At 36.1% G+C, this 288358-nt stretch overlaps 5 protein-coding genes across 9 annotated transcripts; 3 read left to right on the top strand and 2 right to left on the bottom strand.

Annotated features, from left to right (window-relative positions):
- Positions 1-80436: 80436 nt before the first annotated feature.
- Positions 80437-129574, top strand: LOC145663864 (uncharacterized). The gene is made up of 3 exons (XM_081729995.1): positions 80437-81086; positions 112591-112742; positions 128703-129574. The coding sequence occupies exons 1-3, from the start codon at positions 80657-80659 to the stop codon at positions 128922-128924; spliced, it is 804 nt and encodes a 267-aa protein (XP_081586121.1). The 5' UTR covers positions 80437-80656; the 3' UTR covers positions 128925-129574.
- Positions 129575-143617: 14043 nt separating this feature from the next.
- On the bottom strand, positions 143618-183255 carry LOC145663861 (uncharacterized). 2 transcript variants are annotated; one of them, XM_081729988.1, is made up of 10 exons: positions 183099-183255; positions 178893-179002; positions 176544-176763; positions 172513-172669; positions 167098-167200; positions 161879-161932; positions 157765-158043; positions 154838-155013; positions 151476-151577; positions 143618-145091 (listed from the first exon to the last, which is right to left on the bottom strand). In XM_081729988.1, exons 2-10 carry the CDS (start codon positions 178987-178989, stop codon positions 144969-144971), a joined length of 1311 nt encoding a protein of 436 aa, XP_081586114.1. In that variant the 5' UTR covers positions 178990-179002; positions 183099-183255; the 3' UTR covers positions 143618-144968. The 2 variants fall into 2 exon arrangements, with proteins under 2 accessions (XP_081586114.1, XP_081586113.1); XM_081729987.1 differs by lacking the exon at positions 183099-183255 and adding an exon at positions 182820-183049.
- A 206-nt stretch (positions 183256-183461) lies between these two features.
- On the top strand, positions 183462-215275 carry LOC145663863 (actin maturation protease). 4 transcript variants are annotated; one of them, XM_081729992.1, is made up of 4 exons: positions 183462-183597; positions 190695-191035; positions 200206-200448; positions 209488-215275. In XM_081729992.1, exons 2-4 carry the CDS (start codon positions 190728-190730, stop codon positions 209903-209905), a joined length of 969 nt encoding a protein of 322 aa, XP_081586118.1. In that variant the 5' UTR covers positions 183462-183597; positions 190695-190727; the 3' UTR covers positions 209906-215275. The 4 variants fall into 4 exon arrangements, with proteins under 4 accessions (XP_081586118.1, XP_081586116.1, XP_081586117.1 ...); XM_081729990.1 differs by having other exon boundaries at positions 183473-183608; XM_081729991.1 differs by having other exon boundaries at positions 183545-183620.
- A 10797-nt stretch (positions 215276-226072) lies between these two features.
- Pnn (desmosome associated protein-like protein pinnin) lies at positions 226073-261712 on the bottom strand. Its single transcript, XM_081729989.1, has 10 exons — positions 261465-261712; positions 258543-258617; positions 256315-256395; positions 251010-251073; positions 241362-241459; positions 237960-238035; positions 235221-235376; positions 231777-231915; positions 230476-230670; positions 226073-227813 (listed from the first exon to the last, which is right to left on the bottom strand). The coding sequence occupies exons 1-10, from the start codon at positions 261593-261595 to the stop codon at positions 227476-227478; spliced, it is 1353 nt and encodes a 450-aa protein (XP_081586115.1). The 5' UTR covers positions 261596-261712; the 3' UTR covers positions 226073-227475.
- A 3663-nt stretch (positions 261713-265375) lies between these two features.
- On the top strand, positions 265376-278343 carry Trs33 (trafficking protein particle complex subunit Trs33). The gene is made up of 4 exons (XM_081729986.1): positions 265376-265615; positions 269917-269981; positions 272036-272237; positions 278075-278343. Exons 1-4 carry the CDS (start codon positions 265535-265537, stop codon positions 278198-278200), a joined length of 474 nt encoding a protein of 157 aa, XP_081586112.1. The 5' UTR covers positions 265376-265534; the 3' UTR covers positions 278201-278343.
- Positions 278344-288358: the final 10015 nt, after the last annotated feature.

The following is a 288358-nucleotide window of genomic DNA, read 5'->3' as shown; positions in this document are numbered from 1 at the left end:
CATAGATGGCGAAAGCCCACAAATCTAATCCTAATCCTAGTGCCGGGCTAACATGGTCATAGATGGCGAAAGCCCACAAATCTAATCCTAATCCTAGTGACGGGCTAACATTGTCATAGATGGCGAAAGCCCACAAATCTAATCCTAATCCTAGTGACGGGCTAACATTGTCATAGATGGCGAAAGCCCACAAATCTAATCCTAATCCTAGTGACGGGCTAACATTGTCATAGATGGCGAAAGCCCACAAATCTAATCCTAATCCTAGTGACGGGCTAACATTGTCATAGATGGCGAAAGCCCACAAATCTAATCCTAATCCTAGTGACGGGCTAACATGGTCATAGATGGCGAAAGCCCACAAATCTAATCCTAATCCTAGTGACGGGCTAACATTGTCATAGATGGCGAAAGCCCACAAATCTAATCCTAATCCTAGTGACGGGCTAACATTGTCATAGATGGCGAAAGCCCACAAATCTAATCCTAATCCTAGTGACGGGTTAACATGGTCAAAAATGCGAAAACCCACAAATCTATTCTTAATCCTAATCCTTGAGTTTAGCTGGTTTCGTCTAGAAAATGTATTGCGAAAGAAGTGATCTCTCGTCATGAAAAATGAATTTGTTTCAATTGGAAGCAGTGTTGAATTCAGACTTTTGTACAAGAGGGGACAATAAAAATTTAAGAGGGGGCTCTGTTCTAGATTCCAATAGAGCAGCAGAAATCTGTCGCAACAAAACTTGTGACTTGTTATTGTCTAGTCCGTTGCAAAAACCAACATATTGTCATTATCCCCTGACTAATGTTGTAAAGCGTTTGTGTGCGTCTGTATCTAATTTCCAAGTTTTTATTTATCTTCGGCTTTATACGAGAGTGCGGTTTGTTAATTAGAACAATTAGGTTAGACAAAGAAGAAACACATTTTTTTTTTTAAAGCAAAGATCCTTGCTTTTAAGAATTTTATTTCCGAAAAAATTAAAAAGGAAACAGCTAATATTTCAATGCATGTGGATAGATATTCTAGGAGGGCGCATACATATTCTAGAGGGAAAAGCCCCCCCTTGAACATCCCTGTATTCAACACTGATTAGAGGAGCTGTGTTTCCTCTCCTATTTCGTCATGATATTTCTGTCTTGTCTTACCTGATGTACAACTCTAACTACAAACACACACATTTAAAACTTTTTTTTTTAAATTTTATCTACATATCTATTGAAAAAGCTAAGATAACAAAAAAATTACTGGTCTATACTTAAAAGATAAATGTAATATGCCCTTCATGAAATATTCAATATTTGGTAGACTTTCCTTCAGTACGAATTCATGAGCAAATATCACCATGGATATATATATATATACATATGTATTTTAGTGCAGAATGTTAATTATCTGGTGAATTGGAAATTAATAACGCTGGAAGTTATGGGAATTGTAATAGAACAACAGTACACAGAATTCTAGCTATTGTATAGGAGCTGAAAATATCTTTGTGGTATGGGAAATGGAAATTCGATTGCTTTTGAAAATGAAGATGAGGTAATTTTTGTCTTTTGTGTTCGGGGTTTCCGAGGTGTCGAGTGCTTCTAGTTGCATTTAACAATCTCGCGTTGATCTTCCCGAAGGATTTTGGGGAAAGAGAAGCAAGAGCTGTTGTCTGGTATTTGTAAGGGATCGAATGTCCCCCCTTTTGGGGCTGACACGAGATACCACTAAGCGATGAGTCGATTAGTACACCAAATGAACACGTCGCACCTTATTGTTGGGAACGGCTTTCAGACGAAAGAAGGCCGGTCATATCGCTAACGTCTATGTCTCATTGGCGTGGCCCCTGGGGGGTCCTAAATAATGGAGAACGAAGATAGAATATCCGCTGCTTAAAATGGTAATCACCGGAAAAGCAATGGATCTTCGTTTCCACAAGTTTGGTTTTTCTTTTCTTCTTTCTTCCCTTCCTTAATTTAACATACATTAATAAAACCATGAAAATTATATTTCCTTATGTTTAGTTAATATTTTTTGTTAAATTGAATAGCAGTGCAAATATAGCCGATCTCTTAGTGTGCGTGGTCCCGGGTTCACTTCTAGTGAAAGTTACCCAGGATCATTTTACCTTTGACGACACAACGCAACGTCGCAAGGAATAAAAAGTAAAAGCCCTTATTTTCTTAATTAAAAAGAGTCTCTCGTTTACATACTCACAGCAGCATACTTTTTCGCGCTCGACTTTAGCCGTAGGAACTAAATAGAAGTTTCTGATTGGTTGGAGTTATCTTTTGGTCCACCCCCGTAGTACATGTATTAATTGAAGTTTCATCACCTGAGTGTGACATTATGTCACGTATACTATCATGTGGGCAAAGGTGTAATAAAACGAATCCTGCAGGGCTTCTTCGTTCGTTGACGATGGTTCAGCTATGTTTCATAATGTAAGTAAATCACTTTTATATCAATAAAGTTGTGTGTGCAAAGTGGACTAACTACCATGTGACATTACGTCACAACCAGATGGTGCAACTTCGGGTCTAGGTCAAAACCCCCACAGCCAAAACTCCCACACTCAAGAAATGTCAAAATGCCCACACAATCATTCATAACTCCCACACAAATGGACAAAACACCCACATATAGCAACGATCACAATCCCCACATGAATGGACAAAACTCCCACACAAATGAACAAAACTCCCACACGCAGATATTGTCACAACCGCCATACAAATGGGCAAAACTCCCACACAATCGGACAAATCTTCCACACTTTGAAATGATCCTGGTTGCACTTCTTGTAAGTTTCACACGCTGAAAATAATAAAAAGAAGTACAAGGGTGTTTTGATCGTTCGTACATTTGGGAGATTTGTCCATTTGTGTGGGAATTATGACCGATTGTGTGGTCGTTTTGGCATTTCTTGAGTGTGGGAGTTTTGGCTGTGGGAGTTTTGTCCATTTGTGTGGCAGATTTGTCCATTTATGTGGGGATTGTGTCCGTTGCTATGTGTGGAAATTTTGTCCATTTCTGTGGGAGTTATGACCACTGGAGGTTAAGACCGTTTACCTGTGGGATTTATGACCGTTCGTGCATTTGGTAGATTTGTCCATTTGTGTGGGAGTTATGACCGTTTGTGTGGGCATTTTGACATTTTCTGAGTGTGGGAGTTTTGACCTGCTCCCGCAATTTCAATGTAAATTTAACTATATCCCAAGGAAGGCAAGGAAGCGTATGTCTATCTTTGCCCCTCCTGGTACCTCCGGCATCTCTTCCCTCTCTAATTCTCTAATATCCTCTACAACCCCTTCACTTCTTACTGTCCTGTTGGTTTACAATGTCATTGTTTATAAAGGCTATCAGAAATCTCTAAGTAAATTATGGAAAAAGTACAATTTATGCATTATAAGAGTAGTAGTGGTCCGCGTATATTGAGCCGAGTCAGCAAAAATTTTTGTGACGTCATAGGTCAAAGGTCAATGACCTTGGCCCGGGGTCAATGACCTAGGGGTACCTAGGACCACCCCCTCTAAATTTTGGCAGGGGTACCTTGGACCACCCCCTAAATTTTGGCAGGGGTACATAGGACCACCCCCCTTAAATTTTGGAAATTGCCAAATCTAAAAATTTGGTATGGTAGCCTAGGACCATAGTATGTACCTCTATCAGTATTGCTGCCGTGTCGTGACAAAACGCTGTAACTTTGGCAGAGAAGTTTTGCGAAAATGAGCCGTAAAGTTTTCATTCGAAAATGTGATCTGTATCGTGTAGAACCAGTGTATCTTGACTTTGGAAACACGTGGTTACATGTAATGTTACGTAAATGCATGTTGTGTGATTAAATTTGGTGAAAATAAATTTGGTGAAAATTGATTGGTTGACCATTATTGCCTAGTTACACTGGTTCTACACGATACAGATCACATTTTCGAATAAAAACTTTACGGCTCATTTTCGCAAAACTTCTCCGCCAAAGTTACAGCGTTTTGTCACGACACGGCAGATTGGGTGTCTATGTCGTTCCCTTTCATGGGTAAAAAATTGCCAAAAATTGAAATTTCGGGGGTTTTTGACCTAATTTATCCCCTTTGATGAAGTATTATTACCCTATATAGTTATATGGGCGTATACAGGGGTCCATTACCTTTCATAAGACATGGGTATATTAATGCACCCCTTGAGAAATTTGGGAGGGGTACCTTGGCCCACCCCTTAAATTTTGGAAATTGCCCAATTTAAACATTAGGTATTATAGTATAGGACCCTAATATCTATTATGATAAATTTGCGTGGTCCACCTCATTCCCTTCTAGGGGTACAAAATTGCCAAAATATAAACGTAAGCAATACGTTATACCACGTGTTTGGTTTTTGGCTCAATTTATCCCCTTTGATGAGGTGTTATTATCCTATATGGTCATGTATAGGGGTCCATTACCTTTCATAAGATATGGATATATTTGTGCACTCCTTTAAAAATTTGGGAGGGGTACTTTGGCCCACCCCCTTAAATTTTGGAAATTGCCCAATTTAAACATTTGGTATTATAGTACCGGATCCTAACATGTATTATGATAAATTTGGATGGTCCACCTCGTTTCCTTCTAGGGGTACAAAATTGTCAAAATATAAACGTAAGCAATACGTTGTACCACGTGTTTGGTCTTTTGGCCCAATTTATCCTCTTGGATGAGGTTCTATTACCTTATATGGTTATATGGTTATGTATAGGGGTCTATTCCCTATCATAAGACATAGGTACATTTGTGCACTCCTTTAAAAATTTGGGAGGGGTACTTTGGCCCACCCCTTAAATTTTAGAAATTGCTCATTTTATATATTTGGTATTATAGTACTGGACCCTAACATGTATTATGATAAATTTGGGTGGTCCACCTCGTTCCCTTTTAGGGGTACAAAATTGTCAAAATATAAACGCAAGCAATACGTTGTACCACGTGTTTGGTCTTTTGGCCCAATTTATCCTCTTGGATGAGGTTCTATTACCTTATATGGTTATATGGTTATGTATAGGGGTCTATTCCCTATCATAAGACATAGGTACATTTGTGCACTCCTTTAAAAATTTGGGAGGGGTACTTTGGCCCACCCCTTAAATTTTAGAAATTGCTCATTTTATATATTTGGTATTATAGTACTGGACCCTAACATGTATTATGATAAATTTAGGTGGTCCACCTCGTTCCCTTTTAGGGGTACAAAATTGCCAAAATATAAACGTAAGCAATACGTTGTACCACGTGTTTGGTTTTTTGGTTCACCCCTTGGATGAGGTTCTATTACCTTATATGGTTATATGGTCATGTATATGGGTTCATTTCCTATCATAAGACATGGGTACATTGACGCACCCTTTAAAAATTTGGGAGGGGTACCTTGGCCCACCCCTTCATTTTTAGAAATTGCCCAATTTAAACATTTGGTATTATAGTATAGGACGCTAACATGTATTATGATAAATTTGGGTGGTCCACCTCGTTCCCTTTTAGGGGTACAAAATTGCCAAAATATAAACGTAAGCAATACGTTGTACCACGTGTTTGGTTTTTGACCTAATTTATCTCCTTGGATGAGGTCCTATTACCTTATATGGTTATATTGTAATGTATAGGTGTTCATTTCCTATCATAAGACATAGGTACATTGGTGCATCCCTTTCAATTTTAGGAGAGGTACGTACCTTGGCCCGCCCCTTAAATTTTGGAATTTTTTTTGATTTAAGCATTCGGTATTATAGTACAGGACCTTAATACGTATCATGATAAATTTGGATGGTCCACATCGTCTACTTTCATGGGTACGAAATTGCCAAAATATAAACGTAAGCAATACGTTGTACCACGTGTTTAACATTTTGACCCAATTTATCTCTTGGATGAGGTCCTATTACCTTATATGTTTATATGATTATGTATAGGGGTCTATTCCCTATCATAAGACATAGGTACATTTGTGCACCCCTTTAAAATTTGTTAGGGGTACCTTGGCCCATCCCTTAAATTTTAGAAATTGCTCATTTTATATATTTGGTATTATAGTACTGGACCCTAACATGTATTATGATAAATTTGGGTGGTTTACCTCGTTTCTCTTTCATGGGTACATGTTATATGGGTATGTACAGAGGTTTATTACCTTTATATGTTTATGTTCCCTTTTAAATTTGGGGAATTATCAAATAACAAAATTCGGTAAACCTTTTTCTAGGACCCATTGTAGATGTTGGTGTTCCTCTTATGGCCAAATATTCAAAATTTAAAGGTTATTGACCGGCTTTATTATTGAATAAGTACAGGATTTATTACTTTTTCATAACACACAGGTGTATTTGTGTACCAATCTTAAATTTTGGGAGGGGTACATTTCTTATTGTCATATCAATAATTGGTAATGGTTCTTAAAATTGGATAGTATCTCATTCATTGGGTAAATCATTGTGATCACGTAATCAGTTATTGACCTATGATGGAATTAGGAGTCCAGGACATTGAAACATTGAAACTTTGTAGAATAATTTGAGAATTGCGTCATTGGTTTTGATTATTCCCGCCAAATATAAACGTAAGCAAGACGTTGTACCACGTGATTGTCCTTGATGAGGTAGTGTACAGGGATTAATTTCCTTTGTTGTGGTACTTCTTAAGTTTGAGTACACACACACTTCTAGAAAACAGCTGGTTCTACTCAGGTAAACAATTGACGGACATTATTGACATTATTGAACATATAATGATATGATTAACTCTAAGACTTAGGTATATCAAGAGAAGTATTCTTTAAATTTGGGAATGGTGATAAACAGAATTTTAACATAAGGTGCGAAATTTGAAACAATACATTGAACTTTAGTCACAGCTCATAGTCTAAGATCATTGGTGATGATTGATTTGAAATCTGATAGCTAACCTTATTGAATCTTATGACTCATAGACGAAAGGCAATACATGCTACAACACTGGCAAAGTTATTGTTAATGCAATTTGATTGGTTGATCACTATCTTTCCTGCAATCTGATTGGTTGATCACTATCTTTCGTGCAATCTGATTGGTTGATGATTTCCAAATCTTTGCTGTATTCAGTTTTAAGTTTTGTTTAACATTTAAAAATCTTGGTTTCGTTCAACATTTTGCACTCACTGATAAATATGATCAAAACCGTTTATTTGTTAATCGAATAGTTAAAAACCGGATAAAGTTTGACGGTTAACCGTGAAACGTAAAATTTTTTTAGTTTGAAATTTTTTTGCTTGAAACTGGTTTGACATTTTTTCGTTTCCAAATTTTTTTGTTTCAAAATTTTTTGTTTCGAAATTTTTGTTTGAAATTTTTTTCGTTTGAAATTTTTTGTTTGAAAATTTTTGTTCGAAAATTTTGTTTAAAATTTTTTGTTTAAAATTTTTCGTTTCCAAATTTTTTGTTTGAAATTTTTTGTTTCAAAATTTTGTTTGAAATTTTTTTCGCTTCAATTTTTTTGTTTAAAATTTTTTGTTTGAATTTTTTTTCGTTTCAAAATTTTGTTTCAAAGATTTTTGTTTGAAATTTTTGTTTCAAAGTTTGAGTTTACATTTTTAAAAGTTTGTGCACTTATTAGTAAAGAACTGGAACTGTTTAGAACAAAAACCTTTGACAACATTGTGGTGCAATAGTACACGTCAGAACATGGGGTTGTACTTGAAATGAAAAAACACAATTCATTGAAATGGATCATTTTATTACACTCCACATACATCCATACCAGATAGTGGTTCTGGATATTGTCGATACAATGTATTTTGAACTTCTTGCACTAGTTTGTCTTTAGCGTATAATTTTAATTCCAGTTGAAGGTTTTTAAGGTCTATTGCAATATCAATTGGTGGAAACTCAATGTCCATTTGATCACAAATAAACTGTTTATCAATACAGGTATGCACTAGCCGGAACTGTTTAGAACAAAAACATCTGGCAACGTTGTGGTGCAATAGTACACGTTAGAACATGATAATGCAACGTCATCAGTTTTGCATCATATATAAGTATCGTTCGAGTTAGTATTCATGATAACGTCATCATGGCTACTTGTCTGCAGTTTCTAAACACACGTGATGTGATGAAATCATTTACCAAAATTACCGATTTACAACAAAATGTACCTTATAGAATCTTAGCTAGCCAAATGATCCCTACAAAGTTTGGATTAAGAATCGTAGTGAAGCTTGAAAATGATAAGAATATAATTTTACCAGCAAGATATTTACCCATGGAAGCATCAAAACAAGAAGAACTGCTGCGTTTCTTAAATACTGGATCTGTATCTTTATGTTACAAAGGATTCTTGGGTCGAAGTCATCAACTTGAATTTAGTACACAGCCGGATTCGTCAGCCATTGTGATGAAATCATGAATCAGCACATTTCTTTCCAATGACGTCAGCTGTAGTTGTATGAATTTGGTTGGTCGGCATGACGTCAGCAACTGTGATGAAATCATGAATCAGCACATTCCTTACCAATGACGTCAGCAATAACTATAAACCAGCAAATACAGTGTCATCCCACGAAATCATTTGAGCAAGTGCTTTTCAGGAGGAAAGATGTGTACTTCTAACGATAAAGAGTTCATCTTCGCAAGCTATTATCCAATAAATATATTTCAAACAAAACATGTGATGATTGGTATCAGTGCTAAAACATTTGAACCTGTGATTCGATTGGGCAAAGCAGAACAATTTGGTGTACAACTGACCTGTGAAGAATGGCAAATATTATGTTCACGAATCGACCAAATGAACGATTAGCTAAATGTGACCATAGTCAAATCATTAGGCTCAAATCATGAAGTGGTGCTGCGTACAGTCCTCGAAGAGAAGATGGTGCTGTTACGTAAAAAGAGTACATTCCATGTCCCTCGCAACATGGTGTATCTAACACAAACGGAATGGAACAAATTCATCAGCGTATTTCCGTGTGTGAAACATGCAGTGGAAGTGTGCAACAAAACTAGTATATTCCTGAAAAAGTACTATTTTGAAAAATGTGTTATGCATATTGTACAACATGTATCTAGATATTGTGATGGTTGTCAACATCGTTCGTGGGTGCATAACTGTATTGATAAACAGTTTATTTGTGATCAAATGGACATTGAGTTTCCACCAATTGATATTGCAATAGACCTTAAAAACCTTCAACTGGAATTAAAATTATACGCTAAAGACAAACTAGTGCAAGAAGTTCAAAGTACATTGTATCGACAATATCCAGAACCACTATCTGGTATGGATGTATGTGGAGTGTAATAAAATGATCCATTTCAATGAATTGTGTTTTTTCATTTCAAGTACAACCCCATGTTCTGACGTGTACTATTGCACCACAATGTTGTCAAAGGTTTTTGTTCTAAACAGTTCCAGTTCTTTACTAATAAGTGCACAAACTTTTAAAAATGTCAACTCAAACTTTGAAACAAAAATTTCAAACAAAAATCTTTGAAACAAAATTTTGAAACGAAAAAAAAATTCAAACAAAAAATTTTAAACAAAAAAATTGAAGCGAAAAAAATTTCAAACAAAATTTTGAAACAAAAAATTTCAAACAAAAAATTTGGAAACGAAAAATTTTAAACAAAAAATTTTAAACAAAATTTTCGAACAAAAATTTTCAAACAAAAAATTTCAAACGAAAAAAATTTCAAACAAAAATTTCGAAACAAAAAATTTTGAAACAAAAAAATTTGGAAACGAAAAAATGTCAAACCAGTTTCAAGCAAAAAAATTTCAAACTAAAAAAATTTTACGTTTCACGGTTAACCGTCAAACTTTATCCGGTTTTTAACTATTCGATTAACAAATAAACGGTTTTGATCATATTTATCAGTGAGTGCAAAATGTTGAACGAAACCAAGATTTTTAAATGTTAAACAAAACTTAAAACTGAATACAGCAAAGATTTGGAAATCATCAACCAATCAGATTGCACGAAAGATAGTGATCAACCAATCAGATTGCAGGAAAGATAGTGATCAACCAATCAAATTGCATTAACAATAACTTTGCCAGTGTTGTAGCATGTATTGCCTTTCGTCTATGAGTCATAAGATTCAATACGGTTAGCTATCAGATTTCAAATCAATCATCACCAATGATCTTAGACTATGAGCTGTGACTAAAGTTCAATGTATTGTTTCAAATTTCGCACCTTATGTTAAAATTCTGTTTATCACCATTCCCAAATTTAAAGAATACTTCTCTTGATATACCTAAGTCTTAGAGTTAATCATATCATTATATGTTCAATAATGTCAATAATGTCCGTCAATTGTTTACCTGAGTAGAACCAGCTGTTTTCTAGAAGTGTGTGTGTACTCAAACTTAAGAAGTACCACAACAAAGGAAATTAATCCCTGTACACTACCTCATCAAGGACAATCACGTGGTACAACGTCTTGCTTACGTTTATATTTGGCGGGAATAATCAAAACCAATGACGCAATTCTCAAATTATTCTACAAAGTTTCAATGTTTCAATGTCCTGGACTCCTAATTCCATCATAGGTCAATAACTGATTACGTGATCACAATGATTTACCCAATGAATGAGATACTATCCAATTTTAAGAACCATTACCAATTATTGATATGACAATAAGAAATGTACCCCTCCCAAAATTTAAGATTGGTACACAAATACACCTGTGTGTTATGAAAAAGTAATAAATCCTGTACTTATTCAATAATAAAGCCGGTCAATAACCTTTAAATTTTGAATATTTGGCCATAAGAGGAACACCAACATCTACAATGGGTCCTAGAAAAAGGTTTACCGAATTTTGTTATTTGATAATTCCCCAAATTTAAAAGGGAACATAAACATATAAAGGTAATAAACCTCTGTACATACCCATATAACATGTACCCATGAAAGAGAAACGAGGTAAACCACCCAAATTTATCATAATACATGTTAGGGTCCAGTACTATAATACCAAATATATAAAATGAGCAATTTCTAAAATTTAAGGGATGGGCCAAGGTACCCCTAACCAATTTTAAAGGGGTGCACAAATGTACCTATGTCTTATGATAGGGAATAGACCCCTATACATAATCATATAAACATATAAGGTAATAGGACCTCATCCAAGAGATAAATTGGGTCAAAATGTTAAACACGTGGTACAACGTATTGCTTACGTTTATATTTTGGCAATTTCGTACCCATGAAAGTGGACGATGTGGACCATCCAAATTTATCATGATACGTATTAAGGTCCTGTACTATAATACCGAATGCTTAAATCAAAAAAAATTCCAAAATTTAAGGGGCGGGCCAAGGTACGTACCTCTCCTAAAATTGAAAGGGATGCACCAATGTACCTATGTCTTATGATAGGAAATGAACACCTATACATTACAATATAACCATATAAGGTAATAGGACCTCATCCAAGGAGATAAATTAGGTCAAAAACCAAACACGTGGTACAACGTATTGCTTACGTTTATATTTTGGCAATTTTGTACCCCTAAAAGGGAACGAGGTGGACCACCCAAATTTATAGTGATCCATATTAGCGTCCTATACTATAATACCAAATGTTTAAATTGGGCAATTTCTAAAAATGAAGGGGTGGGCCAAGGTACCCCTCCCAAATTTTTAAAGGGTGCGTCAATGTACCCATGTCTTATGATAGGAAATGAACCCATATACATGACCATATAACCATATAAGGTAATAGAACCTCATCCAAGGGGTGAACCAAAAAACCAAACACGTGGTACAACGTATTGCTTACGTTTATATTTTGGCAATTTTGTACCCCTAAAAGGGAACGAGGTGGACCACCTAAATTTATCATAATACATGTTAGGGTCCAGTACTATAATACCAAATATATAAAATGAGCAATTTCTAAAATTTAAGGGGTGGGCCAAAGTACCCCTCCCAAATTTTTAAAGGAGTGCACAAATGTACCTATGTCTTATGATAGGGAATAGACCCCTATACATAACCATATAACCATATAAGGTAATAGAACCTCATCCAAGAGGATAAATTGGGCCAAAAGACCAAACACGTGGTACAACGTATTGCTTACGTTTATATTTTGACAATTTTGTACCCCTAAAAGGGAACGAGGTGGACCACCCAAATTTATCATAATACATGTTAGGGTCCAGTACTATAATACCAAATATATAAAATGAGCAATTTCTAAAATTTAAGGGGTGGGCCAAAGTACCCCTCCCAAATTTTTAAAGGAGTGCACAAATGTACCTATGTCTTATGATAGGGAATAGACCCCTATACATAACCATATAACCATATAAGGTAATAGAACCTCATCCAAGAGGATAAATTGGGCCAAAAGACCAAACACGTGGTACAACGTATTGCTTACGTTTATATTTTGACAATTTTGTACCCCTAGAAGGAAACGAGGTGGACCATCCAAATTTATCATAATACATGTTAGGATCCGGTACTATAATACCAAATGTTTAAATTGGGCAATTTCCAAAATTTAAGGGGGTGGGCCAAAGTACCCCTCCCAAATTTTTAAAGGAGTGCACAAATATATCCATATCTTATGAAAGGTAATGGACCCCTATACATGACCATATAGGATAATAACACCTCATCAAAGGGGATAAATTGAGCCAAAAACCAAACACGTGGTATAACGTATTGCTTACGTTTATATTTTGGCAATTTTGTACCCCTAGAAGGGAATGAGGTGGACCACGCAAATTTATCATAATAGATATTAGGGTCCTATACTATAATACCTAATGTTTAAATTGGGCAATTTCCAAAATTTAAGGGGTGGGCCAAGGTACCCCTCCCAAATTTCTCAAGGGGTGCATTAATATACCCATGTCTTATGAAAGGTAATGGACCCCTGTATACGCCCATATAACTATATAGGGTAATAATACTTCATCAAAGGGGATAAATTAGGTCAAAAACCCCCGAAATTTCAATTTTTGGCAATTTTTTACCCATGAAAGGGAACGACATAGACACCCAATACTGATAGAGGTACATACTATGGTCCTAGGCTACCATACCAAATTTTTAGATTTGGCAATTTCCAAAATTTAAGGGGGGTGGTCCTATGTACCCCTGCCAAAATTTAGGGGGTGGTCCAAGGTACCCCTGCCAAAATTTAGAGGGGGTGGTCCTAGGTACCCCTAGGTCATTGACCCCGGGCCAAGGTCATTGACCTTTGACCTATGACGTCACAAAAATTTTTGCTGACTCGGCTCAATATACGCGGACCACTACTACTATAAGTTACGTACAAGGGCAAATATGAGTATTATTTTCATGTTATTTTAATGATAAAAGTGTTATGAAAATTTAAAAAAATAATAAACTTGCCTTGGTCCGGGTTCGAGTCCACGTCAAAAGCCATTTTCATTACTACCCCGCTTGCTAGCATGTTCAGCTACGAGGACCAAGTGCACCTAGGATTTGATTTGATAAGTTTGCTATGTGGCGAGAAAAGGATAACTCCAACCAATCAGAACCGTGTATTTAGCTCCTATGACTAGGATCGAGCGTGGTTAAAATATATGCCTCATAGCAAGTCACAAATACGAAACGAAAGAAAAAAGAAAGAAATGTCTGCCATGAAACACTGAATCACTTCTGCTGAGTACTGGAAGATTTATCTCCGTGAAAATACCAGCAAATTAGTTACATACTATTTATAAACACTAAAAATGCACGCGGAACTGTAAAACTGTAATGAATGACACAAAAGACTACCGTACGAATAGAATTGAAAAAGAATTGGTGCCTCATTTCGTATTGGTTTTCGCAAAATTTATAGGTAGAAACGCAGCAAAAAAAAAAAAAAAAAATCTCGATGTATTGATGCAAACAGGTACAGAATGAGATCTTAGAAAATACCTACAAGCACACGAACAGAGTGATAGTTAGAATTAGGATTAGGAATTACATTTCTATGGGCTTTTGACATCTATAGCCTTGTAATCTAGTCACATATGAGGGATGACGTCCATCGGCGAGGAAAGGGAAGAAAGGAAGCGGCCTGGGACCTGTATGTTAGATACCATCTCAGTATTTGCATGGTGTGAATGAGGAAAATTCAGGAAAACCATACTCAGGATGAGTAGTCTAAAAAAAAAAAACTTTTATACTTTTTCGACCGAATGTTCACACCGGGAAAGGAAATCTTTGTTTTATGGTTATGCCAGCTAGGCTAAAGGGGACAGTGATGAAATGAAACGCTGAAATGAAGAAAATGGGAGGAAACGGGAGAACCCTCAGAAAATTCACGCACACAGTGCTTTTTTCCAACACAAAGCCACTTGGCACGAGCTGGGATCGAACCAAGGGCCCCATGCACTAGAGGTAAACGGTCTATCACTGAGCCACTTAGCTCAGTAGTAGCCCGTGCGTTAGCATGCTCGACAACCAACAACAGCTACCGTTTGATTCATGCTATATTTATGCGTAAAAAGATAACTTCAACCAATCAAAACGATATATTTAGCTTCTATGGCTAGAACGAGCGTGATTAAAATATATGCGTACTTTTGGGCGATGAAGGCCCACAAACAAAAGGTGGCTAGCAATGGTCAGGACAGGATTTCGATGGCAGAATACTATCCGCGTTGTGGTGTGTTGAATCTTCATCATCACGTATTTTCACCGAGGTCAATTCACATAAAGAAAAAGAAAAAGAAAAAAATCAAGGAACGCACTGATCAAGGGACAAGGGTATCAATATTACAGGCTGTTTCACACCGGGGGAAGACACCCCCTCACGATTAACGTGACACAACAGAAAACATATTTTGCTACAAGATCGGCGGTGACATTACAAAAGCGTGAAGATGTCCTTGAAAAAAAAAAAAAAAGCGGCAATGTTCGCAGAAATTGTGCTGTTTTAAAGACGTATAAAGCACGCATCAAAATAAAGTAAAACGAAACGAGACCTTCTCTTCAAAAGAAAGAAAGGAATTTGGCTCAGCGTTTTATGTGATTAAATAATAACACAACTACAACTAACAATCCAGTGACTATATAGCTGCTACCTCTGACACCAAAAGGTCGCAACAACCGGAGCTCGGGGTTTCCAAGTCGTGCAATGAAGCTGTCATTTACCGGTGATGCAGATAGGAGCCTTTTGCATTCGATCACTTCCCGCTGAACACCTGTTTCCATCCACCACGGAGGCCAATGACTTATGAATATGGCGGAAAGAAAACAAATCACAAGTAGAGAAAAACTCTATGGTTGTTTTTTTTCTTTTAGTGTGCTTTTTTTCGGTGAATTTCTTTTTAGGATCGAAAATGTGGGTTAGTTGAGGAAATTATACAGGTGGCAACAGCAGAGATGTAAAGAAGAACTCCTTTTACCGGCCTAATATGCACGAAGTAATTTGTTCTCGGAATGTTTGTTTTCAGTAGTTATGACTGAGACCTCAATATTCAGGATGTTTTGTGCAAATTCCTGCCCCATCTTAAACATTCCAACATAGCATTATTGTGTTCCAATGATATGCCCACCACACGAGTTCAGGAATATTTCCATATCATTCTGCCACACACAGTGCGATTTGATTTAATTTCCGGGAGGTTCTGCAACATTATTAAGGAATACCGAAATAAAAATGCCCAGAAGAAGAGACAGGAATTGATATATCATACTCAGCCGAGTAAAATGATATGGAGAACGTAAATTGTCATGCGTAGTTTTTGACAAAATCAATAAAGCAGTCAGCAAACTGAGGCTCTATTTCCGGTAGATTTTGCAATTGAAATGTTGGGTGTTTTAAAAATAAATTTTGAGTTTCGTTTCTCAGCTTTAGATGCAACTGGAAATGATATCGAAATTTTTCAAAATCCTTTTAAGGGCAACATAGAAACTTTTGGCCCCGAATTTCAAAATTGAAATGATTGATTTGCAGCGTAACAATATATATATAAAGAAAAATATTTAAATTTATCATTGGTGGAATTTTATGTCTTCCGCTCGTACAGGTTACCAATTGTAAAAATTTGCTCGTGGCATTCTTTCCACATTCGGAATTACTTATTCTATGTGAGAAAAACACTTTCTCACAAACAATATGAAATATACAAACAATATTTACAGATCAACGTTAACTGATGAGCATTTGCAGTTGCTACTAATAATTGTCGCTTGTAAATGTGATCCATAACTGCAAGTGATTGTCAGTGGAAAGCTACATAAATCTCATTAATCATAATTATAATGTGTAATTTCATTATGTGAATTACCTATATATATCACTTATTGTAAGTTTTTTTAAAAAGGATGAATCTCATGAGTTTAATTTCAGTATGTACCTACGTATATAAGTTATTAAGCTTCTTAATTGGTCATATAAAAACATCTGATTATTATTTTGTATGATTTACTTAGTAAATTTTACAGTTTAATCAAAATAAACTGTGGCGGACTTGGTTTGGCCCGCGGACCGTAGTTTGGAGACTCCTGCAATAGAGGAACAATGGAGAAGATTGAGTCTATTTTTTCGGACGTTGAAACTCTATCAGAAGACCATCTGCCACTACCTCTTACCGTGTCGACAGACAGATTCACGGACATAGCCGTTCTACAGGAGACCTCTTGCACTTACGTATGACAATTTTGAAGTGTAAAAGTGGTGGACAGTGTAAACAAATAGATTTTACATCTTATAATTTTGTCCTCTTCGGTTTCTTGATATGGTCTTGCTTAAAACATATAAATTATACAAATGGTGATCAGAAAAATGGAAACACCTGTAGTTGGCAACACATCAGATGTATGGGTTGGCAGTGGTGTCGTGGCGCCCGCAGCGCCGGACCGCTGGTGGTGGTGTGTTAGGTCGGTCTCCATACTACGTCAGGCACAGTGGAACAGCAGTGTCCAGTGGCTGCAGCAGACGGAGGTAGTGTAAAATGGGAGACCTCTCAGATTTTCAAAGAGGGCAAATTGTTGGTGCGCGGTAATGTGGAGTGAGTGTGACGGCAGTGGCTACACTGGCCATGGTTGACAGGTAACGCCGGGTATTAAAGCGCATTGTAACGCAGAACCGTCGTGCCACTGCGGAGCAAGTGACGGAGGAACTCAATCAGCACCTCCCCCAATCTGTTTCGACAATCACAGTCCGCCGCGAATTACATGACATGAACTTACGGGGTCGTGTTGCACGGGCCAAACCGCTCATCAGGGACCATAACGCTTTCGCACGCCGCAAATGGTGCCGCGACCATGCAACTTGGACCGTTGAGAACTGGAAATGTGTGATATGGTCGGATGAGTCATCCTTCACCCTATTCTCAACCACGGGCCGTGTTTATGTGTGGAGAACGCCCAAAGAAGCTTATAATCTGCCGTGTCTCCGCCCAACTGTGAAACATGGCGACGGCTCGGTGATGCTGTGGGCCGCCATATCATGGTTTTCATTGGGTCCTGTGGTCACACTTAGCGGACGAATCACTGCCAACGGTTATGTCGCAATTTTAGGAGACCACTTGCATCCTATGGTCCGGATGTTGTTCCCGGACAATGACGCCATCTTCCAGGATGATAATGCACCCATTCACACAGCTGGCGTTGTTGCAGCGTGGTTTGAGGAACATCGGGATGAAGTTCAACACCTCCCCTGGCCCGCCCAATCCCCAGATCTCAACATAATTGAACATCTATGGTCCGTCTTGGAAACACGACTCCGGCGACGATTTCCACCTCCATCCTCTCTCACAGAACTGGTCGATGCCCTGCACGAGGAATGGTGTAAAATTCCACTTGCTACCATTCACGACCTCTATGCCTCCATCCCACGTCGCATCAAGGCTGTTCTGAAGGCGAAAGGTGGTGCGACACCATATTAATCTGGTAAGTTGCAATTTCGTTCAGGTGTTTCCATTTTTCTGATCACCATCTGTATGTTTTCCATACACAATTTAAATTGCTAAGTAAGTTCAAATGCTTTCCTCCAACTTCGATCCCAAAATTCCAATGACATCACTTCTGCAAAGTATACTATTGTAGTATGCAATTTGTTTATGAATAATTGGAAGTATTTTATTTTGCGCAGTCAAGTTCTAGTATGTCCTATTTGGTTATTTTTGTGAAACAATGGTGGCACCCCAAATACCATATCATTAAACAATTTGAAGTTTGTCATTTCACAACTTTATAAATGACAACAAATGATAATTTTTGTTCTTATTTTAATGTGTGTCTTTTCAACTGTATTTTCTATATATACTTAATATTTTCATATTAATCCTGATGTTTGCATGGTCAAGTGGGAGATAAGGCGTGATTAGCCTTAACTTCGCCATGTAAAATAAGACTAAATAAATGAAACAATAATTTTGGGAATAATTCAAATAATGTATCAAGAGATTACGAGCTTGGGCCAATAATTAGTTTCTGGACCCCAAAACTTTTGAACGCCCCCTAAATCGATTTTTCGTATTTTTTACGGAATAAGTATATCATAGTGAGTTGAGTGATAGTATTGGTTTGGCTACACTATACGTATGCAGTTCTCCAGGTATAAGGTCTACAAGAAAATTTTTGATTGAAATATATTGGATCTTTGATCCAATAAAGTGGTTTCCTATATGGTCCGGATTCCATGTTAAGGTGTACGTTTATGTGTCATACAGCCTTAGTAGGGATGCGCACGAGACAAGATTTGTGACTGCCTCGTCTCGAAAATGTGCTGTAAAAGTGATGTCTCGACTCGAAAAATGTATATTTCACTATTGGAAGAGCCGTGTCTCGACTCGAATTTTGTCAGGAAAATCCTGTCTCGACTCGTCTCGTGCGCATCCCTAAGCCTTATATCTGCAGAGGTAGCTACATTAAATTCAAACCAAGCAACCATCTGAGAGCAAAGCTTACGGGTACATTTTACTAAACAATCAATTATGCATGAAATGAGTTGTTTGTATACATTACGGACACTATCATCATCATCATGATTAATTGATATTTGAAGTTTAAAATCTGTTTCAGTATCAATCTCATATGAAATATAGACCTGCAGTTTAACACGGAAATGATAGTTAAGTACAGTTGGTGTATTAGATTAGTCACCCTTGAACTTAAGCTGTGCTGATGACTTCAATAAATAATATGAAAATGAAATGAAATCTTTAAGTTTTACGTCCCACGGTTATGCCGGTTAGGCTAAAGGAGACGGTGATGATGAGAGATGAGTGAAATGGTGGAATGAAGAAAGTGGGATGAAACGGGAGAACCCCGAGAAAACCCACGAGCACGGTGTTTGTCCACCACAAAGTCCACACGGCGCGAGCTGGGATCGAATCAGGGACCCCAAGCACCGGAGGTGAACGCTCTACGACTGAGCCACCGCGCCCCCTAATAAATAATATGAATTTCCCATGTAAGGTAAATCATCAAGTGAATGTTCATCGCAGCTGAAAGGCGTTAACCTAAAATAATAATAATTTCTGTTGGAGAGTTGGGTTGCTTTAGAAAAGTAGCCTGAGAGAGTTTCAATAATAGTTAATGGCTTAGATTTATATTTTCATACGTTTTTCTCTATTTTGTTATTGGTGATGTTGAAGCATGGATTAAAAAAAGCATGGATAAGTACATGAGTTTTGAAGTCACATATAATACAATTTTACTATTTGACACAATTTCTATTTTGGACAATTTATGCTTTTCAAAAGGAAATAAAATGAAATCTTTCAGTTTAACGTCACATGTTATGTCTGTTAGGCTACGGGAAACGGATGGTTAAGGCAATTGAATTATGATAGAAAAAACTGTGAAATGAGAATGTGGAAGGAAACGGGAGTACCACGAGAAAACCCACGGACACAATGTTGTCCAGCACAAATTTTCTTGACCGGGGATCGAACCAAGGATTCGATGCACCAGAGGTAAACGCTCTACTGCTGAGCTACCGTGCCTCCAATTTAAACTTTTAAGTGATTTTGTACGATGTATTAATGACTTGTAATATATCCAGCATCAAAGTAACTATTATTTTAGTATAATTTACTGTGTATCAATTTACAATTTAATAAAGGCAAATTCAAACCTGTGCGTAACATTTTAGTAATGAGTATTATTTAATGCAAGATTCTACAGGGTGTCCAATATACAATGCAACCCGGAGTTTGGGATAGTAGAACTTTTGAACCAGAAGTGATACAAGAATAATGGTTATACCAGAATGAAACCTTGTTCATGCATATATTTTTAAACTAGGAAACAACGATTGAAGTACACTAGGAACCACACAGTGTTGCCAGATGTAACCGAATGTGTATTTTTTTTTTTTTTTTTTTGCAAAACATGTAAATTGACATAACTCATACGTATGGATGTTCTGTCGTTAATTTTCAGTTTATTTAGTTGGAGTAGCTTGGAAACTATGGAGCATAAAAATAATTTTTTATTTCCACCGATAACTAATCGGATGAGGCCTCTGTAAGGGGGAACTAGGGAAATCGTAGTTTTCATAAATTAACACTCTGAATTGGCAACTTTGCTGATGTTTCAGTGCATCCAAAGATGTGTTAAGGATCTGACTACATTATGCAATTCCTGAAAACAATGAAAAAGAAACTTTGAAATTATTATGATAAAACATTTACTTATATGCACCCGGCAACACTGCTACTATCAGAAATGAGTTACCAGGTCTACAGCGAATGCTGGGAGTGTCCCCTGTTTTGATTAAAACATTGGTTCACAGCAAGTTGGCAGCAACTTTAAGATTAGAACTGTTAATGTTCTCAATGGCACTGCGAATGTTCGTTTCCAGGTCTTGAATAGTTCGAGAATTGTTCTTGTATACCTCTTGTTTAAATAGGCCCATAGAAATGAATAGCAGTGTTGCCGGGTGTATGTAAGTAAAAATTTTAAGACAATAATTTCAAAGTTTGTTTTTCGTTGTTTCCAGGAATTGCATAATGTAGACAGATCCTTAACACACCTTTTGATGTACTAAAACATCAGCAGGGTTGCCAATTCAGAGTGTTAATTTATGAAAACTACGATTTCATTAGTTCTCCCTTACAGAGGCCTCATCCGATTGTTATCGGTGGAAATGAAAAATTCTTTTTTCTGCTCCATAGTTTCCAAGCTACTCTAACTAAACAAATTGAAAATTAACGACAGAACATCCATATCTATGAGTTATGAGTGAATTTACATGTTTTGCAAATAAATAAATAAATAAATAAATAAATAAATAAAATAAATAAATAAATTGATTTACACCTTCGGTTACATCTGACAACAGTGTGTGGTTCCTAGTGTACTTCAATCGTTGCTTCCTAGTTTAAAAATGTATGTATGAACAAGGCTTCATTTTGGTATAACCAGTATTTGTGTATCATTTCAGGTTCAAAAGTTCTACTATCCCAAACTCAGGGTTGCATAGTATATTGGACACCCTGTATTATAATTTATGTCATACACCTTTCTATATTGTAAAAATACTCTGCTAATGCAGGAGCAATTAGAATACGAGATTTCGGATATTCTCCCATAATCTTTTTATTATCAAAATCCTGTTATATATAAATATGGCACAAATCACCGTAACTGCGGTCCAGAGAAAAAGAGAATGTTCACTACGGGTTTTATTGATAATTGGAGGATACCCAGGCGCAGGCAGCAAAATGAAATGAAACTCTAGAGCTCCATACAAGCTAAGGAGTTGCAGTTAAGAACTTTCAGTGGTACGGGCAAGCAAAGAAAGTGTATGTAAGTACCCACAGAGCTCAAGGCAAGCTAGGAGGTTTGGGATAGGTTAAGTGCCTCAGAGCACCAGCCAAGCTAATTGAGAAGAGTAGATGTGACCAGTCGAACCTAGTACCACTGAAGATGTTGCAATTTCCTATATACTCTATGCTCTTGAGTCCTCTTAGAACCTTGGGGTGACGATGACTTTTATTCATTTCCGGATCACATGTTAATGACGATAATGTCTGTCATCTGCTGTTTGTAGTAATGATAGAGAAGCACGTGACTTTGTGGACAAATGTGAGGGCGTTGTAAGATATAACAATATGCTCAATTTATAGTACTTTCAAAGTTCTTTTTAGAATCAAACTGTTCCAGTTTTAAGCTTAGATTTAAGTCATTTGACTTTTCTGGAACGCGTACCGGATGCACTTCTTGGTATATCCTTACCTCGAATTTGTGATGAATAGTGAGAATCACTTGATTTTAAGAGCGTGCCACTGTCAACTTCCTGAAGAAAGTAAATTATGATATTTTCATATGTCTTTTGCGAATTTTGCTGTTACTTGCTCCACTGAGGTGGCTAGTTACTTTGTGTTAACATATGAGTTGAGTTTTCATCTGAGATTGATTGTCATCATTAGCCAATGATGACTTACCATGTGGATTTTGTAGTTAATCCCTATCATCCATGTGAATTTTGCGCTGAAGTGTCTCCCATCATGCTAATGTCCAAATGGAACACTGCTTGACTTTTGTAATACTTAATCTTCTAGTATGTCCATCAACATTTCCATGATGATTAAAGTTTTAGTGACTTTGTCTTTGGCTTTGTTGAATTGTTTGGTAGATGAATCTTGACTTGATGAAGTAATAACATCAACGTTAAATCCTTAAATATCTTAAATGTTTCTTTCAGGGTGTTTGCCACAACTTCATATTTACTGATATCAGATACTCTAGATTTGGATTGGTTGTGGATTTTGAACTTGATGATGACTTGTTTGCAGTTTTTGATGTGTACTATGATCCATTTTTTTGTTGAACTTCTCGGTTATTACAAACAATATCTATCTATCTATCTATCTATCTATCTATCTATCTATCTATCTATCTATCTATCTATCTATCTATCTATCTATCTATCTATCTATCTATCTATATCTATATATATCTATATCTATATCTATCTATCTATCTATCTATCTATCTATCTATCTATCTATCTATATCTATATCTATATATATATATCTATATATATATATATATATATATATATATATATATATATATATATATATATATATATATATATATATATATATATTAATTTTGGATGTTTTAAAATAATTCTTATGTATCGTTGCTTGGATTATTGGGCATCCTTGATAATTTATTGCATCAGGTCCATGACAAATACACACTTAGCTGGTTCATCTTGTGTTGTTTTCTGGCATTGCAATGTCCAATGATCCTCATCGAGGCACCACTTTAAACATCGAGGCACCACATGCCATGTAGACTGGAAATGCCCATCCTCTGACATTTAAAGCATTGAAGGAACTGTTTTGGCTTATGGTTCCCTGCATATTTTAAACATCGAGGCATCACATGCCATGTGGACTGGGAATGTTCCATCCCGTGGCATTTAAAGCATTGAAGGAACTGTTTTGGCTTATACAGCTTCATTCTTTCTTAAAATAAGAGACTAAGCCAAAGTTATCTATACCCTGAATTTCTTTTGTCTTAGTCAGGGTTTCTAGCATCAGGGATAAAAAATATTTTAATTTTCTTATCATCAGGTTTGTGTTTCACCATGCGTTGCACATAGATAATCGGTAATTCTTTGGATAACAGGTCTTCTTTAACCTCCTTTTCTTCAGCACCAAGAAGGATATTCCTGTTACTACCTTGAAAATACATCTAGTCCTGTTGCTTTCTAGTGCGTATAGTACAATCTGGTCTTCAGATAGATTAATGATGTAATTGTAGTCTTCAAAGTATTTTCACTTTTATTTAATGCAGTTCTTATATGGATTTATTATAGGCAACTAAGTTTATTTTTTGAATGTGTAATGGAAATGGTAAAACAATTGGGTAATATTCATATAGAATTGTTACTAGTGAGGGCATGGTTGATAACAGTCATAGGGCTGGCTCTACCATATGTGCAACACACTGGGCGGCAAGTTACAAAGGGCGGAAAAATCTGTCATAGCTATATTATTTAAAATAAATATTTCTTGTTGGAAACAGGCTTCATGATGATGGCAGTTAAATTTACTAAGTAGACCTTCTATTTGAATACTACATCATGTTTAAGTCGCATTAATTTAAAGCAAATGGTCTAACAAATCCCAGCATGAATTGCTTGATAGTTGTCAAATACAAGAATTCAATTCTCGGACAGTAGCAAACACCTGTTCTATTTAGTTAGTTATCACTATTTTGATATGAAAACTAGAGCCTGTCTATCTCAGGTGTGCCCTCGGAAAATATGTGAAACTTACTTCGGCACCACCCCCCACCTCGCTTTGACGGAGGAATCTCTCCCTTTGCTTAGGGAAAAAGAAGTGAATGACCTCAGCTGTGTTGCCAATTTGTCATTTAGTCGTTAGATCTTGACGAGTGAATGTAGTAGGCTACTTAGAATGGCTAACAAGATAGAGCACAGCGAAGTCCGTTAAATAGTTCAATGTGGCAACACTGTCTACATCCAACAATTGAAAGATCTCGTCCACAGCAACTTGTCCCTCCTCTTTCGAGGGAGGTACGGGAAAACATACAAAGACAGCAGCGCCAGGATGGGGCACAGTTGAAATTGAAAGGCTCTAGTCAGGGGCGTCATTTAGGGGGGCAGGGAGGGGCAATTGCCCCCCTGAGTTTGAGATTTCTATAGATTTTATCAATAAAATAGTAGTAAATCAGTGATATACGCGAAATTTTACTTATATCAAGGGGTTTTGCCCCCCCCCCCCAAGCAAAATCTGAAATGACGCTCCTGGCTCTAGTTTTGTCGTTGTTACAAACAAGTTCCTTATTATTGAAGGCGGAAACAAGTTAGAAGGAAAATCAAGAAGTAAAGATAAAAGAGCTAGTTGCACTGGAATTGCAAACTGATATATTGAGATTAAAGCTCGATATTAAATTCTATAAAAACTATGACCATCTTTCCTCTGGAGGTGTGTTTGCTTTATCTTTCACTAACATAATAAATTAGACCCTATTATTTAAAGAAAGAAAAAAAACAGACACAACGAGACTGTATTTGTGGTTTTAAGGTCTTTCTGAGTGCGAGTGTACTTTCCCCTCCCCTTTGTTGTTCATGACAAGATAGCATACTTAAAATCATGGCTTTTAAGATTTGTTCTTTCTGGAGAAAGCGGGAGCGGCAAATGATGCTATTACACAGGGCGGCAAATTGCCTATGTTCGGCTTTGCATATACAGGGTGGGCCAATTGAGTCGTCCTATTTTCATTTCGTGGTGGTAAATTAATGTATGGGTATTTCTTTCTTTTCCAGATCTAATACAGTAGAAGAAACACCAGAGTTTTGTTAGAAATGTGTCGATCCTAAAAAATCTCGCCAGGTGTGGTTGTTACAGCAGGAACAGTGAAATGGCGACCAACGCAGAAAAAGAGCCGGTAGTGTGGTGGTATGCAGAACTCGGTTCCATTGTCGCAGTGCAACGATGATTCCGCCAGGAATAACAGAGAGAAGCACCTAATGCGAAAACAATTCGAGTATGGAAACAGAATTTCCTGGCGACTGGTTCACTGGCTAAAAAGCACGGTGGTGGTCGCGAAAGTGTATCAAAAGACAATGTGCAGCGGATTTCGGAAACATCTCCTAGATATCCTTCGTGTGACTGGTGGGGCACATGTTGAAGTGTTATGACTTTCTTGATATTTGTATACAAACTTAATGAGTGTACCTTCTTAGTGCATGTTAGTTCATTTGGATATCTCAAATAGTGTGGGAGAAATACAGAAGTGAAAATAGGGAGATTCAATTTGGACACCCTGTATATTAAAACAACAATAACTTCGAACTGAGGTGAAATATTATGAGGGATATCATGAACTCGATTTATTGATTGGTGCTTAATGTTTAATTTCAACACCGAGGCCATTTGAGACAGTTATTACTGATTAAAGTGGGATCCAAACTGCTCACTACTCGTTGAGTTTAACGTCCCGTTCAGCAGCGAGGCTATATGAGACTTGGACCTACTGATTAACGTGGAATCCGAACCACATGAGCTCCCGCCGGGAATCGAATCCGGATCTCCCACGCGAAAGGCGCGTACGCTAACCGCTTAACCACGAGGGAGCTCTACTCACTACTCGTTTTTGTACTGAAGGTAACAAAGCATCTTGCACGGGAAATCGAACCCAGAACCATGCGCACAAAATCCCTCTACGTTGGCCACTTTGCCACAAAAGTGGCTTTCCCCTGAACACGAGGCAAGCAGTAAATTATTTCCCTAACAATGTTTCAGAACAGGATTGATTGTGTAAAGTTGATTTTATGACACGAATACTAATGAACTGTGAAATGAGGGAGAATATTGTGTCAGGTGAGGAATTGAACCCAAAACTTACATGAAGAGAACAAACACATCAATTTCAGTGGGATAAATATACCATATTTGGCTTACTTAAACACAGTAATTGATGTTATCTAAACATGGATGTCAGAGGTTTTGTTATATATCTCCATGTGACATGTTCCGCTTTAATACAATATTTCTTTCTGAAGCTTACCTTATAATCACGAGAACTAATTTCCATTGTTGTGAGTCAGCTGTGAATTCTTTTCGGCTCTTATTTAGAGAAACGATGAGAGTAAGGCCTGTCACTATTTTTCGAAAAACAAGGTCTTTTCTACTTTTTTTCCTCTCTGCAATGCCGAGTTCTATCACGTCTCCACCCTGATACAGAGTAGTTATGCAAAAAGGGGTCGAACCGTTCCTTGTCTTGACTACAATATAACAAGGCGAAGGTGCGAGTAAGTACAGGGATTGAGTAACGTAATACCAAGTCGCAAACCGAGCGACACTCCCCTATCAAATTAATTTGGATCAAAAATGGCCGTAACGTGGTTTGTTTGATCGGATCGCCTCCCAAATTACGTTCCTCTCGGCTCGCTGGAAAATTAGACGTTGTCCAGAAGGAAATGAGGGGCTTCGCGAGCCTTCACTCCCTCATTACGGCCGATACATTCTTCGGAAGGATAAAATATTCATAGCCGTCACTACTAATACATAGGATAATTTCATAATTACGTGTTCGGACGAAGCTAATAAATTGGGTTCTCTTTTCTTGTTTGGGTTTTCTGTCTTTTTATCGTTGATGTTTCCTCTCTCCTTTTCATCTGCCAATCTCTCTTTCTCTCTTTCAACCTACCTGCCTTCTTAACGTGGTTTCTCTTTTCTTTTTTAACCTTTTTTCATCTGTTACGTGCGCGAGAGAAACTTTTGTAACAACCTGAGTCCGTATGCAGAGAGAATTAGTTGAAGACCACGCGTATTATACTCACTCATATAGGCAGGGAGACAAGGGTGAGGTAGTTGAAAGTTGGGTAAAAGTTCCATGTTTCTTTTTCTTCCTTTAAAAACACATGGTCTAATATTTACACATAACTGTGCAATGTTTTAGGAGAAATAGTAAATATTTCGGATAATTCTATAATAGGCCTATTAAACGGTGATTTTTAGAGGCGGAAAACTTTATGTTGAAAAAAAAAAGTTTTAATATCCATGAAATTGGCTTTATTCAAGGGCGCCCATCAGGGGGGCAAGCGCCCCACCTTACCCCCCTAGAGGAAATTGTACTTCAGAATATCGAAAACCCAATAAAGTTTTACATTAGTTACAGCAAAATTTGCAACTATATTTGAAACGTCGCTTATACTTGCCCCCCCCCCTTGGAAGCCACAACATGGGCACCCTTGGCTTTATTTGACAGTCATTTTATGGAATTAATGTTTGAATATGGTTTCGGGCATGCGGCTGGCGCGTACATGACGTAATCTGGACGTCCAATTTTCACACACTCTTCGCAACAAATCAGGCTGTATTTTGACAATAACGCGTCGAATGTTGGCATCCAAGTGTTCAATTGTTTCTGGTTTCTCGGCGTAGATATGCGACTTTACATCAGTGTTGGGCAAATTTCAATTGAATTAACAATTAACAATTAATCTGTAAATTTAATTGTTAATTGCAATTAACAATTGAAATAAGTAATGGTTAATTGTTAATTGCAGTTGGCCATTGAAAAAGGAGAATCAATTGCAATTGATCAATTGATTGAAAGTAATTGCAGTGGAAAGTAATTGCAATTGAATTCTGTAATTCAATTGCAATTGAAATTAATTGGCAATTGATTCAATTGCAATTGATTTCCACAGCAATTACTTTCAATTGATTGATCAATTGCAATTGATTTTCACTGATTAATTTTCAACACTGTAGTTCAGAGAGGGCGTGGGGCAATGAAAACTTTAGCCACGACCAATTGACTCACCACCCGTCGTGACCCACGACCCACCGTGACCCACTCTGACCCACCACCCACCATAAACCACTCTTACCCACTGTGACCCACACTCCCACCAAAACCCATTGTCATCAACTCTGACCCATGATTCACGCCATCTTCTCTACTGACTAAAGAGTTTAAACTTGTAATAAAACAAGCCTATAAAATGATCACTCATCGGAGTTTGAATTTCTACGATCAATCGTTCAAGCACCGCACTAGTACAATAGCCGATCTGACCTTTCTAATATAAATAAAATAGAGTTTGTTCGTGTGTCTGTCTGTCTATCTTTGTGCGGCCTGTGGACGAGACGAGTGGACCGAAACTTTTCAAAATTTGGTCACGGGTAGCTTGGTCTAGGCCCCAGACCAAGACGAAGAGTTTTTTAAATTCCTTACTAGGGGGTCTCCAGGAGACGTTTACCGAGACCGGCCTGGGGACCAGAAAAGTCGACCGAGAGTTACCAAATTTTGGTCAAAGATACCTTGGTTCAGGTCCCACACCAAGGCAAAGCGTTTTCAACAAAATTCGAACCAGGGGGTCTCAGGGGGCATTTACCGGGACATGTAAAAATAGAACGATATCAGTGTCGATTTCATAGTTTTCGCGGTCGCTGAGATCAATGGTGATACTCCGATCGCATTAACTTCCAAATTCACCGTACTCGGCTGCGGGCCGTGGGTCAACGGGAAGGGGATACCGAAACGTAAAAGTAATCCAAAATGACCGATATTAGTGTCAAATCTATGGTTTTCGCGGTTGCTCATATCAATGGCGACACTACCATTAGCGATGACTTTCAAATTGGCGGGCCTTGGGTCACCAGAGGGGGGAATTCCGAGACATGTAAAAATAATCGAAAATGACCGATATTAATGTCAAATCCATAGTTTTCGGGATAGCTGAGCTCAATGGTGAAACTCAAGACCGCGTTTACTTTCATATTTAGCCCCCATCAGCTAAGAAAGAGGGCATTATAAAGGGGATCACGAGACATGTAAAAATAATCCACAATGACCGATGTCAAATCCGTAGTTTTCGCGGTGGCTGAGATCAATGATGATACTTTCATTAGCGATGATTTTCAAATTTAGCCACCATTGTATGCGGGCCGGGAGTCACCGGGGGTGGGGAATTGCGAGACATGTAAAAATAATGGAAAGTGACCGATATTAGTGTCAAATCCATAGTTTTCGCTGTCGCTGAGATGAATGGTGATACTTCCACAGGCGTTGACTTCCAAATACAGCCCCCATCGGTTGTGGGCCAGAGGCATTGTTTTTTTTTTCAAAATTGGAACCAGAGGATTATAGGGACTTTTACCGGCATATGTAAAAAGTAGTAGAAAATGGCAGATGTTAGTATCACATTCATAGTTTTTGCGGTATTGGTTGGGGGTTGGTGGGGGCCAGAGGAGATTTTTTCACAATACGAACCAAGGGGGTCTAAGGGGTGGTTCACCGGGACATGTAAAAGTAGTAGAATTTGTGTCGAATCCATATTTATTGGGGTTGCTCAGACGTATAGTGACACCCCCGATAGTGTATACGTTCAAATTCAGCCCCCATCGGCCTTCCCAATGAAAACACATGTACGGAAACGGTTATTGGATATATATTCACACAAAATATATCCAATTTTAGAAATGTTTTTTAATTGTTCTCCCGTTGTTCAGTTCGTTTACATTGATATTTTATCTGATCCATGCGAAGAACGGGCATAAAGCTAGTACGAAATGGTAAAGTGTTTGTTATGGAACAAATTACAATGAATTCAATTATATAGATAATAATTATAATTAATAATTATTTCCTTGTTGAATTATAGATACTTTTCAGTGGAAAACTGAATAAAATTTAAAAGTCCCAAATCAACGTAAAATAGACCAACATAAAGGAAAAATGTATAAAATTTTCCATATAACTAAGCATACAAACTTAAATGGAAATTTAGCTTAATTACATGGAAATTTGTTGTGTCGTTTTGTGCGCCTATTTCCTCGTTTTCTGCGTCACCGGAAATGGGTCAATGTTATCCTACAAATATGGCGGCACAAGTTAATGCTGTTCCGTCAGGAACGATTTCGAGGTCGTTTCCTTCACATCATCTTGTGCGTGTTTTCTACCGTTTTGTAAGCCTATTTCCACGTTTTGTGAATCAATGGTAGTGGGTCAAAATGGGCATTCAAAGTGGGAAGAAAAATGATCCACTCTCCCACCAGTATCGAATTTCAAGGTCGCTTTTTCGCATTGTTTAGTGCATGTTTTTACCGTTTCTGCGCATATTTTCACGTTTTGTAGGCCAACAAAAGTGGGTCAAAGACGACCTACCAATATGTCAGAAAAAGACACATCCATTCCACTTTCAAGGTCCATTTTGACCCTCTCCCACTGATGCACAAAGCGACACAAATCATGCATAAAAAATGTGAAGAAAGCGACCTCGACATTCGATGGTGACGGAACAGCATTATGTTATTCCGCTATACTTGTAGGCCCTTTTGACCCATTTTCGTTGTCGCACTAAAGTGGAAATAGGAGCACAAAACAGTACAAAGCAGGCACTATACGATGCGAAAGAAACAACCTCCAAATTCGATAGTGGCGGAACAATGGCTCTATTTCCTCACACATTGATGGACCATTTTGACGCATTTCTGGTGATGCTCAAAACGTGGAAGTAGGCGAACAGAACGGTACAAAATACACACTAAACGATGCGAAAGAACCAACCCCGAAATTCGATAGTGGCCGAACAGTGAGCCATTTAACTCCCAATTTAAAGCCCCGTTTAACTCACCTCGGGTGATGCACAAGACGAGAAATAGGCGCAGAAAACTTTTTAAAAAAAGGGCACTAAACGATGCGAAAGAAACGACCTAGAAATTCGATAGTGTCGGAACAATGGGTCATTTTGGTTACACATTAGAGGCCCATTTTGACACACTTCTGGTGACGCGCAAAACGTGGAAATGGGGGCACGAAACAGCACGAAAATTCAGTAGTCGATGCAAAAGGAAGGACCTCGAAATTCGGTAGTGGTGGAGAAGTGGGTCATTTTCATCCCACCTTCGAGGCCATTTTGACCGTCTTCCAGTGACGCACAAAACGTCGAAATAGGCGCACAAAAGGGTACGCAGTGTGAAATTAACGACCTCGAAATTCGATAGTAGCGGAACTCTTTGTCATTTTCGTCCCATCTTGGAAGCCCATTTTGACCCACTTCCGGTGACGCACAAAACGTGGAAATAAGGGCACGAAACGGCACGACACTTTCACTAGTCGATGCGAAAGGAAGAACCTCAAAATTCGGTAGTGGCGGAGCAGTGGGTCAATTTCGTCCCACCTTTGAGGCCCATTTTGACCGTCTTCAAGTGACGCACAAAACGTCGAAATAGGCGCACAAAAGGGTACGCGGTGTGAAATTAACGACCTCGAAATTCGATAGTAGCGGAACTCTTGGTCATTTTCGTCCCATCTTGGAAGCCCATTTTGACCCACTTCCGGTGACGCACAAAACGTGGAAATAAGGGCACGAAACGGCACGACACATTCACTAGTCGATGCGAAAGGAAGAACCTCAAAATTCGGTAGTGGCGGAGCAGTGGGTCAATTTCGTCCCACCTTTGAGGCCCATTTTGACCGTCTTTAAGTGACGCACAAAACGTCGAAATAGACGCACAAAAGGGTACGCGTTGTGAAGTTAACGACCTCGAGATTTAATAGTGGCGGAACTCTCGGTCATTTTCGTCCCACCTTGGGGACTCATTTTAACCCACTTCCCATGACGCACAAAACGGCACAAAACGATGTGAAGGAAACGAACTCGAAATTCATTGGTGGCGGAAGAGCAATAATTTGTTCCGCCATATTTGTAGGCCCATTTTGACCCACTTCCGGTGATGCACAAAATGTGGGAATAGGCACACAAAGCGACACAAAAGATGCAAAACAAACTACCTCGAAATTCGTTGGTGGTGGAACCAGGGGCGTCATTTCAGACTTCGCTTGGGAGGGGCAAGAGTACCACCGACATAAGACTTTCATGTTTTGTATTAGTATATTAGTAGACAATCGATTAAAGTATATGTGTTCCTCAAACTCTTGGGGGGGGGGGCAATTGCCCCTTCCTACCCTCCCTAAATGACGCCCCTGGGTGGAACAAGTTAATGACGCCGTGAGCACCAATATAAGTATATACTGTAGTTCTTACCAGAGGGCGCGGTGGGTCAGTGGTAGAGCGTTCACCTCCGGTGCTTGAAGTCCCTGGTTCGATCCCAGCTCGCGCAGTTTGGACTTTGTGGTGGACAAACACCGTGCTCGTGGATTTTCTCGGGGTTCTCCCGTTTCCTTCCACTTTCTTCATTTCATTCATTTCCCATCATCACCATCTCCTTTAGCAAACCGGCATAATCGTGGGACGTAAAACTAAAGATTTCATATCATTTTTTGTAGTTCTTACCATCAAGGCTGAGAACTGCACGGTCCAGTTTTTTTAGCCAAAGTAGAAGCCCAACCGGAATAGTGATGATGTCAACCGGCCCGGCTCGGTTCAACTGAGCGTACAGCTTGAGCTGGCTTGGTTGGGATTACCCATCGACTGGGCTCAATTGAGCCAATGGCTTGAACCGGCTCGGTAAAGACGAGTTATCGACTTGGCTCGAACCAGCTCCGTTGAAACGAGTCCATAGGCTGGGTTCGAGTTAGCTTAACTAAACCAATGGCTCGAACCGGCTCTGTTGGGGTAAGCAATCAGCTCGGTTCGGTTCGGCTCGTGTGAGCCTTCGGCTCGAGCTGGCTCGGTTGGATGAGCTGTTGGTTCGGCTCACTTCTCGGTTCGGCTTGATAAGTGAATGAGTTGTGAGCGAGCCGCTTGAGTCGTTGACAACCCTAAACCCGGGTCGAGCAGTTTTAAACATGTTTGGCTGGAGTCCCATAACTTCTAACATAACTTCTAGCGAGCCCGAATACTTGCTCCTCCTCAACTCAAACCTAGAACCTCGTGACCGATATCCTTGCCTCCTGAAGATTTCTTGAAGACCGAGATCGACAGTCAACTAATTTTTAGTATTCAGATACAAACCGCCTATATTCTATGTTTATACACGGTGTTATAATAATAATTAGTTATAATAGTAGCAGTAGTATCATGGATAATTATATTGTCTATGTAGAATACTTGAAGAGAGTAGTACTTGGAACTACACAAAGGATTTAGCTTGAATTGGCTCGTTTTGGCTCGACTCGACTGGAAACTCGATCCGAATTGAGTCGAGTTGGGGGAAATTTTTCGAGCCGAGTTCTCGAGTCGAGCTCAAAGATGTCTGCTTCTAGTCGAGTTGAGTTTTAAAGAAAACTCGCTTGTGCCCATCCCTATTGTTTGCATGACTGGCATATAGATTTCTTTCGAGGGGGATAGAACCATAAACATAATATATTTTTAAAAAATGCTTAGTTTCACGGCTTTTTTCCATGGAGGGCGAAGGGATGGTAGTTATCCTGCATTTCTTATAAGTACCTTTTTTGAAATATGTAAAACAGTAACAAGTGGACAACACAATATACACATATCTTCTTATCTTCAGTTTTAATTGCTGATTTCAATTGCAATTAACAATTACAAGTTTCAATTGTCAATTGCAATTAACAATTAAATGTTTCAATTGCACTCTTCGCGATTGACAATTAAGAATTAAAAGTTGCAATTGCCATTGACGAAAATTTAATTGCAAATTTTATGATTGAATTCAATTGCAATTGAAATTAATTGTCAATTACAAATTGAAATCAATTGCAATTGAAATCAATTGCAATTGATTTTCAGAGCAATTACTTTCAATTGATTGATCAATTGCAATTGATTTCAATTGATTTTGCCCAACACTGCTTTACATATCCCCAGAGAAAATAATCGAATGGCTTCAAATCGCACGAACGAGGTGTCCAGTTAATAGGTCCATTTCGTGAAATTAACCGTTTCGTCAAATGTTTCTTTCAGTAAATTAATTGTGGCGCGCGCTGTGTGGTAGTTGAATCTTGTAAGCACATAAGCCAAGATCTTTACGCAAAATTTTCCATAAAGTGGCTGGACACAAGTTTAATTGTTGAGCACGACGACGAATTGACACATTTGGATCACTATCAACACTACGCTCCACGCCATCAATTGCTTGTTGTGTCCGCACTGTACGACGTCTTACGGGATGCGTATTATCGTTTAGAGTAAACGTATTGCGAAAACGATCCATAGTTTCTCGAATTAATCACTCTGATAGACTAGGAATATTATGAGCACCGTAAAATGAACGTATTGCCTGATGAGTTTGTCGAATTGAACGATGGTTTTCAAAATAAATTTGCACAATTTGTAAACGTTGCTCCGACGGGAGTCTATTCGTGATGAATTACCAAACCAAACTAACTTCAAAACAACCGAGAACTGTAATATCAGCTGTCACAGAAAACAGTGATGCCAGTTTAAAGTTCTCCCTTCGCCTCTAAAATAAATAAATAAATAAATAAATAAACTATATAATTAGCGTATAAAAATCCAAAGAAAAGGCATTATATTAATTATTAGGTCTCGTTGAGGTGGCCAAAATGATATTAGTGACTGTTTGAAGAAAAACGAATTCTTTTGTGAACTTAAACTAGGAGCGGTGACATATCACGTATATCACGTGAAGAAGTTTGGTTGAAACTCATTTAATATCATATTAGCATTATATTCTACGGACAGATTAGTATTTTGCATCCTGAGCGTTATACCAACCCGCTAATCTCTTAGCATTGCGGGTAGTCTATCAACCAAGGATGATATCAATAATTACTCTCATAAGAATACATGGGGAATCGATTTTTGATTGTCCATATCTTGGGATCAATTAGTTGAATTACCTCTCTCGACGAATTCTGTTGCTAACTTTTCACCCTCTGTACCCTGGCCAAAATTAACGGTGATCCATCGAGTAATATTTAAGATGTGTCTCCTGGGCGGGCACATGGATAGAGGAAATAGGAGCTTTGGTAAACTAAACTCTTAAAAATATGGACGCTGTACCATAACTAGAAACCATATTAAAATGAAACTTAAATCGAACTATTCATTATGGGAATACGCAGTATGGGTAATGAGATACAGCCCGAAGGGCAGGCCTATAATAATAAAGCAGGATAGGCCAGAGTTCTAGGCCAATTGTGTTAGGCCACAGGCTGGATAGACCAGAGTTCTATTCAAATGTGTCAGGCCACAGGCTGGATAGGCCAGAGTTCTATTCAAATGTGTCAGGCCACAAGCCCGATAGGCTGGAATTCTATCCAAATGTGTCAGACTACAGGCCGGATAGGCCCGATTCTATTCAAATATGTCAGGCCACAGGCCGAATAGGCCGGAGTTCTATCCAAATATGTCAGGCCACAAGCCGGATAGGCCAGAGTTCTATTCAAATGTGTCAGGCCACAAGCCCGATAGGCTGGAATTCTATCCAAATGTGTCAGACTACAGGCCGAATAGGCCAGATTCTATTCAAATATGTCAGGCCACAGGCTGGATAGGCCAGAGTTCTATTCAAATGTGTCAGGCCACAAGCCGGATAGGCTCAAATTCTATCCAAATGTGTCAGACTACAGGCCGGATAGGCCCGATTCTATTCAAATATGTCAGGCCACAGGCCGAATAAGCCGGAGTTCTATCCAAATATGTCAGGCCACGGGCCGAATAGGCCGAAGTTCTATAATTGCTCACTTCATGCTACACATACACTATTAAAAACACACTTTTGTATCAATCCCGTTATTATTAATATTTCCTGACCTCTTAGTACAAACTGTCACTTTAGAAATGTTTGTTATTTGTTATACTCTGTGCGTTAAAAAAATTTAAAAAACCGAAGTCCAAGAAAAAAATATTGCTCACATATTAAGATGAATTTAATAATGTCTTTAACTTAAATGCAGGAAACATGAAATAATGTAAACCATGCGTTCTCAACTTTTCCACTAACGTGTTACCATAAGTCGTATATAGTATCACCCAGCAGCAGATCGTGTGTCACAAGTTGAGAAAACATAATGTACACTGTACAAACAATTTTAAACTAAACTAAACATTAACATTGATAAATGAATACACGACTTGATTCTTTTGGCACAGTTGCGTTTTTATGAAAGCATTAGAAGTCAAAGGGACTTTAAAAATATTCTGAATTTTACTGCGGAGTTTTCTTTTGCTTTTTTTTTTTTTTTTAACTAAGCTAGATAGTGCGGAGGGCGAATAGTTGCGAGCCGGATGGTCGTGGTACTATACGGTATCTGACTTTTGGAAATAGTACAAACAGTATTTTTACTAGACTAATTTAGCAATAGGACCAATTATCCGTGTCTAAATTCAGCATGATTGGTGCGGAGCAAAATGAAGTGATCATTTTCCTGGAGGCTTCCAAGCATACAATATTTTGACGGGTATTAAGAGATGGAGTGGTCTGCCACCACGTATTTCACATGACAGAGTGTCATGCTACGCATGTCGACCAATTTTGAAGATTGGCTTCGTTCTAACCTCCAGTCCGTCGTTCCTCGATCCTTGGACTTTAGTTGTCCTCATGAAGAACGTGCACCTTCAAGTTGCGTCCCTTGACTTTGGTTCGCCATTAGGAATGTGAAAGGGAAGTGGGCTATGCTCAGTGCGCAGCCACAGACCGAAATCCTGAGTGCATACCAGTTTTTCCTTCTAGTCGAGTAGGTCCTGCCAGAGACTCACGTCCTTTCATAATCTGCAGGTATGTCGCCTAAGCGTCATAAAGCAAGCTTACCTTTCGGTGGTACAAGCACTAGCTACCGCATCCCACAGTTTGACAACAGCTCGGGGGAGTCAATCTCAATCCGAGTGCCTCAGGTGTGTCCGAGGAGGTTTATTCATTCCCGGTCCTGCCTACCACTATCGTTTAATGGCTACTGCCTTCCGCGTAGGGGTACCGCGAACACATCGAGAGATTCCCATATCTCATCCCGGATCCCGGTCCTGCCTCTTATCCTAGAGAGGTTCTTCCATTTTCTTGAATCAGAAAACTTTCCCCAGTCAACGTTCAGTCCTCCTCCAGGCAGTAGATTGACATTCCCCTCACTGTAGGATCGTCCGAGCAACACGGAACTTCCTCAATTACGATATAATTTTGAAATTCGTTTGTGGGTGGAGAACCGTGAAGTTGGCCTGCCCATTTATTTTTTGAATAAAAATTTTATTCTTTCGAAACTAACGATAATTTAAGCAAAACTAACGTAAACTAACGATGTAGATAAGACAAAGAAAAATTCGTTAGGTGGGCGAGATAACTTCACAGACGTCATGGGGGAAGTGTTTTTTGGGTGATTCTTCTGTGGCAGATGTTACTCGAAGGTTTCTTTTTTGACAGATCAGACGAGCCAGGAACGCACAATCGCACATCCCACTTACCCCCAAACTTCCATTCTCCCCCAAATTTACTATTCTTCCCACAAATTTACTTTCTCCCATAAATTTATCATTCTGCTTCCAAATTTACCATTTTCCCAGCCAAGTTATTTTCTCCAACAAATTTACCATTCCTTTTCTGAATTTACCATTTTTCCCAGCAAATTTATTTTCTCCTCCAAATTTACCATTCTTCCCAGCAAATATATTTGTTTCCAAAACTTTATATTTCTGGTCGCAAATTTTCGTTCTTCCCAGCAAATATACTTTCTCCTCCAAATTTACCATTCTGGCTTCAAATTTACCATTCTTCCCAGCAAATTTATTTTCTTCCACAAATTTAGTTCATGGTTACAAGCTTCCTTACCAGTTGAGAATGGAGGCCTTGGGATTCGTCGAGCCATGGATATCGCCATACCTTCTTTCCTCGCATCATTCTATGGCTCACGAGAACTAATTGGATCTCTTCAACTGGAGGTTCACTTAGACTCAATTCGAGATGTACAAGAATGCATTGATAAATGGACTAGTCTGGTTGGAATGGATCCCACACCTAACTACAAAAAAATTGTTCAGTCTGTTTGGGATGAACCTATAGTCAAGCTTCGTTTATCTTCACTCCTATCATCAACTAATAACCCAGATGATAAAGCCAGGCTGTTAGCTGTCTCCTCCTCCAAAAACGGAGCATGGCTTCAAGGCCTAACTTCTCACACATTCGGCCTACACCTTTCTAATGAGAGCTTTCGTATTGCTACAGCTCTGCGCTTAGGTGCTAATATTTGTGAGCCTCACTTTTGTCCTGCTTGCAACGCATATGTTGATAATAAAGGATTGCATGGTCTTTCATGTAAACAAAAAAGTGCGGGAAGACAATCTCGACATCATATTGTAAAGACATTATTTGTAGAGCCCTCGTTTCAGAGGGAGTTCCTTCATTATAAGAACCAAATGGTTGTTGCCGCTTTGATGATAAAAGGCCTGATACACATAATTGTGAAATTTACTTTAGTAATGTGTTATGTTACTTTGGAACACAAATATGCAAGCAATGAAAACACATCAGGACATTACCTATAACGTTTTTAGTAACATACAAATACGTACATTGTAACGCTGGGGTTCCGGTATTGGAAGCCAAGTTTTGTAACGATTGAAAATTACTAACAATGAAAGGGAAGTTTCTGCTCGGGCTACCAAATAGAATTACCGCGTGATATTATGAATAAACAGATCTTACGTATTCGGGCGACGAGGAATATGAAACGTGTTGTTTTCGGAATTCGATTCCTTATCTCTGATTTGCATATATAATCTGAACGAGAATGAATAATTAAGGCACTCACGGATGAGCCTAATATGCATCAGAAAAATTAATACCTGACCTTGTACTTGAAAAGTGAATGGTACTGATGAGCGACAACTCATCTGCCTATTACACAAATGAAATAAAAAAATGAATGAGAGTTTGGAGAATTGAAGTTGACTCCACGGGGCTCGAACTTCTCCAAGGTAAAAATACAGTTTTGCTAAGATGGTTTGGAATAAAAAAAAATTGATATATATATATATATATATATATATATATATATATATATATATATATATATATAACGAAAGATGACCTAATGTCTAATCGATCCTGTTTTCCCCATAACGGTGTCTCCAAGGCGCTAGGAAAACAGGTGCGTAGTTAATAGTTAAGTGATTTAGACATGCGGAGCAAAAATCTCACAAGCTGCAAAGCTGAAAGAAAGGTTTTTCGCTAATGGCTTGTTCAGTTGGCTACACTGACTATCACCTTGTCACCGAAGTGTGTAGAGATAGCAAAAATAGTTTAAAAGCAACAAACAAGGAAAGTTTAATTTAAAGTTTAAAAAATGAGTTAATTTAGATAAAAAATTTCTGATGGTCAATGTAACCGTGCTTCAACTTTTTCTGTTCAGGGTAATTTGAAATAACTTCTAGGTATGCTAATATCAGTTAAAGAAATAGGCATATCTTTGAAATGATAACCACATAAATGCTTTGGTTCTAACGTCAAATAGACTTTTAATAAGTTTAACGAGAAAGAAGGTTACATTTACAAAAATCAACAAGAAAGTTAATTTGGATTTACAAAAAAAAATGAATTAATTGACTTTACTGAAAATGAATCAGACTTTTGACTGTTTTGACCAAATAATATGATTTCTGTTAACACATTCTTCACTGTACAACGTAATATTCAAATTATTTTATCTTGACTGTAAAATTTAGCAACAATTTATTTCTACTCAACTAAACTGACGATATTCGATTCTTTATAATTACCATGACGTAGTTATACAAACAAAAATTTCTATTAAACTGAATATTAATTAGCAAAATGATTTATTGTTTTCCTCCCAGACATAACCGACTATTAAGTAATTCGCCCACAGTTACTACCTCTTTTTATTAATAAAAGAAATGGAAATAAGTTTAAGAATCGGATTGCGGAATGAAAGAATTAATGGTTTATGTTGCTTGCAAGACTTACTGGAGAAATAGTTTAGAAGCGATAGTATGCTTTTGAGAAAATTTAGTGCACTGTTTCTAATGAACTCTAGTGAATTCTCAATTTTAAAAGATTTGCATAAACAAGACATAACTTTGTACACATACTATATCAGTTGGAAAATAATACAATTCACAATAAAAATCGTTACACAACACTAACTACACAAATATTTCATATTCAAATACACTACACAGAAATATATATATAGTACTACCATTATTATAGTTTGGCCAATTGATCAAAATAATTATATTGTCGACACTTTTTGATTTTCTCACTGATTCCTTCTTTTGCGAATAAACGTTTCTCCATAGCTATGGACCCTATCTGCGTTCGTTGCTCAGATAGGTACCTCCGAAGGGATTTACTCGGGTATCTTAAATTGTTTACCTTATTTATGAGACTCTAACGATATTACGGGATAAGAATATTTACACTTATTTGTCTGAAACTTACTCAACATAGCACGTCTTTGGAAGCTTTATATTGATTGTTTCTTTTAAAAATGAGTATAATAAAAATTGACAAGTTACAATAAAAATGGTATTAAGCCTGTTTACCGTTCTGACACATATTTCCCTAACACAACCTATACAAATGTTAAAATTTGAACAACTAGACTTTGACGCTAAATCATAGTTTACTCAACACAGAAATTACATTACATTCACACATCTTAAACGCGATTTATGTTTAAAAGAGAAATAATCCATACTTGATATAAATAAATACTGGATTGCATATAAATGATTATAATGACGGCTTCAAGGATCTAAATATTGACACATGACGATTACAAATAAATGCATGATTGAAGATCAAATCAAAGTATACAAACTTCACTAGTAAAATAATCAAAAATTTTATGGTACTTATTCAAGAATGAAATTAATAGTTCCTATATCCGTGAACTAATTTTGGAAATGCAACCAAGGCATTAGGCTATTTGTTTACTTCTTTTAAAAAGAATTTAAAAAAAAATGCTCTAAATGTTTACGGACAGTTCCGTATGAATAAACAATGTCCCGAAGTTTCTAGAAAAAGGTGAGTATGGAGATCACGAATCACGGAAATATTGGCCATATTCCTTCTTCAATAACGAAAATAACAGAATACTTTGTCCTACCTTAATAAGTCCTTCCGCTTATATTTCCACACTTCAGAAGAAAACTGCACTGTACTTAACTGACCGTCACAATGCTTCCTAATGTCCCTTCTCAGACCCCGCTGTCCTCTGGATTCAACTCCCGGAGAAGAGGTCCACGTTTGTCTGAAGCATCTGGGTCTTCGTGTGGCAAGGCATCTGTTCCAAGTATCGGGGATCGAACCCGTGTCTCCGTCCTTCATCTCCATGTTGTTGAAATGCAACGATGCGTCACTTATCACATCCATCTGCACTTAAATTTCACTCGCACAGTTTATATATATCCGCCATCCATCGCACTACTTTTCCTCTCTGAATACAGGAAGTCCACGTATATAGATCAATTACAGACTCAGTTCAAAATCACAAATTACGTAGCGTCACCGTAAGATGATAAAAATAATATCTGTGGCTAATGTTTTAAATATTTACATAAGTAATTTTGTAATGACTATGTTGCTGTGGATAACGCGTGGTTTGAGTAGCTGGCCGCTAAGGGGTCTTTAGCTAGCCATTCTTATTAAATTAATCACTTAAGTATATATATATATGTGTGTGTATATATGAGTTGACGTATGCTTATGAGTCGCGTATTGGTGATGTTTTTACGATGAAGATTCGATTTAGAGTAACCTCTCTTCCGTGTAGGCGTTCTCCCAGCTTTCTTTCTTTCTTTTTTTTTTTTTTAAAAAAAATAGACGCTTCATTCTTTTCTTTGTGAATTTTGAATTTCGGATTCTGATTCGCCGCTTGAAGTTCGTGACACCATTTCCCCAAAAATCGGTTGATGGCTTGGCTTTGGTTCCTAGCGTCTCTTTTGGGCTAGTACGTGATGTTAAAGAGTTTCATAAGCACTTGCGAAGATTGTAGATAAAAAATTTTGGTTCCTGTGTGTCTGTGACGTGATATTTGCGATATGGAAGTACTTAGGTAGTGCGACAGTATGGCTGGAGTAACAATAGCAAATTCCATTACCGTTTACTGGCGAGGTAGAAAAATGGGTGGTCTATTAGTGCGGTTAGCGTCTTATGTTTTTTTTTTCTTTCTGAAAAGCAGAGAAACTTCTTTACCTGGGACAAATGGAAGAGGTTGCTTGGTTGCTAAATGAAACAAAATAAAATTTTCCTTGACTTTCAAAATAAATTGAATTTACATATAAATATGTTTTAATTTGAATATAAGAACAATTAATTGAGTGTGTGAGCGTAATTGTCACAACATAATTCAGTGATTTTGTGTCATATATAGCGTTTTGAGCTATCTTCATTTATGTGTATACTCACCATCACTGACACGCCTGCTTATTACGGACGCATCCACTCGCTACTTCTCGGGCTCCCTGCTACTCTCTTGTTCTGACTCGGATAGATAGCATAGCATGCTTTTTAGTGGACACTTAGCACAAGCTGGTGTCTTTAGCACAATAGTTCTTATCACAATACTGACACTGAAGCGCCCTAAAGTGAATCTGTACAGAGGAATGTAAGTTTACATCCCAAAAATGATTATTTAACTTACAAAAGTCGATTTTCTGAATAGAATTATATATGCAATGAACTTATGTATGGATCCGTACAATAAATCTGCACCAAATCTATATACATAAATTCAACAAAAATGTTGGACTACAAAACAGTACAATTTCACTTCATTGGTTCTAAATAGTGTCTTTGCACTGCTTATTAGTGAAACACTCATGACCTTTATTCTATTCTCTGTTTACTATCAAGATTTTTAAAAAAAGGAAGCGAAAAAGAAGAAAAGAAAAATAAATACCATTTAGAAATTTACATTACGCATCACATTCGAGAAATTTTCTTTCTTTTTTCTTCTTGAAATTTAAAACAGAAGAAATAAATACATACTAACGGTGTGACGGACGAAAAGGTGAACATTTTGCACGAGGTCTAATGATTAGTGTATAGTCTGTGGTTTTGTCTTCATGGTTGGTTGTTAGGGCGGTCACTGCACTCATTTTGGGTGCCTTCTATTCCAGGAAATAACATACAACAAGAAATCATTGTAATAATAAGGACGGTTTTACATTACTTAACTTTGAGCAAAGCGAGAACTTCGTTTATTTTATTTTCTTTATTTCTCAGATAAGTACTTATGTTAAATACCATCTTGTGGCAAACGCATTGTATAGGTAGTTTCAAATGAAAGGTTTGCCGTGCGTTGAATGATATTGTTTTGCCGCCTAACTTCGATAAATTCCCGCTTCAGTCTGGCCGAATTTCCCACCCGGTTGAAGTTGGTTGACTCGTCATCTGTGAAGCGTTCCTTCTGAATGCAATGACAGATCATTTGGCAGTGATAAACGTACTTAATGACGTTTTACAAAGACATGCTTAAACAGACAATATCGCATCGCTACTAAGATTATTAAAGGACTCAGCATCTTTTAAATTGACTTCTAAATGGCAAGAATTATGAAGACCTCCGAGGTTGGAAACTATTTGGGCTATATGGAAGAATGTGTATCGTGTGTTGAGTTAAAACTCGCAACAAATAATTAGCTGAAAATAGATATATTGAATTCGTTTTTGGTAGATGAAATTGCATTCAGTTTCTCGGCATTATTCTTGTCTTAAAGTAAACTAAATACTATCATTAAGGACAGTAAAAATACAAAGTATCAAATTCACGGCGTCTACTTGAGTAAGATTCTTATGACTTCCAGTACGTGAGTCAAATTGGCATCTCTCCTTTTTAAAAAAAGCTGAGAAAATAGATTTCAAAATTATTCTCTTCAATACGGTGAATATTGTGAACTTGAAATATTCATATACATGGTCATTTTATTACAAATAATTTTCCCAATTGTGGAGGGCCAGTGCGAAAGAACACTTTTACTCCCAAGTTATGGAAATTAGTGGTATAATTATTACTAATAAAGGTCAATGTTCCGTTAAGGGGGTCCAGTGTCTTTGACACCACTTCTTTCTATTGATTTTCGTTTGATCATATAATATAACGTTATATTAGGTTAAGTTAGCTTAGGTCAGGCTAGGTTAGGTTAGCTTAAGGGGGTCCAGTGTAGTTTTGGACCCCCTTAACGGAACATGGACCCTAATAAATATGCAAAATTATATATTAATGTTGGTAGAGCAAAAACTAAGGTTTCTAATTTTCAAAATACATATAAATATTGAAGAATTTAACAGTTAAACTTATAGAACTCTGATAAAGTTTAATTTTGACTAATCTCATTAATCTGACCAAAATTAAATGAATTAAATTTTAGTCTCAGGGTCTTTTCTTGTGGTTTTACTTCCTGAGATTGAACACCTAACATGCCACATACAAACTATTAAATGGCAAAGTTACTGACTACTAATATCTCCGCAGCCTCTGCAGCCTGCTTGAAAAGTAAGCAACATATTGCAATTTATCATGTACCTTGGTATCTCCTTAGAGTGAACACATGAGTAATCCAACTCCATTTGATAGAATTTTAATGAAGCACCAAACAAAATTTTACAGATACGCAAGCACTGATTTTCTTAAAACAGACCTCAATGAATACGCACTCGCAAGATAGTAATAATAATAAAAATTAAATTTTCATTTACGTTTCCGGAAACTTTCATAATTAATAAGTTTGTGCACCAAATTATAATCCTGAATTTCTTCTTACTCCCTTGAAGGCCTTGGTCTTCCCAAACAAGGCTACCACAATCCTGTCCATTGCAGAACTTGGCTCTTCCAATTGGCAAGCCAACTCATAGTCTTCTTTAATAACACTATTTAATCTCCCTTTTGCTGGATTCAAGCACTAGCTAACAAATAGGAATGTTGGTAAAGGTTCTGTTAAGTACAGTTAATGTATCAGCTTCGATAATCGTCTTTGTGAATAAAACAGCACATACTCTATCTGCACTTAATTAAATATGAAGTAAATTAATATTTTGGCGAATCCGCAAAGTTTATTTTATATCTGCCACTCAACTCTTTATTCAAGGTCCCACAAATAATATTTTCTTCATTCTTAAGGTTTCTTTCACCATTCCTATCCTTGCTTTTATTTTACGTTCGCACCTCTTATCATCACTAATAATACTACCCATGTATCGAAAACTAGTCACCTGTTCTATTTTCTCCCCTCCTACTTCTATATTTGACACCGACGCCTTCGTTCCAATCACCGCATGACGTTTGTAGTTTAGTGGATATTCCAGTTAATATTCAGATAATTGAGTCTGTCTGGGTCCCGGTCTGAGAGGTGAGATCCAGACCCACATGATCTGTGTTGCCACTTTTATATCGTCCCATGAGAACCAGAGAAACATAACCCCAAAAATGCGTTTTACGTTTTCTTCATGTTTGGACATAATTTTGAAAGCCCCACTTGGTGTAAATGGAACGTAACGCCATCTGTTCTCCTTGTCGATCATCTGTTGCAATGTAACTCAATTACCATCTTATTAGACACATCTTTCTAAGAAAATAATATTTTTGCCCTCTCGCCTGTAAACCTACGAAAATGGAGTTACGTCTCTCTGGTTCTCATGCCACGATATACCGTATATCCTAAGTGACGAATAACTGACGAATGAGGTCAGAAATCAGCGTAATATTAATATGATGAAATGTCCTAAAAGCTCATTTTTGCAAGGTCGCGAATTTAGATTGTTTTAAACAGTGTGACTTATTTTTGCGTTAATGCGGTATGGCTCTTCTTATATAGGCCTATAAATTATTCTTATGTAGACCTATATCCAAATATTAAAAGCTGGTAGAAATGTTTCTATTAATTATCATCCCAACTCCTAATAACATTTCAATGATATTGTTTTCGTCGCTGGGTCATCCTCCTGGACACCTTTGGCTACAGAATTTCTTATTATGAAAATAGAACAGAGGTATAGTTACCTATTCTAGTTATTACATTTAGCGATCTCTACGAATTGGTTTTAACAACATAGCCGCACAAGCAATTTAACAAAGTGTACTCGGAAAATTATGTTACACTTAATTTGTCAGTTAGAATTGCTTCTTTTCTCTACATCTTCCTTCATTCTTTCCCTCCCCCTTTTTCGTTCTTGTTACTTGTTTGTAGCTCGCATCGCATCGCATACCACGTATCGAAAGCTATTTCCACATATCGCTTCCCATGACAGCAAATAATTAATTTTCAGCTACGTAATAAATGCAGCTCTGATTTATTGTGAAACTAAGACGAAGCTATTTAATTTAGCAGCCTGTGTTTCCAGTTTTCCGAGTTGTCCGAAGCGAGAAAATTGCGTGGCCAAGCCACTTATTACGGTGTCCACGTGATGCTTTAGGTGGCTATTATGTAGCGCTTAAACGGTGACCTCAAGGTACCCGGGCAGCGCTGATATTTTTTTCTCTCTCTTTCTCTGCAGCCTCCGACCGCCCCGCTCTTTACACCGGCGATCAGACAACAAATAAAACAAAGATAAAAACAAAAGAATAGAGGGGCGGGGATTGTGGAATATAACAAAGCAGGCGGGGAGGCAAAAAGACAGTAAATAATAATAAAGGCATGAAATATAAAACGAAAGAAACAAAATAAAAGAAAAAAAAGGTCTATACGTGGAAATTTGTAACTTGGGTTGCGGAAAGCTCGCTAAGTAAGTCACTCAAATGGGTAGTTGAACCGGTCATAACCACCTCTTAAAAGTCAACAAATTATACGCACTTTTATTGTCATGATTTAATTTTATTTTTGTGATTGACAAATTGGAAAGGGGGTAAATAACTTCTAAACTTTGAAAAGAAAGGTAAAAGAATAAACAAAATTTTGTGATGAGAGTTTTCTGACATCTGAAGTTTATCTTTTCATTTTGTCACATTGCACAGAAGAAGTAAACTAAAAACTAACTCTACCAGCTTATTACACCAACGAAGTTCAAATCAGCATTAATTTAAATTCGTTAAAAATTAGTAAACTTCGTAAATTGAATGTGGTTCAAGGAATTTTGTTGCATCACTCAAAATCTGAATTCAGTATGTTTTGAAGTGAACGGAGATCGATGTTGTAAAACAAACCGTGTACGATTGGTTACCGTCTTTTATTTTAGATGTGCTTTCAACAAGAAAACAACTGAAGAAAATATTTCGTGTGGTGATCTTTTCGATATTACTATATTGCGTAGTTCCTGCATCAGAGAACCTCAACGCAATTAATAAATTATTTAAGGGTAAAACGCAATTTTATTTCCTGCTAGGAAAATTTAACTGTTCTTCGATTTTTTATCTCCCAATAATACTACTCTCTTATTTACAGGCACTTTATTCCTGAAATCTTCACACTAAAGGCCGAATACTAAACAATTTCGCCAATTCACTGTAATATTATCTGCGAACGGATTATTTAACGGAAGAGAATGAAGCTTACTGCCAAGTTATTTTGTAGTTCACACAGTAATATGCAGTTAATATACACACAAAGTTGACAGTGTTCATCCAATGTTATAAACGAAATGGATGAAGTAATTATTTCGACTTATTTCTAATTAATATAAACGCTTTCTTAGTAAATTAATAATTATGCCATCTTTTGTTTTACTGTTGACTCTAGATCACTGTAATGGCTTCTGAAAGTAAACATAACTCATAAACAAGGGAAGGGAATGTAAGTATGAATTAAGCAGGGGCGTCATTTAGGGGGGGGGCAGGGAGGGCATTTGCCCCTCCAAGAGTTTGATATGTATATAGATTTTGTCAATAGAATAGTAGTAAATCAGAGAAAAATGCGAAAGTTTACTTATATAAAGGGGTCTTGCCCCCCCCCCAAGCAAAATCTGAAATGATGCTCCTGGAATTAAGTTAAGTCTATTGGAGATTCCAAAAAGAAGAATGAAAATCCAGAATCGACGAACCAAAGAATAGTCATTCTAAACCAGGAAAAAAAAAAAACTGTTAAAATAGCACTATTTGAGTAATTTCTACGTAAATACCGATGATCCATCATTTCTTTAAAACTTCTAAAACACGTAGAGCAAGTTTTGGGTATATTTTAAGAACTGAAAATCAAATCAGATTCAGATTTTCCCTTAGTGTTCCTCATAGGAAGGATCCACTGAATCTTCAGGGTCTCTGCCAGTGTAATTGAAATATTTGTTTTCCTCTCACAGAAAATCGTCTTCAGTCTAGTATTTGTAGTTTGAGGGAAATTTCCCTAATTTAGGGAAAATCGTAGGTAAATTTGGGAAAAAGGGATATTTTTTGGTAAAACGTGAATATCCAGGGAAATTTTCGCACTGACTGATTGACTTCAATTTTTCTTTGTTCTTTAGAAATAAATCAACACAATAGCAAAAGTGTGTGTGCGTAGTAGCATAATTTGCACCCATTGTTGGCTAGATGTATGTTTTTTTTTCGTAAAAAAGAAAAAAGTGAAGGAAAAAGTAAAAAATAAAAGAAAAAACAAATGTGATTGACATTTCTTTTAATATAGCTAAATTACTCTTATCACATAATTTCTGTCATTGGACACTCAACAAACTAGGGAAAATTTGATTAAGAAAAGGGAAATTTTAAATAATTTTGGTGGGAAACTTTCTTAAGGAAACATACGAACACTGCCTCGCATCGTACGTCGCGAGAGAAAGATGACCCCACATTTTTGAGCACGACACTGAGGAAAGAAAAAGTCTTGGATTCGAAAAAAAATACGATATGTCAGTTGCTCTGATCAAAAATTTGAAATCATTCCGTGTAATAAACCATAAGAATAAATTTCATTTTCGAGTTTATTCCTTTATTGAAACTTAAGTGGAAGAATTTTACTGTCACCTATTCATCTCCATAGAACAAAAGTAGTAATATGTAAACATAGATTCAGAACCCTAGGAATAGAAGAATAGGAACCTATTCATCTGAAACCGGATGCAGTTAAAACTAGTAGGTACAACTTTTAATTTCCAATATTGATTCTTATATAGTAATATATATTTGTAAGAGTTAGTGAGATGGATTCAAGCAGGTCCTGCTCTACCATATGCGCAACACGTGCATTTGCATGGAGCTGCAAGTTTCGAGGGTGTCAAAATCTGTGATAACTATATTATTTAAAATAAATATTCTATTTCTTGTTGGAAACAAACTTCATGATTATAGTAGTTAAATTTACTAAGCTGATCTTCTATTTGAATACTACATTCGTAAATCATGTTTAGGTCGCATTAGTTTAAAGTCACATGGACAGTGCTAAAGCAAGTGGTCAAACAAATCCCAGCATGAATTGCTTGATTCCTGTCAAATACAAGAACTCAATTCTCGAACACTAGCGAACACCTGTTCCATTTAGTTAATAATCACAGTTTTGATATGAAAACTAGTCTTGTCTTTGTCATAAACAAGTTCCTTATCATTAAAGATGGAAACAAGTTTTTTTTCTTTTGTATGTTTAACAGATGTAGAAGGAAAATCGAAAAATAAAGAAAACAACAGCTAGTTGCACCGGACTTACTAACTGATATATTGAGATTGAGGCTTGATATTGAATTCTATAAAAAGGATTATCATCTTTCCTCTGCAGATGCGTTTTCGATATTTTTCACTAAAATAATACATTGTTGTTTAAAGGAAAAACAGACACAACGAGATTGTATGTGTACTGTTTAGGCTTTCTGAGTGCGAGTGTTTTTTCCCGTGACCTTCGTTGTTCATGATCGGGTAAGATACTTAAAATCGTGGCTTTTAAGATCAGTTCCTTCTGGAGAAAGGGGGAGCAGCAAATTATGCCTTGCACGGGATGGCAAATAGTTTAGGGCCGGCCCTGGATTCAAAGTTCGAAGAATCTCAGCTTCTATCTCTGACCCAAGGGCGCCCATGTTGTGGTTTCCAAGGGAGAGCAAGTACAAGCGATGTTTCAAATATAGTTTCAAATTTTGCTGTAACTAATGTAAAAATTCTATTGGGTTTTCGATATTCCCAAGTACAATTTCCTCTTAGGGGAGTAAGCGCCCCACCTTGCCCCCCCCCTGATGGGCGCCCTTGCTCTGACCTATTTTAACCGGAAGTTATAAATTTCTTACATCCGGTTTTAGAGTTGAGTTCGCATATTTTGGAATCTACTGTAAGTAGTATAACAATATCATACGAAACACTTATTTTTCCTGTTACGGTTTCTATCTTAACACGAAAGCGCCATCTGTTGTTACTTCTTTAACACTAAAACTTTTCTAACGTGATTTTATTATTATTATTTTGTGTTCGGTTTTCTATGTTTAAAAATATTATATTAAAAGACTTTCTTTAAAGAAATCAATTTTAATCATTATCATAATTACAAAATCTGTTTGTTGCGTGTTGCTGGATTCAATGATAAGAAAAAAAATATACTAATTTATAAAAGAAAGTGCTGTTGTGACGAGTGGTAAAAAAAATAACACCTTAATAACGATGCAAGATCTTTTAATTATAGAACTGCAGAAACAAGTATTTTGTTTGATCAAGAGTTCTAATGGCATTATGTATTCTATAGTAAGATTTTGAAAAAGACCAGCTGCTCCCAGTTATCACCACACAGAGGGGCGATGAAAGATTACAAAGAATTCTTTGATTGTGTTTTGAAAGAAAACTTTTTCCTTTTCAAGTAGCACACACAGTTCTAGGGGAAAGCTCTGTTTACCTTTTTTATTTCAACCCCTTGAACAAAAAGCACAGAAAACTCCTTGATAAGAGTTTGATGTCATCACTTAAGATATCTTTTTTTCTTCATTTAAGGGGGAAGAGGGGGTGACTTGTTTATTTGATGTAGTAGATAATAAGTGCCTACCTTACTCTTTATAAACGTATGCATTATACATAATCAACTTTGTTGTTTTTAAAAATATTTCTCTCTAGAACCACAACACGGTTAGAACAATCCGGTTATTATTCAGGATAAACACTGAGGGGGTGGATGCATTTGATGTGGACTACAAGTAACGAAAAACGCAACACTGTCTTTTTTTTCATTCAAGTTCGATTTGAGGGGGTGTTTGTACGTATGTAATTTTTTCTTCTTTCTTTTTTAGGCATTTTCTTCCCCTACAACTGTACTTCCTCTTGAAAATGATTAATACTCATTTTGGATTGGCTGTCAGCGGTTCAAGCCTTCTGCCACCTCTTTGACAGACAGCGCAATTAACACTCGACCGTCTATCTGGCGAAGGCATCACACTGCCAGTCTTTGAAATCCGACTCCGCTCAAATAACCTTACAAAAGACCACTTCAACAAAAGCCGACAGGATGGTGGTAATAGGGACTTATGGCGGGAGGGTAGGAGGTGTCTTATTTTCTTTTTCATTTACCTTATTCTAATATCCCAGCCTCCGGGCTCGTTTCAACCTGATTCATGATGATGACTTTAAAATTTTAATTAGGATTTCTACTTATGGAAGAAAGACTGCTTTGATTTCCAGAAAAGATTGAGGAAAAAAAAAAAAGCATAAACTGAGTAGCCTAAAAGAGAATAACACCTACACAAAATTGGTGTACAAAATCCAACTATGAATAAATCCTATGGAAATAAAGTCAAAACAGTGGGAAAATATACAGTACTTCTCAAGATCTTCACTACTTCTGCGACCGGGAAAGACCCTGTTTACGATTTCGGTTAGGCTCTAAATTGGTTCTACCTTTTCCCCGAACTTAAGGAGAATTGAAAATTCGATTTATTGAAAAGTTTTCTAAGTTTGAACTGTACATAAGAGATAACATGCGGACTAGAGGGTTGCAAGTCATGGACTCATGAGGAGTGACTGGTTTCTGGTAGGCCAAGGATAGTTCATGTAAGTAAAATCACTTGCTGTATTTATTGCAGTAAGTACTGTAAGTTCAAAAGGAAATGCCGTATTTGTTGTCTTTTAGTTCTTCTTGTAGCATGTTTTTCGTTACACAACATGGTGATAACTGGTAACATTTTACTAAACAGGCAAAACTAACTTACATTCATAAGCGCTGAGGCAAAGAATACAAAGAGAAGAGCTTAGTTACTTGTAAAGGTTTATCGCATAATAGTTCCTGCTAATTTCTCCAGACATTAATATTTCTAATATTTAATACATACAACAAGAGACTCTCTTTGCCTATATTTGTAAAATATAATATATAAATGTACCAAGTTATTTATTATTGTTGTTGTTATTTCACTATAGTGTAGTATTATGTTGGTCTAGATTAGAGGTTCCCAATCTGGGGATGAGTGTAAAGAGCGAGCAAGGGAGCGCAGCTAATGAAAGCTACGAAGTCAGTCATTCAGAAGAAGCAAGGGGCGGATCCAGGGGGGACGATCGCTCCCCAGAAGCGGAAACTTTCTTATTTTATATATATAAATGAAACCCATCCCAAAGTTTGGAGCCCTTAAAAGTAGCAGTATGATAACCCACCGCCCCCTCAGAAGTCGGTCCTGGATCCGCCCTTGGAGAATACAAGCTACGAATGCAAGCTACATTCGTAATTACAGTTGTTACGAAAGTTTATAACAAAGAAGAGTTAAATTAAATATCATATATATATACGTATATAAAACAAAAACTATTGAGTAAAAATTGTAGTTTCATTCATAGCAAAAACTAGTTTAAAAAAAAGTGTTGCAATAAAATGATGTGCAGAAGTATTTCCTGGAAATAAATATAAATTGGTGCGAATTATTATTATCATTATTACCACTGAAGATTTAAAAATTCAATCGAAATCGTAAAAGAGGTAAGATCATCGAGCAACATGGAGGGAAGGACGTGAATTATGGAGAGTTCACGAAGTGGGGCGTGAAGTATGTGAGGTATACTGGGTTTACGGCGGGGGCACCAGGTAAAAAAAAAAAAAAAAAAAAAAAAAAAAAAATGGAAGCTACTGGTCTAGATAGACTAGTGATGGTCAAATTGGAGCCGAGGAATAATGGGACTCCAGATGCCGTTTAAGTGTAACTTCAGCTTCATCAGCTTGGGCGTAATGAGATGGGCTGACATTACGGATTTTCGTCATCGCATTTTCATTGAAACGCGTGTCCTAAGAAAGGGATGGGTTCAAACACTTTCCGTATAGTGACGTGGGGCAACGAGCGACAAGTGTAAAGAGCGCCAAAACATAAATTCTTTATTTTTGAAACCACTAGTGCGACACGGATTGATCATGTGATGCAATTGTCCTTGTTTTGTTTGACAAAAGACGTTGTTCTTCACAGGAGCTGATGTGCACTTGTAAAAACAACATAAAACATTTTTGTTTCATTCAAGGAACGTAATTCTCATGCTCCTAAAATTTCACATTTTCATACAATGGTATCGTAGCATATTATGTAATATGATCAGATACTGATATGTATATGGTTACATATATATATATATATATATATATATATATATATATATATATATATATATATATATATATGACTTTGTTTTATTATTTGACAGGTTGGCTGATAATAACAAGAGAAAGAACAAATGTGTTGGTCTCGGGCCATTGAATTTTTGAAATTGTTAGTATTAATATTGTAATAGGTGTTCCGCACTCACAAACTGCAGAGGGACTCAAGGTCCTAGACCATTAATTTCCTACACGGCCAAGCCAAATATTGTTTTTCATGGGTTTTGGAAACATCAGGATTCGACTCCGATATATCTCTTTTGTGTTGGTACTGTGCGATCAGTTTTGAGTTGATTTTAAGTTTAGTGTCTCTTTCAGCAGGGAGGCTATATGAGACGTGGACCTACAGTTTAACGTGAGATCCAAAGCACGTGAGTTCCAGCCGGAAATCGAATATGGAAAATAAATAAACAATTAGTAATAAGCATAGGCTGTCGCTCTTTGCCACACAGTGTGGGAGAACAAGCGCCAATTGTAGACCAGCTGTTATTATTATAATTAAAAAAAAAAAAAAATGTACCAAGAATTTTTTTATGACTTAATGGTTTTATTATTTTGCCAAAGATATGTATAACTTTTTAGTAAAATTTCAGTTCAATGTGTCTAATGGATTTTTTACAGCACTTTTTAAAATCCTTAAGTGTCGCTCATTGCCCCACATCACCCTACATCTATTCTTCGCGGTTTCAGCTAGTAAATAATAAACACAAACATTCTAAAATGTATGTTTGCTGATTAGAGTTGACTGATTATATTAAAAGACTGTGGTATTAACATTATGGCGTCACTTTATAGTATATAAGAACAGCAAGTTCAAAACAGTTTACATCTGCTTTCTGAGTTTTATCTTCTTCTTTAGTAATTTCAGTCACAGCAGGCACATAGCGTTCCTGTTCAACAGCCCATATGTTAACAGAAATTTCTAAAGAAGTTAATTTCAAAAAACAATATAATTAAGCTAATAATATAAACGTGTTATAAAGGAACATATTTCCGGGCTACCCTTCTTAAACAGCTAGAAGAAGAAGAAGAAGAAGAAAGATTATAGTATATAAACCGTGTTCTAGTTATTTCCTGCTAAATGTTGTTTTTATTATTAATTTTTAACCGAAGGTCAAATTGCATAGGTTCTTTCGTTATTCATGGGGCCTAAACAGGAAAGTAGCTTCACAAAGCTTACTCTCAAAATTAAACGATGTGTATTACCGGATAAAGATAATTAATTCCCAGAAAACCAAACAGCCACTTTTGATGAAGTACTGTAGTTTTTTTTCTCTCTCTCTCTCTCTTTTAAAAATCTGACCATCATTTGTGTGTGTATCCTGTTCCTCGTAGAAACCCTGGTTGGGTAGACGCAAGCTATAAGCTAACACCATTTGGTTATCAAGATACAGGCTGCTGCGGTGAGGCTGTTTTCCACGTCATTACTAAGCCACATGATTGGAGATTGTTATCGGTATTGGATGCAAGGGCGCGTAATGAAATCCCACCCTTCGGTGTTTTATGAAGCCTATTAGATCAGTTTTACTTCCGCCCTGACTGATTACCTCCTTCAAATTATATGCTTGTTTTTTGCTTTCTAACCTTTATTATTATCCCGTATTCTTTACTCTTCAATTTCCCTTTTCAATCGTTGAACACCAACACAAGCGCTTATCGATATGGAAACAAAACTGGCATTCATAAAAACTAATCGATATTCAAGGAGTTAAAAACTAAAAGCTTTATATAACCAAGGAAGTTATTATAGATTTGTTTTAGATGGAGGAACGTCATGATTTCGATGCTATCGTTTGCTTTCAGCATGTAATCTTTCATGAAAACGTTTTAATGTCAACTACTTTTGTCTCTGTATGGACATGTCATTTCTGAAAGGTTATTAATGTTAATGATATTATTGATAAAACTTATTAGAAATATACTGGATCTAATTGTTTCTTTTAAAACTAACATGTTTTGTGGCATTCATCACGTCATGTTACCCTAATCACTCTAGACTTGATTTCTTTATTGAATGATGGAAAAGGTTAAGATAGTCCTCAGATACTTCCATTTGCCCAATAGTAGCAGGTATCATTTGCCACCCCCTTTCCTCAGAAAGAACGCATCTTAAAAATCATGATTTTAAATACATTATCTTATAATTATAGTATTCTTAATGGAAACAAGATTAACTGAATAATAATAATAATCATCAGTGGCGTATTTATAATTTTATTTCGGGGGGCTTTGCTAACTTTATTTCTGGAAATGTGAAAATTCTGCAAGATATTTCATTTACTTTAAAATAATAAAATTTCGGAGGCTTAAACCCCCTTAAATACGCAGCACAATATTATTATTATTATTATTATTATTATTATTATTATTATTATTATTATTATTATTATTATTATTATTATTATTATTATTATTATTTATCAGATGAAGCTAAACAAACTTCAAAATATGATATTCTAACTCTATGGCCTATGGAGCCCGGAGGTTGAATTCCACGTTCACAAAAGCTCTGCACTGACTTCAACCCTTAGCCAACTGGATCTAGTTTCTATCTTGTATTCCTATTTCTGCGAAATCCACCTTAATATTGTCTTTCCACCTGCGTCTATCTTTTCCTAATGGTCGTTTTCCGATTGGACTTCCAGTTAAATCTTGAAAGCATTCCTACTTTCTTCCATTCTAGCTACATGATCTGCCCACCTGAGCCTCCTAAATTTTTATTACCCTAACAGTGTTTGATAAACAGTATAAATAGGTAGTTCCTCGTTATGAAGTTTCGCCATTCCCTATTCCCGTTTCTCTTGAGTCCGAATATTAGTCTCAGTATCTTTCTCAAGTACTTTTAGTCTACTTTCTTCCTTCAGAATAAGCGACCATGCTTCGCAACCATACAGAACAACAGGCATGATTATCGTTTTATATATTTTAAGCTTCAAATTCCTCGACAGAATTCGCAACGACAAGAGATTTTGTACTGAATAATAACACGAATCCCCTGTTATCAGTCGACATTTAATTTCTTCATGAATATAGTTTTCGTATGTTAATATTGATTCTTTATCAAATGTACTATTTGATATTTTTACACATTCATGATTAGAATATGACATTCTAAGGTCTTAAAACTGACATGTTATGAAATATGGTTAAAGGGGTATTTCTTATTGCACGCGGACATATGTGCGTCCATAATAGCAAGTCATTTTCTGGTGAAAAAAGTGACTTAAGTCCATATAATCATGCACCCAAGAAATAACACGCTCAGGGTTTTTTTTTTTTTAATGCTTCCCACTAATTGCAATTTCAGTGTATGATCTTATATTGATTCCAAAATGTAGTGCACAATTTTAATGACAAAATATTAGTTTAGTGTAATTATTTTGTTGTACAGGAACAAATTAATAATAAGGGAAGTAACGTAATCTTGTTCTACCTCCTCTGAGAAGAAAAAGAAACAACTACAGCAAAAGAAAAAAAACGAACGAAAAAAAAACTTATCTTGGGGAAGCTTCTAATGATAAAAGATTTCTTGTCGTCCATTAACACTGCCTCCATTTTTAAATGATCATTCTTTAATAAAGGCTTAATAAGAAAAAAAATATCCGTCTAAGAATGGCTTACATATATATATGTTCTTTCTTGACTTCATTATAATTAACTGTAACAGGGACTTCTTAATTAAAAAAAGAAACAATGTCTTAGGCTAGATGAAACGAACCACAATAGTTATATAATTGGCCCTGTTAATCTAGAGAAAAGAAATAACTAGGCTGCACCTTATCATCTGTCCCGTATGAACTCATTAGTAGAAATTAGAATTCATTAAAAATTTAATATGAAATTCATACTACACGAAAGGTAAGACCAGCCCTTTTTCTTAAATAAGAACTAAAACAAAGATAAGAGGGGCGAGTAATGACCAAGAAGGAGCTTCGTTAATATTAATTAAACTATCTTAGAGACGTTCATATATTTTTTTTACTTCTTTTCCTTTCTTTTTAAAAATTTTGTTTGGATTCTATAATTTTTAAAGAATTTCTTTATACGAGTATTTACCCTGTCTGTCCTATTTTACGACTTGCAAAAATTAAATAAATAACAAAAAGTAATACTTTTAGAAATAGGGCCCACTTTTCAGGTGCAGATCTCAGTCCCAGTCCTAGTCCCCTATATCACTGAGTTTTGTTATTAATTGTTGTTTTATAACATACTGTAGTAATTATAACGTAAAAACTATCGAAAATCATGGATGATGATGCAAGATGACGGATGGGTGCTGGTCGCACCAAGTTTTTGAAGATTTACAGGTAAAATTCAATACTTTCCATGAAATAATATATTTATAAAGAACAAATTTCTGCAGGTGATAGAATTAAATACAAAGTAATACAACTGTATTTTTGGTTACAAGTGTAGGTTTACTAGTGTAAAATTATTCACGACGGATAAAATAAATGAGTGTATATGAAAGATGACTGTATCAGATGCTATTTTCCACCGGCGATGAATTTCTGAACAATGTATAGAAGCTGTATTTTGTGTTTACAGGTGGAGCGCTACTACAATGAAACCATACTGACTGTCGTATCCAAGGATGTTATAAAATAAAGGATCTGCCCATACCTATCTTTATCATGTGAACTCAATGAAGCCAAAAAACAACCGAGCATCGTCTAAACCGGAAAGTCTGATTGGCTACTATCGTTTCCGCCATGATTGTTGGCTCGAAACGTTGCGATCTTAGTGGCGTGGAGTGGGCAGAGTAGGTGTGGTGAACCTGTGACGTATGGCTTCACGATTTTGTTGTATGGACAGATCCTCTATTTTATAACATCCTTGGTCGTATCATTGTCACAACCTACTTGTTTTCACTACTCCTCGCTTACGCGTATATCCACCATCGCTAACTCGCCTGCTCCTTTCTAACGCACCCCCTCGAAGGATTTTTGTCTTTAGATTAAAATATGCTTATAACTAATTATTGGCGTAGTGCTTTTTCTGATATTTTTGTTGCCGTTGTATTGCTTGTTCTAATACGAGGAGATATCGAATATTAATACCACCTTATAGTTCTTCGTATTGCGTAGTGCGTTGTTTATGTGCTGTTATTATGTTACGTATAGACCTTGACTAACACTTGTGTACTGTATGTTTCAGATTGAAGAAAACCATGGGTTTGAGGCATAAACAAAGAACTGTGATTGAGAGGTAAAAGAGGATTGCACTTCTGTAGAAATCCATTGGAGGCTAACAAATGTATATAGGACACACTAGTTGACGTGAACAATGTCAGATGTTGGATGGAAAGGATCAAAGAAGGAGAGATCAATGTTGCACATAAACCGTGCAGCGGACGTTCATCAATATTATAGACGGAGGACAACAAACACCGGGCATATGAATTGATTCTTTCGGATCGGTGCATCACAATCAAGGAGCTGGCAACCGTAATTTAACATGTCTTATGAATCGGCTTAGGCGTTAATCTGTGACTTAGGATTCCTCAGCGTATCTGCTAAGTGGATCCCAAAGAGCTGACCATAGATATGCGCAGTTGACAAGATGGACTGGTTCGTGGTGCCACATCCACCGTAGCCCGAACTTGGCACCATCTGACTTTTACCTCTGGACTTCTAAAGGACCATCTCAGTGGAACAAGTTTCGACGATGTGAATATGGCGAAATCAGCTACCAAGACATGATACAGATAACAAATTCTAGTTTTATAAAAATGGATTTGCCATTTTGTTCAAAGTTGACTTACACGTATTGAACTGAACGGCAATTATTCTATGTGGAACATGCTTCAGGCTTCACTATAATGTATAATTCACCTCGAATGATGCATTATTAAAAATCTAAGATGACACGAGGCATTACATTTTTGTACCTCCTCGTACTATAACTTTCATTATCATTGTATTGCTTGTTCTAATATACTGTATACCTTTTGTTATTGTTGTACTACTTGTTCTAATATTACAACTTTATTTATATTTCAATGTACTTTCTTTGGGTAGGCGTTCTATAGATGACTGGCAGCGTAAGACTTTAGTAGGGTCAGCAGTCAAAAATAAACCCTTTTCCGGAAATCAGCACAGAAGAAGAAACAACACATGAAAAGAAAATGAAGCAAGAGAAATTATTAACAGTCTTTTTCAGCTCATCAAGTTAGGGGTTCGAGACAAGATGGTGTCTGAATTCGATAACCTGTTTCGAACTCTCATTTCATGCAATTATTTTATTTCTTACAAGTGATATTTTAGCTACATTTTCTTTTGTACTCAATTTTATAGTGTGAATATACCTGGCATGAACGTATTTGTATTATCTTCAATTTATTTACTTTGTAGCAACGTATCATTTAGTGCAGGCGAATTCGGGCTTATACTTTTGCCAGTTTGGTTGTAGCTTGTGCCCTGATTTATGAATATTTAGTGCAACATAGTTTAATATTGTGCAATTTCTCAATTGTGGGATAATAGTATTGTAATAGTCGACTTAGCCAAAGTGATGCGACTCTAATCTTAAATTCACAATATATCTACTTAGTAATAAGGAATGATGAGTGTATAATGAATGAAGTTCATGAAGTTAACGCAGCACGAAAACACCGAGTAATATAACAACTTACTGACGAACACACACCTGCGCGTCCTGAGCGTAAACTAGAGAATTAAGCCCTGAAAGTTTAGTATAAGTCAAGAACTAACTATGATAATGATAGAAGTGTCCCATTGGGTAAAGTGGGGTACAGTGACACATTTTTTCCGTAGGTAAGAACTCTTGTATTATATAAGATATTAAAATGAAACAAAAACAGAACAGAAGATTGGAGTTTAGGCTACCATGGAATATTGGTTATTTTGGTTTAGTGTTAATCCTCTCTGGTTTACTTACTCATAAATAAAATATGACAATTTGTCTCACTGTGCCCCACTATTGGGGTAGAGTGAGACATACACATACTTAATTAAATGTTTCGTTCTTTATTACGAAGTTCAACACATATCCAAAAGATGAAAATCAACAGAAAATGTTAAGTATGACATTTGACGTTTAGTTTTACAATGTGTTAGTGGTTATGGTAACTTCAGTTTGATGTCATTTGCGTTTACAGTTGCAGTATCCTGAACACCTGGTAAAATAAATTTTCCGTACATTTTCTCACTTTTTCGCAGAAAGCTAACTATATAGTTATTGTTATCACTATCCAGTTTCAGAACCTTCTCAATATAATAAATGTCCTTTTTACAGTGAAATTCTACCAAAACATAATCATCTTCATTTATGTTTCCATGGTAGTCTTTAAAATCATCTGGACCAATTTCGAGTAATAATTCAATTTCTTCATCTGATGAGGACAATTCGAAAAATTCTTCCTCTATATCTGGATCGACATCATAGTCAAAAAGGCGTCTCTTTTAATTTTGTAGTCGTTTCCTATTTGTTGTTTTCTTGATGTTTCTTTTTTCATCCAATAATTTCTTCTCTGGACACATCTCTGTTTAGTTTGAAGGAAGTGTCTCACTGTATCCCAATAGCATATTATCACTGTCAATCGTATTTCCTCGGAACTACAAAAATGTTTAACTCTTAACAATAATGTGCTAAATATTGACAAATAATAAAGTATCTCATGTTCTGAAGTTAATCTCCAATTATTTGATTTGCTTTGATTTCTTCAGACATAAAGGAAATACAGAAAATTTACTTTGCTTAATTGAAAATCACTGAACTCTCTCACAGTCAGTATCCTTCGCTTCAACCACTTACCTACTAAGGTGACAGAGGAAAGTCAATAGCCGCATGTCTGTACATCCATCATTTCCAGCTTCATAATCAAGAAAATCAAGAAATTAACAAATAGTCAAGAAAAGCTCTTGTCTCACTGTACCCCACTTTCCCCTACATCTCCACTTTATCACCATTTTTTCAATGAAGAAAAGAAATCAGATGTTCATACCATAATGCCGCTGAAGAGAGAAAATCTGAAGAGCATTGTAATACTTTTGCCCGGGCCAGCATCAGATGTCCTTCTTGTGAGATGCAGACACACGTCACTTCGTGTTTCTTGGATTCATCTCCTTTGCAAACCACTCACAACTTCAGCTGCAAATGCAGGTTTCGCGCAACGATGTCTGACTTGAGGATACCCTATTGTTCTTCGGATTCGATCTTCATTTACGAAGAACTGGGCATCTGTGGCCCAGTGGATACGCCACCCCATTTTCCTAACGCGGGGGAAATTCCAAAGTTTGTGGTAATGATGTGAGTTAGTAAAAGAAACAATTGATCACAACGCGAGGTAAGTATTTTCTGTAAAACCTCACGTAACATAAACCAATTTATATCAGCATATACTAAAATGATCCTTAAACCCAATTGTCATCAGGAATATATTAAGAAAACAGAATATTTAATAATTACAATACGTAGCTACTATATCCCATACATAATCCGCCTTACACAGAGTCACTTTGATGTATGATTAGTGTCATACTAAAGGCCTGACTACTGCAGGAAACATATGTTAGTCGAACTCTTTAGTATAACACTAATCACGCGTCAGAACGACTCTGCATAAGGCCCAAAGAAACTAGAGAACATATAAAAACTTTAACAAAGTAGTTACAAGCGTACAGCAAATCTTGTATATATATATATATATATATATATATATATATATATATATATATATATATATATATATATATATATATATATATATATATATATATATATATATATATATATATATATACATATTTGCTTATTAAACTTCGTCTCAACCAAAACAAAGATTCTTGTTATCAGGTGAGTATAAAATTTGTTTCAAGTATTTTTAGTGTACTTTCCTTAACTTTAGATTAGATTAACTTTACAATTACAGTAACGTAGTTTAGTTTATGTAACATGATGTATGTATTTCTTATATGTGGCTTATAATTGTAATTAATTTTCTTTTTCCTCTTTTCTTTTCCCAAGATGTCTTTCGCCGTAGACGAGGATGAAGATGGTGTCCTACACACAGAGGAAAGTACTACGTCTAAACCCCTTTTCTCCTTAAATTAATATATTAATCATTATTCATATCATTAATACGGTACTTTTCTTTTTTATTTCATTTTTCTATAATATTATTATCCATATTTTGTTATCGAAGTAATAATTTATTGCTCTTTTCTTAATTTCTCTTCATTATATCATATACTAATAAACTATTTTCTCTTTTTCAGGGATCGATCATAGCAGCAATACAAGCAGTAAAGAGAACTAGCTCCAAAATAAACCAAATCCATCCTAACAAACTGACACAAGACATTTCAGACATGTTATTGACAGATAGATAGATATAGATATAGATACATAGAAATATATAGTTGCTTCCAAATGATTTTCTTGATCAGTTTGGCTGATCTTTTCTTGCCTGCACATATAAAATTTAAACTTGGAAACTAACCTGTAACCTAGATCCATTTATCGGATGATAAAAGTTGTAATTTAGAAGTACTCCCATGCGCAATAAAAATTGCGCGTATACTGTAACTCACGATTTTCCGTATTTATTCCTTTTTCCTTACGTTTATGGGTAAAATTGAGTTATTAGTATGTGGAGATAATAGAGAGCAACGCATCTAAGGAGATATTTCCAAAAAATATAATAAAATAATAAAAATATAAACAAAAAACAAAATTATGCTCGGTTTTGTGTATACTGGCAACGATGATTTCTAGGGATTTTTTCAGTAGTACAGCACGATTGCGGAGGGAATTCAGTAGGGAAGTCGAGGAGATGGATCAAGGAACTGGATACTGAACTAAGATGTTGCATTTATTGGTTAAAACCTAGTGTGTAGACTGCCTGCCAAATATAAATTAGCTTCTGTAACTAAGATGTCGTACGAAAATATAGAATTAAACAGAAAAAACTCTTATGTTAAGGTTCGAGGCGATACGCACTATGGTTATGAAGATTATTTCTTAAGAAAAAAGAACAAACACAACGTAGCCTCTGTGGTTAGGTGGATAGAGTGGCGGACTCGTGGATATTTTATTATTTTGACACCACATCGAATCCCATCCTATCCCATCCCATTTTTTTTAACAAAACATTATTAGAAGTGTATAACTTTGATGTTAATAAGAACCGAAACAGTATAATAAGGAAATAACTTATTGATAGTATCCTTCAATCGACGTATTTATTCAGTATTAGAATACGTGTACTATTGCCAACAGTTATTGTTTTCAGTTTATGGTCTTGTATGTTACCTGCCCGTTCTTGAACAGCAGACAACTCACTTCGGATTTGTGTGTCAAGAACAGGAAAAATAACATACGCGACCTTGACAGTCTTCCCAAGTTTACCCCTTGTTATATCGACATGACGTTACATCGAATGATGCTTGTTGTCGTGAAAAAAAGGAAGAAAGGAAAAAGCTGATGTCAAATTATCGTTTGTGTGTGTGTGTGTGTGTGCTTGTGTTTTTTTCTTTTTAGAGTATTGACTTTCTCCCTCTCTCTCTTTTCTTCATATCCACAATTGCAAGAAATTATGACCGACCTTTGTGGGTTTATTGGGAATAGGACGATTTATTTTGGATTGCTAACAGACGACAATTTTTTAACCATTTGCTTTAAACTTTGGCTTTGTGGCTCTTAGCACCCACAAAAGGTCATTATAAACTATATAAGCAGTTCCCGTTTTCACTGGCCGCTGAAAAGATATTGGGGAAGAGAAAAGTGCTTGCCGTAAAGATAATGAATAAAAAAAAGAACAAATTAAAACAAATAATTTATAAATCTTTATAATACACTGTAAAGTTACGAGCGATTACGGCTAAGAATTTAACGTGAGATTAAAATTACGAGTATTATGTATTATGATTAAACAAATAATATACAATAAGTAAACTACAAGCAAATTGTATATTTAACAACCTGAGTGCTTAAAAACAATTACTTTATTTTTAATTTTTATTTTTTTAAAATTATTTACTTTGATTAGATGGCCTTTTTGATTTATAGGAAAAATTTATAAATTTTTTTTAATTTTATTTATAATTTGCGCTAGCGGCAACGAATGAGAGTAGGGGATAATTTATATAACACTTGCGTTTTATTATGCACTGCACAAGGAGGGTGGGGATTAAGTCAGCCGCAACTTCTTTCTTTTGGGCTTTTTTTTTTTTTTTTTTTTTTTACAGAAATTTGGTTTTCTGTAAAAGTCAAAAACTAATTTGAGTGTTATGCTTATATTTACTAAATTCTAACGACGACAAAAACACGATTTCAAAATGCAATCATAAGTCGGTGTAAGGAATGTTTTCGTTGAACAAAGCTAAATTATACAGATCTATGTATGCGGAACACGAATATTTCCAAAAGATAGCATGAATATGAACGATAATCATACCATATTTCTACATTATATAGTAGCGTGAAAAACTGATATTTAAATGATATAACAAACAGTCATAAGCTTTTTTTCTAGCACGGCAACACATTAAACGTAACTCATTAAAATTTGGGAATTACAAATTATCACCTTACGGGTCGTTGTATTCCTATTCGTTTTCACGTTCGAGCGACGAAAGAAGAAATTGTAGTAATAGTGATAAAAATCGAATTCGAGATTTCAATGAATTCAAGTTTCACGCCCCCAAATATCGAAAAAGTAATTTTGATGTCTGTCCATCTGTTCGTCTGTCGGTTCGTCACGCTTTTTCATGTATTCAAATAGAGGCCATACTGTTCGACGTATCTAGACCGAATTCTAGACATGAAGTTTTTATAACACTTTAAAAAAACTAACTAACTATATGGCCTATGGAACCCGGAGGTTCAATGCCGCGTTCACAAAAGCTCTCCACTGACTTCTATTCTTAGCTAACTGCATCCAGTTTCTACTTTGTATTCCAATCTCTGCGAGATCCATCTTAATATTGTCCTCCCATCTGCGCCTAGGTCTTCCTAATGGTCGTTTTCCGATTGTTCTTCCAGTCAAGACTTTGAAAGCATTTCTACTTTCTTCTATTCTAGCTACATGACCCGCCCACCTAAACCTCCTAGACTTGACGACACTAACAATGTTGGGTAGATCATATAAATTGTGTAGTTCCTCGTTATGAAGTTTCCGCCATTCCCCATTCCCGTTCCTCTTGGGTCCGAATATTCGTCTCAGGATCTTGTTCTCAAATACTTTCAGTCTATGTTCTTCCCTCAGAGTAAGTGACCATGTTTCGCAGCCATACAGAACAACAGGCATAATAATCGTTTTGTATATTTTAAGCTTCAAATTCCTCGACAGAATTCGCGACAAGAGATTTTGAACCGAATAGTAACACGAATTCCCTGCTTTGAGTCGACATTTAATTTCTTCGTGAATATGATTTCCCTCTTAATATTGATCCTAGATATTTGAAACTATCCACTTTACCAAAAGTATTATTTAATATTTTAACGCATCCATAATTTGCTGTATTCCGGTCCCGACGCACTTCCATGTATTTAGTTTTCTCTGCATTTACTTCTAAACCCATGTCCCTGCAAGAGTTTAATAAGATCTCTGCATTTCTTTCTATTGTTCTCCTATCATCCCCTATTAAATTTACATCATCAGCATATGCCATAACCTGGTGAATACCGTTCAACTCTAGGCCCTGGTTGCTATCTTTGATTTTCCTTATAGCGTATTCCAGAACGAAGTTAAATAATAATGGCGACAACGCATCTCCTTGTTTCAGGCCATTTTCGACGTGAAAGCTCGTGGACAAAAATTTTCCTATCCGGACTTTACTTTGGGATTCATTTAAACATATCTTAATTAATCTAATTAGCTTTCTCGGTATTCCAAGTTCTGTAAGGACGTTGTATAATGTTTCTCTTCTAACCGAGTCGTACGCCTTTCTAAAATCAATAAATAGTCGATGTACCGGGGTATTGTATTCCCACTTTTTTTCGAGTATTTGGCGAATGGTAAATATTTGGTCGATAGTTGATCGATTTCGTCTAAATCCGCACTGATAATCTCCAATAATTTCATCTGCGTATGGGGTCAGCCTTGCTAACAGAATATTTGAAAGGATTTTATAGGATGTTGATAGAAGAGAAATGCCTCGATAATTATTACAGTCAGTTTTGTCGCCTTTCTTGTGAATTGGAACAATGATTGACTCTTTCCACTCTTGTGGCAATTCTTCCTTGTTCCATATAAGGAGAATGAGTTTGTGTATCTTGTTCCACAATTTTTCGCCCCCAGCTAAAATTAACTCAGCCGGAATTTCATCTACACCCGGAGAATTGTGTTCATAACACTATCGTTTCGAATTCTATATCCTCCGACACCTAAAAATAAGGGTAGTTTACTGAAGGATGAAAATTTAAAATCATTAAATTGTCTCAAAAACGGCTGTAAAGATTTTGTTTGTATTTTTACAAATATAGTATGAATCATTGCCCCCGAAAAAATACGTAAGGTGTAATTTACTGTATGGGATGCATTTTTTTGAACAATTTTCTCAATCACATTTTATAAATAAATGTATCATTAATAACCTGACAATATGACACAACTCGTTCGTACTGTAAACATTCAGAAGAGGTAGTTTAGCCTACTCTTTGACGATTTTCCCATTAACGCCTGACCCAATTTTGTTCATATTTCATAAATAAATGTTACATAAATAACCTAACGATATGGTATAATTCCATCATCCTAAAAAGCTAGAAGTGGTATATTACTTTTCGGAGCAAGTTTTACCCTACGATTTTGTCGATAATTACTCTGGCAATTTTGTTCGTATTTCATAAATAGCATAACTCGTTTGTCCTGAAAAGATATACAAGGGACATTTTATTCTTGGGGATGACTTTTTTAACGATTTTCTCAGAAAGTACTCAAACGCTTTTGCTCATAGTTCACATACAATTATCTGCTTAATAATTCTAATCTATGGCATAAGTTATTTCTAACAGAAATATGACGAATGGGTACTTTACTTTTGGACGTAAGTTGCTTCGAACAAAGTTTTCTAAAACACATTATTTTATTCGCATTTCCCAAATAAATGTTTCAGTAAAAGCTGCAGCCTAACACGAGTCAGTTTAAGAAATTCGAGCGAGAAAATTCAGTGCGTTTCATCCGTACCCATTCTTAAATATATTTTTAAATGTTACACCCAATCACAATTTTCCTAAGAAAATTGAAACTTCTCTTTAAATGTGCCTTGCTGTGGCCAAATGGTTCAAGTGCATTGGTTCTGGATTTGATTCCCGGTGAGAGCTAGTGTATTTTTATCCAACGTTAAGGAATAGGTGCAAAGAGAAAAGTGTTTAAACAAGTCTAACCAAGCTAATGAATAATACAAAGAAATAATACAATATTACGAAATTCTAGAAGAAACGTTGTTAATATTAGATATTTGCGTGTAAAAGTCCAACCCATGACTGTCAACTCCAAAATTAAGAAAGTGAAACATCCAATACCAGGTTAATCAGTGGTCTCTAGTTAAAGCTATCCTACTAGGAAGTGATTGAGATACCAAAAAATATTGTAATCGCTGGGAGACATGTTAGGAGAATACATTGGGTGAGAGAGTTTAATACTGGAACTCATGAATAGTCTCTGCACCTTCGTTTAGTATTGAAGTGCGTAGGTCTATATAGGTTTGCATTGAAATGAGCATTAATGCACAACATCTGTTGAACATTACGGGGAGCTTGCGGACAGGTTTGCAGTACATTTTACGGGGTTCGATATTGTAACGATCCTAGCAAACTCCTCAGCCTTTCCGCACTGTACTCTATAAGTTAAATTCGTGCTTAATTAAAACTATGTGTTTAAATTTAACACTGTTAACCGTTAATACCTGTGCACAACGGGCAACAATCCGCCAGTAATTCTTTATTTTTGACCTTTGTTTTAGCGCCATAAATGTCTTTGTTCATAAATTTCTTTGTCTATGGTTTTGCATATACGTAGCGTGGACATTAAATTTTGACTTCTACGCCATATGCATCTAATTACAAACACACCTATAGAACGAACACAACAAACTTGGAATATATAGTTTATGTATGGAAAATCATACACGAGGCGCTGCACGGGAGAGCAGTGTGCATACATATGGCAGTCAACTTCCTAAGAAATTTATAATAATAATAATAATAAAAACAGAAAACGAAACAGTTATTTACATAATGTATTTATTTAAGCATGGAAGTGCAATAGACTTAAGTTATTTCTCTCTCTCTCTCTTTGAAGGCAACAACCTTTAGGGTGCCAAGACGTAGAAAAGGACTTGTGGCACTCATGACTATAGAGTGGTGTGTGTTTGGCACATCGGGTTCCTTCGTTGTTAGCCCCAGCTTTCTAGACCGGATGCAGTTATTCCCGGTAGAAAATACAAGAAAATATACCTTTCTATTACTATTAAAGTAAATAATTACACTCATTCCCTCAACGTGATACTTGTTTAACTGTATACAGACAGCTGATCCATGGGAGAATCTTTGATAATAATAAATAAAATAAACTCGACAAATATTCTTGTAATTTGCTGGACACGCCAGTGTGCCTGTTATCCGGTTGTGACACACTGGAATATAGGGTATGGCTTTCTAATTTTTCCCCAACTATTTTAACTGCTTCAATTGAAATTAATCTATAATAATAAGAGTGAATTTAGTCTTCTTACCCTTCGATTTAGAAATAAGGTCCGCTAGAATTGTATATTTAAAAAATAATAATACAGTACTCAGAATTTTATAGAGTAGTTTGTTTTATTCGAAATGACATACTTCCTGCAACTGTTTGGGTTGGAATTATTTGAGATCAAATCTTTAAGTTTTACGACCCATGGTTATACCGACTAGGCTAAAGGACACGGTGATGATGAGAAATGAATGAAATGGTGGAATGAAGAAAGTGGGAGAAAACAGGAGAACCCCGAGAAAACCCATGCACATGGTGTTTGTCCACCACAAAATTCACTTGGTGCGAGCTGGGGTCGAACCAAGGATCCCATGCACCAAAGGTGAACGCTTTATCACTGAGCCACCGCGGCCCCTCTGAAATTATTTATAGGAGAGAGTAACTACTTTATGAAAACTTGATATCGAACACATTTGTTTAAAAATACCAGCTTTTTGTGAAATATTGCTTAATATTCAGGAAAACCTAAGTCAATAAAATAATAATAATAATAATAATAATAATAATAATAATAATAATAATAATAATAATAATAATAATAATAATAAATTAAAAACTCTCTGGACCTAGTGCATTGGCACAATTCCACGAATTAAAAGGAGTTTGTTTACTTCTCATGTAAGTGTAGAAGAACTTAATCCCTGTTGCTTTCAATATACGAAGAAAGTGTCCAACTGTCAAATGATAAGCCCTATGCAACATAATGTAATATAGAGTCATCATTTCAGGTTGTCTAAAGAACACTTTCGTTTTAGCAAGAAAGGAAGAAAATAGAAAATACTCAGTTTTAACCTAGTAGAAAGTTTGCAGATTTAAGAGAAAATGTACAGAGTTGTTGGATATTAAATGTAGTTCGGATTAATGGAGTAAGACACCGTAGTTCATTGTATGAAATATACTGGGAGTGACCAAGCCATTGCCTATGGAAATATCGAATGAGATACGTTAATGGTGTTAGTTGCCAACTGTTGTAGAAATGAAAAATTTAAGGAAATCTCTAAAACTCTAAAATCACAGATCCAAATTGACTAACTGCTAAGTAAAACTGCTAAATCTGACTAAAGCAAAAAAAAAAAAAAGTCTTAATGACCTGTGTTACAGTTTCAGACACATTATTCTCATATCAAAACTACGATAGAAGTAAATTATGAATACAGGTGAATTTGCAGTTCTGGAATACCAACAAATGATTTTGCTAGATGTAAATTTTGGGAAAACATTTTTATAAGGTTTTAGATTTATTTATTGGTTTGTTTGTTTATTAGCTTCTCCATGCCGTAAACGTCGCCAACACCTACTATCCATTTCATAAAGATAGGCCCCAGACTTCGAGGTGCTGCTGTGACGTCCAGTCAAAACTTATACTGCATTGTCGTACCTCGTTGGAATTGTTGGAATGTTGTCTTTTCAATACTTAAGACATACAAATTTTCTTTGTACTGTATAATGAGAAAAAAATAGAAATTAATGAAAAAGTGCGTATTTTTTCGTACTTTTTTGGTAAATCAATGTTTATAGGACTATATCTCGGAAAGGAGATAACATGAAATAATTTCCTGTGCACAATATGTAGATGCATATATTACCTGCAAGTTCTGAAAATTTCATTACTCAACACGCAGTAATTTTCTTGTTATTCAGCAAAAAGTGAGACATCATTATCTCAGAATTGCTGCGGTGTATTAACAATCTGAAAAAACTTTTAGAAAGATCTTAAAGTAGCTTTTTCAACCAAACTGTTTTGACTTGTTTTAAAAGATAAACAATCACAAATATGACATTATGATTTTCTCTGCTTTGCGCCCCTCGCTATCGCAGTTTATACGGAGTGCTACGTTGCCACATTTTCCTGACGCGTATAAACTCTCAGCCGGGCGCATATTTGCGGATCCCAAACGTTTCAGCATATCCTCTGATCTGATTGGTCGATACAGATGCGATATCACAAGACATGATCTACATATAGCACAAAGTAAACAATAATTGTTGTCGGCTCTGGTAGCCGAGTGGTCTAGCGTAACATGCTAGTAATGAATATGCTTTTAGCGAGGGTTCGAATCCTGCCTACGGACAGTTTTTTTTACTACTTTTAAAAATGTTTATAACACTTCTTTCGTTAAAATAAGATTAAAAATAATATTCAAAAAGTGATTTAACGATCATTGTTTTAAAATTTTCATTAAACTTCTTTCATTAAAATAAGTTTGCCCTTGTACTATATAGATCCACAGCAAATGTAGTAGTAGTACTACGTTTGCCCTTGTACTATATAGATCCACAGCAAATGTAGTAGTAGTACTACGTTTGCCCTTGTACTATATAGATCCACAGCTAATGTAGTTGTAGTAGTAGTAGGAACGGGTTAGAAGCCCCGCAGGGGTTGTTTGGATTATGTTCTCGACATCAAATTGGCAAGAATGCTGAAACGTTTGGGATCGGCAAAAATGCCAGCCGGGCGGGTATTTAAACTTGTCACGCACACTGTCCGGCACTTTTTAGAGATATTTTTAAAATGTAATGTCTCCACAGATTTTAAACCAATTTCTTAGAAATTAACAGGATATACAGTAAATGTACCAAGTGTTCAAAATTAGAAAAGTGAACTCTTATCTTGTTTGGATTTGCATGTGATGGTCCTCGAAAATTTGTTGCTTTTTGTCAGTTCTTCACTTATTGCATTCAGTACAAAATACACTTGCACAGAAACAAAAACACGCACAAAGTTTATTATATGATACAACCTTAGTTGATATGTAATATTGAGTTTACACTTCACAGAAAATCTGTTTTCAGATCTAAGAGCTCCAAGCTACATTAGAATCTGCCTTTGAATAGGAATGACGCGTTTTTTTTTGTTTTTTTTTCGGCGCAGCCTCAGGTTTACTTGAAACAGAGTTACTATCTTGTTCACTCCCGGATACGCCACTGAGCACAGAATAATCAATGTCCTTACTATTAATTACTAATTCATAACCGTCTGAGTCGGAGTCATTCATCAGTTCTGCAATTTCATTATCGCTAAACATTTTGCCTCTTCTTTTTGTAATACCGCCGCTCGTGAAGGAATATCCATTTTTTTAAATCAAAAAGCACAAGATATACTCACGAAAATATAAATGCCCATTCGTCCGTCTCATTGCAATGAACCCATATGATATGAGTGCGTGTGTAAGTTTTTGACGCCTACGAACCGAAGGGAAGTGTTGAAGACTTAATCAGTGCGACGTGATTAGACGCAAATACAGCCCTCGTCACCTACTCATTGCATTGTTTTCTTTCGTTGAAAGAAAACAAAGGACTCATTCTGTGTTAGTGTACATTCGGCAGGGGAATTGATCGCAGAACTTGGGTAAACATGTGATTGCCAAGGCTACAGTACATTTCTTTTTAACCTTTAACATGTTCGTAAGCTGGAGAGTGTGTATACTGATAGATCTTGAGGTAGAAATGGAGCCATTGTTTATAAATATTAGGGAAGATAGCAGGAGCAGCGATGAGTCAACAAAGCCATGACGAAAGTGAATGAAGTAAGAGATGAGTTTTTGGATGTGTTACTTCAACGTTTTATTTCGATTACATTGAGATGTGTACACTCATGTCCAAAATTATTCTCGCATACCTATATCTGGTTTTCTTGTAACAATATAATTTGATAATGATTTTGCAAGGTACTTTTAATACTGATACTATATGTAGAGTCGGGAAATGTATATTTGTGGTAAATTTCATAGGAAAAGAATACGAAAATTAGCATGAGTAAAACAAAATGTTGCTAAATGGATAAGAAAATTTTAGTTTCGTTTTATTGTTCTTATTTACTGCTCTTTTGACATGAAATTTTCCACATAACCTACATGTCTTTGCCGATTATACACATACTAACATTATAAGAAATACCAGGCGAATTCGTTATCAAATTATATTCCTACAATAACATATTTATAGACATGCGACAATAATTTTGGACATGAGTGTACATGCATTAATATTTTTATGATGTTGTGAAAGGTTATAATAAATACTTTTCCTATTACATTCTTTTGAAGTAGGCTTCGCGGTACAAGCTTTCTGAACGCGACAACACTGCACGACAGCGTTGCCGCACTTCCATTTACTGTCTGCTGTTCCTTCATATAAGCGCGGGGAATTTAAAGATTGGGCTGCAACATGGCTCACCGTTTAACGCAGAGAATATGTTGAAGTAAACATTTTTTTTAAAAAAATAAATACTCTACCAACTAAACCCTTTTTTGTTAATAGTTCCAAATATTTCGAACACTAGACTTCCAAATTTTCGAACAGTGTTTTGTTCGTTTCTCTACCTACCATGGTAAAGGAGATCAGAGCGTCGTACATTTGTTTTAATTACACAAAAATATCAAGTGATGAAAATTGAACTTTTCACAACTTATAGTTAATGGATGCATCTACATATTGTACACAGGAAATTATTTCACGAGATCTCTTTTCTGAGATATAGCTCTATAAACATTGATCTACCAAAAAAGTACGAAAAAATACGCACTTTTTCATTAATTTTTATTTTTTTCTCACTACATAGTACAAAGAAAATTTTTATGTCTTAAGTATTGAAAAGACAACATTCCAGCAATTCCAACGAGGTACGACAATGAAATATAAGTTTTGACTGGACGTCACGGCAGCACCGCGAAGTCAGGGGCCTATCTTTATGAAATGGATAGTAGTGGCCCACTTGCTGGTAAATGGCGATCGTCAATATAGCGACGCGTCGAAGGATTGCCGCTAGTGTGCCACTAGTGGCAGGGATTCGTCGAGTCGAAGCAGATATCTAGAATCGGGGATATTGAAGTTACCACCACGTAACAGCGAGGACTTCATTTTGATCCCCGCTCCTTTGATTTGTCACGGAGAATCGCAAAGGGACCAACACGAACTATCCCAGTCATGTGCATGCGGTTATTATTATATATTACTTTTCCCTGACGAATTGTTATTATAAGGACAATACTTGAGCTCCGGGGGTCAAGAGTAACTCCTGCCTTTACATCATAAAGTGAAAAATCTTGAGATGGGTGCGTATAATTGTATGAATTTAGTTGGCAACTGTCGCCGATCACTAGCAAGTGAATATGGGAGAACTATGAAAAAAGTAAATAGACGCTTGCCATTTTGTTATAAAATTACATGACGAGTGCATTTGATCTGATTCCAAACAGTTATCGTCAAATATACACGGTTAATGGAGCACTCTGATTAGAAATATTAAAAATACTTCAACGATTTATCACTCTACAAGCTGTGTCTTCACAATCGCCTCCGTGGCGAATTCGGAAGAACACGCACCTAATAACCCTAACGTTGGTGGTTCACGCCCAGCGCAGGGCACTTTATTTTTACTTTTTTTAAAAATGTTTGTAGACTCACCTTAATGCAAAGGCGATTTAACGTATTTTAGGGGAACAATTTTGTGGTTCGTTGGCGTTCCGTCGCTTCTCTGCCAGTGGTGGTATAGTTTTCAAAGCGGAAGTGGGACCAAGTTTTGGCTGCGGGACCACCAATTTTTGGGGACATGTCGCTAGTTGCCTATCGGTAGTCCACCGACGCTTACGGCATGGGGTTGTCCCCTCACAAGTGAGGCAGATTGTAATCGACCAAGAGTGTTTGGGGAAAATGGGAAACATCTTCCGACTTCGACTTCTGAATAATCCGTTTAGGATCAAGTCGAATCAAGGCTGAGTCACGGGAAGGTAGAACAAGTGAGGCAATCTTTCCAAGCACTACGCTGAAGAGCCTCTGTCTCATTCAAGACTTAGACTCTTCAGGAAAAGTAACAAGTTTATTACTTGTAATTTATTCTTTGAGTCAAAGTATTTTGCAATAAACCATCGTTTTGTAAGATATTTTTACGATTGTATACTATTAATTTCGAAAATTGTACACATAATATAATTTCCCATCATGGATTTGAAAAAATCAAAGTTCGAACAAAGAAAGATCTTCGATCCACATGTCTCTTTCATTATTGATCCTTAATTTATTTTAGTCCTAGGCAAAGCGAATCGACGGGATGGCTCTAAGTGAAAACATTCATTTAGATGGTTAAGTAATCTGGAAATTCCTGCTGTTATTTCACGAAACACAACAAATCTTGAGAAACAAAAACAATTTTGCTTACCAGGGGAAGGGAATAAATCATCTGCTTACGTTTGCTTAACTAGGAAGAAGGCAAGGGCGCCGATCCTAGGGGGCCGGGCCCCCCAAAGCTCATGTAGGCCCCCTTTGTATTTATGAATATACAATATTCGGCATAATTTGAATGAAATTTGCCTTAAAATCCTAATATATATCGTCTGCATTTGAATGCCCTCCCAGAAAAAAAATTATAGAGAAATCGGCGCCCTTGGAAGAAGGTCTAGTGAAAGGAATAAAAATGTGATAACGTAATGCTTGAACAACTCTATCTAATAGAGAAAAGTAAATTAGTATTCAACACTTCTTTCAATTTTAAGCATTTCAAAGATTCTCGTAATTTAGTAGCGTCCCGGATTTGCATTTTTAAAGTACGGGTACTCTATATATACCTTAACGTTTCAGACCACGCACTTAAGCCGCTTTGCCACAAGAGGCACATAGGAGTTTTTCTTTCGATTTCCTTAGGAATATTGAGAATGGTATGACTTTTAAAACTATGTTTAAAAAAAGAATACATATTGACACAATAAGATGATAATCTAATACCTAGGAAATATATTGAATTGTTTTCAATTTGTTCTCACGCTACCAAAACAGTATTTTTTTTTTATTCCAGCCTTTTAATATAAGCATTTCACACTATTGTCTGTTCTAGGACAATACAATTCTAGTTCATGTATATGCTAGCTTCGGAAATACAGTAGAATTTCGCTTATCCGACATAAACAGGCAGGAAGAACGCTGGATAATATGGATGTGTTAAGAAAAGACCTGTTAAAAGTAAAACTTATGATATAATTTTACATATTACACATCTAATAATAATGTTTTATAACAAATAACTGCACTGCACTGAATCAGGGACGTTTCCAGCGTCAGGGCCTGAGGGCTGTCCCCCTCCGAAACTCAAGCACTTTTTAATAAACATGCTTTTACCCTTTTGAGATTCTTTTATATCAGTTTACTAATAGTCAGTGTCCAAACTTTGGGCAATGTGCTGTTGTCTTGTTATAATTCTAAGAACATACATTAATGCCATTATACCATTTGGAATTAAAGAACAGGAATTAAATAGGATTAACATTTTGTTTCCGTTCTGTTTTTAACTTTAATATATTAGAACGATACACTCAATGTCTTCTTGCTATTTTTGTTATGTGATATACGTAGCAGACAGTTTTCTTTAGTTACATTTCTCTCGAAAATATGTTTCATTTTGTTTGTGCTATAATGCAGTTTCCAAAGTAAACCGGTTTATAAATGAAAAGTAGGAAAAAGTTTAAGAGAAATACAGAACTGTTGCATTATTATTATTATTATTATTATTATTATTATTATTATTATTATTATTATTATTATTATTATTATTATTATTATTGATATTTTTAAAACATTAGAATTACGTGCTTACGAGGATTCGTGTTGGGCCCCCTCCGAATAGAAAACCTGGATACGTGTCTGCACTGAATGATAGATGTATGAGTCAACGTGTAGACGGGCGCGCTAGGCGATATACTCCAGAGCATGAAAAATAGATTAAGACCACAACTTGCAGTTCTTCTTGCCGATTGGTGCTTTCTGCAATGATATATCGGATCATACGGTATGTGGAACAAAGGATGGTCGGCTAAGCGAGACCATTGTGTATTGGTGTTTCACGCACCTAAACCTGTAAAATGTTTGTATAAACGATTATCTTTCACTCCCTAGCTAAATTTGTGGGTATGATCACACACCTTGCCTCATAAAGTATAGTCTTATAAAGAAAAAAAATATTTTTTTAGCTAAAAGCTAAAGGGAAGTCAACTTCAGTAATTTACTTTACTTTAGTTTTTTTTTTTTTTTTTTTTTTTAATAATGGCAAACTAGTCCATTTCATCACTATAAATCACGTTTGATATTAAGATGTCTTTTTCTGTCCGTATATATCCTTTACATTTTGTTGGAGACAAAATTGTTATTTTCCCAAGAAAACAGGGTGAGAGAAGCTATACAACAACATGAACTGAAAACAATAGCTATTACCAATAATACTGTAATCCTGGATATCAATAAGTTGTCCTTAGTATATTGCTTCGGTTCTTATTAACATGAAAATTATAATGTTTTGTAAAAAAAAAAAAAAAAAAAGATTGGGATAGGATGGGATTCGATGTGGTGTCAAAGTAATAAAATAACTACGAGTCCGCCACTTTATCCACCTAACCACAGAGGCTACGTTGTGTTTGTTCTTTTTTCTTAAGAAATAATCTTCATAACCATGGTGCGTATCGCTTCGAACCTTAACATAAGAGTTTTTCTGTTTAATTCTATATTTTCGTACGACATCTTAGTTACAGAAGCTAATTTATATTTGGCAGGCAGTCTACACACTAGGTTTTAACCAATAAATGCAACATCTTAGTTCAGTATCCAATTCCTTGGTCCATTTTCTCGACTTCCCTACTGAATTCCCTCCGCAGTCGTGCTGTACTACTGAAAAAATCCCTAGAAATCATCGTTGCCAGTATACACAAAACCGAGCATAATTTTGTTTTTTGTTTATATTTTTATTATTTTATTATATTTTTTGGAAATATCTCCTTAGATGCATTGCTCTCTATTATCTCCACATACTAATAACTCAATTTTACCCATAAACGTAAGGAAAAAGGAATAAATACGGAAAATCGTGAGTTACAGTATACGCGCAATTTTTTTTGCGCATGGGAGTACATTTTGTTATCTAATGTCATTTTTGTAAATTCATAATTTATAAAAGTGGCAGAAGAACAAAGGAGATGATAGATAGATAGATAGATAGAGATAGATAGATAGATAGATAGATAGATAGATAGAGAGAGAGAGAGAGAGAGAGAGGTAGATCTCTCCCAATTTACAGCAGCATAGTTTTCATTTTAATTTCCTAGTTACGAAAAGAATTTTTATCTACTAATTTTAGGGTTACTTTGGTTCTGCAACTTTTCTTTTCCCCTCCGAATGTAGAAATGTATTTAGCCAAAACTAAAATTTTAAGAGGCCTCATTACGGCGAAATTAAAATACCGCTAATTTTACAGGAATTATGTGATATCTTCAAATAGGTAAAACAGTGGTGCCCCCCCACTCATGTCAATGACGCACCCCCCTGAATTGCCTATCCGTAGGTGTTCTTCCATGAAAAAAACTTTTCGATTAATTTTTACACCCTCTCAAACATATTTATATAGATTTTTACCCCCCCCCAAATATTTCAATGACGCAGTTTGCGTCATAGCCCCCCCTTGTGGGCACTCCTGGGTAAAAGGTAATTGAAACATGAAACAAGAGCGCCCTAGACAATATTATTTTGCGTGAGATACCGTTATCACAAGTCACCTAGTGGTTTTCTGTTTTCAGCCGTTTAGAAACGCGAAAATAAATGTCGATTTCAAAATAGCTCGAAATCGAAAGCAGAAAAGTCAGTCGTGATAACGGTATCCCGTGTAAAATGATAATGTGTAGGGCGCTCTTGTTCCACATTTCGATTGTCTTTTATCTATTTGAAGATATTACATAATTACTGTAAAATTAGCGGTATTTTAATTTCGCCGGGATGAGGCCTCTTAAATCCAAACAGATATTTCGTATTTGTCCCTTTTAAAATATAACTTATTCTGTTTCGCGTCATTCGTGCTTAATTCCGCAGATTTACAAATGCACTACCAACTTATCTCACTGGATAAAATCGCCATGTAATGCGTTTCGTACAGATAAAGAATAGTGGCGCATAACAGCATGAAGAGAGAAAATCTGGAGACCAGGGAGAGAAATTTCATATCAAAAGCTGAAGATGAGACAGAATATTATCTCGTGCTACTGGGTTTTTCTAAGTGTTACTATTTTTCTAACTTTTAAGTTATCCTAGTCTTGTTCTAGTATTTTAACTTTTGTAATTGTTGTATTGTTTGTTCTAATATAATGACTTTTGTTGTATTGTTTGCTCCAATATTACAACTTTTGTTATTGTTGCATTGTTTGTTGTAACATTATAACTATTTCTGCTTCGATGCACTTTGTGTGTGTAGACATTCTATAGACCAATAATTCCCAACCATCTTTACCTGGCGACCCCGTTCGTAAACCTTGCATAGTTCGTCACCCTCTTTGTCGTCCCTTTGGTCTGACCACTTCTGCGATTTCAGACACAGCATTTAATTCTCAAACCTTCTAAAATAATAATAATAATAATAATAATAATAATAATAATAATAATAATAATAATCTCAGCAATTTACACGTATTTCTACTGCTTGAATGTAAAATGGTGAAACTAATATTGACATTTTTCCAGAAAAAAATGAACTGGAACATTTCACGATCGAGTGAATTTTCTTCACTAACAGTATTAGAAATTAAACTTCATAATTATGTTTTTGGTTGGAATCATAAAAAAGAGAGATGGTTTGTTCATGACATATTGAGCTTCAGATTTCACTCAAAATCATTTTGAAGTTACACTTGTTACTCTTGTATTGCTTGGCATCCAAGCGGTCCATTTATTTCCAACAAAAATTCTGCATACTTTGGTAGTAATAGATTTTTTTTTTTTTTTTTTTTACCAGGTTATTTCTTAATGAAACCACAGTTCGTACTCAATAGTTATTTTGAGTTTGTACGGTGTTTAACATCTTTGTTACAACTTTAGTAATATTTGTAACTGCGAATGTAGCTTATTTCTGTCAGTACTCTTGCACGTCGTTACTCGCTCTTCACGCCAGCTAGAAAGGAAGACAGTGCTATAGATATATTTGCAATGTGAGACTTAAGATAAAATAAACTCTTTTCCGGAATCCAACACAAGAAGAAGAAGAAGAAGAACGACAGATTTTTAAAAATTGAAGCAAAATAAGTGCAATTTATCAGCAATCTTTTAATGTATATGCAACACAAAAACACAAAGCAATTTTCCGATGTACCATTGTGTAATATAAAGACTTGATTATATTTTAAAATATGAACACACACCTTGTGGACCCTTCAAACATAGTTTTGTCCGTCTCACGTTTACTATTTCATAATGTCTATTAGCTCCCAGCGTAAATCTAGCCAATTGAGTTCTGAATTTGTTAGTACAAGTCAAGGTGATGAGACTAACCACCAACGTAATGGAAGCGTCCCGGATAGATCCTCTTTAACACCATCGTTTAGTGAAGAAAGGAGATCAGATACTACATATGAATTTGATGTCACTGAAGAGAGAAAATCTGAAGAGTATGAAGGTAGAGAATCTGAAGATCACGAAGAGAAAGAATCCACGTCAAAAACTGAAGATGAGACAGAATTTCGTCGTGTGCCACTGGATTTTTCCAAATGTGAGGAATCAGCAGAAGAAAAAGAGAAGGCGAAAGAATTTTGGCGATTTATGTATTCAAAACCAGAGCTGCAAGAGTTTATGAAGCAAGCAGAAGACCTTTGTAGCCAGGCGTCCACACATTCGGAGTTGCAAGGTGAAGCTGATATTAATTTCGCTAGAGGCTTTTAGGTTCAGTTCGATTATAATTTATGGTACGCACTATTATAATCGTTTTAACGGTTCTTTTTGATGCAAACAATTCCGGTTGAATATAAGGTATTTTATAATTCGTTATTTAGTTCACCTGCTCTTAATCTACATGATACATAATAGTTTTATGGTGTGTGTGTGTGTCACTATAGTAGTTTAAATAAACAATAGATTATTAAACATGTTTGCTTAAAATTAAACTCAATTGTCTGGTAAGTTTGGTCAACAAATGTTTTTAAACAATGAATTCATTGAAGCAACTTTCAACATAGGTGAAAAGTGGGGAAGCTAAGATGGACGCCATTCTACGAAGTTGCTGGGAGCTTTGCTCTCCTTTTTTATTTTTTATCTTCAAACAATTTTTACTCTAGTACATTTTCCATTTTATTACAATCTTTACTGTGTTACAAATATTTTTACTATGTTTGGCGCCACTTTTCTTCCTTCTATACATTATATAAGTTAGAAACAAGTTAACTGTTGACCGGCTAATCGTCCATATTGAACGGGCCATTTTGTGATACATTTTTATTTTAAAACAATAATCAATGATATAGTCGACCTTGGCTTGATTAAGCTGCGGCGACTCTAAAGCTTTTTTTTCTCGAAGGAGGATCAAGACAAGATAAGGTGAAAAGTGAAATAAAATAGATATCAAAATCAAAGACTTTTCGAATGTTGGCCGCAATTATACAAAATTGCTACTGGATTTCTTTTGCTGGAAACAAGTACAGATTTTTAGTTAAATTTTATCTTCGATATTGCTATTCTTAGGAAAAATTTCAATTGAGATAAATTCCAGAATTAACCCATTTTAGGTTAGCAAAAGGCGGGATTGTGTTCGTACTTAGGCCTAGCACATTGTACGTTTATCAAAGAATGCAAAAGTAGGGGGGAAAAGTATGTGAATTATCTTTTTTTTTTTGTATTATTAGAAAAACAGCACGGTCGGTTCGCAGTTTTTCATTAAGTTAATATTCTGTTATTTTAGTTATGTATTTACTTAGCAAAGAAGACTTTTGTTGTTATTAAACTAAGTTAATCTTAATTTACGGTAATATTAATTAGGGCAGATTACAACATATGCATATTATATAGATTGATTGACATGTGAAATATTTCCTTTCAATTTTACACTTACGGTTAGGTTAGGTATATTTTTAATTCTATTTTTCATTTAAATTGTTTGAAAAATGAATATTTTCTGGAGGATATGTATATTCTGTACTTCACTGATTAGTATGTTATTGCCTATTGTTTTAGATTATTTCGATTCACTGCTCCGATTACTATGATTTATTTACGTAATTCTCCAGTACACACATCACTTGTAATCGGAACTTGAATCATGTGTGCCACAAATTATCGATACAATTGCTCCTTAGTTTCTATTCGCAGTGTTAGCAGTTCTTAGAATTGTTTAGTTGGAATCATGGCAGATCCTTCCAATCGAGTTTCAGCTGTTGTAGAGAACGTAAATTAGTTTTAATTTAAAACCACATTCTAGCCGTTTGCAAATGTGATACAGCAGAATGTACTGTGTAAGTAGACGTGTCAGGTTAGTATCATGATTGGGATTAAGTGCCTCAGAGCAAATCCAAAATATGAGAAATATCTGAAATTTACAGGAAAGAAATGGTAAATCAGTTATTTTTCGCAAAATTCACACAAACAAGTTTAATGTGTTATTTTGACGTGTTAAAAACTGTGTCGTTAGTACTGTTTTAAGTGGAGTCATGCCAACGTCAGACAGAGTGTAATGAGGCAATTGGTTCGCCATATTAAAGATGGCAATTCTATGTGACATTTCGATTCTCACTTTTATAATATGGTGAGGAGCAGGAATCATCACATTTTGTGAAGATGCACGGATTATTGAAATTGAGCAGAAAGTGTAGTAAATGTGGGAAGGCCTTAAATATAGAGAAATTGATAAACTGTTACATATTTAAATATAATCATGATCAACATAGTGATAGTGTGAATGTAATTGCAGTGAATCTATTCTGAAAATAACTAACCTAACCTAGAGTTATAGCGACATTTTTGTTTTCGCGTATACTCACACAGTCAATGACGCACCCTAAGGACGTTTCATCGCGCTACTGCGCTAACCCTCCAGTTTCGCTCTGCCCTGACTCGGTTATATAGCAATCTTGCTTTCCTAAGGCCACCTAGCACAGGTTAGTGTTTTTTTTACACCGTAGTTTTTATGACATATGCCCGGACGCAGTATTTATTCGCGAAATGGTAAAGCCTTCCTAAAGTGCATCTGCACCAAGGAATGCAACTTCTTTCTTGAAAAACTCTCTCTAAGGTAACGACAGTAAATTTCCTGATAAAAGGCAGAATTTTAGCGGTTTTAAGCCTGAACGTGTTGTACTTATTCTGCGGCACTTTAAATATCATCATGAAGTGCGATTCCAACCAGGGCTGTATTAACCCGTCTGGAGGCCCAGCGATAGAAAAAAATATGTGGCCCTTGTGCCAGTGCACATATCATCAATCATATTATTAATCTTTATTCGGTATTTATTTATTGTTCTAATTTCACTAAGCGTAGGTTTGGCCATTTTATTTCAGGCGCTCATCCCATCCAAACCATTTTCTTACCAGTTGTGTCCAGTCACCCTCACAAAATGTTAAAAAAAAAATAGAGTCCACTCCCCAACTCCCCTGCTCGTCTTCCTAACTTTCTGTCCTTTTACACTTTCTTGTCCTTCATCCACTGACCACCCGATAATGTTTCAAGTCGCCACCAACGAAGTTTCCTGTTTGTTTCTCTATTCTGTCCAGTTTAAAAATGTTAAATAGTTTTCCCAACCAATAGGAAACGAGGGTGGGCTTGCATTTGAAAGTTTGTAAATGTTTCTAAATAAACGAAAATAGTATGAACAGAGAGAACAGAATGAAAGGGGACGCCAAACGATCAGTACGTCCATTCTCATTATTTTAAAGACAATTTTTAGTTTAATTAATAAAACGAGGAGTATAGGGTATGAGTATTCTACGACCAGTGACAATGGTTAGAAAGACAATGCTAAAGTAATTAATGATATAAACGTCTCATCGACGGGACCTGCATACAAACTTCAACATTGTGAATGTGAGTGATAGACTGTGCTGAAGTAATTAGTGATATAATCGCCTCAGCGGCAGGATCTGGACATGAACTTGAATTCATATTGAACGTTTTCTGAGTTGTGCTAAATGTGAGTGATTTGTGCAATTGAATGGACCATTTGGTGAGAATATTTGAGACTCATCGAGAGACCATGCGGATAGGGCCGGTAAGATCAAACATACGTAAACCGTAAAATCTTTCATTATAGAACGGCCAAAGACTATTAAGGGAACGTGACAACTACCAAAATTAAAATAATAACAATCGGACTATCCCACTAATAAAAATTGATGTTAAAGAAAATAATAACATTTGCAAATCCTGTTATCTATGTACGAGCTCACGTTTGTTTCTATTGATATATAAAATCTTAGCCGGGAAAATCTCTTATTTGTAATGTTTTCTTTTGCATATGATTTTTTTTTATATAAAGTGGCTGACATGAAATTTGTCGAATTTCAGTTTTACCTTTATTTTGCCCAGTCACACCCTCCTGACTTTATTTAATACATTTCTGTGAAAGTACAGTAGGAAAGTTATGTGAATATGTTTCATATTTTTGGTCATATTTTATTTTATGATGATGATTGAATATTCATGATTCTTTTTAGATAACCAGTTGAGATTTTGATCAAAGTAGGGGCCCCTGTCTAACTGGAGGCCCGGGGCAGAGCCCTCTTAATCCGGCCCTGATTCCAACAAGAGATATTCAATTTTAATAATATACTTTTCATATATTTTAACTTTGTATGCTTCATATAGTTTTTTTTTTCTTTTCCTTTCTTTGCCACACTGCAAATGCACGTGTAGCTCATGCAGTAGAGCCAAGCCTGCTTCTCATAGTCTGATACAAATAATAATAATTTCAGATAGAAATCTTTGATAAGTTTTATCTGTTAGTTAACAAACTAATAGCTTCTTAGACGATCGTAAAACTGATCTTGAATGTTTAAAAGTTGTAAGTATTCATGTCATGTATATTTTGTTAGCCTATTGCAGCGTTTCCCAACCTTTTTCAACTTGCAGCACACTAAGGGTGTAACTTGAATTCTCGCGGCACACTCATAGATATTATTATTATTAGTAGTAGTAGTAAATAGAAATACCGTCGTAATTTTTTTCTGTGATTACTGACCATCTTCTCACAGAGAAAAAGCTCGATCACTGGTTTTCCCCCATCGTAAATCATTATACTTATTTTTCATTCTAATTCAAAAATAGAAAACAATTCCAATGAAATATAGGACTCAGGCTTTTAAAAATACACTTTCTTTTTGAAGACTGTACCCAACCTTTCACTAAGGAAGATCACTAAATAACAAACGAACCCAAACAAATCTCTTGCACTTTTAAAACACATGGAGGTAATTTGTATGTGTTTGCTTTGTTGAAAGGGTAGTTCAAGTTACGAAATAACCTGTAACAATAAAGAAGCAACAATGGTCATAACAATGATGATAAATACTTTTTAAAACATTAATAATGTAATGACAAGTAAAACATACTTTCAAAACTAGATTCTGTTTTAAAAACAGTTTCAATCAACAGCTCATCCAATTCAATTAAAAAGTTACCAAATAAATTTTGAAAATCAGATTCAGTAGCAAACCTAACCTAACCTAACCGGTAATAATATATTCATACGTAATCTAACCTAACAACAAGTCAGTAAAAGGACGCCTAAATCCCCATGAACAATATCAAGAAACTTCATCCTCATCCCCAGCGATACAGGACTCTCCACCATGCCTCAAGCGATACAGGACTCTATCGACCACGCCAGGCAATACAGGACTCTATCCACCACGCCAGGCAATACAGGACTCTCCACCATGCCTCAAGCGATACAGGACTCAATCCGCCACGCTAGGCAATACAGTACTCTCCACCATGCCTCAAGCGATACAGGACTCTATCCACCAAATCTCAATTTCAGGATATAGGCAATCAAGGATGCAAGATCTGTGTCTTTAAGAAAAAAAAAAAACCTCGGGTGAGGTAGAAGGAAAGGAAAGGAACACAGTGTGAAACTTATAATTTATTAACATGGTTAATATACGTTACAATATTTAAATATTAATAAAATTCTGTTTCCGAAATACAATCTGTGTAGTAGTAATGTATGTATATACAATAATATATTACAATTACAGTATTTTTTTTCCATTGTAGAGGTTCATAGTAATGTGAAATACAAATACACATTTTTTCTGTCTTGTAATTTGGTTGCTATATAATTCATATTTTTTTCATTTCCTCGCTGCACACCAGCGGCCTATTCGCGGCACACCGGTTGGGAAACGCTGACCTATTGATTTATATGGAAAATTATACATTTTTCACTCATTGTTTTAAAAAAATGAACTTCAATTTTGATTAAATAATGTTACTGGATTATTTTTTTAAGTCTATTTAAAAGTCCGAGCAGCGTAATTTCAGGTTTTATTTAGGGAGGGGTGGGAGTGAGGGAGATTCTCCGATGTAAGTGGCTTTTCCCGTTTTTCATTCGTATTGTATATTACTAATACAGTATATAGAGGAAGTTCGGATGAGGTGGACCCTGCTTTTTTTTTTGTGAATAATTACATTACAGTGAGTTGGCCTACCTATCTCGAGGATGCGCGTTGCATACACAAGCAGTGAGGAGGCCATTCAGTGTAAATTGGGATAGGCCTATGTAAATTTTGTGTCTGGAAGATTTCGGAATTTTACGAAGAAGCCTTTGTTTACACGTTTTTTCCCTATTCGCTTCCATTTATACATTCATTGATGTATCATGAAGAAAGTGTTTCTGTGTGTTATGTTGTTTTGGCATCACTTTACAACGAATGTCATATACAGGGTGATTCTTTATACGGTTTATAATTTCAATCAGTTATAATTCTTTATTGGAACCCCGTACAGACTTGGTTTATGTCATTATACTGCAAAACACTTCAAGTTTTTTTTTTTGTGTGTGTGCGTGTAGCAAATCCATTATGGCTTAATGTGTGCACCTGTGTTCATTCTGGACACATCCCAACGAAACTCGATTTCGTGCCAAAGAGTAGCCAGCATTTCGGGGGTAACTTCCGCGATTACTGCTGTAACGCGATATGCTGTCCACTTAGCCCAACTATCTAATAAAGCTGACGATACACACTCAGTGACCAGCAATGCTCTTAAACTATGCTTTCTTAATGTACAAGGGTTGAAGGACAAATCATTCCTTATTTCAGATTTTGCCTACGAAAATGATTTACATATTTTCTGTGTGAGTGAACATTGGAGTGCAGACAGTGAACTCCAATACAACAATATAGATGGTTTTTCTATGGCAAATAGTTACAGTAGGAGTATATACATACATGGTGGGGTCGCTATCTATGTTAATAGCAAAATAGAATATCGTCAATTAGATATAACTTTTCTTAATACTGAACGTGAATTTGAATCAACTGCAATTTTTCTGGATCAGTACAAGTTAATAATTGTATCTGTTTATAGAACTCCTGATAGTAATCCAAGTATTTTTTTAGAAAAATTGGAGAAGTTATTGGTCTTTCTCAGCAACTGGCATAATTATGAGATAGTAATAGGGGGCGATGTAAATGCACATTTTGATGTGACTACTGACAAACGAACTGTCCATGAGTTACTTAATCTACTCAGACAACATAATCTTCAAGTGGTTAACCGTAAACCGACTAGAGGCAAAGCGTGCTTAGATAATGCATTTACCAATGTAAAAACGGAACATTTAACCAGCAATGTATGTCAATTTCCTTTCTCAGATCATGATGCCCTGCTAGTCAATCTAAGTACAACAAAAGTAGAATCCTGCAACTTTAGTTTTCCCACCACCGAACTTATAGCAACTAGGCCCATCACAGAAACTAATTTGCAAAGTTTCATTCAACAATTATCGTGTATAAACTGGGAAGTACACATTAAGTATGATAATTTAAATGCCAGCGATACATTTGATCTTTTTTTAACAAAGTTTCTAAATATTTTTGATATGTGTGTGCCTAAAAGGGTGGTCCGATATAATTCATCAAAGAAAACAAAGTTAGGTAAAAGAACGTGGTATACCCCAGAACTCTCTGCCATGAAAGCTAAAGTAATGCAGTATTATAATATATATAAGAATAAAATGACTAGTGAATCCAGTGATAATTATAAGTCTCAAAGGAGTAAATATAAATCTGCAATAAAGGTAGCGAAAGCAACATACAATGAAAATTGCATTGAATTAGCATCAAATAAATGCAAAACTGCATGGAAGATAATCAACAAGTTAAGCAATAGTAATAATAATAACAACAATAATGTTACGCTGTCGCCTGATACTCTTAACACGTATTTTGTTACTTCCGTAGAGGAAATCAAGAAAAACAATGCAGATACTAATGTAAATATGTATCAGTATTTAAGTCAACATAGTCCATTTAATAGTTCTTTTGTTGTTAACCATGTTAGCCCTGATGATGTCATAAAAGTAGTTAAAAAAATGAAAACTTCGGACAGTAAGGATATATTTGACATATCGAACAACCTTATAAAAGCTATCATTAATCAAATTGCGCACCCCCTTGCAATATACTTCAATAAATGTTTCTCTCAAGGTATTTTTCCTAAAGCACTTAAAATAGCAAAAGTTATTCCTATATACAAAACGGGAGATCGATCGTGTTCATCTAATTACCGTCCAATATCCCTTATTCCAGTTTTTTCTAAAATTATGGAAACTATTGTTAAAGATCAGCTATATAAATATATGACTGAGCAAAACATAATTCTTGAAGCTCAATTTGGATTCAGATCTGGGAAATCCACAATTGATGCAGTAGAATCACTAACGAAAAAAATATATGAAGTTTTTGAAAATAAGGGTTTTGCTCTAGCTACATTCTGCGATTTAAGTAAAGCATTTGATTGTGTAGATCATAAAATTCTATGTGATAAGTTAGCGTATTACGGATTCCACAGTAGCAGTTTAAACTTTGTAAAATCCTATTTAAAGGAACGTAAACAGATAGTCAGTGTTAACAACATGCACTCAAACATCTTAGAAGTGAAATATGGGGTACCGCAGGGTTCTGTTTTGGGTCCGGTACTATTTTTAATAATGATAAATGATTTGCCTCTAAATACTAATACCACATCAATTCTATACGCGGATGACACTACGCTACTTAACATAAATACAAGCTTTGAAGAAGTGTATATAGAAGCTCAAGCTGCATTAAGAGAGGCAGCGACCTGGTTTAAAAGAAATGGTTTTGTGCTAAATCAAGATAAAACAAAAAAAGTAACCTTTAGTCTCAATCACTGCAATGATAGAGGAAACTATGATGTATCTGAGGTTAAATTTCTTGGTATACGTATAGACAGCCAACTAACCTGGGAACAACATGTCAAATATGTATGTACAAAGCTCTCCCGAGTGCTCTTTCTGTTAAGAAAATTGAAAGATACAGTTCCTTATGAGTATCTGAGGAATTCATATTTTGCATTTTTCCACAGCATAATTGGATATGGGATTTTGCTTTGGGGTAACAGTAGCCAAGCACATGATGTTCTAGTTTTGCAAAAGAAAGCCATCAGGCTTATTGTTGGAACACATGATAAAGAACACTGCAAACCACTATTTATCAGGCTTAAGATAATGACAGTAGTTAATGTATATATTTATCAAGTGCTACTTTACACTAAGCAAAACCTGGCAAATATGACACTCAGAGATGAAGTACATACATATAATACTAGATTGTGTAAGAAAATTGATATACCCTTCACTAGATTATCGAAGATCAAAAATAGTTATTTAGTTATAGGACCAAAGCTATTTAATAAACTAACATCCTCCATACAACAGCTGCCATTTAAGGTTTTTAAGAAAAAGTTATATGACTGGTTAATAACGAATCCATTTTACTCGATTCAAGAGTTTATTGAATGTCAAGACATTGTGTCCTAGTTTGCAGTATCACTTTATTTCAAATATTATTAGATTGTTCATAATAATATTAACCAATAACTGATTGTCTGTATGTAATGATTATTTTATATATATATATCTGTATCTATAGCTATGTATATTTCATTCGGACGTTGTCTATTGCTTGTAAAGCTCAATGACAATAAAATATTCTATTCTATTCTATTCTATTCTATTTAGTTCATTAACATTATCATGTAGGGGAGGGGTGTACACCTTATCTTTCACAAACCCCCACAGAAAGAAGTCAAGTGCCGTGTAATCTGTAGACCGTGGTGGCCAAGGAATTGATCCATCACGACCTGTCTATTTATCTGGGAAACGCTGATCAAAAAATTCCCTTACGTCTGTCAGGTAGTGCGGAGGGGCGCCATCTTGTTGCCACCATAAGCGGCCATCGGGGTCATCTTCATCTGTGGAACAAGGTAGTTCAGGAGCATGTTAACATAGGCGTTGCCGGTGATGGTGGTCTTAGCAAAGAAGAATGGTTCATATACCTTTGCTCTAAACAGCGCAAAACACGTTCACTTTGGGGTTGTCACGAACCAGCTCCACGTGCGCATGTGGATTTTCCGTGCCTCAAATGCGACAATTGTATGTTGACTTGATTGGAAAGGTGAACAGTTGATTCGTCACTGAATACCATATTGTTCAAGAATGACTCATCACCATTAATGCGATCCAACATGGTAACACTCAACTCATGTCGGGTATGTTTATCCGCTTCACTCAGTGCTTGAACCAAGGGCAGTCTGTATGGCTTCATGGACAAACATGTACGTAATACACGCCAAACAGTGGTCTCGGGGATACCAGTTTCTTGTGATGCACGTCGTGTAGATTTTCGAGGACTGTGGACAAAACTCTCCCTAACTGTTTCCACCACATCGTCAGTCACGGGTGAGCGTCCTGGAACCTTTGTGTGTCGCACGGAACAACCTATTTCAACAAATGTCTGGTGCCATTTGTACACTGTTGGTCTGCTGGGTGGTTCCTTGCCGTATTCTGTACGAAACTTAAGCTGTATACTCGTTGCTGACTTCGTTTCTTCAAAGTAAAACACGCACTTAGCTTTTTCCGCACCAGTGAAAATCTCCATTTTCAAGGACTGACCGGTGGCGCCGCGCGTGGTCAACCCCGCAACTACTCACTACGTGAGTCAAACTTGAAGTGTTTTGCAGTGTAATTACATATCAACCAAGTCTGTATGTGGTTCCAATAAAGAATTATAACTTATTGAAGTTGTAAACCCTATAAAGAATCACCCTGTACGCCTGTAGAATAATCGAGTACAAATGTGTTATCAATCATGACGGCTAAAGTCAGTGAAGCCAACCTTTTTCATGACTGTAAAGTTTATAAAGCTAATTTCAAATACAATAGGCGCTTTAACTGTCGATCAATATCCTCTGTACAGGCTTAGAATGTCTGTGAACACATAAAATACGTTTTAATCGTCACATTTTTTTTTATGTACAGCAGAATTAATTATCTTTGATTCCCGTTAAAATCATTAGATTAATAATCCGACATGGTTGTGGTCCTAAACATGCCAGATTAAATAGCGCTTACTGTATAGACTATGGATACACAATACACACGAATATGTAAGACTGTCTCAAGTTAATGGAGAATTGTTACAACCATTAACGAAGACGTTCAATGGAGTTTTGGAACGTTATTGCAAATAAATCGCAAGTCAGAATGTACCCCAGACTTACAGATTATTCTATTACTCACTGTAATTTGACTAAACTCTTAGGTATCAGCAAGTCATAGATAGAAAAAATAGCAGTCAGTGGCTTTTGTGCCACAGAAATTTACTATATTAACAGAGGAGAGGTTTACTTTACAAGACCATTTTCTCAATCATCATATATTCACACTTTCGATATAATAAGGTATAAACTCAAAAAATGAATACAATGTAAGTGAAATTACAATGTTTAAACATGGTACAAACAAGCGAAGAAGTGTTCGACAGATTTGTATAAAGTAGCCATTTGTGGTGAAAAATAAAAATGGAAGTCTACATTACCCCGACTTCCTCTACATATCTCAACTTTCCAAATGAAACTAAACTGTCCCTTGCCTTTTAAAACAATGAATTTGCATTATACGTAAATAGAATATTAATTAAATTCGATTATTAAAATTTTACAAAACCAAATTTAATTTCCATGGAGTAACAAACATTTAAATAGATGTGAACAAGAAAACAATTTAAATTTTAATTCTTTTTAAAGTAAACAGAAAAATCATTCACTATTTAAATCAAGAGGCTGAAAAAGTTCAGATATTTAACAACGTAGTAGACCTATGCGCTTATCGGACCTCATGTTATCCTTATGGGAAAAAAGGAGAGGTAATCAAACAAAAGTTAGATAATAGTGGCTATAAAGATGAATGCAGAGTAGTGGGGGAATACTTCCGGTAATATAATGTAACTTGAGGTGAAAAACAACCCACAGGTGGACAAAATTCAATGGAATTGAAGAGGAAATGTGGGATGTGGGTGTGTATTGAAAATTGAGAAAAAAAACACAGGTGATGTGGTAAGAGAGAGATGTAGGGAGAGGGAGAGAACGATTATACTCTGTGTGATTGATAATTGCTGTTTAGTGAACCATGTATGAGATGTTTGGGTCTAAGAGAGTTCTAATTATATTCTTATATATTAACTCATAGAAAGATGTAATGAAGCATAAAAAGAGATCTCGTGTTTCCAAGACCCAAGAGAGTGAGAAAAAAAACAGACTACCCTGCATCCTGTTTACGTGAATCAGAAGGCAGATGTGAATGAACTATTATGTGTATCCGTTCTAAGAATGAGAATCCCTCTATTATATTGAAAAGCCCTATTGATTCTGTATATATATATATATATATATATATATATATATATATATATATGTGTCTGTGTGTGTGTGTGTGTGTGTTGAAAAACCATGAGAAAAGAATAGACTACCCGTGTTTACGTGAATGTATGCTATATTTTTTCTACTTTTAGAAGAGACAATTCTTTTTTTCTTTTCTGCTTTTTTTAATATGTTGTTGTTATTGTAAAAGTTTTGGTAACTTGACCGTGGGAACGATTTGTAGCAGCTGGGGATTACACAATCCACAATGCTTTAACTTGAAAAAAAAATGAGGGAAGAAGATTGATGGAACCTCCGTGTTTAAAAACGCGATGTAGATTATATATGTATCTTATTATCTGATTAGGTGTGTGTGTTACGTAGTTGGTGCTTGTTCTGTGATTAAAGTTATTTCTTCTACAATTAAAAGGTAAGAATTCTTATATGTTTTATTGATATGATTTGTGAACATACCGTGGGAAGCCGTTTTCCCTTAATATACTTTTGTATTAGCGCGATTGGAATTTGATTGAGTGAGAGACCAGGCTTGGAGTTTAGGTGGGATGGTTTGGATTTCACGATAATGAGTAGGTCAGCAATGATTTAGCTTTAATGAATGTTAGAATAATAAACTTAACGTGATTTGAGTTAAATTTTTAACAGCGGTGGAAATACTAGTAAATATAGAGGTCGTGTATGTAATTGTGAATGAAGTTTGAACGTGTACTCCTTATACAAGTTATGCGAGAGAAGATGGGAGAACCCCGAGGAAGATCACGCACATGTTGATTGTCCACCACAAAGACCACACGGCGCGAACTGGGATCGAACCTGGGACCCCATCCAGTAGAGCTTTATGAAATATTTTAGTTTAACGTCCAACAATTATACGCTATAAGCTAAGGAAGACTGATGATTAAGACAAATGGATCTTTTATAGTGCTTCGCTGTACACCGAAAGCTCTTGAAAGACTATATAGAAAGTGGGAGAAAACGAAATCTTTGAGTTTTACGTCCCACAATTATGCTTGGTAGGCTAAATGAGAAACGTTGTTCTCATGAAATGGTGGAATAAAGAAAGTGGGAGGAAGCTCACATACATCTTGAATGGTGGGGGACCGGGATCAAACCCGGGACCTGAAACAGTAAAACTACAATGAAATCATAAGTTTTACGTCCCACAATTATGCTTCATAGGTTAAATGAGAGACGTTGTTTTCATGAAATGGTAGAATAAAGAAAGTGGGAGGAAGCTCACATACATCTTGAATGGTGGGGGACCGGGATCAAACCCGGGACCTGAAACAGTAAAACTACAATGAAATCATAAGTTTTACGTCCCACAATTATGCTTCATAGGTTAAATGAGAGACGTTGTTTTCATGAAATGGTAGAATAAAGAAAGTGGGAGGAAGCTCACATATATCTTGAATGGTGGGTGACCGGGATCAAACCCGGGACCTGAAACAGTAAAACTACAATGAAATCATAAGTTTTACGTCCCACAATTATGCTGGCTAGGGTAAAGAAGAAACGTTGCTCTCATAAAATAAAGAAAAGGGAAAACATTACAATGAGCAATAGAAATGAACGGTTTACCAGTGAGCATGCCTGCCTTATCAATAATTTATTGACGTTCCATGTGTATGTATGTATGTATATTTGTATGTGTGAGAGAGGGATGGGAAAAAAGCGTGAATATGCATACTTGCTATCCATGCTTGAACCGGTCTTTAATGAACGTTGAATGGGATGGAAGTTAAGACAATTCAAACGATTTGAGAACAGTGGCGTATACGAAATATGATTATACAGATGGATTATAGAGAATAAATTAAGATTGTAAGTGAATATGTAAATGCATTTGAGTGATTATTTTTTTTAACAATTTAGCATTATTTTAAAGATATGTGTACCATTTGAAACATTACAAATGGAATTAGCAGATATGTTTATGTAGAGCACATGCAAATTTAAAATGTTCATACATACCTAACATAAAATTGCCGTCTTCTTCTTCTTCTTCCATGTTTGAAGCACATACGAAAACTGTATACGAACAAGTAAAATATGGTGGGGAAATGATTTGTCGGTAAACGTATGAGGTATTGCCGTTTCTACAAATATCAGTAGACCGAAAAGTTTTTTGGTGTTGACCGCACAAAAAACATGCATGGTACTGACAATTATAACTATATAGGTGACGCTAATGGTAAAAAAGTACGATTTTTGCCGTATAATAACTTTAAATATTCATAAATCGTTAACTAATCATTGTAGAACAAAATGGACTAGAAAAATGGATTTGTCAGGTCAAAATGTATATAGAAAGACACCCTACACGATAAAATTGAACAATTTTTATTTTTTTAGATTTTTTACAAGGGAAGGGAGCGGACTGGTATTACGTTTTACGGTAAACTATTGTTCGTACAAACAAAAGAAAAGTATTTTCTTGAAGGATAGGACCTAAGAAACACTACAATTTCAGTTAGAACAATGTAACTTGAAAATAATTTTAAATGGGCGTAGCTCCTAAACCATTGATTGTACGACAAAATGGACTACAGAAATCGATTTGTCAGGTCAAAATCTATATAGAAAGACACCCTACATGATAAACTTGAACAATTTTTTGGAAAGCTAACAGTGGCGGTTCATTATGTAGGTTGGAAAGCTAACAGTGGCGGTTCATTATGTAGGGGGTGTCACATTACATTTTTGGCTTTTTACGCCAAACTATTGGTCGTAGAAAAAAAAGAAAAGTATTTTCTTGATTGTTAGGACCTAAGGAACACTACTATACAGCTTAGAACAATGTAACTTAAAAATAATTTTAAATGGGCGTAGCTCCTAAACCATTGATTGTACGACAAAATGGATTACAGAAATCGATTTGTCAGGTCAAAATCTATATAGAAAGACACCTTACATGATAAACTTGAACAATTTTTTGGAAAGCTAACAGTGGCGGATCGTTATGTAGGGGGTGTCCCATTACATTTTTGGCTTTTTACGCCAAACTATTGGTCGTAGAAAAAAAAAGAAAAGTATTTTCTTGATCGTTAGGACCTAAGGAACACTACTATGCAGCTTAGAACATTGTAAATTGAAAACAAAAATTTAATGAATTTGCATAAACAATATGGCGTCGATTTTTTTGAAACTTTGGAAATATGCTTATTACAGGTTATATTTTTATATGAATAGGTAAAATGAATGATATTACTAAAATAAATACCATTTTCGCGCCTTTTTACCGCGACCGGTGCGCGCCGCGCGGTATTTGCGCCCGGAAAAAGGTTTCGCGACGCGGGACGCGTAAAATATTGCCGCCCGCAAACTGCGCGGGGTATTGCCGGCTATAAAAACAAACAACACTCGGTAACTTGGTATGGTACATGTACACACACGCACAGTCTTATACACACTAATGTGAATGTTATGTGTACAGATGGCATTGTTTAAAGAAACAAACATGGCGGATGGATTTTAATGTATTTTCTTTACATTAATGATATGCAGTATATGTAATAAGGTTTATAATATAATATTATTATCTTATTATAAAACAACAATAATTGAAAATTTGAACAAGTTAACACGAAGATTTCCGAAGTTTTACGAACATTACCGAACATAAGCATAAGCGTTTATACACAATGCCTATACATGTTGGTAATTGTACCACACGAATGGTTCCGAAAATTACCGAACCTAACCGAACTTCCCGAAGTTTTACAAACTTTACCAAAGTTTAATAACTTAACCGAACAAAAGCATGAGAATGTATTAACTATTTTTGTACACGTTTGGTAAATGTAACTTTAAACATTAGTAAAGGTATACGCATAATTTGCATTAATTGTAATTTTATAACGAAATTAATTATATTATTTACACTAAGTATAACATTACTACCTGTATAGGATGTAACACGGTTTGTGGCGTGAAATATAATCTTGTACCCAAAGGCATTTAGTTTTGTAATCTCGTACCCAAAACCATTTAGTTTTGTAGTCTCGTACGCAGGTGCTTTAACATATTTTAAATTAGTAACAGTAATATTACATAATGTGATGTAATTTGTAATTGTGGTATTTTTTATTAGTTTGCTTGCGGTTCATACTCATTATTTATTTATGTAACCTTTCGTAACAATCTATGATTGTGAACCGAAGAGAAATGATCCGAAAATATTAATTATTTATAATTTCCTAATAAATTAGTTGCAAGAGCAAATTTCATTTGTGAACTTGTGTTACTGGTTTAAAAATTCCTTTCTTAGTAAGGCTAGGAATTTCTTTTTTCTTTTGTGCGTTGTGACCAGTATAGTATATATAACGCATGGATGGAGAAACGTTATCAAATGTTCACTGGTAACCATACCTTCAACACGATATTTACTTACTGAATAAATTTATAGAAACATATATTTAAAGAAATACTAAAATATTATATTTAGAAAAGAGTATTAATATTAACTATATTGTTGCAGTTGTACATATATAAAGAAGATTTAAGAATAGCAGAGAGCGCAAGAGACAGCACAAAAAAACGCTAAAGGGAAAAAGAAGAACTGTTGTGAGACTTTCACCAGAGTTAGCAGATTAAATTAGAAGAAAATCGTAAGTCCATTTTTATTATACATACTTGATTATTTAAGATTGAATTTGATGCTTTTGAAAGAAATATTAAATGTTAATGAAACTTATACTTAATAGGTTATATATATATATATATATATATATATATATATATCTATAGAATTTGATGCTTTTGAAAGAAATATTAAATGTTAATGAAACTTATACTTAATAGGTTATATATATATATATATATATATATATATATATATATATATATATATATATGCGTGTATTTGAATAAAGCAATACAATTATTTAAACTTATTACATTTGTGTATAACGATTTTAGCGATCACATGTATTTATTATTTTTAGATCATATTTTTAAATATTTTTCGGTTTACACCCATTAAGTGTTTTATTAAAAATTTTAATATTTTCACAGTATAACAGTTTTGATGATTTTTTTCAAGATGAAAATTCTATTGTATATGCTGTATGTATTTGTTTGTTTATAAAATACTGAAAATTATTTTACATGTATTTTCAGATGGAATTCCTCGGCACATCCTCGGTAAACGAATTCAATGAAGTTGATGAAATTTACTTGGCGGGAGTGATTGAAGGACTCAATACAAAGGAACGCGTGTTGGAGACCTGGTGGAGAATTATGGATAAGCAGAGGCAGGGACTACGCGGCAGCGAAAGGTATGATACCTTGCTATCTGCTCTTTTTAATTTTTACCATGATAATCAAGCAGTTATATTACAATACACGATGTCTAGCGCTGACATCGTTGAATTGTTCGCACACGGATTTTTCCGTGAACAAATCATGTACCAGTGGGCACATGATAAATTCGTCCATTTTAATTATTTTAATTGCACCCAAGGTGATAGGATAAATGCCGTAGAGGTAGCCGAATTTTGTAATTATGGAACGCGTTTTATTTTGGTTAATAATAATAATAATAATGTGATGCCATCTGTTAATGAGAATTCCGTGACCTCGGTCCACCAAGAAAATGTAACCTTGGAAAATACACTTCAAGAAGAAGATTTCAATTTAATCGATGAGATTATTAATGAACATTTAGATAGTGACGCAGATGGTACGCATATGATTCAAAATTCCGCAGTTATAGTTAATCGAGACGAATTTGGAACATCTGATTATATGGAGACCTTATTGAATGAACTATGTGAAAATGGTCAAAATCCTGTGGATGTTGTAACTGAAGAAGAAATACAATCATCAAGTGTACAATGTTCACAGGATATTCGGGGTTACGGGATGCGGTCTCCACAGCCTAGCACATCCGGCTACGTTCCTATGGTTGATCGTAGTGATCAAAGAGATGTGCATAATACAGGGGAAGGTAACTTCGAAGTTGCACACGAAAGCAGAAAGAGTTTCACTAAGTTTAACTTAGTGGGACATGAAATTGCGGTAAGGCCAAGGGGAAATGAAGAAATCAGAAATCCTGCGGCCTATATTGAAAACTTAATGAACTTTGCATTAAATAATGTTGTTAATAATGCAAGACCTAATGATTTTGTTGGAATGTACATTGATTCCTCGAATAGTAAGGATAACAAAGCAGTGTATGTTCTATGGAGACGCCGCAAAGATATTTCTGCCAAGTCCATTTTATCTTCCATTACTAGAGTTTTAAATAGTAATGAAGACTTTCTTTTAGGTGATAATATCCTATTTCGTTTCCATATAGTAAATTCGATGTTTGGTGCTGGAAGAAGTCGAAGTAACAATTCCTCACTAAACAAATATTTACCCTTGAATGAATTTTTGGTACAACATTTGGTAGATCTTCCGGGAAGCGATACTGACAAACTTTGTTTACCTAAAAGTATCGCTTGGGGCATAGCAAAGCATACCGATACCCTTCGAAATTTGAGTCATTTAACAGATTCAAACCGTCATGAATTAAAGAGTAGAGCTATTGCCCTCTGTACACGTGCAGGTGTTAGCTTTAAAGGAAAAAATGGAATGGATTTTAATGATGTTGAACTATTTCAAAATCATTTGAGTCCAAATTATCAAATTATTATATATGAAAAAGTTCCCGAAACAAAGCGTGAATTTAGAGTACGTTACCCAGAAACAGGAGTGCAACAACCAGATTTAAAGGAAGCAAAACCAATTTATATCTATTATGATGAGAGGGGTAGTATTGGACATTTTCGTCCTATTAGAACGATTACTTCATTTCTAAGAAAGAGGAAGTATTGTTTAAATTGTTTAATGCCTTTTAATGGTCCAAATCGATCACATAAGTGTGAGTTAATGTGTTCATCTTGCGAACATGTGCATAAAGTGGACAATAACATGTATAAAATGAAATGTAATGCATGCAACAGATATTTTACTAGGGGTGAATGTTTTGACAATCACTTGAAAGGTAATAAAATTGGCAAGAGTGTGTGCGAATATGTTAAGGTCTGCACCAAGTGTAATGCAATCTATGATTTAAGAAGTCGGAAATCGGATCATGCATGTGGTGAATACTTTTGCAGTACTTGTCGTGAACATGTACAGGAAGGTCACTCATGTTATGTGAAGAAACTGAAAGCAACTCATATCAAGAGGTTTCTTTATATTGTTTATGATGTAGAGACCATGCTGAAACCTGAAAATGAACGTGGCGAACGGGAACATGTTGTATGCTTAGTGTGTCTTAGACACGTATGCCATGATTGTATAAACAAAGGCATTGATGAGCCATGCAGTACATGTGGCGATAAAAACGGTAACCGCTCGTTTTCTTTTAAAACCATAGACGAGTTTATTTCACACATATTACTAGATAGACCCAAATTTAATAAGGTTTGTGTAATTGCACATAATGCTTCACGCTTTGACAGCATTTTCTGTTTGAGATCTCTCATTGAGTCTCAGCATATTATTCCAAAAACCTTAATTCAGGGTCAGAAGATTTTTAGTATTTCTATTGATAAGAAAATCATTTTCAGGGATTCTTATCTTTTCCTCGGGGTCAAGTTGGCAAGACTCCCGAAGACATTAGGCCTTTCTGAAAATTTAAAGAAGGGAGATTTCCCATACCTGTTTAACACAGTAGAAAATCAAAATTATGTAGGACCCTATCCGAGAATAGAATACTATGACCCTGAATCGCGAAGTACTGAAGAAAGACAACGGTTGGAGGTATGGCACCAAGAACGTGTGCAACTGGGAGAGCAATTTAATTTGCAAAAGGATATGCTGGAGTACTGTGAAAACGATGTGAGAATTCTCACAGAAGGTGTTATCAAATTTAGTAATATTATAGAAGAGAAAACGGGTGGTTTACAATGTTTTCTTGTTTCGTCAACAATTGCAAGTTTAGCCATGCAAACATATCGAACATCATATCTTCCAGAAGAAAGTATCTCTATTATACCACCTTTGGGGTTCCATCATAAAACAAAAACAAGTAAGAAAGCAATGAAATGGCTAAAATATATGGAGCACCAGATGGGTATAGAAATTCAGCATGCTGGACGAAATGGAGAACAATCTTTTGGCAGGTATAATGTTGATGGTTACCATGCAGAGCTCAATGCTGTCTTTGAATTTATGGGCTGTTACTGGCATGCTTGTAAGACCTGTTTCCCGAATAATCGTAACGCGATAATAGATAACGCGCATGGTCCGTACAACACATTTGAAAAAAGGTATGAACACACGGAAATCCGTCGGAAATATTTCACAGAAATCCTCAAAATGAATTTGTATGAAATATGGGAGTGCTCTTGGGATGATAAAGTACGCACAGATGTAGACTTGCAAAAGTTCCTTAAAGAACATTGCAGTACTACCGACGACTTTCTTATTCCTAAGAGTTGCTACAACGGCGGACGAACAGAAGTTTTCCGTTCATATGTGAATTGTTCGGACGATGAAGAAATAAAATATTTTGATATCACATCGTTATATCCATGGGTAATGGCAAGGAAACCTCTTCCGGTGGGACCACCTATGATACATAAGGGGCCGGTTTTCCCAGATGTGGGAAAAATTCATGGTATTGTAAAATGTACCGTATTGGCTCCAAAACAACTCTTTTTTCCTGTTTTGCCGTACGTAGCGCAAGGCCGTTTACTTTTCGGGCTTTGCAGGCTATGTATGGAAGAAGAACAAACTAATGACAATTGCACACATAGTGATTCTGAACGTGCATTAACTGGAACATTTTGTACACCAGAGCTTCACCGTGCTCTTGCAAACGGTTATAAGATCGTCAAAATTTATGAAATTTGGGAATTCGAACTAATGGGATCTGAAGATCGGAATTCACCTAGTTTATTCCGGGACTATGTGAATACGTTTCTTCAAATGAAGCAGGAAGCCTGAGGCTATCCTGCTTGGTGTAAAACTGAAGAAGACAAGGAAAAATACATTGACGATTATTATGCTCATGAAGGCATAAAATTAAATAAAGATAATATTAGGTCGAACCCTGGACTTAGACAATGCGCGAAGTTGTACCTCAATTCCTTATACGGAAAATGGGGGCAGCGCACAGATATGACGCAGTGTGTGATTGTTGATAGTGGGACAGAGTTTCATAGGTACCTTACCACACCGCGGTATGAGGTTCATAGTGTTATTCCAATTGGTGAAGATCATCTCATTCTCACATATAAAGACCTGGAAACTGAGAATGTACCTCTGGAATTTTCCAACGTCATACTTGCTGGTTTTATTACCTCATGGGCCAGGCTACAATTATTTGATTTACTTGTGACTGTAGGACCTAATGACGTAATTTATTGTGATACAGACAGTATTATGTTTACGTGTAAAAAAGATAGTGAACCTCCGTTGAAGCTTGGAAACTATTTGGGTGATCTGACTAATGAAATAGAACAAGGGTGGGAGTTTGTGACGTTTATAGGGTTAGGGCCAAAAAATTATAGTATGAGGCTTAAAAATGCCTCAGGGGAATTTCGTTATATTCACAAAATTCGGGGAATTTCACTAAATGATAGGACCTCTCAAAGAATAAACTTTGAGAGTTTCTATGGATTAGTAACAGGAGAAATTAATTCAACCATCATAGATAATCCAAATAGTATCGTGCGAAAACATGGTTTCAAAATCTTTTCACGTAATGAGACGAAAACACACCAAGAGGTAAACAAAAAACGAAAACGAATTGACGATATACAAAATAACGGACCGATACCAAAAACTCGAAGTTTACCTCATGGTTTTGTAGAATAATTTTAGCTTGGCTTATAAGTGATTGATTTTATTTATTTTTAACAGAACAATAGTAGACTATCACTATTTATTTATTTATTCCATCGTTTGCTGTGCAAACTCATAAATTCTAGACCAAAGTATACTCATAACAACAGCTAAGCTGTGATTCTAGTCATTTCAAGTTTTAATATTTATTTTTTAACTTATTCTTAATTTATTTTTAATTTATTTTTGTTAATTGTGTGAGTGAGTGTGTGAATGATTGTATATATAAAGTATGGTATCTGTTGTGTGCATTCATTTTAATACAAGATGTTAAAGTTTCAACATCCATCAACCATTTTAATTGCTGGTCCTTCACGTGCAGGTAAAACATGTTTTGTAAATCGTTTATTAAATGAACGCGATCAAATGTTTACTATGAAATTTAATGAAATTGTATGGTGTTACGGTGCAGTCATTCCAAATTTGGATGCAACTGCACAAATTCGCTACGTAGAGGGAATTCCAGACATGAATAATTTTGAAATACAAGAAAATTCATTATTAATATTAGATGATTTAATGTCTGAAACCAATGGTGATGTTGCAAACTTATTTACAAAATATGCACATCATAAAAAATTAACAGTAATATTTATTGTTCAAAATTTATTTCCAAAAGGAAAACATGCTCGTGATATAAGTTTAAATGCACATTATATTATAGTATTTAAAAATCCTCGTGATAAATTACAAATACAATATTTAGCAAGACAAATTATGCCACGATATAGTAAACAAGTTGTGAATGTGTTCGAAGATGTAACACGTGAACCTCACACTTATTTGTTATTTGACTTAACTCAGAAAACAAATGATGCATTACGATTACGTACAAATATTTTTCCTAATGAAACATTGCATGTATATGCAAATGTAAAAGACAGTAATTCAGTCGTTTACGTTTAGTTTAGTTCAAGATGTTGAAGGTGAAACAACACATTGATACTCTCCGCGCTTTATGCAAATGCAAAAGCGCAAAGCGAAAACAAATTATACGACATGCATCTGGTGATTTAATACGTACTATTTCACAAGTTGCTAAAAACACAATAAAAGGAAATATTCCATTGAATTCGCGTCAGAAGCAACGTTTACGTAGACATAAAAAGATCTTGCGAGCTTTATCTGCACAACGTACAGCAATTAATAAGAAAAGGAAAATTTTATTACAAAAAGGTGGGGCATTTTTACCATTAATTTTAGGACCATTACTTGGTGCAGTAGCAAGTAGTTTGTTTGGAAGATAACTATGTCTGAATTTCGTAAAATGATATTAGTTCCTGATAATGCAATGCATCAAATGCATGCAAATATAAAATCAATAGATTCACATCAATCACGTTTAGATGAAGAAATGAATAATATTTTACAACGTCGTAATCTTAGTGTTGATGAAAAATGGAAATTGTATCAACAAGCATTACAACAGTATTTAAATTATACTTCATCTGTTTCACAAAATCCTATCACATTACCTATTATTGAAAAAGATGTTGTTGAAACATCATCAGCTGAAGAAAAGAATAATTCTATTTTACCCTTTGTATCGGACATTTTACATTCAGTACCGAAAACACAACGAAGGAAAACAGATCTATTATTAAAACAGTTAACAAGTTCTGATAAAATTCATTGGGATCAAACGGGAACAGTACGTATTCAAGGAAAAATAATACCAGGATCTAATATTATCGATTTAGTAAATGATGTTGTTCGTACACGTAAATATTCTAGAAATCCCATAGGTATTCATGAATTTAAAAGTTTATTAGATGATATTAATGTACCACGGGAATTTATTTCCACACCTATAGTTAAATCACATAGCAAAGTTAAAAAATCAAAAAGTCCAACAATCGTAGCAAATATATTTAAAAATTGGAAAGATTATAAAATGTAAAAATGGTAAAATTGTCAAAATTATATTATGATTATACGAATCCTGCTTCCTTATCAAGTATTAAAACACTACAAAGAAAAACAAATTTATCGAAAAAGAAAATTAAAGATTGGTTAGCATCTCAAGATGCGTATACATTACATGCACCAGCACGTAAAGTGTTTGAACGTAAACAATATTATGTTAGTGCACCAAATGAAACATTACAAATGGATTTAGCAGATATGCAAAATATTGCAAAGTATAACAAAAATTATAAGTATATATTATGTTGTATAGATATTTTTTCTCGGTACGCGTATTGTGTTCCCTTAAAAACAAAAACAGGTCCTGAAATGGCAAAAGCAATCAGAAAAATTTTTAAAAATTTTAAACTTCCTGTGTTTAATGTACAAACTGATTTAGGTACAGAATTTTATAATCGTTATGTAAAACGAATATTTAAAGAATATGAAATTAATCATTATAGTGTACATTCAGAAATTAAATGTGCATTAGCAGAACGATTTATAAGAACACTAAAAGAAAAATTGTATCGTTATTTTACTGCTAAGAATACATATCGTTATATAGATGTGTTAGAGCAAATTGTAAAAAATTATAATCACACGTATCATAGTAGTATTAAAATGGCACCTGCAGATGTAACTCATTCTAATGTTGATCAAGTTTGGAATACATTGTACGGTGATAAAATGAATAAAAAGAAAATAACATGTAAATTTCACCCGGGTGATTATGTACGTGTTAGTAAATATAAGCATAAGTTAGAAAAGGGATATTTACCAAAATGGTCTCAAGAAATATTTATCGTTGATAAATGTATTCCGACAAATCCTATTACATATAAATTAAAAGATTGGAATGATGAAGAAATTAAAGGTATATTTTATACACAAGAATTACAAAAAATAAATGTGAATTCAAACAAGACATATTTAATCGAAAAAGTATTAAAACGAAAGAAAGGTATGATGTATGTAAAATGGTTAGGATATCCGTCAAGTATGAATTCATGGATTAAAACAATTTCTGTTCAGTCTTCAAAATGAGTTCAATGATAAAACATGATTTCTATGTTACTCTTCCTTCAAATGCAAGTACTGAAATTTTTAGTAATAATACAACTTCTTCATTTATAGTAAAGCTAGCAGAACCTATTCACTTAAGTGAGGGAGAATGGTATGTTGCATTAACACAGCTTAATGTACCTTTTAGTTTTTATAATGTTCGTCAAAAGGAAAAAATTGAAATAGAAGCCGTAATTAATGATGAAGTTCAAATTGCAACCATTAATATTACACCAGGATACTATACTTCTATTACATCCATTTTAGATATGATTCCTGAACACTTGCGCTTGTTAAAATATTATAAAAATAAAAATCAGGTTGGAATTAAACATTCTTTAAAATTAAAAGATTTTTTTGTCATTCGAATGACACAGGGATTACAACATTTACTTGGATATATAAATGAAAATACAACTGCGTTTACAGATATTGTTTTTCTAAAACCTGCTAATGTAGAAGTACCACAAATAACACGTGCAAACTTTTTATGCAATTTAGATTACAATATACCAAACATTCTTAATGTATGTGTTGATATTGTAAAGCAACAAGAAGATATTGGACCATTACTTCGTAAAGTTAGTGCATATAATATTGAGCATGGAAATGTAAAATGTTTTCTATTTCACACACCACAATACGCTAAAGTTGTAAAATCTTATTTTAACACAATTGAAGTAAACTTAAAAGATGAGCACGGTTTAAAATTGCCATTTGAATTTGGAACTTCAAACTTGACACTTCACTTTAAACGAAAATGATTTCTGAAAGTATAGATGATAGTTTTTACATTACACTTGTATCAAACGCTAGTACTGATGTATATCCTACAAATAGTCCATCACATTTCATAAATCTACTAAAAAATAATATTCAATTATCAGAAACCGATTGGTATGTAGGATTAAGTGAATTGCATGTTCCTTTAACATGCTATAATGTTAACGATGGGGAAAATGTGATATGGTATAAAATAAAAAATGAAGAAGCACAAAAAAGTAAAATTGTCAGTGGATATTACCACTCCGCACATCATATCGTTGATGAATTAAATAAAATAACAAAAGAGATAAAATTTTCTGTATCAAATATTGTACAAGTAGATTGTACTAATCGTGTTGAAGGAGCATTATTATCACCAACATTAGCATTACAATTAGGACTTCGTAAACATAAAGATCTTGTTTTCTATAGACGTGGAATTAAACAACCATATGTTGATATTGGTTACCCACATCAAATATTTATTTACACTGATATCATACAATATCAGTTTTTAGGTGATACAAAAGCCCCATTATTACGTATTGCAACAATATCAGATGTTAAATATGGTAAAGTGGAAACAATAACATTTCAAGATATTCATTATCTACCACTTGCAAAGTTTTCATTTAACAGTATTGAAATACTATTAAAAGATCATGCAGGACGAAATTTGCCATTTCGTTCTGGGACACTAAGTGTTACACTTCATTTTAAGCGCTCTCCTAATAAAAATTAATTAATTTTATTCAGAATGAAATTTAGAAGACATTACGGACATGGTATCCCATACTTTTCAGGACCTGTATATCAACGGGGACATGGTATAGGTAGTTTCTTCCAAGGATTATTTCGTTTTGCATTACCATTTCTTAAACAGGGTGCAAAAACTTTAGGTCGACAGGCATTACAAACGGGAATACAAGTAGCGGGTGATGTATTAGAAGATAAACCATTTAAACAATCTGTTCGTGCACGTGTAAAAGAAGCTGGTGAAACATTAAAGACAAAAGCTGTTAACAAAGTTGGTCAGTTATTAACTGGAAGTGGTAAGAGACGGCCACGCAGGCGTAAAGCTCCAGCAATCGTTCGTTTTGGGCCTCCAACTAAACGTAAGCGTACTAACAAAAGCAAAAGCAAAAGAAAAGTAAAAAGAAAAATAAGTCGTGTTACAGATATATTTTCATAATGGCACTACTTAATTCAAGCAGTGTGGAATGCTGTACCAACGATTTCGATTTATTTAGTACTCCAATGACGCAAACTGCAATTGAATCTTGCTTTAATGCTGAATATCGACCAATTTCAACATTAAGTTCTGATGGACCTATTGAATTTTTTATTCCCGGTGAAACAGGAGAATTTATTCATACTGCATATCTTTATCTTTACGTACGTTGTAAAATTACAAAACCTGATGGCACAGCATTAGCTGACACCGATGTTGTAGCACCAACAAATAATTTCCTACGTTCATTATTTAGTCAAATTGACATTTCATTAAATGATAAATTAATTACTTCTTCATCAGGATTTTATCCTTATCGTGCATACCTTGAAACATTATTAAATTATTCCCGTGATGCTTCTGATACACATTTGAAATTAGGTATGTGGTATAAAGATACCGCTAAACAATTTGATACCATTGGTAATGCTAATGTAGGTTTTCAACAACGTGCTAATTATATTAAAAATAGTAAATCGTTTGAAATGTATGGGCGTCTGTATACAGATATTGCTGGATTACCAAGAGCACTTGTAAATAAAGTAGGTCTCCGTATAAAATTACATCGCAGTAAAGATGCTTTTTGTTTAATGTCACCTGTAAATACTTTTTATAAAGTTAAACTTGAAGATGTTACTCTACATATACGCCGCATTGATGTTGCACCTCATTTGGCAATGGAAATCAATACTAATATGAATCATGAAACAACAAAATATCCCCTTACAAGAGTTCAAACAAGATCGTATACTATTCCTGCAAACGTTAATTCATACAATCTTGATAATATTTTTCTGGGTAACGTACCTAAAGGTCTCGTTATCGGATTTGTTTCCAATTCGGCATTTAATGGAAAATCTGAACTAAATCCATTTCATTTTCAACACTTTAACGTTAACAAACTGCAACTACAGGTTGGATCGAAATCTTTTCCTCCCAGTCCCCTCACCCCCAATTTTGAAAACAATTTGTACCTTCTAAGTTACCATTCTCTGTTTTCCGGTACTGGTTTATATTATAAAGATAATGCACATACTATTACTCCTGAAGAATATCCACACGGCTATACTCTTTATGCATTTATTCTATCACCTACAGCAACATTAGATGATTGTACGTGGGACCTTGTGCGTGATGCACCTGTAAATGTTAAAGTTTCCTTTTCTGAAAATTTAACTGAACCTATAACATGTATTGTATACGCCCAGTTCGATTCTTTAATTCAAATTGATAAAGATAGAAATATATATACTGATAATACTTTTTAAAAGTATCATTTTAATAAAAGAAGTATAGGAGGTCACTTCTAAGCATATGAATTACATGTGCCCTTCTGGTACAAACATTGTATATTGTAATATTTTTGCTTGATTATTCAAAGAGTTGCAAGGTATCATACTATGAAGTGTCTTAAAAGTATTTTTTATGCGTTAGCATCATTTATCGTTATTGGAAATGTTATAAAAAAATCTGTCAATAATATTATGAGCATGCTATTTCGTTTTATGAGAATATTCCATATACCCCACTAGGTCTTCCAACATATACGCGTATAAAGTAATGTAAAGTGAAGTGAAGTGATGTGAATTTAAAAAACAAAAGTTATGTACACGGATGATTTAATAAAAGTGTTACTTCGTGATAAACTTACTGGTGCAAATGTGCATGGTATTTATTCTATTGATAGAATACCAAAAACTGTACAACCACCGGCTGGACTTATTATAAATTTAAGCAATTCATCTTCAGGTGGCACGCATTGGGTGTGCGTATTCATTGATGAAAATCAAAGAGGGTACTATTTCGATAGCCTAGCTTTACCATTTCCAAAAGAAATAAAAACTTTTTTAAATAAAAATTGTAAAATATATTTTACAAATAGTTCCGCATATCAAGATGATAATTCAATCTTGTGTGGGCAATTTGTGTTGTACTTTCTGCATCATATTGTACGAAAGAAAAGCTTTCAAGAATGTTTAAATTTATTCAGAAAAAATAATCTTAAACAAAATGATAAAATTGTATTCAATCATGTAACCAATATAATGAAAAAGAAAAAAGTAGAATAGCTTAATAAAATTTTTATTTACAATTTAAAATCTTGTATTTTTATTTACAAGAACATATCATTTCCTTTTTACAACTTTGCAAATGCATTAGTTAATGTTATAGTACGTTGAAACTTCCACCAATAACATAATTGTTGTGCATTACGAAATGCACATCCTGACTTTTTATCAAGTTTAATATTTTGTTCATGAAAAGTACAATAATCATTAAATACGTTTGCATGTAATGTGCTTAATGGTGGACACTGTTTACTTTCCAAATCAATAACATTAGCTAGTGCAAAATGGTTTTTAATCCAAAGTGTTTTTTCTGCACCTTTACAATAAAAGGTTGCATCTTGTTTACAAAGTTGATATATAAGGTTACGTATGTGTGATACAGTATAACCGCATTTATCATTCCAAATTAATCCGTGTAGGTTTAATGTTAACCATTCAATTTGTTTTTGACATCCTAACGGAAGTATATTGTATTCTACTGGCGATTTTATTAAACAATGCAAATTTACTGTATCATCACACGCAGTTAAACAAAATTCACGTATAATAAATTCATGATTTGAAATCTTAAAACCTTGTATATCAATAATATATTCATTAACACATGGTGAAATTTTATGTTTACGTTCTAAGAAAAAAGGTATAATTTGTCCAACAAATTCAGTGTTCTTTAAACAATCACGCATTTTGCGTATAAAGTTTATACTTGAAATTTCACTATGGTGTTTTTCAAACACTTCAAATAAATCAATAAGAGTTATATCGTTGGATAAATATTCTACAGCAAAAGTTCCTACATCATGAAGAAATAAACAATCATGTTCAAGATGTAGCAAACATTGTTCACAAAAAATATTGTTTAAACGTAAGTATAAACTTATAGTTTTTAAAACACAAACTTCACTAATATTTTCTTCACTACATAATACACATACACTGATATCGGAAAACATTTTGCACAGTATGTTTTCTTAACACACTTCACTATACGCATTCGATCTGTCTTTCTCAAGTAAAATACGCAAATGATCTTCTCTTGCATTCACATCAATTGTTAGTTCCCCATATGTAATATTAAAATAGTCTCTTGTTAATGGTCCAATAGTGTGTGTTTCTCCATAAATGTTAAACAGTTCGTCCTGTACACGTGGAGTCGTCAGCACATACCAAACACGTAATCGTAAAATATCGTCATCACAATAAAAACATTCATGAGTCCAATGAAATGTATCATTCCAATAACATGCATAGCATATCAAATAATCATTTGGATTCCATTTCACAATACTGTTTCTAATACAGTTCACATCCACGTAGTTAACACAACATTCGCACTTCCACCCTAATTCTGCTGAAGCAGGTGAAGGTGGCGGCGTACCCACATTTGTTACCAGGCCTTCGTCTGATTCCGCCTCAGAATCCACGTTATCCTCCGAAAACTCGTACACCTCGCCATCGGGTAAATCATTTGTCTCTTCACTATCAGATGATAAACATGGGTAAACTTCTACATTATCATTTTCATATCTTTCTAATTGTGTTTCGTTAAATGATGAATCGGGAGAATTTAGATAGTCCTCTATTTTTACTTTCTTTTTACAAAAAGTATCATTCTCATCGTCTAACTTACGCTTCTCAACATTGTCTTCAACAAACTGATTGTTCTCCATCGCTAACAAAACTATACATATAATTTTTTAGAAATCAATATTTAAATAAAAAAATCAAATGACGTCACGCGCTCGCGCCCGCACACGCGGGTGTTTTCCGGTCGCGCACGCCTCCGCGCACCTTCCCGCGCCCGCCCCGCGCCGCGCCGCGTTTCCGCCCTCGGCTGCAATGTTCTAACATTTTTCTGAAAATTATTATTTTTTCATAAACATCCCAACTGGAAAACCATCGTATACGTATTATCTTCCCACGGTATCAACATCTGGTACTATTCTTTCTTTCTTGTTGTTTACAATTCGTTTTTTTTTCGCAACAAACCTTTTCCCACACCACCCTACAAAATCTTTTTAAAAACATACAGCTGCATAGCCTTGTATATACAATTTCTCTTTTGTTTACTATTTAACATATGTACAATAACAACAATTCTTTTTTCACACACCACACCGCCAAAATCTTTTTAAACGCAAACAAGTGTATAGCATTATATGCTTCATTTCTCTTTTATCCTTCTCACCAATTATTCTTTTTAAAAACATACACCTGCATAGCGTTGTATGCTTGATTTCTTTTTATCCTCTATTATCCTTTTGTTTTCTTTTGTATTTCTTTAAACATGTTGTATGCTTCATTTCTCTTTTATCCTTTTGTTTACATACCGTCAAAGAATTCTATACACCTCACCCCACCTCCAAACCATGTTTTTCTATCGTCTCATATTGTATCCCCTCCCCCTACTACCACCATTCTCATTTGTTCTCTTTTGTTTTGCGTTCTATTATGTTTATCTCCCCTTTTCTCCCATAAGGATAACATGAGGTCCGATATGCGCATAGGTCTACTCAACGTTAATGACTGTTTTCTTTTTTCTGTTAAATCACCTTAGTTGTTAATATAAATGAATGCTATCCGACAGATAAGGAAGAAGAAGGATCAATGGCGGCTACAAGTTCAGTTAAAACGTCATTAGAAAGTGAGAAAGAAGAACCAGCGCTTGAAGATCCGTTGCATGGGGTTCGTGTTGTGTCTACAGCTCGCCGATATATTAGAAAATTAAACCAAATGGAGGTAAGCTTAACTTTAAACCACTCTTCGAAGAAAAAGAACGAAAAAAAAAGAAAAAAAGACGAAATTAAAGCGAAATTCGAAACTACAAACATTAATCTTTTAGTAATAGCTCTCTTCAAGTTCTACATTGTGTTTAAATCAGCAAAGCACAACATTTAAGTAAATATGTACCCACGGGGGGTGGAGGGGTGCGGAGGAATGGTCCACCGGGTCTAGACTCGCCCAAAATAATTCTCAAACTTAACATATTGTACAGTTTCTCAATAAAACTTTACTTGTTTAACAGGGAAATGATTGATTTAGCATGAAAATTTGATCTTACACTTCATCTGGACTCTTTTTCTTATAAAAACAATTAATTGTATCATTATTTCCTAAAAATATAGATGGAAGTATAACCTATACTATAATACTATAATAAAACTATACTTGTTTAACAGGGAAATGATTGATGTAACATGAAAATTTGATCTTACACTTCATCTGGACTCTTTTTCTTATAAAAACAATTAATTGTATCATTATTTCCTAAAAATATAGATGGAAGTATAACCTATACTATAATACTATAATAAAACTATACTTGTTTAACAGGGAAATGATTGATGTAACATGAAAATTTGATCTTACACTTCATCTGGACTCTTTTTCTTATAAAAACAATTAATTGTATCATTATTTCCTAAAAATATAGATGGAAGTATAACCTATACTATAATACTATAATAAAACTATACTTGTTTAACAGGGAAATGATTGATGTAACATGAAAATTTGATCTTACACATCATGTGTACTCTTTCTCTTATAAAAACAATCTAGTTCTATCATTATTTCCTAAAAATATAGATGGAAGTATAACCTATACTATAATACTATAATAAAACTATACTTGTTTAACAGGGAAATGATTGATGTAACATGAAAATTTGATCTTACACTTCATCTGTACTCTTTCTCTTATAAAAACAATCTAGTTCTATCATTATTTCCTAAAAATATAGATGGAAGTATAACCTATACTATAATACTATAATAAAACTCTACTTGTTTAACAGGGAAATGATTGATGTAACATGAAAATTTGATCCTACACTTCATCTGTACTCTTTCTCTTATAAAAACAATCTAGTTCTATCATTATTTCCTAAAAATATAGATGGAAGTATAACCTATACTATAATACTATAATAAAACTATACTTGTTTAACAGGGAAATGATTGATGTAACATGAAAATTTGATCTTACCCATCATCTGTACTCTTTCGCTTATAAAAACAATCTAGTTCTATCATTATTTCCTAAAAATATAGATGGAAGTATAACCTATACTATAATACTATAATAAAACTATACTTGTTTAACAGGGAAATGATTGATGTAACATGAAAATTTGATCTTACCCATCATCTGTACTCTTTCGCTTATAAAAACAATCTAGTTCTATCATTATTTCCTAAAAATATAGATGGAAGTATAACCTATACTATAATACTATAATAAAACTATACTTGTTTAACAGGGAAATGATTGATGTAACATGAACATTTGATCTTACACTTCATGTGTACTCTTTCTCTTATAAAAACAATCTAGTTCTATCATTATTTCCTAAAAATATAGATGGAAGTATAACCTATACTATAATACTATAATAAAACTATACTTGTTTAACAGGGAAATGATTGATGTAACATGAAAATTTGATCTTACACTTCATCTGTACTCTTTCTCTTATAAAAACAATCTAGTTCTATCATTATTTCCTAAAAATATAGATGGAAGTATAACCTATACTATAATGCTATAATAAAACTATACTTGTTTAACAGGGAAATGATTGACGTAGCATGAAAATTTGATCTTACACTTCATGTGTACTCTTTCTCTTATAAAAACAATCTAGTTCTATCATTATTTCCTAAAAATATAGATGGAAGTATAACCTATACTATAATACTATAATAAAACTATACTTGTTTAACAGGGAAATGATTGATGTAACATGAACATTTGATCTTACACTTCATGTGTACTCTTTCTCTTATAAAAACAATATAGTTTTATCATTATTTCCTTAAAATATAGATGGAAGTATAACCTATACTATAATACTATAATAAAACTATACTTGTTTAACAGGGAAATGATTGATGTAGCATGAAAATTTGATCTTACACTTCATGTGTACTCTTTCTCTTATAAAAACAATCTAATTCTATCATCATTTCCTAAAAATATAGATGGAAGTATAACCAATACTATAATACTATAATAAAACTCTACTTGTTTAACAGGGAAATGATTGATGTAACATGAACATTTGATCTCACACATCATCTGTACTCTTTCTCTTATAAAAACAATCTAATTCTATCATTATTTCCTAAAAATATAGATGGAAGTATAACCTATACTATAATACTATAATAAAACTCTACTTGTTTAACAGGGAAATGATTGATGTAACATGAACATTTGATCTCACACATCACCTGTACTCTTTCTCTTATAAAAACAATCTAGTTCTATCATTATTTCCTAAAAAGATAGACGGAAGTATAACCTATACTATAATACTATAATAAAACTATACTTGTTTAACAGGGAAGTGATTGATGTAACATGAACATTTGATCTTACACTTCATGTGTACTCTTTCTCTTATAAAAACAATCTAATTCTATCATTATTTCCTAAAAATATAGATGGAAGTATAACCTATACTATAATACTATAATAAAACTATACTTGTTTAACAGGGAAATGATTGATGTAACATGAACATTTGATCTTACACTTCATCTGTACTCTTTCTCTTATAAAAACAATCTAATTCTATCATTATTTCCTAAAAATATAGATGGAAGTATAACCTATACTATAATACTATAATAAAACTATACTTGTTTAACAGGGAAATGATTGATGTAACATGAACATTTGATCTTACACTTCATGTGTACTCTTTCTCTTATAAAAACAATCTAATTCTATCATTATTTCCTTAAAATATAGATGGAAGTATAACCTATACTATAATACTATAATAAAACTATACTTGTTTAACAGGGAAATGATTGATGTAACATGAACATTTGATCTTACACTTCATGTGTACTCTTTCTCTTATAAAAACAATCTAATTCTATCATTATTTCCTTAAAATATAGATGGAAGTATAACCTATACTATAATACTATAATAAAACTATACTTGTTTAACAGGGAAATGATTGATGTAACATGAACATTTGATCTTACACTTCATGTGTACTCTTTCTCTTATAAAAACAATCTAATTCTATCATTATTTCCTAAAAATATAGATGGAAGTATAACCTATACTATAATACTATAATAAAACTATACTTGTTTAACAGGGAAGTGATTGATGTAACATGAACATTTGATCTTACACTTCATCTGTACTCTTTCTCTTATAAAAACAATCTAATTCTATCATTATTTCCTAAAAATATAGATGGAAGTATAACCAATACTATAATACTATAATAAAACTATAGTTGTTTAACAGGGAAGTGATTGATGTAATATGAACATTTGATCTTACACTTCATCTGTACTCTTTCTCTTATAAAAACAATCTAATTCTATCATTATTTCCTAAAAATATAGATGGAAGTATAACCTATACTATAATACTATAACAAAACTCTACTTGTTTAACAGGGAAATGATTGATGTAACATGAACATTTGATCTCACACATCATCTGTACTCCTTCTCTTATAAAAACAATCTAGTTCTATCATTATTTCCTAAAAAGATAGACGGAAGTATAACCTATACTATAATACTATAATAAAACTCTACTTGTTTAACAGAGAAATGATTGATGTAACATGAACATTTGATCTTACACTTCATGTGTACTCTTTCTCTTATAAAAACAATCTAGTTCTATCATTATTTCCTAAAAATATAGATGGAAGTATAACCTATACTATAATACTATAATAAAACTATACTTGTTTAACAGGGAAATGATTGATGTAACATGAACATTTGATCTTACACTTCATGTGTACTCTTTCTCTTATAAAAACAATCTAGTTCTATCATTATTTCCTTAAAATATAGATGGAAGTATAACCTATACTATAATACTATAATAAAACTATACTTGTTTAACAGGGAAATGATTGATTTAACATGAACATCTGATCTTACACTTCATGTGTACTCTTTCTCTTATAAAAACAATCTAGTTCTATCATTATTTCCTAAAAATATAGATGGAAGTACAACCTATACTATAATACTATAATAAAACTATACTTGTTTAACAGGGAAATGATTGATGTAACATGAACATTTGATCTTACACTTCATGTGTACTCTTTCTCTTATAAAAACAATCTAGTTCTATCATTATTTCCTAAAAATATAGATGGAAGTATAACCTATACTATAATACTATAATAAAACTATACTTGTTTAACAGGGAAATGATTGATGTAACATGAACATTTGATCTTACACTTCATGTGTACTCTTTCTCTTATAAAAACAATCTAGTTCTATCATTATTTCCTTAAAATATAGATGGAAGTATAACCTATACTATAATACTATAATAAAACTATACTTGTTTAACAGGGAAATGATTGATGTAACATGAACATTTGATCTTACACTTCATGTGTACTTTTTCTCTTATAAAAACAATCTAGTTCTATCATTATTTCCTTAAAATATAGATGGAAGTATAACCTGTACTATAACACTATAATAAAACTATACTTTTTTAACAGGGAAATGATTGATGTAGCATGAAAATTTGATCTTACACTTCATGTGTACTCTTTCGCTTATAAAAACAATCTAGTTCTATCATTATTTACTAAAAATATAGATGGAAGTATAACCTATACTATAATACTATAATAAAACTATACTTGTTTAACAGGGAAATGATTGATGTAGCATGAAAATTTGATCTTACACTTCATGTGTACTCTTTCGCTTATAAAAACAATCTAGTTCTATCATTATTTCCTAAAAATATAGATGGAAGTATAACCTATACTATAATACTATAATAAAAATATACTTGTTTAACAGGGAAATGATCGATGTAACATGAAAATTTGATCTTACACATCATCTGTACTCTTTCTTTTATAAAATCAATCTAGTTCTATCATTATTTCCTAAAAATGTAGATGGAAGTATAACCTATACTATAATACTATAATAAAACTATACTTGTTTAACAGGGAAATGATTGATGTAACATGAAAATTTGATCTTACACATCATCTGTACTCTTTCGCTTATAAAAACAATCTAGTTCTATCATTATTTCCTAAAAATATAGATGGAAGTATAACCTATACTATAATACTATAATAAAACTATACTTGTTTAACAGGGAAATGATTTGTGTAACATGAAAATTTGATCTTACACATCATCTGTACTCTTTGGCTTATAAAACAATCTAGTTCTATCATTATTTCCTAAAAATATAGATGGAAGTATAACCTATACTATAATACTATAATAAAACTATACTTGTTTAACAGGGAAATGATTGATGTAACATGAACATTTGATCTTACACTTCATGTGTACTCTTTCTCTTATAAAAACAATCTAGTTCTATCATTATTTCCTAAAAATATAGATGGAAGTATAACCTATACTATAATACTATAATAAAACTATACTTGTTTAACAGGGAAATGATTGATGTAACATGAAAATTTGATCTTACACTTCATGTGTACTCTTTCTCTTATAAAAACAATCTAGTTCTATCATTATTTCCTAAAAATATAGATGGAAGTATAACCTATACTATAATACTATAATAAAACTCTACTTGTTTAACAGGGAAATGATTGATGTAACATGAAAATTTGATCTTACACATCATCTGTACTCTTTCGCTTATAAAAACAATCTAGTTCTATCATTATTTCCTAAAAATATAGATGGAAGTATAACCTATACTATAATACTATAATAAAACTCTACTTGTTTAACAGGGAAATGATTGATGTAACATGAAAATTTGATCTTACACATCATCTGTACTCTTTCTCTTATAAAAACAATCTAGTTCTATCATTATTTCCTAAAAATATAGATGGAAGTATAACCTATACTATAATACTATAATAAAACTATACTTGTTTAACAGGGAAATGATTGATGTAACATGAAAATTTGATCTTACACTTCATGTGTACTCTTTCTTTTATAAAAACAATTTAGTTCTATCATTATTTCCTAAAAATATAGATGGAAGTATAACCTATACTATAATACTATAATAAAACTATACTTGTTTAACAGGGAAATGATTGATGTAACATGAAAATTTGATCTTACACTTCATCTGTACTCTTTCTCTTATAAAAACAATCTAGTTCTATCATTATTTCCTAAAAATATAGATGGAAGTATAACCTATACTATAATACTATAATAAAACTATACTTGTTTAACAGGGAAATGATTTGTGTAACATGAAAATTTGATCTTACACATCATCTGTACTCTTTCGCTTATAAAAACAATCTAGTTCTATCATTATTTCCTAAAAATATAGATGGAAGTATAACCTATACTATAATACTATAATAAAACTCTACTTGTTTAACAGGGAAATGATTGATGTAACATGAAAATTTGAACTTACACTTCATGTGTACTCTTTCTATTATAAAAACAATCTAGTTCTATCATTATTTCCTAAAAATATAGATGGAAGTATAACCTATACTATAATACTATAATAAAACTCTACTTGTTTAACAGGGAAATGATTGATGTAACATGAAAATTTGATCTTACACTTCATCTGTACTCTTTCTCTTATAAAAACAATCTAGTTCTATCATTATTTCCTAAAAATATAGATGGAAGTATAACCTATACTATAATACTATAATAAAACTATACTTGTTTAACAGGGAAATGATTGATGTAACATGAAAATTTGATCTTACACTTCATCTGTACTCTTTCTCTTATAAAAACAATCTAGTTCTATCATTATTTCCTAAAAATATAGATGGAAGTATAACCTATACTATAATACTATAATAAAACTATACTTGTTTAACAGGGAAATGATTGATGTAACATGAAAATTTGATCTTACACTTCATCTGTACTCTTTCTCTTATAAAAACAATCTAGTTCTATCATTATTTCCTAAAAATATAGATGGAAGTATAACCTATACTATAATACTATAATAAAACTCTACTTGTTTAACAGGGAAATGATTGATGTAACATGAAAATTTGATCTTACACATCATCTGTACTCTTTCGCTTATAAAAACTTTCTAGTTCTATCATTATTTCCTAAAAATATAGATGGAAGTATAACCTATACTATAATACTATAATAAAACTATACTTGTTTAACAGGGAAATGATTGATGTAACATGAACATTTGATCTTACACTTCATGTGTACTCTTTCTCTTATAAAAACAATCTAGTTCTATCATTATTTCCTAAAAATATAGATGGAAGTATAACCTATACTATAATACTATAATAAAACTATACTTGTTTAACAGGGAAATGATTGATGTAACATGAAAATTTGATCTTACACTTCATGTGTACTCTTTCTTTTATAAAAACAATCTAGTTCTATCATTATTTCCTAAAAATATAGATGGAAGTATAACCTATACTATAATACTATAATAAAACTATACTTGTTTAACAGGGAAATGATTGATGTAACATGAAAATTTGATCTTACACATCATCTGTACTCTTTCGCTTATAAAAACAATCTAGTTCTATCATTATTTCCTAAAAATATAGATGGAAGTATAACCTATACTATAATACTATAATAAAACTATTCTTGTTTAACAGGGAAATGATTGATGTAACATGAACATTTGATCTTACACTTCATGTGTACTCTTTCTCTTATAAAAACAATCTAGTTCTATCATTATTTCCTAAAAATATAGATGGAAGTATAACCTATACTATAATACTATAATAAAACTATACTTGTTTAACAGGGAAATGATTGATGTAACATGAAAATTTGATCTTACACTTCATGTGTACTCTTTCTCTTATAAAAACAATCTAGTTCTATCATTATTTCCTAAAAATATAGATGGAAGTATAACCTATACTATAATACTATAATAAAACTATACTTGTTTAACAGGGAAATGATTGATGTAACATGAAAATTTGATCTTACACTTCATGTGTACTCTTTCTTTTATAAAAACAATCTAGTTCTATCATTATTTCCTAAAAATATAGATGGAAGTATAACCTATACTATAATACTATAATAAAACTATACTTGTTTAACAGGGAAATGATTGATGTAACATGAAAATTTGATCTTACACATCATCTGTACTCTTTCGCTTATAAAAACAATCTAGTTCTATCATTATTTCCTAAAAATATAGATGGAAGTATAACCTATACTATAATACTATAATAAAACTATACTTGTTTAACAGGGAAATGATTGATGTAACATGAACATTTGATCTTACACATCATCTGTACTCTTTCTCTTATAAAAACAATCTAGTTCTATCATTATTTCCTAAAAATATAGTTGGAAGTATAACCTATACTATAATACTATAATAAAACTATACTTGTTTAACAGGGAAATGATTGATGTAACATGAACATTTGATCTTACACTTCATGTGTACTCTTTCTCTTATAAAAACAATCTAGTTCTATCATTATTTCCTAAAAATATAGTTGGAAGTATAACCTATACTATAATACTATAATAAAACTATACTTGTTTAACAGGGAAATGATTGATGTAACATGAACATTTGATCTTACACTTCATGTGTACTCTTTCTCTTATAAAAACAATCTAGTTCTATCATTATTTCCTAAAAATATAGATGGAAGTATAACCTATACTATAATACTATAATAAAACTATACTTGTTTAACAGGGAAATGATTGATGTAACATGAACATTTGATCTTACACTTCATGTGTACTCTTTCTCTTATAAAAACAATCTAGTTCTATCATTATTTCCTAAAAATATAGATGGAAGTATAACCTATACTATAATACTATAATAAAACTATACTTGTTTAACAGGGAAATGATTGATGTAGCATGAAAATTTGATCTTACACTTCATGTGTACTCTTTCTCTTATAAAAACAATCAAGTTCTATCATTATTTCCTAAAAATATAGATGGAAGTATAACCTATACTATAATACTATAATAAAACTATACTTGTTTAACAGAGAAATGATTGATGTAACATGAACATTTGATCTTACACTTCATGTGTACTCTTTCTCTTATAAAAACAATCTAGTTCTATCATTATTTCCTAAAAATATAGATGGAAGTATAACCTATACTATAATACTATAATAAAACTATACTTGTTTAACAGGGAAATGATTGATGTAACATGAACATTTGATCTTACACTTCATGTGTACTCTTTCTCTTATAAAAACAATCTAGTTCTATCATTATTTCCTAAAAATATAGATGGAAGTATAACCTATACTATAATACTATAATAAAACTATACTTGTTTAACAGGGAAATGATTGATGTAACATGAAAATTTGATCTTACACTTCATGTGTACTCTTTCTCTTATAAAAACAATCTAGTTCTATCATTATTTCCTAAAAATATAGATGGAAGTATAACCTATACTATAATACTATAATAAAACTATACTTGTTTAACAGGGAAATGATTGATGTAACATGAAAATTTGATCTTACACTTCATCTGTACTCTTTCTCTTATAAAAACAATCTAGTTCTATCATTATTTCCTAAAAATATAGATGGAAGTATAACCTATACTATAATACTATAATAAAACTATACTTGTTTAACAGGGAAATGATTGATGTAACATGAAAATTTGATCTTACACTTCATCTGTACTCTTTCTCTTATAAAAACAATCTAGTTCTATCATTATTTCCTAAAAATATAGATGGAAGTATAACCTATACTATAATACTATAATAAAACTCTACTTGTTTAACAGGGAAATGATTGATGTAACATGAAAATTTGATCTTACACTTCATGTGTACTCTTTCTCTTATAAAAACAATCTAGTTCTATCATTATTTCCTAAAAATATAGATGGAAGTATAACCTATACTATAATACTATAATAAAACTATACTTGTTTAACAGGGAAATGATTGATGTAACATGAACATTTGATCTTACACTTCATCTGTACTCTTTCTCTTATAAAAACAATCTAGTTCTATCATTATTTCCTAAGAATATAGATGGAAGTATAACCTATACTATAATACTATAATAAAACTCTACTGTTTAACAGGGAAATGATTGATGTAACATGAACATTTGATCTTACACTTCATCTGTACTCTTTCTCTTATAAAAACAATCTAGTTCTATCATTATTTCCTAAAAATATAGATGGAAGTATAACCTATACTATAATACTATAATAAAACTATACTTGTTTAACAGGGAAATGATTGATGTAACATGAACATTTGATCTTACACTTCATGTGTACTCTTTCTCTTATAAAAACAATCTAGTTCTATCATTATTTCCTAAAAATATAGATGGAAGTATAACCTATACTATAATACTATAATAAAACTATACTTGTTTAACAGGGAAATGATTGATGTAACATGAACATTTGATCTTACACTTCATCTGTACTCTTTCTCTTATAAAAACAATCTAGTTCTATCATTATTTCCTAAAAATATAGATGGAAGTATAACCTATACTATAATACTATAATAAAACTATACTTGTTTAACAGGGAAATGATTGATGTAACATGAACATTTGATCTTACACTTCATCTGTACTCTTTCTCTTATAAAAACAATCTAGTTCTATCATTATTTCCTAAAAATATAGATGGAAGTATAACCTATACTATAATACTATAATAAAACTATACTTGTTTAACAGGGAAATGATTGATGTAACATGAACATTTGATCTTACACTTCATCTGTACTCTTTCTCTTATAAAAACAATCTAGTTCTATCATTATTTCCTAAAAATATAGATGGAAGTATAACCTATACTATAATACTATAATAAAACTATACTTGTTTAACAGGGAAATGATTGATGTAACATGAACATTTGATCTTACACTTCATGTGTACTCTTTCTCTTATAAAAACAATCTAGTTCTATCATTATTTCCTAAAAATATAGATGGAAGTATAACCTATACTATAATACTATAATAAAACTATACTTGTTTAACAGGGAAATGATTGATGTAACATGAACATTTGATCTTACACTTCATCTGTACTCTTTCTCTTATAAAAACAATCTAGTTCTATCATTATTTCCTAAAAATATAGATGGAAGTATAACCTATACTATAATACTATAATAAAACTCTACTTGTTTAACAGGGAAATGATTGATGTAACATGAACATTTGATCTTACACTTCATCTGTACTCTTTCTCTTATAAAAACAATCTAGTTCTATCATTATTTCCTAAAAATATAGATGGAAGTATAACCTATACTATAATACTATAATAAAACTATACTTGTTTAACAGGGAAATGATTGATGTAGCATGAAAATTTGATCTTACACTTCATCTGTGCTCTTTCTCTTATAAAAACAATCTAGTTCTATCATTATTTCCTAATAATATAGATGGAAGTATAACCTATACTATAATACTATAATAAAACTCTACTTGTTTAACAGGGAAATGATTGATGTAACATGAACATTTGATCTTACACTTCATCTGTACTCTTTCTCTTATAAAAACAATCTAGTTCTATCATTATTTCCTAAAAATATAGATGGAAGTATAACCTATACTATAATACTATAATAAAACTATACTTGTTTAACAGGGAAATGATTGATGTAACATGAAAATTTGATCTTACACTTCATCTGTACTCTTTCTCTTATAAAAACAATCTAGTTCTATCATTATTTCCTAAAAATATAGATGGAAGTATAACCTATACTATAATACTATAATAAAACTATACTTGTTTAACAGGGAAATGATTGATGTAACATGAACATTTGATCTTACACTTCATCTGTACTCTTTCTCTTATAAAAACAATCTAGTTCTATCATTATTTCCTAAAAATATAGATGGAAGTATAACCTATACTATAATACTATAATAAAACTCTACTTGTTTAACAGGGAAATGATTGATGTAACATGAACATTTGATCTTACACTTCATCTGTACTCTTTCTCTTATAAAAACAATCTAGTTCTATCATTATTTCCTAAAAATATAGATGGAAGTATAACCTATACTATAATACTATAATAAAACTATACTTGTTTAACAGGGAAATGATTGATGTAGCATGAAAATTTGATCTTACACTTCATCTGTGCTCTTTCTCTTTTAAAAACAATCTAGTTCTATCATTATTTCCTAATAATATAGATGGAAGTATAACCTATACTATAATACTATAATAAAACTCTACTTGTTTAACAGGGAAATGATTGATGTAACATGAACATTTGATCTTACACTTCATCTGTACTCTTTCTCTTATAAAAACAATCTAGTTCTATCATTATTTCCTAATAATATAGATGGAAGTATAACCTATACTATAATACTATAATAAAACTCTACTTGTTTAACAGGGAAATGATTGATGTAACATGAACATTTGATCATACACTTCATCTGTACTCTTTCTCTTATAAAAACAATCTAGTTCTATCATTATTTCCTAAAAATATAGATGGAAGTATAACCTATACTATAATACTATAATAAAACTATACTTGTTTAACAGGGAAATGATTGATGTAACATGAACATTTGATCTTACACTTCATCTGTACTCTTTCTCTTATAAAAACAATCTAGTTCTATCATTATTTCCTAAAAATATAGATGGAAGTATAACCTATACTATAATACTATAATAAAACTCTACTTGTTTAACAGGGAAATGATTGATGTAACATGAACATTTGATCTTACACTTCATCTGTACTCTTTCTCTTATAAAAAACAATCTAGTTCTATCATTATTTCCTAAAAATATAGATGGAAGTATAACCTATACTATAATACTATAATAAAACTATACTTGTTTAACAGGGAAATGATTGATGTAACATGAAAATTTGATCTTACACTTCATTTGTACTTTTTCTCTTTTATAAACAATCTAATTCTATCATTTTTCCCATGGAAATATAAGTGGAAGTATTTTACAATTACTTATCATCCTTTCGGGTACAGAATAATACCCGTTGAATATTATATAGACCTAGTGGCTTGTTGTATTGGAAGCCCCAAAAGCTTGCACCCCTCCCATCAAAAAATTGTGAGTGCCCTCTTGGAAAGAGCTATTCGGTCGAAATTTATTTTTCATTAGAGTTCAGGATGAATATTACCTGACCAGGATATTAGTGCGGTTTTTGGAGGATGGCGCTGCAGTTGTGTTTACATCAGTTTCTAGCTAAGCGTGGTGGGACAGGGGAGCGGAGAGCGTCACTCTGCAGTGTATCCAACGATTTTTGAAAGTTGCAGTTTATATGTTATTGAGTAGCCTATTTGTTTGCGCTCAATAAAGAACGCCGTAAACTATATAGTAGTAATTGAATGCAGGAATGGTTCATCATTCCTGCTATAATGTAGATGTATTGTGTATAATGACATATGCACGGAAATTAACAATGTAAAGACAACATAGCATGTAAATGTGTATATAAATTGATTACGTTTTATTCGATTTCATTGTAGAGCAGGTGCAACCTGTAAAACGCAGGAATGACGATGCCAGTGACTAAAAGATTAATAGCTTAGAGACTTGCGCAATAGGTTTACCTTGTAACTGTAAGTTTAAATCAAGTTAAGGCTCGCGATTCTTGTGCTTCTTTTAAGTGTACGTTTATCGGTTGACAAATAAATTATTTTCACGAGTTTTAACCAAGGAAGAATTCTGATACGTTTACACTCGAGAACTGTGGAAGTCCTTCTCGTTGGTCTATTGGCTAGCACATGTGCCTTTACTGTATGTTGTTCTGGGTTGATATCCCAATGAGAGCCCAAAAATTAATTTTACAATCCTTCACTTTCATTTGTCATCTGTCCCCTTTAGCATAAAGAGCATAATCATGGGACGTTAAACTAAAGAAATTTCATCTCATTTTTTTTTTTTTTTTTAAATATAAACCTTTTGGGAAAAAGGAGATGAAGAAGAATTTTTCCTTCATTTTCTTTAAAGGGCTAATGGACTTGCTTTAAACAATGAAAGCACAGTTGTCAAAATATAACTTTGATTCACAAAGATGAACTTCGAGGTTTTGTTAACAGGAGAAGTAGGAATTCCTTACACTTGAATGCTACGAAAATTCTTAGTGTTTCTTTGTACAACACTGAGGTTAATTTATTCGCAAGTTATTACCAAATTAATATGGAGGTTGCATGTATTTTGTTTGCAAGTCCTTTAAAATGTTCTGGAAATAACTTACATAACTTTTGAAATAGTGTTTGCCTTCGTGAAGTGGTTTATTATGAACAGGACAAAAATAACTGTGATAGATTAATTACAAGTAATCTGGTTAGAAACACTGTTGTTTGTATTTTAGTTCCAAAACTGGCCGCCCGCACTGTTCACTGGTCAGGTAATAATAATAATAATAATAATAATAATAATAATAATAATAATAATAATAATAATAATAATAATAATAATAATAATAATAATAAATCACCTCATGTAACCATATACAAGTACTTATTAGTAAATTTTAATTCAGCTAATTTACTAAAAATTAAAGTCTTGTGTCTTTTACCATTAATATAGTATTGCTGCTATTGGGAGTGATGACAAGGGTCATGAGTTACTTGGGTCACGCCTTTTATACAGGTCATCAGGTCTGGGTTTCGCCACCCCGTTGCTGTTTCCTCAGTGATAACATTTTTTGGTCGCCCACTACATGACCTGTCTTCAACAGAGCCAGTCTCCTGGAATTTAGTGATCACATGTCCGACTGTGCTGAGCGATACCGGTTCTCTCTCTAGGTGCCGTCTGTTAAAATGAAATGAAATCTTTAAGTTTTACGTCACACTATTATGCCGGCTAGGCTAAAAAAAAAAGACGGTGATGGTGAGAAACGAATGAAATGGTGGAATGAAGAATGTGGGATGAAATGAGAGATCCCTGACAAAAACCCAAGCACACGGTGTTTGTCCACCACAAAGCTCATTTGGCGGGAGCTGGAGTCGAACCAGGGGCCCCATGCACTAAAGGTGAACACTCTACCGCTGAGCCACCGCGGCCGTCGCCAGGTGCCGTCTGTTGTCATCTGAAATTTCTCGGCAACTGCGTTCCACGGATATAAGAATGATTTCCACCTCCTGTGCCTTTATCAGACCCATTTTAGATCATCTGCAAGGAAGAGAGATTCTGTCAGTTTCAATGTAGCCCATATTAGATCACCTGCAACAGTGAGATTATGCCAGTTTCAACGTCATTTTCCACCTTTGGGCCTTCACAACTCCAACTCTGCAGCATTGACAAAACACACTTATACCAATGAATTCGTGAGCTCCCTTTCATTTTAAGAAAATCGACTTGAATCCAAGGTGGCAGCCATGATTGACATACACCGCAATAGTTGCGTACCCTCACTCAATATCAGCTTCCCTACTCACTTTTCGCCTGTTCCTTACCGGCTTCAAAGTATAAGGATGTCCAAGGACTTTTGACCCACCCTGTTTAAAGACAAATTTTGCTCTCTCTTACCGTCTTTGCTCCGATACCTGCTGACAGACGAATGGATAGACAGCTATTCTCAAAGTTTTCCCATTTTTGCATGTAATATAGTTTGTAAGTTTAAAATATTACATATTTTTTCATCAAACTTGTGGTTAAAAATTAAGGGAAAAAAAATATCTTTCAGCTACAAGTCAAGGCGGGCCAAAAGTACTTTAAAGGCACAAAAGATGCTGTGGATTATGCTCACAAATGGGACTGGGTGGATGGCGGAATGAAGAAGGGCAAGTGTGCCAAGTTCCTAGGGTTGCCAGATACAATTGAAGAAAGCGCCGATGATATTCAGAGCAGCATTCAAGAATTTGAAGAAAAATTGAGGGAGAATCCACCAAAAGAATTTCCAATGTGAACCAAATTTATTTGTAATACTAATACTAACATGCACATGAATTACGCAGTGCTATCGCTTGGATTTTTAAAAAATGTAGTCGCAGAATCCTGGTTGAAAGTAGTTAGTGATTAAGATGCTATATATTCAATGTACTTATCAAGCATGTATGGACTTCATAAAGATCTGGTATATAATAATGCTCTTTACTCGTAAAGTAGATAATAGTTTTGCACACAAGACAAGAAATTTATCGTGTCGTCTTCCAGGCACGTAGCCAGGATTTCGTAATAAGGGGGGTCCGTGACGAAATACTGTGGGTATCACGCCAGAGGCTCGATCATTCTATACTATTTTACTGGCAATATATATTAGTTCGTTTAGCCAAGATTTCGTAATGGGGAGGAGGGCATGACATGAAAAACTGTGGTTACACACCAGGGGCTAAATTAATCTAAATATTTTACTGGCAACATACTAATATTGATTTGTTAGGACAATAAACTGAGGATATGTTAGTAATTATTTTAATAACAAATTATGAAGAAATCTCGAGTAAAAGAATATAAAAAGTATTGAAAAAGATATAGTTTTCCGAGGTCATTCGAACTCAGTTCTTGCTTCTTTCCTTTTCTTCCTTATTTTCGTTTAATGCAGTCAAGGATAGCAACGAGATCTCTTTCGGCAGTAAAGATATCCTATAAAATGGATTAGTGTTGCCGCGAAATTGAAAATTTCTTTAGCAAGTGTAACTGGAATCTATGTTGCCAGGTTCATATTATTGGTATTTTAGGCATTTCTTAAGTTCTACCTGTTCGGTAGAGTCTATCTTACCGAACCGGTTTATCGATCGTCATTTGTAGTCCAAGCAATAGCATGGAGATAGATGAAATTCGGAATGCTCCATTACAATAATATTCATTTTGAACTCCCCCCTTCCGTTTCCTTCACAGAAAGCTCCTCAGAAGAAAGAGTAACCAAACACTTGTTGCAGTGGCGTAGCACAGTTTTGTGCCCCCCCCGCAAAGTATAGAGGAGGGACCCTAGTTGTAAAGCCGATAGAAGTAAGATTGAAGTTCTACTTCTTTAATCATCGCAAGACTTCGGGGCCCCCTAAACGTCGGGGCCCCCCGCACTGCGGGGGCAGCTGCTACGCTACTGACTTGTTGTAGCTTTATATTTTTAACGCTGATTCTTCTTTTTCTCGTTTCTTTTTGTTTTATCCTTCCTTATTTTTTCATTTCTGGTTCCTAAGGGAGGATCCGGACCCCCCGGATCCATCCTTGGCTAGGCGCCTGCGTCTTCCTTGAAACTAGACAACAGTCGAGATGAGAGGATCAATTCGAGGTACGAGAAGAAATTTGTGAATCTTGTGGGCAATAGTAGTTCACCCAAGTCTTAGAGCTCAGGTACTGTTTTAGCGTTACATTAATCATAGGATAACAACTATAAATTGATAAAGTGATTGTATTAACACAATGAAGAGTACTTATGAACGTTTTATAAATAGGCAAGTACTTACACAATACATTCCAGTAATAAATATTTTTATAACACACACTTCGGAGGACCTCTCGTGATACAGAAGGACTCTTAACAACTTCTAGACGAAGTTAAGAAGAGAATCAGAGCATACATTTCGTACACGAGAAAAACTTTCCGAGAATCAAGACGAGACGAGAAAGGATTATTTGAAAATCGAGGATTATTTAAAAAAAAAAAAAAAGACATGGTTATCCTTCGTTTTTCATGGTCATTTGGCCATGAAACAAACGCCTGAGAAATATATTACCGCCGTGTACAATTGTGTGGTGTTGACATGTATAACTCGTAGGGTACGATGCTTCATTTTTTTAAATTTCAACACTTCCAGTATGCCCCTAAAAGTGTAATAAAGAAATAAAGTTTTTTTTTTTTTTTTTAAATATTCAATTAGACTGAACAGTCTACACAAAATTTGCAATCGATCAGTAAAAACGCCGTCTTTTTAGAGTCTATGGTCCGCAAGAACTCAGTGTCGAAAGGATTAGCCACAAACATATAAACTTTTCTTTATCTCAAACATATAAACCTAACATTTTAATATACAGGATGTTTCAAAACGACACCGACAACGTTTGGGAGGTGATTCCTGACACCAAAATAAAAAGTATAGACCAACCTGGGTGCACAAATGCTTCCTTTCGGAGTTAAAAGGCTATCAAAAACATGAAAAAATGAACTTTTAAGGTCCATAGCTTCAAAAATATGGGATCTACCGTAGTCAGCTCAATACTTCACTTCGGAACTAGTATGTGCCCTATCCAAATATCCATGTTTCAGAATTACTTAAATTATATGCCCGTAGCCAAACTCCCTCTATAAAAATTGTTGCGGAAGTACCTCAGGATTCTGAAACATGGATATTTGGATAGGGCACATATTAGTTCCTAAGTGAAGTCTTAACCCGACTACGGTAGGTTCCACAGTTTTGAAGCTATGAACCTTTAAAGTCCATTTTTTCATGTTTTCGGCAGCCTATAACTTCGAAAAGAAGCATTTGTGCACCGAGATTGGTCTATACTTTTTGTTTTTCCTTGGTGTCAGGAATTACCTCCCAAACGTTGTCGGTGTTGTTTTGAAACACCCAGTGTTGATTATGTGTAGTCCCGTTTACGTATAATTCAGTAACGGGTTGTCAGGTTTTAAGAACAAACTATTCATGTATGTTTCGTAGGCCGGCCCATTTTATAGCAAGGTAGTGACTACCGAAGCGAACTTTAAAGATAAGTGACTTAAAAAAACAAAAGGCAGGAAATAATTTTAAAGAGCGCTACAAAACTACTGTGGTCAATATTGTTTTAAATCTGTGCCAGGGTAAACAACGTAATAACTATTATAAAATTGGTACCACCAGTGGCAATTTGTTTGTAATAGACATTAGTTTCTGTTGGAGTAGACTACAAAGTTTTATTGATAATAATAACTTTTAAGTCACTTTCTGTTTCTTTTAACACGTTTTAAAATTATTTTCTGCTCTTTTTTTTTAAAGCATTTTCCAAAGTTGTATATTTTTTTTACGGACCCTTTGCTTCGAACGTTTTCTCCTGTATGCCACCTAGTGGTTGAAAGCTGAACTAGTTGAATCTTGGCTGACCAAGCAACTCGTTAAAACTCGTTCTCACTAAGTTCTACTCAATCTCACCAGATGCCACTAGCATTCAACGAAGAAGCACATTTTTCTTCTTACTCCAACTTTCTCTTTTTAGTTGTTTGTTTCTTAATATTTTCTTAAATTTCACTTTTGTGGTCTGTAGTTCATGAAACTATACAGTTTAGAAATTCCCAATATTATCAAGAAAAGGCTATGGCAACAAAAAAGCAGTGACATGAATCAAATTTTGAGCCTCAACTTATCAAGAAAATTAAGGAAGAAACTTAAATCTTTGAGTTTAACGTCCCACGATTATGTCTGTTAGGCTAAGGGTGATTAAAGCAAGTGAATGATGATGGAAGAATTGGTGGAATGGATATGTGGGAGTACCGCGAGAGAACCCTCGGACACGATGTTGTCCACTACAAACTTACTTGGCCGGGGATAGAACCAGGGACCTCACGCACCAGAGGTAAACGCTCTACCACTGGGCCACAGTGCTCCATTTTATCAATGAATTCGGAAATATGGGCGCCGTTGGCGTGGGAGACCGGGGTTCAATTCTCGGCGGGAGCTCATATGGTTCGGTTTCCACGTTAATCAGTATGTCCCATCTCATATAGCCTCGCTGTTGAAAGTTAAAATCAACTCAATTCGGAAACATGGTGTTTTACCTGTATAAGAATAAAAAGTAATTAATTTTGAAAACAGCCTATTGAAATAAGAAAAGCTACGTTAGGATGAGAAGCCATCCCGTTCTTAACGGGATTATCTTTTTTTTGTCAAAAACTTTGTGTTTCTCAACCCAGGACGAGGGGCAATTGCCTCTCCGTGCCCTCCCTTCCAAAATGACGCCCCTGATGAACAAGTTATTTTTGAAGGTATGTCCATCTATTCGTTTGTCCTGATATATAGGGCTACACACGCCATACATATAGGCCTAGACGCCGCACATTTCAACGTACCTGCACCAAATTTTAAACTTAAGGATTTTATAAGGTTCCTAAGGAGAGTCGAACTTTCTTCCTGCCAGGGGCGGATCCTGGACCGACTTCTGGGGGGGAGGCGGTGGGTTGTCATACTGCTATTGGAGCTACGTTTAAGAGCTTCAAACTCTGGGATGAGTTTTATTTTAAAAAATTTTCTCTTCGGTGGGGGGGGGGGAGATCGCCCCGATCGCTCCCCCTGGAACCGCCACTGCTTCCTACTACCAAAAACAAGAACAGTTTCCTGGAGGCTGAAAATCAAAAGTTACTATTTTCTCGCAAATGACTAACGATTTCGCCCACCAAAGGTGTCCCAAACAACTAAGATATTATTAAAAGAAGAGAGATACATGCCTTAATAAAAAAAGTTATAATCTTTCTTGCAGTATTTTCATTGAATCGAATGCAAGTGACTCAGGGCTTCCGACAGTTTTCAAATGTCTTCTGGAATTATTTTTGGGCAATATGTTTCTTAGAACTCGTAAGAAACTGCTATGAGTTGTTGAGCAGTCGCAAATTTTGTTCCAGTTAATTGCTTTTTAGAATTAGCAAACAGCCAAAAGTCACCTGGCGACAAATCGGTACTTTATACAGTATGAAGGTTGTGGCTAGAGACCGGACGTTAGGCAAAATGCCTACTTTTTAAATATTAAAGATATGATTTAAAAAAATAACATTTTGAAGTTTATATGGGAGATTATAATTTCAATTTAACTCAATTTTATTTTGCCTATTTCACCCATTCATGCCTAAATAATTGCTTTAGTGCCTAATATTGCCTATTCTACGCATTTTCTTCAAAATAAGATTTTATTGGGAAAAATATATAACTCAGTATTTCAAGAAAGGATTCTGGCTCTTCCGAGAAATATAAATGCTGTTTGTAGTGATACAATGCCGTAACACTTTGGACTGCTATATGTACTGATAAAGTTCTGTAAAACTTTGGACTGCTGTGTATACTGATAAAGTGCTATAAAATTTTGGACTGTGATGTGTAAAGTGTTGTATAGAATGTATTTATCAAATATACATAGAATACATGTCAAGCTTTGTTTTTTATATATACAGTAAAAGCAGATATTAACAAAGTATATTTCTGTATTCTTTGAACATTAGCTATGACTTGAATTTATTTTTCATTTGTATTGAGCATTTATCTTCAGTATTTCGAATTACATTTTAGTGCCTATTTTTTTTTAAATTAAGTGCCTATTTGTCGGGCTATTTTCCAGGTTTTTAGTGCCTAAACGTTCTGTCTCTAGTTGTAACATTCCAGCAACATCAGAATAAACTGATTGGATGTATGTGGTCTGCCATTATCGTTGTGCAACCCTCAATTATTAGTTTACTGTACATATTAGATTATATTCGTGTCATATATTTCCTCTATGTCTGCAGCACTGTTCTATCGTTTGTTGAGGGTCTATCGTTCCATATAATATCGCTTTTAATATCGATATGCACTATTACAGTAATTGCATGTAGTAATTGTGGGATTTAAGCAAGGGACTCACGACCGTTCACAAACTCTGAACCATCTGTATACTGTCGATTTTCCCAGGCATTCTTCTTCGTTTCTCTTCCTGCTGAAGACTGCTAGTTCTTTTCTTTTAATTAAACAACAAAATTTCTGCTGTTCCTCCACATCCATTTTTTTCCCCTTCAAACAATGAACATGTGTAGCGGTATGGAAAACAACACTTGCTCAAATTCACCTAATTTGCAACATAAGCACCAGCTGTCTGTTCGTACAGCTAATAGAATAACCGTCTACACATTGCAAAATGTGCCAAATGTTATACGCTATACGTATGGGTGCCCGAAGGGGGTAGGGTGGGGCCCGCGCCTCCTTGGCACACGAAAATATATACATAATATAGCGAACCACGTATATTAAGTATCAGAGACACCAGACATTATATAGAAACCATGGAGATGGGCCCCCTAGAAAATTTTCTTCGGGCGCCCCTGGCTATACGCCGTGTTACTAAACATCGATATGATCTTTTCAGTTGCTTCAGACAATCTTTAACCCTTTAATTGGCAAAGGATTGATAGCATTACCATTAAAATATTTAGTTTGCTTTTATGGTTGAACCATGTCTTCCTGATCATAATTTCGCAATTTTAAAAGTATTTTTGTACTTTGATTACAAAATACAGGATGTTTATTTCAAGCAACATTGCCATAAAATAGGTCTTATGTGTAGCTGTTGAACAGCATTGCCCTATTATCAGGGCCGGCGAGAGCGGTCGCGGGCCCCGGGGCTGAGCAATCCCGGGCCCCTTACATGTTCCCTTATGACTTTTTACGTACTTACCACTTTGGACGGAGGTAAACTAAAATGAACATTAGAGCTTATTTTGAACTCTTTATTAGACCATTAATGCGTTTAATTTACATGTCAAACAGTATTGCTATATCTCCAAATAAGTGATTAATAAGAACTCTGAACCTAGCCTATGTTCACTGTTCGCTGAAAAAAAAATAATAACCTCATTAATTCACTATTTATGATTTTGTTTAGATCCTATACTTGTTGGTTGTAAGAATTTTGAAGGCTTGAAAACTAAAATGAATAAAAAAATAATATATTTAATACAATGGTATCAAAATACAGAAAAAAAGTAACTTATCTATTTGTAATAGCAAAAGTTCTCCCCCAATGCTCAATCAAATGCCCAATACAAATTAATTTGTGAAGGAAATACAAAAAGAACGTATTAAATAGTTAATGAAAATTGAGAAAGTAAATGTTCTCAACCATCCAACCTACCCTGTACTATGAATATCTTTGCACAAATTGTTGCTATAAATAATTATATAGAAGTAAGATATGCAGTTAGTCTTCCTTAACTAGAGACATGAGGCATTAGGCCTAATTTAGTTATTTCAATGAAATATTGCTCAAATTAACTATAATGTGATTAATAATGTGATATTAATAGTAATTGTCTGTAAGAGAAATTTATTATTACTACTAGACAACTGTTACAGTTACAATGTATCCCTTTCTACGTATAGTTACAACAAGATTCCCTTTATGGCGTTTTTCAGGGCGAATTCATCAATGATAGCATCCAGTTTGGTACACTTGACAAGTTCTGTCTCCACTGCCAACAAGCCTAAGCTTGATAATCTGTCTTGACACATTGTAGAGCGTAAAACATTTTTTACTCTATTTAACAGAGAGAAAGAGCGCTCTGCACTAGCAACGGTAGCAGGGATTGTGGCGAATATACGAAGGGCCAATGTCGGATTTCGAAATAAAGTTTCTAGATTCAAAGTTTTGATGGTATTTAGGAGATCTCATGGTGAAAGCGTTCTCTTACCAAAATTGGCCGAATATATCAATTTCAGGCTATGCAGTTCATCAGAGTTGAGTTGATTTTAGTTTAGCGTCCCGTTCAGCAGCGAGGCTATATGAGACGTGGACCTACTGATTAACGTGGAATCCGAACCACATGAGCTCCCGCCGGGAATGCAGTTCATCAGAAAGATCATCTCCTAAATCTTTTGGATATCGCTGGACTAGTGCAGCTGCTTGTTCTTGGATCTAGTCACCTGTCATTTCTTTGCAAGACCACAATACACAAAAATTGTTACCCAAAGAGCGCACTGATTGGAAGCGAACTGAATAAGAATATACAACATTTAGTAATTCTTTATCCTCGGCCGCCGGGCCCCCTTTGAGGTCGTGGGCCCCAGGGCTCTGGCCCCTCCTGCCTTCCCCTCTCGCCGGTCCTGCCTATTATGGTCAAATATCATAAGAATACACTCAATAATTAGCAACAGTTTCGTTGAATTATCTTCCTACAGAGCAAGAAAAAAAAACTTTCGCTGAACGTAGGAGATAACGCTTATACAATACTAAATTTGACTGTCCCCTGTTGACGAAGATTAGAACTAGAAGTATCTAAAGAAGCGACCCGCAAATCATGTATATGAATATTGTATGAAAGCAATAATGCCAATTAAATGATCACTGAAGTTATAATTCGTGCGGATAACGCAATAGAATGCGATGCTGCTTCAGAGCACCAGTGGCAAATAAAGGGTTAAAAACTTTACATATTTCATTCATCAATATTTTAACAACACTTCTGTAGGCCACTATGGTAACTTATGTCATTTCTCTGGGAAAAATTCAGAAGGGTTAGATTCTCCGGATAATTTTCACAAAACGACGCTTTTTTAGTTTAACGTCCCACGCTTATGTACTGGGATTAAGGGAGACCGTGATATTGAGATAGATGATAATGGTGGAGTGACGAAAGTGGGAGGAAACGGGAGAAACTAAGCGCATGGTGTTTGTCCACCACAAAATTCACTTGGTGGGAGCTGGATCGAACCAAAGACTCCACAAAATCTCATTGACAATTCTACAAGCTTGAACAATCCGCGGCAAAAAACCTGCACCATGAGCATATAAGTTTATTGTGAAATGACGAAGTCTTTTGCTCCAAAATAAGTGTGTACGGGAGGAGGCCGAGGTTTATCCTGGCGTGATTCGTTCCACAATAAACTTACATCCTAATGTTGCAGGTTTTTTTGCCGCGGATTGTACAAGTCATTTCTCAAAAATCGACAAATGTCGTTTATATTTGGAATAAGTTTTTTCGAGAATCGTTTCCTCTCTTTCTTCATTTCATTTTGTTCGTTATCATTATGATCGTCTCCCTCACCCTCGGATCATAAACGTGGAACGATAAACTAAAATAAAGATTCAAAAGTCTTTAACGCTATAATTAATCCACAGCATTAACTTCACCAGCATGTTTCGGCTTTCTCAACAGCAGTCGTGCTTCTGACAAGCAACGGCTTTTGTGACATGATCATTAGCCTAATACTCGATATAAATGGAAAAATGAAATGAAACCGGCGAGTTTTACGTCCCGCGGTTATGCCGGTTAGGCTAAAGGAGACGATGATGAGAGATGAGTGAAATGGTGGAATGAAGAAAGTGGGAGGAAACGGGAGTACCCCGAGAAAACCCACGAGCACGGTGTTTGTCCACCACAAAGTTCACTTGGCGGGGGCTGGGATCGAACCCGGGACCCCAAGCACCAGAGGTGAACGCTCTACCACTGAGCCACCGCACCCCCCTCGATATAAATGGATCAGAAGCAACCAGGAGCATATTGAGTGATCTAGATTCGAAAAGCTCTAGATTTTCCCAAGTGGTGATCTCGATTAAATAAAATGTATTTATTCTTTGTCTCCCGTGCCTCTTCGGAAAGCTGATCTATTGGTAAAATGGCATGCTGTATTACAGCCGATCCATAAACAAATATTTTGTGGGCATTTACCAAAATACAGAACCAAATGAAAAGAAGAACAAAGAGCTTGACTGTGTCCAGTGCATAATCGTCAAAAGCCTTGGGATAAAATCAAATTCAGAATACTACCGAGAAACGTTTGATTAATTCTTCATGGATCCCGATGATTGTTTTGGTTCCGGAAAAACTTCCCGACAGTGTTACCATCATTTCTTATCGGATTACCTCCTGCTTTGGACTGATTAACATTCCGTCCCATTATTACTCAACTTCTGAATCTCCTTTTTCATAATTCTAATATTTTCAATGTTCCATAATTGCATTACATACTTTTCTATCAAACATACTGAAATGAGCTTGTAGTACATATATTGAGTTGCATTGATGTTCACATTTAATGGGTGAAGACCTTGGATCTGGTGTTCGATGCACCGGACTTCATGAACTGTAACATCTTTCATTTCCTTCCAAAACAGAATCTTATAGGGCGCCAGAATCTGGTTGATGACGTGCGAGGATTCTACCATATTACAGTCTCCTCGCCTGTAAGAAGCCGAATTGGAACGAAAGAGTTAACGGTCTTCCTCAACACATAATCCAATATCCTGCTGGAATTTCTTTTTGTATACGATCTGCCCTAAAGGCTAAAGGAGTAAACGACCATTGCATTCATGGCTTTGTAGTGTGAGGTCATCATGTTCATGAGAATCGAACGGCCCACCGACTGTGAAATACAGTCAGTCATCAGGTTCCTAAATGCAAGAAACATGATCATCCACCATACAGTCCAGACTTTGCTCTACCACCTCTTCTTGTTTGAATAACCTGCTGGGCGACAAGCGTTTAAACACTGATTAAAAAATAGTAAATAACTGACTATCATGACAGACAGCACAGTTTTATGAAAGGGTGCCCACAAATTCGGTCAATACGATAAATGTTTAAACCGACAAGGAAATCACGTAGAAAAATATACGTAAAATCACTCATCACAATTGTATGTAAATTCAGAATTTTTTTAAAAAAGTTTGCTTGTTTCGCTTTTATTGTAAAACAGATCTTACTTTAAAATAACCCCGTATTTTACACTTTCGAATACAGAAGATTGTTCGCTTTACATACGACCATTTTTGACGGGCACTCCACCTTAAGAGATTTTGCGCTGCCACCACCGATCATGCTCTAGTGAAACCCTAGTATTGTGGACCAACATACGGCATTGCAATTCCCAATGCAGCAAGCTCCAGCGTAGGACAGGCATGAGAATTCTGTTCCATTCCTCCCTGCAAGCTTTTCACAGACCATCCAGGGTGCGCGGGTGGAGATGCTGAAGATGTCGTTTCAACAGTTCAAATGCGCAAAAATCATTGGACTGGCATCTGAGCTTTTCACAGGAATGTCTTCAAACGGAATGATACGAATTCCTAATTCTTCTGCCATTTCCTGATATTTGTCCATATTGATCATTACCTGGTTCGCATCCATTCCATACAAATGTGGGATGCCTTTCCGAATGATAGATGTCAGAATGGATTCTTGGAAGTATCTTGCCGTTTTTGTCCACCTTCCGTATCATCAACTTACCCTCATGTCCGAATCCCATAACAACCATAAAGCCACCAACCATTTGACCAACACTCACGCACCCACGAGGTCAGACAACACTGCTCCCGCCAGCAAACCCATAGTTCCAACATGACACGCCAGGTGGCAGCAACCGAATCGAAAATGGTCGGATATACAACGAACAACCTTCTGTCTAAGACAAAGTTGACTAGCATATAAATAGTTTTTATTAACGCTGTTGAGTTCCTGAGGCATATTGCTTCCCAACTTATTAATTTAATATTGTTTTCTCTTTCAAATGAGTCTGGAAATTAAATTGTGATGAATTATCTAATATTCACACACCAAGTTTAAGTAATAATAAAGTTACGTATTATATAATGCAAACTCACCCTTAGAAATGGAATATACATATTTGAATCGACTTGAACAAGAAATCTAAAATGAAACATTTAAAGAAATACCTCACCACTAGCTGAACCTGCGCTCTCTACACAGTGCACCATTTACATATGAGCATGAATCTCCTTGTCATTCCTTACAACATCTGTACATGTCCCTTTACAGAACAAGTGAAAGACGTCTTGATAAAAATCAGCAAATTTTTGATTACTTTTTTCAATATCGCACCGTTTGCAAGATTTCAGTTTACTTCTGGTTGGAGTTCCTAATTCATGTATGACCAGTGCTTTCTTTCTTTTTGCATGCAGTGTGTAATAAGCAAATACATTACGTACACAATTAATTATAATGTCAGTGATATATGGTGTTCATCGGGCAAAACACTCCAAACAATAAAGATTCATCTTAGACTGGAGAAATGATTATCCTTCGTTTTTCATTATGATTTGCCCACGAAACAAACGTCTGAAGGATATACAACCCCTGTATTCAACTATGTGATATTGGAATGTATAACTCGTAGGATATGATTTTTTTTTCAAATTTCAACACTTCCAGTGTACGCCTTAAAAATGTAATAAAGAAATAATGACCATTTAAAAATATATATTCAATTAGAACTGTTCAGTTACATAAAATTTGCAGTCGATCAGTAAAAACGGCATCTTTCTAGAGCCTATAGTCCCCACGACCTCACTGTCGAAAGGATTAGCCATAAATATATTAACTTTTATTGATCACTAACATATAAACCTAGCATTTTAATATATAGATAAAGGTCAATAGGCTGACAACTAAGATAGCGAAAGTATTTAACAGACTTAATGCTGCAGACGACAAAATTTCGTTAATTTTCTCTTTACGTTAATACTACATAGGAAGATACATTATAAACTACACAGAATGAAACCATCTGCAAAATATCGCATTTGCACAACTGAATATTTTGCGTAAACTAATTTTTAAAGGATAATTTTGAGCTTTATTTCCATGCACATTTTTTTTCCAGTAGGGTATGAATTTTCCTTCCTTAATACCTCTCTAATTGGGATAAATAAGGAGTCTGAAAGGATTATTATTTAGGAAGTTATAAAAGTGCTTATAGTATAATCATCTCATCTCATAAGTAATGTAGTTGTTTTCAATGACTGCTGCAATGACTTCACCTACACAGTATGTCAGAAAAATAACGATTTTTTTTAAAAAATTAATCAAGTAGGCATTTTACCAATTATAGTTCTTTTTATTCAAAATACATCCCTTCCGCATTAATACACCGCTGGTCACGTTCAAGCAATGCTAGCATAGAGATTTTAATGTCCTTTCTCGGAATCGCCTCAATGAAACTCGTCACGGCAGACTGGGCGTGTGTAACATTGTCATTAAATGTTCCTTTCATGGCCAATTTTAATTTTGGGAATAGGAAATAGTCACACGGCGATAAATTAGGCGAATACGGAGGATGTGGAAGCACACTTTTTTTTTTATCCAAACAGTCACGAACTGCGTCGGTTCTGTGACATGGTGCATTATCGTGCAATAAAGACCAACTGCCTGGCGCTTGATACTCAGGTCTTACGCGAACGATTCGCTTCCACAAACGCTCCATAACACCTAGGTAACTCACCGTCACGCTCTTATTCCACCAACTCATTGCAATGTTTTTTTTTCAGTCTGCCTAGTTTTGAGTCGTCTTCCAAGGACTCCCGACCGTCCCGGAATCCCGTATACCACTCGAACACATGTACAACATAAGCAGTCATCACCATACACTTGTTTTATAATTTTCAATGTTTGTGTAAATGTTTTACATAGCTTGAAACAAAATTTAATATTGGCTCTTTGTTCCATCATGTTTTTGTGACCAGGTGACACCAGATACATTCACGTTGATACTCGTTAATCGGTTCCCATGATTGTGGTCTCGTTTTGTACAACAGATCTCCAGCTTTCCGATGATATGTTGTCTCAATAGATGGCGCTAGTGGTTATCTGTAAAGGAAAAAAGTTCCGTTACTTTTCTGACATACTGTGTATTAGTATTATTTATGGAGTGCCTAGAATGCATGAAATCGATATTAGATTCTCCGCCAACCCATGGTTTTCTTTTACCAACGTTGTTTCACACTCCAGGAATCGAAGCCGGATCTTCCACACCAAAGACCCATATGCTAACAGCTTAGCCACGAAGAGGCTCCTAGCCAGCCAAGAAAATGCTCATAAAAACAAAATGTCAGGACACACTTTCCCAGGCCATATCTGAGGTTTTCTTGTTCACCTCAACCATAGGTTGGTGGGTAACATGGAAATTTTAAAACTTTTTTCTCCCTTGGGAGAGCTGTTTTATACTTTGATAAGGTCTCTTCTTCGTAACTGCATCTAGATATTCTATCCTTGGTCTTCCTCTTCCTGGTTTTCCTTCTGTCGTTCCCTCTATCAGCACAATGATCCAATTGGAGTGCCGAATAAGATTGCCAAGCATGCTGTTTCTTCTTTTACCTATTATCTTAATGATCTATCGTCCTTCATTAGCTTCCTTTAATAGTCTTCATTCCTTTCTCTTTCGGTCCATGATATGCGCAGCGTTCTGCATTCACCACATTTCAGATGTTTCCAGCTTGGATATTTCAGGTTTCCTCAATGTCCACGTCTGTGATCCGTAAAGCGCCACGCTCCATACCAATGTCTTAATAAATCGTTTACAACGTCAAACGACGTATTTCTTGATGTTAGTAGTAATCTTTTTACTATTGAATGCTTGTTTAGCCTGCTCTATTCTGGAAACGTCTTAATATCTTCGATTTTCTCTCCATCTAGCCATACGTTTGCCCTTTCCTGTTACATACAATAATCCTAAAGTATTTGGAAATATAAGTTACACACAAATTCCAACAGCTCAAACAGTTTTGTATATGTATTTTTTTTTATTTTATGAATTTAAATATACTTGAACATGAATGGAATTACTCAAGTTCTAGAAAATATTGTTTTATACAATAACAGTTTTCTAATTATTTTTGTACAAAAATTTTCGATATCATGACATAAGTTAAAAGTGACAGTGTCACTCTTTACAGCTTGTTATTCCACTCCACGATACAATCATAAAAACACAATTTATTTTTCAGAACCATAGTTTATATGCAACCTTTTCACATGAAAATAGTAAGGTCGTATTTCCTCAATGTGTGATTTTTTCTAGTAATTTTACGCCTACTTTGAGTATTTAAACAGTTTAATTAGTTTTCTTATCTTTGTGATCATTATCAACAGGCCAGTCAATATGATTCCGGCGCGATCTTGTTCAACACCTTTTGACAGCAATATGTCTAGACGCATTACTTTTGTTTTCAATAAGTGGGGTGGGCGTGACTCAGAAAGTTCACGAAAAACTTAAGATTGTTATCAGCAGTATTATTTTTAAGTATGTCTGATTCTTTAACGTTTTTTTTTTCTTGTTTCATATTTATAAGTTTCAGTGCAAGCTCCGTCAAAGAAAGCTTCCTCGTCACAATTTCAGAATTATGAAAATGAAATTAAATCTTCTGTTTTACGTCCTACGGTTATGCCCGCTAGGCTACATAAGACGGTGATGATGAGAAATGAATGAAATAGTGGAATGAAGAGTGGGAAGAAACGGGAGAACCCTGAGAAAACCCACGCACACGGTATTTGTCCACCACAAAGTTCACTTGGCGCGAACTGGAATCGAACCAGGGACCCCAAGCACCAATTTCAGGATTAATCTAGAGAAACTGTGGAAAAGTTAGTGAAAACTCACCACAAGAAGGAACTAACATCAGTAAAATACCTCTAGGGTATGCACATGACGCATACTCTCTCCGTCTTATACTCGGTTTATAATTATGGTTTCGTTAAAAACCAATAAAAAGAGTACACTGCCAACACAGATGTTGGCGAATTATACATTTGCCTTATTTTGAGCTTTTCTTTCCTGTTGGATTATTGCACGTCAAACTTTATTTTTTTTTCTATTTCGACGACTCTTCAACCTTATAATGTCACAAACACAATCATCACAGAAAACTTGGTTAATTAAAAAATAACTGAATAAAAAAATCGCTGTCAAAATATGAGAAATTTACATAATGACCCTTCCACTATTTTCCAAACATTTTGAAGGTTTATACATATATATTTATATATTATGAGAAAATAATTTTCTTGAAATACTCTTCGTGAGATCACAATAATCTAATGTAGTGAACTAAAAGCACACAATAAAATTTTTCTTGATCACATACTGTTCAACTTTTGTACTTACGTGTACTATACGTAGATGCTCAAAACTAATGTCCAAAAATTGTTCTATTACTTATGATACAGACTGCACTGAACCTTGCAAAACAGTTACAACCTTTAAAAATATTCAGTATCAACCATTGATAATGAATGTTCTTTTGTCTTTTAATGTCAACAACAAATCAAACCACACAACAATTAGTTAATAAATCCAGAAAATTAAAAACTAAAATGCATTTTTCTTGGTCTCGTGAGCAGAATTCTACGTTTTAGTAGTAATTAACAAAGATCCCAAATACCAGCCTCGCCTGATTACATGAAGCGGTGAGGCATATAAGACCGAGCTCGTCTGTGATTCTAATCCCCACAATAATTAATACCTTGGCGTCCCCATTAGTGTAAAATGCTGTCTACTTAAAATTATTACGCCAATCACGGCATGTTATATCTGCCAGCTGCTGATGGATGACCGGGCGGTGTGCCTGTGTGAAGGGTCGTCTGGGCGTACGACACTCGAGGCGGCGCTGCTGTCGGTGGTTGTCCAGGATACACACTCTGAATAAACGAAAAATAAATAAATAATTAATTAATTATCTTCAGCATCTTATTAATTACCTCAGCAATATCAAATAGTCTAAAAAGATATTGAGCCTTTTGTGCGCAAGGTCCCAAATCTCAGGCCGTATGAGTCGCAACGAGTCTAGCATAACGTTATTTGACGGCTGATAGCTGAAGATTCTCAACGTGCAAAAAGTGTTAGAAAATGAAATTTCTGAGTTTAACGTCGCTCGATTATGCCGGTTAGGCTAAGGGAGACGATGATTGAAGCAAATAAAAGATGATGGAGGAATTGGTGGAATGACAATGGGGGAAAAGCACCCTGAGAATACCCACGGACACGATGTTGTACATCACAAACTTACTTGGCCGGGGTTCGAATTAGGGACCCCACGCACCAGAGGTGAGCGCTCTACCACTGAGCTATCGTGTTGCCCTGGCCACAAAAATAAGTTTGTCGTTTGGGTGCCTCATGATCTCACTCAAAAACATTTACTAGATCGACTTTTTGTCTGCGGATCTCTGTTGAAACGTAACGAACTCCAGCCATTTCTGAAGAGTTGGTCACGAGTGATGAAAAGTGGATAACTTAAGACAATATGCGAAAAAGATCGTAGTCGAAATTAGAAAATCCAGTCTGTGGAAAAGCCCGCACTTAGAAAATCCAGTCTGTGGAAAAGCCCGCACTAACGTTATGCTGTGCGTTTAGTGGAGTTGGAAGGCCATCATGCGTTCACGAGCTGTTGGACTTGTAATGTTGATAATAATTAGCTCAAGTGCACTCAGCAATACAAAAGAAACGGCCAAAACTGGAACAAAAAGGGTATACCACGCTGAAAACGCTAGAGCGTATACATAATTAACAACCAGTCAGAAATTGGAAGAACTTGGATGGGAGACTTGAGACTTGAATGCATCCACCGTGTAGTCCTGATTTGGCACAGTCAGACTATCATTTGTTTCGGTCTCTGCAGAACTCTCTGAACGGTGTTATTTAGTTAGTTTCAAAAGAAGTCTATGAAAATTACGTGTCACAAATTTGTGACCACAAACCACAGAACTTCTACAGGGACGGTAATATGGTGCTGGGAAAATGGCAGGTCATCGAACAAAATGGTGTATATATAGTTTCATAATGTTATTTTCAAATTACATGCAAGCTGTGGTCAAAAGGTACGGTGAATGTAATTGCACAGCGCCATCTATCGATATTGTATTCATTTGAACTCGTAAGCCCGGTAGCCTAAACCTTTGGTACAGTCAATGTCGAGTTTGAACGAGTTGTGACATGTCAGTTGGCTTCCAGAGGCAGAAGAGTGAGGACGTGTCAAGAGTGTCTGTCTCGTGCCAACATTAAATTTTGTTCTAAGCTGCAAAAAAAGTGCCAAAGAAGCTCACGAAACGTTAAAATCAGCGAGTGTGATGAATCGGTGGAATTGAAGACTGTTTACAAGTGGTATGAGCGATTCAAAAGCGGCAAGGAGTCGGTTGAAAAGGAGCAACGATCGAGACGTCCTTCAATGTCAAAAATGGATCAAACCGTGCAAAACATGGCACAAATGATTTGTTCAAACAGACGAAAGACTATTCGAGAACTTTCCGAAGAACCGTCCGTGTAAAGCCTTTTAACCGCCGATTAAATGCGCAAATAGCTCCGCGAGTTTTCGACCGAAAAAATATTTCTGTCTGTCCTCATTCGCTGTGCTCTTCTGTCTGTCCACATAGATATAGCACCATGCGACTTCTGGCTCTTCTCAAAAAATTAAAATCGTGTTTAAAGGAAAAAGGTTTTGACAGCATTCCTGGCATTGGGAGGGACACGACAGAGCTGCTGAACGCCCTTCTAAAAGAAGCCATCCAGAAATGCTTCTAGTCAAGGATTCAACGCCGGGATAAGTGCATTGGTAGCCAAGAACAGTATTTTGAAGGAGATTAAATCAAATTCCACGTAAGCTTATTACTTGGTTTCTAATAAAATTATTCACCGTAATTTTTTAATCATACCTCTGATTAAATGTATTCTGAATTTTCATCTCCTAAGGCTCAATATTTTTTAGACAACATATATATATATATATATATATATTGAAATTTGTCTATCTCGACCACTAACGGTTCCACTAAAAGGCGGCCAATCTACAGAGAAGTGTTTTAGAGCAAAAACTATTAAGAGTCCCTATCACTGCGAAATTAAAATACCGCTATTTTACAGTAATTATGTGATATCTTCAAATAGATAAAAGATAATCGAAAAATGGATCAAGACCTCCCTAGACGATGTTATTTTACATGAGGTACCGTTATCACGAGTCACCTAGTAGCTTTCCGTTTGCAGTTATTTAGAAACGCGAAAATAAATGCCGATTTTCTAAATGGTTGGAAATCGGAAGCAGATAAATGAGTCATAATAACGGTATCTCACGCAAAATAATATTGTCTAGAGAGACCTTGTTCCACTTTTCGATTATCTTTTATCTATTTAAAGATATCACATAATTACTGTAAAATTAGCGGTATTTTAATTTCGCAGTGATGAGGTCTCTTAAATACCATAATAATCGTACTTCTAGTGCTACGTATTAGTTTGTATTTTTTAAACTATATATAGTAAAATTATTTTTGCAACATAAAAACATCGCATACAAAAATATCGATCTAAGTTTACATTGTACACTATAATTTACAGGTTGTAGCTTCTACACGCTGCCATACCTTAAAGCATTTTCTTAACATTTTTTATTGTTTCCCTTCTATCTCACTATGACGATAGATGCACATAAGATCGTCTGCCTCACCTCGTTGAGTAGCGAAACACCAAAAAGGCCGTACCGCCACAATCACCATGCTAATGAGCGTTGACCATCAAACACAGAGACGAAATATACCTTGTTCACACTTTACAACATGAATCCGATGGTCACTGGCTGTGAATTTCCTACAAGCTCTCCAGAAGGAAAGGGATTGAACACGTAATGAAAATAAAGCGTATTCATAGCTCAATAAATCTGTCTGAACTGGAGTACCAAATGTTTTGCAATACAGAATATGAATAGGAAACTTAATGGCGCCCATTTAGAATTTAGGATTTAGATTTCTGGGCTTTCGGCATCTAAGGCCATTTAGCTCGTCACGATTTGAGGGATGACGTCCCTCGGTGAGCACACAATCCGGGGAAAGGGAAGGAAGAAAGGATTGGGGGGGGGGAAGGAGGCGGCCTGGGACCTATAAGTTAGGTACCACCCCGGCATTTGCCTGGTGTGAATGAGGAAAACCCAGGAAAACCTCATTCAGAGTGGCTGGCCTGAAAAAGCGTGTTACACTTTTTCGACCGAGTGACCCCACTTAATGGCGCCCACCTATTCATACACTTGTTAATAAAAAACACAGAAATTAACAGTATCATGGTCTTCTAGATTTTTGGAGAAGCTGAAAATGAAAACGGAATCCTGAAAGTTTTACGTCCCACGCTTAATGCCGGCTAGGCTACAGAAGACGGTGATGATGAGAAATGAATGAAATGGTGGAATGAAGAAAGTGGGAGGAAACGGGGGAATCCGAGAAAACCCACGCACACGGTGTTTGTCCACCACAAAGTTCATTTGGCGCGAGCTCGGATCGAACCAAGGACCACATGCACCAGAGTTGAACGCTCTACTACTGAGCCTTCGTGGACCCGTTTGGAGAAGTTATTTTCAATTGCAAAAATTTCTGCCTTCATTTTGTCTTTACATTATGTTTGCAAATTCCGTTAAGTTTTGTTTTTATTGGAATATCAAATGATCAACATCACTGACTGATAATGCAAATGTATACGAGGGTTGTTACATAAATTCTAAGCTTAACCAAGAAAAATATCACAACTAAACATGTAATACTTTTTTTAGGCTATATTTATTGAATCTTTCTATGATGTCATACTAAACGTGGTATTAATATCGACTTTTATACTGTTGTTACAGGCCCAGAAGGACAGAAGAGTGAGCAAAGTGTGACCAAATGAAGAAATTAAAGGCGAGAGCTGTTACTGAATATCTCAATAAGAAAGGTTTAAGTTCTCAAAAAGAAGTTCAAAGATACTTATTTTGACACTGATGGTGAGGCCATGCATGCCGTAGATGAAATTTTACACACCTTCGACAAATCATATTTTTACTAGCAGCGGCATTAACGCACTTGAACATCGATGGGCAAAATGTGTTAATTTGTCTGGGGATTATGTTGAAATGTAACACTATCCATAAACTCTCTGCTGTTCCGTTCATAGGTATGGTTAGAATTTATGTAATAACCTTCGTACATTTGTGAATACTCTTTGTATTGGATAAATTTAATTACTAAACATAAATTTACCATTTACAGTGATAAATACCTTCCTCCACTAGGACCCCGAACATTTGTTACAGCACCGAATCGCGACGCTTGAACATTTTGGAATGTCTGAACAAGAGCCTTTCGCATAAACACATTAATTGGAATAAGATGTCTTTTTGTCTTCGGACTTCAGACAAAGCAACGTATGATATTCTGAGACCCAGCTCTTTATCATCGAGAGCAAAGTGATTGGGATGAATGAAAAGTCATACTGTAACGAACAATGATCAGTATCTGTCATGGAGAGAAGGTTTTACCATCTTTTCTAAACGTTAAGTTATTGGAGGGATCACTATGGAATTATTAAGGAGTCAAGCCCTAGTGTAGTTCGGGAAGTCAATCTGGACCAACTGACATGCCAATTCTTGCTTAAGGGGGCAGAATACTAAATATTTTTCAAAAGATAACAATTTTTCTTTTGCCAGTTTTCGTAAGTGAAAAGAGATAATGAAATATAACTTACCTCAGTAATAGATAATGTTATTCTAAACCCGTAAATACGAATCGGAAGAATTTTCAGTGTTGCCAGAATCCATAGAAATTACAGTGTGACCAGAATCTGAATTACCGAAAAATCTAGGTTATGGTAGCGACTAGAAAAATGAACTCAACGGCAATTGATGACTTATTATCTTGTCTGTGTTTCTTGTTAACTACTTTTTAAATAATATTTGTATTTATTTTGTAATAAAGAGTACAAAATAAATAATTTTTAATACACAGTAGAATTAAATATTATTTAAAAAGTAATTAATAAAGAACACAGACAGCATGATAAGTCATCAACTGCCGTTGAGTTCATTTTTCTAGTTGCTGCCATAACCTAGATGTTTGGGTAATTCAAATTCTGGTCACACTGTAATTTCTATGGATGGCAACACTGAAAATTCTTCCAATTCGTATTTACGGGTGTAGAATAACATTATCTATTACTGAGGCAGGTTACATTTCATTATCTCTTTTCACTTACGAAAAACTGGGAAAAGAAAAATTGTTAGCTTTTGAAAAATATTTAGTAGTCTGCCCCCTTAAATTTGGATTTAAATATCATATGATTGTCACTAATCAGCTTAGCGACTCCAAAAACTATGGATATCATATTAATGTCAGTCATTTTCGACATTTCATTTTTCAGCCCTTCTCACCACTATGTTGATGGGCTGAACTTGCACTTAAAGGCCATCGAGAGTGTCACTAATCATCTCAGCGACCCCGAAAACTATGGAATCGACAGTAATATCGGTCGTTTTCGACTATTTTTACATGTCAACCCCTCCCAAACCCCCAGGGATGCTAAGGTTATCCTACACCCGAGATCGGGTGTGTCACTATTCATCTCAATGACTCCGAATATTTAGGCACTGATACCGGTTATTTTCGATTATTTTACATGTCACCTTCTTCCCACCCCCTAGGGATGCTAGAGATTATCTAGGGATTTGTTTCCAGATTGTAAGTCATTTGTGTATCCCCTAGGGATGCTAGGGGTCTCACCCCCAATGTATGTTTCCAGAAAAGTCATTTGTATACTAAGTTCCGCTGGAACCTACAGACATATAAAATATAGTTTTATGCGATTTATTAACCACCTTCTTAACCTATATTCAGAAATGTCCTTTCAGATCTGACACTTCTTAGTCCTCGTCTCGACTCAAAACTTCTTTTAATTTCTTCTGGTGTTTCCCTATTTAAGAAAGAAGAAGAAGAAAAAAGATTTTTTAAGATTTGATAACGAAACTCACGGTTTATCCCAGTTTTTTTTTCCACGGTATACGAAATCCATGGCTTATTCACGGTTTGGTGGGTACCTTATTACATCACAATTTTAGTGTTCGGAGCGTATTCAACTGTATATATGCATGTTACTTCACTCAATGCAAAGTAAAATACAGTGTCCCAACTTACAGTAAATCTATATCGCACTCTATTCATCCGATTAAAAGACACCCCAATTATTCTTAATTGACAGAGACTAAAGCTATGAGAAATATATAATGAAGCTGAACTAACATGAGGAGTAGAAACACTTGGTTGATATGATCCTGTAGAAGCGTGGGTTGAAGGTTGCGCTCGTATTGGATATCCTGTTGTAATTCCACCCGTCTTAGCACCCTGGAAAATAAAATAATGTTACATTACTTACGGAAAATACATAATAACAGAAACAAGCTTTTCGCCTGGTTTGTCAGAAATATCTGGTTTATAAATTTTAATTGGTATCCAGTAAATGGAGTATAATAGACCCTGTAATACTAGTGTAATTTACAATAAGTGAATTGGACAATATGAAAAATTTTCCGATCTTTAATACAGGGATACAAATATACAATAAAAGACGAAAGGACCTATCCGGTTGCAATGATGTGAACAGACTTTGGGGCAGATGGCTGAGGACTATGTAGATTCTATATAAGAAAACCAAACTGTCCTAAAATGGATGGAACATAGTCAAAATACACAAAACATTAATATTAATATCAATGGAAAATCAATGAAAAACAGTAATTCGTCCACATATCTCAAACATTATAATAAGGAGATGGCTAATTAAAAGCTTATTACAAAGACATAATGAAGAGGTTAAAAACGATGTACAGCACGTAACGTAAATATGGATGAGACATTGTCAAAAACCAAGTTATTTGAGTAAAATAAACAATAATGATAAAGTATATACACCTTCGAATTACCCAGGGTGCCCCACGCGGAGGTTACGTGCTTGATATATATATATATAGAACAAGATCCTGAGACGAATATTCGGACCTAAGAGGAACGGGAATGGCGGAAACTTCATAACGAGGAACTACATAATTTATATGGTTTACCCAACATTGTTAGGGTCGTCAAGTCTAGGAGGCTTAGGTGGGCAGGTCATGTAGCTAGAATGGAAGAAAGTAGAAACGCTTTCAAAGTCTTGACTGGAAGACCAATCGGAAAACGACCATTAGGAAGACCTAGGCGCAGATGGGAGGACAATATTAAGATGGATCTCGCAGAGAGTGGAATACAAAGTAGAAACTGGATGCATTTAGCTAAGGATAGAAGTCAGTGGAGAGCTTTTGTGAACGCGGCATTGAACCTCCGGGTCCCATAGGCCATAGAGTTAGTTAGTTTTATATCATCTGGATTTGGAATATCCGGACTCGATTTAGGAAGCAACTTGACTTTTGACCTTATCGCGTGACGCACGTCTGGTCCTTATGGTAAACCGGATAGGGATAGGCCCTTTGCGACCGAAACGTAGAAACCGACATATAAAACTGATATATGAATATTAATAGCACGAAGATTCTTCGAATGATTAAGGTGGCAACGTCTATCGAAACTGTCTCGGTATAAATGTAAAGACGAAATCAGATAAGCATCCATTTTCTAATTATACACTCTGACTTAGTTTAGAACATAACATTTTAGAAATGCATCTCTTCTAATCTCCATCAGAACGTATCAAAGACGTGGTATTTCAAGCAAGTTTTTCAGAAGCCAATACCCATATACCGTAGGCTATATGATTTTAAATGCCCTACGTCCAAAAGATATCGATGACTTTATAGGAATACATAGGTCCACATTTATGGAAAAGAAGTGGAACGTCCGCTAGGGGCTGTAATCGCACGGTGAGAAAGCGAAGCACGGCACTCAGAAGGCAGGTGTGTGGAAAACACGCTAGCAAACAGTGAAGTGCGCCCAGCGTAAAATGTCCCCAAAAGTCACCCCATTCTGAAAGGGGTACGTATCAGCACTTTCCGACATAGGATACAGCTACAGTGAAACTGCACACAGTGTTTGGTGAAGAGATTTACCACTTCCGAAAAGGGGATTACCAATGCAATCAAACGCAAAAAACATTGACCTCCAGAGGTAGGTGTGTGCACAGCGGCAAGAAAACAACACCCCCGTTCCAAACCAACAACGGATGTGGTTCGACAGGTGCACAGATGATCACACGGAAGAATCCACCGACATAAAGAGACAATGCTAGGACCGTGGGCAGGTCGAAAACAACTGTGTAGAGAATAGTCGCTCCGGATATAAGGCTTAAAACGAAATTGAAGCCACGTGTTCACACACTCATACCCACAGACATCTGTGAACGCAGGGTACATACACTATAGACGGCTTTATAAGGATGCCAAAGACCGGGCAAATTGGGTTCGCACTTGCCGCGAAAGTTTGCCCCGGAGCTTCATAGTGGTTGCTGGTTTTTGCCACAAAGGGAAATTTCCACTGCATCAAGATACGCATAATGTGAACATTGATGCAGCATATTATCAACAGCATGTTCTGGAGTCATTACACCAGCGGGATATTCCTTCTTTGTATGGTGATGAAATGTCAAAGTATTCAAAGCGAGATTCATCACGACAAAGTGTCCAGAATACGGCTCGTACAACTGTGGCGTACATAGCCCCTCAAGTACGTAACACTCGTATCCCTGCTAATCTGCTATCCCATATTCCGATATCCCTGTCAAGTCCTCCGAGGCTGCATCCATGGACTTTTGTGCCTTTGGGGAACGGAAGCGAGCTATTTTCTGCCGTTGTCCGCGCACAGTGCAAAGTTCGCAAGGAAAGGTTGTGGAAAGTTCGCAAGGATTAGTGGTTAAAACTAGATGAGATGTTCCTCTACAGCAGCTTCCTCCAATGGAAACCCGGTGTCGGGCTATTGCCTACAACCATGGTAGGCATATAGAACACAACTGTTAGTGGAAACGTGGCTTTACGCCCTAGGGTGGGTGTTCCAAAATCATTTCCATAAACGTGGTCCTACCTTTGTAATAACAACAACTTAAACAAACAATACACTCACCCAGAGGTGCCCATTCCCTGCCAAATGTTTGGGTGGAATTCCACCAAATTTACTACTGCCTCCTTCCCCCTCCCCCAATAGAAAAACAAAAGGCGACCGAAGCTGGGTTGTGACAAAACCCTTGCTTTGTAGACCAAATTTTATTCGATTTAACGTTTTTGAAAGAATCACTATAGAATATTAAAGCTTGTTTGTGACATTTACAATGAAAAATTGTCCCTCCAAAAGATCTCATGGGCGCAATCTGGACCCTAAAACCCACCTGTGAGCACTCCTACACTCATCTACGTTAAAAATCTTGAAATATTTCGGGAATCTACGGCTGTATTCTTGTCAAACCTCGATAATAATAATAATAATTTACGCAATATAAGTGAATGGATTGCTTGTTTATTCAATAAAGATCCGGACATACTCCTCACTGCATTCCAACAATTACTCAAATTACAAAAAATTGTACGTGTACAAAAAGGGTAAAACGAATTTAGTTTATGCCATACTATGAAAATTATAAACTATTCAAAGATAATCAAGAAATAATGAAAAAAAAAAAAAAATACCTGTGGCGCTTGTTGTATTGGAATGCCACCTCCGTGAATAGGGACGTGAGTCGCTGGTCGAATTCCAACCGAAGCATGTGGTGGTGCTGGGTAATATTTCTCAGCGTCTTGTGGAGGCGGAAAACCTGCTTTCTGGTTTGAATGCTCCAATGATTGATGCAAGGGTCCAACATAGGCTGATTTAATAAAAAAAAAAAAATAAATAATTTAATTTAATTTATTGAATTTTTTAGTGCTAAAAACAGCCAAAATTCCCCCATTTAATATACACATACAACACTGAATAAAGGCATAAGTGAAAAAGTAATTTTATAGGAATAGAGACATTCTACTTGGATAATACAGGGTGTTTCAAAAAGAATGACCTGATTTATCCATATGTATTGATAAAACATACTACAAAAATTGGATAAATTGCAAAATACTCTCAAAATCTTCAAGTTTTAGCTATGCTATTACAAATGCTCTATGTGTCCACCACCAGCAGCATCAACATCTAGACGATAGCTAAATTCGTCATAAACTTTACACAATCATAGGAAGTGCAAGGCCGGCTTGGACTCTTCCCTTTGCACAAGCATCCTGTCTCTTCAAATTCGCGATACCAAAGACGAATGTTTTTGGGTGCAAGCGGATCAATGCTAAAACACCGACGAAAAGCAAGCTGGACCGAAATCACTGACTCAGTCTTTGCAAACTGCAGCACACGAAAACGCCTTCTGTTGAGCGGATGTCATCTTATTTCTGACTAACTGCAAACTGAGAAGACGCACTGACTGATATCTAACGGCGATTTTCAGAAACTCTAGATCATGCCCATTCAAACAACACTCATTTCCTTGCCGGCACGTTTCATGCTCCGTAATTATTACCGTCCAAAATCGGTCACTCTTTTTGAAACACGGTGTATACACGGAAATTATCAAATATATAACAAGGAATACAATGAAGCTATACAAATAATACATGAGGTACATACTGAGATATTCTCCGTTACCATTTATAAACTTGAATTTCAGGTAACACTGAATTATGTATTATAATCTTAAATATTTTTAGGAGCGACTGTTTATTTTCCTTTACAAATACTAGATCTCCTGTTGTTCTTTTGTGAGCAGAAATTCGGAATAAGACAGAATGGAGCAGAGGAAATGCATGTTTTTTAAACCGCTAGTACTCAGCGACGAGTAGTGGTATTGATTTTGAGCGACCGTTGGCAGACAGCTCAGACAATGCATTATCAGTCGCTATGGAACGTTGAGCATCGTGTGTTTGCGGTCGAGCAGTTCTTTAGAAACAATGACTCTGTGGTCACGGTTCAACGACTTTTCTATCGAAAGTTTAATATCGCACGTCAAGGTACAGTCCCATATCGAAACACTATATTTCGATGGGTTGCAGTGTTCAGAAGTACTAGATCTGGAATGAAAAAGAAGAAACAGCCTGGTATTCCCCGTTCAGTTCGAACTTCGGAAAATGTAGACAGAGTGAAAAGGGCGGTTCTTGCTAGTTCGAAACGGTCAGCTAGACGACAGCTGTATCGCTGGGTATGTCACGTCGTTCGCTTCATCGTATCTTACATGATGATCTCAGATTTTCTTTTTCATCACAGATCCAAATCCACGGATGACCCTCGTATATAAAGAAGTTTTGATTTGCAGACCAAACTCCTAAATAAACTTGCATCATCAATCTCTTGCTTACGTGCTAAACCTGCAAACCTTGCTTACCGTTGCGAATTTATATGATCACAAGAAGCTTCCTATCTTTATTGTCGATGCTCTTATTCAATATCGTCAAATGTTTCGATACTTCTAATTCTATATGGTATTATCACTTACAACAAATTACATCATTCACTATCACAGTGAATCACATCATACGTCGTAATACCACCGTAATACCTCAAATCATAACGTCAAATTAATTAACTACTTTTCTTTCTCTTCTCTTAACCAATATGCTATTACATATGTAGTAAATATTCACCAATCCTAATTACCTTTTAAACTCTGACTTTTTTTTTAAAGCTAAATTATAGACTTTCAGCCAAGCAGCTACAGCATCATCCCTATTTATCCTAGGATCATGGTTTGCACCCATTCTCTTCAGAATAGAACACTCTTTCAAACAATACCATTCATATTTCCCTATCATGTCCTTGAAGCGGGAAATTTTGAGAGAAATCGGGATTTTTCTATTTTTTTTATTTTTATTTTTTTATTTTGAGCCCCTTTGGATTCCCCTTTTGTTAACACACAGATCTCAAAATTAACTGAAAAATACTAAGAAGTGTACTAAATGTGTGTACAAAATTTCAAGCACCTATCTTGAATAATAAGTGAGGGAAAAAATATTTACCAATGAGCCCTACAATGCCCCAGATTACTCCAAAAGGCCCAGATGTAATATAAAGGTTTCCTGAGACATCCATATTTAACCTAGCATCATGGTTCGTCCATCATTCTCTTCAGAATAGAACATCCTTTCAAACGGTACCATTCAAATGTCTCTATCATGCATCTGAGGCGGGAAGATCGCAAAAAAAGGAATTTTATTGTTAAAAAATATGCTTTTTCTACTTTTCGTCCCTCTGCTTTAACGCAGAGATCTAAAAAATACTAAGGGGTGCACTGGATGTGTGTGCAAAATTTCAATCTTCTAGGTGCAAAAGTAACCCCCCCCCAAAAAAAGTTATGACATCATCACACCTTGTGTCTCGATGCAGAAAGGCGTGAAACCATACATAACATGTTCTACAATGCCTCCACGCTTTAAAAAAAAGGCTTGATTAGTATTTTTTTTTTTAAATCGAATAATGAAGACACTATGCTAGTACCTAAAAATAGGCACTAGAATTTAAAAGGGTTAACAACTTAACACATTCTAACTACTCAAACTTTTTTCTTTGTATCTTAAGTTCTTACCTTGCGTATGTTGCTGAATGGTCCTCGGAGGTTGTTGACTATGACTAAGATATACGCTAGGTACATGTTTGGCAGGTTCTTCCCGGGCCGACGACGAAGGTACACTGGGAGGTTGCGGGGGGTACTGAGGATGGCCAGGTCCCGCGTACGTGTATACCGTCTGTGCAGGCGCTGGGGCATACGAGACGGTTGTGCTGACTACATGTGGTTGACTCACGGGCGGGTGAGAATAGAAAGCACTCGGCTGGGACGGTGGATACGGAGAACTATGCGATGGCTCTACAAGGAACAGAAACACTAGTTAGTACGAGCAATCTAAACTACAAACTATAATACTGCTAAGGAAACTATTACTAACATTTAACTAAGTCTACTTATATTAGAAAATTAATAGCAAATGATTATATTTTATCCTTTAAAGCGACGTGGCCAGCAAGGTAATCTCTATCAATCTTGAAACAGTTAAGGAATTTCCCGATTGCGGTAAAACTTCGTCGTACACGGATTTGACTAAACTTTTATTGTAAGTACATACCAGTGGCGTATTTTGTGGGCTACCGCGCCTACCAGTGTAGCCCTAGAATATTACAAAATAAATAAAATTATTATAATATAAACTAAATTATATTGATAATTTTATACTTCAGTATCTTCTTTCAATGATACAAGTTTTTGAGAACTGTATGTATTTAGAAACATCCACTAACTTCTTTGCACGCAGTCTGTTTCGCTTCCTTAAGAGGTCTTCGATATGACAACGCAGCAGAAACCACTTCTCTAGTTACTCTACTGCAGCAAGAGTCGTGTGGTTATCAGCGCATTTCACCTCGCTCCACATTCAGTCACAGCGTACGAACGGGCTGCCAGGTACACCAGTTGCATCTACCTGGGTAGAGAAATCGGTTTCTTGGGCTTGAGCGAAGAGTAAAGGGAAATTGTACGAGTAATGACAGTGCATTTTGGGGGTCTCTGTGAATTGTCTCGGACATCTTGAGCCTCGTTCCGTAGCGGTTTGCGTCAACGCAACGAAAATTTTGTGTTTTATAGTATTTTGTAACAGTTGACATAGCTGTTATAAGTATTTGTTATCATTATTTGCGTTTCATTGCGAAGGCTGTTACAGATTGAGGCTTCTTCGTTGCTATTCGCCTATTTCAGCGTTCTTTATTACTCAGACAGATTCCCATTTACTCTGGTGAGTAGGGTTACCACCTATCCAATGCAAAATGCAGGGATACTTCATGAAACAAATGAAGGTTGAAATGTAAGATAGTTTCTCCGTAATACTAATAAGATAATATAAGCCTTGCTATTGAAGTGAAAACTATATTTATCTACTTGACAAAAAAAGGAAAGTGTGTTGTAAGGTTTTTCTTATTCTGAAGACTGTATAACATGGAAACTACAATAATAATAATAATAATAATAATAATAATAATAATAATAATAATAATAATAATAATAATAATAACATATACGGCTATTACAGAGGTTAGTGGTAGCCCAAGCCATCAAACCAGTATACGCCATTGATACACATACAGTACACCCTGCATTTTACTTAATGTTTAGCCTAAAATCAAAGCTAAACAGATTTGTTCCACGCATTTTCTCCTAATTCTTGTTCTAAATGTCAATTAGTTTTATTTTTTTTTTTTTCAAAAATTTGAATAGGTCTCAACCCAAACTTTAATAGCTAATAACTAGGGAATAAAAAATCTGCACAATAAAATACTTTACATGTGTACTAATTATGTCGTGATCTACACCATGTTAAGTTTGGACAAGATCAAATGATATCTCTAGTTCGTGTACGATGTATACTGTCCTTGGAACTTACAAAAGAATCAACTGAAAAGCGATAAAAATATGTCTTAAGAACTTTAGTTTTCTTAATCAATGACATTACTATCAACTTAGCTCATTGATATTTACTATCTTAACTGTTGCAAACTTGTATTTTGAAACTCTACCGAGAAACCACTAGAACCGATTAACATTTCGAACCGGAAATGAACACTTGTAATAATATCCTATTGAATGGAGTATTAATTCGATTTTTTTTTCTAGTTTTGCACACTGAATGTCATCTAGTGCGCGCTAGGGGAGAGAGAAATACTACTGGAAGCTGAATTTCTCCACACATGTTTCTGGTCATGTGCTGAACTCCTTTAAACGATTAAGCAAAAGAAAGAAAAAACTCACAGATGAGTAAAATAGAAATGAAGAAATGAGATCCCAAGATTAAAAGCACTGAGAGGTTTTTCTAGTTGAAATGAAAAAAAACGAATGTTTTACGTCCCACGGTTATGCCGTCTAGGCTAAAGAAGACTGTGTTGATGAGAAAGGATGAGATGATGGTGGAATGAAGAAAGTGGGAGGAAACGAGAGAACACTGAGAAAACCCATGTACACGGTGTTTGCCCATCTTCCTAAGGTTGAGAGCTAAAGTTTTTATGGATATTAAGAAAGTGGTTCGTTATAATCCACTATTATCAGTGAATCTATGCTTTGATGTGATATATGTTTATTATATGTCCGTAGTTAGAGATCTATGATAGTCGATAGAAAAAACAATCATACATTAAATTGCCCGTAATGCTTATAGTTTTAGTTCTATTTCTTCATTTTACCAAAAAACATCTTTTCAGTAGGTTGTATAAAAGCATTGTTTTTATTTTTTACGTTTATTATTTACTGTTTAGTCCTTATTAAATATCCTGCCTGAAACCTGAAAACATTACATAATTTCAATATGTGAACATTCACATTTTATTTTCAGAGAACATTTTACAAACTTACAACAGTTCGTTCAAAATATTTGCGATGATTACGCCTCAACCACTCTGCCATCTACTGAAGTGATGCTTAATTAACTGACAGCTAACTACACATACACCAAATCTAAATACATTTGTAAATAATCTAAATAATTTTACAGTAAAGGATAAGCTAAAAAGAAAAATCATATGAAAATATTGTGTTGTCTTCAGGTTTATACGAGGTGGTATAGTAAAGTTCTAATTATCATAGTAAAAAAATCCGGATACAGGGATTGCTGTGATTTATAATTGTTAACCCCTCTGTATGTAGTCACCACCCAGATTTACACATTTATCCCAGCGTTCCTTCAGTTTACGAATACCGTCATTGTAGAATCCTGCACATTGTGCTTTAAACCACTCTTCCACCTTATGAATGACGTCATCTGTGTTGTCAAAATGGCGACCACGCAACCGATTCTTCATTTGGGGAGGTCGGGGAAATAAGGCGGATGTTGCAATACCTAGAAGTCACACCCCTTGATTTGTCGACAGCAACTTGAGATGAATGAGCTGCTGCTTCTAAAAAGGTGTCAGCAAACGAGAAACCCAGTGCACAGATACCTTAGACATGTGAAGTTCGTCATGGATAATTTTCCACACACTACCATAACTGAGACCAGTCTCATTCATAATCGTTTGGATGGTTACACGTCTGTCTTCGAGGATTAAGCATTTTACTTTCTTTACAGTAGCCGCATCGTCCATCAGGGGTGGTGTTCCATGTCTTAGGTCGTTTGTGAGGGACATAATGACCAGTTTGGAATCTACTTTACAATGATGTCATAAGATGGACAATCATCGCCATACACAGCCTTCATCTCGTCATGAATCTGTCTGGCACTATTATCCTTCAAATGCAGGAACTTTATCACACTGCGAGCCTCAATCTTATTCATCTTACACTTTGGTCACTTTTGACACAAACTGTAAATAATCATTAGGAGCTAATTTCCTTAACATCATGCACATAAGAACCAAATGTAACACTGACGAAATTTCATCATCATATTTTAATAACTTCCTGATGATAATTAAAACTCTACGATACCCCCTCGTATATCTGCAACAAAAGTTTAGATCTAGTTGATATGAAAGTATGTGAAATTTAAGTTCCAATATTTGATTCAACCCAATAAACGCATTGTGGAAAAAAAACTCTTCTGACACACCAAATTTGCTTCCCCTTCCTATAAATTGGTTCAGACAATGATGATAAAATAGACGATGAGTTTTAAAAATACTGGGAAGTTAGTCTCAAATACTATAAGTGTACTAGTAAAACTACTTACTATTCCATAGTACTGCTCTCACGTATTCATGTCCACTTCTTCGATCATCCACTTCTGAAAAAAAAATATTTATAGAGATCTATAAGGCTATTTTATTATTCTGGTTATCACAACATTAGCGGTAATAAACATCAAGTACTAAACAACCTGAGAGCTGATTTCATTTTTAAGAGGAAAAAAAATGCTTCAAAGAGGATTACAGAAGCAAGAGGTCACCTCTTAACATGGAGTAGAACTTATTTTGTAAAGGTCTGAAGGTTTTCATAAGGTTTTGTTTGAAGGTTGTTTGTACGCACTTATGTATATAAAATAATATGAAATAAAGGTACTCTGCATCCAAGACCTAATCTTACTAGAATACCGCTTTTTGTATAATTTACATCCAACGCCCTAGCCATACTAGAGTACCTCTTCTTGTATACTTTGCATTCAACGCCCTAACGTTACTAGTGTACCATTTCTTGTATACTTTGCATCCAAAGCCCAAGCCGTATTAGAATACCGTTTCCTGTATACTTTGCATCCGAAGCTCTAGCCGCATTAGAGTACCGTTTCTTGTATACTTTGCATCCAAAGCCCTAGCCGTATTAGAGTACCGTTTCCTGTATACTTTGCATCCAACGCCCTACCCGTACTACAGTACCGCTTCTTATATATTTTACACCCAACTCTCAAGCCGCCCTAGGATACCACTTCTTGTAAGATCAACGAAGTCAAGCAGTGGCGGTTCAGGTTAGAGAAAAGATGCGTTACCGTTCGTACTCACCAGATGGTGTTGGAATGATGTCGTACATTCAGTGTCGTGAGAACACTTGGGGAGCTACTTGAAAGAACCACATTCCATTCGCACCAACCTAGTACGAGTACAGGCCAGATGCTTTTCTTATTAAATTTTATTCACAAAGACGATTTTAATTCTAAAATTTGAAGTTAGCAATTCGCGCCTATATTTTGTCGTCGTCCGATAGATATATTGAATATTAATGTTTCTATTCTAATATTTTATAGAAAATGTTTATTTTAGTATCATCATCATAGGTATTCTGTCATTATTGGCACGTCACTTGCCGCAGCTCTGAAGCTTCCATACTCCACGATCTTCCGCTAATATCTTCGTTTTAACGTACGATTTCTCTGTTTTGATATCGTCCATTAATTGCAGTCTCCTTCGCCCATTCCCTCTTTTTCCTACTACCGTACCCTTTAGCAGGTCCATCATGATACAGTTCCTTATTTAGCTAATGTCCCAATCAGTTTCTCTTCCTCCTCTTAATAATATCTAAAACTGTTTTCTTCTCCATCTTTCTACCACCCTCTCACTCATTTTCCCTTCGATCTAGCTAATTCTCTCCATTCTTTTCAAGAAAAAATAAATTTAAGAAGTTCAGTTCTCTGTTATGAATTGATAGTTTTTTTGGTCCAACTTTCTCCGAAATATTGCTTGCACTTATAAAACGATACACACGAAAAGATTCACTTGAGAAAAACTTACATAATTAATAGAATGATTAACAAGCAGCATAACAAATATTGTAGTTACCTATTCATTCAAATAGCAATCCTAACGAAGACGTTTCAGTTATAAGTTTTTTTTTCGCTATTTTGAGTACGTATTCATTAAAAATAAAATAAAATAAAATAAAATGTTGCTTTAAGAACTACATTTTTTACCAGTTTGCTTCACTTTAGAAATTGGATCCAACATGTATAGTATACGGATCTTTAAATATTGTTTTATATTTCCTTGTTAAATACAGGGTTCGTACTAATCTGGAGAAATCTATTTCCCTCACTTGTCCCTGGCCTTCGGCAGAAAATTCCCTACTTTCATGACAGGTGTCGGTTGACGTTGACATACAAATAAGAAATAAATAACGGTTAATATTTATATATGAGAACATTTATTCTATAGAGACAAATAGTAATTAATTGCTTATACGTACATTTCACTTGCCTCTCATTAAAATTTGAACAACGGTTAGCTAAAATCTGAACAATGGTTAGCTAAGCTGAAATTGGTATACAGTTAATGCTAGAAAACGTATATTTTATAAATTTTCCCTGATTTCCAGTGTTTTTCCCTGAACTTCCCTGACCTGCACCATTTTCCCCGACTTCCCTCACCAGTAGGAACCCTGTAATAAGTAACAACCTCATTACAACATCTTCTCATTACGTTTATCCAAACGAAGCGAAAAGCATCTATAACCGAACCATTTGGCGTAACAGTCCAACGCCATCTGTTAGCGACTGGTTGAATTACGTCCAACCTAACGACGAACATATAGTCAGTACGCTGCGTCGCCCTGTCTAACAGGTTTCTAGGAGCTTTCTAGACCAAATAGCCGTCACGTTTTTCATTCACGCGATTCTCCAGGTTGCCTCACGATGATGGGTGGACACCGAAAATTGGGAAGGACCGTTCGGGAATTGAAGCCAGAACCACGCTCTAATCACTAAACTACTATGATGTCCTGAAAATCATTTATACTGTAGAAATAATTATTAGTTTCTGTTGCAAGGGTAAGTCAGAAGTCTTGCAATATTTACACAACTCCAACAGAAGGCTGGCGTATATGCCATGATCAACCGTAGGTACAAGGTCAAACTGGTCCAATTAGTAGCCTGGCAAGCGGACTATTTAACACAGAGGCCGCCACTTCATCAGCAACTTTAGTCAGTCAGTTTTTAGTGGCAGTGATGGTGAGTGATCAACAACATCTGATACGTGAACAGTTAATATATATGAGTTCGAACTTGGGCATAACTCTGCGGCAACAATCCAAAACATTGGTCACGCGAAAGGGGAAGGTGCCACGAACCACAGTACAGCAATTCGTTGGTTTTAGAAATTTTGTGCAGACTGTAAAAATGTCAAAGATCAGTCAAAGTCAGGCCGTTCCAGGGTAACAGATTCTAAGATCATACGAACGCCATTGAGGACAATCCACATATAAGCACACGACGACTGTCAAATCAAATCGATATGTTCCAGTCCACCGTAGTGCGTCGTATTTCGGAGTTTGGAAAATCATCAGAAGCTACCGCATTGTGCAACTTAATTTGACCCTAGCTCTGATCCAGAAGAGAGTGAATGCGTGCCGACAACTGATGCAAAATCCGTGTGATGTGCATTTCCCGAAACGCATTCCCATGCGTTGAAAAGTGGGTGTTATTCCGAAAACCGAATGGACAAAAAACAGTCCTTGAGCAAAGGGCCAACTTTCAGAACTAGTCGTCAAACATGGCTGTATTGAACACAAAAGTCATGTTCTATGTGTGATGGTACTACGAGGGGATAACTCACTTTGAGATCGTTCCTAACGGCCGTATCAACGCAGACCTTTATTTTGAACAGTTGAAGCAGATGCTAAAAATATCCTACATTGATAAACCGAAAGCGCGCCTTGTTGCAACAGGATAACGCAAAACAATTCACGGCTTGAAAAGCGTAACAAAAATTTAGGAAATTTGATTGCATAGAACCGATGCCACACCTAGCATCTAGTCTTGACCTTTCCCTTTGGATTACATGTTACGATCCATGACACACTTCCTGAAATCATGGTGTTTCACCAACCAGAAATATCAGTGACTGACTTCTCTGCCTCTAACGATATTTTCAAGTTAAATCTGATTCTCATTTTTAGTTCATGAAATAAGAAAATACGAAAATAAGTTCATTTGCAAACAATTGTATCTGAAGAATTAGACCACGATGTAACTGTTATACAATCAATGTCTGTGAATTTGTCTTATGCGCTTATGACAGCTTTACTTACGTAATTGAACTCATTACGAAAAGCTAGCACAGACATACTTCTTTCTACCTAAATTACGAAATTTATTCTGGAACTTCTGGAATCCGGACTCAGAATAATTTATTACTGCACGTGGCTCTACGTCACGTCCACGAGCTATTAGATAATCAACCTTAGCAAAGATCCTGATATAAAAGATTAGGTAATTTCAAGAAAGGGAGAGTTCTGACAGATCCGGGAGTTAATGCAGTTTATATAGTTCATGGAGTTGGATCACTATCTCTATCTATCGTCATCATGGACATAATGACTTCTATCAAGTTTAACACCGCCGAAACAATGGGTGTTTGGCATAACCACTATATGACTAGTAATGGACTAATAGTCATCAGTACTCTGTCTCCGAAGTAATAATTCGCCAGCAACTAGAACCACATCAGGGTTGGAGCTGAGCAGCAATCAATAGCATGGAAATGGAAGCTTCATCCTTATCAGAATATACCGGGTATGTCAGAGAAATCTGTTTGTGCTAGGCTTACCAAGTGCATAAGATAATTCATTCACAGACACATAAATTCACATTAAAAATTAACTCTGTTAAAGCTCTTTAAGTTTGATATATGAGATTTAATTATTGTACCTCTCGCTATACACCCCTAAATTAGAACCTAGAATTAGAACAATCTCATATAACAACACTAGTATTGGCGTGAAAGTGAGAAACTGGCAGGAGGGTGGCTGAAACCAGTTGAACACACGGAACTATACTTTGAATGCTATCGTGCTTTTATTGTGTTGTAATAAATATAGGTATATTGTATATTAGAGTATTGCAAGACTTATGATTCAGCCTTGTAAAACACTGCTTTTAACAATTACTAAAACATTGCTGAAATGTCTCTGTTCGAAATGTTATTTGAATGGCTAGGTAAGTACTCAATTTTTGTTATGATTATTACGTCTGAGAATGCCATGAACATGCAAGATTTGTGGGTAATTAACTTAGTCGTTTCCAACTGGATGCTATATGACGTTACAGTTCGCTTCTTCCATACTCAGTAAACCACACGGAGAGAGCAAGGAGCAAGCAAAACTGATGTTCACAAGGCACTGGTGATAGAAAACATAGATGGAGTAATCGACTACTCGTACAGTGCCACATTCTTTTACCTCGTCTCCACCCCATTTTTGCTCTACCTGCTCCTCTGTCGTTTCTTTCATTGCAAAAGTATGCTCCTACGTCATGCAACAGCCAGTTGGAAATTATATAAATCAGGGATTCTCAACCATTTCCACTGGTGTACCGCCATAACTAATACATACCACTCAACAGTGGATCGGGTACTACTAATGCTACTAACCGAAGCGGACCATAGGTTGAGAAACCAAGATATAAATTACCCGAATATAAAGGTTAGTTATTATACATATATATAATGTACTACGTAAAAAACTTACTTTGTTGTGGATACGCTGGCATTGCACTAGGCGCTTTGTAACCATAACTTTGATGGTAATTCTGGGGTGGAGGAGAAGGGCTATGGGATCTTTTTAACGCACCCTGCAAACAAACAAACAAGTAACAGTATTAAAATATACCCAGGGTAAAGAAATTTCGATTCTTTTTTAATAAACCAATTACTTAACAAACTAAATTTTACCAAGCCTAATATTTAAATAGCATTTTACCTCAAATTAAGCGAAGTAGATTTGAAAATGAATGACTATTTGAGAAAATACGAAATATTTAATTCCTTAGATATGTCGAGTAGAAACCACTTAGTTTTATTTTAACGTTGCATTCCACGGACAGGTAAGTATTATGCTTCCTGAGCATTATACTACGAGGTTATGTCAACAGCACTGCGGGTAGTCAATCAATAATGATATCCATAATTACACGAGGAACTGAATTTTGATTGTCCATATCTTAGGTTTTACTGGATGGATCATCAAAGCTATTTTTAACTTTTGGCCCTCTACATTCTGGACAAAATTGATGGTGATACATTAGTAACTTTTGAGATTTTCTGTCTCCCGGACGGACATATGGACAAAGTAGTTATTTGTAAACTGAATTCCTGAAAAATGAATTCATGAAGGTCGCAGGTAAATACTGAAAATTCATTAGAGAAGAAAGATTACAACGAATAATTTTCTCAATTACACTGAATTTACAAAAATTCAAAGATCATAAATTTACCTCAGCAAAGTGACAATCATGATATTTCAAAAAAGTGATCGCAATTATTATAATTTACTTTTTAGATAAGCAATATTGCTACAAAATTATGAAATGAAATCTTTAAGTTTTACGTCCCACGGTTATGCCGGTTAGGCTAAAGGAGACGGTGATGATGAGAGATGAGTGAAATGGTGGAATGAAGAAAGTGGGAGGAAACGGGAGAACCCCGAGAAAACCCACAAGCACGGTGTTTGTCCACCACAAAGTCCACACGGCGCGAGCTGGGATCGAACCAGGGACCCCAAGCACCAGAGGTGAACGCTCTACCACTGAGCCACCGCGCCCCCTGCTACAAAATTAGTTTTATCTATGATTTTAGCTTCTATCACATATAAAACTGCTAAATGAGAGGTCCTCGCAAATTCTCATGAAAATATATCTGTTTACAATGCTAATGTATTTGAAGAGTATCATTACTTATTGAATGACGTCATTGACCAATGTTATGTTCTTACAGACCTCGTGAAAATTCAAATAGTTATGCAAATATTTAATTAAATATCTACAGGAGCCAATTATCATTTAGATAGTATGATGGATTAGTATCTTTATAAATAAAACACGAAGTAAATTAAAGCATATAATGAATTTAAAGAAAAAAATGTTTAGTTAAATAATAATACAGACGTGTTCAAATTATTGGACTCACGCTCAAAAAATGCAAAATTGATGTAGGAGTCCTAATTTCAGAGTTCTAGAACATTTAATTTAATGGTGAAACCAAAAATATAGGGTCCTTCATTTGTTTACTGTACAGTTGAAGTGCTGATATCACCATTGGACAGCAGATGGTATTCGTGAGGGGGGGGGGGGAGGGAGGAAAATTCTGAGAGTGGTGTTTTAGTTGTAGATAGCTATTGTGGTTCTTATCAACAAGTTACAGTCTGAAGTGTTTGGTTGCTGTCGCAAGAAGTTGACGACCTTCAAAGCGTTCAACAGTTCGAATGGGCCAGTTTAAAATGATTGTGACGTGTTTCGTGTATCAATCTTTCATTCTGTGTAGTCCTGTAATTGCAGCATAATGGAAAAAGCAAAAGACCTTTCTCCGCGTAAAATGGAAGTTAACAAAATATTTCTGGTGGAAATAAGATATACCCGGCAATATATTGCTAGTAGAGTTGGGATAGAACAAAAATCTGAGTAGCATCTCTGTTGAATTGAACAAGAGCCAAAATAGGCTTGGGAAGTGTGGGCAAAAACCAAAGATATCGCTAAGAGGTATCAGAAAACGAAAAAGATTGGCTCTAGGAAACAGAAGTGCAACTTCTAATAGACTTAAGCATAAAAATGGCTGAGTATGGCGCAGACATTTGGCCTGAAAGTGTTCGAAGGGTCCTTTGTGCCGAAGGAATAAAAGCACACGGTCAAGAAAGAAAACAAAAATTAGAGTCCACTCCAATCATGGCAAAGAAGCGCCTCGAATAGGCACGAGGCCTAGAATATTGGACTGCTGACGATTGGAGAATAGTGTGTTTCAGTAATGAATCATATATCTTTGTGTCAATGAATGTTCACAATATGTGCGACGTTGACCTGGGAGGAATTGAAGTTGGAATGCCTTTAATAAACCGTGAAGCATCCTACTTCAATCATGGTCTGGGATGTGATCTGTCTTCGGGCCTGGAAGACGTGGACAATAGTATAGTAGAGAGGACAATGAAGCCCGACCAATATCTACAAGTTCTTCAAGAAGAACTGCTTTCCCAGACTGCACTCTGGTTTGATAACGTACAATTCATCTTTATGCATGGTGGAGCCCCATGCCACCGGGTCAAAGCTGTGACAAAATACTTCGAGGACAACGAAATTAATGTTCTTCCGTGGCCAGGCACTAGTTCTGATATGAACCCGATTGAAAACTTTAATTTCATGAAAGAAAAGCTAAAGAAGCACATTAGAACCAAACTTCAATTGATCAAGGAGATCAACAATTTGAGGTATCACGATGCTGACTTGAAAACAAAATGAGCTGAACTCGTACATAGGATGCCAAAAGGATAAAAGACTTATTAAAGAATAAGGGATTTCATAAGAAATATTAATCTTTGTGTGAGAGAAATTTTCTTGTAAGTATTCCATTTCATTTCCTGTTTCCAATTTGGATATACACACTTTATAGTAATTATATTTGAATGTTACGTACGCATTTGTTTTATTAATATTGAAAAGCATATGACACACCCACTAGAAATTAGGACAGAGTTACAAAGTAGTAATTTGGACTAAGTTCGAACGTATTTTCTCACGTAATATTGTAAGAACAGTAAATTATTCAGAAACTGAATGTTGAGTCTAATAATTTGAACACGTCTGTATTTACAGTTCCCTATCAAAGAACATTTTTTTTTTTCTATTCACATGTCACAGCCATACTAAACTTACAAAAACCTAAACCAAATCGCATAATACTGTCAATAATGTTGGGAGTGAACCAATACAAGCCAGGCTTTTGTTTGATACAGTGAGATCAGGCTGACAAATTACCATTTTAAGATAAACAGGGAATTTATCATTTAAAGATAAATAAGATTCTTTGCACTTACGTTTTTGATAACTAATGCTGGAAAAACCATGCTTGCTGTTTCCAGAAACAACACTACAAGATGCAATATAGTGAGCATGAGAAACGATGTTCCGCCAGAGCCTAATAATCGATGATCAGAAATGAAGTCTAAATCTCACAATCCAAGTGTATGTGCCGTTGGCAAACCCTCGTTTATATACCTCTGTAAGAATGCTCTTTGGTATGTCACTTGGCTATGTACACTCACGTTCAAAATGTTTGTCGCATATCTATAACTGTCTTCTTGTAAGAATATAATTTGATAATGATTTTGCACGGTACTTTTAATACTGATACTATGTGTGTAATCGGAAAATGTATACTTGTGGTAAATTTCATAGGAAAAGAATTATAAATACGAAAATTAGAATGAGTAAAACAAAATTTTGCTAAATGGACAAGAAAGTTTTATTGTTCTTATTTACTGCTCTTTAGACATGTCTTTGCCGATTATACACATGTTAACATTATAAGAAATACCGGGCGAATTCGTTATCAAATTATATTCCTACAACAACATATTTATAGACATGCGACAATAATTTTGGACATGAGTGTACTTAAAATCCCACTTACACAATATACAGTAATATCTTCACTTTTACTTGCTGGCTTCTTATGCAGAGAGGAACTTCCGTTTCTGAAAGTCGCTTTTGTGCGAACATACTCATTTTCTAAATGGAGTGAGATTTGCTAATACAGGGTTTCTACTCTTCAAATTGTTTCTCACTCTGATAACACTTTATGCAAATACGAGGTGTGATCAGAAAGTAAAGTTACAAAATCTGCAGTGAAACGTGTATATATTATTTCATACAACCAATACAGCCAACAGATAGTACATACGAGGAGTGATCAGAAAGTAAGGTTACAAAGCCTGCAGTGAAACGTGTATATATTATTTCATACAACCAATACAGCCAACAGATAGTAAATACGAGGAGTGATCAGAAAGTAAGGTTACAAAGCCTGCAGTGAAACGTGTATATATTATTTCATACAACCAATACAGCCAACAGATAGTACATACGAGGAGTGATCAGAAAGTAAGGTTACAAAGCCTGCAGTGAAACGTGTATATATTATTTCATACAACCAATACAGCCAACAGATAGTACATACGAGGAGTGATCAGAAAGTAAGGTTACAAAGCCTGCAGTGAAACGTGTATATATTATTTCATACAACCAATACAGCCAACAGATAGTACATACGAGGAGTAATCGGAAAGTAAGGCTACAAAGCCTGCAGTGAAACGTGTATATATTATTTCATACAACCAACACAGCCAACAGATAGTACATACATGAGGTTATTTTTGGACATAGTCTCCATATCGGTTAAGGCACTTGTTGTATCGTGGGATGAGTTTGAAGATTTCCTCCGGGTAAAAATTGTGTTCTTGCATGTTCACCTACGTTGTCACGAAGTGTTTCACTTCCTCACGTAAAACAAAGCGACGACCTCCTAGGTGCTCCTTCAAGTGCGGGAACAGGTGAAAGTCGCTTGGAGCGAGGTCCAAGTTGTAAGGAGAGTGGTCGATGATGTTCCAGCGAAACTGCTTCAACAGCGTTGGTCTTCTGGGCTCCTCGTCGATGACGTTTTCTCTACCAGCCGCCAACTTTCGACATCCTTCTGCGACATGCTGACGGGACATTACAGTCTCTTCGTAAACCTCTACCCGTATACCCGTATCAGGTGAATTTCAGCCGCGGTTACATGTCCCCCACCCCCTAGAAATTGAATAACTGAGCGGACTTCTTCGCGATACCAGTTTTCCAAATGAGTCTCCATTTGCGTTCACCTAGAACTAGGGCCGTAGGTGGCGGGTGACTGAAACTGCACAGTTGCCAACTCAATGTATTAAAATTACCGCACATTCCTCATTCCTCTATAACGGAAGGAAGTCCATAAATATTGATCTTGCAACCTTAGTTTCTGATCCTCCCTCGTATTAAAAAAATATATTCTCTTTAATTCTTAAAATTTCATAACACTAACTTCTAAGGTATGTAGTCTGTTTTCCTTTTGATTACGGTGTTATCATGGATAAAAGAATACTTACCGGAGGCAAAAGGGTATGTTGTGTGTGAGAAGGCACTTTGTTCCCATACAGGTGACCTGGTCTTCCTGGAAGAGACATATTGGACTGAAGGAATATTGGAGGATGACTACTCAACGCTACAGCCCCAGGTTGGTAAGCGTGCATACTCATCATTTCACTGGAAAACAAACAAACATACACACATTGACGTATCTTTCTTAATTCGAAATATTAGTTATGGTTATATATTGGTTTATATTTGTCGTTCGCACTCCTCTTGAAGGGCATTAAATGGCACTGACGTCTCTTGCAATACTATCTCAGTATTACGGTTTGAAGCGAGAAAATTAAACTGTTCATCATGGTAGTACAATATAGAAATATACATGTGAATATTGATACAAGCATTTACAAGTTCTTATGTCTATCCGAAATGAAATTCTAAGTTACACATCTTACACTTGTGGTTTTTAGGCTAAAAGAGACGGATGATAACTGGAACTTAATGGAACGTTTAGTGAAATCAAAAAGTATGGAACAACCAAAAAATTTACGACCATAATGTTACTACAATGATGGTATTTTGGTATCGAGCCAGAAAGTTTTCGCACCAAACACAAGTATTTTTTTTTTTTTTTTTTTTTTTTTAGCCCCTCCTTACATCCGAGTGTAATCCTGTTATCCAGCTCTTTTGGAAATGAAATAATGTGGTGAGGAACGGCCTATATACCATGAGCGCTCTACCGAATTCAAACCCTGACCTTTATATCCTCGGTGTTGGATAAGGGTGTAAAACATAAATATTCAAACACTCGAGTATAGTGCTAATTTCTACGATATATTCTTTAACGAAGAAAATAGACGCTTTATGTACGAGGTGTGATCAAAAAATGAACTTATATGAAATTTGATTTAATCTCTTTTAAAGTACTGTCCTTGGCTAGCAATGCACTTATCCCAACGTTGAATCCATGACTGGAAGAATAACTGGAAGGCTTCTTTCGGAAGAGCGTTCAGCTGCTCTGTCCTGGCTCCCTCAATGTCAGAAATTGTCAAAAGGTCTTCTTACAAGCACAATTTTGATTTTTGGAAAGAGCCAGAAGTCGCATGGTGCTATATTTGGAGATTACCGTGGATATGGACAAACAGGAATATTTTTTTTTTGACCAAAAACACTCGCGCTATCAAAAGCGAGGCATGGAGAACGAATTTCACACTCACTTTTCTCATTTTCCAATCAGCTGTTAAAATGTTTTAGACGGATCCTTACGGGATGTTTAGTTCTTCGGATAGCTCTTGAATAGTTACTCGTCTGTTTGAACGACCAATTTTTGTCAGTTTTTGCGCGTTTTCTTCTGTTTTTGAGGTTAATGGACGTTCCGAACGTTGCTCGTCTTCTACCGATTCATTTCCGCTTTTAAACTGCTCATACCACTTGTAAATAGTCTTCAGAGTTATAGCATTATCACCATACACCAATTTCAACTTTTCATGATTTTTTTTTTTTTTTTGCACTTTTTTCCAACTTGAAACAGAACTTAATATTGGCGCGTTATTCGAAATCCATGCTACGTGACAGACACAGTAAACACAACCTCACTCTAGCGGCTCTGGGGACGCTGACTGACGTATTCCAACTTGACGCTGCCTCTCTCAACTGATCTGGCTATCGGACAAATTACATCAAATAGTTGTAGTGTCAGCAGTTGCTGCTAAAACATTCATTCACCGTATTTTTTGATTACACCTTGTATAAATAGAGCATAGTGACATAGCTATTTGGACGTCTACCTTCCAATCGAGAGGTGGGCTCAGTGTCGATCCCTTGTGGTAGAAAGATTTATTTTCGTCCAAATGTGACTCAGGGATTCAATAGGAATCTGACGAAACTTTACGTAAAGGCGATTAAAGTGTGAGGACCATATCACCTCCTGTACGTGCCAAGATCATCAAAATGTTGAGTCTGACCACATTGGGCTCTTCCGAATGGGGAACTAACCTTTTCTGTTTGTAGACAGTACACCTGTATTTAGGTATTTTACGCCCCTGAGCCCAAGAAAATTTTGAATCCCTTCTCTTACCAACATTGTTTTCAGTATAGATATCCCTTAAATTTCTCTCCTGTGAAGAGCCCCCTTTTTTTCGCGTACCATATTTAAAGCTTGACGTCTTTTAAAATGTTGCTCCTGGAAATTTGCCGCCCTGGACCAAGGCTTATTTGACGTGTGCACAAATACGAACCTGTAGATAGGTAGAAGTTCTTACGATATATAATCAATCTGTCTTGAAGAACTATTTTAAGTTACATAAAGCTTAGTACAACTGATAAGTTAATACAACGGATAAGCTAACACGCACTTTTAGTATGACCTGGAAATGCTAAAAGTATTGTTATATTCTCAGTAAGATTTCGGCAATTGGTTGCTGAAATCATTCTAAAAATATAACAAACCTTTTACAATTCCCAGAGTACCTTATAGGTGAGTATTAGTTAATCTTTATAAAATGTGCAAGATGGCATCAGTATTAAAGTAATACAATATTGAGATCTAGCACGGTTATAGTAAACACTATCGCCTTTCTCAGTTGGCGAAACTTCGTGTTAGATATTTCTCCCATCCTAAATTCAGGTGTCAATATCTTAATTTCAGTTACAGACTAAAGTTACTAACGAGCTGAATAGTAAACAAACTGCACCAAGGTAAAGTTGCGTATTATGTTTTTTTCTTCCTTTAATTACACTAACTGAAAAGTTACTTCACTTGAACTGACATGAATCTTCCAGAAAGTATGTGCTGGTTTCTTCCTTCAATTGTACTAACTCAGGCAAACAGTATCCTTAATCTGTGCCTGAAATGAAGCTGACATGTGACTTTAGAACGTAAGGAACATTTAAGAGCCTGACATACTAAAAATAACACAAAATTAATAATTTTTGTTTTGCTTGTTTTTCATAAGTGAAAGGAGATAGTGAAATGCAACTTACCACAATCATAGATAATATTATTCTACAACAGAAAATATGAACCTGAAGAATTTTTAGTGTTAATCAGTAGGCACTACTGTTTAGTGTAGTAGTGTTAATCATCCATAGAAATTACAGTGCTGCTAGAATAACATTTCCCCCAAAATCTAAGTTAAGGCACCGACTAGAGAAACGAACCCAAGTGCATTTGATTACGTATCATGTTTTGGTATCCTGTGAACTACTTTTCAAATAACATCTTATTTTAAACTATTATGTTAAAACTATTTTGTTTATTACGAACTAAATATAACTATTATTTAAAAAGTAGTTGAACTGATTCTGAGCTTAACGTCTCTTTTAACAGCGAGGCTATATGAGACGGGACCTACTGATTAACATGGAATCCGAAACACACGAGCTCCCGCCCGGAATCGAACCCAGGTCTCCCACGCCAAAGGCGCGTACGCTAACCGCTTAGCCACGAATGAGCTCCTATTTAAAAAGTAGTATACAGGATACCAAAACAACATGATACGTAATCAAATGCAGTTGAGTTCGTTCCTCTAGTCGCTGCTTTAATTAGATTTTGGGGGAAATGTTATTCATGCAACACTGTAATTTCTATGAATGGAACGCTGAAAATTCTTCAGATTCTATTTTCTATTGTAGAATAACATTATCTATGATTGTGATAAGTTGCATTTCATTATCTCCTTTCACTTATGAAAAATAAGAAAAAGAAAAATGGTAAACTGTATTATTTTTAGTATGTCAGGTTCTTAACACCAAGTTTCGCCACCTGAAGAAGGTGATAAATGTTTATCGAAATTGTACAGGATCTAGGTACACTTTTTTGATAAGGATTAATTTTATTAACTTAATAACTGCATCCAATGCATACTCTGAAGTACTGATAAGTATACAGTATTCGTTTCACCATTCCCAGATTCAAATAAATCAATTTTACAAGTTCACTCACCAGCAAACTAGAGAGCTACGGAAAAAACACCTTAAACTTACTCCTTTAGCCATAAGTTAAATAATACTGTGTTAGATTTTTAACTGACTCCTAATAATAACTTACTTGGACTCCTTAACCACCAATTGCCGCCGCCGATTGTCATCTTCGTGTAGAACTTTCTTCAGTTGAAGAAACAGCTGATGTTTTTCTTCTTTCAGTTGGGCCAACCTAACTTCCAGCTGAGAGATCTGTTCTCTCGTCTCCCCCAGAGTCATCACATCTTGCTTCTGCTGTCGTTCGCGTTCCTTACGCTGGCGTTCTACCTCAGCATCGGCCTCTTGCTCTACATTAATGAGAATAATAATAATAATATAAAATTACAATTTATGCAAATGTTGATCACGGACATGAGGGGTAAGAAGACAAACTAAGGGTATTTGAAAAAAAAAAAAAAAGTCTTGAGGGAAGTTTATGCAACCCTAAAGAACAAACGGAAAAGAAAGTTACATAAACAGAGTTCTGCAATGTGTTATTAAATCAAGACTCCTTCGATGGGTGGGATACGTAGCTCGCATGGAAAACATACTAACTAACTAACTCTTGGCCTATGGAACCCGGAGGTTCAATGCCGCGTTCACTAAATCTCTACATCGACTTCTATCTTTAGCCAACTGGATCTAGTTTCTACTTTTTGTATTCCTATTTCTGCGAGATCCATCTTAATATTATTCTCCCATCTGCGCCTAAGTCTTCCTAATGGTCATTTTCCGATTGGACATCCAGTTAAAACTTTGAAAGCGATTCTACTTTCTCCTAATCTGGCAACATGGCCTGCCTACCTGAGCCTCCTAGACTTAACCCTAACAATGTTGAGTAAACAGTATAAAATATGTAGTTCTCGTTATGAAGTTTCCGCCATCCCCCATTCATGTTCTTCCCTCAGAGTAAGTGACCATGTTTCGCAACCATATGGAACAACAGGCTCCATTATCATTTTATATATTTTACGCTTCAAATACCTCGCCAGAATTCGCGACAACAGATTTTGAACTGAATAACACGAATTCAATGCTATTATTCGACATTTAATTTCTTCGTGAATATGGTTTTCGTCTGTTAATATCGATCCTAGATATTTGAAAATATCCACTTTATCAAAAGTATTATTTGATATTTTAACGCATCCATAATTTGCCGTATTACGATCTCGACCAACTTCCATGTATTTAGTTTACTCTGTAAAACTTACACGGCGTCAGTAAAATTCTAATTGGTGATCATGCGCAAGCAACACATATTATACTTTAACACACATAAACTCTGCCATATTTTTGGTAAGATTAGCAACGTAAAAACGTTAGTGTTTGTTGAACATGTATACACTTAATTAAAATACACTAAATTCTTCCGAAAGCTTTCTTAATGAAAATAAAACTTACTTCTGCAATTTGAAGTTCTTTAGCTGTAATTTTTTATCACTTAATGAGCTACCTACTAGTGATGCTGTAGATTCTTGAAGCGAGCGATCCTCCCTGTTCCCTCTCACTAATATCAGCCCCAAATTATGGGAGCGAATCTATAATCTCCAACAAAACACCACGCACGAAGTTCTATAAAAATTTGAGTGCTTTAATAAATTTTCACTCAGTGAAAATATGTTATATAAAATAGCAGAAAATGTATTTCCTTACCGTTGACTCATTTCAATTCCACGAAATTCAGACAATTCGAAATCCTCAGAAAAATTACGCCATATTCGACCAAAATTTATTTTTTTTTACTAAAACTTAACAGAACATTTTTTTTTTCAAAAAATCTTGGAGAGGGGGAGTTTACATAAGTCCTCATATCGCTTCTTGCCTTTGCCTTGGGCTGCTTACATTTTTTCTGGATTATTATTATTATTATTATTATTAATGTGACTCCTTACATCTGTGATCGCCTGTTCCTTTCTCCTTCTAAGCGCTTAGCGTGCGCGCCTTTGGCGTGGGAGACCCGGGTTCGATTCCCGGCGGGAGCTCATGTGGTTCGGATTCCACGTTAATCAGTAGGTCCACGTCTCATATAGCCTCGCTGCTGAAAGGGACGCTAAACTAAAATCAACTAAACTCCACTCCTTTCTCCTTGTTGGTGGGCTGGATTTTTATTTTTATATATCTCCCTCTTCCCCCTCCATGTTGCTAGACTGAATTTGGATTTAAACGGCATCGGAAGTGTCACTGTTCACCTCAGCGACCCCGAAAACTATGGATTTGATACTAATATCGATCACTTTCGATCATTTTTAAATATCACCCCCCTTCCCCAAGTTGCACCATTAAAGTGAAATGATAAAAACCGTCCCAGGTCCGAACCTCATTTATGTTGAAAATTTGATCGAGATCGGTATGAGACAATACTCATGCGTCTACACCGATTAGAAGCGAAAACGCATGTTTTTGAGAAAAAAGGAAAGTTATGAAAGCGTCTTACCTTGCTTTTTCCTTTGCCTCTCGCGTATGATGTGGGTTTTCAAGGCTTCCCACATCGCTTCATCTTTTTTGGGCCTCCCTACTACAACAGCAGGCATGTTCTCTTCTTTGCTATTAAAGAAAAAAGTTACATTATAAAATATGAAAATCTGTCCACGTCCACAGAAACTTCCAAATAAAGTTATTTCCTACATCAAAAATACCAAAAATGTTAAATTCTCAGTTTCGTTTGAGAATTCAGCAAATTTCATAAAGAAAGTGTGAAAACGGGGTTTCTGCTTAAAAGGAAAAAGTGGTTGGATAAACAAAAGGATCAATAACCTTATCTCAAGCACCCAAGAAAGGTATATCCGCATACAGCTTCGATGAAAATGAAATCTTAAGTCTTATGTGCCACGGTTATGCCGGCTAGGCTAAAGGAGACCATGATGATGAGAAATGGACGGCATGGTGGAATGAAGAAAGTGAGAGTAAACGGGAGAACCCCGAGAAAAGCCACGCGTACGGTGTTTGTCCACCATTAAGCCCACTTGGCGCGAACTGGGATCGAACCAGGGATCCCACGCACTACCACTGAGTCACCAAGGGCTATAGTTTCGATGTTAGACTAACATCTTTCTCAGCATAATGAGCAGTAATATAGTGACAGCTCAGTAGTTACACGTCTTGAGCACATTTTTGTTCATTCCTTATTACTTTAAGTTCCTGATCAGATGTTTAGTTTCCCTATTTTCTATTCATATTTTATGACTTAATGAATAATGTAATCTATATAAACATAAACTGAAGTGATTTAGCCATTTTAATCATCATCTTCTTCTAAGCCTTTTTTCCCCAGTTAGTTTGGGTCGGATTTCCGAATCGCTGTCCTCACCTGTTTCTATGTTGTGTCATATTTATTGTGACACCACGATGTACCATGTCCTTCTTAACACGATCTCTTCACTTCCCCTTTGCAAACTTTGAGTTCGTTTCCCATTCAGCTCTATAGCATCTACTCGGTGAGCTACGCATTCCAAATGTCTTCTTCGTACATACCTAAACCATCTCAGTCTTCTTTCCTGTAGTTTTCTATTACTGTTCTCACCTTTACTGTTCTCCGGATCACTTTTCTCAATTTGGTTCTTCTCAGTCACTTCACACATCCACCGCAGCATCCTCATTTCCCCAACATGCAACTTCAGTTCCTTTCTGTTCTTCATCGTCCAACATTCCTCTTCGTATAATAAGGTAGGTCTCACTACTGAATTGTAAACGTTTCCTTTAAGGTGTATTAGTACCCAACAGTCACATAATATTCCTGTTGCTTCTCTCCAATTTGTCCAACCGCTGCTAATTTTACTGTTTACATCTATTTCTGCATTTTCCTGAAGTATTGAGCCCAAGTACTTGAATTTCCTTATCATTCCCACCTCTTCTACGTCCAGTCGTACTTTTGTATTCTCGATTACATTTTTCCTGATAGGACAATGTAAATATTCTGTCTTGTTTTCACTAATTCTAAACTCTCTGCTTTTCAATGTTCCTCTCCAGGCATCTAATTTCTTTTGGTCTCACTCACGAGCAAATAGCATACTCTAAGGTTCTAAGCCTTGGATATCCTTTGTGAGTCTCAGTAGATAATTCGACGATTAGAAATAACAAATAATAACTACTGCAGTGTGCTAGGCCCTATTAAATAATGAAGTGCTAAACTTCAAATAGATCGATCTGATATGCCTAAGTTCATCTCTGGTTTCTATCTACCTGTGGAAAAAAAAATTGTCTTGGAATATTTTAACAGTTATCACCTCTAATATAGGCAACAAACGAGGAAGTTTGATTTAAATTATCACATCTGCCTCTGTTATCTACCGGTATGAGTTAATAGACGTCATGTCATACTGTTGTATATTGATATAGACTTAGTTCATGCAAAGAGTACGCAGACAAGTTATTAGTAATTGATTGAATTCCGAAAGTGAACTTCAAGAATAAAACTATTTATCTTACGCTGTTAAATTAATATATTTGGTGTTCATATTTGGCAAACGTCACTGAGGCTTCTGGGATGATTCAATCTGCATTTGTTCGTTCGTCTGCTTGTATCATACATACTGCAGGGTACCACTTCCGTTCTTTTAAGTGTAAATTTTCAGAATACAAGCACGAGACACACTAAATTTCCTGTATAGATTTTGGCGGCATACTGACGTAAAATTTCAAAATGGTGGCCTTTTTTTTCCACAATAGCCGGTATACACGCTACAAAGCACAATTTTTGGTCTTTTAAGTTGAAATTTTTACAGTAGAAGCACGAGATACTCTAAATTAGCTGTATATATTTTGGCGGCGATCCAACGTAAAATTTCAAAATGGCGGCCATTTTTTCAAAACAGCAGTAAATAGAAAATTGGTGAAAGTTGTGACAATGATAATCTTGAAATATAAATCACATCTTAACACTTTTACCCCAAAGACATTGAAATATTTCGATAAAACCCAACCCGAAAAAACCCATATGGGCCCAAGTGGGTTGGGCTTTTTCAAACCCTGTCTCTCTAGCTCAATTAGGAGAGCCGCAATTCCAAAATACATTGATCATATTATTTTGGGCAATTTTTTGAAACTTTATATAGCCTTATCTACAATACCGGTTGATATATAAAGATGAAATTTGGTATTTTTCTTAGTCTATATGAACGGTATCCCTGTGCAAAATTTCATGACAATCTGAGATGATAAGGTACATTTTGTCTTCAAATCGTGTTGATTTTACCTGGAACGGCTCTCACATGTTAGGGTTACCAGTATAAAATCATTGCAAGTGCTTTACGACGGATAAAATAACTGAGTGCATGTGAAAGATCACTCGGTTAGATGTTCCACCGGCGGTGTATTTCTGCAGTTTACAGAAGCCATATTTTATGTTGGAGCGTTAAAACCATAACAAGTGCTATTGAAATTCGTATCACTGCCAGGACTCACTAATTTTCACTACCCAAGCCTAAGCGTATACCCACTACAGCTGACGCGTCCGCTCCCTTCGGATGCACCCCCGCGCTGCCGCATGGTTACTGCTCTGACTTGGTTAGACAGTATTCGTGCTTCATAGTGGCGACTTAATACAGGTTGGTATGTGTTCTTTGCGTTGTAGTTTTTAAGCCATACATTCAAAAGCCGTATTTATACACAAATGGTAAAAGAATTGTAATTATTCAACAGTTACTTCTGGTGCCCCACTTGAATTTTACCTATGCCAAGTGAGGTATTAATGTCGCCCACTGCAAATCTTTTAACGGACAACAAGAAGGAAATTAATGAAAGAATTACATTTTTTCAACAATTATTTCGAATAGCGTGTTAAAATTAAACCTCCATGGAAATCAGTGAAAGAATTATAATTTTTGAACAATTATATCGAGTGGTGTGTCTAAATTTACCCTGCACAAATGTTAACTCTATAAATGCAAATCACTCATTAACTAATTAAAATTGGGTATATCACCAACTTTTTAAGTCGGTAGATATTCAATGAATAATTCCTGAAAGTATGGCGTTTCTCGTCCTTCCCTAAATGGGAAGTACGTCTCCTTAACTACAACCCTCAGCAATTTAAGAATTCATAACGGTTAGTAATAAGAATGCGTGCAGTTTTACTATACGAATCCATAGTATAAGTAGTAGTACGTGTAGGTGTAGGTGTAGTAGTAGTAGTAGTAGGAATGGGTTAGAAGTCCCGCAGGGATTGGTTAGGTTCCGTTCTTGACATAAAATGGGCAAATTAGATTTGCCCAAATTTTTCTGTACATTTTACAATCTGTGGATACGTATAGTAAAACTGCACCTAAAAATTTACCACCCATATTAACCTGACGTCTTACAAGTTCAGATGGTCTGGGATCGAATCTTGCATCACACACACCACGGCTGAAGTATCATTACTTACCGTATCTTCCAGTTTTCATTATGGTCTTGCATGACTGCACTCAAATTTCCGCTCTTAACTACGCATTTGCTGAAGCACCTACCTTCAAAAACTACTGAAATTTAATTGAATAGTTCGAAATTATGTATCAAATTAAAATAATGGCTAAGGTATGCAAACCTATTATATTTACGAAATTCGAAAATGATCCATTGATACGCATCACACATTCTAACATTACCCGGTTGGCTGTTGCACAAAAATATTTGTGATATTCAATTAATTATATTGCTAAATTACCCTGCCACTTTAGATGTTGAAGTAGGTTCAGCGACGTTAGATGACCGTGAGTGAACCAGTTTGGCTGATTTTTGAGAAACTTAACATACACAAAATTCAAAACTTATCTTCGCCTTCTTTTTCATCAGTCACATAATATCTGAAACACCCTTGTGCTTCCTGGTTTCATCCTTTTCTTCGTACGTCAGTGATTAAATTCAATAATCATTTATTTTTATTTTTTTTAATTAATGATACTGAAAAGATATTTATCGATTTATTTCTGCTACATATTCTGCCTATATATAAACATATTTTATTTGTTTCATTTCAGTTAAACGAAGTGTTTATGTATTGAAAAATGATTTACTTCCAATCTGAGAAGAGGAGATACTTTCAATTTGAGAAGAAGAAGACAAAGTAAAAACTGCATTTAAAATTTCTGCTTCGAGTTCGAGTACGACTGTTTGGGTCGAATTCTTGGACAAGCAGTAGTGAGTGGGAGGGGAACATCCTCATGGTGTGAAAATTGTTCGTATTTTGGTATTAATAATGTTAACAATATTGGATTCCTAATTTATAAAGTTTATTTCCTTGAAATCACATGTGTATTCTGACAGTAATTGTAAATAATGTCGAAATAGATGAGTGCTCTGACATCATTAACACACTTTACGACATAATAAGTCATAAATGTCATTTTGTTCTCTGTTTTTATTTATAGATAGTGTCAATAGTTTTAAGCTACAGTTTCAAATTCGCTTCAGTCCCAGACCTCAGCATACGTCTTTGTGTTTACAAATTGTAACATAAGACAGAAACTAGGTCAATATTTTTAGGTTCGGAGCTATTACCAATCAATTATATTACTGAAGTTGAATATAACACATTAAGTCTACGGTCGTATATGGTAACCATCGGCTGAAGGTCAGAGTGCCAGTATTTCGGCCATGAAATGGAAGTTAAACGGGTAAACATAAAACACTTTACGATGAAAAATTTCGGCTTTAGAATTGAATGTGCAAAGCGAGTTATGATCGTTAAACTAGGTAATAAGAGAGAGTTAGTGTGTACATAATCAAATTGAACGGTTACATTTTCTGTAAACTATCCAAGAGGATCCGACCTCAAATAGATCTGACCCCGCGCTTTTCATGCCCTAATACTATTTTCAGCTCATCGTGCCCATCTTTGCAACACTTACATTTACTAATCGGTCATAAAAGCAACTCCCTTGTGCGATTATATACGTGAAAGTATGAATGGTTAATCTTCCGCAGATGGCGGTCCCAGATGAGGACCACATGAGCCAGTTTTTATTGTTATTTGAATACATCTCATCTAGAATTACTCCTCTTTCATTTCCGTCATTTACTTTTAAGTATTAATCACAAATATTTCTTCCTTGCTCTTCACCAGATACATAGTCATCTAGTGTTATTGCGCACTATAGCAACACCCTAATACAGTATTACGTAAGTAAGCTTTTAGAGGAGAGATTGGGGACGGAGTCTCCTATCAAATTCATATTCCTGGGACATCTTTTGGCAAATTTTTACTTTGACTCCAACTGTGACTTCAACCGATTCATGTGATCCGGTTCCCGGAGCAGTTTAGGAATCATTCCTAAACTGCTCCCGGAACCGGATCACATGAATCGATTACAATTACTAACACAGTGAAAGTAATGTACGATGTTAAGAATTATACTATAAGTACAAGGGCCACAATGTTACTATACGATGTTAAGAATTATACTATAAGTGCAAGGGCCACAATGTTACTATACGAAGTTAAGAATTATACTATAAGTACAAGGGCCACAATGTTACTAAACATCAATTCAGGTGAAGCGGTGACTATGAATTTTGAGATCTAAATGGGGGGCTACCGCCCCCCAAACCCCCGCTCAAGTACCATAAAAACATCCAAAATAATAATAAATAATCACACCACTACTATAAAGCTAAGATAATTAGGGAAAAATTAAAAAAAAAAAAACACTCGTCTCTAATCATAAATCAGTGCATGACAAAAAAAAAAAAAAAATTACATCTCAACAAGACAATAGGACAAGCAGCAGCAAACCAAATACTTTCCCTAATACTCAAATGCAAAACAAATCAAGAATAAAAATAATATGAATTAAAAAAAGAAAACACTCACCATTTCGCCATAGCAGAACACTCATAAATAATGAACTCATAACTGCTGATTCCACACACGAAAAAGTAAGATACCAAGAACACATGCACAATACTCAACATTACTGAAAAATGTTCCTTTCCGCACACACGTCGTTTTATTAAACCGAGCACACTTGCTATTATTACAAACAAGAAACCAAGAAACGTCCACTTTTACAATACGTCGAAAATATCTTCACTTTAGACCACAACTATGATAGGTTTTCTCTAACTCAATTCAACCAATTCAATTACGCGCTTCTCGCATGCCACAAACAGCAGCACACACATACACGCACACAGAACATGTGACTACTAACCAACTACCATATGACTACACAGACACCTAGTGGGAAAAATATGAACTAAGACGTCACCAAAGGCACACATTCTAACAAGTGATTCACGCACAAACAGTTCCAGGAAGTATCTGAACCTATAAGAACCGATTAAAGTCACAGTTGGAGTCAAAGTAAAGACTTACCCATCTTTTTTCTGTACTAGTTGTCACATGAAATATGAACTTTCCGTAGCAGGAGATGCACTCTTACTGCCTTAGAAAGGGTTTCTTAAGGAAGGAGTTGCATTAATGGGTGCAAATGCACTTTAGGAGGGCCGAGTATAAATAGAATGTGTGCATACATATAAAAATTGCACTGCACAAAGCACGAATTAGCTTTAAAGCACAACCCTACTTGTGCTAGGTGGCCACTAAAACACGAATTCTACCTAACCGAGTCAGGGTAGGTTAGGCCATAGGGAGCATGCGCGTCAGCGACGGTGGGCGTGTACCTAAACGAGGATATTGTAAGAACTCTTCATATGGCATAAAAAACACACAGCTTTGCAACACTTCTGTGATTACTTTGTACATTACCTTGACTTAGCACTTAGTTCATCAAGTCGGGTCTCGATGGCTCAGTGGTAGAGCGTTCACCTCTGGTGCATAGGGTCCTTGGTTCGATTCCAGCCCCCGCCAAGTGAACTTTGTGGTGGACAAACACCGTGTGCGTGGGTTTTCTCGGGGTTCTCCCACTTTCTTCATTCCACCATTTCATTCAGTACTCATCATCACCGTTTCCTTTAGCCTAACCGGCATAATCGTGGGACGTAAAACTCAAAGATTTCATTTCCTGGTCTTTTCTGTTCTATCATTTATTAATAGACCACGAAAACAAATATCGTGTGCGAGTATATTAGTATTAGTGTAAAGTTGCTAATAACGAGTTTATAAGAGATTATAAATATTGGGTCTACTGTTCGGGAAACTTCCAGGAAAATTTAGTAATTTGCATGAGTTGAGTTGATTTTGAGTTTAACGTCCCGTTTAGCAGCGAGGCTATATGAGACGTGGACCTACTGATTAACGTGGAATCCGAACCACATGAGCTCCCGCCGGGAATTAGTAATTTGCATAAGATGAGTGACATAATGACACATAGTGAACTTCATTTACGTATGTAACCGTCACACCTTTAAAAGTAATAAGGTAGAAATAATGGGTTTTGTTCCGCAGAAGAGGGCCACATATTCTAACCTAATCTATTATGAAGTAATAAAATTATCTTAAGTTTTTGTATCAAAAGTTGCGAATTTTTTCTATCTCTTTTGGCCCCCTTGTGTGGAACAAAGGAATTAGTGTAATCCATTACCATGGAATCCATTGCACGGAGAAGCAGTTAGAGTATAAATAACAGTAATATCTTATACGCACTCCAGAATCCATTTTAAGTTGCATTTATTTTAAATAGTGCTCGTTAGCGTCTTTAGCACCATAACCCTTTGTGGTATACGTGCCTGCTTTCACTACTAGATACATTTCTTAAGCTATTATCAGGTCATTCATGGTAAATAACACCCGCCGTAGTGCCTTTGGTATCGTAAGCTTCCGTGCTACTGACCTAGCCTCTGTCACTTCAGGCTTCCACATGTCCAGGCATTGAATCTCGAGACAAATTTCCTTGAACGGACATCGCTAGTGAAGATGGAAAGACAACATAGATATTTGTTGTGTAAGCACAATGGGAGTTGTAAGAGAGTGGATGTGATCTGAATGGTTGATTATTGACGAAGACGTGTGAACTGATCAAACAACGAACTGGATAGTGGAGTAGTTAACGCATCGGCATGATTGACTAATGTTATCTGTAGTTGGGTCAGTTTTTCACTCGCGGTATTTCATGGAATAGTATATAAAGACAGATGTGACCTTATGCAATTTATGAATGAGAAACTTATTGAAAATATTGGCTGTTTACTATAACAACGCTTTGTAGATGATGAAAAATTATGGTTTGTTGTAAATTTTAAAATTAATTTAGCGTAAATTGCATAAAGTTAAGAGTATATATATATATATATATATATATATGGCTCGGAAGTTGAAGACCTAATAATTGTCTAAAAAGGACCAATAAAAAGACTCAAAAATATCTAAAAAAAAAAAAAGGACCTACAAACTGGAAAAAAGGACGTAAAAATAAGACCCAATTTAATTAGAATTACATATGTAATCAATATAATGCTCAAGAAATACAAGCTTCTGGTAGGTTAACGGTCTGTCCTTCTTCCACAAATTAAAGTGCAAAGTAAAATAAGAAAACTTCTTGGCCCTCACTTCACCTTGCTGGAGGATTGTTTTACCTCCTTATCTGAATTGTGATTGTTGCAGATCTGGTCTTATCAGTTCAGTCGTTGAAGAATGTCTTATCTTTTGAATTTTCTTTACTAAAGAAAAGATGTTTAAGAGGCGGTGGTGATCCGAGTTAATGACCATTAAATTTATTTCGGAAGATGAAGGGAAAAAAGGACATTAAAACCTATTAAAAGCTTAAAAAAGACCAATAAACAAAACAAAACAAAAAAAAAAAAGCGAAAAAGGACAAATAAAATCCACCATTTTCTGGCCTACAATGACCCAAAATGAACATATATTATGTAAAGCCTCGTCTTCAGGCACTCGTAAGAAAGAGGATTTTTCCTGAACTTTCGGGCCCTATATATATATAGTACGTTCCACGAATAACACTAAGGCCCGTCTCCTGAAGAAACCAAGGCAGATAGGAACATGAAACCTTTTGTAACCTTCAAGGGGCATAAAAGACAACATTATGCTGATATGGAGAACCCCTCTTGAGATGCGCTCAAGGGGTTTACGGGAGGTAACTACAAAATTTTAAAGAGCAACCCTCACCGTGTGGTATCTTGTTTGAAAGGTAATCACGTGTATATACCAATTTTGGAAACTACATGTCGTTAGCGTGTCCCTATCCAACATTGTGGCCATGCGTAAAATAGGGTCGAAGTACGTTCTACGTATAACACTAAGGCCCATCTCCTGAAGAAACCAAGGCAGATAGAAACATAAGATCTTTCGTATCCTTCAAGGGAGATAAAAGACATTATGCTGATATAGAGAACCCCCCTATGAGGTGTGCTCAAGGGGGTTACGGGAGGTTATTGTACAATTTTAAATAGCAACCCCCATCGTGTGGTACCTCGTTGGAGAGCTACTGACATGTAGAAACCAGTTCTGGTAACTGCTTGTCTCTTATTCATCATGGCGGCCATCCATAAATACGGTCGAAGTTCTCGTAGTTACCCGTCGTAACCCCCTTAGGCCCCCCTCATGGGAGACTTTCCTTATCAACATAATGTTGTCTTTTGTGTCCCTTCAAGGGTACAAAAGGTTTCATGCTTCTACCTGCCTTGGTTTCTTCAGGAGACGGGCCTTAGTGTTATTCGTGGAACGCACTGTGTATATATATATATATATATATATATATATATATATATATATTTGGTCAGCAATTGATAATTATATTTGATAAGTTATAATGTAATCGATTATCTGGCTTTCAAGACCTGCGTATGCTACTACTTAATGTAAATAACTCCCTCAATGTAATGGCATTTACAGTTTTCTGTGTTTGTTATTTTGTCCTCCACGTATTGAGTCTTTAGACTTTTTTTTTTTCAACTCAAGTTTGATATAGTTAAAAGGGATTAAGTTTCTAATCTTTTCGTAATTGTGTAAGGGCAATTGACTAATCAGAATATTTTGCAACACTAAACAAAGACATAAAAAAAATCAAATTAAGAAAATACCATCCTCAAATTTCTCGATTGAGCCATAAGTTATCGACGAAAAAGTTCTAGGCTGCTGCAAGAAGCCCTTTTGAACATAACTGCTCATTATAACAACATCAACATAATTTGTATATTGTGTTTCTAAGTGATCATCGGCGTTTTAATTAAGTGTATCTTCTCTTTCATATACAATACAAAAATGAAGAAATGTAACACCTAAAAAAAAAAAAAAAAAAAAAAAAAAAGTAATTCAATTTACTTTGCAGGTGATGTTCCGTAACTCCGCTGTAGCACTGCCATAGCTGTAAAGATGGCGATAACTCCTGAGCGTAAAGCCTTGTGTCGTGGAATTCGCATGGTGTAATTCAACAATTTGAGTGCAATGTGTTTTGGGCGGGAATAATCTTCATCGAATAACAACTTCCGAAGGTGATTCAAGCAATTTAAGAATACAGGATTCATTCCTTAAAAGCGCATGTATCATATGAAGAAGTGGAACAAGTCATACCAAGTTTCGTTTAGAGTTCCAGAAAATCTGTACGGCGAGCGAGTGAATAACTAACAATGCCGATCACAACTATTTGGAGGGTGTTAACGAAAGAGACTCCAACCGGTACAAACTCTAAAGCGTTAAGATAATGTGGCCCTGTCAATTTCTGCTAAACAGTACGGAACATGCAGCATATGAGGGATTCGCCAAAGTGAATGTCTTTTGTGCAATATTCAGTCAACAAGTGTAGTAACTTTTGGAAAACACTATTACTGGTATTGCATATATTTGGATATGGTCCAGCGGTGGCTCTACTCTGAACTGGGTCGTGAGGGAAAAAAAAAAAATCATCAACTGGCAACAAGACGGTACGCTCTTCCATTTTCATCGAGAAGTACGGTATTGATTGAATGGCTCCCAAGATCTGCCAACCTCAACCCTCTCGATTTTCTGTGTGGTTGTCTGTAAAGGATAGTGCGTTCGTGTCCGCTACCTGCCGACCTCTGAAATGCAGCAGGATTGTTACAGCAGTGGAATTTGTTACACCAAACATGCTAGCTTCAGTGTGGGAATCAACTAACTACTAACAAGATGTGTACCGTGTCCTACAATGAACACCTATAACCTGTGACCCCCCCTCCCCCACACACCGAAAAAAAAACTGAGTCACTGTTCCTTTTAAAATATGGTTCATTTCTGTATTTGTATATGTAATAGAAAATATACCAAATTAAAATCCCGATATGCGTTAGGAGGAGCACCCTGTATTATTGTAAGTGAAATGATGAAGTGAACAATACTTGCAATCAGTGTAGAATATGTTTGTATATATATATTTCTTTTTTTTCGTAGGTGGAATGACATGGTGTACCGTGCCTATTAGTGATGTCTGCAACGCACGGCTTAGGATTTCCTGTGTCGCCCCCTCCCCCTCCACTACCACCACCACCAATGTATGTAACGATAGACTCCAAGATTCCAAGCAGCGGTGAAGGTTGTCATGTGCTGTCTCCTGTAAATTATGCATCTATGCATACTTTGGCGTATGGCTCAACGAGTTCCTTTGAATGTGCCACTGGATACGATGAATTATTTCAAGTGTGCAATAGACTACAGTTGTATGAATGCAGTGCAAATACAGCATTACTGGCATTTTATACCCATCTTCATCCGATCCTACAGGACGGGCCGAAGTAAGTTTTTTTTATAAATATTGTAACAATCAGCGACAGAAGTTTTTTGAAATAGTAATAAGTAAGTTAGGATTTAAAATAGACAGAAACAACCTCAAACTTGAATATCCCCACGAAATTAATTGCACATACGGTTTCAATGCATGCTCACTTCTTTCTCAGTGTGACTGGTGAAGTCTTACTGCTATTATGAGAGGTTCATTATTGGGATAAATCCTGAAAATTAAAAATAGAAGAACTGATATTTGATTTGTGTGTGATCTTGTTCACTTTTTCCTATCGTGTGATGGAAAATTTTTGACGCGCATTTTTCTTGAACATTGTTTTCTTTGTTGAATTTTTTTTATTGGGTTATGAATGAAATGTTCTCTTTGATGTCTGGTGGGAAAAACCTTAGCAACACGACACAAGGATAGACTAGGCCAGCGTTTCTCAACCTTTTTACCTTTGGGGCACACCAAAGTACGTTTCAAACTTTCGCCACACCCGTTCATATTATTTTTTTCCTAGATGCAAAAAAGCAAACACATAAAAGTACATACATTTTTTTTTTTTAAATTGTGGAGATACGAGATATAAATCTCACAAGCAAATTACGTAAGACTCTTGAATAGAAACATGTTAATATAAAAGAAATTTATGACTCTTAAGCAGGAATATGAGAAAGAAATTACCATCAGAAATATAAGAAGACATCAAACTTAAAATATCGCGACACAGCGGTTGAGAGACGCTGGACTAGGCTTACGCGTCTAACGTCACAAACTATGCACATCCAGCGAACAGGCTGGGGTATCCAGATAGTCAGAAGGTAATGCATTGTGGAGAACACGCAATTGCGAGAGATTTATCTTTATAAATTCCAACTGGGATATTCTGGACAGCAAGCTGGAAGAAAAACGTTAACAGTGTATTTGGGCCATGAATGATAAAATGAGCTCACTACGCACTGTTTGGTTGTTAAAGCTCGTTCCCGTTGACCGCACTGCAAAACGAGTCTCATGAGCGCCGACCAACATCATGTTCTGATAAATTTTTCAGGTAATGCGGAAGCGGACTTTCGAAGTGTTCGTGCTTTGCAGACGAGTTATGCATGCAACCGTAGCAATGTCTTTCGGCGTCTTCTTACAGTCTGTTAGGTTAAAAGAGTTTGGTATGACGTGAGTTGATACTAGCCAACAAGAATCTCCGTTTGGAGTTGTGCAGTTCTCTGAGTGTAAGGAATAACCAAGCCACTTCTGTGCATCGGATTGTCACTTCAGATAAAAAATAGATCTACTACGACAATTGAAAATGGACAGAACGGTAGTTAATCTTTATCATAGTCGAGGACGGTTTCTAAAATCCCTGGATGATGTTGCAGTGCTGTATAGTAGTCTGCAGTGGGGTTCATCCATTATGTCTTTCTCTGTCAAAGCAAAACTATCACTGCGAGTCATTACATTGCTGAACTCCATGAAATCCATTGCAACTTCCCCATAGGCTCCGATACAAAGAAAACATTGGGGGTGGTGCGTGGCAGGTATTGCAAAGAGGAACAAGGGATTTGTTAGATGTACCGTTAGTTTGTTGAAAATCAATTGATTTTAAACAGTGGTGGATTTAGACACCTTGCAGCCTGAGCTCTGTCGCCTCTTTTGGTTAACAGTTTTCATTCGTTTTCTCCGTATTTAAGTTCCTATTTCAGCTTGTCACAATGCAGTTGCAGCCCTCCACGCTGGTCTAGTCGCTAGCGCGCGTGTCTTTGGTGCACAGAGTCCCGAGTTCGATTCCCGGTGGGAGAGCAGTGAACGGCAGTGGGTCAGATTCCACCTTAAATTGTAGCTCTATGTCTCATATAGCCTCGCTGCTGAAAAGATACACTAAATGATAAAGGCGGGTGCTAGCAGGGGAAAGTTCATAGGACTTGCAGAATTTCTAGAAAAAAAGGCCCACTATGCTTGTCCTTTACATCCGCTCATATATTAATAAAATGACAGGAATTCTCTTTCTCTCTCTCTGTTGTGATACTTCAGGACTACAATGCCACCATTCACCAGTAAAGGATTGAAGCTGGGAGCGGGAGAAAAAACAAGTATAAACAATATAACCTCTTTCCTCCTTTCAATAAAAATTGAAATGAAATGAAATCTTTAAGTTTTACGTCCCACGGTTATGCCGGCTAGGCTAAAGGGGACGGTGATGATGAGAGATGAGTGAAATGGTGGAATGAAGAAAGTGGGAGGAAACGGGAGAACCCCGAGAAAACCCACGAGCACGGTGTTTGTCCAGGACAAAGTCTACATGGCGCGAGCTTGGATCGAACCAAGGACCCGAAGCACCGGAGGGGAACGCTGTACCACTGAGCCACCGCGCCCCCCTCAATAAAAATTGAGACACACAAAAATAGTTGTTTTGGCGACACTAATTTTACTAAAGAAAACTAAATACTGTGTTTTGAAAATGAAAATGCACCTGATTATTCATTGTTTAAAACTAAATCTGGATGAAGTATTTTGAAGAAATAAAAACACGAAAAGAAAACTGGAACATTGGGGGGGGGGGAGCTGAAGGGGTCTGAGCCCCGGGTTTCGGCGCCTATGATCTTTTCCCGTAAGTACCCAGAAATGCTCAAAACACATCGTGTCCTCGTATGCTCAAATTACGTTGCAGACTTTCCATAAGTTACATTATGACACTGTATTCTCCTGACATCCCTCTCACTGATTACGATTCCTTCCGACATCTCGAACTTTTCTTGCAGGGAAGACGTTCCCTGATGATAAGAGCGGAGACGTGTAGTATAGGACTTCTTCACTTCGTAGACAGTGGCTACTTTGATTGTGTTTTTATTTATTTACTTTTTATATATTTGATCCTTCAGAAATGACGCATTTCATTCCTGCCAAATCAATACAAATTGGTACACCTAGAAGAAGTAGCACAATTCTTGTAATTAGATTGTCTTCTGCCGGTTTCTGTAGTTACAAATGAAATGTTTATTGTCTTGAAAGTTTTCTGTGAACTCGTTCTGAACAAATTCTTGTTTCAGTTACTTCAAAAACGAAAATCAATGAAGGGCTGGTGACGAAGAATTCAACTTGGCAAAATTCATAATCATGAACCCTTGGAATAAAAATGTTGGAAAGAATGTTAAAGTTTGGAGCATTAATTATAAATTTACTACTTAATTTATTTTTTATATAAATAAATAAATAAAATTACATCATGAATCCGAAGTATATCTGTTATATCCGAACTATATCATATGAATTTCCATTATTGATTATCATATATGACTTGTGCCTTTATTTGCCTATACTTTTTTTTTGAAGGGTTTCAGAACCGAGCATGCCTTGAGACTGTATGCGCAATTAACCTTCAGTGATCTCCAAGTTTTTTTTTTTTCTTTCCTTTCGTTCTGGTTTATTTTTATATATCATATGCATCCAGTAATTTCAATTAGCAATTAACTTGCAATTGTTATACATAATTTGACATCGAGGTAACTATAACTGTATTATCAGTGACGTGTCCCTGATGCATAATTGAACTCTGTAACACATTCTTCAGTCGATTCGTGGCCGCTATAGTAATCGCGAGGAGTCGTGAAGCTTGAATTAGATCCAACAATTTCATCAGACAATAGAACGCGAGGGTGTGTCCCAGTCGTCAACCCCCCCCCCTACCTATGAAATTTTGCTAATCTCTTCTCGTGGCTTACGGAGAACATCTTCTGAAGGTACAGTGTTGCTGATTGCCGCTGTTTCGTTTTTTTGTTATTATTGTTGGCCTTGTTTAATATTTTTACTATTATTGATGTTACCATTTAATTCGAATAATTGTTAGTACTTGTGTTATAATTAAGTAGTGTTCGTTGATTCACTAGGGTGGGTCGTTTTGCCACTTTTTCTTCGGAACGAAATGTAATACCTGGCAAAAGTGGCCAATCCGCATGGACATTTCAGGTATAGATTTTTTTTCAAATCAGATAATATCTTCTGTGAGAACTATTGCCTCAAACTTTCAAAATTTCACTGAAAATTGCAAAAAATACCAAAATTGTTCATTTTTTGTTATGTTAAAGTAAACATATTTTTGGGTTTATACATGCCAGGTGCTATGAAAACTGACATTTCAGTCTCAAAATTCCAGTTATATGCCCTTGGGGGGGGGGGGATAGGAGTGCTTCCTCTGGGGCCGGAAAAGAGGGTAAATTCAGTATAATTAAGCGTTTCTACAACCATTTTCGTCCTTGCCTTTTCCTTCGGGACCTGCTGGACCAATATGAAGATGAACGTGACAATTTTTTGGATAGCATCGTCACTGGAGATGATACGTGGTGTTATCACTACGAGCCGGAATCCAGAAGACAGTCCATGGAATGCCGATTTTTATAAGCGCGACATGCAGGCTCTGGTTCATCGTTGGCAAAAGTGCATAACAAATGGTGAGAATTATGTGGAAAAATGAGTCTGTAGCTGAAATATTGCTCTGTTTAGCTGTGCTGTTGTTAGTTATGTATCTCCATTATTTTCCATAAAAAAAAAAAAAAAAAAAAAAAAGATGCATTACTTTGGGAACGACTTTCGTAGATTTGACTGAAACTGTTATGATTGCTCAGAGATACAATGTAAGCGAGAGGGCTGCTGCACATATAACAATTGTACTTCAGGCAGCTTCAAATTCTGGAATTATAACTTCCCAAAAATCTATCGACATAACATCTGCTTTAACTGTAGACAGGAACAAAATAAGGCGTGCGAAACTTAAACTTGCTCGGAATTTAAAAGAAAGTTCTAGAAATGATGATCCCATTAAAATCCTATACTTTGATGATAGAAGGGGTGACACTAAAACACACACAGGCATCGTTAGAGAAGAGCACTTATCACTTGTGGCTGAACGTAACTCTCAATACGTTGGTCACGTGACACCATCCTCTAGCTCTGTACATGACGAGACCAGAGCTATTTTCGAATACATCATGAACCAACTCAGAGTTGGCTTTGATAAAATTGAGATTCTTGTGTGTGATGGAACATACACTAACATGCTTGGAATGGAATTGTTCTTCGAAAATTAGAGGAACTAACAGGAAAACAAATGCAATGGGCTATTTCTCTCTTGCATTTTAATGAACTGCTGTTCCGAGCTCTCTTCAAGCATATTCACGGCGCTTATTCAAGCCCCTATTCTTACACACGTCCCATAGTTTCAAAACTATCTAACTGTGAAAAAGCTTTAGTGTTGCTATTCAAACCAATAAAATGTGACTTACCTCATCATAGTCCAGAAGAGCACAGAAAACTCAGTAAGGACCTGAGATGCTTGTTCCAGATATCTCAAGCCATTGACTCCAGAGTATGCCCGGAAAAGCTTGATTCTATATTCCCTGGCAAACTAAAGGAAGCTAGCTGGTTGACTAGTGCAAAAAGAATTTTAACATTGTATATTGCAACAAAAAAATCTACCAAGAAATTAATAGAAATTGCGACATTCATACTTAAAGTCTGTGTGGTTATGCAATGTCGTATAACAACATAGTCTTCCATTACTGATGGTCCTCTCACGTCTTTGAGACCATTCAAGGTCTAGATACTTACCAAGGGAATACCAGGCTGTAATCCGTTCATCCATTCAGACGAATGCATTCTTTGCACTCCCAGAAAATTTCTTCTCGCCATGATGACTGATGGTCAACTTGGTGTCCGACAAGATGCATTACATAAGATTCTTAGTGCTCGAGAATACGAAGCAGGGAATCTCCATAACTCCATTAGATATAACATCATTCCCAGACTGAATTTTGAGGCAAACGATTACACTGCAACGATCTTTGGGGAAAGCAGTGATGTTTCAATAACTGTACTACCAGTAAGTTCTATGGACGGTACCAAACAAACAGCTAATGGTCAAACTTCCGCTTCCTGACAACACTGTGCCAGAATAGTCCTTCACCGTCCATCCGAGCCACACGGTGGCAGTAGAACGGATAGTGAAATTAGTCACTGAAGAAGCCTCCCGAGTATGTGCCAGTGATGCTAGAGGCGGAATAATCAGGTCAATCTTACTTTCTAGGCAAGCTGCGTCTAAATTTCAATCAAAGTCCCAATTTGTGACATTTTTTCCTGACAGTGACTAATCGGATCAGTTCATCCGGCCCAACATATGGTTGGTTGATTGGATAGGCCTAGCAGAGGAGCCCTAGGTGCAGCCACCTCTACATGGTGAGCTCTGGGTCACTTGGACAGGCTATATTGCGAGGTGAGCGAGGAGCTGCACAACCGCTTAACTATACTGAATTTTCCCCTTTTCTGGCCCCAGAGGAGGCATCCCTATTTCCCCCAAGGGCATATAACTGGAATTTTTATACTTGAATGTCAGTTTTCATAGCAACTGACATGTATTTAACCAAAAATATGTTTACTTTAACATAACTAAAATTAATAAGCAACTTTGGTTTTTTTTTTTTTTTTTTTTTTTTTTGTAATTTTCAGGTAAATTTTGAAACTTTGAGGCAATAGTTCTCACAGAAGATATTATCTGATTTGAAAAAAATTCTACACCTGAAATGTCCATGTGGATTGGCCACTTTTGCCAGGTATTACATTTCATTCCGAGAAAAAAGTGGTAAAACGCTGCACCCTATTGATTCACTCGTTTGCCATGTCCTCTTAAGTTTGGCAACGTTGTTGGTCCACTTCTGCTGTTTAACTTTTTCACAACTGTCCGTACGGAAGGCAGCTCTACGAATCGTACCAAATTCTTTGGATGCATCACACGTGAGGGAAAGGAGTTCTATGATTGGTGTAGAGCCCAGGCTTCACGAGTCGTCGCAGCTGCTATAGGATGCATGTATTATAACTGGTTCCCGATTTTCCTGATTCGGAGTTTCCCGATTTTTATATATAATTCTTGTATAATGTTTTTACTTGTGTAACTGTTTATCTTTTTGTCCTTCTGAAATGACTCTTGACAATTGTATTAACAAGTAGGCCTATGTAAAGATCAGTACAACGTATTTTTATCAGGAGTCATTCGAGAGTGATTCGGCAATCGCATTTGTAACCAATTAGTCCTAGTTTCGTGTCCAAATGGACGATTTCTCTTGGATGTAAGTCGAGAAGCGGTTTGGATTCCGCTTTAAGCTTATGTGACCCCTTCCAGCATAATCTTGTTGTTGCATATTAACACCAAGGCGAAACAAACTAATTTCTGTCCATATCTAATATAAATACATAGAGTAGATTATTTAAGAAAGAAAAAAAAAAAAAAAAAAAACTGGTTTAAACAAAAAAAAGGTTTTAAACAAAAAAACTTGGTTTTTTGGTTTTTTCAATAAAAACCATGGTTTTTGCCAACCCTGGTAATTAGTAATAATGGTTTCCAAGTCTTTTTAAATGTTCCACTTTTCTGTATTTAATAAAGTGTTCTTTTTCTTAATAAAATATGCTTCAAATACGTTCCGTACTATGTTCGAGGAGGCCGGATGCAAAACTTCCACATTTCATAGTGTTTCGTAATTTGGAAATGTTTTGACAACCCTGATATAACTTCTTTAGCCTTACGAGCTTCTTTAATATGTTCCTTCAATCTGGTTGTCAATATTTCTTTTTGTCTACTTACTCTTAAAGAAGATTTGACGAAAGAATTTAGTGGAATTCGCATATTCATAACCTCAAGATGTCGTGACGAAGAAATCAGGATTTCGAAATATATTGGAGCATAAATACTTACTACTATCTAGTTTGAAAGCCTGTTATGTCAGATCGTAGCGTATTGGCTACCGATTACAATTAAAATAATAACGAAAACTTATTGTCAGCCCAGAAAAAAAATTTACTTTTTTGCGTATTAGTGTAACTATACTTTGACGCATTTGTGTTCACTCATTTTTAATTAAGTGCCTCTTGAGTATACTGTAAATCTACAGTACTATACTGTTTCGGCAATCTATGTAAGTGGAAAATATGTCTTACTCGGTAGCTCTGGATAACTCACATTGGAACTCTTTGTCACTTGTGAGAATGTCATGTTGCACTGTTTTGTACCAAGAGCAGTTGAACTATTAAGAGTTTACATTACGAAGTGTTTTAACCTCATTTTTTAAGTGGGTATACCACAAAAAACTGCAAAGTGACAGGTTACATGTGAGGTACCTACTGCAACTGAGGAAGACTACAGGAATACCCGAAATAGTAAAGCATACTCACAATAGTAATATAGTTTACTACATACAAATTTGTTAGGGCTGACAAACAATGTAGTTCCTGTTATGAATTGTAGAAATTATTCTCTCCTGAAACAGATTATACACTAATTCAGAATGAAACCTTCCGTTTTGGAGAATTGTAATGTGTGATGTTTCTCACAAGGACTATACTGTCGATTGATTATATACAGGGTCAGCCAAAATGATGTTCCTATTTCAATGATTATTTTTTTTTTTTTGCTTTTAATAACATATGTAAACAAAGATTACACATACTGATTGATCAACTCAATTTTTTTTTCTAACATATTATAAATACTTAATATGCCATCCACCAGTTACACGACATAAATCTAGTCTATAATAAAGTTTCTGCCAAATTCTTCCTAGCATGTCAGCGTCAATATCGGCCACAGTTGCAGTGATGCGGTCACGCAACTCAGCTACAGTTGTAGCAAGTGGCAACACAAGTACTAGAAATTTTCCACAGAAATGCCGACGGAACTCAAGCGCGCACAACGCTCTGTGGCCTGTAGAAGCCATATTGCTCACTTCGATTAAATTGCTTCCTGGTGGACGTCTGCACAACTACATCTGTGCAATAGAAATAGAAAAAAAAAAAAAAACTTTTTGAGATTATATTCTAAAAAAAAAAAAAAAAAAAGCTCATTACTGTTCGAATAATGACGAAATCGGGAACATCATTTTGACTCACCCGGTATTATGTGGAAGCCTTAAATCTAGGTTCATCATGGTGGACACGTATTGCATAAAACGTTTATAATATTTGAGGAATGATAAGATTAATAACATAGTATAAACTAACCAGCTCCCGACGAATGGTTTAAGCCGGGCTGAAATCGTTGTATTTAGTACAGAATTGTCACTTGTGCGTAACTCTTATCAATGTCATCAAGTCCAAATGACAAATAAAACATGTAATGCCAACGGTAATGATAGAAATTTTTCTTTACAGATGTGGTTTAGTAGCTTTAAGTATGGCCTCTTCCTGCACTGAACGTCCACAAAGTGTTGATGAACTTTTTGCCCATGCAAGGAACCATGGTTATACAAATCATGGCGAAATGTTTTCCGTCGATAATATGGCGGCATTGGCTAGAGACTGTGTGCACTGTGATACAGAAATTATGGAGGAAGGACTGAAAGATGAAGAATATATCATTCGGCAACTGCTTTCGGGGAACCTTCTACTTGTGCCGTATCCTTTTTGAGTTTTTAATTTTAGTTCCAAAATCTGTAAGAAATCTATGTCCATTGCCTGCAATGAAGCCATTTCTTTTTCAGCCATTGGTCGTCTATATTTTACAAGGATGAGGGCTGTCTAGAAATTACCAGACGTTTAGCCTCCCGCGCCAGTGAGCGGGGCCAGAGTCGCCATCTTGGTGTCCAAACGTTGCCACACTTAGTACGCATCCAGCTGTGGTAGCGTGAGTTCTGCTTTCTGTGACGTGTTGCAGTGTGCGCTGCAACAGAAAATCCTGCCTCTTGTGAGGTAAGCCAATTGAAATCCATCGTCAACTGTGTGAAGTGTACGGACATGGAATAATGAGTGAAGCCCGAGTGAGGCAATGATGATTAATTTCAAAAATGGCTGTTTCAGTGTTCACGATGAGGACTGTAGTCGTAGGCCTAGCCTTGTCTGATGAACTAGTGAGGTAAATCGACGAGAAAATTCGCGCAAATCGTCTTTTCACGATTACGGAACTTGTTGAACATTTTCCCCAAATTCCACGCAGTTTGGTGCATGAAATTCTGGTGGATAAGATCGGTTACCACAAATTTTGTGTTAGGTGGGTTCCGAAATCCTAACGGAAAACCACAGAAAACGGCTGCATCACTGACTTTCTTCGAAGATTACGCAAACAATGGGAACAAGGTGATCGATCGTATTGTCACTGGGGACGAGACTTAGTTGAAGCATGTCAGTTGTGAAACAAACACCAGTCGATGGAATGGGGACAGACACATTCTCCCAAGGAAGTGTTTGCAAACGCTGTTAGCAAGAAATATCATAGCTCAGGGAATTCTCGTTGATTTTCTTGAACGTGGCACAACTACCACAGAGAGGTATTGTGAAACTCTGAGGTAGTTAAGGCGTGCGATTCAAAACAAATGCCGAGGGAAAACTTAGCGCGAAGGTGTTGTTTTTTCACGAACAACACACTTCCACACACGGTAAAACGTACCCGAGAGCTCTTGGATGGTTTTGTATGGAAAAGGTGTTCGATCACCCACCATACAGCCCTGATTTGGCGCCGAGCGACTACCACCTCTTCTCAGCCATGAAGACATGGCTCGCTACACAACGCTTTGATACTAACGCCGAACTGCATGCCGGTGTAAGCCAATGGTTGTAATGGCAAGCGGCAGATTTCTACCCCGATGGTATTGAAACACTTGTGCCACGGTTAGCGACTATGGGAAAAATAGCTTAAGAGTGTACCTTTCAAATGTATTTGGTCTAGGAATTAATTCGTGCGGGTGGACAAGAGATGGCGCAACGAACGGAGCGTCCCACAGTTCCGTGTATCCACACATGTGTTGCAAACCCCTGTCATCGCGTATCGTTCGTAGTATAGGGCAGTGGATTAAAGCGTCAACAACACCAGTTTGTAGTTAAGTGAACATGGCGCAATTTGTGCCTGATAAAGTGTTTTTGCGGGGTGTCCTGCTGCATTACTTTAACATGCAGAAAAGTGCGACTGAAAGTCATCGTATTTTGGTGGAAGTGTATGGTGACCATGCTCTAGCTGACCGAACGTGTCAGAAGTGGTTTGCACGGTTTAGAAGTGGTGATTTCGGCTTGGCAGACCAAGAGCGAGCTGGACAGCCAAAAAAATTTCAAGACGAAGAATTGACAGCATTGCTCGAGCAGGATTCGTGTCAAACGCAGGAACAACTTGCAGCAGCATTAGGCGTTGATCAAACAACAGTCTCCAAACGCTTGAAAGCCATGGGAATGATTCAAAAGATGTCACATTGGGTTCCACATGAATTGAAAGACAGAGACGTTGAAAGACGAAAAGCCATTTGCGAATTGCTGCTTCAACGACAGAGCAGAAAGGGGTTTCTGCATCGAATTATTACGGGTGATGAGAAGTGGATCCATTACGAGAACCCTAAACGAAAAAAGGCCTGGGTGAAACAGGTGAACCAGGTCCATCACAACCAAAACGAGATATTCACTGTGCAAAGGTTATGCTGTGCATATGGTGGGATATGAAAGGTGTGGTGTACTATGAGCTGCTGCAACCGGGTGAAACTATGAATGGAGAACGTTATCGACGACAATTAATGCGTTTGAAGCAAGCTCTGGCCAGAACACGACCAGAATGGGAGAACAGACATGATAAACTTATTGTTCAACATGATAACGCTTGCCCACATGTCGCAAAACCGGTCAAAACCTATTTAGAAAATGTCGGATGGGAAGTTTTACCCCACCCGCCGTACTCACCAGACGTTGCTCCTTCGGACTACTACTTGTTCGATTGCATGAACAACGATTTGATTGGACAGCGGTTTACTTCTTCAGAAGATATCGAAACATGGGTCTCTGACTGGATCGCTTCCAAGGATGAGGACTTCTTTCGCCACGGAATCCGTACATTGCCTGACAGATGGGCGAAAGTGGTGGCTAGCGATGGACAATATTTTTCTTAAGGTATTTATGTATTTTGTGTTTGTACTACAGCTTCAATGTGTGCGTACCAACCGCACGAATTAATTCCTAGACCAAATATGTAATGTAACTTGGCTTGTTCATTCTGTTTTTATTATTATTATTATTATTAATTTCAAAAAGTCTGCTACTTTTTGGACAGTCCTTGTAGTATGTGCGTAATTGTTAGAAATATCTGTGACTATTAGGAACCGTTAGGAGAATACAATCTGCCTTAGCGCCATAAAAATTCCTTTGCTTGATTTTCTCGAAAATTGCGCATGAGAATTCAACCTGAAGTATGTTATGCTCGATATGATGTAAGTTATTTTCAGTCAATATCATAATTAAACAGAAATTAAAGTTTTAGAATAAATCTCATTTCAGGGCCCTATGTCATGAACCATGAGGTATATGTCGTCTTACTAGTGTCATATTGAAGAGCTTACTGACAATATACGAGGGTTGGAACTATTTATTTATAACTGAAGCAAAATAAGTACATCTTAAAAAGCATTGTATATAACCTATTTTCTGCGATGCGGAAGTCATTGGATACCTGTAGCAGCGCCTTTTGTGTGGATAGTTCTAATGGACCGGTTTGCTGCGTGAAGAATCTCTTGAACAGTTCGGAAACAAATGCTGCGAAGAGGTTCCTTTATCTTAGGAATCAAGTCATAGTCACAACGATTTAAGTCCGGGGAGTAGGGTGGATGGTACAACACTTACCCACTCTCCTCGATCGAACAAATCACACCTTGCTTTGTATGCGCCCGAGCGTTGTATAACAAAATGATGGGTGGGTTGTAAAAAAAAAAAAAAAAAAAAAAAAAAAACACTTCTTTCTTAAGGCTATTTGCCGCGAGGTGGGTTCCAGAAAAGAACAAACAAAAACACTGCATATTGACGGTTTGATGTGGGGGGAACGGTACATGTTAAGATTACATAATCCCAGTCGTACACGAGAATAATCATAACCATAACTTGTATATTGCTGGGATTCTGACAAACTTTGGATTTTCGTGGTGACTCATAATGACGCCATTCGTTTCATTGGCGTTTCATTTGTAAGTCGTATGGTTTGGCCCATGTTTCATCCAGCGTAAGAAAGCCATTCCTTCCCGCTCGTAGCATTGCTAGTGTAGCTTTGTATTGTAGCCATTTCTGCACTTCTGTCAACTCATGCCGAACCCATCGTAATGCAGTTTTTCTCATGTCCAAACGTTCCTCGAGAATGTGCAGAAGAGTCTTATGCTTTAGTCCTGTCTCTTGGAGCAGCTCAGAATAGTATGGCGTCGATCAATGTCCCGTAAAGGTTCACGTCTTGTTCACTTACTTGGGGAAGACCAGGCCGTTGCATGTCTTCCTTGAAGATTTGTACTCACTTTGCCACTGTTCTGTAAGGCAATACAGATTCTCCACAAAGCCTCTTGAAGTCCTTGATGACAGACTCGTGCTGCACAGCCTCTGGCACACACAATTTTTATCCAAGGGACCGCGGTGACTCGGTGGTAGAGCGTTCACCTGTGCTTGGGGTCCCTGGTTCGATCCCAGCTCGCGCCAAGTAAAATTTGTGGCGGACAAACACCGTGTGCGTGGGCTTTCCCGTTTCCTCTCACTTTCTTCATTCCACCATTTCATTATTTCATAATCACTGTCTCCTTTAGCCAAGCCGGCATGACCATGGGACGTAAAACTGAAAGATTTCATTTCAATTTTTATCCAGGTCCATTGTTCTTGTTCCGAAAACATCATAACAACAAGTTTGCCTTACACCGCCCGCGTGTTTAACGTAGTCCTCCCGCTGCACGAAGCTCTGTTCTCGTCTACTGCTGTTCCACGTGACGTCGGAAGGGAGAGTCCATTTATGCTGAGGTAAGGTAGGTATGATGTAACTAACACGTAGTACGAGGGACATTATTTAACTCCGTTGCGTAGCGTCTCTGAAGCAGTGTTGGCATTATTAAAGTTCTATCCCTCATACTTAAATATTAGTTTCGGTTTAATGGGTGGTATGGTTGTTTGTCCGCCAAAAATTTTTAGAATTACAAAAGTAATTCGTTTTCCTTGGTTTCCTCGAAAATTATGCATGAGGTTTTCCACTCACCTTCGATTGATTTTTCATCTTCGGACCTTTCTGCCGTTAAACACTAATAATAATTTTGTAGAATTCATATAAGGCGAAACGTATTTGGGATAACTGAACTGCAGTTTTTAGAGGGTATGCTGGTCTCAGTGCACTGATGATGGTAGTGGGCTGCTACTAATAGTTTGAAGGTCGTCGGCTAACACGACGAGTGTAGTTGTTTGTGAACTGCATTGTGTGTCCACAAAACCAGGACAACAGCAACGAATGTTTGTTGTGCAGTTACGTAACTTGTAGCTTAATCGTGTAGTGAGACTGAGAGAAGTCGGGTGGTCTTCCTGTAGAAGTGGATCGTGATGTGTCAGTGTTCCATTGGCGTTATAGACGATGGGAGGCAGAGAGTGTCCACATGTAACATTTATATATATATATGTGTGTGTGTGTGTGCATGAAAATGAAATGAAATTTTTGAGTTTTACGTCCCACGATTATGCCGGTTAGGCTAAAGGAGACGGTGATTATGAGAAATGAATGAAGAAAGTGGGAGGAAACGGGAGAAAACCCACGCACACGGTGTTTGTCCACCACAAAGTCCACTTATGTGTGTGCATGAAGCCAGGTACGAATTATAATAATGTTGCCATTACTTTTTATCCAGCCCTTGTATATAAGGACCAAAAATCCATAACTGAATACAGGTAGAACAATTAAATAAAGATTTAGGCGTAATAATAAATAACTTTATTAACAAACAATAAAATAGTACAATGATCATTTTATCACGATAGTTTCACAGTTTGTCAGTTGATATAATTCACGTTATAAACGGTCAAAATTGTGTAAACAACGAAACTATAATCCTATTATCAGAAATTAGGGAATTTTAAATCAAACTTATTTCAGAGACTAAATAAATAAAAATTCAGTTTGAAAATCGTTATTTCATTATATTGCAATACATAGAACGCAAACGAGACCCGTCCCCTCTGTCCATATTGTGTTTATATACCACACACGTTTTTATGGAACGGGGTATTTATATGCCACACTTTACTCTGAAGGGTTCTTTTAAGGACAATTACCAGTCTTTCTTCAAAGATGAAAAACAGGGGCCCTAAAAGCGATCCAAGTGTAATTTGAGAAAAGAAAGTGTGTCTTATAAACCACGACCGTCTTCAACAGAACGCCTGTTTCTAAAGGGTTAAATACAATTTCTGCAAAGAAAAAGTCACAAGGTAGTAACAGTTTTTTTTTTTTTTTTTTTTTTTTTTTCATTCATTAATTTACCTTCTGGAACACCTAACTTGCCCTTTCGAACTATTCTGATGCATTTGTCAGGTCCAAGAAAAGTCACATGAAGTTGAACAGCGTATTGGCATTAAACATTGACTGGGTCCATGAAACGTGTTTTTTTCCTTAATATGATAAGAAGTTATTATCTGCAGCACCCATATCACTCCTAGCCACATTCTTAATTCAAAATGTTCACATTTCAAGTGCGTTCCAAATCATGTTGACTTTTTAAGTTGACGCATTTGGTCTTGAGTCTCTTTTTAACTTTTCTACAAAATAAAGCAGAAACAACACAAGGAAATATTTAAGTAAATATAAGTTACGTATCCTCGCTACTGGTCTAGTAGTGCACGGGGTTTCGGGTTCGTTCGAAATTTGAGCACATTACTGTGGTTCAGATTTCACATTAAACTGTAGGGTCTGTATGCAGTACGACTCATTTTGGTTTCACTAACTCCATAAATCACGAAAGACTGAGTAGCATTGTGGTTTGAAATTTTACATTTTTTTTTTAATTTTTAATATACATTATTTTTTTTTCTTGTTCTAATTAATAAATTCATTACAAGTTGGCATAGAAGATCTCGAATAATAATATAATTCTACTTTTTTTTTTTATTTCTGATTCATTTTAATTACTAGCGAGCATTCTTACTATTGACAGGAATATTTATGAAAAGGTAATGAAAAAGTTGGTTTTTCTTTTTTAATAAAAAGAAATGTTTATTTTCAACAAGCGTGAATTACCCGCTTCGCTGGATTAAAATAAGAAAAAATAGTGATATGTTCCGTTAGTTAAGTCACTTTTTACTATTACTGAAGTGTTCTCTGATCTCAGTCATTTTAGATCATTTTTATCTCCTCCTTCACCAAGTTGCGGGGCTGAATTTGGATTTAAACGGCATCGGAAGTGTAACTGTTCATTTTAGCGATCCCGAAAACTATGGATTCGACACTAATATCGGTCATTTTCGATCATATATATATATATATATATATATATATATATATATATATATATATATATATATATATATATAGATATATATAGATATATATCCTCCCTCCCCTAAGTTCCACCGTCAATGAAATGACAAAAAACCTTCCCAGGCCCGAACCTCATCTGTTGAAAATTTGATCGAAAACGGTTGGGTGGTTCAAGAGTTAAGTCCCAAACATAGTCACTTTCTTTTATTTATATATATATATATATATATATATATATATATATATATATATATATATATATATATATAATGTTTACATCATTTTAAAGCTTATGCTGTTCATTTAACATTTTTCTACAAAATCACGATTTCGGTCGATTCATATTTGTAGGCGCTGTGGAAATTTTTGTATGTCCATGTCTTATCAGCTCGCTGCCATGTATTTAAGGAAGCGTTGAATCTCCATCTTTCACGTTGCCATCGTTGCGGGCCAAATATTCTTTTAACTTAGGAAATAGGTAGTAGTCACTGGGTGCCAAGTACGAACAATAGGGCTAGAAGGTGATGTTCTATCCAAACTGGTGCAGGAACTTGGCTTCTTTTTTCGTTCGTGAATTCCATTACGACCAGTTACAAAGTCCCTACACCACTTGGGGACGTTTTAGACATCCATGCACAACTGGCAGTACACTTCCGTCACCTTTGCCCAAACTAATATGTTTTTTCTATTAAGTCACGTAGTACTTTAACGTATATCAGTTTCATTTGATTAACGCCCACGATTATGCCTGTTAAGTTAAGGGAGGCGATGGCTAAAGCAAGTGAATGATGAGACGGGAATACCACGAGAAAACTCACAGAGACAATATTGCTCACCACAAACTTATTTGGCCAGGGATCCCACGCACCAGAGGTGAGAGGTCTACCACTGAGCCCCCTCATTGGATTATCTGCCGGGGGCAATACCTATGGGAAATAAGCCCCATCCTTTGATTATTCATTTCTTGAAGTTGAATTATTTTCAATATTGTCACTCCCTACAAAATATATTAGAAAGATAAGGGATAAGTGTTGTCATCTCGTGGTGATTAGCGCTCCTTTAAACTCACCTTAAAACAACCAAGAAGCAGTGTTACGGTATACAGCGTAAAGAAGCTTGGTTTGTATGCTGTGATATTTTTTCAGTTAATATTCTTGGTTCTGCCACTTCTGGTTTCAGTAGAGAGAGAGTGGAGACATTTAATTTATTGGAGTAAACCAGCTGTCGCTATCTATCACCGTTTTTACTCTATACAATCGATATTAAAAGTGGTATAGTGGTAAAAGTGGATATCGATTTCTCTCTCTTCTGGTCTGGATAGAGGATTAAAAGAGAAGCTCATATCTATTGTTAAAACTCTAAATCGATTACAAAAATCTCACTCTCTCTTATCGGTTTTGCTTTATGTAAATTAATATTGAAGCCGAAAGTTGTAGAGGATATCAGGATTGCTCTCACTTCTGGTTTTAATAGAGAGTTAAGGGTAGAGATGAAATGTATTCTTGATTCACTTAATTCCTAGAAAGAGTTTCTCCTATTTATTTCCGTTTATGCTCTATAGTGATCAACGTTAAAACGGAAATGGTTGATTTCTACCACTTCCGGTTTAGATATCACCTAGATTCCTAACTTGACTTTCTACATCCTGGCTAAAATTGATGCTCCATCAAGTAGTTGTTGGGATTCTTTCTCTCTCAGGTAGACAAGGTAAGCATGTAATGGAATTTGATAAACTTAAAAATACACATTTCCATCTATTAACAGGCTCTTTTAAATCTCAGCTTCGATGTAGGGCTGGAGAGGATTTAAATATTTTGAGAATCAACCTATGTTTGAATGTGTCCGTAGATCACAGGGTGGTCATTACATGCTAGTCGTTTAACGGGGATAGCGAAAGTGCGAGGGGATGTGTGGGGCTGCTAGGCAAATCCTCCATACGCTCCTGCCATATTGTGAATATCTTTGAGAAATTCGCTTTCCAGGGGAAAAAAATGAAATGTCCGGGATTGTTTGGTAACCTAGATATGTACCACAGTTGAAACCACCAGAAAAAAAAAGAAAAAAGAAAAAGAAAAAAAATACATCTTAAGGATTGGAGGAAATATGGTTCTTAAATAGGTTTATCGGTATACTGGTGCAGATTTTTGTAAGTCCGAGAAAGTGTTTACACTTGTATCTTATATTCTACTTTCCTTAACATTTCTACCAAGATATGATGCTGACTTTAATCATACTCCCATACTCAAGAAAGGCCATAAAGCTCATTGGGCTGTGATAACTGGTGTGGTGTTCCTGGTGGAGAGCAATGCGTGTCAGAAGCTAACTAAAGTGCCTCCGATCGCAGTGACAGACGCAGCTGGTTACTTCCACTGTTGCGAGGAAGCTGAACTAGTCTTTGAACACATAAAACCTGTCAGAATGTATTTGCTTGCAAGACAGGGGAAAAGTCGTCATCTAAGTCTTTGGAGGTACAAAGAACTTCAGGAGAGTAATGAGAATCTGGTGGAGCTGGATCCATCTCGTTTGACAGACGGGAAGTCGTATGTAGTTCCCCCTGGCGGTGTTAAGGATGGCTTGTGTGGAAGAGCTGTATTACTGAAAGGTGTGGCATCATCATATTCAACTTGATACCAATGTGTGTACAATTAGTGCGTGTAGAGAAAACAAACCAAAAGTTACTGGTAATACAGTACGACTCATTTTGGATTCACTAACTCCATACATCACGAAAGACTGAGTAGCATTATGGTTTGAAGTTGTACAGATTTTTCTTTTTTTAATTATATATACGTACAGTCATATTCAGAAAAAAACTTGACCACTCACCTCTGTTTGAAAAGACTAGTACGCTTAGTGGAAGTGAAATTAAACAAATTGAAAATATTTTTTTAGCTGTTTGGTATTGTTGTTTCAAGTCAAAGTATCTTAATATTCTTCGTAGGTTTCCAAATAGGTCCTTCAAAACAGAGGGAGTTGGTCATTTTTTTTCTTTCTTTAAATCACGGCTGCACGTCGAGTATAATCAGTATTTGCAGCATTGTTTCGAATGAGTTAGTACTCTTATTTAGACTAAGTTTAAGAAAATTGCAATAACTGGCATCAGTGAAAATAATTCTGTAATGGTCTGAGCAGCTCAACCGAGGCTATATAAGACATGGGCTCGCATCTTTACGTAAAGTACATCAGCTTTCACCGGGAGTCAGCTCGACAAATGGCCAAAGACGGGTATGCTAACAAAGTAGCTACATTAATTTGTCAGATTATTAATTTGTCTGAACTAGATTGTGCCAAACAAGTAATTTGTTTTATTCCCTAATTTTATATATTTATTATCTGTATATTTGTTGATGCGGAGTTTTAAGGAGCAAGCAAAATAAACAGTTGATCCAATTATTCAGAAAGATGTAAATTATGACTGGAACTTGCAAGAACTAAAAGCCTTCAGTGTAAGTTAGTGCATTGCATAATTATTTAAAGGTTAATATTTATCTTCTGTCTTCAGCGTCTCTTATTAAATAACAAAACAAAATAAGTGACACTGAAAAGAGATGATAGGGTAATATTTAAAATATGTCTTTTACTGAACATTGAAGTTTGAAATGGAGAGAAAGAAACAATTAAAAAAAAAGGAAAATCTTATTATTAACCTTATTTGTGTTCCAGTTATTAACATCCATCCATAATGATTTCAACTTCTTAACCTGCAGTCGTCTTCATGTATTACGAGTTAAGGAAGTTCACTTACTCCTCAATAACAGATTCCCCCTTTCCCCGGATAGCGTACTCGCCGAGGGACGTCATCCCTCAAACGTGATGGGCTAAATGGCCATAAGATGCCGAGAGCCCAGAAATCTAAATCCTAAATATATTTTATATAACAATAAACTTCAATATTTGCAGATTTGTTTGAAGCACCAGTTCCATAATACTTAGCTGTAATTTGATCATACTACATCTGTAAACATTTATTGTGTCTGTATGTAATGGACTATTAACTGTATTGTTACGATGTTACTTGATATCTTCAGCAAATCTGGGCAACTTCTCTCATTTCAGTTTGCTGAGGAAGGTGTCACAGAAGACCAAAACAGTTCAGGTAAGAGTATATTAGACGCAGTGAAAAAATTACAAATTATGAATATGCGTATATTATAAGAGACTAATACTGAATCAAGGCAGGTTGAAATACTGACAAATACAACTTAGAAAAAAATGTACAAGTGCACATACAAAAGTATTCTAATTTACGGCATGAAATTTTTCTTTCTTTTTTCTTTTTAATTCTTGTTATAATAATTTGCTTTAGTTTGATTACTGGCACATTACTTCGGCTGTTTTAATGAGGATTTAGTATCAAAATCAGAAAGATATATCGTGACTGCAAAATCAATAGTTCGTTCCAATCTGTTTATCCCTATTCTAGTAACTTTTCCTTTTTGCATATTACCGAAGGAAGTATACAGATGAAACAAGTGAAAGGTAATGTTGGAAATGTAATATTTAAATTACATGAATTAAAAGAAAATAATATATATATATATATATATATATATTTTAAAGTATTATTTTAAGCTGAATGCCATAAAACTAAGACGAGAACTTTTTTGATATCGAAGTAAGAAGACTCCAGTAAAAGCTGGTTTCACTTTTGGTTGAATTTGGGAAGTTAAGTTTAGCAGCTCTTCTAGCACTGATCATATATTAATAGGACTCATTTCCTGTATTATTGAACTGGATGTAGTGTAAGAAAGTGTATTCCATGTAAGCTGTGTTTCCACCTTCGTGTTGAAGTACGTACCGCTTCCCTGATTAGTTATTTTCGTCTGATGTACTTTTCGTACATTTATCACTGTTTGTGCTACTCAAATGACTTGGAGTGTTGTGGAGATTTGTTTGGATGTCGTTAATGATTATTCTTTGTGCGTGGTCCGAGAAAGAAAGGGGGACGAAAAGATAGAATCTGAAAACTTAAGAGTGATATAACCACCTCCCTAATATTATGTGGAATCTTGCCCAACTTTTGTTCATTTTATACTGTTTGATGGTTAATACTACTCTTTATCTTGAGAAATAACCCTGATCTAAAACGACACCTTGTTTTATACGAAATCTTTGCAAATGGTTTGTCATGTCTAATCTTGTGTAAGTTTGAGTTTTAGGGCAAAATGCAAACCCAGTCAACAGCTTAATTCGTATGATCTCTGTTTTCAAGAATTGCTTACTGGGAAATTGAAATTGTCTTTCACTTATTACAAACTGATAGGCCAAGAATATCAATTAGTCAGCAATATACAATTTCTCGAGAAACGCTGATTAAAGTTTATTTATGTTTTACTAAACCCATAATCTGTAACTAGTGTTTTTTTGTTCATTGTCTCTCCTCTGTAACGAATGAACTGTCCTGTGATTGTTACCCAATGTTTGAAACAACTGCTGTACCCGCCGACTGTGAGATTCGTTCTGTTATTCGATTATCCATCCAAACGTTAATCCGACAGTTCGGTTGGGAATAGCTTGACCATCCGCCGCACAGCCCCGACTTGGCGCCGTCTGACTACTACTTGTTCCTGCATCTGAAGTGCGAACTGGTGGTAAGAGTTTTGGAAGTGACGGGGGAAAAAAAGTGGAGTTGTGATTGTCTTCACTGGCGAGATGTTTATTTGAGGAAGGTTTAAACAAGTTGATTACCCGCTGTGGCAAGTATTTGAACATCGGTGGAAACTATAGCGAAAAATAGTTTGTCTGCTCTTTCGTGTAAAAATAAATTTGTATTTTTTTTTCCAAAACGGTACTTGTTTCCGGACCGGCCTTATATATTGAATTTCGGTTATATTTCAGGAAGATTCACTTTGTTAAGCGACGTAAGAAAATTATTAGATCAGGTTGAGAAAAATTCGGAAAGTATAAAATAAAATAATGAGGATCCTTTGTTATATACTTTGCATTAAGAAAAGGAATGTTCCATTTCATTTGAGCATCTGATCTTTAAAGGTGATTTGACGTTATTTTATAATGCATTTTTCGTCCCCTGTAATTTGATTCTACAGAATGATGATGGTCCACTATAAAACAGTGTAGTGTCAGGTGCCATAAATCAATCAACTTTTATTACATAATGGTGGCAGCAGTTGAAAAATAAATAAATAAAAACTTCACGCTATGTCCTAGTTGAGGAAGTTGGCAGTTAGAAGTAAATACACTATTTTATTATTGTCTTATATTTCAGTGTTTGCAGTAGCTTTCAGGAAATAACAGGTGATTTGTATTATTTCAACTTATTCGCCATCTCAATGTACCAATGCAGGCGCTACGAAACATCTATTAACCCTTTTAAATACCGGCTTTTTTAAAGATAAATTATAAACTTTGAGTCAAGCGGCTACAGCATCATTCCTACTTATCCTAGGACCATGGATCGCACCTCATTCTCTTCAGAACAAAACAGCTTTTCAAACGGTATGATTCATATTTCCTTATTATGTCCCTGAGGCGGGAAATTTTCAGAGATATCGGGATTTCTTTTTTTAATTTTGAGCCTCACGAATCACTTTTCCCCTATGTTAACGCAAAGATCTCACAATCAACTGAAAAATACTAAGGGGTGTACTAAACGTGTGTACAAAACTTCAAGCTTTCATCTTGAATAGTAAGAAAGGGGGGATAGTTACCAGTGAGCTCCAGATTATCATAAAGGCCCGGATCTCAGGTAAAAAAAAATCCTGAGACATCTCTATTTATCCTAGGATCATGTTTTGTATCTCATTCTGTTCAGAACAGAAGAGCCCTTCAAACGGTACCATTCACCTGTCTCCATTATGTATCTGTGGACGGAAAATCCCTGAAAAATGGATTTTTGGGTTAAAAATACTTCTTTGTACCTTTTAGCCCTTGAACGCCCCCTGTGTTAACGCAGAGACCTGAAAAATACTAAGCTATGCACTGAATGTTAACAGGTTGACTGCCAAGGTGATTTGAGGGTACTGGTCCCAGAAGGCCATAAATTTCTTCTTACCTTTGGCTCGATTATGGATAGTCATGTTACATTTTTGTCGCGATATTTTGCTTCTCCCGAAAATGTACCAATGGGAGGTGAGCACCATATGTCATGCTCATGGTCTCAAAGTAATTTACGACATCAAGCATGAGCATCATATATGGTGCTCATGGCCCCACAGAGAAATAAGGTGAGCACCGCATATGATGCTCATGGCACTCAACCTGTTAAATAGGTACTAGAACTCCAAAGGGTTAAGTGGTGCAGTGGGAGAGCGATTCATCTCTGATAGTGGGGCTTCTGTTCCAATCCAAGCTCGCGCCAAGTGGGCTTTGTGGTAGACGAACACCATGTGCGTGGGTTCTTCCGCTTCCTCCCACTTTCTCTGTTCCGTGGGGCGTGAAAGAAAGAAAAATAATCCATTAATTATTGAAATATCCGTCGTACAATGTAATTTCCTTTCAGTGTAAAGACGCAATAAACTCTCGGTCGATATTTGGTTCTGCTATTTGCGTTTATAATGTCCCTTATCAACGTTGAGTCCATGTGAAATTTTCACTTTCACTGATATTACTGAACTTAAGTAAAATTACACTGTGGGTGCTTTAAAGGTTCTCATTCTTCATCCCTGCGTTTTTATGCGCGCCCCGTTCATTTATTCAGCGATTCAACAAGTAACAAACACTGGGTTCTAAATGTTTGCAAAATTTTGATACGTTGGTTCCATTAAAAGTGAAGTTCTGTTGACTGGCTTTGACAATTGAGATTGCGAATAGGTTGTATATTTTAGATGTGCCGTTTAAAGAAAAGAGTTTGTAACGCAATGAATTTGTTAAACTGAAACAACGTAACTGTAGTGTTGTTAGTTAATTAATGCTCTGCACATTATAGTCTGTTCCTTTATACAAGATGGTATATCATGTGCCATTAAAGATGGGTTGCCACGTTAGAACAACTTGTAGCTGTCATTATTAAAAAAAAAAAAAAAAAAAAAAAAAAAAAAATCTTGAAATCCTACCATATTTCACCGTGTACACACAGTCTTGAAAGGGTCATAAAACATTTTTTCCATCTTGCAAGGAGTCGAACAGTGTCCAGCTTTCTGGGACGTCTTGCTTGCTACCTGCTATCGCCCTCCCGCTGACAAAGGAAAAACCAGTTTCGCTGCTTCCGAAACAACGGATTCTTTTGGACTCGGAGGGGAAGTGCGCCAAAATATAAGTTTTTAATGAGGAGGTTAATTGTTTGTCCACTAGACTGCAGTGCTGCATGGGTGGTGATACCTTTCTTGCTTACAAGAAGTTGTAAAATCTAAACAGTACATAAAAAGATCGGGTAGCAAGGCCTTTTTTATGACAGCTACAAGATTCAGATAAAGTGGAAATGTGGTCTAACAGTGTATTGCGGATTTGTTTATAATTTTCTGTACTTAATTTCACTCTTCTGAAGGTTTAGAGTAAGAAAATAAATAAATGAGTGCCGCCATACGTGTATATGTGATTTTATTTTGAGCTGGTGGAAGTGAAAATAACTTCCATGCTCAAGCAAACCTTATGATTAATTTTGTACTTATTGTTTCTACAATACCCTTTTTTTTTTTTTATTTGCTGGTGTATATCTTCTACAAGGTGCATTCCAAAAGTGTATGCCGTTTTTATGGAGGTCCAAATCGCGTCAGAGGGTTTTAGTGAAAGTGCAAAGGATCTGGACACTAAGGTATAACTGAAAAATTTGAAGTTTCTACTTGTGTTCGTTTTTGATATATTCACTTGTGAAAGAAAGACTTATTGATACTCACCTGAAAAGTCCTGGCCATGACAGAAGGTCAAATGCTAAAGATATTATAACTTTACAGGGTTCTGTTATTCCATCGTGGAAACCATCCATCTGTTATTCCATCTGGAATTTTGAGACTACTCAAAGTTGTCAAGATCAGTTCACGTTAGATCCCTCGACAGCTGGATAAAGACAAGATGGTCTCCCAAATAAGCAAGTTTTTTATAGGGTACCCATTTCGGCCCCTAGTCTATTCTTCTCCCAAAAACTATTTTTCCAATGACCTTTTTCTGTTTTCAAAACTGAAGAATTCATGCGAGGCAGACGTTTTCAGTCAAGAAGTGACACCTTGCTGTGTCTAAAACATACCCCATAAAAAGACTTCTTGACGCTTTTGAAAGGTGCATACACAGACTGCAACAGAGTGTGGTGGTGGACGGAGACTACGTTGAAAATGTCTCACCCGAACATTGAACATGACCGGAGTTATATATAAACGGTACGTGCTTTTGTACACAACTTGTAAATCACAATTTAACTCCATAATTATTTTTGCAGTTTCTTCACAAGCAAATTATAATTTCAAACTTCGTGTTGAGGTGGCGTGGCCTCTTCATACTTTAATGTAGAAATAGTTTTAGCTACTTTCGGAGACTCTAGAAATAACATTTGATAGCTCACTTTGTTCAACCTCATCTGGGAGCGATACTTGAAATGTATTTTTACTTGTTGAGAGTCAAGGTCATAGAATTTACCAGTAAAAAACTATTATATATTCTTCCTTTTCTAGTGATAAGTTGTCAAGCTTTTGTTACAGTGTCGGTTAGTTGTTTCAGCGATATCACGTGAATTACAATAAACAGAAGTTAATACACAGAAATATGAAAAATACACGAACAAAAAACATATTGGATATCTACTGTTAAGTGCCTACACTCATAAAGCAACTTTCTTAGCGGCAGGAAAGACTACTTTTTAATAATTAGATTCCAGTCGCTAAGGGTGTCAGTAAAATGACTACTGAAATTTGACAAAACTTGGTATCAGATTATCTCTGATGGAAAGCTTCACATATTTAATTAAATTTATTTCACTTGAGTAAATGCTGACCACAACTTAATTGGTACAAGTTAATTAAATCCCTCGTGGAACATCCTTTGGGGGACCAGGACCTATCAATCAGGTTATGGCACTCATGCCTTTGAGGAGGTGATGTATGTCAGCACATCGATCCCCAATTGCTCCCACGACGCTGAATGGACGTTGGACTGCCACTGCCATCTGGCGATAATGAACGGTCACTCGTCATTCCTCTAACTAGATCCGGTATTGATTTCATGACAAGCGGTATTTCAGTTCGGCCAGAGCATTGGCTCCTATACTGAAGTTAGACAGATGAATTATATTTTTGTAAAGCTGTGTGTGTAATGACAGTACAAGGGTGATTATGCAGGTGATTCAATACCATACACTAACATATATGATATTTAAAGTGGGTGCACTTCCTATCTTCGAAACCTTAACTATTCAAATTAGGAGTTATCTTTTTCCCTGTAATTTGTTAATAATTGTTAACCATTATCTTTAACCCCATCATTTCTTTTTCTGTCAGCGATAACTTTTACCAATCCTTAAGAATTTAATCTTTTATCTATTACTAGGCCTAAAAATCAAGGTTGAAAAAATATATCTGTCGATTTTTTAAAGTTAAATTTTAAGTTTAACGTCCTACGATTATGCCCCTTAGGCTAAGGGAGATGATTAAGGCAAGTGAATGATGATGGAACAATTAGTGGATTAGGATTTTAGATTTCTGGGCTTTTGGCATCTATGGCCATGTTAGCCCGTCACGTTTGAGGGATGACGTCCCTCGGCGACCACACCATCCATGGACAACCTCATTCAATAAAGGTGACTGGCCTGAAAAAGCTTTTTACACTTTCTCGACCGAGTGCCTCCACCGGGAATTGAACCCGGACCGCTCGCACCGAAGGCGAGAGCGTTGGCGACTCCGTTACGCGGCGCAACTGGAGGAAACAAAAATGGGAGGAAACGGGAGTACCCCACGAAAACCCACGGACACGATGTTGTCCACCACAAACTTACTTGGCCGGGGATCGAACCAAGGCCCCCCCGCACCAGAAGTAAGCGCTCTACCAGTGAGCCACTCTGTTCCCCTCGAGTTAAGTCGATTTTCACAATACTTTAGCTTTTTCAAGTGGACAGCTAAAATAGTTTGTTTCCTCATGCATAAATGTAAACAGCTTTTCCGTCTACGTAATGTATTGGATTGGAGTTTAATTTCGTTTTTCAGTAGCTCAGCTGTATAAAACGGGATCCGAACCATTACTTGGGTTTGTATTAGGGATGGCCAAAAATTTTCGGATCCGGATATCCCGGATCAAGTGAGATCCGGATCTCGGATCCGAATCTCAGATATTGATTCGTATCCAAACCTACATCTGAAATTGTGATGATAAAATTGAATATCTAAAATTCGTCAAAACTTTTTTCGGATTCACTAATATAGTAGGATGCTGTGCTTTTAAATGTTTCCATAACACGTTTGTACTACCTTTGTTCTTTATGTTATTTTAACCTTGCAATATTTACTTTCTTATATAAACTTTCTTATTTTCTCATATACAAATGAAATATCTTTTAGATAAGACCCTTCTAATCGCAGGAATACTGGACAAAACAAACTCTTTATTAATAGTAGTTTCTGACTCACTAGAGTCCAACCATCAACAAATCTTTCACTTCGAAGGTACAACAAAAAATATAGACTGGTTGGCGTGGAACAACAGTAGATCTTTAAACATACACACGAGAATTTCAGGAGAGCGATATGGTTGTGTAGTATTATTAGTATTAATAAAAGTGTTCGTTGTACGACTTTATTACCTAACTTATGGCTTGCCCTTCTGAGGTCAGGAGTTTGTTGAAGGAGTAAATATAAAAGAGATTTCTGTTATTTCTTCTTCACCCTCCAGGTTTCTTTAATCATACATTGCAGGACGTAACCAAAACATATCCGTGCATCGTATCATTGAAGCGTTTTGTGTTTTGTATATTAGTGTTCAAAAATATTTAACATATTCGCATTTGTTCATGTGATCTCAGGTTCAATTCTCGGTGGAACATACATGAGATAATTGAAAGCTGAAACAATATGAAAATAGTATTTAAAAGTCAGGAAATTAATATTAAAACTTTAGCTATCTATTGGGACTGTAAGGCTATAGTTAAATTAACCCACACGTTTCGTGAAGATATATTAAGTCGTTATTGTTTATTTACTATAAGCTACCAGATACATCCTCAGAGGCCACTTTACACTGTAATAATCAACAGATGAAAACATTGGGAAAGGAATGGAAGGAAGGTCTCCAGAGCCTTAGATCAAGGTACTAACCTAGCATTTGCCCAGTATAACTGAGGAACAACCCTGGAAAATCCTCAGTCAGGATAGCTGGTCTCCGAATTCGAACTCGGTATAATCCAATTGCGAAGCAAGAATCCTAACAAGTAGCCTGAGCTCACTCCGTATTATTATTATTATTTAATTAACGTAATGTTCTAAAATTAGTGCAAATTAAACCCTACTTTCTTTATTGCTGATGATATAGTTAATAAGCCTACATGAGACATCAGTCTCCCATTACATAGGCCTTGCTCAAGAAAGAATACCAGAACTGGAATTCAGGAAGCGGGGGTGAAGAGATTAATGAGGATGAGGAAACTATGTGCGATGCAAAAACTGAGAAATTATGACTTCATCACAGATATATTCACTTACATACGTCAATTAATATTTCTCTGATACAGGGCACTCTACTTTCTATAGTGGCAGGGAAATGGCCCGCTTTTGTAAACGAACACATTAAGCACGTGCATATAGGCACAATATCCGTGCAAAGAAACATAGGTAAAACTAGAAAAAAAAAATAGGGAATGCGACGGGAAAGTGATAAAACGCCATTCAGCTTAAAAAAAAAAGCTGAAAATAACTTAGAGCTACGAAAGACGCGAGGCGAATTTTATTGAAATGATTGTTTTTCCTTAGTGATTAGCTGTGCTAACTATGAACATGAATTAAAAAGAAAACAAGTAGCTAGCTCTGAGTTTCGCAAACTGGTTGAAAAGAAAATATTGGGTAAAATTTAATAATAAAGAAGGTATTTATGATAATTAAAACAAATTAAATTCTTGGCACGACAGTCGTTTGGTTCCTACCATCGGGCTTACGTTCATTTGAAGCGGGATTTGAATGCAAGACATTTACAGTAAAAGGATCCACAGCCTAATGCCGCAGACCACTCGACTATCGCTGTCGGGTTTTCTCGGCTAATCTGTAGCACATTTACAGTAACTGATTATTTTAAAAGTTGCTCCTAAATACTGACAATCTAAGTTTTATGTATCAAATATTTCCTGCGATAATACCATACACTCTCCGACTTCTATAGACGAAAAGCTATAGTTACCCACATTATCTAATACAGAAATAAGTTCTGATTCTCTAATAGCTGCTGATGGTGATAGTCAAGGTTCACCGAAGCATGATCCCAAACCCAAACTGAGATATTGATGTCACTGGAACGCCTGAAAAGTCATTGTGGGTAAGTGAATTGCCCACTTGTCAGGATGAAGGGCGATGGTGATGTGAAATGCAGGGCTGTCAGAGGTACTACTTATAATAATTGGACTTGTAATATTCTATGTTGCCGTAAACCCTCTTCAAGAAGATAACTGTTAATTTTAGCTTTGAAAATGTTACATAAAGAGTTTTATTTTTATCATTAGGTTGCATATAAATCTCTTTATTCCGGAATTATCGGATTTATTTTACCGCTTAACTTTCACATCTCTTCTGATTTACGAATATTTAAATCACGATTATCCCCTTAAGGTCAATTAGTGATATTTTAACTTATTTCGAACCAACTATGTATATGGCTAGTCTTGTTATATGGGAATAATTGAGACTAGAAGCAGTCTACAGGCTACGTTCAAAAGAATCTTGTCCGACCTCCTGATAAACCACGTCTTTCAGCAAGGTGAATTGTGGCAATCCGATGCTAACATGAGGAAATCTTCCGGTTCAAGTGAAAGCTTCCATAAGAATCACCACCCTAATCAGTGGAATGTGCTTTGCTAATTTTTCTCCAATGTGAAAGTACCTAATTTTATTGTTAAAAATGAAAAGGTTTTTATTTCAAACAAGTTGTCATTACAGTTTTCATATTTGAACACAACACTCATGAAAAGTCATGTTAAAGCGCGACTTACTCCTGAAAAAGAATATTTATCTGTTTTTAATTTCTCGTGTTCCTCAAACTACATGCGGAATTAGTGCAAGTGCCTTCCGCTCGCATTACCTAGGTACAAACGCAATGGCGTATTTAGGGGAGAGGCTTCCGGGCTTAAGCCCCCCCCCCCCGAAATCTTACTTACTATAGTAAACTATATGAAACATCTTGCAGAATTTTCACATTTTCAGGTAAAGCCTCCCCCCGAAACAAAATCGTAAATACGCCACTGTACAAACGGCTACGATCTTGGTACTAGCACATGTTTCGGTTTCCAGATCTCAAATATTTATATTTCAGCCTGATTCTATGTATGAATCCGAAATTTCAAATCTAGATAAGAGGCACCAAAATTCATAGTTTATTCTCGGTGCTCATATTGTGATTTACTAAATAATTATTAAATCTAATTGTAGGGTATACATTTGATATTTTGAGCAGACTGAGCAAGATAAATTTACGTAAAAAGTAGTCAATACTTGTCTTAACTGTTTATGTTTTCTTAACTGTCAATGAAATAGGTGCATTAAGGAATTTTAAATATTCATCTCGGTCCTGCAACCGAGTGGAACTAGATTCGACATTTGAGCTCTCATCCGGATCATTTTTTTTTCTTAAGTAAGCCAAACATTTGATTTTTAGAGTAGAATGAAGGAAACAAATAGACTTGTCAATATTCGTCTTAATTTTCTGTTCTCTTCTTCACTGTCAGGACTTCGTGAAATTACTTTCGGCGAATTTTAGATATTAAAGTTTATCATAATTTGGATGGGATGTGGGTTTGGATAAGAATCAAGATCCGAGATCCGAATCCAGATCCGAGATTCGAGATCCGGATCCAGATCCGAGATCCGGATCCAGATCCGAAATCCGGACCCAGATCCGAGATCCGGATCTTCGGATCCGGCCATCCCTAGTTTGTATCCGTGTGCAGTGGCACATTTTGAAAATTTGTACATGTTCACCACATCTTTTATAGGGTGCAACATTTACCTTACACTAGTAGTATATCCAATAGATGGGACTTTACTTGCAGGCTAGATCAACTGACACACTTACCAGAAGCTGTCCAGGCTATTTACTTTAACCTTACGTACACCATGGTGGATTAAAAATTGTGCACGCTTTTATTAAGATAAGAAATTTTATGGATGTTTCTTTAGTATCGTAACTCAGGATTTTTTTTTGTCAAAAATAATATATATATATATTTTATTCAATACTTTTAAGAAAATAATCCCGAATTTCAAAAAAGTGTTCGTGGTGGACATAAAGGACTCTCCGTTGGTGTAACGTGTTACCATAATATGCATAAGGTTATTTCCAGTTAAAGTTGAAGGTTCTGACACTAGGCGTCGCTACGGGTACAACTGATGCAAAGCGTCATACACCTAGACGGAAAAACCTGCTGGTTTCAGAGTGATGGTATTAAAAGTAGAAACTGTACGTACACCAACTATATACTAAGTATAAACTAACAAGGGAAAGTCACGAACTGGCTCCGCTGTGATCCGAACGAGATAATTATATTTTGCAGTTGATATGTTATAACTAGACGAATCCCAAAGTTATACGTGCCATCTGTCGGGATATCGTGAGTTAGAACATATTTTGTAATGTAAAAGCTATTAGCTAGTGGAAGTTTGAACCGGGTCATTTGTTCGGAAACGGTCGGCGAACACGTATCCCATCATGTACAATGGCACACTTTCTAGGAAAAACGTTTGCCCCAGGGTCCTCCGCAGTGTCCCAGACGGGGTCTAACTCAAAAGTTCCAAATAGCAAGTCTGCCAATCACAAATAATATTACATGCACGCGAAAAAGAACAATTTAGTCATTTTCAAAGGACACACTATTCTCTGTCTCAAGTTAAGATAATAAAACAAAAATATATCAAATAGCAGCGCTGCCGGTAGCAAATAATGCGCTCTTTTGTCTGTTATACATGTGCATATAATACAGCATTTCTTCAAAATGTGATTGTTGCTTCAACTCGTAAAACAAGTGGAAGATGAATGGAGCAAGTCACTTTACATACATAGTTACTAGCCTTTGGTTAGCTGAGGATTTCGTCCCCCCCGCCCCCCGCATTTGCTCGACTGCGGCCTCGCACTCCTCATCCTTGAACATATTTCCGATCTGAAGGTATGGCTACCTTATTATAAACATTGCAACCTTCATTCTTTTTTCTTCCCTTCTAACAGGAACATCAAAAAAATGTTGAAACAAGTCTTTAAAATTAGGATGTACAGTCCGCAGCAAAAAACCTGCAATACGAGCATTTAAGTTTGTTGTGACACTACGCCTAACAGCTCAGGGAATCAACATAACGTCTAAGTGGCACGAATCACGCCAGGAGAAATCTCGGCGTCCTCCCCTGCACACTTATTTTGAAGCAAAAGACTTCGTCGTTTCACAATAAACTTACATGCTCATGTTGCAGTTTTTTTGCTGCAGATTGTACCTATTCTTAAGGAACTTCGAGATACAGTCATCCCACTTAAAGAATTACAACCCCACCCTTTTTTCTTCTCTCCTAAAGGAAACATCTAAAAACGCTGAAACACATCTTTAATTATTTTAAATGAAAAGTCTAAATACCAAATTTCATATCTTTAACCTTAAGAGATTCTGACAATAATAATTATAATTCTCACGCCTTTTTCTTTCTCACCCTTTCTCTTTCCTTCTCGGGCAAATATCAAGAAATAGTAAAACACACGTCTAATTATTTACAAGAAACGGTGAAATATTACCCGTCGCACGAGTCTCTGCATTTGTTTCGTAGTAGCGCTGCAGTTGTGTTTATGTTTTGGCACTGGGCGAAGGGAGTGATGGGAGGGAAGGCAGGATTGGTTTTCTGTATTCCTTTACAGGGTTGCCATGACGTCTTCCTACAAAGTAACAGGCCTTGTGCCTCCGCTAGATCTTCAGCTGTCAAACACCCCCATTTCCCTCATAAAGTACAACATTCATATCATCTCCCTATTTTATTCACCTGCCGGCACCATCAACACAGTGTTAAGCGATACTGAATGAAAATATTTCTGTTCATATTCTTTTGATTTTCTCGAAAACCTAACCATAAAAGAAGTCTCAAGAAACTAGTACCTCTGGCAACCCTGCCGTGTTGCTCCTACCACTTGTAAACAAGAAAGTTAATTCCCAACTTCGCTGCATGCAAAGAAAAATCAGACGAGTAATACGTGTCTAATTTATTTATAGTAAGTTCAAATACCGAATTTCATGTCTCTAACCTTTAGAGATTCCAAGATATTGCCATTTTAAGATAACTGCCACCCCACTTTTATCCTCTTGTACGTCAAATTTCCAAAAAAATCTTTCCTTAGTGAGACCTTACATCACAGATTCTGTGTGCTGTCTGAATTTCAAGCTGCTAGCTGAAGCAGTTTGGCCTAGGCGTTGATCAATCAGTGAGTCAAGACATCTTCTTTTATTTAACGTATATACTCGAATCTAATACGCACTCCCATTTCTAAACTTCAAAATGTGTGCCAATTTCTTGTATTCAATTCTAAGACGCATCTTGGATATTCAATGAAGCCAGTGACAATTTAACAGTACAAGTACCCCACTTTTTTTTTTACCTGAAATTTTGACAGAAAAAGTTTCTTAGATTCCAGTATATACGTTATAGAGATTTATAAAAAATATTTTTATTTGGATAACTTTACGGTTTGCGTAGCCCAACATATTAATGTAAGTACTTCCGACTGTAATTATATATATATGTGTGTGAGTGTGTGTGTGTGTGAAAATGAAATGAAATCTTTGAGTTTTACGTCCCACGGTTATGCCGGTTAGGCTAAAGGAGACGGTGATAATGGTGGAATGAAGAAAGTGGGAGAAAACGGGAGAACCCCGAAGAAACCCATGCATACGGTGTTTGTCCACCACGAAGTCCACTTGGCGGGGGCTGGGAACGAAATATATACATGTTCTACTTACCTGATTTCTTTCTTTCTTTTTATTCTCATTATTTTCAGAAAATCGTCATCGTTAACAAAAAATTAAAATCACAAACTGATACTCAGAAGTCTTCCAGTTCAAAATACGAGGGCTGATCCATAAGGAATGATCATAAATGAATAAAACATAATTACCTGTACTAATCCTCCAAATATTGATGGTCTTTTTCAAAATAGTCTACATTACATGCAATGTACTCGTCCCAACATTCTTACCAGTCATCAAAGACACGCTGGAAGCTATTTTTGGACAGATGCTTCAAAATCGCCTCCACAGCTTTCACCATTGCCCCTGAAGAAGCAAAACGCCATCTCCAGAAGTGTTTCGTCAAAGTTGGAAAAAGAAAGAAATCACAAGAGGCTAAATCAGGGCTATATGGAGGATGAAGTACACACCAAGCGTTGATCTATGCAAGATAGTCAACAGAATTTCTGTACTGTTTTTCGCGTGTCACTTCCATGTTGCCTTATGCGGAACTGAAACTACGTGTGCTTGAACGGCTGCGAAGGCCACATTCCTGACGCCATGGCCTTCAACTTGCTCGATCTATTCGTCACTTCTCCCACTACACAAACGATTTTCGTTTTCCGTGCCTTGCTGTTGTATTCACCTCATAAACTGATGATCAGTCTTCACTGATCAGCCTACGTAGATTACTTCATCACAACATGTACACTACACAAAAAATTTTTTGAGTATAACAAATAAAAAACACTTTCTTTTTGTGTATATATATAAAAAACAATGCACATTTTTTTATTGATGTTTCTATACACACTTTTTATTTTTTCGTAATAAGAATGTCTTATATATTTATGTATTTATATGTATAAGTCCTTGGTTATTTTGATGATGCACGCACAGTCCATTATCTGTGCAAAATGATGAGCAATTATGTACAAAAAGAGGAGGAATTTCGGCAGGCCATACCCACTCCCCCCTCGCAACAAATGCCCACCCTCCCTATTCATTCGCCCATGCACTTAAATATACAAAATTTCTTCATTGTAATCGCCAATTAAAAAAAAAAACTGATCAATTTCATTTTTTTTCATTTGTTAAATTTGTTACAAAAAATTGCATTCAGTAAGCGTGATCTGTATTTTTCTTCTTTTAACTTAAATTATTTTGATACAAAAATGAGAGCACTGATTGAAATGTAAAGAGACAAAGGCACTCAATTTTATATGCTTTCTCTGTTACCGTACCAATTAAAATAATTATTTATCGCCAACTCGCTTTACAGAGTATTAAAAACCATCTTTGCACATCAGAATTAATAGAAAATAGTTCCAGTTCTTAATAGGGAAAAAAATGTGTAAAATACGTTGATGAATAAACCTAAGCCAATGTTTCCTATTTATTATTATTTCCAAAATATTACTTCCATATTCATATTTGAACATGCTACTTGACGGTTCCGTACTTCAGATGACTTAAAAAAAAAAATACTACTTTCCATGGCACTAGAACAGAATCTGCACAGCAGACTTTTTTAACACTATATTTCAACGAATTAATCGCAACTAAATGTCATGTTATTATATTACTACGCGGTACATTTTTTAACAAAAAAAATCAACTATTTTTTATCATTTTGTTCGAGAGAACAATTATGTGTAGTTAACTACTCTGATATTATAAATATGTACAGAAAAGTACTAAAAAATATACAATACGCAAAATTTAGGCAAGAACTAACAATGTATAAGGAAAAATCAGACCGGAAACTCATACTTGGAAAAGGTTCTCATATTTACACAAACTTATAGCTATAATTGAGAGAGAGACTAATTAACGGCATTTATCGGATCTTTTTTAAGAAGCCATTCCAATAAGAACTACAAAGCTGCCTATAAGTGAACGTAAAACATTATAGGGTATTCTAAACTTTTTCCCTCCCATTTGAATGGATCTTTACTTTCAACACTGAAGAACAGGACAGAGTTTAAAACAAATACAAATGTTAACAGAGGGAGGACTGAAAATCGGATACCCAACTTACCTTTGGCTGATTCCTCCTTGCTCCAGACGGCTGGTAACAGTTTATATAACTCATGTATTTACGAAGTAAATCTTCGTGCGGCCGAAACAATGTTATTTGTCACAAATTTTGTGAGAGCTAATCATACACAGGTTCGAATTCCTTCTCGTCTACGGGATTAGGAAATTCACCCATACTAGCTTCGCCTTCGTTATTGTTATCACTATTATTAGTATTATTATTACTAGTATTAATATTCGACGCTTGACTAACGTCATGGGGCTTGGCCTCGCCTTCCGGCAAAGGGACATCGTCTAAATTACTAAAACTGATTTGTTGTTGTTCAATGGAACATTGTTGGTTAAGTGTTTCTGTCGTCGTCTCCCCCTTTTCATGCCCCTCATCCTTACCTGTACCTGTGTCGTCGTCTTTCTCTTTCCCTTCAACCTTTACCACGATACCCAGATCAAGGTTACCTGCAAAAGAAAACAGAAGAATACATCAACACATCTCCTGTTTTATTTACAGTAAAATATATAATTACATAAAAAGTTTTACTCCTGGCATTTCGCCCACCTTCCTTCTGTGGGCTTCAACTGAAGAACAAATTACTATGTACAACTTCTTTTTAAATTGGATCTAAAATTGTGTAAAATATAAATTTGTTGCGAAAACACTAAAAAATGTTACATGACCCCGAAAATATGACAGCTGGTAACTAAAAAGTTTTACGTCCCACGGATTGAATATTAAGTCTTACTGAAAATGAAATGAAGTCTTTGAGTTTTACGTCCCACGGTTATGCCGGTTAGGCTAAAGGAGATGGTGATTATGAGAAATGAATGAAATAGTGGAATGAAGAAAGTGGGAGGAAACGGGAGAACCTCGAGGAAACCCACACACACGGTGTTTGTCCACCACAAAGTTCATTTGGCGGGAGCAGGGTTTGAACCCGGGATCCCATGCACCAGAGGTGAACACACTACCACTGAGCCACCGCGGCCCCTAAGTTTAACTGAAATTGAAAGGTACTTTCTAAAGCAGTGTTGATGCTGATTGAAGCGTTTTCTTTTTCTTCTTGCTTTTTTACTACTTTATTTTGACTTTATTTGCTTATTAATTTATTTGTTTGTTTATTGACTTTTGTGTACTTACTAAAATTATAAGTATGTGTTAAATTTTGTGCGTTGTAGAACATATGATATGTTAAGTTATTGCTTTAATCTAAAACTAGAATAACAGGATTAAGCACACACAAAATCTGACCAAAGCCAGCACTCCGTATTATTAATCTGTCCTCCGGTTTCAGCAACACATCATTGCCTTTACCAGATAGTTTATGTGACATTATGCCTTCATCGGATACATCATCTCTGACATTATACTTTCATCAGATACATTATCTGTGACATTATGCCTTCATCAAATACATTATCTCAGACATTATGCCTTCATCAGATGATACATTATCTGACTTTATGCCTTCATCAGATTTACAGGGTTATTAAAAAAAAAAAAAAAAAAAAAAAGCAAATTTCAAACATTTATTCCTTCTAAACTACAAAAGATAGAAACATGATTCGAACGTTACTTGATTAAGAAAAGTTTACAATTTATTGTTAGTAATTATGGTGTGCATTCAATATGAGCACCGTGTGTTACACGACAAGTGTCAAAACGGTGGCCTTTTGTTGTGGTCGTCAGGATGCAACGCTTGCAATAACTGCAGTTTGTATGGCTTCATGTGCAGACGATGTTTTAGAACTCGCCATACCGTTGGTTGAGAAATGTTAAGTTCTTTGCTTGCTCATGAGGTGGATTTCTTTGGGTACGAATACGCTCGACATTCTCGTTTGATGTGCGTGGACATCCTGTGCTTTTCCTTTTGCAGATGCAACCATCATCTACGAATTTTCGACGCCACTCGTAAATTTGCTTATGATGCGGCGGTTGTTTATTAAATTGACGGCGAAATGCTCGCTGAACTGCAACAATGGACTCAAGTTTTGCCAATTGTAGCACACAAAAAGATTTCTCCTGTGGTGACGCCGCCATTTCACTACAAACAAACAACAAACAACAGCGCCAATGCGGCCGTGATTGGAACTTCTATCCGGGCTGTTTAAATTGTAACCTTTTCTTAATCAAGAAACGTTCGAATCATGTTTCTATCTTTTGTAGTTTGGAAGAAATAAATGTTTGAAATCTGTTCTTTCTTTTTGAATAACCCTGTATTATATCTGTCACATTATTCCTTCATCAAATATATTATCTATGACATTGTGCCTGATGAAAACAAAGACATATTTCCCGAAACTGTAACACAGATCAGTGTGGTGACTTTGATGAAACCAACGTCCTAGCCGCACTGGAGTACTGCTTTTCGTGAGCAAAATCAAGCAGAGCCAGGTCTGGTCAGAGGAAAGACCGCTCGTACTCACCAAATGGTGTTGGTATTTCGGCGTCCACCCCGAGTCGTGGGAACAATGGGAAGCTACCTGAAAGAAAGAAGTTGCGACCTCGGGCTAGAAAGCCAGCATTAACGACGAGGGGAGTCCATACGCTGACCACATCACCCCAAACGCATGAGTGCCACAAGCCAGCTAGTAGGCTCTGGCTCTCTTAAGGGCTGTTACATCACAAGTTGTTTCTATCCTTCTTTTGGTGCCAATAGGCGTCCGACCCCACAAGGTACCGAATCCTATGATACGACCGCAAGCAGACAGAGACCAACCCATTTCTGGGATCCCGTGGAAGCCGTGAGGGCTATAATCCCAGCCTTGTCTGCTTTAGAGTACGACTGAGGTACGAATGGGTTGTGCAGGCCACCCATTTAGGAATAGGACAAACCTCTCCTTCCCCGGAAGGAGGTCCCTTGTCATAGGCATATCTATTTCCATAGAAAAAAAAAATATATCGACCAGGATTTAAATGTCAAGTTAGCAATTAAGAGATCTTTTAATGCTAACCTGTAGAATCTGACTAGAGATTGAAGTTCTCCAGGCCTATAGTAACGTAATAGAATTCCTGCGACTGATCTACGATGCAATACCCTACCTGATTTAATACAATAACTGTTAAAATACTAGATTTTATTTAAAGTTATTATAAAACGAACTTCATGATTACTCAACTTACCCGTAATTTGTGGCCTATTTTCCTTGTCAATAATTTCACCCTCCCCAAGTTCTTCCTGCCCTTCTTCACCCTCCTGTTCCTCCTCACTTTCTTCAACCCCCCCTTCTGCACCCTCTAAGCCCTGCCGCCACCTTCCCCTCTTTTCGATTGCTTCCAATTCCACTTGTAAATCCTGACGCTTCTTCTCGATCATTCCTGAAAAAACAAAAGAAAAATTACATAACTTAATTTGTTCTAATTTACGAATCATGCATAGTGTTGTAAAATTTCCGGAAATTTTGAAACGACCGGTAAAAACCGTCTTTTTTCGGTTTCTTTCCGGAAAAATTGGGAAAAAACAAAGATCTTTATATTAGGTTAGTTTTACTAGTAATGGAACTTTTTTTTTAGAAGGCGTGAAATGTAAATTGAGAAATTTCAATATTGTGAATATTTAAAAAAGAAGCATTCGAAAATAAAACAGTTGTAATTGGATAATGGATAATATTAATAGTGGAATGATGGTAGTGGGAGGAAACGGAAGAATCCCGAGAAAACCCACGCACATTGTGTTTATTCACCACAAAGCTTTCGGACGGAACCAGGGATCCAACATGGCAAAGATGACCGATCTACCACTGAGCCACAGTGACCTCCAAGAGAGAGCTTTCTTCGAATCAAATTTATATCTACTGGAATCATGGTTTGATGTTTTGAGATGACAGAATTTTAATGTGTTCTGATTTCTTTTCTGAATTACTATTTCAGGAATAGACAAGACACGGATAAGACTAACCTTGATTTATTGACACTCCAAGGTGGCAGATTTTCTCGTGTGATAGAGAAAACCCTTCTTTTTTTACTCATACTCCTTGTAAGAAAATACACAGAATACTGGAGGTGCTCGGTTTGCTTCCGAAGTCAGAAGCCAGACAAGAAAGAGAGATCGCAGTGTTTTTTTTTTTTTTTAAACTTCTTTAGTGAATTTAGCGTTTGTTTTATTGCATTAGTAAGGCAATTAGATGTCTTGATAGATGACACAATAGACGATGTGTCTCGCTAGAAGCTCCCTGGACTGACCCTAGAAGAATTAGGACTATAACCTTACTCCGAAAAAAAAATCCTTAAAAAATACCAGTCGACTATATAATCAATGCTATAGTAGTGCATAAATAATTAGCCTTCTTTTTGTCGTGTATATCTTGGTGTTTACGAATGTCGCCCATGTTACGTCAAAAAATATACCTAATAATAGTTAAGCACACGACAGAGACAATTAAACGACTGTACATATTACATTGAGAGAAATATATTTTACTTACTTGCTACTACCTTCTGACTAGCTACAAGCCTTTCTTCTGTCTTCGCGTTGTGAATTTTCGGAAGAAAAAATATTGGAGGCTTTGTTCGTGTTTGGATAAAATTCATTAAGTGTCTGTGTATGGCTTCCCATTCATTTTGCTACAAAGAGAAGTAAATCAAGTTTTAATACGTAAAGCTTAGATTTATTTTAGTAATTAATAACATTCAAGATAAAGTTTTCACTGCATAAGTGCGTAGAAAAAAGAACGTAGTGCTAATTTCAACTTTACATTTACTATTTACAAATACAGCTGTTTGAATAATTGTGCCTACGATTGTTTTATTTACGTATAAATGTTAGCTTTCGAACTAGTATGTATAGGTGATCACCAACAGCTTAATAAAATAAATAAATAATACGAGGGTGATTCAGAAAGTAATGCCTCCAAGCCCACTACTTGGCCAATAGTATTGCAAACACCCTGAACTGTTTATTATTAACGCACTGATGTTTAAACTATAGAGTGTCACTTGTTTGACTTTCCGTTCCAGAGTAATGGATCAATTTATGGCATTCACTGGTGACGTCCGGTTAAAACAGTGGGCTGTCATTGAGTTTCTGACTGTGAAAGGTTTGCGCCTAGGAACATTCATCGCCGGCGATGAGTCGTGGATACACCATTAGGACCCGGAAACGAAGCGTCAGTCTATGAAGTACTGCCACACGTTCTCTCCTCCGCCAAAAAATTCAAAGTTGTCCTATCTGTTGGCAAAGTGTTATTGACATTCTGTCTCATCCTGCCTACAGTCCGGATCTTGCGCCCTGCGACTTTTGACTCTTTCCCAAACTAAAGGATCATCTTAACTAAAGGGCCAACGCTACAGTTGTGACGCGGAGAAAGAAGCGGCAGTTCGGCAATGCTGTTGCCAGCAGCCACTACAATTGAGCAGTTTGATGTAATAAGGGCGTAAGTGAGTTTACGCCCTTTTTGAATCAAACGCATTTGTGGCTTCTGCCATACTTGTTTAGCCTCCTGGTAACATTTCAATTCAGTATCGGAATAAAAATGCTGCATATTACATTGTTTTATGTAAGAAAAAAAATCACTACTTAAATTTTCAGCATCGTTTTTCTCCATCTGTTTCAGACTTACGCCCTTAATGCATCAAACTCCTCAATTCTTCGCCGACGGAATGAAAAAACCTTGTTTCGCGTTGGCGCAAATATGTTGCCCGCAATTTGACCTATGTTGAAAAATGATTCCACCATTTGTATCTGACACTGCAAGCTTTCCACTGATACCTGTATTGGTGCTATCTGTCAAACGCAAATAAATGTATAACCTTGGAGGCATTACTTTCTGAATCACCCTCGTAATAATGATTGTTGATATTAGTCTCTTCTTTGAAAAGGTCTACGTTAACAAATCTCTGTGTAAAAATCCGAAAGCTGCCAGTTGTCCCGAATGCTTAAAAAAAGTTGGCAAGGTGAACTAAAAAAGGTAGGAAACATCTTTTAAAAAACTAAGTTTTCGAAATGCGGAAAAATATTTTTCTCAGGCATCCTAGTGTTGACTCAACCTTCAATTAGATTATAATGAAATAAAGAAAAGTATATGCTCTTTAAAAAAATCATTTTAACTCAGTAGCGTAGCCAGGATGTGTGTTTGGGGGGGGGGCCCAAGTGCTGTTATAGGTACATATAGAAAAATTACAAACAAAAAAATATATAAACATAAAAATATATAAAAAATTACAAACATCAAAGTACTAAAGTACTTTGTCGGACCTCTTTGGGGGGGCCCGGAGGGGCCGGGCCCCCCCTTCCCTACGCCACTGAACTCAAGCAGACACAGATCAATACAAAACTGTTCTTATCGCAAATATACCTATGTACACTCATATCCAAAATAATTGTCGCATATCTATAACAGTCTTCTTGTAAGAATATAATTTGATAATGATTTTGCAGGGTACGTTTAATACTGATACAATGTGTATAATCGGGAAATATATATTTGTGGTAAATTTCATAGGAAAAGAATAATAAATACGAAAATTAGAATGAGTAAAACAAAATGTTGCTAAATGGACAAGAAAGTTCTATTTTCCTTTTATTGTTCTTATTTACTGCTCTTTTGACATGAAATTTGCCACATACATGTCTTTGCCGATTATACACATACTAACATTATAAGAAATACCGGGCGAATTCGTTATCAAACTATATTGCGTACAACATATTTATAGACATGCGACAATAATTTTGGACATGAGTGTACATTATGCGGCAAAACAAACAGTACTGAAATTTGCATACAGATGGCGTGCTGGTGCAATGTGGTATGAGTTGTGAACATCACATATGTGCTTAGTTGTGTGTGGTTCGCACGAAGATGTCACTCACAACAGAGGAAAAGATGTTTACCGTTGAGCACTATTTTCATTCATAAGGTGTGGAGCAGCATCTCACTGCAGGAGAGGAGCGCGCACGTCTACTGTATTACTCTAGAGCTATAGTATATGAAGATGAAGATTTCGTCAGCAACACATGGTTCAGTGATGAAAGCTTTGTGCACCTTGATCGCTACATCAATCGACAGTTTATTATTGATTCATTCTTGCATGATTTGCGTAGTTTTTGCCGCACCAAAAATCTGTCATTACAACAATGGATGCAGCAAGACAGAGCTACTGCTCACATTGCGAATAACTTGCCTTCTGCTCACAATAGTTTGGACACCGCTTGATTTTCCCTTAAACGGATTTTGCATATCCTTCCCACTCCCGTAACCTCACGGCTCCAGATACCTACATATGGGGTATACTGAAGGAAGCAATTTTCCGAACAGACAATCCCCTACCACTATACCAGAGTTGAGAGAGAATAATTTGTTTTGTCATTCCAGCAACCCGTGGTCATTAACACGTTCATCGATCTACAGGACTGCTATGAATGTGGGAGACAACATTTTGAACATATGATGTACAGGCGCTATTTCTATTAAATTTACAATATGTGTTAAGTAATATCTAGTTGGCATCCATATGACATTTCTTGCGTTTCATTATGTTGTACAACACACAAATAAATAAATGTCAACGATATGATTTCAGTGCTGTTTGTTTTGCCGAATACTGTATGATCTCTGATAAAGTCTACGAATTCTCTCTCCGCCAAACTTCGTCATAGCACTTCGAAAAAAAAAAAAAAAAAAATTAGGAAATATGATAGACGGTAAGAAAACTGCTACAAAAATTAAGAACAGAAAACAATTTAGATGAATTCCTAGTATTTGAAATACGTTCTTTGTATTCTGTAAATTAATATGCCTCCACGTAATTTCCTTGTGTTCACTATATTTCTGAATATAATATATTTGACACGCTTTGAACATAGTATCTTCAAAACTCCATAGTCACGAACTATCTACAGCCGAACATTTTAATATTACATCTCCTACCTCTTTCATTCGTATCATTTTTAATTCTATCTTCTTAATTTCAGCTTGTTTCCGCTTCCTTTCCGTAAATAATTCTTGTCTCTCTCTTTTCAGCTCTTCTTTCTCCCGTTTAGCTGCTTCTTCCAATTTCTTTTCAACTTTCATCCTCTTCTCCTCCTGAAACACAGACATCGATGTTACCAGCTTACAAGAACAGAAAGGTCAAATGTGAGACTCAGGCAGCGCTTATTCACAAACTACTAGTTCTAATTAAAATTTAAAAACACCAAATAAGAAAAAAAAATCGATTTATGAATTGTCAGGTACGATCTGTAAATACTTAGATAAGGTAGTACGAAAAGTAACAAAGGCAGGAACAAAATACAATACAGAACCAGTGGTGGATGTAAAAGGTGAAAACTGGGGGCCCAGCAAGAACCCAGACTATGATAGGTAGCCTATATCACGAGTTTACTATAAACTTTCAACAAGAATTTTAGGATAGATAGATAGATAAAAATAAATAAATAAATAAATAAATAAAATAAAAGATTGCGATCTTGGCCAATAATTGGTTTTTTGATCGGGGGCCACAAAATTTTTGAACGACACCTAAATCTTTTTTATATATATATATATATATATATATATATATATATATATATAACGAATAAGCACATCATACTGAGTTTAGTGATAGTTTGAGTTTGGCTACACTATATGCAGTTCTCTAGATATAAGGCCTACAAGAAAATTTTTGCCTGAAATATATTGGATCTTTTGATCCAAAAATATATAAATAATGGCTTAAATTATTTTTGTCAGTCAAAAAAAAACTGGGGGCATAGGCTCCCCGGCTCCGGGCTACATCCGCCACTGTACAGAACTTCGTTTTTTATAAATTTTAAAAGTGTAGACATACATAATCGAAACTACAAACAAGTTTAATTAGATAATAACTGTATATAACCGATAGTTCTTGCTACGTGCACAGCTGTTATTTATTGAGTTACATCTAAAATAATACTTTGCACCTAAAACACCAGATAGTAAGTCTCATGGAACCTGCAAGTCTATTCTATAAATTTCTTTACGTCAATTTTCTTTCTTCAAGTTCATTAGCTTTTTCGTAATTTAACAGGAGATACACATATGGAAGGATCTGAATACGAAGACGTAAGAAACATCCAAAAATCGCAACTTGTTGCTGCGGAAGAACAAGATCGGTTAGTCGTAAAAATACAGCAGACGATTATTTAAAAGTGAAAATCTGTTCTCTGGCAATGGAAGCGAGTGTTAAAATATTTAAGTTACATTGCTTCATTCTCTACGGACTCCAAATGCTCTGCAATAATCAGAAATGCAAACTCAACACAAGTCGATCTGATTCTCCAGAGCAATTACAGGGTTGCTGCAAACTTCTTCTAACTCTTCATAAGAATTCCACGACCATATGAATTTCTTGTAAAATCGGTTTTCTTCTCCCTTACAGTCGATATTTCCTCACCAGTTTGACAACTTCTCCTCAACATAATTTTTTTGTGAACTTTACTTTGCTTTTATTTTCATATACCGTATCATATAACTATTTTCTTCGGTTTAAAAAAAAAAAAGTCTCCAGAAATGTCTACAACCAAGATTATGTATCTTTACGTAAAATACGTAAAAATACAATCAAACATTTCCTATAAAAATGGAAAATAGCAGTTTGTTTGAATTTAAACTGGTTAAACTAAAATTAAAAATAAGACTAACGGAAAAAGTGTCGAAATGCTGACTTTCGCCACAGGGAGTTACTGGAATGTACGTGAACGAAGTCCTTTTCTTCTTGGTTTTGTTTAGTTTGGTATCAATGGCTCGTTTAAACCTTATCCTCTGTTGCTTCAAATCTCTTAGCTGTGCATCCAACATTGTCTTTTTACTATGTTCACTTATCGCTTCCTTCTCCTAGTCTAACTACTCTTCGTAGGTTTCTTGGGCCTTTCACGTAAAGCTTAATCTTTCTGATGATGTATAATCTTCAATACTTCCTGCCTTTTGTATTTGGTTATGAATATGCATTTGTGTTACAATAGTCATTTTATGCATATTTTCCACTAGAATGATTTATTGACGGAAAATTCTCTTTCGACCGTTGCATTTCCATGCACAAATGACAACCCAATTTTTACTAAATTCATTGCAGGCAGCTTCTAGTAAACTGACACAATCAAACGTCAAAGTTGCTGGACAGAAAAACTCTTTCAAGCTTAAGGTTGAGCTATATCTCGAGCATCTAACGTTACCTCAACATTTCACTGAATACTCCAATCGAAAGAGCAATAAGCAAAGTTAATCCATCTTTCAGACGATAAGGATCTGATCTTTGTATCTATATTTTAAATCAAATAATGCAATCTCCGTGGGTCTAGACTGTGGTCGAAATTTCCAACTATCCCATACGAACATGAGGATGATTTTGTTAGAACTTGTTGAATAAACATCCAATTTTTATTCACATAAGTTCATCCTTTTTGTGCTCGTAGTTACTTATGAGAGCCGCCGATGTCGGCTGTAACTTCGAGATCGCGCGCCTTGGGCTTATTCCTGGTTATACCGCTAAAATAATCGCAGAATTAAAACTTGACAGCAGCAAAGAAATATCTGATTTACACAAATGTATAAATATTGGACTTCTAAAAGAAAGATGCTAAGCATGGATTGTAACAATTTTGATAGTGTTCAAATGAAATAAATAAATAAATAAATAAAGGTACATACTCTTTCCTTCATCCTAGTTTCTTCTTGCCGGAATTTCTGAAGTGTGCCAAGAAGAGCTCCAAACATTCTTCTATTCCTATAAATCACAGGAAAGAAACATAGATAGTTTTAAATGTTCGAAAGCAATGATGAAAATTTAGGAAATAAAATGGCATTTATGTAAGCCATTTAAGACAGTTGACAAGTCATGTGATTTGGGTAGACTATTCTTAAAAATTATGTATTGTATTACGGAAAGGAGAAAACAACCGGATTATTCTTTTCGTTTTTACACACCAAATCCTCTGTAGGTGCGAATTCAATGATATGCACAAAGTGAAAAAGTGGATTACTGGACCGGGACTTAAACCCAGATCTTCAGGAAGCCGTGGCGATACATTCACCACTACGCTACCCAGTCCATTTCCGAGAACAGCCATACACTCTCGTGAAGTCAGTGCTCTTTACTTAGGTGATATAGCTTGTACCACAACCTAGCTGTTGATCCTGGACAATCCAGTGTCCATATTCAGAACACCTTCAACGCTTGTGTTATCATTATCGGATTGTTCAAGCACAACAGCTAGATTGTGGTACAGTCCGCAGCAAAAAAACCTGCAACATGAGCATGTAAGTTTATTGTGAAACTACGCCTAACAGCGCAGGGAAACAACATAACGTCTAAGTGACACGAATCACGTCAGGATAAACCTCGGCGTCCTCCTCTGTACACTTATTATGGAGCAAAAGACTTCGTCGTTTCACAATAAACTTACATTCTCATGTTGCAGGTGGTTTTTTTTTCTTCTTTTTTTTTTCTTTCTGTGGACTGTACAAGCTATGTGATCTCAGTAAAGAGCACCGACTTCAAGAATGAGAGAGTATAGTGGTTCTGGGAAACGGATTTGATGTGACAGTTAACACATCGGCACGGCTCGCTGAAGATAACGGGTTCAAGTTCCGGTCTAATAATCCACTTTTTTACTCGCTGCGTATTATTCTTGACAATGTTCGTATAGGTATTTTTATTGCACTATACACTCAAGTAAATCCGATTTTCGGAATATTACTTTCAATTAATAGGAATCCTATGCAGATTTCCTACTCTTTATTTAAAATATCTTTCTTTGACTGTCAAAATCCAACTCCACCCTCTCACTGACTTCCATAAGGGGGGCGGGGAGGGTTACGTTCGGCCGCCAGGAGATTCATTTATACGAAAAATTTTGAAATGGAAAAAGACTGGCATGAAAAATGCACCTGAGATCTATATATTGTAGATTTTATCTCTTACAGGTATAGTAAAAGAACTGATAGGCGTCATATACATATATTTGATCTATGTGAAATAAAATGGAAAAAGGAACGCCATAAAAGATCTAAGAGAAGGGGGAAAGTTATATCGAGAGCTGAAACAATTATACAGGGTGTCCAATATAGAATGCAACCCGGAGTTTGGGATAGCAGAACTTTTGAACCTGAAATGATATACAAATACTGGTTATACCAAAATGAAGCCTTCTTCATGGATATATTTTTAAACTACGAAGCAACGATTGAAGTACACTACGAACCACACAGCGTTGCCAGATGTAACCGAAGGTGTAAATCAATTTTTTTTTTTTTTTTTTTGGCAAAACATGTAAATTGACTTATAAATCATACGGCTTCATTTTGGTATAACCATTATTTGTGTATCATTTCAGGTTCAAAAGTTCTACTATCCCAAATTCCAGGTTGCATTGTATATTGGAGTTGAGTTGATTTTAGTTTAGCGTCCCTTTCAGCAGCGAGGCTATATGAGACGTGGACCTACTGATTAACGTGGAATCCGAACCACATGAGCTCCCGCCGGGAATCGAACCCGGGTCTCCCACGCCAAAGGCGCGTACGCTAACCACTTAGCCACGAAAGAGCTCACATTGTATATTGGACACCCTGTACTAGTGTAAATGGAGTAGGAATAATGGTTAGTAAGAAACTCCACGATCAAGACTGGTGAAATGGAAAATTGTTGGAGGCCTTGTACACATTCAGAGATACCACGCTGATGGGAGTAGAGAATTCATAACCATGTTGAGTGCTGGTTGTTAGTAAGTTCACGGATCAAACTGGAGGTATTTCTTTTTTTTCTTGGGGCCGCGGTGGCTCAGTGGTAGAGCGTTCACCTCTGGTGCTAGCGGTCTCGGGTTCAAACCCTGCTCCCGCCAAGTGAACTTAGTAGTGGACAAACACCGTGTGCGTGGGTTTTCTCGGGGTTCTCCCGTTTCCTCCGACTTTCTTCACTCCACCATTTCATTCATCACTCATCATCACAGTCTCCTTTAGCCTAACCGGCATAACTGTGGGACGTAAAACTCAAACATTTCATTTCATTTTTTTCTTTTTTTCTTTCTGTTTGGAATGACGAATCCGTCAACTAGTATTCCTATTCTTGTCTTGTTTAGGTTTCTAAAGTCTGAATTAAGTGATTGCTTTTGTTACAGTATAGAACGACTTTTATTTCTTTCTGCTGTTTTGATTTATGTAAAATATCTATTGTATTGTTACACAAAATGTTTTCTTTTATTTTTTTAGCTCTGTAATTATTAATATAATCTATCTTTAAAACCTTTAGCTAATGTATCCCTTAATTTTATTTTATTATTATTATTATTATTATTATTATTATTATTATTATTATTATTATTATTATTATTATTATTTTTCATTTTCGCGTTCAAAATTTAAGTGTTTCAGGTTGGTTTAAAGGGACAAGTTTTGCCGATAGATGGCACTAAAGTCTTCGTATCTCTCCCATATATTTTTTACCTTTCACGAAAATTCACGATTTCTCTTACAAATTTCAACCTAGAGACTTCAAATTCTTAGAAAAGGAACTTCATAATCTATCGAAGGCAATAATTCGTGCCGATTTTTTATTTAGAATTTTGATCATTGTTGAAATTGCTTGATTGTTGAAATGGTTATCTAAATCTTTAACAATGGAACTGTTTCAACAATAAAGAAAATTCTAAATAAAAAATCGGCACGGATTGTTCCCTTCGATAGATTATGAAGTTCCTTCTCTAAAAGTCTGAACTCTGTAGGTTGAAATTTGTAAAAGAAATTGTAATTTTTTGTGAAAGGTAAAAAATACATGGGAGAGATACGAAGATTGTAGTGATATCTATCGGCAAAACTTGTCCCTTTACACTAACCTTAATAAATACATTGCGCGACTTCAGGTAAGTCAAAGCCGTCCAATTTTTCCTGTGTTTTCTCAATGATAATCCACAGACAATGACATTTATTATTTTTGCTTTTAAAGAACGATATGGGCGCATATTTTCCTCTGCATATGAATACGTATTACAAAATTTAAATCTCTAACATTCAATTTTTGATCTAGATCAGAAGACCATGTAGGATGTATTTACTTACCTAGCTTTGCTTCGTTCATCTGCGTTTTGGGCAGCCATAACTTCCTGGCGAGATTTTGTGTCTTTTGGGGTAGCAATAACACGGGAAGGGACAGCAGGCTAGAAAAAAGAAAAATTTTACAAAAATTAGCATTAAAGAAACGAAAAATTTCAAGCAACAATAACCCCCAATAAACGTTAAAATTGTACTTGCGTCAGGATCCAAATGTCAAACGGATATTGACAGTATGTTTAAATGACCAATTTTTCATGTCCTTTATTAATTAAGGACTTATACTGTATTACTATTAGAATTGCATATTTTTTTTTTTTTTTTTTTTTTTTATCAGTTTCCTTCATTGTAGAGAAATATTAATGTTCTCTGAATCATCTAAAATATGTCAAAACCCAACCTCCTTTCTCTTACTATTTCTCCGAAAAGACGAAAGCAACCAATATCTATGACGTATTAAATCACCTGATAACAATGCTTCTTATTACTATTTGTTGCTTTTATATCGGATGTTCTAAAAATGATGTCCACGGACTACAGTGCGCTATTCTACAAGTCAAAATAACTTGATATATATATATATATATATATATATATATATTCGTATACCATTTAAGTTCCTCGTCTAAAGGCGCGAATTGCACTATATGGCATCGTAGCAGATAAAGAACTATAGAAAAATGAAATGAAACCTTGAGGTTTTACGTCCCATGATTATGTCGGCTAGACTAAAGGAGACAGTAATGATGAGAAGGGTGGAATGAAGAAAGTGGAATGAAACAGGAGAACCCCGAGAAAACCCACACACACGGTGTTCGTCCACCACAAAGCCCACTTGGCGCGAGGATGCCTGCACCAGAGGTGACCGCTCTACCACTGAGCCACCATGGCCCCTAAAGAATCATAGAGTAGATCTACCAATCCGTCAAATTATATCGATACTTGCCAGATGTCAATCAAAGCCAATAGACATTAGCTTGGTTGACAGTAGCACCACTTATTAACGTAAGAATCGATGTGACTGTTCTATGGATTTGTAGAGCAATATTCATGGTTCCAAGTTACTATGCGATGTTCCCACATATTTTAATTCCCTATAGCGACTGAAAGAGGTCCCGGATGATATATCATCATATAGCATTTTCGCTTAATTTTGATCTTCAGAGGGCGTTATATTTGTAGAACAACCGATCTAAAACCATATCAATATTACGTATCAGGGTGTCTCCTGGAATACCAGAAAGTAAATTCATGACTTTTTCATGACTTTTTCATGACTTTTCATGACTTTTTTATTCAAATTTTCATGACCATGGCGATAAAAATTTACCATTAGTAATAATAAACCCCTACCATCAATGGTGCATCGGAACTATGCGGGTTGCTATCTTAAATATCACTTATTGTGAATCTTAAAGAAAGAATCTAAAATTCTGCCGCCTTGTGCTCGAGCACAGAATAGCACTTACCTAAATACGGGCCTGCTCTTACCAGTGAATCACTCTATACTGTATTTGAAGTTTTAATTCTGAGTATAATTAATTATCCATCTAGCAGAAATTTGTCTGAAATTAAGCACTCAGAGAACTGCCCAAAGACAAAACAAATTATAAAAGAAATTCGTTTTAAAAAAAATAGATAATCAAATTTAAAATCTGCAAACTCAAACGAATAATATTATTTGCATAAGTCTAAAGGCCCAAAAATACACAATTTACATTTCTTAGAAGTAAAGACATAGCAGATCAGAAAGTTGGACAGTAAGAAGTTGTTATTATATTACAGAGACTAGAAGATGAAATGGGGAGCAGATAGGAAGACAGTAAAGTACTAGTTAGCCAGCACTAACTGGTGGGGGAAATTCTCACAATTACTGACCTGATACAACTGTTTCAGTACATGCAGTATGAGGTATAAAAGTATGAAGTATAAAAATATACTCTGAAATTTCAGATTTTCATGACCAGTTGGGTAAATAAAGGACTTTTTCATGGCTTTCATGACTACTAAGCAAAATATATGACTTTTTCATGACTTTCATGACCAGTAGACACCCTGCGTATCAGCCAAAAACAAGTGCTCCAACCTTAATAAAAATCCAACTCCAGCTACAAAATAAATCACTAATATGCAATTTCTACTTTTGTTCAAAACTGCAAGCGATTTCAGATTTTAAGAGAAATGTGATTTGTCTCATCAATTTAGCCGAGAATCGAAACCGATATTTTCACATTTTTAACAACTGCTTCTTTACATGCATTTCTAAACATTTTACTTATTTTGATATTACCGGTAATCGAAATATACTATCATAAGACGAACACACAAAAAGATGTTTTGCGGACGATTCCTTGCCTTTATGCGCAGAATTAACCAGCCCAACCTACTGTCAGTGTAATGGGTAAACTGCGAGTGTGTTTTCTCGCTGGGCTGAAAATACCGCCAAAATTAAGTTGCTTTTAAGATTATTATGTTTTAGCCCTTTACGACGCCAAGTTTGGTATTTCAATGATCACGACGTAGTGTAAGTGCAAGCACTGTGATATCAGCTTGATCAAGATTGTGATCGGCAAGCATAAGGATTCAATGGTCCCAGTGTTCGGTTCTCCAACGAAGGAATGAGGGCATAGCCATGCACATTGCGCCACCAGCAGCATAAAAGCGATACTTCGCAGAATGACCATGTACGAGAATCCTCGGACACAAGGACAGATGGCGAATCGTCTGAACTGCTGACTGCACTTTGCGTCAACGACTGAGCCTTGAAAAAGTGTTCAAGGATCACCTTCCCGATGTCCAGGGACGGGAACGCGTGTGTTAACACTCGAAAGCTGTACGAGCGGCATTTAGTAAATCGAAAATGGCGACACGTCGCTACATTGAATGAGGCGTGTGTGTACTTTTTACACTGCAGTAAGCCAAGAGCCATCATACACAAAGACGCGAAGTGCTACTCAAGTGGAATCCAAGCTTGCAAAAAGGTTTTCCCGAAAGAGTTCACGGTAGTTGCCGGCTACTTTCACCGAGGCAAATTGAAGATTCACAGGGTGAAGAAGAACTGCAAAATGAACTCGCAGTACTACCAGAAGGTTGTTGATCTATAAGCAGGGGCTACCAGAAATGTCCGGAAACAAAATCAATATGGTCCGCACAGGTCAAGACAAAGCTTCATCATACGCCTCAAGATCGTCCTCCGCGTTCTACCAGGATATGAAGGAAGCTACTGGAATGCAGCCCAAAACCTTTCAAGGAGAAACATTTAAGGTCTCCAGACCAAGCTCCAGGGACATTTAGATTGCTTCAAAGGACTAGGTAAGAAGTGTGTGACACATATGAGTGCATTATGGAAAGCTGTGAAAGACGAGTGCAACAAGATCTGTGGAAACATCGCATAGTAACTTGGAACCATGAATATTGCTCTACAAATCCATAGAACAGTCACATCGATTCTTACGCTAATAAGTGGTGCTACTGTCAACCAAGCTAATGTCTATTGGCTTTAATTGACATCGATATAATTATTTGACGGATTGGTAGATCTATTCTTATGATTCTTTACTGTCGTGACTGCCTGCTCCTGCGCTATTACATCCATATCCTTCGGCCTTTGCCCTTGATGCTGGTGCTCGCTATGACAGATATCAAGCATAACCTACTGCTAGTTCTCCAACGGAGTTTTCTGCAATGAAAACTATGTTGCTAGGCCAGGTAAGACCGAATGAATTTTCCTATCTATTGGGTAAGTACAGTTTAGTCATATACACGGAACAGCTTTGTAGTTGTATCTGTGCTCCACCTGAATTACATCACTTTACTTCTTTTTAAAACACAAAACTGAAAATTGCAGGGTTGGATGTAAGAACCATTCTTTTAAAAGCGAATTTGAGATTTTCACATGTTCCAATAGGAAAAGATGGCTGACTCTACGTTGTGTGCAAGAATCATCTGGATCCGATTATTATATTCTATGTTATAATGCAAAGGAGATATCTACATAAGTCTTTATTGTGAAGTCAGAACAAGAAATAGGCAGCTTCGAAAAAAAAAAAAAAAAAAAAAAAAAAAAGTGGACTTAACTGGTTCTTGTACCCAACCCTTCAGTTTTTACTTGTAACATGGTCTTGAATGCTAGCACACCTAGGCACCCACACTTGGAATTTGACTTAATTTTGTATTATGTATTAAAAATAATAATAATCTGATGAACATAATATGTAAATTTGAAACATCATTCAGAACATGATGTAATATTAAGAAGCTGGAGAATGTAATGCCAACTTCCGTTTGTAACTTTGCATATTTGTTATTTCAGTTAACCTGCGATCGAAGTGGCCTTTTTCTAAATCATTCCAGACGGTGATTTTAGAAAGAAGAAGCGATTCAAGGAATATTAACATTTTTTTTTTCTACACTGGAAGAAACTGATAAAAATGTGTAGTTTTATAAGCAAGATAATTTCTCAATTAAAGATGATGACAATTGCTCACTGAAACGTAATGTCGTTTTACCATTTGAATGCTTGCGTTACGTACAATTTTAACTTTTATTATTCATATCCACCCTACTACATCAGTCAAGTAATAGTAACATCTCTTGACTGTAGTGCAATGACAAATAGAAATTGTTACATTATAATTGAAATAGTTTTATGAAAATCAGGAAATAAATATTGACTTGAAAGCATTCCAATACAAACGAAAAATGACTGGAACGTATAATTACTGAAATACGCTGTTGGGTGAATTTTTCTGAAATAAACTCCTACCTTGCACCACGGACTGGAACTTATTCTAGCTGCACTTAAGAAAATAACAGAGCAAAGCTTACTTTCATTTTTCACGAATATCGCTACGTGAGAAAACGAATCTACGTACATACACACGCGTCCGTGTGTGTGTTTGTGCGCACGCATTTTCCTGGACATTCCTGGCTAGGGGCATATGCTACCACTTTTTATTTAATTAACGAAGTAGAATACATTCGTGGCACAATAGTTAGACGCTTACCGCTTGTTCCCGTTGGAGCGAATGTACAAGGGTCATCCAAAACGTAAAGAAGGATTGCGCATCGGGCGCGGCGCCGACCCCCCACCACTGCAATCGCGTGCGTGACAGTTAGCTCCTTCCTTCACCTCAGTGTAAGCTGAGTCGCAATGCTGTGCGGTCACGCACTTGTTTTTGCAACAATTCAAAATGGCGGTGCCAATCGAAAATCCTGCCAAATGTGAAGTACAGAGTGTCATTCGTTTTCTGAACGCGCAAAAAGTTAAGCCTATTGAAATGTATAGGCAGATAAAGAATGTTTATGGTGATAGTGCAATGAACAAGTCACGAGTGAGGAAATGGTGTATTATGTTTAATCAAAGAAGGACCAGCGTGCATGATGAAGATCAGAATGGAAGGCCATCACTTATTACGGAAGAACTGAAGGAAAAAGTCGAAGAAAATAATCAGGAAAACCGACGTTTCACTTTGAGCACGCTACACGAATCTTTTCCACAAATTTCACGATCACTCCTATATGAAGTAATGACAGTGCACCTTGGTTACTCAAGCAAGCACTGACAGCTTGCTCGGTTTTCTCAAATCTTTGGCGGCAGATGAGTATAATATCGGCACTGAAAAACTGGTCCTACGTCATAATAGGTGTCTTGACAACTATGGCAAATACATAGAAAGGTAGAGTAATGTTCTGTGGCTTTGTAAATAAAGTTTTGTGCTGATATCTTTTGTTTTAATTTAACCATGCCAAAACGTTCTTTTCTTTTTGGATGACCCTCGTAGTTCGAATTCCACGTTCAGCTGTAAGTCCAAGTTTCATATAGCCTTGTTGCTTAAAAACAAATACTAAACTAAAAATAATCTAATAAAAGAATAAATAAAACATCAGAAGCACAGTGGCTCGAGGTAGGACATTTACCTGTGGTGTAAATAGTCATTGGTTCGATCCCACAATATGTAATAATAAATGGATAACATATCACCATGTTTTGTCGGACTTTTCCCTTTTGTCTTACTACTTTTATTTCACCAACTTTCTAATCATTTAGTTGAACTGATCACCGGTCTTTAGCGCGAAAAAGTATAATCGAAGGATTATTAACCTAGATTTTATTTTTAATTTCATTTCGAGTTAAGTTTAAAGTCCCGTTCAGCAGCAAAGCTATATGGGATTAACGTGGAATCCGAACCACATGAGCTCCCACTGGGAATCAAACCCGGGTCTCCTAATTTCATTTCGAATAACTATTATCATTTTGTAAGTACAACTGTTACGGAACGCGCAAAACTCTGTTCTGTTCCTTTTTATTTATATTCAGGCGTAACGCATTCTATCTACCTTCAATGTGTAAGAGAGAGAATTTTAACATATAGAGCAGAAGAACTTACCTCCAAATGCGTCCTCTTGATGAAGCTGTACGTGATTTCAAAAGTAACACAGTTTTAGTTTCAGTTTTCGATAGTAGGTTTAGATATTAAGTTTCTCTATATGTTAAATGTACAGCAATACGTTTTTTTGAGTGATTATAAAATGTACAATACTTATTTTAATTCGAAAATAAAGATGTACTAAAAATAAACTTCCTGCCATTTCACTATTTCAGTTGTTCGTACCGGAAACTGAAATGAAACGAAATTTCTCGTTTTACGTACCACGATTATGCCTTTTAGGCTAAACGAGACGGTTGATTAATTAATGTAAATGATTTAATTAGTGAAATGATCACGCGGAGGAAACTGGAGAACCCTGATTTCTGGGCTTTCAGCATCTATGGCCGTCATGTATAAAGGATGACCTCCCTCGGCGATCACGCTGCCCGGGAAATTCGTGAGGAAGGATGGAAGCTGCTTGGGACTATTATATGAGATACGATCCCGGCACTTGATGGTGAAGGAGGAAAATCTCTTAGGACGGCAGGTCCTGAAAATGCTTTTACACATTTTCGAAGAAGTATCAGCACCAGAAATCGAATCCGGGACTGTTGCACCAAAGGCAAGGGCGTTAATAACTACGATACACATGACAGGAACCTTGAGAAATCCCACGGACACGATGCACCCGCAGAATCGAATCAGGGACTCCAAATTGAGCGCCCTACCAGTGAGCCACCGTGCCCTCAATTGCTTTTATTGCCTTATGCATTTTGGAATTAAGTAAAATCTAGAACTGAAGGATTGATTTCTTCTTCTTTTTTCGATTACAGAACTTACTAATTACTCCGATTCAGCTCTGAAAGTAGATCACGCTAAATCTATTAACCTTAAGTAAAACAGGAACAATACATTGACAGAACAAAATAGGTGAGAGTAATTAACTGATCTGAATCAAGAGGACAAAGAAAGAAAAGAACAAATATCCTACATCATCTTATTATTCACTAACCTTCCTATTTCTCAAGACACGACTAAATGAAGATCAAGTAATAGAATAAATTTCACCCTTAAGCTAATACCACTAATTACACAAATATCTGAGACTTTACAAAGTAAGAAGACTATAAATAAAACACAATAAGGTAACGTCTTATCTTCACTGCTCTTGGAATAAACAACTAAAAGTAACAGTTTTTATTCTACATGCATAATCAGGACAACGAGTACTAGCAGTCAAACGTAAGTAGTTGTTAATATCACTGTGTATTGCTAGCGATTATTATATTTAGAAGAAATATATGTAAAAAGCTGGTACTCACCGCAAACTAAAGTATTCCTTTAAGTAGCTCTTTCGGAAAACAGATTTTCCATCATCAGCTTAAAACAGTTCAAATTAACTTAAATTCATTTCAAACTGTTTTAAGCTGCTGATGGAAACCTTATTTTCCGAAAGCGCCACTTAAAGGAATACTTTAGTATTTTTTTAAACTTATATGAGGGCTGTGCAGAAAGTCCCAGACGTTTTGGCCTATCACAGCAGTGGGCGGGGCTAGAGTCGCTATCTTGGTGTCAGAACGTTGCCACAATTAATACGCATCCAGCTGTGGTAGCTCTTACTGTGCTTTCTGTCACGTGTTGCAATGTGCGCTGCAATAGAAAATCCCGCCTCTTGTGAGGTGCGTTCTGTGAATAGGTTTTTGTTGGCAAAAAACAACAAGCCAATGAAATCCATCGCCAACTGTGTGCAGCGTGCGGACATGGAATAATGAGTGAGGACCAAGTGAGACACGTCCATACACAGCCAAGAGTACCCGAGAGCTCTTGAATGGTTTTGCATAGGAACTGTTCGATCACTCACTATACAACCCGGATTTGGCGCCGAGCGACTACCACCTCTTCCAGCGATGAAGACATAGTTCGCTACACAACGCTTTGATACTGACGCCGAACTGCATGCCGATGTAAGCCAGAGGTTGAAATTGCAGGCGGCAGAACTGCTTGAAAAACCTGTGCCACGGTATGATAAATGCCTTAATGCGTATGACGATTATGTGGAAAAATAGCTTAAGAACGTACCTTTCAAATGTATATAATACAATTTGGTTTGTTCATTGTTACTTTTTTAAAATTCAAAACATCTGTTATTTTCTGGGTAGCCCTTGTATTTCTTTGTAAGTAGTAATTATTATTTTAAGTGCAATGATTTTAAAGATCTTTTGTATCCTTGGTTTAATTCCTTTAAAATAATCGTTTCCTTGTATAACGTCTCACAATTATGTCAATCTACAGGGGACAAACGATTACGAAAAACTGGTGGAATGCGAAAAACCTCGAGAAAGTTTACAAACACTATAATAATCAAAGACTCACGTAGTAAGCGTCGATATTTTATTAGTAACAGTATAGTTTCAACGGATAATCGTCGTCAATATCGGTGTTGAAGGAACTTCCGCTTCGATCGCGTCACTTGTTATATAAACTTCAACATTCTTGAGTTAATGTTCCGATAAGTAAAAACATCTAAGAGCTCAATATGAAAATATTCAATTCATAACGAAAAGAATGGAAAAATGTATTTTTCAACGAATACTGATCTCTTAAATATGAAACTCAAAACTCATCTAATTGTAGTATCCATCGGAAAGAAACTAATCTGGTGTATCTCTTTAAATTAATCTGTGTGCACCACGAACCAACACGACCTGGGATCGAGTTGAGTTTTGATTTTAACGTCCCTCTCAGCAGCGAGGCTATATGAGATGGGACCTACTGATTAACGTGGAATCCGAAACACATGAGCTCCCACCGGGAATCGAACCCGGGTCTCCCACGACCAGGGATCGATTCTGGGACCCCTCGTTTAGAGATAGGCGCTCTCCCGTCGAACCACTGTGGCCCATCCCTCTTGACTTTGTCCTGATAATGGAACATAAAAGTGATGTCCGTGTATATACGGACTGGTAGTTTTATCTGCTTTTTTTTTGGAAGGCAATGAAAGTAAAATTGTATAGTCAGCAGCAAAACATGCCATATGTGAATGTAAGTTTGTGAAACTACATCTAACAGCCCAGGGAATCAACATAACATCTAAGTGGCACAAATCACGCCAGGAGAAACCTCGGCGTCCTCCCCTGCACACTTATTTTGGAGCAAAATGCTTCGTCGTTTCACAATAAACTTACATGCTTATGTTGCAGGTGTTTTGCTGCGGACTGTACCATATTCTGTTGTATTTATAACTGTCTTTCATGCATTTAACACTTGTTAAATAGTAAGCCAATACCTTATTGGGCAATTCTTCCTCGTCGCCGCTGTCTCCACTCTTCTTCACCTTTGAACCAGCCACCCTACAATAACAAAGACGTAAGTAATAAGTTAAAGTCTTTATTTTATATGTCGTAATGTATGATAAAGTAAATAAATAAATTTCATGTACCTGTGCGCCTTATTTGCATTTTTAATCCTATTATTCCAATACCTTGTGTAGTATGATCTTTTCTTCAAGGAGAACTTCAAACTCTGAATATGAATCGAATTAATATTTACATGGTTGTTGTTTTCACTGAACTTAAAAAGTTCGTTACTGAACTCCCTATGTCCGTCTGTCTGTTATTTGCAATTGTTTCAATTTTAAGTCCTCCATTGGATAGAGCATCAAAAACTATCTCAAAGGAGTGATAGAGTTTTTCGCGTCACTCTTACCGTTTTTGAGATATTGGCCAAAAAAGTTGGAATTTCGGGAGATTTAAGGTGCCATATCTCGGGAACCCTAAGTCATAGAGAGATCATACTTTGCGAATTTTTCAATTTTGAGTCCTCCAGTTTCAGCATGTGTCTTCGTAAAACAACATGTCGTACAACTTTTAAACAAAACATGTGGAAAAAATTTAGTACTCAAATAAATTACAAATGGATAGATACATTATAAGAATTGTTAATGAGTATAATAATAAAGTACAAAGAATAAATGGTATAAAGCCTGTAAAAGTTAATAAGAAAAATTAATTCTTTTAAAGTTCGTTCTGGCAATGCTCTTGGAGCATTCTCAACTGGTTTTATCTCCATCTACATATTTCATAAAACAACATTCAAAGTCACTGCAATGTTATTACCCTATGGATTTTAACACTCCACATCATTTTCTTTTTCTTTTAAAGTGGAATATATGGAGATAAGGAAATAGCAAACATGTAAATATCAACTCGATTCGTATTCAAAAGAGGAGCTCTCCCTGAAAAAGACACAAGTATTACACAAGGTATTGAAATAATAGTAATAAAAATACAAACAGTACGCACAGGTACCTAGTCTAGCCATAAATACTGTCACAAACCTTTGGCTTTGACTGTAGAACCAGTTGTGCAGGTGGCAAGATAAAATTTAGCTCAAGGTCAGCCCTGGCCAGTGTGTGTCGAACGAGAAAAAAAAAAAAAAAAACGGTTGGATCTGCTTCGCTTAAGCATGGAGTGGGGTGAGTACGAAAATAGAGTTGCAGTGATTGCCTTGCATGAGGGTGGAAATTCACCAAGTGAGATTTTCAAACTGCTGAATCATCTGAAAATCAGCAAAACATTTGTTTACCGGACAATCCAGCGGTTTACTGAGACCAGCAGTGTACGTGACCGGCCAAGGGATGGTCGTCCTCGCAGTGTGAGAACAGTGGCAGCTGTTAAAGCAGTAGCTACTCGTGTGCGGCGAAATCCACTCCGGAAGCAGAAGATCATGGCACGGGAGCTCAACATGGCCCCAAGATCAATGTCCAGGTTACTTTCTGAAGACCTGAAGGTCAGAGCTTATCGGCGGAGCACGGAGCATTTGTTGACACCGCAGCTGAAGCAGCAGAGGAAACTGAAGCAAGACAGCTCCTACAGCGGTACGCCAACAATGGACATCGGCAAATCCTCTTTGCCGACGAGTAAATCTTTACCATTGAAGAAAGCTTTAACCGCCAAAATGATAGGATATATGCAGCAAGCTCTCGAGAAGCTCGTGGGAGAGTCCCTAAAGTTCAGAGGGGTCACCACCTCTCCTTAGTCATGGTTTGGTGGGGGGTGAGCTATGAAGGCCACACCAGACTTTACGTTTGTGAGCAAGGTGTAAAAACAAGTGCCAGGGTATATGTGGAAACTGTTCTGGAGCCTATTGTGAAGGACTTGAGTGACACCATGTTTAACAATGATCACTGGACCTTCCAGCAGGATTCTGCGCCAGCTCATAAGGCAAGGATGACACAACAGTGGTTGGAGGCCAATGTACCAGATTTCATCTCCAGTGCTGAGTGACCTTCTGGTAGCCCCGATTTAAACCCTCTGGACTACAAACTGTGGGCAGTGTTAGAAGACATGGTCTGCAAGAAAAGACACCCTTTACTTGAAAGTTTGATGCGTTCCTTGGTGGCAGCAGTGGCGGATTTTCCGATTGATACTCTCCGTACTGCAATAGATGACTGACTCAAGACTCAAAGCCTGTGTGTGTGCCAATGGTGGACATTTTGAAGTTTGATAGGTGCCAATTGTAAAGAATGTATGTGGTTATAACATATTAAAACAAAATTGAAAAATCTCAAACCGTATTTCATATACTCACGAAAAAGTGTGTGACAGAGTTTTTTGGCTAGACTAGGTACAGGTCATATAAGAGTTTTCAAAACTGAACGTACACGGAAAATTCTCTTTTATTTCTTAATGAAAGACTTGCTATAATTATGGGAAGTTCATCCCCTGACATAGGGCAACTCTGGAATTATCAGAATTACAACAAAACGTAAAAGGGCAACCTGTATCCAAATATGATGTTTTCAATCTAAAGTGAAGGAAATTTTTAAATCGGAGGATCCCTTTGGGCTGTAACTCTTTATGCGCCCAATGTTAAATGAAAATGTAACGTTGCCGTTTGCCGGGAGGTCGATAAATTTTTAAGAGTATGGTGAATGGGGGCATAAATTTTTAAGAGTATGGTAAATGGGGGCATAAATTTTTAAGAGTATGGTGAATGGGATCATGTTTGAAATGGGAGCTGACCATCGACACGTTAGCGTAAAAAACAGTAACTTCATTTACTTATGTTGTGAATCCCAGTAAATGGCAACGTCGCATTTTCGTTTAACATTGGGCGCATAAGGAGTGTACAGCACAAACGCTTCGTCCGATTAAAAAAAAAAAAATCCTTCACTTCAGATTGAAAACATTACATTTAGAGAAGGTCTCCTCTTTTACATTTTATTGTAACTCTGATAATAAGTTACCGTATGTCAGAGGACTTTTGAGACACCCTATATATATATATATATACATACACCGGGTGTTCTAAAAATGACGCCCACGGACCACAGAGCACTATTTTACAGGCTAAAATAAAGCAAATATGTTATATAATGGTTTGCCCTCCGGGGTCTCCATCAGCCGCTACAAAGAATCAAAATTTCACAATGTGGCAACGTCGCAGATTAGCTTGGAACCATTGGCATTACTCTACGAATACAACAAGCAGTTGAATTGATTGCCACACCAATAAGTGATGTTAGTGTCAGTCAATATCGACTTTAGCCACCATCTGGAAAGAATCGATATAACTATTAAATAGATTGGTAGATCTAATCTATGGTTCTTTATTTGCGACGTTGCTACATAGTGCAATTTGTGTGTCCAGACGAAAAAAATGAAATGAAATATTTAAGTTTTACGTCCCACGGTTATGCCGGTTAGGCTAAAGGAGACGGTGATGATGTGAGATAAGTCAAAATGGTGGAATGAAGAAAGTGGGAGGAAACGGTAGAACCCCGAGAAAACCCACGAGCACGGTGTTTGTCCACCACAAAGTCCACACGGCGCGAGCTGGGATCGAACCAGGTACCCCAAGCACCGGAGGTGAACGCTCTACCACTGAGCCACCGCGCCCCCTTGTGTCCAGACGAAGATGCAAAAGGTATACAATTTATATATATATATATATATATATATAATTTTTATATAAGATTTTGCTTTATCTTGACTTGTAGAATAATGCTCTGTAGTCCGTGGGCGCCATTTTTAGAACACCCTATATATATATATACACGGGGGTGCCATCGTATACTCTCGCCCCGGGCGCAGGTTTTCCACGGAATGGCACTGGGGTCTTCTTATTTTGCTGCTTTCCTTTTCGTGAATATTCGTTCACTAGGAAGACATTTTCGAAACTCAAAAATAAAGAATCTGACGAAACACTAATTACTTTATATAAATTTATATATAGTTTGTAAAACCTCTCTCACGTTCACTTTTAACCACCTATCATTGAAATAGAATTGTAAGCATCGAAATGGTTAAAAAAAATTATTTACAAAGTCTACCACTACTAAGGGTAAGAAACTATGTACAAATATTCTAACACGCATTTCCTTCTAATGCTACTGCGCAGAGTGAGTTCTATTTATATAAAAAATATTTTCACACTTACCCATCTAAAACTTTAACAGAAAATAATAACAAGAATTTTGATAGAGGAAACTCTCTCTTGGGTTATTTCAGCAAGCAAACTATGGATAAGGGTGAAAATGTTATGTAAATATGACTCACTTTGCGCAGTAGAATTGGAAGGAAATGTTTATTCCAGCAATTGCATATAGTTTCTTATCGTTATTAGTAGCAGACTTCCTAAGTAGTTATCTGTGCCATTTCGATGCTTACAATTCAATTTGAAGGATTGAAGCCCAAAAGCGAAGACGGATGAAGTTCTACAAACTGCACGAAAAAGTCATTACTGTTTCAGATTCTTAATTTTGGAATTATGATTTAGATTTCTGTGCTTTCGGCATCTATGGCCATTTAACCTGTCACTTATGAGGGATGACGTCAATCGGTGAGCACACTATCCAGGGAAAGGGAAGCAAGGAAGCGGCCTGGGACTCTCATAAGTTAGGTACCATCCCGACATTTGTCTAGTGTGAATCATAAAATCCCAGGAAAACCTCATTTATGTAGTCTGACCTGAAAAAGCTTTTCACCACTTTTTCGATCGAGTGCCTCTATCGGAAATCGAACCCAGGACAGCTCACACCGAAGGCGAGAGCGCTACCGACTACGCTACGCGGGGCCACTCATAATTTTGGAGTTTCAACAATATCCTCTCACGAATTAATATTCAAGAAAAGAAATAATAATAGCACAAGAGGAAAAAAAATGAAATCTTTGAGTTTTACGTCCCGCGGTTATGCCGGTTAGGCTAAAGGAGAAGGTGATGATGAGTAATGAATGAAATGGTGGAATGAAGAAAGTGGGAGGAAACGGGAGATCCCCGAGAAAACCCACGCACACAGCAAAAGAGGAAGAGACCCCAGAAAAGGTCGATATATTCTTCCGGGATATAAGGTTAGTGCTTATTTTTATTTAATTTATTAATATATTTGTAATATAGCTTCATTAGAAAATAAGATTTTCCTACGTTTAAGGTTTTTAACAACGCAAAACAATTATAAACAGAATAAACATGGATTATAAATTTGAGAATAGCAAAGCAGTCAAACGCAACAAAAGAACAGACAACTGCCACATCTTCCGAAACTCTTTCAACACTTCTCGATGAAATATTTATCTTTACAATATATTTACCTAGGGGTTGCCCCACCATCTCTGGCTCGCTTCTTGGAAGCTGGTCCCTCCTCTTCTGGTCTTCCTCCAGGATCCCTTCTCCTGAAGGAAAGAAAACTTCTTTAGTCATCAAAAACTCAACAGTGCGATTTTAATGTCTCTATACACGAAAACACTATTTTCTAAATTCTACATGCTTAAAATTGTTGAAATGAAAATTATTTCGATACTGACTAAAAAAATTGATGAAAGCCCTTCCAGCAGGTTACATTTATGGTCTTGTTTGAGACCCTCGCTTATATCCCGTGCATTAACAATGAAAAATGTGAGTGAGTGACGAAAGCATTAGGTAGAGGTGTATCTCGAGAATAACTACAGACACAATTCTCTACCACAAGCTTAAGCCAGTCTAGACAAATTACTCAAACGATAAACAATTATCTCAAAGGATTTAATGGGCGTTTCATCAAGTCAGTGTTGCCTCAAAAGCAGTCCCTTTGTTGTATATTATTTGTTTATTGAAACTTAGCGTCCCTTTTTTGTACCAAGGCTACGAGCAGTGGGCCTACAGTTTAAGGTGGCGTTCAAATTTTAACGCTCTTCCATTCCACCGGAGACAGAATCGGGATTACGAGTACCAAAGGCGCACGTGCTGGCCACTAGAGCAGCGGGGAGGGCGCAGTCCCTCTGTGAACCGAAATATTCTGCCATTTCCTGGATTATGTTTGGAACTTAATGATATGAAATACTGAAAAATATGCATGTCTGGATCAAGAATCGACCAGGATCGTCAACTTACCGAGAGCTAATGTGTCCATTCCGCTCTTTGAACAGCCATACAAAATAGTCTGCTCCCTTCATTTATCATATATATGTAACTCAACTCTAGACGGGTCCTGTAATGCAGACAGTGGATTGCTCAAGCACCACAAGAGTTTAAGTATAATCAGTGAGTTCTGAGTGGCTGAACACAGTTTCAACAGTGACAGAATGAACGGCAGTTCAGGGAGCAAGAGAGACTGGGAAACGTTGTGGTCACTGCGTTATCCACGGTAAGTTAACCGGGGTTCGATTTATGGGCCAGTCGTACATACTTTTACTCTTTGCTTATCGTTAAATTTGCAACTAAAGAGGGTAAAAATGTGATTTCCTTCATTTAACCCCATATATTTTTGGAACTCGTTCCCGCAACACTGTGCAGTGTTTGTGTCACGGAGCGCTGGCTTTCCAGGTCGTCAACAGTTTGTGTCTATTCAAGATTGTTTCTGAATCTGGAAACTATAAGAAGTAGCATGGCGCTAAGCCAGTGGAATAAGGTAGTTGGTCGTTCCAGAATAAGTTTCTGAGCCAAAAAGTCGAGAAAATATAACGCTATTTCAGAATTTTGTCGCAGCCACTTATTTCCCGAGAACAATGCAACGCACACTCTTTTTACTTCCTCTTTCATCTTAGTTTAACGTCCCGCAATTACGCACCGAGAGTAAAGAGAACGATGATGATGATAATGAATGAAACAGTGTAATGAGGAAAGTGGAAGGAATCAGGAAAATTTACACACACGGTTCTTGTCCTCCAGAAAGCCCACCTGACGCAAGCTGGGATAGAACCAGGGACACACCACACACAACAGATGAACCATTTTACCACAGACCCACTGCGGGACCATGTGTTCCGGGTGCCCACTAAAGGCTTTTTTAAATGTAACACTGCGTATGTTATTTATTGATATAAGCATAATTCGTACATAAATTTCTTTAATTATCCCAAACTAAGGTGAGATTTTTTTTTCATTCTATCAATATACTGAGAAATTCACGATAGTTTAAGAATAATATTTATTAACTGTAGTGCTTAATATATTTTAACAGTATTTGAAAATGCCTCATTCGCCGAATAAAAGTTATTAATTTCTTAATAAAAAACACAATATGATACAGCATGGTTTTAGGAATGTACTAATAAAAAGCTCAAAAAGTCCAGTTGTTTCCAAATGAGTCCAACCCCAAAAATCCCAGTTATTATTTTCGGCCTGGGCCCGTTTGCACAAACCCTGCCCTGAAGACTACGCCAACTGGTCTATATATGTTCAATATGTTACGCTCGGGTAAGACTATGCGAGTCACTACCGAAGTGCACTTTGGAAATCAAAACGTCACATTTTATATATACTGTCTCACTCACTACTCTTATTCCTGTTTTTCATATCTTATTAATGGTGATATATATGTCGAAATCTTGCAGATTCTTACCTTCCAGGGGTGAAACCACGCCCACGTCCTCTGAATTCCTCCGGTTGGCTGCCAGGTCGTTTGACTCCTCCAGGGCTGAAAATAATAGAAAATGTGTACTTAAAGACTTTACACTCGTACCAATACAACAACCATCACGCAATTACTCACAGAGATCAGTTAATTTATAATTATAAGTAGAGACCGGATGTTAGGCAAAATGCCCATCTTTAATATTAAAAATATGATCAAAATTAACGTTTTAAAGTTTATATGGAGGGTTCTAGTTTCGATTTAAGCCAATCTTATTTTGCCTGTTTCGAACCTTACTGCCTAATATATACAGGGCCGGATTTAGGGGTGCACCAGAGTATATGCACTCCCCTTCTTTGTAAATACATACTATCTAAAATGAGAAGCTAGTAGTGAAAACAGCAACATTTTCCGTAACTTTCTGCCGTCATATTTCCGTTTGAGGCTTAAAAGAAAACAGTTTTGCAAAAGCAATAGTTTAAGTCGATTTTCTGAAGGCTGAAGGAAAAGGATCACCAAGCAAATATTCCTCATTCACAGCACAAATGCCTAAAGGCATTAAAAATTTCAAATAAAATTCAAATGCAGTGGTAGTTATTGTTGCACTCACGTCAGAAAATAATATATTAACAAACAGGTATGATTTTATATTCTTTGAACACTATATATGACTTGAATTTATTTTTTAATTGTATTGAATATTTATCTTCATTATTTCGAGTTACATTTTAGTGCCTACTTTTTAAAATTTAAGTGCCTATTTTTCAGGATTTTAATGCCTAAACATCCGGTCTCTAACAATAAATATTCGAATACTTACCTTGAATGCGTCACGAAGAGAAATTAAATTATACAATTATTTTTTCTTGACCATTTTCTCGATACTTTTTCAAAAGATCAAGTCACTCAGAAAATTTACATGAGTGACCATCTAACATTTATAACTATCTGTTTTCGTTCAGCACCGAGATTAGGCGAAATGGAAGTAGCTACGGTTTGAAGTGAGATCCGAAACACCTGTATATCAATGAGACTTAAATCAGGTTTCCCACAACAAAGCAAAGAACGCTACTACTTAGCTACCCTCAGCAATTCATCTTGAAACCTCTTAACTTCTAAAGCTGAATAAGCCTATAAAAACTGTTATGTACAGGAAAATAAATATTTTATTTCACAGAATTCGTGTACCGGTACAAGGTTTCTGTCAACTGCAGAAAGAATTGATAAACCTCAATATAATTAGTGCTTTCTAAGATACCGACAACCGCATTTTAATTGGTGTTCACTGTTATTGACAGAAATTTGTCCCAGGCACATTTTAGGCACATCACAATTTGGAAAATTTACTGGTCACTACTTTGCATGGAAAGATATGCTTATAAGGAAAAAAATGTCTGCAGGCTCCAGCATTAAATAGTAAGAAAGCTGTATTTTATGTTTACAAGTACAGGTTTCCTAGTGTAAAATGAAGACAAGTGCTATATGGTAGTGAAAGTAAGCAAATGCATATAAGGAACTGTATTAAATATTACTCTCTGACGGTGCAGTACTGAAAGAGCTGCAGTTATCTTACAATTGTAGTGTTACTAGTATGAAACATTTAACTGCTATAGAAACTCCTATTACTGCGTAAACCCACGTTTCCACTACCCTCGCTTATGCGGATACTCACAGCTGTAGACGCGCCTGCTCCCTACAGGCACCCTTCCTTTACAGCTAGATAATATTCGTGCTTTCAGTGGCCATCTAACACAAGTTAGATTTGTATTTTTGCACTATTTTTATGGTGCATGTCCAGACACTGTACTCTTTTAAAATGAACTTGCGCAAGCAGTACAATGAATATTCAGATGAAAGAAGTGAATATCTATCAATGTAAGCATGCGTAATTAAAATAGATAGTCCATGACTGCGAACTTACATATTCATGAATATTAGGGTGAAATAGGGAAAATCTGATTTCAGCTAAAACTTTTCAGTGTAATTGCATGCTCATTTTCGGAATTTAACTCTTTACTTTCCTGTGTATGGTGAACGAAACTAATATGACCCTAAATTGTAACTTCAAAAATGTTGTGAGGTTTACTTTTGCAAACTGTTTTGAACAACTGACATGTATGATACAGATGTGTAAAACAAGAGTAAAATAACAAGATATCATTAGTAACTCTCATTATCTGTAATAGAGACGGGGTTCACTCGAGCAGACGGCTCTACTAATAGAAAATTTATAGATACAATATACGAAACATTTTTCGTGAAGGAATGAGAATGGGAATATAAGTAATTACTCTCAATGCACAGTATTCTGAAATTAATTTTGAATGATCGTACAAATATTGTATGGGTAAGTGTGCTCTTCCACCATCCTCGTTATGAGTATACCCGCATCGCTGACTCGCCTGCCCCTCTCCTCGCTATTGCTCGGGCCCCCTGCTGCGCTCCTACCCTTGACTCGGTTATATAGCGTTCCTGCTTTTTACTGGTCACCTAGCAAAAGTTGGTTCGTGTTTTAGGCACTGAAGTTTTTATACCATACGTCCACACTGTATTTATAATGACAACTCAGTAAGTCAATCTGATTGTAATAGAGCTTCTCATTCCGTATATTTCTATAATACAAAACTGTAACCTAACCTGAAATTGTGCGAAATGTGTCAAAATTTGGTAGAACCGTCTGCTTGAGTGATTGCAAGAGATGACTGAACATACACGAAGTAATATATATGACCGCTGAAATACAATACACATTTCGTATTAAGAACCCATCTAAAACCATAATTTTAGATGCTTTTAGAAACCAATATGCACTGGTGTGTATACTTCACTATCACCTTAATGACTTTGGACTTCGATTATATATTGATCTTTACCGCAACTCATACTACAAATCACTGATAGCACTCTTACCGTGCAGGACCATCACTAGGATCTCTTCCGATTAGTCTTTTAATATTTTCATCAACGCCTTTCAAATTTTCCTTCGCCTTTTCTAGCTCTGCCTGAAGAGCACCAAAAGATTTCATAATTTCTGTAGCCATAATCGGGCTTTTAAATTTATTCAGAATACAATCATAGATTAAAACTACGGCATAAATCCTGAACTTCCAACTTCAGCTCTGGCTTTGTCAATATACTGTGATGAAACGAAGATGATGCGTAACGATCGTTTTTCTTTTCTTCTGAAATCATAAGCAGTGTTGCGCCTCTTGGATTGTAGCCAAATGATTTTATGTGAATTTCAACGCCCACTCATTTGGGAAGTTGAGGAGTCGTGATCTCTTTCCGTAATGTTTTGCGTCAACGCACTACATACTTGGCGTTTTAATTTCAGGTACAGTAGTAATATTTATAGCAGTAGCGGTTCGTGGTCTGTAGAAGTACCGGTTGCAATGTTGCAATATCAAAGGTATGTAGTTACGCGCAAGTGTTCCCCTCTCCCCAGCATTCTTGAGCCTTATCCAAAAAATATTCAGGAAATATGAAGAGGAAAGTCCTTATAAGCTCCATTTGTATATTTATTGATTAAAGTCTGTTCTCTAATATTGATTTAATATATAAGTTATTTCCTTTTTTTTCAAACAAAAACTATCAATGTACGTTTATACACTATTTATATACAAAAAATTCTACGTTCATGTTATTGAACAAGAGATAAATCGAATATATAGCATGTGCTGTAAGACATGAATGATATCGTTAACTCAAAAAGAACAAAAAAGCTAGAAAATTGCATATATTCATGCACACAGTTAAACAAAATTATTTAATTAAGTAAACTATGCATTATTTTAGAATGGGAGGTCTTTCTTCGTTCTTTTCGAGCTTCAAATTCTGCTATGACTTCATTGGAATCTGAAATGCTGCTCGCCAAGTTTTTCTGAAGAAAGCATCGGTACTACAAATATTTTCCGCTTTATTTTCTTTAAGGACAAGAAACACCTCTCTCCTCCGACAATATGCATTTTGTTAGCATTTCTTTGTATGAATATAAGGGACAAAGAGTTCATTTTCAGTAACTACGTATTTTTGTCTGCTGTTCTATTATAAAGAAGCATGAAATATAAGATTTTTTCCTTCGAAAATGAAAAAAAATAATAGTTAAACATTCTAGCAAATTAGGCTAAAGAAGACAGATGAGTATTGAAAGTGAATAATTTGAGATTAATTTTTTATGCTCTCTGCCGGAAATTGAACACGGGATCATGTGCACGAGCGACACACAGCTAGGAATTAGACCAGTGCTAAGACATTCTCTTCTTCGAGTCTCGATCGCCTCCTTCCCCCCCGAATAGGTTTTTTAAAAAATAAAATCTATCCCAAGAATTTTTACCTTTGTATTATAAATGTAAAATAAAATCTATTGTCTTCGAACGACTGCCCTCCCCCAAATATTCAGCTTGGATCTGCTCCTGCTACCACCAGACACGTACTTGCTCTTTGCGGTTTCTGTTTGGTGACTAACTTCTTTCTTCCAAGCGTCTATATCTCACTTAACCTATCAATTAAGTCAAGCGCTGCCAAACGGAGAAATTCGTAACTACTACAGAAGCTGACTATATACCAGTTGAAACGAAGTAGCAACTGGAAACGCGTAATACGGAAGGATAGCAGCGATGCAAGAATAAATCCACTTCCTCATGTTAAGAGATAGGAGCTCACTGCTATATGCTCAATCTTACTGCTTCCAGTGACAACGCTTGCTGCCACTGGTTTTGTATATCACTGTGTTTCTTTCAGTTTTTTAAAATTACAGTATAACCTCGTTAACACGAACTCGCTTAAGCCGAACGCTCGGTTAGGACGAACAAAATTTCGGTCCCGTCTTCGCTGTACGTTATCTTATAGGAAGTTTTATCGGTTAACACGAATTTCGGTTAGCACGAATTACGAACTAATTTTTAGTCCATTGAGTCAGTAAAGGTCTTCATTTAACACGAACTTTCAATCCTTTGTTTTTTTTTTCAGATCATTTTTCTTATTTCAGATTTCACTCCAGATCAGTTTTTGTCATACAGTATTTATACAGACGAAAATTGCCTAGTAAATAAGAGAAAAACTAGAAACAGGTATCTTTCCTCTCTTATGAGGTATTGATTCTGTCCTCCGTCAAGCGTTGAACATGCAGGAGCTTGGCAGACGAGCTGCTGGCGACAGCTCGAGACAAAACATCTTCTCTCCCCTGTAACTCCAAACTGGTGACAGCAGTCATAAATACCTTTCAGGTACTAGCGTTACCCAACCTGCTAGCGGAGTTATCAATTTTATAACTTGACCTAGATTTTCTGCGGTTTTTTTTTTAATGTTCGAAGATAGGATAATAAGCTTACTGTAGTGTTTTCACTTTTCAGAGGACGTGGTACCGAGACCGAAACTAGTCTCGATCTCGATCTTAACTCGAATTTGAGACCGAGCCGTGCATGGAGAAAATGTATTCGAATAATAAAATTTGGGTCCCCGGTTAACACGAATTTTTTTAACACGAACTCCTGATTTTTCAGTCCCTTGGAATTCGTGTTAACGAGGGTTTACTGTAATTTTTTTTAGAAATGCATCAATACTGTTTTGCGCTCAAGAGCAAAGGTTTATTTTTTACTGATACACTACTTTAATACTTAAACATATTTTTAGTATTAAAGAAATATCCAGTTGCACAACCATGCAACATATAGTACCAGTCGCCACTGATTTATAGTAATATTTATTTACTCTATTATTTGTGTAGCAGCCTGCAAAATATAGATTTACCTTAAAAGAATGAGGGCCTCATTCCATACGAACTTCTGTCATTGGAACGGAAAATTTCAGCTATAAATTAAAATTTGTGACAATCAGCACAGTATTTACAATTATTTGTTATATTTTTGCATTGCGGTTTGTAAAATTTCTTGATCGTTGGAACGGTTTATGACCCGAGATTCTAGTTTCTGCATAATTAGCTTAAATTGAATAACTACTTAAAAATTATGGGCCTTATGCAAAGACGTTTTGAAACTAGACTAATGTCACTCTAAACAGCTTGAATAACTTGTAGTGAGGTCTTTAGTATGGTGGTAATCAATCCTCAAAACGACTCTGCATAAGGTGGTATGAGATTTACTGCTCGGATGCCAATGCAATTTAAATAGTATTAATATGCTGTTCAAACAAAAGACTAAGATATGAATCACACAGAAGGGTAAAGTGGGGTATGAGCAGGCCGGCAACCAGCCACAGAAGTTTGGGGGGGGGGCATAATATCTTACTAGGGGCGCCAAGTGATTAAAAGTTCTCTTACAAATAGTTAAATGTCCTTTTTTGTATTAATAATAGTATTTCGTGTTAAGGGCTGGAGGGGCCACGAAAAGTTTAGGAGGCCATCCCCCTAGCAACCCTCTGGTTGCAGGCCTGGGTAGGGGTGGAGTAATTTAGTTCCATGTGCGCAAATGAACCCAAATAAACTTTTGTTATAAAAATCTCTTGTTATCTTAGTGATTCTTCATTTTCCATACTCGTATTTACTTAGAAAACGGTAGTTTGTGAGGAAAAGAAGAGAGAAGTTAAGAAATTTTGACGACCTTTTGTAGTCATTCTTACGCGTGATTATAACCATACTAAAGAGTTCTACTAACGTATTTTTCGGCAGTAATCAAACTTTCAGTATGACGCTAATCGTGCGTGAAAACGACTGTGAATAAAGCGGATAATTTTTACGTGGTGCTATTTAGTTTTAAGTGTGCTGATCCTTTTAGCGTTCGCCTACATGCAATAATGATCGAGGCAACTAAATTTCGATCTGTTAATGGTTTTCGGATGAAAGAAGAAGAAGTGTGGTATAAATTTAATTAGCAAGAGAAGAAGAGAAAGAAGAGTAAAAATTTCTTCAGTTATGTTCACGTATTCCATAAATCTATAATATTGGATAATATGTATTGATTTATTTTAAAGTTTTCAAGAGGAATGGAAATCGTAATAACATAAAGGTGTTCGTTATCGTAAGAATGGCTGATGAAGTGTTAGTTGAATATCTTCACGCAGAATTAATTGCGTATGCGGTAAAGGGAGGCGAGAAAGACGAAAAGGTAAAATCCATTAAAATGACTTCACTGAATCTTTTCACGCAAACTTACGGTGCAGATTACGAACACTGCGTCACTTTTCTTTTATGAAAAGGGCAAATTTTTACTTTGACTCCAACTGTGACCTCAACCGATTCATGTGATCCGGTTCCCGGAGCAGTTTAGGAATCATTCCTAAACTGCTCCCGGAACCGGATCACATGAATCGATTACAATTACTAACACAGTGAAAGTAATGTACGATGTTAAGAATTATACTATAAGTACAAGGGCCACAATGTTACTATACGATGTTAAGAATTATACTATAAGTACAAGGGCCACAATGTTACTATACGATGTTAAGAATTATACTATAAGTACAAGGGCCACAATGTTACTAAACATCAATTCAGGTGAAGCGGTGACTATGAATTTTGAGATCTAAATGGGGGGCTACCGCCCCCAACCCCCCCGCTCAAGTATCATAAAAACATCCAAAATAATAATAAATAATCACACCACTACTATAAAGCTAAGATAAGAAGGGAAAAATTAAAAAAAAAAAAAAAAACACTCGTCTCTAATCATAAATCAGTGCATGACAAAGAAAAAAAAATTACATCTCAACAAGACAATAGGACAAGCAGCAGCAAACCAAATACTTTGCCTAATACTCAAATGCAAAACAAATCAAGAATAAAAATAATATGAATTAAAAAAAGAAAAAACTCACCATTTCGCCATAGGAGAAATCTCATGAATAATGAACTCATAACTGCTGATTCCACACACGAAAAAATAAGATACCAAGAACTCATGCACAATACTCAACATTACTGAAAAATGTTCCTTTCCGCACACACGTCGTTTTATTAAACCGAGCACACTTGCTATTATTACAAACAAGAAACCAATAAACGTCCACTTTTAGAATACGTCGAAAATATCTTCAGTTTAGACCACAACTATGATAGGTTTTCTCTAACTCAATTCAACCAATTTAATTACGCGCTCCCGCATGCCACAAACAGCTGCACACACATACATGCACACAGAACATGTGACTACTAACCAACTACCATATGACTACACAAACACCTAGTGCGAAAAATATGATCTAAGACGTCACACCAAAAGCACGAACAGTTCTAACAAGTGACTCACGCACAAACAGTTCCAGGAAGTAACTGAACCTATAAGAACCGATTAAAGTCACAGTTGGAGTCAAAGTAAAGACTTACCATGAAAAGTTTGGAGGTGAATTTATTAGTTCACAAAAGGAGACTGCACCAAATGTGTAAATGGTGTAAAAATTTAAAAGAACAAGGGTTAAGTTCCAAAGTTGCAAGTCTAGCAACATTTTGAAAATTTGCCGCAAAGAAATGAATAATTTGCTTGTTTATGTGGGTCAATGTTCCGTTAAGGGGGTCCAGTGTCTTTGACACCACTTCTTTCTATTGATTTTCGTTTGATTACATAATATAACGTTATATTAGGTTAGCTTAAGGGGGTTCAGTGTAGTTCTGGACCCCCTTAACGGAACATGGACCACGTGGGTGTCTGATAATGTATAAGGAGAGCGAAAGTTGGGTCTGTTTTCGGAGTATGTTTAGTACAAGGGGTCCAGAAGCACGTAAAAAACACAAAATTTACAGGAGAAATGAATGATGCAAGTACTTAGACGTAACATAACGTAACCAAATCTAATCTAACCTAACATAAACTAACTTAAGCTAACCTTAACTAACCTAAACTTACCAATATTACTAGAAATAAGCAAAATTCTATCATTTTTTGGAAAATTATGCGGGACCCCTACACTAATTTAACATAAACTAACCCAACCTAAACTAAACTAAACTAACCTAAGCTAGCCTAAACTAACCGAATGTGAACAGAAATTACCAAAATTGTAACATTTTTTAGAGAAAAGAGCTGGACCCCTTCTGCTAAACATAGGCCCTGTTTTCTTATATAAACCGTTCTAAACACGGAACTATTTATTAAGCGGGGGTTGGGGGCGGTGGCTCAGTGGTAGAGCGTTCACCTCCGGTGCTTGGGGTCCCTGGTTCGATCCCAGCTTGCGCCGTGTGGACTTTGTGGTGGACAAAAACCGTGCTCGTGGGTTTTCTCGGGGTTCTCCCGTTTCCTCCCACTTTCTTCATTCCACCATTTCATTCATTTCTCATAATCACCGTCTCTAGCCTAACCGGTATAATCGTGGGACGTAAAACTAAAGATTTCTTTTCATTTATTAAGCGGAGGGAACTACTTGGCGCAAGGTTGCTTCATGGTAGGATTATGGTAATGTAATGAACATTTGTTTTGTAAACATGGCTGGTGATAATCAGGAAAATCTATTAAAAGTAATTAAAAGTCGTGGCTTAATAAATCTAAAAATAGACTGTAGAAAATGCGGTAAGCAAATAACTGTAAAGAAACCTGGAGAAAGTTATATCTATCAATGTAATAGTAACATAACCAACATGGCGGCAAAGTTTTAGAACACAGGTCCTCTTCCGATTTAGTTGTAATAAAGACAGAAAACTACATGCCCTGCGGGGCTCTAACCAGTCTTCACTCCCTAACGCTCATTCAACTTTGGTACACAAATGAACCAATTATAACGTTTAGCCAAAAACTAGGCAGACGACTAACTTCGGAATAAATGACGGAAGCACACGTAACAGAATCCCTTAACCTAACCAAATCAAATCTAATATTGACATAAATTAAGCCTAGTAAAATTTTAACAATTTTTCGACAAAACGGCTTTTTCTCCTCAACTAAACATTGGCCAACAGATAAATGCTATAATTTGTATGTTACGAAACACATTGTTTTTGGGTTAAGTTCCAAAGTTGGGCGTCCGTTTCCAGCAAAATTTTTAAAATTTACAGGAAAGATATGGATAATTTGATCGCTTGTGTGCTTGATAATATATGAGAGTCTCGAAAAATCTGTTTGTTAAATATAAGCGGTTATAAACATGGGACTATACGGCGAGCGGAGGGAACTACTTGGCGCAAGGTGACCGAATAGTTGCATTGTGGGAAAGAAACGAGCATTTATGTTATCAACATGGCGAATGTACAAGGGCAATGAACTAACAGTTTTAACATTTGTGAAACAATACGTTGATAACGAGCAAAATCTTTTAAAAGTTTGTGAAGAGCACGGATTAATGAACCTATGGTATGGTAATAATTACTTGCGAATTAACGTAGGGTTGGTTTCATTCACACAGTACTAGGTTTGGCGCGACGGAATTTATCGGAACTTGACCCCAAGATCTTGTGAAGAGGGTTTCAAATAGTTTATTGAAATACTATATACCACCACCACCAACTCCTCCTCCTCCTCCTCCTCCTACTACTACTACTACTACTACTACTAGTAGTAGTAGTAGTAGTAGTAGTAGTAGTATTAGTAGTAGTAGTAGTAGTAGTAGTAGTAGTAGTAGTTGTTGTTGTTGTTGTTGTTTTTGTTTTTTTTTTCGGATCCGTATAGTAAAACTGCACGGTATTATATCAACTGAAACACATATTTGAGTACACTCGTCTTCTTTGTATACATCTCTGGTTATGGTAAACATTTATTTTTCCACTTGGGGTACGTGCGGTCCCTAGTTCGATCCCAGCGAAGTACAGCGGTTATGGACATCTTATCCGTGGGTTTTCTTGGGGTACTCCCGTTTCCCCCATTTTTATCCATCATCATTTACTTGGCTTAATCATCCGTGGGATGTTAAACTGAAAGATTAATACCTCTTTTGTTTTTCTGTAATACTAATGAAGGGGGTTAAAAACCAGACTCCCCGTTGCGTGCGCCGCTGTCTTTCGTTACTATACATTTCTATTACAAAGTAGTTTGTAATGGCTACCTAACAAAGTGACTAGTGACTTCGTTTTTATTTTTATTATTTGTTGCTCTTTACGCTCATGCCCACCATACAAGATAATCGTTTTTGCGATATGCATGTTGGCATACCTCATTCCATTTATTTTTCTAATTTGTTTCTTTATTTGTGATGATTTGGTACGCTCTACAGTTTGTACGGGTTAGATTAGAGGATATTTCGTTAGTTTATCTTGTTAAAGAAAACCATTGTTCAGTAGCAAAGAACTTATCATGAGACATCTCTATTTCTGCGATTTTTTTTTTTTTTTGTATAAATATATCAGAATATATCTTTTACGTCCAACGAAGTAATGGCTGGAGTTGTGAAGTAATTATATTTCCTTCTGGTGTAACATTTAAAAATCGTAAAGAAATCAAATAGCATATTTTTCTTGATTGGAATTCTTTAATTTCTTTTGCAGAATGAAGACGATCTTTCTACATTGGAGTTCATTGGTTTCTCTTCAGGATACAGGATAATAGAAAGGTTAGTAATTTATAGCATATAACTTATATCAAGTGTTCTAAAAATGGCACCCACGGACAACAGAGCGATATTATTCAGGCCAAAATAAAGCGAAAATACTTGATAGTATAGCAACATTTTCTCCCTGATCCTTAAAATGTTATTGAGCCATTAAGAATAAATCAAATCATTCACTTACTTTTTCATGCAATATGTCATTTATTCCAAATATTTCAAATATTTAACGTGAACAACTTAAAGCAGTATAACTTACGTCTTTATCAGAAGAATGAACAAGTAATTCGTCGTCATGGATACCAAAAACATTCCATTATCTATAGTACAAAAATATTGTTTATCCTCTTCTTTCTCTATCGGAGTGGCAGGCTAGTGCATATAAAAATCAAGTATCGCCCAAGAAAAATTACAAGCCTATTACAAGAAAATGATATAACGAAATGCCCACATTTTGTTGTAATAGTAGGATATCCTCTGGATCCTTCCTCAGCTTCTATAGGGAATCAAAATTTCACTATGTGGCAACATCCCAGATTAACTTGAGAGCCGTTAGCATTGATCTACGAACCCATCAAGCAGTCACATCGATTATTATGCTAATAGGTGGCGCTAGTGTCAATGTCTATCGACTTTAACTCTCATCTGGCAAGAATCGATGCAATTATTTGACGGATTGGTAGATCTAATCTATGGTTGTTTATCTGCAACGTTGCAACATAATGCAATTTGCATCTCCAGACGAGGACCCAAATGATATACAATTATATATATTTTTCGCTTTGATTTGTAGAATAGTGCTCTGTGGTCTGTGAGCGCCATTTCTAGAAGACCCGGTATATGTATATATAATATTAAGTTATTACGTATTATCCAGTTAAAATTTTAAAGAAAAATGTAGGAAAGAGAAAGCTCAAGTATACCAAGGTATTGATATTATGAAATAGGTGAACTAACATTTATTATTAGACTTCGAAGGCATGCTATGCGTAAGTTTTGGATGTATTATAGAACGGAAGAGATATCGTAAAGCAGTTTTTGGCAATCGATTCAGCGTCCCAAGAGTAGGTTCCACCTACTTCGCTTAAATCTCAGTTCAAACCGAAAATAGTAGAAATCAACAGTTTTCGGTTCCAACGTTGAAGGCCGTTAATAGATAGCAACAGCCAGGTTTTTTTTTTTTTTTTTTTTTTTCAATCGATTCGTCTCAAGAGAATATACGATCACCACTTACAATATTCTACCAAAACCGGAAGCAGTGGAAATTTACCAGTATTTCCGGTTTCAATACTTATTTCGATATAGATTAAGTACCGCAAGAATATGTTTTACCTTTGATATTATTCCTCTATTGTAATCGGAAGTGACAAACATGAATTAGCACTTCCGGTTTCAATATTAACGGCCATAGAGCAAAAAATGTAAAGAGATAGCGAGTGATGGCTTTTTGCGTTCGAGGAACAAGCTCTATCTCCCCCGCTAACCCTGCTACTAGTACTACTTCAAGTTTGAGTATTTAATTCACATAGTTTGGAAGTCTATCGTAGTTCCACACTGAAAAACGAAATTCACTGTATTATTATTATTATTATTATTATTATTATTATTATTTGCAGTTTTTTGTCAGATCTGCTCATTGAACACATGACGGAAGATTCTATGAAGATAAACCGGCAATAAATCCTAATATGAGAATGATCTACACATATATTCGTTATGCATTCCAAATATTTTGTATTTAACAAGCCAGAAGGGTTGAAAATGAATGGCTTAAATCATAAAACGATGATCCTGGCAACATAAAATTAGCGTTGTAAATATACATCGTTAGGCACTCACGTTTCGCGGGGATTGATGTATTTTTATATTGACGGGACTCTGTTTTATCATTATTATAAACCTGCGTTAATTCTTCTCATTAAGAACATGACAGTTTAACTTATTTGGATGTTCATTTGGCTACGCTGAGGCTCGTACCAACATGTCATACAACCTTCTATATATATTTCTCTGTCGTATATTTTATGCTATTTACTGTATGTTCTGTGTTTAATTTCCAGGTTGACCAAAGAATGGCCGAGGTTTAAAGATGAGCTGGACACTATGAAGTTTATTTGTACCGACTTCTGGTCTTCGATTTACAAGAAGCAGATCGATAATCTAAGGACAAACCATCAAGGCGTGTATGTTCTTCAAGACAATGCATTCCGATTTTTGACTAAAATATCCAATAGCCGCCAGTATTTAGAGATGGCTCCTAAGGTAATCGGTAACTTTTTTTCCCTTCATATGATACAATTAATGTAACTTCCTCTTCCTTATCTCATCGATCATTACATCTAAATGTCTAGGATTAGTCACACTGTTTAAAGTTTCATGGTTAACGTACTCGCCTTTGATGGAGTTTCGAGTTCGAGTCACGACGAGGGTTACAGATCCCATATTAAACTGTAGTTTCAAGTGAGAAACAAGCAAAAAGGCTAATACTTACAGCAAAATATAACAATTTTGTTCTACATGAAAAAAAAAAAAAAAAAAAAAGCGCTGAGAAGAACCTTCTTTCATTATCAGCTTGCTTAAAATTCAATAAGGCCTTTAAAACATGAAGAATAATTTGAAAAGGTTAAGAGTTAAAAGGATTAAGAAATGTAAACCACAAATCTTTTGTCAGAAATTAAACACATTAATTAGGCACTCGCTGTTATTGTTGACTGTTTTTTTTCTCCTTCCAGATAAGATTACTCCAAATCATATTTATGTCTCGCTTGTCCAAATTAAGTATGGGTTTCTCTTTGTGGGTGTAATTCTTAATTAAACATGATTATGCGATGTTGTGGCTTATAATCTCTAAGATGCGTTGCTAGACCAGACAGCTGTTGCGAACTCTCGAGACTTCGAAGTAAGAACATGTTCAGTTATTCTAGTGCAAATATTCCTTTTTGTTTGACCCGTATACACTTTATCACACCAACATTTCACCCGATAGACACCACTGCTTTGTAGAGGGTCAGTAAAAATGCCTTAATTTTTTTTATGTATTTGTCAATATATTTAGGAGGAGCTTCTGAAATTTTGATGTCATGTCTTTGCAGAATCATCTTAATTTTTGCCGACAAATATGGAACCACAGGAACACCAATCCATTTGTCAGTGGGTGCCGACGATCTCTTGTTGTTCCTATGTGTACCATTTTAATAATAAAGATTTTTAGAAACCGTTTTCCTGTCCAGTTTCTAATAAATATTGGATTTCCTTATTGAGATCTCCAGGGAGGTCTGAAACCAAAAGAGCTCTCTTAATAAAAATAAAAAAAAAAAAAAAGTTTTTTCCAGACATGATTTGGAGTAATCTTTCACTACATATTCTCGCCATCTGGAAAGCAAAAAAAGAAGCTGTCACCAATGACAGTGAGTGCCTAATTAGTGTGTTTAATTTTTGACAGAAGATTTGTGGTTTACATTTCTTAATCCTTTTAACCATTTTTTTTACCTGTCCATATTCTTCTTCATGTTTTAAATCCTTTTTAAATTTTAAGTAAGCCGATAATCAAAGAAGGTTTTTCCGAAAGCGCTTCTATTTTTCGCGGTGACTATTAGCCGTTTTGCTTGTTTCTAATTAAATACCATCATCGCTCGCAATATTGTGATATTTAATTGCAAGTCTTTATATTACCTAGGGTGCTAAAATCAAATTAACTTCGTATTATTCTGTTTACAGGTTTATGCAATTCCTGAATGTCACTTGCGCTTCCGAGCTTTCCACTCTTGCCTAAGGTCTTGTCACTGAGGGCAACAACAGAAGAAGGAAAAATAAAAACATCTGGAAAAGTAAAAGGAACGGACTTACTAGGGTAAAGCAGTGCAGAAGTTAAACCTACGTGGGTCGTTCAATGTATGTTTCCATAAGCTGTAAAAAAAAAAATTTTTAATACGTTTGTAAACTATACATACATGTGTAGGTGGGTCTTTCCTCACTTCTTCACATAATTCCCATTGAGATTCAGGCATTTGTCTCAGCGTCTTACCAATTTGTCCAAACCCTTTGCAAAAAATCAGGATTCTATCTATTTACAGGATGTCTATCGGTCACAAAAGTCATGAAAAAGTCACGAAATCAGAAAAGTCAAGAAAAAGTCACGAATTTTTTTTATCTGTACAAATATAAGTACAGAGTGGAAAATGTTGTTCTATAAAACGTAAAAATTCACCACCAAAAATGTCTATGGTCGACTTTAGACGTTACCAAATCTTAAGCAAAGCATGCAACTGTCGCATGCATGAAAATTCGGCCTATTCGCATCCAAATTAGCATTTGAGAATGTTACGAAAGTTTATGGTTTAGTAAAGAAAAGAGTAGACTCCCTGATTTAGCATTCTCCTTACATTCTGCTTTACTTCTTCGTCACCAGTTGACAGAAGACCAGGTCGCTTATGTCGAACTTAAATTTTTCTTCAAGGAAACGCAATTCGACATAAGCGACCGGGTCTCTTCTTGATGATAACGCCCACCCCCCACTCAGCACGCAAACAAGACACAAAATTGAAGAATTAGGATGGGAACAGATGCCCCACTCTCCCTACAGCCTCAATTTAGCACCGAGTTACTTCCATCTTTTTCCAGTGTTCAAGTCTGAATTGCAAGGTAAACGTTTCGAAACAGATAAAGAAGTGAAACGGAATGTGACGAGATTGTTAAATAGTCAGAGCCCTGATTTTTTGCAAAGGGTTTGGACAAGTTGGTGCAACGGTGAAACAAATGCCTGAATCTTAATGGGAATTATGTGGAGAGGCGAGGAACGACCCACCTAAACATGCATGTGAAGTTTACAAATGAATCTTAAAAAATAAATATTTTACAACTTACGAAAACATATATGGCACGGCTCATGTAAAATCATCCTAGAAAAAAATTGCGTTTCTATAGACGTGAAGCCAAAATTAATGATCCAAAATAGGTGGGACTGCTTATTTTTCCCAGATTGACAACAACATTGAAGATGATTTTTACACGGCACGCTTGTAAGACTTGCAAAACTTTAAAGAACATCATCCAGTTGAAGAGCTATTACACAGATCTCAATAAATAAATAAATAAATAAATAAAAGATATATGTGAAATAAAATGCAGTCACCATGGAAAATCCGGTTATCAGATCAACAAGCTGAATTCAAAGTTCAAAAAATTTATTAGGGACTAAAAATAAAGTACAAAGACTCATCTTGAAAAATTATTTATTTAAAACCTGAAAGGTAAATTTAGAAAGGGGTTAGTAAGTGATGAATGGAAAGCAGTAATTACGAAGTTTGCACAGCATTGACATAACAATAAAAATACCAACACGAGTTGACGACCTTCCATTAATGAACAAAAGAGTAGACAAATAAACCCCGCCATTTTGAAACCTACGTTCTCATCATTTGACGCATGATTTTAGTTTTGGCAGGGTGAATCCTGCACTCCTGTAACTTGGTTAAGTCCGTTCCTTGTAATTTTCTTTCTGTTGTTGTCCTCTGTGACAAAGTCTCCAGAAGAGGGTCGAAAGCATTCAGGAACTGCATAAACCTGTAAGTATATTGTTGTGTGTGTCATTAGAATGTCCAAATTAACTTCATACAACGTGGCGCGCGAGTTACATGACTTGAGTGTCTCTTTGTTGCGTATTTACTCCTAAAGGAAGATAAGTTGTTCTTTGCTGTGACATTCATGCCTCTAAAAATGATACTGAGGCGTTCACTGCCACTTGCCGAAACTTTTAAATAAAAATTCTCCTTCACCTCACTAACCTTCATGCTGATGTACTAAAATTAAGGAAATGTGCCCATTTAACAGTTGCCGCAAATGAACAAATTAAGCCAAGTAACATCTACGTCACTTCTGTTCCTTTTCGTTTTGCGAGTTTCTGGATATTGCAATTATCTCTCCTATTCGTAGATTAGACAGGTAAGAGCTATATTTAATGATATAAAGTGGACTACATCATCTGTTTTATATGTATTCTTTACAGCTTCCAAGTACCATTAGTAGAACTACACTGCACGCAAAATATCATTTGTAGAAGTCCACGTTGAGCGTTTAGATACTTTTGCATGAGTTGGTAAAAAGTGTTTTATTTTTATGACTGATCTATGTATTTGTTCGATGTTCGTGTTTGTAAGATATTATTATGGATAGATCTATGAAATATTAGGTTCTTAATTATAAGATATTGTGGGTTGAAAAGCCATAGTAGTTGTTTTAAATAATAAGACGTTCACTAGAGTGGTTTATTTATTTTTAATTTTCATGTTATGTAAAGCTATAATTAAAGGACTGGAATTGAAATTATGATTACACTTTTGGTAAGGTTAGTTGTGGCCAGTGAACATTTTCGAGTAATAATGTTTCGAAATTAGTTATTATTTGATTGAAAGCTGTTTTTGAGTGAGGCTACTAAGTTAGTTAGTAGCGAAAATTTAATTAGCACTCCGCTGCTTTAACGTCAAATATATTAGACAATTCCACCTTGTCAATTGGCACGGACGTCCTTAAGGGATGAACACCCTGGAATTTAAGTGAATCAATAATTTGAATTAAGTTTTCGTGTACAGCAATATTTTTTATGTTTAATTGTCAAATACGTATTTTCTTTATTTCTTTTACTTTCTGGATGCACCTTGTATATTTACAACAGAAATTGGAAACGCACTTTCCCAAAGGCCTTGAACAAAAACAAAACAAAATTGAATGGAAACATGTATTGTACCAGATAAAGGATATGTTTAGTTATTTTTCAACATATTCACCACCAGAATTCAGACGCTTGTCATACCTACCGTAAGACCAACTTGTCTATAGAACCTGTGCCATAGAACTCGGCCACCTGAGATTGGAATCACTGTTTGACAATCTCCTACGCCTCTCCGTCATTCTGAAAATGCTAATGCTGACCTGATGGGAATCTCTTGGAGTGTAAGAACAGATGATAATCGCTCGGAGCGAGGTCAGGGCTATACGGTGGATGATCCGTATGGAGCGATTCTTGAACAACATGCGCTCCGTGACAATGGTGTGCAACAAGGAGCTGAGTTCCTTTCTTGTGAAGCGACGACTCTGCATGATGCATTTCCGAACAAGGTCCACAGGGTCGTCTGTGATGACGCTTGACCTCCCACTGCGCTCCTTATCATGCACATTCTGACGTCGTGCTGCAAATTGTTTACACCAGCAACGTACCATCTGTTTGCTCATAACATTAAGCCCATAGACCTGGCACAGCTGACGACGGATTTCAATCGGCGCTATGCCCTGTGCATTCAAAAAACTTTATCACTGCTCGCACTTCACACGCAGCAGGAGCTGGAATAGGAACGTCCATCTTCAACCACTGCTACGACGCTACTGAGAGCACAAGAGAATTCCGCTGGCGTATGCGCCTGCTAGGACCTTTCTCTCTCACGTGCACGCAGTCGCTTCGCGCAACATACGGTTTCCTAGCTATGGGACGCATGGGGAACTTACTTTCTTGATGCACCTTGTACCTGTTACATACTAGGTTGATCAGTATAGTACAAAAGCATTTGTGTTTTTGCTAAAACTATGCTGTAAATACCGGGATAGTACCATGCAAATCAGGCTCTGGGCGATTCATTTCTCTTCCCTTATTCTAGCTGAACTTTATTTGCCAAAAGGTCATAAATAGTTCTTAAAACTTGGAAAATGAACTGAAACTGTGCCCTTCCTATTTTGAAAAATGAAATGAAGTGTTTCAGTTTTACATTCCACACTTGTGCCCTGTAGACTAAAGAAAAAATGAAATAAAATGAAATCTTTAAGTTTTACGTCCTACAGTAATGCCGGCTAGGCTAAAGGAGATGGTGATGATGGGAAAGAAATGCAATGGTGAAGTGAAGAAAATGGGAGGAAACGAAAGAACCCCGAGAAAACCCATGTACACGGTGCCTGTCTACTACAAAGCTCACTTAGCGCGAACTGGAATCCAACCAGGGACCCCACGCACCCGAGATGAACACTATCACTAAGTCCCCAGATTACTTGTTTTGAACCAATATTGTACCCACATTTGTATTGTTTTAGTAATATTTCTTTCTTTCTTCTTGCAGTTTGTTGCTTTCACTTGTGGCTTAGTTCGTGGAGCCTTGGCAAATCTAGGAATCAACTGTATGGTAACAGCAGAAGTACAAACAATGCCAGCGTGTAAATTCCACATCCAAGTTCAAAGAACATGAGAAGGGAACGTGTTCTGTTTATTTCTGAACTGTAATATATGTATATTAATTTTAAGGGACGATGTGGTGTGGACGAAGAAGTATTACTATTATTTTGTACTTTTTTTGTTAATAGGTAAATAAATTGACTTCTGATAATGAGATACATGTATTTTATTAGCTATTAAACATGAATTACTCTTTTTCCCTGTTGGTGTATTCTCATAACATTTTCTTGACTCCTAAAAATTACCTTGTAGTCCACAGATTTGCTGTCAAGTTTTACCAATGTCCTATTAGTAGACCTTACAAACATCATATCGTCCACTCTCCTTGTTGGTTTTAGTGTACGTAGTGTTCCTCGTGTATATGTCACAATGCATTTTTTTTATTGTCTCGCAAAAAAAAAAAAAAAAAAGCACCCCACGAATTTCCTCAGGCATGAGTTGGCAGCACAACGACCGAAAAAAATGGTGAAACGTTGAAGATTTCACACAAATAGTTTTATTTCCTGATTTATAGCTATCTGAATAAAACTCAGAAGTGACAAATACGTAGTTACCAAATCTTTCCGAGAATTTCCACGCAAAAATCAGAAAACTTTTCTTAAATCTAATTTTAGCTCTTACTTTCAAAATAGTCACCTCCGCTTGTATGCAACGATACATTGTTTAAAAAAAAAAAAAAAAAAAATCTGCTGGAAGTTCGCTGACTGTTGCGATTCGATGGAGTTCTTTTAACTGGCATTTCACTTTAGGAAGGAGGTAGAGATTATCTCGATGGTGTTGATCGCGTTCAATCCATCCTCATTAGACTCAGCATAGAGTATAAATTACTCACCATTGCAGGAACATATGGGTTAGTACTTTCACGATCGTTTCTGGAATTGCATGATGACCGTCGACTCAGACTCCTGACTATCTTGAAAACGTTTAAACCAGTCAAAGATAGTTGCTTGGCTTAAAGCTTGCTCACCTTTAGCAAGCAGTCGGTGGGTTTCAGCTGTTTTTTTTTTTTTTTTTTTTTTTTTTCTTTCTTCAGCTTGAAACAAAATTTAATGCAGATCCTTTGCTCCTTCACATCAGTCATTTCGAAATTCGTAAGCACACAGAATATTGCTGTATTGTCGGGTGAATACACACTAAGAGATAACTAGCGGCAGGAGTTTTTACCACTATTGTTTTGGGAAGAATATTAAAATTCTGGGTAGCACTTCCAGTGATACAAAAGCTTAATTGTAAACATTATAATATATATATATATCTTGACATTAAATTATTAGAATTTTGGATAGTAGTATGTATTTTCTTCGGCGCTATGATTTAAAAACTCAACTGCAAATCCTGTTGTTTAAGCAATGCAAACGTTTGTTTTATGAGGGAGGAAAGAAAGCTACATTGACACTTTGGGCGCTGCAACAGTCTACTTCTCTGATAGCTACGATTAACCTTTAAACGCCAAAGGACGCAACTACCTTAAGGTGGATCATTAGGTATTCTCGGTCCTATGCTAAACGCTGCTTGAATAGTGCAGCGTTGCCAGACATGTCGAGTGTTTACTGATACTAGATAATAAAGGATGTAATTATGGAATTCTGCTTGGATACTTACTGGAGAAATTAGTTTTCGACCCTTACCGCAATTCACAGCTAAGTTCCGTTTCTCGAACTGCAACGCTAGAATCCAGAAATTTTCTTATTGTAACTACCACAGTAAAGGTACAAATTTGGCACCAACGCATTATGGTGTTCTGCGCAAGATTCTTCTTAAAATCTATTTTCTTACATGGAAACTAATATTTAAATAAAATGTGAAACATAACACAAAAAAAGGTCAAATAGTATATCTATTTCGTAATAAGATCGTTTTTTTTTAAAATACTTTACGCATACAAATAAACATTTAATAAAACTCAGCACATCTAGTAAGATCTAACAGCAAGTGCCATCTTGTGTGCTCATTGTGAAATGAATAAAATATTTTCCTTTATTTGTTATCTTTTCCGGTATCAGAAGACACAATCAAACGAATCAGTCTCTTGTGTTGTAGCTGAACCATAACTCTCTCTTATAGTACAATATTTATAATATGTAACGTTTTGTTGAGCAGTAATTAAGGTAATGAGATAAAATAAGTATTGACTCCCGGGTAGTGACCCACCTTAATGCTCAGCCCCTAAGTAAGCGAGGATAATAATTTTGGTATCAATTTGTTCCTCAAGAATGAAAATTGCCGCCGATATGCATTAGGAGTTATCACGGCGGAGAGGAGGAGGGTAAAGTTCGTGTATTTTTGTTTTTTGCATTAGGTTATTTTTGAGGGCCATTCTCTCTGCCCCGGGGGGTAGTCATAAAAATTGATATGTGCGCAATGAACTAGTCCACTACACGCTAATACTCTGCAAAAGTACTTGTTGCTTATATGGGGGGAGTAGGGGAGGGGCAAAGGTGGCCTTTTTTTTTGTTTTGTTTTATATGTAAATTACATTTATTTTCTGGACGGTTCCACATAAGACGAGATATCTTTGCACTGAATTGGTCTAGAAGCATAATTCTTGTTTTTGTATTTTCTACGGACAGTAATTAAATATATATATATATATAGTGTGCATACAGGGTTTGTCCGGGAAGTAATAGGACTGATTTTATTCCGCCATGACTGTACTTCGGAGCGTGCGCGCACCGACTGGATCCGGTAGAGGGCGTTTCTAGCTAACGAACGAGCGTCTGGTCAGTTGTCTCCGAGCACACGGAGAGTCAGGATAGGCTTTTTCGCGCGACGTGTTTCTGTGAGTGGTGCAAGCCGAATATGCAGCGTTCGTTAGAGCAGAGGTACGCGATTGAATTCTGTGTTAAACTCGGTAAATCTGCGACAGAGACGTTTGATATGATCAAGCAGGCTTACCCAGATGATGCTTTAGCAAGAAGTAATGTGTTTCGGTGGCACAAGGCCTTTTCGGAGGGCCGGGAAGAGGTCGCCGATGAAGACCGTGCTGGAAGACCTTCGACTTCGACAAACACCGACAATGTGACTTGTGTGCGCGAAGTTTTGAACTCAGACCGTCGACTAAGTATTCGTTTAATTGCCCAGATGTTAAATTTACCAAAAACTGTGGTTCATGAAATTGTGACGGAGCATTTGAACATGCGCAAGGTGTGCGCGAAGATTGTCCCAAAAGTGCTCACTGACGACCAGAAATTGCGGCGAGTGGAACTGTGCCAAGAAAATTTGAACATGTGTGAAAGTGACTCCCAATTTTTGAATAACGTAATCACAGGTGACGAATCATGGATCTTTGAGTATGATCCGAGACAAAGAGGCAATCTTCCGAGTGGCACACGCCGGCGTCTCCTCGCCCCAAAAAAGGGAAGAATGAGCAAATCCAAAGTGAAAACGATGCTCATTGTCTTTTTTGACATCAAAGGCATTGTCCACCATGAATTTGTTCCTCCTGGACAAACCGTCAACGCCAAGTTTTACGTGGAAGTGCTCAAGAGACTCAAACGAAGGGTCAATCGGGTCCGACCAGACATCGGAGCCGACTGGAAGCTGCACCACGACAACGCCCCGGCTCACACCGCCTTTCCTGTGAACAGCTACCTGACCAAGGCCGGCATCCCAACGCTTCCGCAGCCGCCCTACAGCCCAGATGTGCCCCCCCCTCGGACTTCTTTTTGTTTCCTCGCCTGAAACGTCCGATGAAAGGCAAGCATTTTGAGACGACAGAGGGGATTCAAGCAGCTTGCACCGCGGCTCTCAAGGCCATTCCGGAGAATGACTTCCGTGACGCCTTCAATGCTTGGAAAATCGCGCTGGCAGCGCTGCATCGACGCAGAAGGAGCCTATTTTGCAAGTTTTTAAAGAATTGTAACGATTGGCTCAATAATTTTTTTTTAAATCGACTCAGTCCTATTACTTTCCGGACAAACCCTGTATAACGGGTTTTATTTTTGGTGAAGGCGGAGTGACGTGAAGATCTGCAATCGCCCTTCGAAAATTATATACAGGGCGTTTTTATAGGAATTTTGTTCTGAATATTTTATCTTGCTCTGTATTGCAGTAGTGGCTACATTTTTTACATCATTGTCAGAAATGTACTGCCTACACATTAGCTTCATTCTGTCAATGTAGAGTGACTGTAAGGGTTGCCAGGGCCCCCAAATTCAATTTTTCCATTTTTTTAAAAGAAATTTTTGTTTCTTCTTCTTCTACAAATAGGGCGGGAATTGCGCAAGTGTTACCTAGTTAGAATCAGTGTTCCATAAACTTTCCAACGAGGTATAAATCATTAATTACCCTGTGACAATTAGGGTGGTCACCAGGGGCCCGAAGGTAAGAGTCTACGATTTTGTGAAAATTGCTGCCCAGTGTATAATGGTTACAAATGGAACAAGAAATAGCTTTCTCTCGTAATTTGAATTAGCTGTCAAACGTATTCCTATTGAGGCATTGTGAATCCATAGCATACTTAAAGACAAGAAATACTACAGTATGTATGTTGGTGCATGTAATCCCAGATTTGAATTCAGATAGGGATGTATGAGTATTTCTATTTCCTTCAGCCCACTGATTCAAGGGGTAATTCGGGGCGAAGACTATTAGCGGCTGGTAGTATTATCAGGATTTTAGGATGCCCATCTACGCCATCTTACTCGTAAATTTAGGTCATACCCTTACTGGTCACGTTCGCTGCCCTCAACCATAAAATTAACCAAGTCTACTATTTACAACAATACGAATATTGGGCTAAATTATAATATGAAGCTTTCATATTGCTCTGTACACAGTTGTAAATATGTATATTTATTACATAAAAATGTGTTAATTTAACGTAAATGCGTTTTCTTTTTCTTTAACGGATACTTTCGATTTCCAATGGCACTCAGTTCTTCTTCAGGGTTAATTGTATTAGAACAAGCACTCCAACTGTTTATCTAAATTACATACATTCGTATGTATCTTTGTTTTTTGTTTTTTTTTCCTAAATTTAAAATTCCGAAAAAAAAATACTGGGAAGAACTTAATTTTTATTTTACGCACCGAATTCTTTATAATTTAGGTGCGAATTCTAACGCAAAGAGGCGCGGTGGCTCAGTGGTAGAGCGTTCACCTCCGGTGCTTGGGGTCCTTGGTTCGATCCCAGCTCGCGCCGTGTGGACTTTGTGGTGGACAAACACCGTGCTCGTGGGTTTTCTCGGGGTTCTCCCGTTTTCTCCCACTTTCTTCATTCCACCATTTCATTCATCTCTCATCATCACCGTCTCCTTTAGCCTAACCGGCATAATCGTGGGACGTAAAACTTAAAGATTTCATTTTCTAACGCAAAGAGTGAAAAAATCACTGACTGGACCGTGACTCGAACCCGGGACCTCCGGCATACCGTGCCGATGCGTTAACCACTGCGCCACTCATTCTTTCATTCTCGAGGTTAGTGCTCTCATCTCAGACCACGTGGGTTGTACCACAGACCCTTGCTATGATTGGACAATCCTGCAATATATGAAAATTACAACCGTCATAAAGTACTCGGTGTAATGACATAGGATTGTCCAATCACAGCAAGGGTCTGTGGTACATTCCACGTGATCCGAGATGAGAGCACCAACCTCGAGAATGAAAGAATGAGTGGCTGCTCTGGGTGGCGCAGTGGTTAACGCATCGGCACGGTATGCCGGAGGTCCCGGTCCAGTTAGTCACTTTTCCATTCTTCGCGTTAGCCAACACTACTATATTATATATATAAGGTGGGATACAAACACGATGGATCTTTCTGTAAATATGACGTAGTGTAAACTAGTTCATATATTTACCTTGTCTCATCACAATAAAATTTTAGAATTGTTTATTTAGGATAAAACAAAGAACCGTACATATCTTCAAGTCAGTTTTTGCCGATTTAAGGTCTAACAAGAAAATGAAGACAAATGATCCACACACACACACACACAGTTGTATATATACAAGGTGTTTCAAAACCACCGACAACGTTTGGGAGGTGATTCCTGACACCAAGATAAGACAAAAAATATAGACCAACCTGGGTGCACAAATGCTTCCTTTCGGAGTTATAGGCTGCCGAAAATATGAAAAAAAAAAAAAAAAAAAAAGAATTTTAAAGTTCCATAACTCCAAGACTAGTTCCGTAGTCGGCTCAAGACTTCACTTAGGAACTAGTATGTGCCTTATCCAAATTTCAGAATCCTGCGGTACTTCCGCAACAATTTTTTATAGAAGTAGTTGGTGAGTACTTCAGATTATATGCCCGTAGCCAAATTCACTCTATAAAAATTGTTGCGTGAGTATCTTAGAATTCTCAAACATGGACTTTTGGATAGGACATATACTAGTTCCTAGGTGAAGTCTTGATCCGACTATGGTAAGTCTCGGAGTTTTGGAGCTATGGACCTTCAAAGTTCATTTTTTCATGTTTTCGGCAGCCTATAACTCCGAAATGAAGCATTTGTACACCCAGGTGGTCTATACTTTTTGTCTTATCTTGATGTGAAGAATCATCTCTCAAATGTTGTCGGTGTTGTTTTGAAACATCCTAAAAATAGAGACGGAGTTTGAGTTTTTTTTCTAATACAATTAACTCTGAGGTAGCCTTCAGTACCACTGGAAATCGAAATTATCGGCTAAGAAAAATATAAAAAGTATTTAAAGGTAAATCATCACATATTTATTTAATATATGAGTTAAATTACGTTAGTAAACAGGAAAGGAATATAATTAATTATATTTAATTTAAAAGCAAAATTTCTCCTAAAAAGGAACGAAAAATATTTTGTTAAGAAAAAAAAACTTGACTTGGCCCTAACTCCTGCATGACTAGTTTACCTGTAACAGAGAGAATTTAGAAAAACAGTCGAAACTGGTTGGTCCTACAGAGGTTTCCGATCTATGTGACAAAATTACACACCTTGTGCAGCACCACCAAGCGGGAAGAGAAGAAAGCTGCGAGTCATGTAGGCACCTTGGACTGTGCTTGACAGGTGTCGTAAATGCATATCGTGACAAATGCTACCGAAAATAAGTGCTTATTGGGAGGGATACATAACTGCCCTTTCTAACGTGAACTACACTTATAGTGGCTTCATCGAACTGTATAAGGAGCGTGGATTCACAGTGTCCAAAAATGGCATATCACGGGTGTTGAAAGGAGAAGGTAAGGCGAGGCGTGGGATCATTCTTGTGGGACAGAAACAAGCAAACCCCCGGCCTGCTACTAGCCGCACGTGAGCTAGAATTCGGGAAGTTGGGACTCTGGTCACCAGGGAGAATCCACCCACACGGAGTATCGCGAACCGGCTACAGACATCACTGAAGACACCATCATTCTTCGCGATTTCAAGTTGGAAGGGGCGTGTTGATAAGCTCTTGTCAAAACACATCCAGGAACGTCGCAACACTGTCGAAAGCTGTATGAGCGGTGCCTGGCCAGTGAAAAGTGGTAGTTTGTGTAACACTGGACGAGGCATATATTGTCGCTTTCAATACATAAGGGCGTAACTTACATTTTTTGAGATTTTGAATTCTTCTGATAGATTTCAATCGTGTCTAGCTGCTGGGAATTTTTTGTGGCTGTACGGTAAACCGTTTAGCTGTGGGGGGTCATTTTCATAAGGGCGTTAAGAGATATAAAAGCAAGTTGTTCAAAGCATAAGGGCTTAAATGAAACATACGCCCTTCTGTATTAAACGATCTGAGTACAGAGTAATATGGCCTGGCGCTCATACGCCACAATGAGTACCGCATTTTTTGGTTTCTTTGTATGTAAATGCAGCCATGGATTGTTTACGATTGTTGATTTGGATTGGTTTAGAGGTTTGATTCTTAAGAGAGATTTGTTTAATGACGTACAAACAAGTTTTTTTTTCTTTTGTTTTGCGAAAGAGTTCAGAAGCACTGAATAGAAAGGAAGCAACACAGTCATTGTGTCAAAAGGAGGAGAGCAAGGAATTCATAAAAATGAACAGGCGAAGAAAAATTATTGTAGATATTTGCCGGTTACTGACATACAATGACGATGATAGTGCTTCAGAGTGTACACAGCTGGAAGTTGACACTGATGGGGATACAGAGTATTTTCCTGAAAAAGGTATAGAATATTTTCCTTCATTTAATATTTTTTCTACAGATGAATATTTTAAATTACGAATATAATAGCAAGTGTTTATCGATTAAGAACACCCTTAAAAATCTTTATAACAAAGGAGTGCCATTAAATTTAATTAGTACTAATAAGGAATATCTATGATACGCTTTTAAGATGTTGAGAGTAAAACTGCTGTACAGTAGGATAGAGCCTCAATAATCTCACATAGTTCCAATAAAGTATGTGTCAAGTTTAGTAAGTTGTCCGAAGATGGAAAAAGATCAGAACAGCAAAATTACAAGGAGTACAAACAGAAGAAGAATGAAGCAAGGGAAGAGAAGAGACTAGACAAGGAGAATGCATTGAAAGATAGAACTCATAAGCTGATTTGTTTTGATCTGCAGAAAGTGTTAACAACGCCGTCCTGCAAAACAGGAGTTTTGTATTACGCGAGGAAACTAAACGTTTACACTCTTACTATTTACGATGTTGCTACTCATGAGAGCTACTGTTATTTTTGGGACGAAACAAAGGCAAAGAGGGGCCCGGATGAAATTGCATCATGTGTTCTTAAATCCTTACGCGAATTATCAACAGAAATTGAACACGTGACCATGTATTCCGACTGCTGCTGAGAGCAAAATTTAGGCATCAATGTGTATACATGCGGTGAGTAGTACTCATATAAAAACGATTGATCACAAATTTCTTGAGCCAGGACATACGGAAATGGAAGTTGATTCCATGCGTAGTACCACTGAGCATGCGAAAAAAATGTAGATGTGTTCGTTCCAACAGAGTGGTTAACTGTTGCTCGAATGTCGCGCAAAAAGCCGTTTCCATACGAGGAACACTCGATGACAATAGATGATTTCTTTGACTTCCAGGAAGCACGAAAAACTTTTCTACCATGCAGCAAAGATCAAAAAGGCAATGAGACTGGAGGCAAAAATTGCGATGGATAAGATTCAGTAAAAACGACTTGGGGACAGTTTTGTTCAAAAGCCGAATGAGATTTTTTTTTTTTTTTTTTTTTTTAAGATTTTCGGTACGCAAAGGTTCCCAGAGAAGCTGTACACTAAACCAGCCTACACTCTTAGCCCGGTATTCTTCTGTTCGACCTATTTCTAAGCAAAAGAAGAAAGACTTGGAAAATTTGTGCGATATACGAGTAATACCGCGAGCCTACCACGCATACTTCCGAAATCTATAAATTGATGAAAATGTCGAAGATTTTGTTGAGGTCCATTGTTAAAAGGACATTCCTTTGTGTCAATACAGCCATAATGCTTACCTAAAAACATATTTTATTATAATCTCTAATGTGTAGCCAAAGTTACATTTTTCTTATAAAAATATTATATATAGCATAATAAACACTCTTATAATTATAACAAAAGAAAAAACATTAACTGTATTATCAATGCTCATTATGCACAAAACTGTAAAATATGTGAAAAATAAAGTTACTAAACCATACGCCATTATTGTTATTTTAGAACTAGAATTTAACATATATCTGTTCACAGCATAAGGGCGTAAGTTAAAAACTTTGCAATTTTATCAAGACGTACGAACAGCTGGAAAGTCAAATCTACACGGAAAGGAACATTTGACCTTCGCCAATAAGCGTCCAGAAAATTAAAGCTTTCCGGAAAATAGTCAAAAAGTTATGTTGACTTGAACATACCACAAAATCTTATTTCGCTTCGCCTGTAAAATTATGAAAATGTTAGTTACGCCCTTATGTATTGAAAGCGACGATATTTATCTGGATGACTGTCACAAGCCATGTGCATTTTTTTATAGATCAACAGGTGCAAGGCTTTCAAAGATGGTTCGCTGAATCAAGGAAAGTTTTGGCACAGGTTTCATGATCATTGCTGGATTATCGTACAAGGGCAAGCTGACCATACATCGTGTAGCCAAAAATAAGAAGGTGAATTCGGAATATTATCAGGATAACGTCCTGACACCCATTTATCGCCATGACATTCCCCAGCTCTACGGGAAGGGCAAAAATCGTGTGTGCAAGACAAGACGTCAAGTCACACATCTAGCTCAACCCGCCCCTTCCTCCAACAA

This window comes from Thermobia domestica, chromosome 11, assembly GCF_964235325.1.
Source record: "Thermobia domestica chromosome 11, izTheDome1.hap1.1, whole genome shotgun sequence".
NCBI classification, from domain to species: Eukaryota; Metazoa; Arthropoda; class Insecta; order Zygentoma; family Lepismatidae; genus Thermobia; species Thermobia domestica.
The sequence above is the reverse complement of the archived record's forward strand: the minus strand, read 5'-3'. Positions and strand labels throughout refer to the sequence as shown.

What these genes read in the sequence shown, in the direction of transcription:
- LOC145663864 (XM_081729995.1), top strand. Translation starts at nt 80,657, where the DNA reads ATGTCTATTAGCTCCCAGCGTAAATCTAGCCAATTGAGTTCTGAATTT. An exon ending in CACACATTCGGAGTTGCAAG is followed by an intron (nt 81,087 to 112,590) that starts GTGAAGCTGATA and finishes GCTATCCGACAG; the next exon opens with ATAAGGAAGAAGAAGGATCA. An exon ending in GAAAATTAAACCAAATGGAG is followed by an intron (nt 112,743 to 128,702) that starts GTAAGCTTAACT and finishes AATATCTTTCAG; the next exon opens with CTACAAGTCAAGGCGGGCCA.
- LOC145663861 (XM_081729987.1), bottom strand. Translation starts at nt 182,851, where the DNA reads ATGCAAGACCATAATGAAAACTGGAAGATACG. An exon ending in GAGGCAAAGGAAAAAGCAAG is followed by an intron (nt 176,764 to 178,892) that starts GTAAGACGCTTT and finishes TCATTAATGTAG; the next exon opens with AGCAAGAGGCCGATGCTGAG. An exon ending in GAGAGCAGTACTATGGAATA is followed by an intron (nt 158,044 to 161,878) that starts GTAAGTAGTTTT and finishes TGTTCCTTGTAG; the next exon opens with AGCCATCGCATAGTTCTCCG.
- LOC145663863 (XM_081729992.1), top strand. Translation starts at nt 190,728, where the DNA reads ATGTCTGCAACGCACGGCTTAGGATTTCCTGTGTCGCCCCCTCCCCCT. An exon ending in ATCCTACAGGACGGGCCGAA is followed by an intron (nt 191,036 to 200,205) that starts GTAAGTTTTTTT and finishes TTTTCTTTACAG; the next exon opens with ATGTGGTTTAGTAGCTTTAA. An exon ending in GGGAACCTTCTACTTGTGCC is followed by an intron (nt 200,449 to 209,487) that starts GTATCCTTTTTG and finishes ATTTCTACCAAG; the next exon opens with ATATGATGCTGACTTTAATC.
- Pnn (XM_081729989.1), bottom strand. Translation starts at nt 261,595, where the DNA reads ATGGCTACAGAAATTATGAAATCTTTTGGTGCTCTTCAGGCAGAGCTA. An exon ending in GATGAACGAAGCAAAGCTAG is followed by an intron (nt 238,036 to 241,361) that starts GTAAGTAAATAC and finishes TGTGATTTATAG; the next exon opens with GAATAGAAGAATGTTTGGAG. An exon ending in AAACTAGGATGAAGGAAAGA is followed by an intron (nt 235,377 to 237,959) that starts GTATGTACCTTT and finishes TCTGTGTTTCAG; the next exon opens with GAGGAGAAGAGGATGAAAGT.
- Trs33 (XM_081729986.1), top strand. Translation starts at nt 265,535, where the DNA reads ATGGCTGATGAAGTGTTAGTTGAATATCTTCACGCAGAATTAATTGCG. An exon ending in GAGGCGAGAAAGACGAAAAG is followed by an intron (nt 265,616 to 269,916) that starts GTAAAATCCATT and finishes TTTCTTTTGCAG; the next exon opens with AATGAAGACGATCTTTCTAC. An exon ending in GGATACAGGATAATAGAAAG is followed by an intron (nt 269,982 to 272,035) that starts GTTAGTAATTTA and finishes TTTAATTTCCAG; the next exon opens with GTTGACCAAAGAATGGCCGA.